This window comes from Mustela lutreola, chromosome 3, assembly GCF_030435805.1.
Source record: "Mustela lutreola isolate mMusLut2 chromosome 3, mMusLut2.pri, whole genome shotgun sequence".
In the NCBI taxonomy this organism is placed as follows: Eukaryota; Metazoa; Chordata; class Mammalia; order Carnivora; family Mustelidae; genus Mustela; species Mustela lutreola.
In genome coordinates, this window is record NC_081292.1 from 172,126,296 (window position 1) to 172,414,653 (window position 288,358).

The window sequence follows — 288,358 nt, forward strand, 5'->3', positions numbered from 1 at the left end:
CTTCAATAAATAGTGTTGGGGAAACCGAATGTTCTCATGCAAAGGAATGAAACTAGACGCTCATCTTACATTGTACCGGAAGTCAACTCAAAATGGATTAAAGACTTGAATGAATTACAACCTGAAACCATAAAGCCTCTAGAAAAAACATAGGGGGTAATTTTCTCAGCATTAGTCTTGATAATTTTTTGGATTTTTTTGAACTTAACATCAAAGGAAAGGCAACAAAAGAAAATTAAACAAAGCTGGACTCTATCACACCAGAAAGCTTCTGCACAGCAAAAGAAACAACCAACACTGAAAAGGCAACCTGTGAAATAGGAGAAAATACTGGCAAATTCTGTATCTGGTAAGAGGTTAATATCCAAAATATATAAAGAACTCCTACAACTCAATAGCAAAAAAATCTGGCTAAAATGGGCAAAGGAACTGAATAGACTTTTCCCCAGTGGGGTCAACTTCACTAATCATCAGGGAAGGGAAAAACAAACTGTAATGAATTATCACCTCCTACCTGTTAGAATGGCTATCATCGAAAGACAAGAGATAACAAGGACTGGTGAGGATTTGGAGAGAAGGGGACCCTCGTGTAGTTGGGTGGGAATGGAAACTGGCTTAGCTACTGTGAAAATACTGTGGGGGACCTGGCTGGTTCAGTAGGTGGAGCACGTGACTTTTGATCTTGGGGTTGTGAGTTTAAGCCTGATGAAGGGCACATGGGGGGTACCTGTGTGGCTCAGTTGGTTAGGCATCTGTTTTTGATTCTGGTCATGACCCCGGGGTTCTGGGTTTGAGCTCCATGTCAGGATCCCTGCTCAGTGGGGAGTCTGCCCCTTTCCCCTACTTGTGTGCTCTCTCTCTCAAATGGATAAGTAAAATCTTTTTAAAAAATTAAAAAGAGGACGCTACCCAGGCATCCAATATGTGGATTCTTAAAAACAAACAAACAAACAAAAACAACCCTCCGAAACAGATAGAAAAGTGGTTGCCAGGGCCTGGGGAGTGGAGGCAATAGGCAGAGGTGGGTAAAGGTGTACAAACTTCCAGCTGTCCGATGAATAAGGTCTGAAGATCTAACGTGGTGATGATAGTGGATAACACTATATTGTGTAATTGACATATGCTAAGACAGTAGAATATAAACGTTCTCACCAAAAAAATAAATACATGAGCTGATGAATGTTGTTAATTCACTAGATGGGGGTAAGCCTTTCCCGAGGTCTATCAATACGAAATCATCATGATATACACTTAATTTCATTTATTTATTTATTAAAAAGATTATATTTATTTATTTATTTGAGAGAGAGAGAGAGAGAGAGAGAGAACACAAGCAGGAGGAGCTTCCGGCAGAGAGAGAAGGAGAAACAGGCTCGATCCCAGGGACCGTGGATCATGACTTGAGGTGAAAGTAGACACTTAACTGACTGAACCCTCCACGTACCCCTATTTTTTATTTAGAGAGAGAGAGAGAGAGAGAGAGAGCTTGCGAGCTGGGTGGGGAGGGAGGAGCAGAGGGAGAGAAAGAATCTTAAGCAGGCTCTTTGTTCAGCGCGGAGCCCAATGTGGGACTGGATCTCCGGACCCTGAGATCATGACCTGAGCTGTAACCAAGATTTGGACCCTTAACCGTTGGACCACCCAGGTGCCCCAGTGATGTATGCTTTAAACATTTTACAATTTTACAATATCAATTATACTTCGATAAAGCTGGGGGAGAAAAGAGAGGAAAGGGGGAAATGCCAGTTTTCACTGAATGGCGGGAGATAGTGACATCTGAGTCCCCAAGTTGCCCACTTCCCTGTTCCAGGTGCCCAACTGTAGCTTCAACCTGGTCCCCCTCGGTTCCTTCTAGAAAATCTCAAGGTACCACCCTCATGTTTTGGTTCTTTTTTTTTTTTTTTTTTTTAAAGATTTTATTTATTTATTTGACAGAGAGAAATCACAAGTAGATAGAGAAGTAGGCAGAGAGAGAGAGGGGGAAGCAGGCTCCCTGCTGAGCAGAGAGCCCGATGCGGGACTCGATCCCAGGACCCTGAGATCATGACCTGAGCCGAAGGCAGCGGCTTAACCCACTGAGCCACCCAGGCGCCCATCATGTTTTGGTTCTTATTCCCAGTGGATCCTTAGCAGCTTCCTGAAGCCATGTTTTCCAGAATCTACTTCTGGGGCCAAAGCTCTTCAGCCTGCTGTCCTCCCCCTCCCTGGCTCTGCTTTTCACAAGCACTGATTGAGCAACGAGGGCATACAGGCTGACTGCCAGGCCCTGGGATGGGAATGAACATTTCTTAACTGCAAGACCAAAAGCAGGATCCATAAAAGGAAAAATCTGATAAGTTGGACTTCAACAAACTTAACTTCCACTCTTTGAAAGACATTTGGAAAAGAATGAACATAAACTAGGAGAAACTCTTTGCAAAGCAGGTTTCTGATAAAGAACTTGCATGTTGAGCACAGAAAGAACCCTCAAATGTGATAATTAGGAAAAAAAGAACTCAAAATTTTTTAAAAATGAGCAAAAGATTAGAATGGATTTCTGACTAGGAGAGGTCTACAGATGGCAAGTGATCACATGAAAGATGTTCACCACCGTCGCTAGGGAGTAGTGAACGGAGATCATGGAGATCTAACAGAATGTCTGAATTACATACAAGACCGGCCTTCTCAAGTGTTGTTGAGGATACAGAGCACCTGAAACTCTCCAACATTGGTGGTGGGAGTGGACATGGGGGCGTCCACTTTAGACAACAGTTGGACATTTTCTTCTCTTCATTTCTTTTTTTTTAAAGCTTTTTTTTTTTTTTTTAAAGATTTTATTTATTTATTTGACAGAGAGAGAGATCACAAGTAGGCAAAGAGGCAGGCAGAGAGAGGGGGGGAGGCAGGCTCCCTGCTAAGCAGAGAGCCCGACGTGGGGTTCGATCCCAGAACCCTGAGATCATGACCTGAGCCCAGATCAGGTGTTGGGTGCTTAACCGACTGAGTCCTCCTGCCAGGTGTCCCCAGTCGGACAGTTTCTCAGTAAGTTAAATATATACCTACCCTGACCCAGCCATTCCACTCCTAAGTATTTCCCAAAGAGAGATGTGTCCATACGAGGATGTAGATGTGAAGGCTCACAACAGCTTTATTTGTAGGAGATAAATATACCCGTGATTGTCTAGACAATGCAGTCATACTCCCGTGATGGTCTAGATAATGCAGTCATACTCAAGAATAAGAAGGGCAAAGTTAGTGATAGATGCCGCAGGGGGATAATCTCAAACTAAGCATGCTCGAAACTAAGCATGATCTCAAACTAAGAAGCTTGAAAAAAAGAAGAAACCCATACTGTGAGATTACATTATATACATAAAATTCTAGAAAATGCAAACAGATCTATAACGACAGAAAAGTAAGTTGCCTATGGATGGGGGAGAGGCGGAAGGGGGAGATTACAGGAGAGGCCACGGAGAGGGTGCCTCGGTGGCTCAGTTGGTTAAGTGTCTACCTTAAGCCCAGGTCACGATCTCATGCTCCTGGGCTCCCTGCTCAGCGGGGAGTCTGCTTCTCCCTCTCCCCTTGCCTGTGCTCACTTGTACACTCCCTCAAATAAATAAAATCTTAAAAAAAAAAAAAAAAAGAGGCCACAGAGATTATTGGGGGTGGTGGGTTGTTCACTCCGTTGCTTGTGATGGTTTCATGGGTGCTTCCATCTACCAAAGTTTATCACGTTGTACCCTTTCGTGATACCACAGGAAAGCTGCTGTGTATTTATGTTTTTTAACTAGGCTCCTTTCCCGACCTGGGCCTTGTATGCACGACCCTGAAATCAAGAGTCATGGGACACCTGGGTGGCTCAGTGGTTTAAGCCTCCGCCTTTGGCTCAGGTCATGATCTCAGGGTCCTGGGATCAAGCCCCGCATCAGGCTCCCTGCTCAGCAGGGAGCCTGCTTCTTCCTCTCTCTCTGCCTGCCTCTCTGCCTACTTATGATATCTCTTTCTCTGTCTCTCTCTCTCTGTCAAATAAATAAATAAAATTTAAAAAAAAAAATCACACACTCTACCAGTGCCTGGAGTGATACCTCCGTAAAGCTGTTAAGGGAACAAGGGATCAGCTATGCACAGGGTCCCTAAGGGAAGCTGTGGTCTAGGGGGAAGGCAGTGGGCTCCCAGCAGCGGCCACAGCTGTAGAGTGTGGGGCGCTCAGGACGGGGGCTGGAATTGAGCTCTGTAGCTCTGGTACCCAGCCCACCCTCCCTAACTGGCCAGACAGGGCCCTGTCCGGAGCAGCCCCGCCCTCCCTACCCTCTGGGAGTTCACAGTGACAGGGACGCTGAAGGATCTGGGGAAGGAAGGACAGAGAGGGACAGGAAAAATCCTCCTGTGGGTTAATGTCCCAGCAGAGGTCCCAGGAGGATAGGGGATGGGGTGGGGAAGGGCAGGCAGAGTTCTGGGCAGAGAAGAGCCACCAGGAAGATGGAGGCAGGAGCTGGAGAAACTTGGCCATGTATCTTCTGGGGGCCAACCTCTCCCCAGCAGCCTGCAGCGCCTTCCTTCCTTGAAGGCATGGGCCTCCCTGATCTCAGCTGGGGGTCGGCTTCGTCCTCACATCCACCCGCACACCATGGTCTTGCTTCCCTCACCCCCCACAGGGCAGGGTCTCAGAAACGGGGACTCTGCCCAGAAAGTAGTAATGCAAAGGGGGACCCACGTTTCAGGAGCTGTGCACCTGCCCCACTGGAGACCTCAAGCTGCTCTGCTCCTTGTGGGAGACCCTTCCTGGGCTGAGGATAAGGAACTGATAAGATGGTGTCTGGGGGCGGAGAGGTGAGATGTACACAAAGTTCAAAGTCACCCAGCGACAGGCAGTGAGGGAAGAGGGGGCGAGATGAACCCTGGGGAGCTGGGATCCACTCCAGCACTCCAAGAGAGCTGGGTGCAGAACCAGGGGTGCCGTGTACCGGAAAGGTGTCTGGGCTGTGGGCTGCTGTCCGCCTGGGGGGGCCTCCTGGCTGTCCTTAGGTGCAAGCTTCGAGTTTTGTAAAGGGTGAGGCCGTGGGAGCAGTTTCTGTGGACCAGGCAAAGCAGGAGTGTGGTGCTGACTGCCCCACCCTCTCTGAGGTAAGCCTGCTTGGGGAGGGGACATCTGCACACCCCAACCTGCCTGACCAAGGAAGCTTTCAGTGGCAGACATCCATTAACAGCCCTGGCTCCCTGTGGAGGCTAAGCCAGTCCACTTCCAGAGGAGTTTCAGGGCCAAGGGAGGCCACATCTCCATTCTCCTACCTTCTCCTGCTCTTCCCACCAACATGGGGAAAGGATCCCCCAATGGGATCATTTTTCCTTTGGGAGCTTCTCTCTGGATTTGCGGCTCACTGCGCTTTTGCCTGATCATGGACTATAGTTCTAAAACCCAGTTTGGTTTCCGTCTGAGGCGGTCCTTAGACATGGGGGAATGTCTCTCTTCCAAGACTTAATGGAGCCAGAAGCACCCAGAAAGGAGGAGGCTAGGAGGCCTCCCCTCCTCTCTACTTAGACCCTCTTGTCTACAGGTGGAGTCCCTGGAGCCCTCCCTTCTAGAACTTTCGATTGGAGACTGGAATTGAGCCCTGGGTAGGTGAGAGGGGAGGGGCTAGAAGGAAGCAGGAAGCTGGAAGGAAGCAGGTCAGTGGATGAGATGAAGGGCAGGAGCAAGAAAGGGCAGAGCCAGGGCACCCATGATTCTGGAGACTGGGACCCAGGATCTTTCCTTAACATGGGATGGTCCCTTCAGGTGTGTGTGTGTGGGAGTCACTGGTTATAGGTGTTAAAGAACCAACAAAGAACAGAAAACCCGGTCCTGGGTTTGAGGCTGCAGCGGCCCACCGACTGGGGCTTGAGTGAGGGCAGGGGGCTGGGGCACCTGCTCTGGGGTACAGAGGGGAGAAGCCAGAGCCATTCCAGGTGGGGCAGATTTCAGTACCTGCCGGTCCCTCCCTTAGTCAGTTGTTGTTTTTAATTAGGCACCTGACTGTGTAGGAAGAAGATGGTGATAGATTTCATGCCTGGGCCAGACGGTTTCTGAGAAGTTGTATTTAACTGTTAACTATAATCATGAACTTTTTGGTCCAGTTTCTTTGGCCTGCAGCTGCTCCTGTCTCGTGGTGACCTCAGAATCCTCAGGAGACCCGACCCCTCATGACAGAGGCTGCAGGGTGAGTCTAGTCTCCCAGCACAGCCCAGGCTGATCTGACCACCAGTGTGGCTCTGCGCAGTCACCGTTTGTCAGGCCTTTGTGGCCATTGCGGATTCCCCGGCCACCTGGTCCCCAGGTCCCCTCCCTTGTCCCTTCTCAGTCTTAGATTTACACGTGTCACAGACCGTTTTGCGGTAACAATGAAGGTGGAAAGTTGTTCTTACAAGCGTGAAGGATGGAATGGTCTGGAACTTCGTGAGATAAGGGTTTGTTGCTAAAGCATCAGAAGGGACCCAGCCACACGGGGTTTCCCCAGGATGGAGGGAAGACAGAGTTGCCAGCGCTGACATACTTCCTACTGGCTGGGGTAAGCAGCACGTGTGTGTGGGGGTGTGTGTGTGGGGATGCCTGCTCCACACACAGGAGTCACACCTGGGCTCTGATGGAAGGTGCCTTTGGAAGGCAGACACCCAACCCAACCTGGGAGCGCCGGCCATGGCTTCATTCGCAGGTGTTTGGGCGACTAGGGACATCCAACATCAAGAATCATTAGAAGGAAAAACAAAAACAAAAACAAAAAACCGGAGTGGGGAGGGATTTATTAGCCCAGATAAGCAGAAAAGGTCCAGGCATGGGTTGGAGACAACTGCCACCAGGGGTCCCACTCAGGCCAGCCAGAGCCACTGCCGCCTCTTCCTGGGGGGCGCCTCCCCCCCGCCCCCCCGCAGAAGGGGAACGGGGCCACAGGCAGGCACATTCCAGCAGCCCCAGGGAGAAGGAAAGGGGCTCCCAGCTCAGTCTGGAGGCTCAAGGGTAACTCCCGCCCTGCAAGCCCCTGGAGACCTGGCGAGGCAGGCGTGGGGAGTGGACCCCGGTTCCTGTTTGCACCCCATGGCGAGATGCTGACCACAGCCTGTCATCGGGCTGCTGCTCAGAGAGGCCCAGCCTGGCTTGGCCTCCTTTGCTGTGATGGGGGAGTTGGTCTCCTTGGGATTCTAGGACAGGCCAATGATAGCCAGGTCCCTGCTTCCCTCACTATTTCCATGTGTTCCCTTTTGGGGGGGCGGTGTCCCACCAGAGCTCAGAAATCGTCTCCTCTTTTGCCTGCTTTTTGTGTTTTCCTCCCTGCTGGCCACTCCACGCCTTCAGCAGAAGGAGGTCTCTGGCCACAGATTCCCTGTCCTGAGTTTGCTCCCCACTGTCTCCTGAACCTGTTGTTGGTACTCTGGGACTCCCCTAGCCTCTGGTCCCTCTGCCCTGGGCCATCTGGCATGCTGTTGGTGATGCTCTGGGCACAGAAATCACCTTCCCCTGAAGTGACCCACCAGGAGACTCCCAATGCTGGCTCCAGCTGGGCTCCCTGTGCCAGACCATTACTGGGTTCTCAAGCCTCAGGGCCCTGGAGCTCCTCTGAGGCTCTGTAAGCTCTAAGATCACGTTGCTCCCCAGGTGGGCCTCTGAATCTAACCAGGGCCAGGGTCGCTCACCTCACACCCCTGCCACTTCTGCCCCCACTCTTCCTGCAGGCACCGCATCCAGGTTCTCTGCCCTGCATTCTGCCCTTAAGCCCGATGTCCCCAGTAAACTCAAGGCCTTGCGTTTCCAGACCTATTAAGACCCTGGGGCCCTCTGCCTGGCTTTTCCCTAGATGCTGCTGCTGCTGGAGTTCAAGGCTGATGGTGGCACTTCCCGGTCACCTGCTAGTGTGAAGAGGGCACCCCCTTATCTCTGCTCTGCCCTGTCGGTGCCGGGCCCTGAGCAGAACACAAAGTCCCAGCAGCCCGGCAGTCTCTCCAGCCCTCCCCCCTCCCCCCTGGGGACAGGCAGGCAGAGCAGCACCGTGTCCTTAAGCAGGTAGAGCCAGCGCATTTCCGGGCAGCACAGGGAGTGGAGGCATGAGTGGCATCAGGACACCAAGTGGCAAGATCCAAGGCACACCCTGGCTACCCAGACGCCATCCTCACTGGTTGCCTGCTCCAGGGACAAAGGCTCTGGGCTGCTTCCGGTGGGGTGAGGGCCTGCAAGGGAAGTGATGCTCGAACTCTGGGCCAACACCGGGATCCAGGGCCATGGGGCAGCAGGTGTGGACGGAAGCTTCTGGAATAGCTGCCACTTTGGGGGCACACACTACCCTGTTGCTTCCGACTCCCTGTACCATCTCTGGTCCAGCCAGCATTCTCTCTTGGGCTGCATGTCTCTGCACACTCCTGTCACTGGTGTGCTGGCCAATGTAACAACCAGCTCTCTGGTGGGGAGAATCCTGGGGGGTAGTATTTCCCAGTTTTGGGGGTGTACGTATGCCCAGCATGGCCGATTCTGAGCTATCAACATGATGTCCCCGAAGACAGAGTTGGGAAGAGACGTACTGTAGCCTTGATTATATCCTATCTCCCGCTTACAGATACGACAGATGCGAATAACCCCCGGGACATAGACAATAATTCGGAAGGGATGAGTTTTGAGTATTTATTACCTTTTAAAAATAGAATTTATTTAATTGTAAGTTTCTATAACTTCAGTTTCGTTGATGGTTATGTTTAATGGCCGCTCACAGAACTCACGAAAATTTAGCGATCAGCTCTTACGAGTGGGTACAAGGTGGCTTGGGGACACCATGGCCTCTGGCCCAGGATCCAGAGGAGGGCCTGGTGGAAGCCTGCTCCTCAGGACCCTTCAAGGTCACTGCCCCGTGGCCTTCGCTCTGTCTCCCCTCTGAGAGCTCATGCTGTCGCCTTGCCCCGCCTTCCCTCTGCAGGACACCCTCCTCCCATAGCCCCTGGTGCCTTCCCAGCCTATCTCAGGGCTGGGCTGACCCTTGGCCCTACAGCTCTCTGGAAGGCGCCTCAGCAGTCAGGCTCTTCTCCATGCCCTCCAGCTCAGACAGTGGTGATCACCCTGCCCCCTCCAGAGTGCATGTCGCCTGTCCCCCTCCCAGGAGGCCTCCTGCACTAGCCCCTATTTTTTCTCTCACCCCTCGTTCTGCCCTCACTTTCTCACTTCCCTAGTGCCCTCCTCTGTGAGCCCATGCACACTCCCACTTCCTCCACCTTCTTCAACAGGGCACTCGGTGTAGGCTGCTGGAGGCCTGACTTTCTCTCAGCACCACCACCTCCTCCAGGAAGTCCACCAAGGCAGAAGCTTATAAGATATGATTCCCCAAGGCCCTGGCATCTCCTGCTTCTCAGCTCCTCAGCTGGTGTGCCCCTTAGATAAGACCCCTGCAGAGCTTACCAAGCCCTCCCCCTCTCCCCTACCCCCGCTCTATCTGGTTTGGATTGACCAGCCTGGCCTTAACCCAGGAACCCTAGGAAACACTCCCCCCCGCTAGCCCTATAGTGCTGAAGCTCCTACTCTGCCTGCACCCAGCCATGACCACCTCCCCAGGGAGGGGGCTGTCGAGGCAAGAGGACCTGTGAGAGACAGCCTCCCCCACTTCACTTGCTCCTGCCGGTGGAAGCCCCACCAAGCAAATGGGATTCCCACAAAATCGCAACACTCCGCGTCCCAGCACACAGTGGTTCCAGAGGCTGTTTGCTGAACTGAATCAAAATGTCACACCATGGGGGCGGAAAACCACCCTGAAAGCCTTGGTTCTGAGCAGCGAGGTAAAATTCTGAATGCTTTTGACGTCGTGCGTTGTCTGGGTCGGGCCCTGGGTTCGCTCAGTGGCCCCGTAGTCTCATCTCGCTGCACGGACTGTGACCAGCTTTGGCCAATGGGAGAAGAGTAAACACGGTGCAGGTAGAAACCCCCGAGCAGCCCTGGGGCTTCATGTCTCTCTCCCTGCAGCCAGAATCCTGAGGCCACCGGGGAAGGCGCCCAGGCCAGCCGGCTGCTGCGGGACGAGAGGCCTCGCGGAGGACAACTCAGAACCCAGCCAACAGCTGGCTGTCAGACGAGCGAGGCCCTCGATGGCCTTCTGAGCACAGACACATCTGGGTCCAGCCAAACACAACAGAAGCGCCCACTGGAGCCCAGCCCCATCGCAGAGCCACATAACCATAAAGCTATTAAGTTGTTTTAAGCCACGTGTTTTGGGTGTAGTTTGTTATGTGCAAAGCAAAGCGAACCACTCCTCAGCCCAATGCACCACAAACGGTATGTGGACAGATGAAGATGGCCCAACGGGCAGGCAGGCCAGCCATCTGGCTGTGAGGCTGGGTCATTGGCACACTGCCAGGGGCCCAGGAGGACCCCACTCGATCCTGGGCCAGGATGCGGGTAAGGCAAGTGGGGCATTCACCTTGCACACAAAATGGAAGGTAGTATCCCGAAACTTAGGAATCAAGACAAGAGATATTTTAACGCAATATTAGAAAAATCAATTCGGTGAACTGGCTGCCCATTTCTGTAAAAAAAAGTTTTATTGGAATTGGGGCCAGGATTAGGATTTGGCAAGCAAGGTAAGATCCTATAAGCACAGGGTCAGCTCTTGTTTTAATTTAAAAAGTTTGTCATGGAATTTATGCATTAATCCTATCTGTGCCTTTGCTTCTGGTTTACTTCTTTTGATTTGGGCTAAATCCTTCCCAACCTACTGAATGATTGACCTCTGGGATCTGACTGGATCTCAAACCTCCACCTGTCTATTATATTCCCACCAAGGGTCATAATTTAAGCTGTTGTCAGGCATTGACACCTTGCTGTAAAGGAAGCAAAATGAGATCGAGTTCTACTCAGGAGAGATTAGGGGGCCAGGAACCTGGAGAGCTGCGGTCAGCTTCCAGGGGAAGAAGGGATCTTCCCGAGGGCCCACCATTCTCAAAATTTCCACAGGCTCTCCACCGTGGCTCCCTGGGTGGGTTTCATGGGCAAATCCTAGGAGCCGGCTGTACGACCAGATGTCCAGATGACCTTTGAAACCATCTGCATTTACTCATGTCCTTGCTTCTCTCCTGTAGGTCATGTTCATGTGTGACCCCAGCCAACTCAGCGAGGCCAGCAGACAGCCGGGATGTTTATGAAGAAGCTGCTGGTGTTTTACCAAGGTTCTTGCTGGCCATCAGCCTGGGGATGTGGACGCGTATGCCGGTGAGAGGAGTCTCCCAGGGCGTGGTGTGGAGACGGGGCGGTATTTACTTAGCCCGGAGAACCACTCGGGCTGTACCTGGTGATTTCAGTGTCGTCTGATACAGAGCTGGCTACTTCCCAAATCTCTAACAGACTTTTTTCTTCTCCCGAAGTGGCCAGACGTTTACAAATCAGGTTTTTAGCCCATCTGTAGGTCTGGGGGAGAAACAACAGTTGCCTTGATACCATGGAGACGAGGGGAACCCATTCCTCTTCTCGTCCTTCCAGAGTTCTGGAGACGGGAAAGGCCGTGCCAGTCAGCGGCATCTGAGGAATCTGAAAGGGAGTGGATTTACTGGGGAGACCAGGAGAGATTTTTCCATCACGTTTCCCTGCTGTTCATCTGCAGCCACTCTTTAAAGTCTCACCACGGAGTGACCCCATCTGCTTTCCCTGTGTGACCTTGTCCACAGGTACTGGAGATAAGCCTTGACATTTTCTCTTAGTCAGGAGGTGGAGAGAGCCTGGAGGTGGACATTCCCAAGAAGAAGGTAGGGCCTTGCTCTCCACAGCTTTCTTCCCCAGGAACACAGAGGGGAGACATTTCTAGAGAATCTGGATGTGGCCTCCGGGCCAGTCTCAGAACCACAGAGTTCTCACGCGCCCCGCCCTTGGTGCTACTGCCAAGAGCTCACAAGATTAACCCAGGGTCCTAGCCTCTGATGGGTTTACAGACATCTTGGGGGTGACCCGGCCACTTGCCTGCTCTAATGTTCTTCGGTCTACCTCCTCTGCTGGCTTTTTTGAGGAGTGAGGAGGCCACTGGAAAATGCAATGCTTATCTTCTATTTTTGTCCTGTTGGACCACAAAGATGTCTTCACTAAGGGCATAGTCAGGGCAGACGGAGTGCCTGGGGGATAATACCCAATTTTATTCACACACACACACAGCCCATACCACACCCAAGTACCATCTAAATATTGATACTTTTATTTCAAATACTCCTATTTCAGGAGAGGTCAGATCCTGCTCCTCGCTTGGGTGACATTGCTGGCTCTGTCCTAGGACACGGGCTCTGATGTCACCCTCCGCAAGGGGCCAGCACAGTCCTCCCCAATGGGGACGAGTCATTTTGCCATCGGAGCTTCTTGTGTTTACAATCTTACTAGAGGAAAGTGGGTTACACGGTCAGCTCTAGGAGGACTTTAAAACACGTGTGCAGAAGATCGAGAGCAGCTGTGGCTTCCAAGCTGTATCTGGGACTAGATCACAGTCTTACCAGATTTCAAAAGAGGACGAGAACAACCGATCTGGTGCTCCGGAATATGGCTTGAGGATGGGTGTCCCTTGTCCTAAGTCCCCACAGTTTTTCTCCCAGCTGACTGGAGAGAGGAGTGCTGGTTTCAACGAGGCCTAGTCTGCCCCTGCCTTCCCTAGCTGGGTTTTCAGGTGCCGCCCCCTCCTCTGCACAGGCTCCTGAGGTGAAGAGCTCACTGGTGGGGTTCATGCTGCCTACCAGCCACGTTCCTCTGTGCGTGAGGGGACAACCTGAGATGGGCAGAGACAGGAGCCCGTGGAGGGGACTGCCGGGACAGCCAGCCTTGCCTCAGGTCCCGAAGCCACCTGGGGGCTTGTGGACCACTGTCTCTCCACATCTGTCACCTGCAGCTGCCCGCTGGGCCAGAGGGGGAAGCTGGCTGGTTCTCAGGCAACGGGATGGTGACACCGGGGAAGGAACTGTCCTCACTTCCTGTAAGATGGGCTCCCTGGAGAAGAAAAGCCAGCGCCAGCTGCCAGCACGGAGGCGGCATCCGCACAGAGTCCCCTCTGTCTCGTATAGGCCCTTCTTTCAGCTGGCTCTGTGCAGACAGAATACAGAGAACCTTCCCTTCCCCCAGGTCACTGGCTCTGTGGCCCGGACACGCCTCACGTGGCCATGCTCTTTCCTCCCAGGAAGCAGGCAGCTTGGCGGGGGGTACTCGCTGAGTTTGCGGGCAATGGTTTTGTTGTTTGTCGAGGCCATGGGACACGGGTCTGCTGCTAGCTGAGCTATCAGGCACGGGCAGGGCCCGGGGGAGCCCGCAGGGTCCCAGCTGTTGCTGCTGCAGTTACTGCCCGCCAGGGCTGGGCCCGGCCACCTCTCTCCGGCCATGAGCTCCTGGCACCTGCGGGGGCTTCCTTCGGCCCGTGTGAAGCAGCAGCAGGAGCTGCACTGCTGCTGGGGACGGCGGGGAGGGTAGCAGGGGCTGGGGCGTGGCTCCGTGTTAACCCCCAGAGAGGCTCCGGAGAAGAGGGAGGGCTGGGCCGGCTTTCCAGGCACGGCCCATTAACCACATGGCTAGCCCAGCAGGTCTCGGGTTGACCAGAATGCCCGGGGCTTTGGCAGGAAATGATGGGGGCAGGGAGAGTGTGGGGCAGTACAGTGGCAGAAATGCATATATCCTGAGTGTGACAGATTTTTTTGTTGCTTGACATCCTCTTTTTCACTTTTGTTTTCCTTTATTTTGATTTCTTTTATTTATTTATTTTAAAAAACATTTTATTTTTAAGTAATCACTACACCCAGCCTGGGGCTCGAACCTACGACCCTGAGATCGAGGGTCGTGTTCTCCTCTGACTACACCAGCCAGGCCTCTCTCCCTTATTTTTAGTTAAGACTCTTTAGAAAGGTCCAGGCTCAGCTGGGGAGTGGAGGAGGTGGCCAACTGGCCCAGGCTAGGAGGAGATAGAGAGAGGAAGTGGTCTCTCCAGTGTCTAAAATGGCAGGAGGGAGGCCCCCAGGGCCCCCCTACCCTCAGTCACTGGGGTGGCCGCCTCCAAGGCACCTGCTCGGGTTTGGTTTCCAGGCTGCCTGAGTAGCTGTTGGCTGCCCCCCACTGGAAGGCAGGTCCAGATTCCAGGGGCAACCACAGAGGTGGGGGAGTCTTTGCTCTGAGTGACACTGCCCAGAGATGGTCCCCATCTGCTGGGCTGTGTGTGAGCCCCCAAGGCTCATGGCAATGGCATACATGGGAAGATGAGTGGAGAACTGGTTTCTAGGGCAGGAGGGCCTGTGGGGCCCAGACAAACACAGCGCCCTGCCCTCTGGTCTGACTTACTCTGTGGGCCCCTCGTGGAGGACAACACGGAGCCAGGGCGGCTGGCCTGCTGGGGGCCGCATGGAGAGAACCGAGGGGCCAGAGTGGATGCCTTGGCCTTGGGTGGGTTCAGGTCCAGGATTGCCGGGGTGCTGGGGGTCCGGGGCTCGCAGGGGAAGGCTGATGTAAATTCCCTGGAAGGAAACACACAACAGTCCACAGTCAGGGCTACTGCATACTTAGGGGAGTTGCAGGAGAAGGAAGGAACTCCCTGTCTGAGCACCAAAAGGCCAGACAGGCACGGCCCTGGGCACAGGGTAGGGGTGGGGTAGGGCAGGGCACCCGGGGGCACACATCCTTGCCCCCAGGGAACACACACTCTACAGGAAGAGGAAGATTAAAAAAAAAAAAGAAAAGGAATTAAAGGCTACGGAGGAGATGAAGGGGGACTGGGAGCCTGGGGGATTCTTGAAGTGTGAGGTAGGATGGCCAGGGAAGGTGTGGCCGGCAGAGTAGCTGTCCCCCATTCTGTCCTACTCCCTGGGACCTTTTATGACAAAGGAGAATGTAACTGCGGTGGAACAGAGGTTGCAAATCTTTTGACTTTGCCACAGGGAGATTATTCTAGACTATCAGGGTGAGCCCACGGAAACCAGGAGGGTCCTTAAAAGTGGGAGAGGGAGGGCCACTTGGGTGGCTCAGTTGGTAAAGCATCTGCCTTTGGCTCAGGTCATGATCCAAGGGTCCTGGGATCGAGTCCCACATCGGGTTCCTTGCTCAGTGGGGAGCCCCTTCCCCCTCTGCCTGCTGCTCCCCCTCCTTGTGCTCTCTCTCCCTCTCTCTCTCTGACAAATAAAATCATAAAAAGGAAAAGTGGGAGAGGGGGCAGAAGAAGAGAGAGAAGGGAGCGTGACTGTGAAGAAGGGCACAGAGATGCCTGCCTGCCTGGCTTTGAAGACGGTGGAAGGGGCCGGGAGTCAAAGAAGGCAGGCGGCCTCCAGAAGCCGGAAAAGGCAGAGAAAAGATTTTCCCATGGAACTCGGGAAGCTGTGTGTCCTGTGCACACTTCTATTCCAGCCCCATGAGAGCGGTGTGGGGCTTCTGACCGACTGGACTGTGAGGCCATACCTTTGTGTGTTCAGGTTTCTACGCTTGAGGTCATTTGTGAGAGCAGCAATAGAAAACTAATTTTAGATGTGGTGGCCAGGGCCACGCAAAGAGGGTGACATTTAGCCCCCAAACACTCCTGTGGGTGGTGGTGGGGGGGCAGGCATTACTTCCCCATTTTTCGGATGGAGAAACTGAGGTCCCACGTTTGTGAACTTTCCCAAGGCCACACGCGTAATGCGCAGGTTGTGAGGCCAAGATCTGAGCCCAGTGGGATCTCCTAGCCAGCTCTTCTCCATATACCACCAGGCTGCCAGCCCCGAAGGGTGGCCTCCCAGAGATGCGGTGGGCTAGTCTTGGAGCTGGCACCCTCAGCTTTGCACCGTTAGACAAGAAGTCCTAGGAGTGGGGGCCTGGCTCTGTGGGATTCCCCCCTGCCCAGCCCTTTGCTGTATGGCTGTCATGGAGCTGTCTACACCTTGCTCCCACCTTGACTTCTGGGGTCCCTGCTATCTACACGCCCATTTTCCTGACTGTAACTCCAAAGACCAGAGTCCCAGGCTGTCACTCGGGGTTGCCATCCCCAGTGAATGAACACATTCACTGGACACATCGGCTCAGCTAGTAGCTGGGCATGCGCTCTGTCTATGGCAGGTCCGTCTCCCCTGCCCTAAGCGGGTCCCTTAGTCCGTGGACTTCATACAGTTGGTGTGCACCAAACAGCTGTAGAGCTAGGAGAGTGAGTCAGGCCCCCTCGGTGAATGGTGTGGGGAGCATGCCTGTGCGTCTGTGTGCACACACAGAGTGGGAAGTGGAGGCAGGTGCGGGGGGCAGGGGTTGTGCTCCCTGGGAGGGTCCAGATCCTCAGTCCTGCTCTGCGACCCTCCAGCTAGTGACTGAACGTACGCAAGTATGCTGACCTTTGGAGAGCCTCAGTTTCCCCACCTGTCTCTCAAATAGCTGTGATGATTTTGCAAGGGAGCCTGTGCTGAGGTCAATCGCAGGCCCCTTAAATGGGGGTTTTGACTCTGGGGAGTGGGACCTGGAAGGAAACGGGAATTTCTTTCTTTCTTTCTTTTTTTAAAAGATTTTATTTATTTATTTGACAGAGATCACAAGTAGGTAGAGAGGCAGGATGGGAGAGGGGGAAGTAGGCTCCCTGCTAAGCAGAGAGCTAGATGTGGGGCTTGATCCCAGGACCCTGGGATCATGACCTGAGCCGAAGGCAGAGGCTTTAACCCACGGAGCCACCCAGGTGCCCTGAAACTGAAATTTCTTATTTGAATCAATTCTATATTTCCATATGCCCCTTCCTTCCCTCCTTCCTACCCTCTTTTCCTCCCTCCCTTCTTTTTTTACAGGGAGAATATTTTAATCATTAGAAAAATAAAACTTAAACATCTGAAAAATTTCCAAATTCAAATTTAGGAGAAAAGTGGCATAAAAAGTGCCCATACTTTAAGTAGGAAATCTCCTTTTTTAAAAATTAGTTGATTATTTATTTATTTTAAAAATATTTCATTTATTTGACAGAGAGAGAGAGAATGAGCATAAGCAGGGGGAGCAGCAGAGAGAGGGAGAAGCAGGCTCCCCGCTGGCCAGGAAGCCCAATGTGGGGCTCAATCCCAGGACCCTGGGATCGTGACCTGAGCTGAGGGCAGACGCTCGGGTCTGCTGAGCTGAGCCACTAGGGTATCTCTTATTTATTTATTTTTTTAAAAGATTTATTTATTTTAAGGGTACCTGAGTGGCTCAGGTGGTTAAGTGTCTGCCTTCAGCTTGGGTCATGATCTCAGGATTGAGTCCTGAGTTGGGCTTTCTGCTCAGTGGGGAGCCTGCTTCTCCCTCTGCCCCTCCACCTACTCATGCTTTTTCTATCTCTCTCTCTCAAATGAATAAATTAAAAAAAAAGATTTATTTATTTTAGAGAGAGAGAGTGAGCAAGCAGGCCGGGGGTGGGGGCAGAAACTGAGGGAGAGGGAGAATCCTGAAGCAGATTCCTGCTGAGCGTGGAGCCCAACGTGGGGCTCGATGCCAGGACCCTGAGATCATGACCTGAGTTGAAATCTGGAGTCAGCCACTTAACTGAGCCACCCAGGCGGCCCTAGGCAGGAAATCTTAGATACCAGATTGAAAAGGATACTCGTCCCCCTGCTAGTTCTCTCTTTCATACTTTAATAAATAAATAAAATCTTTAAAAAACAAAGAAAAGAAAAATGATGTGGGAGATTTAACCCTACAGCATTTTATTAAAGTTTAAAATGATTTTTCTTTATTTAAAACAATGTACATATGTATGTATGTGAGTAAGTAAGCTCTATGCCCAGCCTAGGGCTTGAACTCACTAGCCCAGGATCAAGAGCCTTGTGCTCTACTGACTGAGCCAGCCAGGTGCCCCAAGGTAGTTTTCTTTTAATATTATGTGGTTCAAATGACCTTTCCCCCCTATTTTGCTATTCTAATTTTGATGTTTTGATTTTTGTTATAGCAGTTGATTATTACTCATACATGGCCCTTAAGAAACAAAACAGGGGGAGGGAGGAGGAAAGTAAAATAAGACGAAATCAGAGAGGGACACAAACCATAAGAGACTCTTAATCATAGGAAACAAACAGGGCTGCTGGAGGGGAAGGGGTGGGAGTGTGGCATAACTGGGTGATGGACATTAAGGAGGGCACATGATGGAATGAGCACTGGGTGTTCGATGCCACTGATGAATCACTGAACTCTACCTCTGAAATTAATAATATGCTATATGTTAATTAATTGAATTTAAATTTAAAAAAATTAAAAAATAAAAGTAATTCCAAGAGAAAAAAAGTTACCATCTTGACCATTTTAAAATTAGCCTTATTGGGGTCACCTGGGGGGTTCAGTCAGTTAAAACATAGCCCTCTTACATTTCAAGAAGGAATCACTATGAGAAACTAGCACAGACTACTCAGGGAGCACTGGCAGCTATTCCTGGCCATGGGTGGTAGCCTTGGGTCACCAGTGATGTCCATCACAGAGTCATGGGACAGGGAGGCCAGATTTGAAGGAGCTAGCTGGGAAGGCCTGGGATGGTTGGGCAGCTTCACTGCACGGGGCCTTAGAGCCAAGGGGCAGCAAGGTCAGCTTGTGGGGATGGGGGACGCTGAGGTGAGTGGGTAAGAAGTGAAGGGAGAAAAGGTCTGGGTCGCAGGGCTAGGAATCTATAATCTCCCGACCCCCAGGCAACCAGAAAAGGGCTCCAACCTTTGGGAGAGCGGTTTGGCGATGTGTTATGAAAACTCTTATGTGTGTGCGTTCATTTTATGAATCAACTTTGTTGGGCCATGATGCCTAAATATCTGGTCAAACGTGATTCTGGATACTTATGTGCAGGTGTTTTTTGGATGAGATTAACATTTAAATAGGTGGATCGTGAGCACAGTACATTGTCCTCCGCAGTGTGGGTGGGTCTCATCTAATCAGTTGAGGGCATGAAGAGTCAAAGATCGCTCTCCTCTGAGTAAGAAGGAATGGTGCCAGAAGACTGCCTTTGGACTTCAATTGCAACTCTTCCCTGGGTCTCTAGCTTGTGGGCCTACCCTGTAGAGTTTGGACTGGCCAAGTGTCTACAATCATGTGAGCCAAATCCTTACAACCACCCCCTCCTGCCCACCCCCTCCCTGTTAATTCTCTTTCTCTGGAGAACCCTGACTAGTACACCTTCAAAATCAGCCTCTTCTTGGCCCTGGGCATGACCTTTGTTTGGCCATGTTAGTAACCTTGCTGCTGGGGAGAAGAGCACCCTCAGACAGGGGCTCCTTCTGGCTCCTTCTCTGGGGCTGGAGGGCACCAAAGAGCCCCTCCTTGGCTTGGTGGAGCCCAAACCATGTGGGAGGCTGCTGCAGCAGGTGGTGCTGTTGACTGAAGGTGCTGATCACTGCTCCTGACTCCTGTAGGGATGAGGACCATGTGAGGTGGGGTTGGCGGGGGGCGCTGGCCAGTGTGGCTTCCGGGCCCCCAGGCCCCGTGAGCTCAGCAGTCTGAGCAGCAGGGAGCCAGAGCCAGGAAATGGTGATGGTTTAGGAGGAATGAGGCCGGATTAGGGCAGGGCAGGAAAAGCACGTGGACAGGAGATTCAGGATGGCAATGACCTGTGATAGGGGGAAGTCAATTGCGATGGGAATAATGGTGCTGAATAGTAGGTAAACTTCACGGTATGGGTAAACTGGGAGGTGGCCTGCAAGATAGACGAATTATTTATTAGAGAGGCCGGGCCCACGGAGATGATCTCAGCTCATCAATGGGAGCATTGTGTGGAGGGGAAGAGCAATCAGAGGCTTCTGGAGATATTTAATCTGTACTTGTGTTTGGAATGCTGCTGAGTCATCATCTCCCAGCTGAGTGTTCCCCAGGGCGGGGGACCCTGTGTCCCTTCAGCTCTCTGGGACCATTGTCTGCAGGAAGGTACAGATGGTGTGTGCTCTGGGGTCCCCTCAGAGAACTGCTCGTCGGGGCTCGCCAAGGGGTCTTGGTCACAGCCATGGAGATTTCATCCACGCTACACCACAGCCCAGAAAGCAGCAAGGCGTGGGGTGACACCGGATGAAGGCAAATACACACACCAGCCAACAGTTCACGTGTGTGCGAGCGTACGCACGTGTTTGTGCACGTGAACACGTCGGGCTCCTGTCTTCATTCCCCTGACTTGCTTGTTCTCAGTTTCCAGTTTCTTTTAGTGGGAGGCACTGGAGGGGTCCTCACAGCTGCCGCATGCCCTCTGGGGACAAATGCGGGGAGATAAAGCATACCTAGATATATGTAAAATCTCTCTTCTTCACGTTCTAAAAGCCATAATACTTGCTGAAGAGTCATTTCCTGTTGGTGGCACAACAGAAACTCTGACCCTGTCTGTTTCTGAGCTGGGCCGGGGCCTGGATCTGGGAACCTGCTCCCCCGTGGCTCCCTGGGATAGAGGGAGGCACCAGCCAGGCCAATGCCTGCCAGCCGGTTGGGCGGGCTCCTCTCTGCAGGGCCCTGCTTAACACAATGGTTCTCGAGCTGCTCGATGGTAAGGACTCTGAGAAGCAGACAGGGAACACGGGAACAGGAACACTTGGGTATGTGGAGGGGGATGGAGGCAGTGGGCTCACGGGGCCTGAAGCTTTAACCCTCTGCCTTTTAGGAAGGCAATTTCCCAGCAAGACCAGGGACTGGAAGCCAGTGGAGTGGAGCTGGAGCTTCGGTTGTCTTCAAACCACCTCCTCTCTGGGGTTAAACGAAGAGAGTATCCTTCAACCCACCATTTCCCCACACCCCCAGCTCCAGGGCCTTCCATGGGAAACAGGCAGTCAGTCAAGCAGCGCCCACCCACTGGCGCGTCTCCTGGGGCAAGGGGCTGTCCTCACTCTAAGGACAGAGAGAGAGAGGAGCTGGGGAAAGCGGAGGGACAAACGTCCCCCACTCAAGCCACGCAGAGAGCCATTCTCTCTCCCTTTCTCCTGATTCATCCACCAGAGATTTTGAGAGCCTGCTCAGTGCCAGGTGGGGACAAGGGGACAGACACCCTCCCCATGGCCCTTATCTTTTAGGACAGTGGGATGCACTCAGGGACTGGGGAGGGAAAGGGGCTGTGTGACTGGACTTGGGTCAGGAGGGAGGAAGGGGTGCTTAGCGGAAACCTGGGGCAGCGGCGGTGGGGGGGCTGGGGTGGGGAGAGAATGTGGCAGGTGGTGGTCACATAGCCAGAGGGGAAGCAAGGTGGGGGACCAGCTGTCTCCTTTTTCCCTTTCCATCCTCCTCTTCCTCAAACAGAACCCACCCCACTCCTCCCAGACTTAAAATAAGAGGTGAATTCACATGACAGCCATTAGAGCAAGAGCACCCATGGATCGAACCCCACGGGGGATTTGTGCCAGCAGGACCTTGGAGGGCCAATTGGGTCACTCCACTGGTGTCACCAGGGGGAATGTTTCTCAGGAGGGCCTTTGGGGGTCCCCTGCTCTGAAAACACTTGCTCTGGGGAGAGAGGACTGTCTCTAGTAAGCCTCAGAAATGAATTCTGCCTTTCAGGAAGGCCACAGACCCGGTGCTCGTGGTGGGAGGGCAGGTGTGGCCTGGCTGAGACGGGGGACTGTTTCTGGGTCCCGACCCGGGCGCAGAGGGCAAACGCGGCAGGGGCCCAGCCTCAGCTCTGGCCCAGCCCTCCAAGGTCTCTCCTTTTGAGCCCCCCTACTTCAGGAGGATGCCAAGAGCCAGAGAACCCCTGACCTGTGGGCCAGCCTGAGGGCCTCGGGCACTTCCAATCCCGGGGCACAGCTTTAGCCATTCTGCCAGGTGGGGGGGGGGGTGGCTCCCTGGGTCCCCAGCTGGTCAGGGGACCCCCCTCCCCCACCCCAGTCCAGGTCCCAAAGTCCTCTGGCTCCACCCCACAGAGCTCTGCTGCCCCTGGGAGCTCCGACTGCCTTGGTATGCAGTGCCTCTGCCTAGCCGCATGGGAAAGGCAGGCTAGGGGTTGCTGCCTGCTAGGAGAGGGGGAGAAGCTGCAGCCCCCTCTTGGACTTGCTGCCCTGTGGGAACCCGCTCTGCTAGGCCTTCTGCCTGTCCAGGGGCGGCCTTGGCAGCTAGGGGCTCCTGCGGCTTGTAACTCAGCAGGAACTGCTGTTTCTGTGGCTTCCCTCTGTGGAGCTGGCAAGGAGGGCAGCCAGGCCTGAGTTAGGGGAGGCCCAGTGGGCAGGTTCTGTTGGGCCCTGCACACCATGAGGGGAAAAGAGCTGCAGGTCTCAGGGGTCTGGGAGGCAGTCGTTTTGTTCCACAGCGCTCCGGGTGGGACCAAGGTCAGCCATCACCCCAGCGGCCAGGGTCCTGCTCGCCGCAGACACACTTGTGCCAATACTTCCCAGTTCTACAGGAAGGCGGAGGCACAGGATTAGAGGAGGCAAAACCCCTCTAATTCAGGGACTCTGAGCGTGTCACCATGGGAAACCCGGCTAGGGTCCACGGCTTTCGTGCAGGAGGTTGGCTTTGCCATCTTGGAATGACTCCGGCTGCAGGACACCGCGTGGCCAGAAGGAAGTGGCGGGGGGCAGCCGGGGAGCCTAGCCCTGGACTTGGGTCTGACACCCCGGCTAGGCCCCTCTCCCTGAGCGGTCTGCCTCAGATCTGAAAGGAGACCCAGACTTCCTAGCTCCTAAAGAACCCCCCAAGTGACCTCTCAGAGGCCAGGCCGCATTCATTTGGTGCAGAGGAAGAGAAAATACCTTTTTTTCTGTGTGGGATCCAGTTTCTCGTTTAGGAGGGTGACATCGGAGCCAAACCATTTCACTAATCCTGTTCGCCGTCTTTCCCCTCCATCCCACCTTCTCCAAAAACAAATAGTTGGGATCGGACACTGTTCACAGGTCACTACAAATCACTGGTCCCCATGAATGTGTTCAGCCTGCAGTTCTTAAAACAAGTCCCTTGGGCATGTTTATGAGTTTCTTCTCCTTCCGGTCTGAAAACTGGTAATACCCAGGGGGCAGGTGCCTCCCCTTGGGCTCTGAGGTTAACAGGTGTGGTGACCTCATCCTCCCCACCCCCCTACAGGGCTTCAGGCCCCGGAGAAATACTCCTTTGAGATCAAAGTCAGAGGCTGGACCAGAGAGAGCCCTCCTGGGACAACCCCCATCTTTACCTGGTGGTTGCTCCACCGCCTGGGGCCTGGCTGGGGACTTCTGCGGAGGATAGGCGAACCTCTCCCTGAGGTCCTGCTGGCAACCATTCTCCTGGCCTGATGTGCCTGGTGGCTGGGGAGGAGAGAGAGTTCAGTCAACTCTGCTTCTGGAACCTCCTTAAGGATGTTCCTTATTGGGCTAGACCAAAAAGCCAAGAAAAGCACGTGCGCAGGCTAGCTCCTGATAGCTCCCTGGAGCTGACGGATGAGGACTTGCTTCCTTGCACAGCCTGAGAACTTTCCAGGGGGCCACTTGGTGGACTTACAACCTGGCGGTGCAGCGTGAGTGGTCCAGCTGGAGCACACCAGCACTGGGAAGCAGAGACCTCCAGCCCCGTTACTTCTCCTGGCCCCCCTGGCCTCTCAGATGCACAACTCCAAGATCAACACCTGTGCTGAGATCCAGAGTCAGATGCTTAACCAATGGAGCTACCCAGGTTCCCCTGGGGTGTCCTGTATTTTTATCTACCTAATTCAGCAATCCCGGGGTGGGGCTCTTTTCCCCCTGAGCTGCCCCAGGCCTCTTCAGGCCTGAATCCCTCAGCCCACCCACAGGGGCAGGAATGGCCCTCATTCCCAGCAGGGATCCTACAGACATCAAGGCCAAGGACGGGGTCATCGTGTAGACCTTCACAGGGGAGTGACAGAGAAGTTCCCTATGACTGGTCAGGGAGCTCTGCCTAGAGCCTCTTCTGGATTTCAAATGCCATGACCCCCTTCTCTCTGGCCCCACTTCTCTTCTCTTTCTCCAGCCAAAGGGGTCCACGCCATGCCAGAACCATTCTGTGACTGAAGTCCAGATTTGCTGCTTCCTTAACCCAAGCTCCTTTCAGCTCTTAAAAATCTCTCTGCTTCCTTTGCAATGTGGCCTCTACTTTATCTTAAATATAATCTCCTCTTTGCAGCTTGGACTCCTAGGTAATGGTCTTACTAGAATAGGGAATCTGTTTCCGGGATGGAACCCAATGGGTGGCTTTATTTACAAACCATACCAGACAGTCTCCTCCTTGAGCTGGGACTGGAACTGGAAATGGAGATGTCTCTCACCTGATGTCCAGTGGACACTGGCCTGCTTGTCTGTGCGCTCTGCTCCATGGGCTTCTAATCGGGCCCAGGAGATAGCATTTAGGTGTATGGTTGTGTGCTGGGCAACACACAGAGAAAATCCCATGCCAGGGAATGGAGCCCAGGGACAGACAGTCCCCCAGGATCAGGAGCTTTCCCAGGTGGGTGTGGGCAGAGGGCCAGGTTAGGGGGTGGGCAGGAAAGCCCCCTGGCAGGAGAGAGGAGGAGGAGCTATGCTGAGTTCTCCTGAAACCCTCTGGCGTCTTTTTGGTTCTGTCTCCAAAGAGTAGTCACCCCTATTCCCCTTCCCTCTCTCTCCACTGAATGTCACAGTGCTGGCCTTCAGAGCTCCCACCACTGGAAGCTGGGGACTGGGGGGACCCAGCAGCTGTGTGCACGTCCTGGAGGCTTCCTGGGACGAAGTGTACTGCTTCCTCACCTGTGGATCCATTTCTGACAGGGCTGGGCATTTTCAGTCCAGGCCACTGACAAAGCATAGGACTTTGATATCCAAGATAGCCCCAGTTGATGGGGGAATGAGACTAACTTTCTTGAGGCCAGTGTCTGACAAGATTCGAAGGCACATTCTTGGCTTTTTCCTTTTGGGAGCTATTTCATTTTGGCTCCGTGGGGCTAAAGTCCTCTGCTTAAAAAGAATGTACTTTCTGGCCCCGCAGTCAACTGATCAAGTGGTTGGGGGGCCCCACAGTTTCCTCATCACGAGATTTCACCTTCACACTGACCGAACGCAGAGGTGTGAAGAGCTTCCTGAGCAAACAGGCTGGAGGCCACCGTGGCAGCTTCTCATTGGGTCTGAGGTGGGGCAGGAGTTCCCAGCACGAGCGCAGGCCAGGGGGCTAGACTCAGTTGCAAGTCACATGTGAGGGGCCTCTGAGGAGTAGCTGGGTGAGGCCAGACTGGGATGGGGGGACAGGAGAGCAAGAACACAAAAGTGGGAAAAAAGGCCAGAGAAGCAGGACCATATGGATGGAAGGGTCCACAGGAAGTCAGCTCTAGGCTTTTTTTTTTTTTTTTTTTTTTTTTTAAGATTTTATTTATTTATTTGACAGAGAGAGCACAAGCAGAGGGAGAGGCAGAAGCAGGCTCCCTGCAGAGGAGGGGAAGTCCGACATGGGACTTGATCCCACAGTTCTGGGATCATGACCTGAGCTGAAGGCAATGGCCCAGCCAACTGAGCCACCCAGGCGCCACATAGCTCTAGGCTTTTGACAGGAGGGAATATCACAGAAGACAACAAGGCCACTTGGCCCACCACTGTCCTCTTCCTCTCAGGCCGTCTTATATCTGCTGAGCCCAGAGGCAGCCTCAGAACTAGTCTCAACTCTGGTTATGCGCATTCTAAGCACATAAGCCCAAGCCTACTTGCTTTCCATCCTCATGTAGAGGCTGGATCAGAAGAGGGAGTGATGGCAGCAACAAGACCAGGAGGAGAGTGAGGGCTGTCTTGAGGCTGAGTGCAGGCTGGGCAGGGCTGGGGAGAGAGGTTAATATGGCTGGTTTCTGGCTGGTAGACTGAAGGCAGCTAGTTTGGGGCCCATTGAGGTGGGGCGTGGTGGGGAGTTGATAGACAGAGTTGGGCAGGGGGTCCCAGCCAGGCCTAAGTAGAGAGGAAACATGCAGGAGGAGGGGACATAGGGAATATGGTCTCAGCATTCAGCAACTTGGGCCAAGCGGCTGCCCTGCCTCCAGGTGGCCCATGTAGAGGACTGCTACCTCCCAAGGGAGAGGCACTGGCTGATCACCAAGGCTGCTCACTGTTTTCACGTCAGGAACCAGGATTGGCCAGCACCTTGACTTTGTCAGGGCTACCTGACAAATTACCTCACGAATCATTCTTGAAAATAACAATGACATCACCATCTCCAGGAAAACCAGTTGCCACGCAGCTACTCCATCTGTGGCAACCTCAAATACCTCCCTCCTATAGGTAATCCATGCTAAATCTTTCCAAAACACAAGACCATACTGAGAATTGGTGTCAGATGGAGGATCGTCCTGGTGGTCGCTTTGGTAAAGCAAGGATGTACCTGATAAATAAATTACCCTAAATGCAACTTTTGGGAAGTCCAGGTCTATAGAGCTTGAAATCACCTTTTAACTCAATGGCATTTGGTTAAATCGGCAAAGGTAATTAGACCACCTAAAACCTCCATCCTGGCAGCAGAAATTTCTGGACAGATGGTGGAGCTTAATCACCTTTCAGTGAAGGCGTATTAATGTTTACAGCTCTAATAACACATGAGCCCAGTTGGCGAAACCTCTAAACTGTGCCTAACCAGGAGACCGTCCTCCAGACTCAACAACTGGGCTGTCCTCTGGTCTGTGACCAGCCTTCTGCTTTGAACCAGGCTTGGAAGCGCTGGAATCCAACAGTGAGCAGATTATAGAAGTTTGATGTTTCTCATCCCAGAATCTGACCTGCTCCTCTGTTGTTTTTCCTCTTTCAATGGAGATTAGCCTTATCTGGCCTGCTCATATCCTTTTAATTTCCTCTTGTGAATTGAAAAAAAATACTTTGTACGTTTCTGATTCAAAGCACATCTATTTTTTTTTCTGGCATCTAACAAAATCCTTTTATTCCCCATCAGTCTCCGGGGAATTCAATGAGATGTTTCAAAATGTTTTGGCTCTTGCGGCCGTTTCTCCTGGCTTCTCCTGGCGCTTTTCTGTCTCAGACCAGCCCTTGAACAGGTGGCCGACTGCCTCAACACCCGAGCTGGATGCACCAAAGTCTAGCTCAGGAATGTCCGTTTTTTTGAGATGACTATTTTGAAATTGCACATCGAACGCAGCTTTCCGTGAGCAGAAATCTTGCCCGACTCATCTGTGGACGTGGGCAGCACACATGGTGCTTTGAGACAAGGGGGTTTAGAGGAAAAGCCGGCAGTCATGCGTGGCTGTGTGGTTGTGGGCCTGTGGGCCTGTGGGCCCGTGTGACGCAGCGCAGTGGCGGGAGATCAGGTGCGAGGCTGAGGACTTTCCGGGTCTCTAACTGCAGCTGCTTCCTTTGATTCTGATTCTGGGCATCATCAGCCCCCCTGAGCTGCCTCCCAACCCCCGCGCTGCTTCTTACCTGAAGCAGAGATGCCAGACTCGGAAGCACCGGTCTGGGCACCATTGTAGACAGGACGGTGGGCGCTTGTCAGGGATGGGAGGCGGCCGTTTCGGGAGCGCTGGGTCATCTGGGGAGAAATGGGACAGTCTTCCAGTCTGGAGAAAAAAAAATGAGAAACAGCAAATAAATACAGATAGCCAGGAGGTATTTGCTGACTACTGAGCGGCAACACAGACAGACACAAGGAAGTAGAAGTACCTGAAATTCCTAGCAGACATTAAACATATTTGAGGGCATTGGCAGAAATTAGAAAGTATCCTGTTAGCTCCTATTCATTTACAGGGATGTATGGTTTCATGTCATAACACACAAATGAGATCTGGATTGGGGGGGACATGGGAACATGACATTTCAACCAAACAATTCAAGGCACCAATCTTCTGGTTTTTCCTCGGAGGAGGAGCGAAGGGACGAATGCAGTCAGGAAAGACATGACATGTCATGTCAGCCAGGACAGGAAGAGTTAGGCAGGCCCAGGCCTGGGAGCCTTCTCTCCGCATCACCCGCTGAATGGTGCCCGCACGCCTGCCAGCACCCATTCATGCAGCAGACACAGACTGGGCGCCTCATTGTGCTGGACCCCCAGGCCGGGAGCCAGAGACAGGGGGCCTGGGCCAGTCAGGAGATAGCGGGATGGACAGTAGCTCCTCGTTCAGCCTTGACAGCGGATCCTGAGGAAGGCTCTCCAGGTGGGCCCAGAGTTCACTTCTCTTCATCAAGGAGACACCAGCCACCTGCCCAGCGAGGGCTTGGTGGGAGACAGGGCGGGGTGGGCCTGTGGCCCTCTGCCCAGGGTTGGGCCCTAGGAGATAGCTGTTCTTGAATGTCAGTTCCAGCGGCAAAGACAGACAGATGCTAAGCCACCCTAAAGGGCAGGAAAGGCTGTGTGTGTGTGTGTGTGTGTGTGTGTGTGTGTGTGTGTGTGTGTGGCTTTCAGCCAGGCCTGAACTCTGGGGCTGCCTGGGGCCAAAGGAGGGAAAATTTTCCAACAGAGGTAACATCATGAGGCAGATACAGAGGTGGAAACAAACAAAATGCTGCATTGTTACAGAAAGATTTAAGGCACCACAAAAACTCTGGGCTAGAGGGGAAAGGGTGTCCTGGGGCGCTTTGAGGCCGGAGGTGTTGGGTGTTGGGGAGCAGGGGAGGGGGTCAACTGACAGGGTCAACCGTCAGCCAGGGTTTTGTTAGATTTGATCCCTGAGGGAAACAGGAGTCACCGAAATTCCATTCTGTGGTAATGTGCTAGAAACAGAGAGTGGCAGGGAGCACCATTGTGGGGGAAGACATGGCTCTGGAGGGCAGAGGGGAGGGCAGAGCAGGGAGAGCAGAGGGAGAGGGCTTGGCGGGCCACGGGGTGGGTTTCTGAATCACGGGTTTGGGGGTGTTAATGCCATTCCCTGAAGCAGGGGGCTCAGAAGACAGTGGTGTTCTCCTAGGAAGTGTTGACTTGGGGTGTTGTGGGGACACCCCTCGGGCTTGGGGCAAGTCTAGAGAGTGAAATCTGGGTGTCAGCAGTGTACAAGGAAACCCCGTGGAGAGACGGGATGGGTAGGGACCACAAAAGGGGCATTATAGTTGGCAGAGGGGTAGTGGGTTGGCAGCAGGGTGTGGGGGTAGAAGGGTGACCAGGAGGTGGGTTGGCAGTGACAACCACCACAAGAGAGACGCTGAATATCCTCTAGGGTTGGAAACTGCCACTGATGAGTTACTGAACGCTACAGCTGAGACAAATGATGTTCTAGATGTTGGCTAATTGAATTTTAATTAAAAAAAAAAAAAGGAAGCTGCAAGGTCATGGATAGATGTGGCAGGAGGAACTTGAGGTCACTGCTGGACCACGTGGGCCACAAAGGGAGGGGAGGGGGCAGGGAAGCAGGCAGAGAGGCCCTGGCCAAGGGGGGCCGGGGACCTGGGAGTCTGTCTGAAGGAAGGCCTGGGGAAGGAAAGTAGTAGGAGGGGAGGGTGAAGGTGGAGGAAATGAGGTGTTAAATGATGGCGTCAAGTTTGGGCAGTGGGTGGAGGGGAGGGATCCAGAACCCACAGAGGGGGTGAGGTGAGGGGGTACGGTTTGCAGAGGAAATAGGCTGAGGGAGGGTTGGGGGCACAGATAGGATGCTGGGGTGAGGGAGGGCCCTGAGCTGTGCAGGGTGACCGTCTTTTTATTTTCAATCTTTTTTTTTTTTTAAGGTTTTATTTATTTGACAGACAGACACAGCGAGAGAGGGAACACAAGCAGGGGGAGTGGGAGAGGGAGAAGCAGGCTTCCCGCTGAGCAGGGCCAGATGTGGGGTTTGATCCCAGGATCCTGGGATAATGGTCTGAGCCAAAGGCAGACACCTAATGACTGAGCCACCCAGGCGCCCCTCAATCTTTCTTTTCTTGATTAAAAAAGCAGTAGGGGCGCCTGGGTGGCTCAGTGAGTTAAAGCCTCTGCCTTCAGCTTGGGTCATGATCCCAGGGTCCTGGGATCGAGCCCCACATCAGGCTCTCTGCTCAGCGGGGAGCCTGCTTTCCCCTCTCTCTCTTTCGGTTTGCTTCTCTGCCTACTTGTGATCTGTCTGTCAAATAAATAAAATCTTTTAAAAAAATTTGCCTTTTCACTTAGCAATATACTGTGAGGCTCTCCTCATGTATTAAACATTCTTCAAAAATGTCATTTTCAATGCTGTGTTGTATGAATATATAATTATGTAAATAGCCTCCTACTTTGGGCATTTATTTATTTATTTATTTATTTTTAGCAAGTAAGGTTTTCTTTATTTTTTTTAGAGAGGGGCAGAGGGAGAGAGAGAGAGAGAGAGAATCTTAAGCAGGCTCTATGTGCAGTGTGGAGCCCAATATGGGGCTCAATCTCACGACCCTGAGATTATGACCTCAGTTGTAATCAAGGGCTGGATGCTTCGCCAACTGAGCCACCCAGGTGCCCCCATTTAGATTTCTTAAGAACACTGCAATAAATGCCCATGTATATATATCTGTGAATTTCTGATTGCTTCTCGGCATCAAATCCTAGAAGTAGGATTACTAACTCCAGAAGTACCAGTACCTCGAATGTGTGTTGTGTGTATGGTCAGTGTCTCCAAGATCCCTGAGATTCTCGGTCAACACTCCTGGCAACACCAGATGATCAGAGCTGGCTGGCTGTGCGGAGTCACAGACACTTTTTATAGGATCTTAACAACTAAAGATCCTGAAAGTCCAGGGAGCACCCAGCGTCTGCTACCATCCACTGACCACAGGACATTGATGATGGCTCTCCCCCAGGAGGCGGCTGGCTCTGTGTGCTTCTGGGGACAGAAATCACATCTCATTGATTCTATTTTCCCTAGCAATTAGCACGCCATTTGGCACACAGAAGCGATAGAAATGTTTGCAGAATTGGCCCAACGGAGGGAGCGGCCATGGGCGATTGGGAAGGTCCAGTTCCAGGAAAATGAGGTCCTCTCAGTCCTTGCAGGGACCACTTCCAGGCATGGAAAGACGTCCTCTTCTTCCTCTCCACAAGGCAGAACACCTGACCTCAGAATTGATGGTGCCCACTGGTTAGATCTTATATTTATTAGATTCCCTTTATCCTTATTTCTAATGAAATAGTCTTATGTCATGGTTGTCCCTCTGGGTTTCAAGAACTTTAAAAGATAATCTTGAAATAATTTTTAAAGATGATGATTTGACATCCTCTATTCCATGTTAAGCAAGATGAATTTTATCAGCTCCTGTTACCACTTCCATTTAAAAAGATATAAACTAGATTTACTAGTAGTTGACAGTTGGCTATATTCCAAATCAAACAAGCAAACACAAAACCTGATATAAAGGACATTTTGGGGACAGCTAGGGAATACTGATATACTATATAAAGTTACGTGAATGTTAATTCTCTTAGGTGTGATATTGTTAAGTACAGGATGTCCTGGCCCTTGGGGGACGTGTGCCACAGGTCTGCAACCTTCTTTCAAACGGTTCAGCAAAACAAAGTTTAAGTGTGTAAATTATACATCATGCACATAGAGGGAAACTGAGAGGATACAGAGGTGGCAAAATGTTCACAAACTGGAAGCTAAGTTAAAGCATACTGATAGCAACTTTAAGAGAAAAATGCATATTAGCAATTTAAAATAAGAACCTTGAAATGTGAAGCACGGGATGATTAGTTTGGAAACCAAATCAAACAGACCACCCGTCCATGGTGTGGGCCATGGTCAAGTCCCACGTGGGCGACAGCACTTGGCAGGATCTCTGGGTATGGGGGGCTCGGCCTCCCTAGCAACCGTGCATGGAGCTCCGTGGGGGCAGCCCTTTCCAGGCTCTGTTTGGGGCTGTATCCCAGGCACCTGGCTGTTCCTTACAAATTACTATAGAGTAAAACTGGAAACAACTGCCCAGCTATAGGGGATAACTCCGTAAAATGTGTTCTGTTCATCTGAACTATTCTATGGCCACATCTGTAGGTTTTTCTCCTGCTCTCTATAACCCCCTGGCAGGTACCTATTTCTCTCTGCCATTCTCTCTGGACAGCTGGACTGCCTGGTCTGGGGCTCCCTAAGAGCCCACAGGGATTTGGTCCCTAGGTCCCCAGGTTGATCCAAGGTTCTGGGTAACCCCACTATAATTTTGGTTACATCACTGGGGTAGGAGCAAGGCTATGAAGAAAGCTAGGCCGCTAAACATGCATAGATTTGCTTTAGAAAGTGTGTTTATCTAAAAATTTGGTGTCTTCATCTGTGACACTCCACCCCAGCAGAACAAAAGCAACCCGGGGGGTTGTTGGGTGGATCCACCGCCGCTCCTTCTGGTCCTTTCTTTTGAATTACATTGGCTGACACCTGGCTTCTTCTGGGTTAGGGCTGGAAGTGCCTGGAGATCCTAAAATCCAACCATTTCATTTTTGGAAGAAGCAAGCCAGGGGTGAGGGAGATAAGTCTTTCCCCCTCAAAAATCCCCGAGAGATAAATAATAAAGAGATAAATGCTTTCCAATGTGAACGTTTTATTTTGAGTTTTTCAAGACATACATCTTACACTGCAGTTAAAACAAAGCTTAAGAAAAGAAATCCCGCCTCTGTTAGCCCGGACTTACACTGGGTACCCGGTCCTGTGGCCACCAGGGGTGACAGGCCGGCGCAGGGGCTCGTCGGCACTCTGCTGCACACAGGCCAGGCCCTTCCGCCTCGCCTTCCCCGTGTTCGTCATGATCTGGCGGAAGGAAAGAGGAGATACCACCTACTTGAAAGCTGATCTTGAAGAAGTTCCTACCTGTAATACATTGATCTATAGTAATAAGAGGCTTTGCAAATAAATGAGGAAGGATCATGACACGGATTATTCCAATAAGCAGAAACTGGGGGAAAATTCCTTTAGGTTTGCATTCGGCCACTTAGCAGTATAAATTTAAAAAACAAAAACAAAAACAAAAACAAAAAAACCAGGCCATGGAAAAGAGGAGAAGAAAACAGTTTCAATACAGTAATAATCACATCTCCGGGAAGACTGAGTTTTGAAAGTGAGAAGGGAAAAAAGACAGGCAGATTTGGTTTCATAAAACTTTTCCACTTATATATTAGAGATAAGCCAACTGAACAGGTAAACAACCAACTGGGAAGAAATATTTGCACATATTTAACTGATGAAAGGTTAAGATTGTTATTAGATAAGTAGCTCTTACATATCAAAAAGTAAAACAGGAGACAATTGAGCAAAGAATTCAAATAGCTAAGTTACACAATAGGAAAGATCACTGATAAATAAAAGAAAAAACGATCAATTTCACAAGTAATTAGAAACTACAACTTTCGGGGTGTCTGGGTGGCTCAGTCGTTAAACGTCTGCCTTTGGCTCAGGTCATGATTGCAGGGGCCTAGGATTGAGCCCCACATTGGGCTCCTTCCTCTGCAGAGAGCCTGCTTCTCCCTCTCCCTCTGCTGCTCTCCCTGCCTGTGTGCTCTTTCCCTCTCTCTCTCTCTGTGTCAAATAAATAAATAAAATCTTAAAAAAAAAAAAAAAAAAAGAAGAAGAAACTACAACTAAAAGGTATCATCTTTCAACAATTACAGGATCATTAAAGAAATGATCCTGTGGCTGGCAAGAGTCAGAAATGTTAGTGGCCCAGCATGCTGGGTCATTTCTAATTACTGTAGGAAGTAATCTGGTGTTTTATATCAGGAGGGTCATAAAAATGTTCACATCCTTGGGTTTAAACCCTAGTGAAAGAACCCCAAATATGGAAAACGTTAAATAAAGTTGCTTGTTACAAAATTGTTATAAAGTTAGAATAATCAAGTGTCTGGTAAGAGAGGAATAAATAAGTGAAATATGGCAAATTCATTTGAAATATTAAGTGGCTATTTATAATGCTAAAGACTAGGTTATGAAAAAATGTTTTTTTAAAACATTTAATAAGAGGTTATAATACCGCATATAAATGATGCTTTCCATTAGGCCAAAAGTACACAAGAGACCGGAAGGAAATGAACACTAAAATGCATCCAGGGGGAGGCAGGATATCAGAAGCAGGAGGGACTTTTTCCTCCCCTTTATTTTCCAAGTGTTCTGAAATATGATTAGATTATGTTCACAACTGAGACAAATGGTTTACGAAAGACATGACTGTACGACTGGGGAAATGGGCCCAGAATCTGGATGGTCCCAGCGCGAGCCGCCCATGTGACCTGGTGCTTGGTCATGCAAAGCGGGGCCACCACGGAAACCGAGGGAAGGGCTATGGACCTCTTGACATTATCTTTTCAAATTCCTGTGAATCAAGAATTACTTGAAAATAAAAATAAGAAAGTTGGCTTATACAACAACAAAAACAAACCAGAAAAAAAATTTTTTTAATTGGAATTACATCTTTGATGAGCTGATTTTTGCTGAGAGCTTATTCGGGTTAATCTAGTGTGTGAGGTAGGGAAAAGAAAAAAAGGGGCCTCCCCGTGCTGTGGGGACGGCTGCCAGCTAGGGACAGTGGGCGGAGAGGGCAGAGGGGAGGCCAGGGGAAGGGGAGCAGGGCCGGAGGACAGAGAACGTGTGAGGCCTTCAGCCTCTGGGGAGGAGATGGCACTTGAAGAAAGAAGAACTAAAATGCAGTTCCGCCTCTCTCTGTAGCTCTCGTGTGAACCACCACAGAAGGCTATTTTCACTGAAATCCCTCCACACTGTTGGCTGCTCTTACTCCCCTCTGGTCACACTGCCCCGTCCAGCACCGAGGCTCAAATTTACAGCCTGTGCTGCTCATCAGGCGAGCAGGTCCCTTTCATCCCATCCTCAAACGCACCCCAGGAACACCCCTGCTTCTCTTCCTCCCTCCATTAGGACAGACAGAACGCCCGAGTCTTTCCAAAGACAGCTCAGAAGGTGGGTCCTAAGATACTGGAAAAGGGGAGACGGGGAACATATGCCTTCTAGCGTCCTCGTCCCCTACCCCACACGTGTGCCTCCTGAGCTCACCCCCTTCTCCTTCCTAGAGGACACTTAGGTGTGAGTGTTTCAGCCTTTGGAAAACACAGTTAGCCATACCATTTCCTTTTTTTTTTTTTTTAAAGTAATCTCTGCAACTAATGTGGGGCTTGCACTCACAGCCCGGGATCCAGAGTCGTGTGCTCTACGACGGAGACAGCCAGGCGCCCCTGTCATCCCATCTTCTTAGATCCTCAGAGGCCTAGGAAATAACTTCAGGTGGGTGATATTTGGCCTCTCCAGGGGATGAAGAAACCGAGTCTGGCCTGTGGGCCTGAATGTCTGGTCCGTTACCCAGACACCCTCGGTGCAGAGGGGTAAGTGTGAGGGTCCCAGCACTGTGCTGGGCACACCCAGCGTCTCACAGCAGCCGCCCCCTGCGGGCCTGCCTCCTGCTCATCTTATGACTTGTTGTGCCTGCAGAGTGAGCCATGTAGCCCACGAGGTCTCACGCCCCTCTCTGGCCCCTCAGTTTCAAAGCAGCCTTTTTGGGCTGGAAAGATCTGAAAGGCTATCTCATCCAACAACCCGTGACTCTACCGAGTTCCACAGAAACGCCTCAGGGGCTATCCGGAGTGAGGAGAGAAAGGGTTCCTGGAGGCCACCTTACTGGTGGCTGAAGGCTGACGGACTCAGCCTTCATCTGTGTGACAGATGGGGCTTTTGTTTGAAAGAACGTTCTGCTACTAAAAAAATGCAGCAGATGATTTAGCAGAATGTAATTTATTCAGTAGCAGAAGATGGTCAACACATGTCAATTTAGACAAAAAATGTTATTTCCCATTGACTAGTTTTCAAGGATTGGTGAATCACGTAAGGAAACTGTGATATGTTAATAAAACAGTATAAATTTTTATAAGAAAATATAGGTATTCCATCATCTCTCAGTCCATCCATCCATCCAACCACCCATCCATCACCTACATAGGAATAATACAGGAGCTGAAGCAGACCCTGTTTGCTGCCCACCCAATATTCAGTCTCTCTTGACCAACAGTACTCTGATTTTGTTGGCAAAGAAATGTTTCTACTTAAAAATACTCCCTTACCCAGACTCCCTTGCAGCTAGGGGTCCTGTGACGCAGTTCTGACTGTAAGAATGGAGTGGAGTCACCAGTGGGAGCTTTGGGGACAAGCACTATTGAGGAAGTAGCTGTGGCCCTCTTCCTGCCTTTCTCATGGGTCTGTACCAGGGGCTGCATTGGTCCCCTCATGACTGAGAGGCAACACGTGGGAATGAGGGGCGATGTGCGGAGGCAGGCCTGCTGCAGGGCTCATGAAACTGGAGCTTCAAGGCCCAGAAGGGGCCCTCGCAATGTGTTTGTGTGGTCACATGTTTTTGTAACATTTGCAAAAGTAGGATATTTTCATTGCAAGCACTTACTACTACTGTTTTCTTCTCCTCTGACTTCCCTTCTGCTGTTTCTTCCTACTCTGACTTCCCTTGTCCTACTTCCCGTCATGCTGGAGACATGATGCTAGAATTTAGGACTAAGGTAAGCCTATGCTGAGTCCAAATGACATTTAATGCAGGTTTTCTGATATTCATCTGATTCCCACTCACTTCGGGGCACAGCCAAACGGTCACTAGCCGTCTTGGGGTAGGAAGAGCTTCCAGGAATTCCCTATGTTGTCAGAACATTTATGAATAATGAACATGCAAGAAAAATAGAAATAGCTTCAAATCTTGCAGCTTATTTGTGGAAGAAACTTGAGGATGGTGTTCTCAAATTTAGCGACAATCCTAAAAATGTATACAGCATTATCAAAAACTAAATGTGAGGCCAGATTTTCTAATCTTAATCAAATTTGATTAAATGTGATCAAATACATTATAAGAAGGACTCATTTCTTTTTCTCTCTGTAGAATACGTTACAAACTCATGGTCATCTATGTAGAGGCAATCAAAGGCATAAAACAAAAATTTTAAAAAGCCCCTATGAGGTGTGCAAAGCAGCTAATTAACAAAAATACTACTGTTCTGTTTGTGGTATCTGTCGATTATTAAAATCTGAATTCACTGTGATTTATTTTCTCATTCTAAAGTAGATGTTCACTTTCATAGCTAGCTTTGTAGTCCTTTATTTAAAGAAGACTTCCCGTACTTGGGGCTCCTGGATGGCTCAGTAGGTTAGGCCTCTGCCTTCAGCTCAGGTCATGATCTCAGGGTCCTGGGATCAAGTCCCAGATTGGTCTCCCTGCTTAGTAGGAAGCCTGCTTCTTCCTCTCTTTCTTTCCCTCCCCACTGCTTGTGCTCTCTCTTGCTCTTGAATAAATAAAATCTTAAAAAAAAAAAAAAAAAAGTCCTCCCAAGCCCTGTAAATCAGAGGTCCCACAAAACCTGGGTCTTCCCTTCATGCTGACAGCAGGGTGTAGCAAGACATGGACAGAGCCTGGGGTCTGATGTCCCCCAGTATCATCAGTGGGACTAATAAGGCAGGACTCTGCTGTTTGCAGTTGATAAAGGAAAGACACAACGCAGAGATAAATGGAAGGGAACAGTGCTTATTATGATTGTTTGTGCTGTTTACTTCTGACTTTGAGTAATGAGCATTTCTTTTGTAATGAGAAAGAAGAATACACAGGGCGCCTAACTAGCTTAGGAGGTAGAGTATACAACTCTTAATATCAGGGTTCTGAGCTTGAGCCCCATGTTTGGTGTAGACATTAATTAAAAATAAATAAATGGGGGCACCTGAGTGGCTCTGTCAGTTAAGTGTCTGCCTTCAACTCAGGTCATGGTCCTGGGGTCCGGGGATCACACCCCACACCCGGCTCCCTGCTTTGCAGGAGGCCTGCTTCTCCCTCTCCCACTCCCACTGCTTGTGCTCTTTCTCTCTCTCGCTCTCAAATAAATTAAAAAGATCTAAAATAAATAAATAAATAAATAGATGTAAAAAAGCAACTTAAGAAATAAACGGAAAAAGAAACGCATTTAGTATATTCGGGGGTTGGGGATCTTTTCGCCCTGCTTGTTTGGTTGTGTTTTCACACACAAGAAATATAGACTTTTAGTTCCAACGGCTCTCTGGCTCTGTGGAGGGCACTGAGTCTTCAACCATTTGGCAGAACAGGAAGAACGGATTGGAAAGTGATTGGAAAAAGCTCCAAAGTGGAGACACATTTGAAAGAGAAGATCAAGAAGCAAAAATTGCAAACTGAGGCTCTTCTTTCTCTGGTTGTGGTTTTTGCTGCCAGCGCCTTGTGCTCCCTGAGGACAGTGGGATGACGACACCTGGAGCCCAGCTTCCCCCAAGGGGCCCAGCCTTGCACCCAGCCAGCTGCGCCCACTGCCCCAGTGGCAAAGTCTCCATGGCCCAGACTCCGGCTTTAGGACCCCTGGGGGCAGGAGGGGGGTGAGTTGCAGATTCCCAGGCATATGTGCATATACACATTCTCTGGAGACAAGGCTCCAGGGAAAACTGCACGAATTTGGGCCTTCATTTGACAGGGGGAAGAAAGTGTGGAAAGCGAGTAATTAGCTTTTACAGTCGGTGTTCCCCTCCAAACTGAGTTTATGCATACAACAGACACCACTCAGTGGGACTTCTCTCAGTTTTCAAATACAGAATGCAACTCACTGGAAAATCAACACCTCTTCCAGAAGGTGGCACAGCTTAGTGGGAAAGAGCAAGGGCAAGCAGGCTCAAATCTACTTGAGAATGTTCCGTACCCTTCCTCAGCCTCAGCTATTCTGTCTAGAAAATGCTACACAAACAGAATTTCCCTGTAGTTTGCTGGGAGTCAGATGTGTGAAGTGGTCAGCACAGGGCTTGGCCTGTGACATGGGCTCTGCTAACTTAAGACACGCCTGTTACTATTGTTAAAGGTAACAATAAGTTTAAACTCTGAAATAAAAACAAAAAACTGAGATGCTATGATAAGTATCTATGCCCCTTTAACTAAGGTGACAAAGCTATTTAAATCAGGGCATTCCTTTTAGGAAGAATTAAATGATTATTCAGCACAGTATGGGAGATACAAAAAAAAAACCCTCAGAAATAACCAAGCAAGGAGAAGTTGGCAAATCATCAGTCTTGTCCTGCTGACGGTCACGGCCTCAGGAAGACACAAGGCATGCTGCTTTTCCCCGGAATTACAAGTAAGCAGCACATCTCATGTGATCACTGCCAATCTCGGGCAAGCTTAGGAAAAGGGACCTGTTCTCTTGTTGCCAGCTTTCTGAGCTCTGTGGCCTGCAGCATTTTTCAAGGCCAGGACTCTGTAATGCGCAGGAGCTCCACACTTACACTTGGGACAGTGAGGACCCAGGCGTGGAGGGGGTGGGGGGTGCAGTGGGGTGGCGTGGGTGTGGCCTCTCAAGGAAGGGTGTGCCGATAAATGCCCAGCAGGGGACTTGCATTGCCCCCTGTTACCACTTTCCACCCCCAAGCCAGTTTCCAAATCACTAGTGTGAACAGGAACAGATTCCTGGGATTACTGTAAAGAGGTCTGGGGCGGGTCCTAGGCTCTAGCTTTGAGCCACACTAGGGGGTCTGAGGCTTTGCAAAACCCTGGGCGGGCTCTGTTGCATAGGGGTCTCTGCCGAGCCACTCACCATGCCTCCCTCCTTGGGTCATCTGCATCCCTCGCCAACAGCGTGGTTTCATTGGTTCTGTGTGTTCTTTTGTAAACTTGGAGGCGACAGCTAGGTCTTATATTTTTTGGCATTCTGCTTTGTGTTAGGCAAATGCCATGAATTAAATAAAAACTTTCTGAATGGTCAAATAATACAATGTTTAAAAAAATCTGCATCTTTCAAGTGATCTCGACAAAGCTACCATCTACCTGGTGCATCTGAATAGGAGGCGGCAGTCATGAACTTGGCCCCAGTGAGATGTCTGCTTTCTCAAGCAGGTTCCCCGGCTGGCACAAGGTGACATGATGATGTGAACTCAGAGCTCTGCCTGCCCGAAGCGTACGCGCAGCAAGGGACAACCGTCGCTGAAGTCGGTGGCCCCCGCCCAGAGACTGGCAGGCTGTCCGTTCCACATCGGGGCCAGGTGACCAAGGGTGGCCGGGCGCGACCAACGGACGCAGACGGCGACACTGGGGTGTACACAGCCCCTCAGTGGTGACTGTGCCGCATAGTCTTCTAATGAAACTTTAAAACTGCTTCTACCGTGAGATCCTCTGGTGACCTGGTCCAGAGGGTTGATGGGAGGCCTGAGAGAGATGTCTGTGTTCTAACCCCAAGAACCCGTGAACAGGACGTTCTTTGCAGTCTTTGCAGATGTAATTAAGGATCCTGAGACGAAGAGCGCGTCGTAGATTATCCTAGACCCAACGACAGGTGTCCATTCAAGGGATGAAAGAGAGAAGGCAAGGAGGCCCTGCGGACATGGAGGCAGAGCTCCGGAGGGACACAGCCACAAGCCAAGGGACCTGTGGAACCCCAAGAAGTTGTGGGAGCATGAGAGCTTCTTCCCCAGGGCCTTCGAAGGGGGCCTGGCTGTGGAGACATCTTGGTTCTGGACTCCTGGCCCCCAGAGCTGTGAGAGGATACGTGTCCGGTGTTTTAAGCCATCCAGTTTATGCAAATGCCCTAGGAAGCATTTGTCATGGAGTCCCCAGAGCGCACGGCTGTGTGCCTCATGGCTGTTGCTCCCCCTCTTCCGAAGAAGCTCCCCCGCTAACAGCTTGCCGCCTCTGTTCTCATCTCCAGCCCATGAAGCATGAGAGTCTGCCTTTCATAAATGTGCATCCTATCAAATGGAGCCCAGTCCTTTCCTGACAAAACCAGTGTTCTTCCAAAGGGAAACAAAGCCTTGTCAGGGCTCCAGACTCCCATCAACGGCATGGAACCCGACCGCCTCACTTCTAACCTTCCCTGACCTAATGTAAACAGAGCTTCCACAGTCCATTAGACTCCTTCGATCCTGGAGACATTCTAAGCACTTGACCACAGCCAGAGGCAAGGCAGAGGGTGCGGGTAATGGTGGCACCTCAGCCCAGCCGCCTTCTTCTTCTTTTTTTTTTTAATTAAAAAAAAATTTCTTTATTTGTCAGAGAGAGAGAGAGAGAGAGAGAGAGAGAGTGCATACAGCAGGGGGAGTGGCAGGCAGAGGGAGAAGCAGGCTTCCTGCTGAACAAGGAACCCAATGTGGGACTTGATCCCAAAACCCTGGGATCATGACCTGAGCTGAAGGCAGAAACTTAATGGACTAACTAAGCCACCCAGGTGTCCCTCGGCCCAGCCTTCTTGGGTCATTTCCCTTCTTTCACTCCTACCCGCTATAGTCCATTCTCCACGATGTAGCCAGAGTGAAAACAGAAGATCATATATTAAAACAAATCAAACTGAGTCACTCCCCTGCTCCAGCTCATGCTGGATAAAATCCTAAACCCTTGCCTATAAGGTCCCCAACTGGGCCTCTGGCTGTCCTCTACCATCAAGTTCTACCAGTAGATTATGTACTCCAGCCCAGGTCCCTGGAAATTCCTCAAAAGGTGAGGAAGACCGGGGCAGGTGAGCGCGGAGACCAGTGCCAGGTTTCCCCATCACCAGGAAGCGGAGATGGGGAGGCACTTTCTGCTTCCAGTCACTCCTACAAAGCTCAGGCCACCTGCACCCACATCCTTTCCCTTTGCCAGTCACTGTATTTGCTGGCTGATCATGGAGAGACTGGCTCCAGGCCTCCGCCTCCAACAATAACCTGACTAATTTGAGGAGATGTCAGGGTCCATGTGACAGACCCAGTCAACCACCAGCTTCAAAATTCCAGGAGCTCCTTTTATTGCCAATGGCCTTGGCTCCTGTGTCCTCTGCTGTCCATCACAGGGCTTCAGCCCTGACTGGCCCCCAATCCCTTGCAGTTGCTACTCCCTTCAGAAACCTCACACTCCAACTTTCCACCTGATCACGGGCATGCCTTCTGATCATGGTTTCATGAGACCCCTGGGGGCCCCTCACAACGCATCCTCTCCTGGGCCATCGGCAGCCCCCTCCTGACTCATGCCCTCCCCTGCTTAGCTAACGGGTGGTAACCAATGCTTCTCAGAGCTGCCTGCGCATGAGTCAGTGGGGAGTTCTCAGAGCTCTGATCATGGCCCCATCTGCAATGTGTGACCCCACAGGCCTCCTGGATGCTCGGACTGACCACTCAGTCCATCCCGAATCACTCCTCCCTTCTGTTTTCCAGTGCACTACAATCTCCTGGTTTTCTTCAAGCCTCTCTGACTGTTCACCTTCTGTCATTCTTAGAGGACCCTCTTCTTGCTCCCCCTCCTGACGTCTGGTCCTCCTCTCCATCCCCAGCCGCTCACTCTCTCCCCCTTCACCCTTCGCTTGGTCGGGCAACCTCACATGTGTGCTGACGACTTCCAATACTGTTGCACTCTTCCCCTCTACTAGATGAGGCACATAAAAATTCAGAAGCTGGATAGGCAGATGATTACTACTAAAGATGGGTACACTTCAGATGCTAGGAAGGCTCCTGGCCTGTGCCCTCTAGTTCTATTCTGATCTCTTTCTGTTCCCCAACAGCTCTGGGGCGGGTAGCTAGGACCACAGTGCAGGCAAACTGGCCAACACAAAACCTCCCATAAACACAGGATTATAACAGACCAAACGAAACCATTATGTGTCATTGCAAGGGCTCAACGCATCAATGACCCATCTTTCCTTTCCACTTCTCCCTTGTCCCCTCACTTGGTACTTACTCCCAAGTACTCCGTGGTCAGAAGCTTCTCGCCTGACAGCTCTCCAAGCTGCGGCTGGATCAGCTCGTCTTTGTCCAGATCAGCTTCCATAATGTCATGGTCCTCCTGTTTCAAAGGACACATGGGGTGAGTGCCCTGGATCCCCGGCCATGCATTCCCGGAGAGGTGGCTCCCCTCATGGGCACCTGCCATGGAAAGAGAAGACCTTCGCCCAACCCCGCAACTGATGGGTTTGCATTTCCAAGGGCTTTGGGGGCAGTCTGTCCTTTGTTTATAACCTCTCCGTGAAGATGGAAGGGAAAATGCCAGCCCCCCTCTTTTAGAAGCTGGGCACCTAGGGAGCACTTCCATGACCACAGGTGTGGAAAGGTTCCATAAGACACCCAGCACTCTCTCTTAGTCCCAGTTCTCAGAATTGCCTCTGTGCGGTCCAGGTACCATATGAACAGCCAGGTCAGCCTACCAATAACTACTATGTACCTTCACACGCACAGGCCTTATGGGACACTCAAAACTTGTTCTTCTCTAGTAGTTTACGGTCAACAAGTAAAAAGATTCATCAAAAAGAGAAGAGCTGTTTTGCTCTTGGGAAGATGGAATGGGTAGACTTTTCCCTATTCCTTCTTCTAAACACAACCCAAACACCGGGCATTATGGATACAAATAAACAGAAGGGATCCTGATAGAAGGTGAGAAGGAGGCAGACTGGCTAGGTGGCTGAAGACTCAAGGAATGAAAGGTGCTGAGGTCCCTGGGCTTCCTTTGTTCCTTATAGATTCCACGCTAGCAGCCGAAGAAGCTAGCAACACGGCTCCGTGAATGGTGAAGACAAAAACATCCCCCCTCTCCCCGCCCAAAGCCTACTCTCTCTAGCCAAAGGACCAGGAAAAGGATAGACCAGTATGACAGAAGTTTTAGAAAATAATCCGACTCCACAGATAATATCGTGGTGCTATCCTGATCATACCAGCAAGGGCCTCAGGGAGCCCAAACTTCTCCCCTCACTAGGCTGTCATCAGGCACCCCCACAACCTCAACCTCTGCTGGGATGATATGAGAGAAGAGCAAGTAGAAAGGGGACTTTCATCCCTGCTGGGCAGTAATGAGGTCCCCCATCCCCAGGTGAGAGTGGAGACCATGTGGAGAGCCTAGCCTTCCACTAGGCAGTAACAAGATGTCTTCCTCTCCACGCTCCGGTGGGGTGAGAGGAGTCCAGGTGGAGATTCAAGGCCTTCACCGTTGCCCACCATGTCCCTATGGTGTCAGGCATGGCAATGTGGGCCATACTAATGAGGTGCTCCTACCTGTTCTGGTTAGGGAGATACTAAGGAGGCCTAGAAGGCATCCAGAACTCCCATCCTTGCCCTGTGGTAACAAGGAGTGTACTCCCACCCCCCACCATCAAAGTGTGTGAACGGAGGCTGAGTGGAAATCCTGGACCTCTACTTACACCTGGCAGTAATGAGGAGGCCCTGCTCCCCCTGCCAGAGCTGTGTCAGAAGCAGCCAGCTTAAACAAAATCTTTCAATTAGATCAAAAGTCGTCTTCTTTTTAAAAAGACTTTATTATCTGTTAGAGATAAAGAGAGTGAGAGAGTATGAGTACAAGTAGGGGGAGCAGCAGGGAGAGGGAGAAGCAGAGAGGGAGCAGGGAGCCTGAGCAGGGAGCAGGATCTCAGGTCCCTGAGATCATGACCTGAGCTGAAGGTAGACACTTAACCAAGTGAGCCACCCAGGCGCCCTAGATCAAAAGTCTTAAAATACTCAAAATATCTGGGTTTAAATAAAAAAATCACTCATCACACCAGGAACTAGGGAGCTCTCAAACTGAACAGAAAGAGATAATCAGTAGATGCCAAGATCAAGATAACAGAATTGCTAGAATTATCGGACACAGATTTTAAAGCAGTTTAAAGGGCTTCAGTGAGCAATTACAGACATTCTTGAAACAAATGAAAAAATAGGTCTCCAGAACACAGAAAAAGAACAAAATAAACTCAAAGCAAGCAAAAGGAAGGAAACAATAAAGAGAAGAGCAGATATCAATGAAAAGGAAAGCAGAAAAACCATAGAGAAAATCAGTCAAACAAAAAGCTGATTCTTTGAAAAAATCAATAAAAATGCCAAGTCCCAAACAAGACCAACAAAGAAAAAAGTAGAAGACACAAATTGCCAATGTCAGGAATAAAACAGAAGATATCACTACAGATCCTGTAGATATCAAAAGAGTAAGGGATTACTATGAATAACTATACACACATAGGTTTGACAACTTCGATAAAAACACAAATTATCAGGGTGCCTGGGTGGCTCAGTGGGTCAAAGCCTCTGCCTTTGGCTCAGGTCATGATCCCAGGGTCCTGGGATTGAGCCCCGCAGCATCGGGCTCTCTGCTCAGCAGGGAAGCCTGCTTACCCGCCCCCTCTCTGCCTGCCTCTCTGCCTACTTGTGATCTCTGTCTGTCAAATAAATAAATAAATAAAATCTTTAAAAAAACCCCAAAAAACAAAAAAACACACAAATTATCACAAGCCTCTCAATATGAAATTGTGATATAGGACTATTCAAGTAATCTTAAAAGTATGACTATGAAGGAAATTGCTTCATAATTTAAAAATTCCCTGAAAAGAAATCTCTAGGCCCACATGGTGTCCCTTTGAGACTTCTATTGAGCTTTTAAAAAAGTAACACCAAGTCTGTATGTCTTCAAGAAAGCAAAATAGGAAGGAATACTTCTTAATTCATTTTATAAAACTTTTATGTTACCCAAACCAGACAAAGACAGTACCATAAAAAGAAAAATACAGACAAATGTCCTTCATGAATAAAGATGCAAAAATCCTTAATAATCAAGTTAAAAGAAAAGGGGGAAAAATCTTTAACAAAACCTTAACAAACAGAATAGAGCAACAGATCAATATGTTAAATGAATTATATGCCATTAATAAGTGGGGTTTGCTCCACTGATGCAAGTTTGGTTCAATATCTAAAATTTAAATATTTTAATCCATAAGATTAACATATTTGTGAAGAAGAAAAATCACATGATCATATAAATGGATCATATAAGTGGGTGATCATATAAATGGATTATATAAAAAGTTCAGCAACATTCATGACAAAAATAGGAACAGAGGGGTAGTTGATAAAGAGCATATAGCTAATATAACACTTAATGATGAAAGGCTGGAGGCTTCCCCCCTATGACTGGGAACAAGGCAAAGGATTCCTGCTTTCACCATTCTTTTCAACACAGTGCTAGAAGTTCTAGCTGGAGCAATAAAGCAAGAAAAAGAAAAAAAAAGGGAATAAAAAGCACACAGATCAGAGAGGAAGAAACAGAACTGTCTCTATCTGCAGATGCCATGGTTGTCTATGTAGAAATCATGTAGAAATCCCAAGAAATCAACCCTCAAAAATCCTAGAACTAAGTGAGTTCAGGAGGTCACAGGATACAAGATAAATATACAAAATCAATTTCTATGTACTAGTGATGAACTTAAGACACTGAAATGAAAATACATCATTTATAATTGTTCACAAAAATAAAAATAAAAAAATACTTAGGCATCAATCTGGCAAAACGTGTATAGGACTTGTATGCTGAGAACTATAAAACACTAATGAATTAAGAAATTGAAGATCTAAATAAATGAAAAGACATACCTTGCTCATGAATTGGAAGACTCAACAGAGTTAAGACATCAGTTCTGTTCAAAGTGATATATGAATTTAATGTAATTTCTATCAAAATACCAACAAGATTTTTCTGTAGATAATTACAAGATTATCCTAATATTTATGTGGAAAGGGCAAAGGGACTAGAATAGCTAAGAAAAGTTTGAAAAAGAGTCTGGTGGGAAGAATCAGTATACCAGATTTCAAGACTCACTATATAGCTACAGGTTTAAAGACTAAGTGGGGTTGGCAGAGGAAGAGACATATAGATCAACAGAACAGAATAGAGAACCTCAAAACACACATACATGAATATGTCCAACTGATTAAAATAAAAAGATTTAGGGGCGCCTGGGTGGCTCAGTGGGCTAAAGTCTCTGCCTTCTGCTCAGGTCATGGTCCTGGGGTCCTGGGATGGAGCCCCGCATCAGGCTCTCTACTCAGCAGGGAGCCTGCTTCCCCTCCTCTCTCTCTGTCTGCCTCTCTGCCTACCTGTGATCTCTGTCTGTCAAATAAATAAATAAAATCTTTAAAAAAAATAAAAATAAAAAAATATTTTAGTTTATTTGACAGACAGAGATCACAAGTAGGCAGAGAGGCAGGCAGAGAGAGAGAGAGAGAGAGAGAGAGAGGTGGAAGCAGACTCCCTGCTGAGCAGAGAGCCCAATGTGGGGCTCCATCCCAGGGCCCTGAGATCATGACTCGAGCTGAAGGCAGAGGCTTAAACCACTGAGCCACCCAGGTGCCCCCGTCCAACTGATTTTTGGCAATGGTGCAAAAGCAATTCAGTGAAGGAAGGATTGCCTTTTTGGCAAATGGCACTAGAGCAAGTGGACCTGCACAGGAAAAGAAAAATGGACCTCTCTCTCATTCTCCTGGCTTATCTCAAAACTAATTCAAAATGGATCATGGACTTACATGTAATAGTATCCAACTGTTAGAAAAAACAGGAGAAAATCTTCAGGATCCATGGGGAAGCAAAGAGTTCTTCTACTTGACACCAGAAGCACAATCCATAAAAGGAAAAATTAGATAAATTGGATTTTACTAGAATTTTAAAATCTGCTGAAAGACCCTGTGATGAGGACAAAAGGCTAGAGACTGGGAGAAAATATCTGGAAACCATATTTCTGACAAAGGACTAGTATCTAAATAGATAGGACATACAAAACTGTTCTCAAAACCCAACATTAAAAAGTCCAAATAATCCAATTAGAAAATGGGCAAAAGACCTGAAAGGACTAAAGAGGAGCTACGGGAGGCCAATAAGCACGTACAGATGTTCTACACCATCAGGCATCGGGGAATGTACATTCGGGCCACACCGAGATAACCCCGCATCTGTCAGAAAGGCTAACAGAAGAAATGCTTATGGGGATGCAGAGAAACTGATCACTCCTGTGTCACCGGTGGGCACACAAAACTGTCCAGCCACTCTGGAAAACAGTTGGACAGTTTCTTCAAAAGCTAAGCCTGCATCTACCTACGACCCAGCAGTTACGCTTGGGCATCTAGCCCAGAGAAAGGGAAACTGATCGTCATATAAAAATCTGTATGTGAATGTTGACAGCGGTTTTTCTTGTAATGACTCAAAACAGGGAACAAGAGATGAAACGAACCGTGGTACCTCCATTCCAGGAGCTCCACACACACACAAACCTGGAGGCATCTCCGGTGACTTGTGTCATGGGAAACAAGCCATTCCTCATGGTTATAACCTGTAGGATTCCGTTTATGCAACATTCTCGAAATGACAGAACTGTGGAACTGGAGACCAGATTAGTGGTTGCGGGGGGTTACGGAGGAAATGGGGGTGGGAGGGAAGTGGGTGTGGCCATAAAAGGGATCCTGGTGGCCAGGGAAATCCTCTGGACCCTGAATATCTCAGTGTTCTGCCTGTGATATTATACTATGGCTTTGCAAGATGTTAGCCCTGAATGGAACAGGGTGATAGGGGGACCTGCAGTCCTCTTTCCCACTCTCTGCCACACTACAGAGAGGACGCTGTCCTTTGAGGTTAAATTATAAAGATCGGTACAAAACAGTCCAGCCCTTCCCCTGATAGGTACTAACCAGGTAAAGAGTGTATCTATGCGGGGAGACGGCTGGCTATGGAAGTAAGAAAGAGGGAGAATGGGGCCCTGAGGAAGCAGGGAGTAAAGTGCTGGTCCTGCCCTCAGTGTGTAAGGGTGTCCCCGGCCTGGTGCCAAGGGTCCCTGAGCTCATCTAACCAATCCTTCCCCTGATTTCCTTGCCCACTCGACAACCTGTAATTTGGCTCCTCTAAACTTGCCAACAGGAAGAGAAAGCTCTATTCTGCAAACACGTGTACCCCGTCCCTGTTTTCAAACTAACTTCTCGTCATTCTGGATGCCCCAGTTGTTTGTGAATTTGATTTACCCGAGTCAGTTTCCAAGGGATCTGAAGGCTCACATTCCTGTGGGGCCTGCCTCTGGGCAGGGCTGCTGCAGGAGGACAGGTTGTGTCCCCAAGCTCTCTTTAGCACACAGGTGGATAATGAATGCTGTCTGCCGCAGTACGACCCAGCACGGGCTGTCTCAAGAAAAGGGGGTTGGGGTTATTCTAGGTGGTCCCCGAAGGAGACCGAGAGGCTGGCCCCAGACCAGCACACAGTGCTCTGACCACAGACAGGCCCACCGAGGAACCCCCCTTACACTGATTTCTGTGGTTCTCTGCGTCTTAGCCCTCCCAATGGCTCCGTGGAGATTCCTTTTTCTCCACCTATTCTGTCTCACCCGGAGACTGAGCCTGAGAGAGTGGCCAGTCCACAGTGACAGGCTGGCCTGGAGGCCAGAGTCTAGACTTAAAGCCGAGGGCAGCGCCTTTCTGCCCAGATCTTTCTGACTCAGCCACTTGGGACCCGTGGAGAAGACTGTGTCTGAGGAGGCCGCAGCTGATCGGACTGGGTCTCCTGAGGCCCAAGGGCCCCCACACCAGGCTGAGATGGAGCTCAACAGTGCAGAGAGCAAAGAGCAGAGCCGCAGTGGCATTCTGGAACCCTTGGTCTCATCCCTCTCCTTCCCATCCCGTCGAATCCCAAACAGAATCTGCCCTTGTCCTGCTAGAACACCAGGTTCACAGGCACACAAACCCTCCCATCCTGACTCGGCTGCTGCCGCCTTCTTCCCCTGCTTCCCCGAGCCTGAAGCTCGGCCAAGGGCCTGTGCAGCCGCCATCTTGAAATTTCACTTGGGGCTCCTTCCCGGTAACGCTATCTGAGAGACCCTGACTGGGGTCAGCCCCGGTACAGCTAGGTATGAGCTATGGTGTGGCTGTGGGCTTAGCATTTAGTTTATTAAAATGCCAACATCTCAGTGATCAAATAGTGTGTGTATTATGGGATTATTTTAGGAAAACGACTGCTCTTTGTGAACAAAAGCGGCAGGCTCTGTGGTCAGAGTGAGTGACAGAGAGCTCTGGGTGGCAGGGGTAGAATTTCAACCCCTTTCCAGGGGCCCAGGCCTTGGAGGCACGGGCAGGAAATGGGCATATGAATCACAGTTTCACGGAGGGACTGGGGATACATCACTTCCCTGCCAGGAGCATAAAAAACTAAACAAATGTCCACATTCCATTTCGATGAAAAAATAATCAGTCCGGCTCACCTCAGCCAATGCCCGCTGGAGTTCGTTCCTTACCCTGGACAATAAGCACGTCTGGAAGACACTATGCACCCACTAGCGAGTACTTCTCACCCAAGTTAAAGCCTGATTTATTAACTCACTGCAAAACTAGGAAGAAATTCACTGAAATATTTATTCAATATTCTTTTTTAAGTTAAAACAAGTTAGAGCTTTCTTTCTTTTTTTCTTTTTTAATTACAACTACTTGAGAGTTAAATTTGTTGATAACTGATAGGCCCTCCCTAACGTCTAAAAACACAGGGCGTTTTTTGCATTTGGTCTCCAATATGGACAACTGCTAATGAAAGGAAACTTGGATCGCAAGGGTTCCTGGGAATGTAGGGCCAGAGAAAGCACCAGGGCACCATGGCCTATCTGCTGACCCCCTGGAGAATTAGCTTCCTTTGCCACAGCTGCTTATGGACAGCACGTGAACGATACTCGGTGCTTGCAGGAATACGATGTTAGAGCAGAACGTGTGAAGGCAGGAAGACGGATATGAAAATCATTATTCAATTGTCAGTTCTTGGTTAGGAAAATTTTCTGCTGAGGGTGTCATTCGGAATGACAGGGGTCTTGTCGGCGTGTCTCAGTTTCTCCATCCAGTGGATGAGTTCATCTTGCTGCCGCCTTGAAAATCCTGACTTGTTGCCTGAGGACATTGCTTAAGCTCTCTGATTTTGATAAGCCATATACTGCCTAGACCTAGACAAGTCACAGCCCTGGTTTTCCTAAGAGACACTGGTATCAGTTGAAGGGAAACAGAGGCATGTTAGGACTTCTGAAATGTAAAGAGCTAAAAGTAAAATGAGCTGCACGAGTTGAGTTGGAAAATGCAATGTAACAAAGAGAAGCAAGAGCTTAATTCAATACTATTCAATCTGCTTCCAGCAGCACTTGGGAAACTCTGTGCAGAGGGAGGATTGGGAAGGCAGAGGAAAGCACTAGATGCGGTGGGAAATGTAAGCAGAGAGCCTACCAGAAATGATGCTTGCTGATAGCGGGGCACTCGCTCCCGCTTTGATAGCTGCTGCCAAATGGATTAAAACCACTGAGGATGTAGAAGAACTTTCTGAAATGGACGAACCTAGGAGACATTCCTTGAAAATCAGAGTTTATGCCGTCCACCTGGGAGAGACGCAACTACTTACCAACAGCCTCCCCCAGTTTAGCTGGGAAGAATTTTACTCGCCAGGCTCAAGGGCAAGTGGCTGAGCGCGGTGGCCCCTGGGACCAGAAGGTACTGTGTGAAAATAGCACCAGACACCTTAACTTTCCCCAGCTGCTTATGAATTCCAAACGAAACATATTTTGAAATCTCTGTGAAGCAAGGAGGTGACGGATAAGGAAATGGTTCAAGAAGAAATGCCTCCTAAGGGTGGGTTTTAAATACCATTGTTGGGAGGAATTTTACTAAAATTACTGGTCTTTATGTACTCAAGCAGAGTGTATCAGATTACTAAAGGTACAGCTTGGTGATAAGTGATTACTTCCAGAAATTAAGAATGCCTCGTAAAAAAGGCACTTGAGCTGAGACAAATTTAGTGTTCTAATTCGAAGCTTCCCCGCAGCAGCTTGGTGATCTTATGACACGACAAGATTCTTAACCGGAGACTTTAGATACATAATACTCCAGACAAACCAGATTCTAAGCAGTTGGCCTGAAAACAAAACGAAGGTTGACCACTAAATGCATTTGAAAACTCAGATTCTTCCAGATAAAACGCCGGGAGCAGAATGTATTCAAGTGGTTTTACATACGACAAGTGAAAGTATCGAGTGTTTTCTCCACTTCGAAACAATTACAAGACTTCTACCAGCTATTTAAATTTGAGACACTTTCTCAGAACACTGAATTGTCAATCACTCTTTGTAAAAATAAGGGAAAAACACTCCACATGGGAGAGAAAGGGTGGACCGAGGTGAGCTGGCAGGGAGTATAACCAACAGATTTCCCCATGGCATGGATCCTTCCCACGTCCGCAGCTCTGAGCGTGTGCCCGGGAGCACAGGGGCAGGCGGGTCCTGGACCCTGGAGGACTCATGGTGATGCTGAGAAGCTGTTCTAGACTGCAGCTTCCTCATTCACAGAAGGCATAAGGATAAGGACAGCTGGTCTGACCACCAGCCCAGTTCAAAACTGACCACATGATAGTAACCAGCAAAAACCCCACACCCTTTATTTTCCTGATTCTTTTCATTTTTATTTTTTTAAAAAGATTTTATTTATTTATTTATTTGACACACCATGAGAGAGTGAGCACAAGCAGGCGGGGGAAGCAGCAGAGAGGGAGAAGCAGGCTGAGCAGGGAGCCCGATGTGGGCCTTGGTCCCAGGACCCTGGGATCATGCATGACCTGAGCCAAAGGTAGATGCTTAGCTGACTGAGCCACCCAGGCACCCCTTCCCTGATGCTTGTAATTCATTGCTTTAGCTGCAGTCTGCTTGCTTAAACTTTTTATGAAGTCTAAGTGAAGATGTATGGAGAAGGTGGCACGGTTGTCAAAAGCAAGCGTACTGCAATTTGGAACATGCAGCATTGGAAGAGACTAAAAGGCTTCATGGGACCAGAAGTCAAAGAGAGTAGCCAACAGCAGAGCCGGGTCTAGAGACCACATCTTATGCAGACAAGAGGATTCGTGTAACCTGAACCATAGTTCCTCCTAAACAGGGGTCCTGTGAGTGTGCTCGGGAGATGGGGGCTACGGGGAACACCAGACCCCCGGACCAAGCCTGGGTGTGCCCTTCACGTAGGAGTGAGCAGGGGTAGGGCCAGCTAACGAGAAACCACCACTCGAGAATGCCCTTGACATAATGAGGGTATTTTCTTACGCGCCAGCAAAAACGTCATGAGGGAAAACTCTTATTCTATAAACCACATACGTTTTGGACTTCTACATGAACTTCAAAGACCTCACCAAGGGACGCCTGGGTGGCTCAGTTGGTTAAGCAGCTGCCTTCGGCTCAGGTCATGATCCCAGCGTCCTGGGATCGAGTCCGACATCGGGCTCCTTGCTCAGCAGGGAGCCTGCTTCTCCCTCTGCCTCTGCCTGCCATTCTGTCTGCCTGTGTTCGTTCTCTGCCCACCTCTCTCTCTGATAAATAAATAAAATCTTAAAAAAAAAAAAAAAAAAAAAGACCTCACCGAGTCTAGATGAAGGAGATCTGAAAAGTAAGCCTCTTGTATTTCTCAAGTCCGCAGGATGGGGTGGGAATGGAAGGTGGGAATGTGACTGAATATACTCGGTTTTCCAGGAAAACCATCATGGGCCCGCTGTTACTGAAAGTCTGCACAGCCAACAGCCCCCTTCCCTTCCTTCACCCAATGAGGGAGACCAACTCTCTTCCTCTTGCTTTCTACATGCCCCACCCCCAGCACGACCCTGGCAACCCACTCACTGGCCCTAGTTCCAGCTCCAGCCAGGCAACATGGGAGGAACCTCTACTCTAGAAGACTCTGGATTGCTCCGATCTAGCCTGGCTCTGAATTACGACATTAAAACCAGCTCACAAGCATTGAATCCACACTAGCATTTTACCAGGATTATGTCATTCAATCCTGGCAACCAGGATTGGGTATTTATATTCCTACTTTCTAGATGAGGACACTGAGGCCTAGAGAGGTTAACCCATTTGCCCAAGCCCACACAGCTGGCAAGTGTGGCAGCAGGACCCAAACCCAGGCAGTCTGGTTCCTGAACCACTTTCTTGATAGTTAGATTCAGCCAATCACTGTCCAACAGTCGGCAAAGGGTCTGTCATTTCTCAGAGTCTCTGGGGGAGTACAGAGAGCTTCTGTGCTTGGCCCCACCTGTTCCCTGTCACCTTGGACTTGGAAATGAGGATATGGGCAGCACACCTGACACAAGACAAGAATTGGACATAAGACCCCAGTGAGCTCAACAGTAAACTGACCTGCTAAGGAGACACCTATGGAGGTAAGAGAGCATCCTAGCCTTGGCTTTGCCCCCACACTGCTCCTACCCCCACCTCCCCCTGCTCCTGCCCCCTCTAGCTCTTCTCGATAAGACTTACGCTGCACAGCTCCAGAAGGAGGAGCAAGTGGATACTAACTGGACAGAAAAGAAGAAAAGGAAACTGTAATTTTTGTGTGTGCCCATTAGGCACCACAGATGAACTCCTTAATCTCACAGTGGTTCCGTAATGACTATTTATCCTTCTTTTTAGAGATGGAGAAATAAATCTAGTCATCTGAAAGATAAGATAAAGGTAGGGAGGCTCAGTCAAATGGGCATCTGACCCTTGGTTTCCATTCAGGTCGTCATCTGGCCATTATGAAATCAAGCCCAGAGTCAGGCTCTGCGCTCAGCACGGAGTCCGTTTCAGATTTCTCTCTCCCTCCGCCCCTTCCCCCACTCACGCTCTCTCATAGATAAATAAATAAAATCTTAAAAAAAGAGATAAAGGTGGATTGGTGTCTGAGTGGGGCTTTGAATGCCACCATTAGCCATTTAATTTTTCTAGGTGCTGGGGGGCACAGAAATGTTTTTTTAAAAGGGAAAGTATGAACGGGCTCAGCCACCCAGGAAAGCAGCAGGACAGGAACTCGTAAACCTGCAATGCAACAAGCCCAGGTCCAGGTGTGCACTCAAGAGAAGCATTTACATGTGTGAGGAAATTCCTCTCTGCACCTTGGAAAACACAAGGATGACTTGCTAGCCCTCAGGAGAAAACAGATCCAGGTCGTACGGCAGTCAAACAGATGAGCTCGGGTGGCACATATAGGTCTTAACACATAATGTGAAATGGAGAAAGCAAGTTGGTAAATGATTCATGGAGCACCATGCCATTTAAGTAAAATTAAAAGTTTTAAAACAATAGTGTATTTGCTTTATGGAAACATAACAATATTATAAAAGTATAGAATCTTCCCTGAAATTTTATACACCAGCTTCGGGACAGTGGTTGATGCTAGGGAGGAAGGGAGGGCTGGAGGCTGAAGGGACAGAGCCACAGCTGTCTGTTATATTATTTTCTGTACTTTCTGGAAAGATTAAAACGTTCCCCAATTTGAAATGAAGAGCTCATGTCTCTGCGTGCCCCTAAGCCCTGCTGTGGGAAGGTGGTCTGGTGGCCACATGCTGGAAAGGCTGGAAGGGAAGGGCCTGGGCCGTCAGTAGGGCATGGAGATGAGCCTCAAGTGTGGGTATGCAGCAGAAAAGGAAATGAATGGGAAGATGAAAGTGACTTTCAGAACGATGAGCTCCAGTTTCTGGAAGATGATGACAAAGTATGAGCGTCAAGGAAGGATCGCAGATCACTTAGCAGTTTGAAGAGCGTGTGTGCATTTTGCTGGCCTCAAGGTCAGCTAATGTCCACGTGTGGCTTAGATGCACAACCTGAACGTGTATCACGAGTGAGACATTGGCTTGAGCACTGCTATCGCTAGGGGCAGTTAGCAACTGGCCTGGGTGATTTTTTTAAAGCTTCAATGCCTCCTCAGCCCAGAATTCATGAGGTTCGAGGGCTGCCTGGTTTCGGTGTGTCAGAGCTTAGTTCGAGTACAGGAATGTCAAGCCCCATCAGTGACTGACTGAGTTCACTTGGCTGCTCTAGATCTCACTGGGAAGCAGCGCTTGCATTCAAGGCAAGAGGAGTGAAGATGTCACTTCTCACAAAATCCCTAACAGCTTCCTTTCTCTCTTAGGATAAAAGCTCATGTTTTCTCAAGGCCCCAGGTGATCTGACCATTTCTATCTTCTCTGGTCCCTATCCTCTCCCCTCCACATTTCTCCTTGTTCCTAGAACACCTGAATATGCTTCTATCTCAGGGCCTGGATGTCTGCTGTCTCCAATGTCACGGAGCTCACCCCCTCGTGCCCTTCCCACTTGAGTGTTCTTCAAGGCACTTACTATCATCTGACATATTATAGTTCCAGCTGCTTGTTCTCTTAAGGTCTGATTTCTCCTGACAGAGTATCTATTTTACTTACTGCTCTATCCCAAGGGCCTAGAACAGTGCCTGGTGATGTTTGGTCAGAGGAACATGTGTCACTCAGGCAATTCCCCTCTACCAAAATTGAGTACAAAATGTGACACATTTATTAAGAACAATCATTTCAGAACACTAGAAAATGACTGATGGCAGTCAGCAACTTGAGAAGTGTTTGCTCATCGGGGAAGCGCTCTGGCAGCTGGGCAAGGATGGTGAATTTATGGTCCACTTGCCCGGGGGGAGTTCCCATCTATTTCGAGCAGTGAAAACCCACAGCTTTACCAGCTGAAGGAGTGACCTGGTAGCAAGCAGAGCAGCCAGAATCAAGAGAGCCACAGAAAAAATGAGATAATAAAACCTCCATGCATCCCTGACTGACTGCTAAACCACAGACACAGGCAGAAAACCCCAGGGGGCCCAGAGAAAATGAAAAGCTCTGGGTGGGGTGAACTTGCACATTTTCTACTAGTTTAAATGTATCCCTCAAGCTACACATGGTTCAAGTGGCAGCAGGTGGAAATTCTTCCTGACTTGAGGTATGTAAACGTAATCTTTGCCCATATCGCTGACTGGCTGGTCAATGAAGTTGGGAGACTGGGGTGGGGGGGTACTTTAGGGTGGGGAACAGTGAGCAGGGCCGCCATTGGCTGCGTGGAATGGGGGAGCGAGACTGCCCAGAGACCAGGCCTCTTAGCTGTTTGCTAAAGCCGACAAAACACCACCACTCAGGAGAACAAAACATAAGGAGAGTCACCAGGAGAACAAAACACAAGCCAGAGTCACCACAACATACTATCTACAAGGCCTAGTTTTCAACCAAAGGCATTACTAGACGCTGTGAAGAAAGAGAAAAGCCTGGCCAGTACTCGGGAAAAACAAAGCCGTCAACAGAGCGAACTGTGAGGAGGCTTGGGTGTTGGACTCCGCAGACAAAGACTCCAAAGCAGCTATCAGAAAAATGTTTAAAGAATTAAAGAAAAGCAGGCTCAGGAACTAAAGGCAAATATGCTAAAAATGAGTTAAAAAACCCCAGGAAATCTTGAATGGCAAATGGACACTATAAAAAGGAACCAAATGGAATTCCAGAACTGAAAAGCGTAATAACGGAAATGAAAAATGCAGTGGGTGGGCTCCACATTAGACATAAGAGTCACTTAACTGTAAGATAGGGCAACAGAATAGCTGAACAGCTGGCTCAAAGAAGAGAGAGAAAAAAAGAAAAAAAAAAACTCTGAAGAAAAATGAAGAAAGTCTCAGGGATCTGTCAGATAATATCAAGAATTCCAAAATATGTGTAGTTGGATTTCTTGGAGGAGAGGAGAGAAAGCAGCAGAAAGAATATGTGAATAAATAAATAATGGTTGAAGAATTTGTTAACAGACTTGAACTACCAGAAATGCTAAAAAGACAGAGCTGTAGGTGAAAGGGAACTGACGTCAGATGGTAACTTCACACCAGAAGGAGTGAAGAGCTCTGGAAATGGTAAACATGTGGGTGGAGATACAGATAGATTCTTTCCCCGAATTTCTTTTTTTTTTCTTTTTTTTTTTTTAATTTTATTTATTTATCAGAGAGAGAGAGGGGGAGAGAGCAAGCACAGGCAGACAGAATGGCAGGCAGAGGCAGAGGGAGAAGCAGGCTCCCTGCTGAGCAAGGAGCCCGATGTGGGACTCGATCCCAGGACGCTGGGATCATGACCTGAGCCGAAGGCAGCTGCTTAACCAACTGAGCCACCCAGGCGTCCCTTTCCCCGAATTTCTTTAAAAGACGTGTGACTATTTAAAGCAAAGAGTTACAACACTGGGTTGATAGTAAATATAGACATAGTATATATGGCAACAGAGCACAAAAGAGGAACAGAAATGGAGCCATATTGGTGCAAAGTTCTATTTTACCAGAAACAGACAGTATTGACCAGAAGTAGATTGTGTTAAGTAAAACACGCATATAGTAATCCCTAGAGCCAACTTAAAAGGAAAAAGGCAAATACAGCTAAAAAGCTAAGGGTCATGAAAATGGTATGCCAAAAAATACCTGTTGAGGGGTGCCTGGGTGGCTCAGTGGGTTAAAGCCTCTGCCATCGGCTCAGGTCATGATCTCAGGGTTCTGGGATCGAGCCCTGCATCGGGCTCTCTGCTCAGCAGGGAGCCTGCTTCCTCCTATCTCTCTGCCTGCCTCTCTGCCTACTTGTGATCTCTGTCTGTCAAATAAATAAATAAAATCTTTAAAAAAAATTAAAAAAAAATACCCCTTGAATACCAAAGGCAACCCAAGTGAAGAAGGTGAGATCAGAGGAATAAGAACAAAACATACACAGAAAACAGCAAATAGCAGAATTAAACCCAAGTAGATCCATGATTACATTAAATGCAAATGACTATTAAACAAATTTTAAAATTCTGAAAAAGAATAAAGCTGGAGGAGTCAAATTTCAAAATCTACTGTAGAGCCACAGTGACTAAAACCATATGGCGTCAGGACAAAGACAGACAGACATCAAATGAGAACCCAGAAATAAATGCTACTGTTTATGCCAACTGATTTTTTTTTCATGGAGGGACAATTTGACAAAGTAGTTCAACAGGTCAAAGTGTATCTTTTCAACAAATGGTATGAGGCTAATTGGAGAGTCACATGCAAAACGATAAATTTAGATCTTTACCTCACACCAAACATAAAAATGAACTAAAAATGGTCCTAGATCTAAATGTAAGAGCTAAAAGTTACAATACTCTTAGAGGGCACTCCGGGAGAAAATCTTGGCAATGTTGGTTTAGGCCAATGATTTTCAACTGGGGGTGATTTTGCCCCCTCCCAGGTGACATTTAGCAATGTCTGGAAACATTTCTGATCATCCCTACTCTGGAGTGGGGTAGGAGGAGAAGGGACGGGTGCTGTGATACACGCCAGAACACACAGGACAGCCCCCACAGTGAAGCATTAGCTCTTCCAAAATGTCAACAGTGCCGAAGCTGATAAACTCTGGGTGGGGTCAAGAGTCCTTAGATGTAACAATTAAAAAAAAAAAGTAAATTTGACTTTATTAAGATTAAAAACTGTTGTGCTTCAAAAGATGCCATTAAGAAAAGGGAAAGACAGGACAACTGAAACTAATATGACACTGTATGTTAACAATACTGGAATTAAAAGAAATAATAAAATAAAATGAAAAGACCAGCCACACACTGGGAGAAAATAATTGCAAATCACATATCAGAAAAAGGACTTGTATCCAGAATATATGAAGAATTCTCACAACTCAATAAGAAGACAACCCAGTTTTAAAAATGGGCAAAATATTTGAATCGATATTTCACCGCAGATTCCCTAAGAATAGTTAGTGTCATGGGATGAACTGTGTATCCCCAAAAGATACGTGGCAGTCCTAACCCCCAACACCTCAGTGTGATGAGAACCATGTTTGATTTTCCAGGTTGCAGCCTATGTATCTTATAATATAACAACCCTACTCATACCCAGAGTCTGGACATTTAGATAAGGACTCAAGTTTAAGATTCCTGTGATAAATTCCTGCTTTGCTTTTCCTAGGCATCTTTTAAAATAACCACTTAGAATTAAGTCAGAGAAAAGTTAGTGACCTCTGCTCCAAGCACCTTACAAGTAACAGGTGCTTATAAACCTGCTCTCTATCCCCTGCCCTCTAGTGACCTGGGATGGAGAATTGCCTCACTGTCCAACCCAACCCTGCCCCCAGCTCTCCAGTTTCTAGAGTTTTTAAGCAATAAATCTGGTGATTCTACTTCCTTGGGGTGTGTGTGTATGTATTAAAATGGTGTCTTCAATCAAAACAACCCCATGGGTTTCAACTCCCCTTAGTGGGAGCTCGGATACTGAGGGAGCTGCCTATGTGTGGCTTGTGTCCCCTCGTTCAGTGGACCATAGTCTGTATATTCTTCATTCAACATACCAGTTCCAGCTTCTCAACACACTCAGAGGGTGACCCTAACTTGAAATAGGGTGGTTGTGGATGTCATCAGTGAAGATGAGGTCATACTGGAGTAGGACGGGCCCTGAATCCAATATGGCTGGTGTCCTTTTAAGACGACGACGTGAAGACAGCGGAAGTGTGCGTGCCACAGGACAAGGGAGGTGGAGACTGGAGGCACGCAGCTACAAGCCAAGGACTGCCCAGGACTTCTGGCCACATAAGGAACTAAGAGAAAGGCCTGGGACAGATTCTCTCCAAGAGCCCTGAGGGAGCACAGCCCTGCTGGCACCCTAACTTTGGACTCCTAGTCTCCAGAACTGTGGGACAAGACACTTCTGCTGTTTGAAGTTACTAGTTTATGGTGCTAGTAGTACTAGTAGTACAACCCTGTACATGTATTAAATAACTAGGGCTGTTATGGCAGCCCTAGCAGACTAATACAGTGGGCAAGGACATGAAAAGATGCTCAATGCCATTACTTATTAGGAAAATACACATTAAAAATACATTGTCATATCAGTTCATGCCCACTAGTATAGCTATATCTAAAACAACAGACAACAACAAACATTGGGGAGGATGTGGAGAAACGGGTGGGACTGTAACAACGGGCGTGGCCATTTTGGAAGAACAGTCTGTTCCATTCCATCAACAGGTAAACATAAATGTGTCAAATGACCCAGGAATTCCACCCTTGAGTAACTACCCAAGAGAAGTGAAAACGTAACACTACACAAGGACTTGTACACAAATGTTCACAGCACTTTTATAAGGGTGAAAAAAGTGGAAACAATGCAAATGTCTATCCACCAGCTAACAGATCCATGCATAGGGGTATATCTGTGCAGCGCAATACTAGTTACCCACAGAAAGGAATGAACTACTGCTGCATTCTAAATAGGGCTAAACCTCAAAACCATACTAAATGAAAGCTACCAGATGCAAAAGACCGCATACTATTAGAAATGTCCAGGGGTGCCCAGATGGCTCAGTTGGTTTAGTGTCTAACTCTTGATTTAGGCTCACATCATGGTCTCAGGGTTGTGAAATCGAGCCTTGGCTCTGTGCTGGGTGTGAGCCTCCTTGAGATTCATTCTCCTCTCCTTTTGCTCTGAAACAAAGAGAAAGAAAGAAAGAGGAGAAGGAAAAAAAGAAAGAAGGAAAAAAGAAAGGAAGAAAAAGAAAGAGAGAGAAAGGAAGGAAGGAAGAAACAAAGAAAAAGAAAGCAAAAAGAAAATGAAGAAAGAAAGACAAAGAAAAAGAAAAAGAAAAGGAAGAAAGGAAGGGAGGGGTGGATGGAAAGGGAAAGGGAAGGGAAAGGGAAGGGAAGCAAGGAGGGAAGAAAAGAAAGGTCCAGTAAAGGCAAATCTATACAGACAGGAAGCAGACTGATTAACTGCTTGTGGGGAGGGGACAGGTAGATAAAAATTCCACCTATGGGGATGATGGAAATGTTCTATGGCTGAATTGTGGGACTAGTAGTACAGCCCTGTACATGTATTAAAAATCACCGAGTTGTACACTTGGAAAAGATGAATTTTATGTTATGTAAATTATACCTCAATAAAACTGTTCAGCATTAAATAAATAATCTAGTCAAAAGCAGAGATTGTTAGACTGGATGAAAAAGCAGAGTCAATCTCCTGTCTCAGAGAAGCACTTTTTTTAGTAAGAAAAAATTTTTAAAGTTTATTTAAGTAATCTCTTATACCTAATGTGGGGTTTGAACTCTTGGCCTCGAGATTAAGAGCTGCATGCTCCACTGACTGAGCCAGCCAGGTGCCCCTAAACAAATGTTTTTAAATTGAAGTACAATTCACATAAAATATCAAATTAGTTTCAGGTATGCAACTCAGTGATTCAACAATTATATACATTATAAAGTGCCCACCATGATAACTATATTATAGCATTATTGACTATGTTCCCTATGCTGTACTTTTATCCCCATGACTTATGAGAAAGCAATTTAATTTTTTTTTAAGACTTTATTTGTTTATTTTCCAGAGAGAGCAAGCACAAGCAAGAGGAGCAGCAGGCAGAGGAAAAAGGAGAGACAGGCTTCCCTCTGAGCAAGGAGCCCGATGTGGGACTCGATTCCAGCACCCTGGGATCATGAGCTGAGCTGAAGGCAGATGCTTAACGACTGAGCCACCCAGGCACCCCAAGAAACCACTTTAAATTTAAAGACACAAATAGGTTGCAGGTAGAAGAATGGAAAAAGCAATATACCAGGTCAACAGTGTGTATAAGGGAACTGGCTATATGAATATCAGACAGACAAACAGTGAAGGGACACTAAGACAAAGAGGTTATTTAATAACAAAGGGGTCAACGCTATGGGATGACCTAATAGTTACAAATATAGAGGCTTAAAACAAGAGAACTCTAAATTAGATGACCCCAAACTGACAGAATTAAAAGGAAAAACAGGTAAATCCACTATTAGAATCAGAGACTTCTATATTTCTGGTTTCATAACTGGTAGGAGAAATGGACAGAAAAATCAGTAAGGATGCGGAATAGGCCCAGACATATAGTAGGTGCTCGACCAACATTTGTTAAGTAGATGAATTCCTGCCGAGTCTGCTTCTGGGAAGTTCCCAAAGCTTGATCAACTTGGACGACGCAAGAGAAAACAGAAGAGTTACGCTCACTGACCACAGACGGTGTGGGCCAGGCACTCAGCTCAGGCTACACACAAGATACTCATCTACCCCTTACACCCCTGCTCTCTGATTATTAGAAAAAAAATGAAGTTTCTGAAATTACAACAGAATGTGAACCCCAGGAAAAGTGGAAAAGTGTGAGATTGAGACTGTCATGGGTGGTTGGATTTTCCCATGTTAGTAAGGTTTAGATGGTAATAAAATGTCCATTTAGACAGCTAAAAACTCTTGACTTCACTTGGAAAGAACTTCCTGGTTATTGCCCTTTTTGTTTGTCTGTCTTGTGAAACCACAAAAGGTTATTTTGTTTTAGTGCACAAAGGCTATCTTAAAATGGTTTGTTGGGAGATGAATCTCACTGGGGTGGATTGTTCCAACACAGCAACTCTCCACTCCAGCAAGCACTCCAGTTTGCAGGGTGCTCTGCAAACCCTCCCCCGCGGGGGTGGAACGTTCATCCCTAATCCCTTTAGGTGCGGCTGGCCGGGACTCTGACCAGTAGGTTGTGGCAGAAGTGAGGCCCAATGGTTCCAAGGCCTCATGAGGCCTGGCGGCATCTGCCATCAGCCTCTGGGAGTTCGGTGACACCATGCTGTGAAGAGGCCCAGGGAGCTCACCAGAGGGGTGGCCACACAGAGGAGGAGGAGGAAGGGGTCTTCTGCCAGCACCAACTGCCAGACCGTGAAACCACCCTGGCCCTTGTGCCCAGCTGACCTCCAGCCAGACACAGCCTTGGGAGTGAGGCCGGGTGAAACCAGCTTAGCATCTGGCTAGCCAACACCGGATCATGACTGTGGCTTTTTTAGGCCACTAAGGTTTGGGATGCCTTGTATCAGTTAGCAAAGCCTATCTAGGGTGCCCCCAAATCTAACATTAAGCAAATGAGCCAGACTCAGAGGATATCATACTGGATAATTCCATTTATATATATTTCAACAACAGAGCCGGAAACTGAGTGGGGCAGCTGGAATGGGGGTTCTAAGGAGCTGAAAAGGGGATTCTAATGAGCTGGCGGGTTCAAATAGGCATGTGCACTTTGTGAAAATTCTCCTGGGCCTGGAGCAGGGGCCTCTGTCTGATTACATTCCTCTGGAGGATTCTCTGCAGTGAGACGGTGAGCACCTGCACAACTGTCTGCTGAGAGCACTTACTCCCTCAGTGGGTCCCTGTCCCGCCACCTACATGTGCCACGGGTCATGCTAGGTGGTGGGGGCGCCCTGAGCCAGGCTGACACTGTCCCTGCCTTGGTGGCACTTGTAAGGTCATTACTGGAGAATAAAAGGCAGTATGAATAAACAGCAATGACAAAAGATGAGTTAGGAAAAAAAGGTGAATTAATCATGAAAGATAATATCAAAATAAATTTCCAAAAAGTAGCACACAGGGGTGCCTGGCTGGCTCAGTCAGTGAAGTGGGCGACTCTTGATCTCAGGGTTGTTGAGTTTGAGCCCCATATTGGGTGCAGAGATTACTTAAAAAACAAAATCTTTTAAAAAACACCCAGCAGCATACAGTTGGTCACTAAATGAATTGTGTAACTAATTCTCTGTAGTGTGGCTCCCACAGAGCAACAATGACTTTCACTTTGCTTCTGTTTTTTTCTATTTCAGGTGAGTTTGCTTGGCTTTTCTCTTTAAAGATTTGACTGACAGCCATTCGACTGCTTTCAGCAACAGATCATTAATACACCAGGCCCAGCAACTGCTTACTGTTGGTTCCGTACTCTTGTCATTCTACACAATTGAGCGTGGTGCACAGAAGATTGCCTCTACTTCTATGTTTTACAGAGCAGCTGTATTCAATCTTTCATAGAACATATGTATACAGAGAATTTAGACAGAATCTGGCTCACCTGGAGCCAAACCAACCCTGAGCCCCTGCAACCAAGCCCCAGGAATGCAGGTGCGGGCCTCAGTTACTACCTGGGGCACAGAGGCCTTGAACTGTGAAGCTGGAAGTCATGGAAGGTCAGGCACTATTTTGTCTTCTGGTCACACTCCCAGACCCAACACGCTAAGTGTTTCTTGAATGCCAAGTGATAGTGATTTCATGGGGTAAGTAAAGCAAGCTTATTTCTTGAATAAAAATTATAAAATGAAATAATGAGGAGCGTATTTAGCATAAGGATTTATCCAATAGGTCAAGATTAGAAATCTACATGTCTCATTATAGGTAACATACTATTATTCCAAAACTCTGTGATAATAGCAAAAAGCCATGCACTGTTTCATTATTTGTAAAAAAAAAAAAAAAAAAAAAAAAAAAAAATTAGATAAGAGATAAAAAAAAGACTGTGGTAGAGCCCTGGTTGACCCTCTCTGCATCCGTTTCCATGGCAACAGATGTTAGACAAATAGGGTTTATGAAAGCCCCAGAATCATGAGATGTCTCAAAGCCCTCACCTTGTTTTGGGCCTTCTGGTGTCTATTTCCATAGAAACCAGAGTGGAAATGAGGGCAGGAGCCATGAGTCAGCCTGTCGGGTGGTTCATCCCAGCCAAGGTCTGAGCGCACAGGAGCCGTGTTAGAGAAATGAATGAATTTAGAACCAGAAAAAAGCAAAAGGCTTCATGGGGAAACACTGGTTTCTTTCTTGACTTGGTTCAATAAAGGAAAGGCTCTGCCAGTAACACCCACATAGACAGACACACTTCTCTGCTAATTAGGTAACGGGGAATAGAAAGCATATCTGCACCAGGCCCAGCAAGCTGACCACTGTGGGCAACCCAGCAGAGGTGGTTCATGGAGAGCAGCTTGCTGGAGGCTCTCTGGAAGGGTACAGTTTCTGGTGGGTCTGCCATCTCGCAGGTTGTACAGGAAGGTGACAGAAGAGAAAGGAGGTCATGGCCCAGGCACTCGACAGTATGCCTTTGTCTGTGGAACGCAATGCCACCTGAGGGACACCTGCGTAGAAATGGACTAGTTCTAGACCCCATCACTTTCTGTTGTAGCTAGATCGTGGTATGTACTGCTCCATTTAAAACCAAGTTTCAGGGGTGCCTGGGTGGCTCAGTGGGTTAAAGCCTCTGCCTTTGGCTCAGGTCATGATCCCAGGGTCCTGGGATCAAGCCCCGCATCGGGCTCTTTGCTTGGGGAGGAGCCTGCTTCCCTTCCTCTCTCTCTGCCTGCCTCTCTGCCTACTTGTGATCTGTGTCTGTCAAATAAATAAAATCTTAAAAAAAAAAAAAATAAAACCAAGTTTCACCCTGCACAGGATATGCCCCCTTAAGCCTGTGTGCCTCAATTCTGCTAAAGGCATTACCATCCTCCACAAGTTACCCCAGCCTTCAGCTCCTTGTGACACACCGAGGCAGGGCACACTCAGGTGGGTTTGGCCCACAGGAGCTGCCCGCAGAGCACCTTCCTGCCACTGGCCTGTCCCCACTGAAGTGCACAGCAGAAAGGGGGTCAGGGCCCTGGCTGTCCTACCAGTTTGGGTTCAAGCCTCAGCCCTACCAGTAACTATGCCTGCAACCTTGAGCAAGTTCCTGGGCCTCTCTAAGCTTGGGTTTTCTCATCCAGTACACATAGGGCTGATAACAGAACCTTCCTGATGGCAGAGGTATGATGAATAAATGGAAAAAAGCCTATAAAGCTCTTGGTCCCGGCTGGCACATGATAATTCCTCAAAAGACACTGCCTGCTGAGTAATTTTGAGCCTTCTGGATCTGTAGTTCCCTTGGACACCAAGGCCAGATGAATCTTCTTGGGGGCACAGCACTGTTCGTACCCTTCCCCGGCCTGGGACAATTCAGGGGTTCTCCATTTCCCGCAGCCCGGCTGCCATGTGCCGCTCTCCTGCTTTGCACAGCCAAGGCCAAAGTGAACCATCCTGGGCTGGGTGAGGCCTGGGCTCAGGGCTCACACCACTCCTCCGCCTGATGACCACCACTCTGTAGTGGAGCTCTGGACCCTAACTGATACCTCTCTTATTTGCTAAGTTTCTTCTTCTGGTTTTTAAATAAAAGTTCTTTTTGGAAGACTCTAGCTTTTATCAGTTAGGGTGAATAACAAGGGAATCAGGGTGAATCGTATAATCAGATGCAGTAACTGTACCAGGCCTGGAACCCCGAGTGGCTGCAATGGCGGTGGTGCTGGAAGTGGGAAATCGGGGGGTGGGGAGCTTTGAGACCATGTAATGTCCCCAGAGCTTCTCCGTGCTTGGAGAGTCCATTTCAGGGAGAAGAGGGAGAGGGGACTAGAAGTTCAGCAGACCCAGACTGTGGAAGCCTTGTGCATTAACTACATCTCCTGTTTTCTTTATCTGATGCTCTGACATCTGGGGCCTTGCTGGCCCTCAGAGGACTGCCTCTCCCAGGCCTAGCCAGTTCCTACAGACCGTGAGCAACTCGCTAGCAAACACACCTTTCAAAGGCAAGCCAGCCAATCCACAGCCCATGCCACAGCCCAACCACCTCCTGCCTCGGGCTCTCACACTCAGGACTATTACCCACCTGCCCCCATCACCCTAGGCCCAGGTGCCAGACAACTAGGGATAGCTCCTAGGCCATAGAGCTCAGGGAAACTATTCAAACTGGCGGATCCTAAACCTGCTTACCTACTTCACTCATCCTTCCTGCAGAAACCACAGTAAATGCTCTGGGCCCCACTTCCCTTCCCTCCCTCTGCCTTCCGACTGACCCTGATGCTCCCTGTGTAGTCCCCCAGGATGTAGCTGCCCTTGACTCGTGGGAACTGTGAGTAAAAAGCTATTTTTTTCTCTAAATTTAGATTCAATTAAGTAACATATAGTGTACTATTAGTTTCGGAGGTAGAGTTAGTATTCATCAGTCTTATATAACACCCAGTGCTCACTACATCACATGTCCTCCTTAATGTCCATCACCCAGTTACCCTATCCCTCACCCCCCTCCCCTCCAGCAACCCGCAATTTGTTTCCTATGATTAAGGGTCTCTTTGGTTTGTCTCCCCCTCTGATTTCCTCTTGTTTTATTTTTCCCTCCCTTCTCCTATGCTCCTCTGTTTTGTATTGTAAATTCCACATTTGAGTGAGATCATATGATAACTATCTTTCTCTGACTTATTTCGCTAAGCATAATACCCTCAAGTTCCATCCACATCATTGCAAATAGCAAGATTTCATTTTTTTTGAATGGCTGAGTTATATATATATATATACCACACCTTCTTTAGCCATTTAGCTGTCGATGGGCATCTGGGCTCTTTCCATAGTTTGGCTATTGTGGACACTCCAAGCTATCTTTTCAAAGACACCTGTCTTCTGATCTGTTAGCCTTACTGAATGTTAAATTTTCTATTAATACACTATATTTTAAAACACCTGAGGCTATATCCTTATTAGGGCTCCTCTATGGCATCCACACAGCCACAAGGGCCAGAGATGGGACACTGGGTGCAGAAACAGTATATGTGGTTCTTCACAGCAAGGCCTCGTGGGCCTGGAGCTGATGCTGGAGGAGATATGAATGACGATGACCATAATCATCATGCCAATAATAATGAAAGCTAACATTCACCAAGGGCTTAGAATATTCCAGAAACTGTGAAAAGTGATTTGAATTTAATTATTCCTTAGTGATCATAACATACACGGATGTTATAAAAGCTAGGATCTGTTCTACTGCCTGCCACCTTTCTTTGGATACTAATGTTTCTACCCAGGGCCTTGATTTGGTAAAATGCATCTAAAAAGAGTGTTATATTGAGTTCTATGTTGAAAATTATATGAACTTTTATTTTAAAGGAATAAGACCCAGTTTTCTGCATTAATGTTATAGGAAATATGATTTTGAAAAAAGAAAAAGTCTAGCTAGCCCTCCTGTGTCGCAGTCAGCAACATGAGATGGCCACTGGGTCTGAGTTGACTGCAGCCACCTGGGTTAGGAGGTCAACCACAGACCCGCCCACTAGCCATCTCCTTCCTGCACCTGACCAGCTTCATTTCCTTAGGAAAGAGGGTGCATGTGTCACTGGGCCATAAGGAATGCGTGGGGAAAGAAGAATTGATTTGATAAGACAGAGTAAAACAAAACAAAACAAATTCCAGCCCTTAGCAAGAGATGAAAAATCCTTGTATCCATTTTATAAAGTCAAAAGTAAACTGTAATACTTAAACTCATAAAGATTGTACAAAACTGTAAACCAGTGGTTCTCAGAGTGTGGTCTGGGGAAACTTTGGAGGCCTTAAGACCTCAGAGAGTGTATGAAGTCTAAGCCATGTTCACAACTACAATATACTTATACACTATAATTTATAAGATATAAAAATAATATATAATTATTTCAATAGCAATAATACTTGCCTTTTTAACTCTCATTCTCTTACAATACAGTGAAGTTTTCTAGAGGCTACATGATATGTATCACTCTGATAACTAATGTATGTTTGAGTATTATATTTTCTAGCAACTTCTAAGGTTTAGGATATAAATAAGTGTCTTCTGTTCTTCTCTTGCGCTTCTCTTGTACTAGCTATCTTGGTTACATCTACTATAACTGATATAATTTCATTATCACTCAATATATTATTCTCAATATATTATTATTTTGAAATCAAATCTTTCCTTGCTCCTCTGTGGAAACTGACTATGAGTACACTTATTGTTTTATTTTGGAATACTATTTTTGTAATTTTTCAGGAGCTTTTTTAATTTTTAAGGTTTTCTCTAAAACTGTTATTTTAGGGGCAACTGGGTGGCTCAGTCAGTTGAGCGTCTGCCTTTGGCTCAGGTCATGATCCCAGGGTCTTGGGACTGAGGCCCACACTGGGCTCCCTGCTCAGCAGGAAGTTTGCTTCTTCCTCTCCCTGTGGCCCTCCCCCTTGCTCCCACTTGTGTGCATACATGCATTCACTCTCCCTGTCTTTCAAATAAATGAAATATTTAAAAACAAACAAAAAAACCTCTGTTATTTTAAAATTTAAGAATCATTTATCCTAAGAGAACATTGTTTATGGTATTTTTTCTTGTATTTGTAAGGATAGATCATTGGCTTAAAAAGGAAGATCAGAGGACCCCATTTCTCAAACCAAAGCTGTATCATTTATATGAAAAGATGCTGAGAAAAATGAAGCAGATTTATCAGGAAGTTCTCTGCTCATGGAAGGAAGGGATGTTTTCCAAAGAAGCTGAGCAAATAAATGGAATTATATAGAAGCTATCTTTCCCTCAGTTTTATAGATATCAACAAGTTGCCTTATTGTGTCCTATGGAATAAAATCTTTATGGATAATATTATAATGCCAATTAAGCTGAGGTATAATTTTGAGAACAATCATTGTGAGTTGAAAGAAGCAGGATCTGATAAATTTAAACAGAGATGTGATAAATTCTTTAAAAGTCAAAACCTAAAAACTTGTTTTAACTTTCTTTCAAACTAGAAATTAAAAAGCCACTGAAGCTGTGTGATGAGTATATGGGAACTCTGTATTTTTTTCTGCCAATCTAAAATTATCCCCCCACCCAAATTATTAATAAAAACAGAGCCACTGAAGAATCCTGACAGGCAATTATTGTCTTGGCTGAAGAAACATATACACTAGCCTCATAGAGTTTACACTGCTGAATGCCTGCTGAAAAAGTTAACAAAAGAAATTACAACATGCTACTTTGCAATGAAACAGTAGCTTGTTGAAGCACAGATTAAGCGCAAACCTGAATGCTGAGTTAAATATCTCATCCGCAGAAGTATGCCTGGACTTGCTATTTGGTTTCTTTATCCAGTATCAAGAGCAACTAGTCATCAAAGATTGTTTGCATAAAGTTTTGTTGTTGTTGTTGCTTGGCAACAAGCAACAAGAGTTGCTAGATAAAATATTTAAGGTATTGACTTTTGTGGTTTATCCTGGAACAACTGTGCTGACATTTACACTGATGGTACAGACACAACAGAGGGTAAAACCACTGGGACCTGAGTGTCAATCAGGCAGTGCTACCAAACCCAAGTAGCAGTCACTGTCTTCTCCACTGTGACTATAAGTAGACAGATGGATAGATTGATAGATGGATGGAGAGACAGAAAAGTGGTAGACAGATCAATGACAGAAAGATGGTAGATAGAGTTTCATTTAAGAATGTCTTTGATGGGCGCCTGGGTGGCTCAGTGGGTTAGGCCGCTGCCTTCGGCTCAGGTCATGATCTCAGGGTCCTGGGATCGAGTCCCGCATCAGGCTCTCTGCTCAGCGGGGAGCCTGCTTCCTCCTCTCTCTCTCTGCCTGCCTCTCTGCCTACTTGTGATTTCTCTCTGTCAAATAAATAAATAAAATCTTTAAAAAAAAAAAAAAAAAAAAAAAAAAAAAAAAAAAAAAAAAAAAAAGAATGTCTTTGATGAGGCCTGCCTGGCTCAGGCAGGTTGAGGGTCTGACCCTTGATTCTGGCTTAGGCCATGGTCTCAGGGTTGTGGGATCAAGCACCAAGTTGGGCTCCGTGCTGAGCATGAAGCCTGCTTAAGAGTCTCTCTCTCTCTGTCCCGCCTTCCAGCTGATACATGCATGTGTTCTGTCAGAAAAAAAAAAAAAAAAAAAAAAAAAAACGTCCTTGATGAAGCAGCAGGAATTTGATTAAACTCAACTCTTGTCTCCTTTTAACATCTCTGTAACAAAATGGGATGTACATGATGGTTATCTTGAAAAAGATTTGTAAGATTATCTGAGTTGCAAGCCTATCTAGGCAATTTTTTCAAGGAACAGTATTTTTACTTGAGAGAATGATAGACAAACTATGGGTTTTCAGACTTGGGTGTTTAGCAGACATTTTCTCAAAACTGAATGAGATGAGCTTGTCACTTTAAGGAAAACAACTGATAATATCTGTTACCAATAATAAAATTTAAACTCTCAAGAGTTCAAAAACAAAATTAAAAAAAAAAATTGTTCCTGCCACTGTGAGTTTAATAGCTTTTCAATAACTAAAGACTTTTCTAATGAGATCAGTGGCAATATTAACTAATGAAATACTTGGATGGTTTATAATGAAATATAGCAACATTTGGGAGGAATGCAAAACCAAAAAGCCTTTATTTCTCAAATGATTAATGTATGAAAATATAAAATCATGCCTGGGTAAAAGAGCTATTCAAAGTCAAATAGGATGTCAGCAGGAATTGTGAAGTGAGAACTTTTGAAAATCCATTCCATTAAAAAAGTGAGGAAAACCCTGGCGAAGATTGTCCAAATCAAATTTTTCAGAATTCTGGAAATTAACCAATGGTCTGTGACAATGTGAGGGGTGCTTCTTCAAGAAACAAACAAACAAACAAACAAAAAACCCAACAACTAATTGTCAGGACAAACAGCAAATGCTGTCACATTTAAACTTCCCTTTTACCTCTCTCTCTCCAGCTCCTTGAAAACCACTAGTCTTGCAATCAAAGTGAAAAGCAGCAGCCAAGCAGTTCCTAGAGGGAGCAGATGGGCTTTGAGTTCCCCAGAAGCCCCATTCCAAGAGAACTGTCATTATTTAACCTATCTGGTAAGCTCCTGGAAACCCCTCTCACCGGGCTTGTCTTTATTTGATCTGAGATCTTGTTCAGTTCTCAACAGCCTTGTCCTCAAGGGCTTGTTGAGAACACACTTATATATAGCCAATGGGCCAAAGAAGAAATCACAAGGAAAAGTAGAAAATATTTTGAGATAAATGAAAATGAAAACACAACTTTCCAAAACCTAGGGGATGCAGCAAAATCAGTACTCGGAGGGAAATTTATAGCGCTGGTGGAGATTTATAGCACTGGTGACACATATTCCATGTTAGGTAAGCTGGGCATGCACCTGTCAGGTGTCATTCTCTCTCTCTCCCTTTTTTTCTGTTTTCTTTAAATTCCAGTTAGTTAACATATGGTGTAACTTTAGTTTCAGGTGTACAATATAGTGACTGAACTATTCCATATATAACCCGGTGCTCATCACAACAAGCGTGCTCCTTAATCCCCATCACCTCTGTTCTCTCTAGTTAAGAGTCTGTTTCTTGGTTTGCTTCTCTCTCTTTTTTCCTCTTTGCTCATTTGTTTTGGTTCTTAAATTCCACATATGAGTAAAATCAGAAGGTATTTGTCTTTCTTTGACTGACTTCTTTCACTTAGCATAATACTCTCTATCTCCATCCATGTCTTTGTAAATGGCAAGACTTCATTCTTTTATGTGGCTGGATAATATTTCATTATATGTGTGTGTATATACACATATATGTATATACACACCACATCTTCTGTATCCATTCATCACTTGATGGACATGTGGGCTGCTTCCATACCTTGGCTGTTGTAAATAATGCTGCAGTAAACATAGGAGTACATGTATCCCTTCAAACTAGTGTTTTTGTGTCTTTGGCTAAATACCCAGAAGTGCAATTATTGGATCCTATGGTAATTCTAGTTTTAACTTTCTGAAGACCCTCCGTACTGTTCTCCACAGTGGCTGCACCAGTGTGCATTCCCACCAATGGTGCAAACCTATCACATCCTCCCCGCTAGAGCGGTATATATTTAATGTCTGTATTTAATGCCTACATTAGAAAAAAAAAAAGGCTTTCAAGTCTATAACCTAACTTTACACCTTAAGGAACCAGAAAAAGAAAAGCAGAAGGAAGGAAATAATAAAGATTAGGGCACAGATAAGTACAACAGAGAACAGAAAAACAACAAAGAAAATCAACAAAATAAAAAGTTGGTTCTTGGCCTCCTGTACTGTTGGTGGGAATGCAAGCTGGTGCAACCACTCTGGAAAACAGCATGGAGGTTCCTCAAAATGTTGAAAATAGAACTACCCTATGACCCAGCAATTGCACTATTGGGTATTTACCCTAAAGATATAAACATAGTGATCCAAAGGGGCACGTGCACCCAAATGTTTATAGCAGCAATGTCCACCATAGCCAAACTATGGAAAGAACCTAGATGTCCATCAACAGATGAATGGATAAAGAAGATGTCATATATATATACAATGGAATACTATGCAGCCATCAAAAGAAATGAAATCTTGCCATTTGCAATGACGTGGATGGAACTAGAGCATATCATGCTTAGCAAAATAAGTCAAGCAGAGAAAGACAACTATCATATGATCTCCCTGATATGAAGAAGTGGAGATGCAACATGGGGGGTTAAGGAGGTAGGAGAAGAATAAATGAAACAAGATGGGATTGGGAGGGAGACAAACCATAAGTGACTCTTAATCTCACAAAACAAACTGAGGGTTGCTGGGGAGAGGGGTGTTGGGAGAAGGGGGGTGGGGTTATGGACATTGGGGAGGGTATGTGCTATGGTGAGTGCTGTGAAGTGTGTAAACCTGGTGATTCACATACCTGTACCCTGGGGGTTAAAAATATATGTTTATAAAAAATAAAAAATTAAAAAAAAAAGTTGGTTCTTGGAAAGACCAACAAAATTGACAAAACTTTAGCTAGACTGACAGTCTTAGTCAGCTCGGGCTGCCATAACAAAATACCATAGATTGAATGGCTTAACCAACGGCAGTGTATTTCTGATAGTTTTGGAGCCTGGGAAGTTCAAGATCAGAGTGTGGGCTGTTTTGCTCCCTGGTGAGAGCAGAGCTTTCTTCCTGACTTGTACAGGAAGTGTACAAGTGTCCTGTGTCCTCACACAGTGGTGAAAGTGTTCTATAATGCCTCTTGCCATCCTATCTGATCAGCTATGACTTCCTTAAACCCAAATTACTTCCTTAGAGACCCTGTCTTCAAATACAGCCACACTGGGGGCCAGGGCTTCCGTACGAGAATATGAGAGGACGCTATTCAGTCCACAGTGCTGACCAAGAAAAAGAGAGAAGACTCAAATTACTAAAATCAGGAATGAAAGGTGGGACATTTCTGACCTCACAGAAAGCTAAATGTTCAGAAGGCAATACTATGAACAGCTGTACACAAATCAGATGTCTTGGACAGAGTGAACAAATTCCTAGAAAGACACAAATTATAGAAAGTGATTCAACAAGAAGTAAAAAAAAAAAAAATCTGGATAGACAGACCTATAACAAGTGAAGAGATCAAATCAGTAATAAAAAAAAAAAACTTCCCACAAAGAAAAACCCAGGTCCAGAAGGCTGTACTGGTGAAGCCTAACATTTGTTTAAAGAAGAATTAATACTAGCCGTTCACAAACTCTTCCGAAAATAGAAGGAACATGTTCCAACTCACATTATAAGGCCAATATTATCCTGATATAAAACTAGAGCAAGAGGTGTATATAATTGTTGATCACTATGTTGTATACCTTAAACAAGTATGATATTGTATGTCATCTATATTTCAAGTGAATATTAAAAACTAAAGACATCATAAGAGAAGTCAAACTGTAGCCCAATATTTATTATGAATATACATACAAAAATCCTCAACAAAATACTAGCAAACCAAATACAGCAACATATAAAAGGGATGGATTATCAATCAAGATAAAGCAGGATTTTTCTCAGAAACTCGAGTTGTTTAAAATATGAAAACAATCAATGTCATTCACTGTGTTAACAGAAAGAAAGAAAAAAAACCTCACACGATCATCTTAACGTGGAAAAAGATTTGGCAAAACCCAACATTTGACGAACTCTGAAAAGAAGGGCAGTGTCTCAGCCTGAGAATGAGCCTCTGTGAGGAATTTACAACTAACATCCCACTGGACAGTAAAAGACAGAAATCTTTCCCCCTAAGATCAGGAAAATGACAAAGGTGTCCCCTCTAACCACTTGTATTCAACACTGTACTAGAAGTTGTAGCCTGGGCAATTTAGGCAAAAAAAGAATATAAAAGACATCTAGACTGGAAAGGAAGAAATAAAATCATCTGTATTCACAGATGACATGGTATTGTGTGCAGAAAATCCTAAGGAACCCACCACGAAACAAAAGAAAAGAAAGCTTCTTGGAGGTAATAAAAGAGTTCAGTAAGGTTTTAGGTCACAGATAAAAATCAATTGTATTTCTATACACTAGTAATGAACAATCAGAAAATAAGATTAACAAAATGCAAAAGAGACTAACAGATTTTAAAAAAATAAAAAAGATTTGTTGGTATTGGTGTTTGACTTTATGTTGCAACTAACCTTTAACAAACTATCACCTGTCCAATTTTGAAGTAGTATCAAAGAAAAAAATGTCTATGCAAAAAGGCTACTAAAAATACTCTATCCCTTTCAACTATAACATATTTCAACAGACGGAATCCAGAAGAGGATTTGAGAATCCAACCATTTTCTAATCCAGACATTAAAGAGATTTGCAAAAATAAAATACAATGCTACACTCTTCTTAATACATTTTTTGGGGGAAGTAATATTTTTTTTAAAGATTTTATTTATTTATTTGACAGACAAAGATCACAAGTAGGCAGAGAGGCAGGCAGAGAGAGAGGAAGAAGCAGGTTCCCTGCTGAGCAGAGAGCCCGACATAGGGCTCGATCCCAGGACCCTGAGACCATGACCCTGAGCTGAAAGCAGAGGCTTTAACCCACTGAGCCACCCAGGTGTCCCGGGAAAGTAATATTTTTTATAAAAATATCTGGGGCTCCCGGGTGGCTCAGTCAGTTAAGGGCTGCCTTCAGCTCAGGTGATGGTCCCAGGGTTCTGGGATGGAGCCTGGCATCAGGCTCCCTGTTCAGTGGGGACTCTGCTTCTGCCTCTCCCTCTGCTCCTCCCCTCCATGTTCTCTCTTGCTTGCTCTGCTTGCGTTCTCTCAAATAAAGTAAAATCTAAAAAAAAAAAATCTTATTTGGGGGCACCTGGGTTGCTGAGTTCCTTAAGCATCTGCCTTCAGCTCAGGCTGTGATCCCAGGGTCCTGGGATCAAGTCCCACATTGGGCCCCTTACTCAGCAGGGACCCTGTTTCACCTTCTCCCTCTGCCTGCCACTCCCCTTGCTTGTGCTATTGAGGTGTCCCTTCAGTAATTTTTAACCATGTAAAAATGTTCTGAAACCTAAAATTTCAGAAGTTACTTCAAGCCTCACATAAATATTATATACATTTTTCTATGTAATATTTAAAAATTGGGGTGGCTGGCTGGCTCAGTCAGAGGAGCACGAGACTCTTGATCTCAGTGTTATGAGTTTGATTTCCATATTGGAGATATATTTAGTTTACTTAAGAAACAGTCAGGGCACCTGGGTGGCTTGGGTGGTTAAGCGGCTGACCCTTGAATTTGCCTCAGGTCATGCATGATCTCAGGATTGTGGGACTGAGCTCTGCATTGTCCCACTCCCTTTTCAGTGGGGAGTCTGCTGGAGATTCCTTCTCCCTTTCCCTCTTCCTCTGCCCCTCCCTCCGCTCCTGCGCTCTCTCATTCTCTCTCTCTCTATATCTAAATAACATTTTTTAAAAAACCAAACCAAAATAAAAAAATACATATTTAATAATTAAAATTTAAATGAAAAAATAAAGTCTTAGGAAAAAATCTAGGAGACTACACATAACATTTAAGGTTCAGGGAAACCTTAATCAGGACAGAGACCCAGAAACTGTAAAAGAAGTCAATTTATTTAGCTTTTTAAAAATTCAAAAGAGTTTTAGCAAAAGATATAAATAAAAATACGGCAATGAATAAAAGATGCGTCTTCCAGTTTTGGGCAATGAAGGTGAAAAAGGACCTGTACCTGTAGTAAACAGGGAATTCACAGAAAGTGACATGGAAAGACAAACCCGATTTTAAAAATGGGGAAAGGCCATGAATAGGAAATTACAGCATGGCCAATCCAAATACCCAATAAAATGAACATAAAAGACACTCATACTATGCAGTGGAGATGCAAATTAAGATAACGAAACAGCACTTTTTCACTGAGAGAATAGCAAAAATAGAGTGATTTCACTCACAACTGGTTGGAGATGGAGGGAAAAGTCTCCTCCCCCACTCTTATTGAAATCTGAACTGTTATAGCCTTTTTGAAGAACAATCTGGAAAAATCTATTATGATTGAAAACACAAATACACTGCAACCCAGCAACAAAAGCCCATATAAATAAAAGCACTGGGTACATAAGCACATAAGTACAAAGATACCATCTTTGTATCTTTACAAAGATATTGACGCAGGATTGTCTGACAAAGCAAAAGTCTAGAAAACTGTACATTTATGTATGGCATTTAAAAGAATCAGTTTGTTCTGCTGGCTGACTTAGAGAGGGATTTCCAGAAAATATTAACAGGAAAAAAAGGCAACACTGTGTATGTGTGTGTTTGCATCTGTATCTATGCTATCTCATTTTGTAAAACCAGTATCGATGAAAACATACATGGACATTTGCACCTACATGTATACTGTGTGTGTATATATATATATATATATATATATATATATATATTTTTTTTTTTTTTTTTTAAGATTTTACTTATTTATTTGACAGAGAGAAAGCACAAGCAGGGCGAGCAGACTCCTCTCTGAGCAAGAAGCCCAATGCGGGGCTCGATCCCAGGACCTTGAGGTCATGACCTGAGCCCAAGGCAGACACTTAACCAACTGAGCCACCCAGGTATCCCTATGTGTGTATGTATCTTACAAGGAAAATAAGAAAGCACATACACACACTGTTGTGGGTTATAGGAACAGTAAATGGTAAGCTGATGCTCTCTTCCCTGGAAGATGCCTCTCCTGCTTTCCTGACTGTACCCTCCTCTTCATCCAACCAGTCCTCTCCCCTTTCATCCTAGGCTTGGGAAGGCCTGTTGAGACAGTCATGTTCCAGGACTCTCGCAGTACTCGGAATTTGTACGTACTTCCCGTTTCTATCACATCTGGGAACTGATAATCATATACTAGTTTTCTATCATTTGTTAACTGTTTCTCCGTATTCACATCTGTCTCATGAGAGACAAAACCAGGCAGTGGTTAATGGTGTGGACTGGCGAGTCAGCCCAGCTGGGTTTAATTCCAAGCTCCTTTGCTTACTTATTAGTAGTGCGAACCCCGGGGTGCCCTTGCTAATGGATTTCCTCTGTTTCTCCATCTGTGAAATGGGACCAGGAAGAGTAGCTCTCGCAGGCTTGTTGTGAGCAGACAAGTGAGCACACGTACCACACCAGCGATGGTCTCGCTTAACCAAATTTTAAACTCTTGGAGGTATTATAAGCCACCTATATTCTTTTAGATTTCTTTTGTATCCCCTCCCCATTACTTCCTAGAATAATGTTATTTCAAAGCGCTCAAATATTTGTTGACTAAATAAACGAATGACTCTTATGTTTGAGAAATCTCCAGAGAAGGAAATTGCTGAGTATTTGATTGTCACTTACGTGGCAACCAGCGAGTAAATTTCTCTTTACCAGGTGGCTGATCTCACCTGGCACGTACACCTGTTTTGTTAAGAGGGGAGAATATTTGTCTTAAAATCCGTCTTCTCAAACAGCACAGGAAAGCCTTTCTTTTCCATTTATAAGCTGGACACCTCACCCTAAACTCTTGTAAGGAAACAAGCCGTTTGTGGTAGAAACACAGTTTCTGAGCCCTGTGATTTACTGGCAGCTCTTGGGGGAACACATGACATACACTTAATACTAAAATAAACTATTATTGTCTAATGGTGAGATGTGTTCAAACCCTTACACTGTCATGGTCACCTGCCTATTCTTGTCTGTATCGTCCAAGCTTATCTAAGGATGGTTTTGTTTCTCTGGAGGTTTAAATGGGTCTGGGGGCTTGTGGGCCATGAGAGCACAAGAAGCAATTGTGAAAATAATGAAAACCCCTGTCCTTCTGATGCCACCCTTTGTCTGTCTTCCTGCCTCTCTCCCCTCCCGGCTGGATCCTTCTCAGCAGCATTTCAGCCTGCTTGGGTCTTTCCCAGATTAGAAGAGAGCAGAACAAAACTGCCCTGCTTAGCCGCTACCCCACTCTCTGTCTTGCTTACAACTGGATTTGTGGGAAGAGCTGCACGTACTCACCGGCTCCCTTCTCCCACTTCCCACCTGCTCCCCAACTACTCAGTTTGGCTTTTGCCCCATCCGTCTTCAGAAGGGCTCAGCAGCCGCCCTCTGCTCACTTGTCACTTCACAGGCAGCTCTCTCTGGCTGACCCAGGCCTCGCCGCCACCCCCGCCTCCATTTCCTCTCCTACCCCCCCCCCCCCAAGGTAGTTGCCAGGGTCAACAAAGAGGGCTCGTAACTTTCCATGCCCTTCTGCTACGCGTATACAGAGGCACACACATCATTCATCAGGGTGTGTATTTATGGGTCTTTTTTCTGAAACTGAATTATAGTGCTCACCTCACTTTGTGATTTCCTTTTCCTATGTGACATTATACCCTAGACAATCTTGAAGTTGGAAAAACGTTTCTAACTCTACACTTTTTTATTTTGGCATATAAATGTATGTAGAGCAGACTTCACTGAGCGTCAGCACATCAGGACAAGTCATTATATTTTTAGAAATAAAAGAGAAAAACTGGATTTTGCATATGGGGGTTCTCTTGAGTTTCTAGGGGGGCAGGACCCAGGGCCGCAGTCACAAGTCACAAGTCACAAATGTTAACTCAACAGAAGGCAAAATGAGCATAACTCCATGTGGCTTCTGGCCACACCCCAGTAGAGACATTTTATTTTGAGAAGCATTGAGCAGCTCCCTGAAAACACTGGCTCTTTATCTGTGTTTTGGGTTTAAATAATAAATTAAAAAATATTTTACATGGCTAAGCAAAATGACATATGATCAGAGGCTTTGAAAATAATTTTGTTTGGGAGGTGGTGGTCACACTACAGCGACAGTCTAAGTCTGGGCATCTTTCACTTTCCTTTCTCTTTCCAATTTAAAAAGTCACACTGACCCTTGATGAAGGCTGAGTGAAACACAGACAGCTCAGCTTTCCCCAGGGTGCCCTTGCTAATCTCTGCAGTGGGGCTGTCAGGGTCACAGGGGAGGCAAAGTCCAGCACCTGTGGACCAGAGTTCAGCACAAAGCGTCAAGTTCTGCCCCAAATGCTGGATCCTTTCCTTACAATCTCCTGATTACACTCCTCCTATAATCTTCTGAAAATTCTAGTTATCACAACAAATACTTTCAAACACTAGCCTCTTAAAATAAAAGTCTGCACAGGATAGCCAAAAGTCCAGACAATTAAAAGGAGCACTGGCGGACTTAGTCAGTGGAACATGCAACTCTTGATCTCAGTGTTGTGAGTTCAAGTCCCACGCTGGGTGTAGAGATTACTTAAAAATAAAATATTTAAATAAATACATAAATAAATAAATAAAAGATCTCTATATTCCTTCATTTTTAGTAGACTATAATTGTTTCCACAGGGATATTTCCCAAAGTTGAATTCCCATCATTAACAGAATAGTTGAATCAAATGAATTTTTCTTCACAATACAAAGGGGTTAACAGCAACAAGACAAACAAAAAATCCAAAGCAAACACAAAACCCCAAGGAGGTAACATAAGAGGAGGAAAAGTAGATCTTGAGGGGAACTTTTGGACATAACGACAAAAACTCACTGGAATTAAATAATTAAGACAGTAACTCAAAATATAATTTAAAACAGTACTGAAGGGCCAGATACAAACCAGGGGTCTTATCACAGCCCTGAGAAGACTGAGTTGGGGAGCTGGGCTCCCTCTGGAAGCTGGCAAACAATGGCCCACAGGCCAAGATGCTTTTGGGTTTTTTCGAATTTTATTTTATTTAAATTCTTAATTAACATGCAGTGTAGTATTAGTTTCAGAATAGAGGTCAGTGACTGATTCATCAGTTGCATGACTCCCAGTGCTCATTATATCACGTGCCCTCCTTTATGCCTGCTTTTGAAAGGCCAGCAAACTGAGAGTAATTTTTACGTCTTTAAACATTTGAAAACAAATGTTTAGTGAAGCGTAAGAATCAACTGGAATTCAAATTTTAGTGTCCATAAATAAAATTTTCTGGGAACACAGCTGCATTCGTCCATTTGTGTATTGCTGATGGCTACTCTGTGTTACAACTGCTGAGCTGAGTGGTTGGAACAGAGACCCCAGCAGCCTACAAAGCCTAAAGTATTTACTACTTTTCTCTTTGCAGAAAAAGCCTGCCAATCCCCGTCCTAAACCAAGTTTTACTGCCAACGATTTTGTGTGACCTGAGGCTGGTCCCCTCCCCTCTCTGGGCCTCCCTTCCCAAAGTAAGGAATGGAAAGGGTGTCCAGAGAAGGTGCTGGCCAGGAGCCCCCTGCCAAGGTCCAGAGCTGCACTTGCCGGACAAAGGCGGACTGAGCATGAGCACCAGCTGCTGCCACCTATAGGTCAGGAAGAAAGTGGCAGGCAGGAAGCTGCCTGTGTGAGGGACTGTCCCTGGCGGACCTTCGGGCCACTGTCCACTTTGGTGGAGGGCTCCTAACTGAACTCTCTTCCCCAGCTGGTGCCACCGATGGACAAAGTCTGGCTTTTGTACACCTTTGGGACCGAGGGACCACAGCTCCGAGGAGAAACCTAGCCTCCACACATTCACTTCAGGACTAATTGAAGGACTGTAAGCCAATCATTCCTACAGAGAACTGGAGAGGGCCATGTGCATGTTTTTTCAAGGTCTGAAGGAAAAACAAGGAAAAAGCTTGTCAGCTGGGAAACCCGTCTATAGTGCAGGAGTCCCCATTTTCTACACTACTTCACGAGACTCGCCCACGTTGGTTTTGAAACTTTGCGCTTTAAAACACCAGGCAAGCAGATTTGTCACAGTTGTGGAAACCCATATGAAAACAATGCAATTAAAGGAGTCCAGTGAACCAAACCTTTGACCCTAGAGGTTCTCACAGGGAGCCTCTGCACCCAGTACTCCCAACCACGGGGAAGACCAGTGGAGGCTCACGCCCCTTGGAGGCACAAGATTCACACTGAAGAACTGTTGTCTATGAACTTCCCATGACACCCAAGTGCTGTGGAGCACGGCGTCTGTGTGCTGGCTGCAGCGAGCCCACCCAAGGGGCAGCCACCTGTGAGTGCTCCCACCTCGAACTCTTGCCTTGGTGGGGTCTAACTGCCATTCCCCAGGGATGTGCCCTGAGCAGGACCTGGAAGGAGTGATGCTCTGACACCGCTGAGCCTGGAGAGGATCTGAAGCTTTGCCACCAACCGGGAAGGAAGTGTGGGTGAGACCGCTGAGTGATGACAGGCCACTTGGAGAGGCCATGGAGGACGCGAGGCCAGCTTGGACACAGAAAGCAGCCCCAGGACATCCTATGTGAGACCAGCAGACACCCACCCAGCCGAGTTCTAGCCAACCCCCAGAACTGCGAGAAATGAGGCAGCAGGGATTGAAATCTCCCTTTCTGGACTAACTCTTCAAGGCAAGGAAGAGCTCAGTAGTCTGGGCCAAGTTTTTTATGTGGTGTCAAGAGCCTCCTACTTACTTCATCATCTTCATCTTCATCATCGTCAGACTCAAGAACACCATCCAGTAGCTCTTCTAAATAAAGAAAAAATAAACGAATGAATAACTGCAAACACAGCAGGGAGCCTTGGCCACGAGAACCCTTCCAGCTGCTACAGAGAAGAGAATGAGGAGGTACCAGAACAATCGGGCAGGTTCCTGGTGCCCACACAGCCACAGACTCAGATCATCCCAGGCAACTTAAATCTCTCTCCCCCTTTGTACCAGTATGCATGGCCAGTGGCATGAGAAAGGTTAAAAGCTAGCATACAAATTTGAGAAGAATTTAGAAGAAAGAAAGTCAACGAGTACTGCTAGGCACCATGCTGGATACTGTGCCTTGTGTTGTTTATTTACTCCTTACAAAGATTTTGTTGACTCTAATCCCCATTCTATAGCACACAGCAAAGACAGGCATAGAGGGGATAAGGGATTTGTTTATGGTCACCTTCCCACAAGTGACAGAGTTGGGATTTGACTTGAGTCTATTTCTAAATCCATGATTTGTCCACTGAGGCCGGGAGAGTAGCCATGGCAGGCAGGATTCCCGAAGGCTCCCATGATTCACTATAGGCTGTAGAAGAGTTTATAAAGGGGATAACAGCACACTGGAATCAGAGAAAGAATAAGCCTCTGTTTCTTCATCAGTGAAATAGGTATCAGGCCACCTACTTCCCAGGGTGGGTGGGGGAATTTTATAACTACACGCCACCTGGCCCAGGGACTATACCACCTGGCCCCAGGGCCACGTACACAGCAGGTATTACATAGACATTTGGTTACCTTCTCCTCCATGAAGACTTCTCTGATCCCTCAATGAGCAGTTACTTCTTTCTCTCTGCTGAACACACTCAGCATTTTCTCTAGATAGCACTGTACTAGTGTAGTACTAGACAGTACTGTAGATAGTAGTACTAGACAGAACTGTGGTAGACAGTAGTAGCACACAGCACTGTGGTAGACAGTAGTAGTAGACAGTATTGTGGTAGATGGTAGTACTACTATCTACTGTGGTAGATAGTACTAGATATCACAGTACTGTGGTAGATGGTAGTACTAGATGGTACTATGGTAGATAATACTAGATAGCACTGTGGTAGACAGCAATATTAGATAGTATTATAGTAGACAGTAGTAATAGACAGCACTGTGGTAGACAGTGTAGTAGACAGCATTGTGGTCAACAGTAGTATTAGTACTGTGGTAGACTATAGGACTAGATGGTACTACAGTAGATAGTACTAGACAGCACTGTGGTAGACAGCAGTACTAGATGGCACTGTGGTAGATAGTGTTACCAGACAGCACTATAATAGTAGTACTAGATGGTACTAGACAGTACTGTGGTAGACAGTAGTAGCAGATAGTACTGTGGTAGACAGTACTAAAAGCACTGTGGTAGACAGCAGTACTAGATGGCACTGTGGTAGATAGTGTTACCAGACAGCACTATAATAGTAGTACTAGATGGTACTAGACAGTACTGTGGTAGACAGTAGTAGCAGATAGTACTGTGGTAGACAGTACTAAAAGCACTGTGGTAGACAGCAGTACTAGACAGCACTGTGGTAGACAGTAGTAGTAGACAGTATTGTGGTAGATGGTAGTACTAGATGGTACTATGGTAGATAGTACTAGACAGCACAGTACTGTGGTAGATGAAAGTACTATATGGTACTGTGGCAGACAGTACTCTGATAGTGCTTGCCACTTTGGGGTGATCAGTATTTCCCAATGTATGAATGGCCTATGGACTGTCTGGGAATTGTGAGTCCTTGGGGAACAAAGTGCTGGGCTTACTCCTCCCTTTATTCCTTATGGATCTCCGGATCTCCCTTATGATCACTCACTTACTGAATAGATGATGTGAAAGTAACGAAAGCCTGAGAGAAGAGGCTGGGAAGTCAAATAGGAAGTTGGAGGAAAGAGGAGGTAAAGGCGATTCTTGAAGAGGTCGCTCAGTATACTATGAAGGTGGCATATTCACCCAGGCTGAACCCCCAAACCATTTCACAGGAGAGAATATGTAACACCCTATCGTCCTTGACATGACCCTCATTCTGAAGGGAAGGGCTCCACTGATACGCTGGACCATGGACGGCAGCATGCAGGCTCCTGTTCCTACCTCAGAGAGGCCTGCACACCTCCCTGCCCATCATGGGCCCACCGTGGTCAAGGAAAGCCCTTCGCAGATGGGGTATAGTCACGTCCTCCTGCGACAGAGCCAATGCTGGGTCACTAACTTCCTCTCCCGCCCTGCAAAGAGCATGATTCTGCCCCGCTGCGGTAAACACCTATCAGGCAAGTGCCTTTCAAAATGGGCTTGCGGCTTATTCATCAGTTACAAACCTTTGCAAATACAGAAATGCCCTCTCCCACATTTTTAAAAAAGATTTTTATTTATTTATTTGACAGACAGAGATCACAAGTAGGCAGAGAGGCAGGCAGAGAGAGAGGAGGAGGCAGGCTCCTCACTAAGCAGAGAGCCTGACGTGGGGCTCGATCCCAGGACCCTGGGATCATGACCTGAGCAGAAGGCAGAGGCTTTAAACCACTGAGCCACCCAGGTGCCCCCTCTCCCACATTTTTACAGAGAATCTTTGACATTTTGCGAGGCCACAGGCTGGTTTGGACACACCCGCTCCCCTCAGCCCATTGGATCTGAGGCAACATCTTCCCAGAACAATCCAGTCCCGAGAACTGAAGAACCTTGTAAACCTCAGCTCTTCTCTCGGGCACAACGGGGGCAACAGCCCAGTCTCCCGCATTGCTCACCTCCCGCACGGCTTGCCGGGCTCCGGCACAATTCAGCCGCCCCCACTCTGGGAATGAAGGGGTGTGGCGGGGGAGCTGCTAGTCTCCTCATGGGGCGGGCCCGGTTGGTGAAGCTGACTCTGCCCCAGCCCCTGTCCTCTCTTCAATGACTGGTTTGTCCCTGCCAGACCCCTTGTGGAGGGCTGGTATTCGGGACAAACCTCCCTGCTGTCGCTGCTGGCGGTCATCTCTTCTTGTCAGGTCAGCTTTCCCCTAAGCTTCCCCAGAGCAGTCCTTCCCCACCTGTGGGGTGAGGTTCCTACAATATACTAGAAGTTTTGTATTTGGAAACCTTAAAACTTTATAAGACAATAGTGCTAGAGAACTGAGATGGGCTTGAATGTCTGAAAACCCACTTACATGTTACAAGTGGATACTAAGCTAAGAGAGTCAAAAAATAAAGATTGTGGCAATGCCATTTCACATATCTTAAACTAGTACGCTGTTAATTCATACTTTCCTGCTGCTGTCCACTTTAGGGCGAAGCCTGGACTAGGTGGGAACTCCAGCCCGACCCTCTCCGGCTTTCCTCACCATGCTGGTACATTCGTCCAGTCTGACTCCTCGCTCATGACACATAGCCCAAGGTATGTGAGTGTGTGTCTGCTCCTCCATCTGAATGTTCAGGGACTTTCTAATTTCGTTTCAAAGTAGCAGACTCCCTAGGTAATCGTCTCTGGGGACTGGCCACTGTCCCATGAATACAGAATAACTCAAGTGCTTGAGATCAAAAGATTGGTACTTTTGACACTCTTTATTTAAACTGGAACTTACTGACAGAGCAGATGTATCTCAGGCCTTTCCTGGACACCCAAGTCTATAAAGCTTGAGCTCTCCCCGCGGTAACTTCTTGGCAAAGCACAGCTCTCATGAAAGTGCCAAATGACCCTCCCTCTTCACACTCGTCAGCATGCTGGCTCAAGGGCTGGATTTACGTAAGAGAAAGAGCCGGTTTTGCCAGAGAGCACGGGGGACCTCCCCTGTATCTGGGCTGCCAGGAAGGAGGGAAGACTGACAAAGAAATGGAAGTGGCTGTGTCTTGACATACTGAAACACGGAGTCAGCCCTGAAGAAGATTTGCAGCCCAGATGTGACCCTGAGGCCGCAGAGGAACCCTGGCCTGGGACGGCGGTTTCAGCATGGCTGATGAGCACAGAGCAGAAAGTGACCAATGTTCGCTGCCTTACCCCACTTTCCAAACTGTTGCCTACCCAAAGGAGGTTTGCCTACCCAAACCCCGACTGAGGTTCAGGTTTTCTTTAGTGTTATTTTGTAAATATGCCTGCCTGGCAGAACTGGGGCTCGAAGTCAGAAATGAAGCTACTGCAGGGGCACCTGGGTGGCTCAGACGGTTAAGTTAAGCATCTGACTCTTGACTTCACCTCAGGTCATCATCTCAGGGTCCTGGGATCGAGCCCTGTGCCAGGCTCAGTGCTCAGCAGTGAGTCTGCTGGAAGATTCTCTCTCTCCCACTCCTTCTGCCCCTCCCTCCACTCATGCTCTCTCACAAATAAATAAAACTTAAAAAAAAATCAAAACTTTATTTTCTGTTGCAGAAAATAAAGTTCTATTCCTTGCTCACCTGAATTTGGGATGAATCACATTTGCTCTGTAAGAGCCACAGGAGAGGATGTTCAAATGGAGATGGGCCCTAGCCTGAAGGGAGCCAAGGCTTCACACCTCATTGGCTGCTCTCCCAGCTGCTTCCTGTTGATTGGAAGCCTCTAACGTCCTCTTTCTGCCAGGCTAGGTGTCAGGGGTCCCCAGAAAGAGCTTCCCCTCCATCCTGGTCCCATCCAAGCCTTCCTGCACCTTCCTTTCCTGCTTACTATGGGATGTAGGTTGTCATGGCATTGGAGGAAGCCAGAGAGAAAGAGGATCATATCCTCCCATGGAGCCAGTAGGCAATATACATTTTTCTTCAAAGAATGAATGCATGCGGGAGAATGACCTTTTCTGCAGCGGAGCTAGGGAGACTGATGTTTGTTTTCCTTATCGGACACTGGGACCCCAGGGAAGCCTTATAAGGTGGGGGAAGAATAAAGGAGGACGTGCACATAAAGAGAACATAAGGTTAGAGCAGGGCGTTTGTGATTGCTTTTGAATTCTTTCTGTTGCCTATAAGCCTCAAGTGTGATGAGAGATTGCTGGTCTTGGGACAGACTGGCCTTGACTATCTGGTCGAACTTTCTTTCATGGGTTCGCTTGGGTCTCCCCGGCTCCCTTACAGCTTCATGAATGAATTCCAGGACACAAGCCTTCTAAGAAAGCCCATGCAACTTTTTAGCCCATGTTAAAGTTGCAAAAGATAAATCACAGATTCTTGCATTGAACAGACCTGAATTAAGCTGCTTGATTATGAATTCGATCTGACGGACCATTTCAGCATTGCCTTCCTTGATGAAGCAGCGAAGGATGTCCTCCATTCCCTATGGGCATTGGAGAGAGTAAGAGTTAATATCCCAGGTTTTCTTTTTTTTTTTTTTTAAGTGGGGTGAAAGTAGTTTCCAATGGAATAGTTTCACCTAATCAGAACCAAACCAAACCAAACCAAAAACCTTTATTTGGGGGAGGGGGAAGGAACAGACACAATAAAAATTCCTCTGCTCAGTATTAACATTCTTTTTGTTCTTTTTACAATTCACAGTGGAATTATTTTCCTCTTGGTTGACTATCCAACCTAATTATAAAACATTTGGCCAACAGAAAAGCCTATTGTACAGAGAATTGAGGGTTGTCAGGAGGAGGTGGGTAGAGGGAAGGGTGAAATAGGTGAAGGGGATTAAGAGGTACGGACTTCCAGTTAGAGAATAAGGAAATAGTCATGAAGATTAGGAAAAAAAAAGTACAATATAATCAATAATGCTATAATGACGTTGTATTGTGACAGATGGTGGCTGTCCTTATCTTGATGAGCGCTGGGTAACATATAGATTTGTTGAATCACTATATTGTATACCTGAAACAAATATTACACTGTATGTCAACTACACTCTGATAATAAGTGGAAAAAAAAAAACCACCTGTAAAATTTTACCGTGTAAATAAGTATTCCCTTTAGTTTGGGCACTATGTTGTTTTGGGAGGTGGTTCCTTTCTTATGACTTCTTTATACTCTTCCTTCTGGATTTTAGGGACAAAATCAAAAGTAAAACTATATGTGTAGAGAAGTAGGTGAATAAGCAGAATCTTTTTAAACAGCTATCGTTCTTTTTCTATCAAAATAATTACAAGGTCACCATAATGTACATTATTTACTTTATTATAAAATGCTTAAGTCAGAATTTTCAATGTTGACTAAGAGAATTGCACAGAAGTGTAGAAGTAAGTCACTGACTGGAGCACAGGTGTCTGGCCCCCCTCCTTCCTCTTTCCTTGAGGGATGTGAAGGTGGTTTTGTGGCTGGAGCTGGTGTGGCTTCTTGCCACTACAAGGGGAACGTGTATCTCATAATGACCCCAAAACACAGGAAGCAGAGAGAAATGGGTCTACTAACACGGGAACTCTGATCAAGCTCTGCCTGAAGCTGATGCCTGGACTTCTTGGTGATGAGCACTATTTCCCTCCTTTAATGTAGGCCTGTTTGGAATCAATAGCTCTAACTGAATCAAAGAAGGGCCAAGTGCAGTTTTGAACCCGGAGAATTCCCATTGTCTAGAGCAGAGCATTACCTTCTAGAAAGTTAAGGTTAAGATAGAAGGTATCCGAGCTCCCTCATGAACTAACTGTGTGACCTTGGTCAAATTGCTTAGTTTTGCTCAGTCCTCAACTATAGTTCTCAACTATAAAATAAGGGTGGCAACTCCAGTTAATGTGACATTTTTAAAAGATAAAGAATGTAGGGGCGCCTGGGTGGCTCAGTGGGTTAAGCCTCTGCCTTCAGCTGAGGTCATGATCTCAGGGTCCTGGGATTGAGCCCCACATCAGGCTCTTTGCTCAGCTTTGCTTCTCCCTCTCCCTCTGCCTGCCTCTCTGCCTACTTGTGATCTCTGTCAAATAAATAAATAAAATCTTTTTTTTTAAAAAAAGAATGTATATTGGGCATCAGTTATACAGGTGCATGTTTGTCTAATGCACTGACCTCTGTATAGAAGGCCTGTGCATTTCACTGTTCGTGAGTTATACCTAAAAAAACAGCCTTTAGTCCAGCGGCTGGCACACAATAGATGCTCAATAAATGGTTAAGATTGTGCTTGCTGTGTTTGGAAGGGTTTTGTGGCTCGGAAGAGAGATCTGGTGGCTGAAGCCAAGGGAATAAACAAGGTTGCAAGTGACAAAGAGGGAGAGGCTTAGGACAGCATCATCTTTGAGAACAGTAACACTGAACTGGTGGGCAGAGATAGGTAAGCACACAGAGGAGACCCAAAGGAGTGGTCTGGAAGGGATGAACAACTCTGGATAGACGTTGGATTGAGGAAGAGGGTGCCAAGAGGGCAGCAGTCTGCTCTAGCCCAGGGCAGAATGTTTGGCTGGGGTCTAAACCCCACAGAAGAGCTTCATGGCCGACAACTGCTCCAGCCCTGGATGCCAGAGGCTCTGGGGTAGGCAGGAGGGCAGCCCTACTGATCTAAACTGCTCTCTCACCCCAGATCTTGGCAGTCTCTTCAAGTTCAAATGGGGCTCAGTGCACCCATTTACCGTTTTCTCCACTTTGGGGGGTATTATTTTGAGACCACCATAATAGCATTTGGTACTGATATAATTTTTAGGTATTCTTGGTCACTTTCCACCAGCACACAAATGTCTTACACAGTTGCAAAAACAGAGTTCTTGTAACGTCATATTCTCCTCTTGTCTCCTCTTCTGGGACTCCAGTTACGTAAGTGTGAGACCTCTGGGTATCATCTCCCAGGTCTCTGAGGCACTGTCCCTTTCCTTCACATTTTTTCTCTGTGGTCTGGTCTTTTCTCTGTGGTCTAAGGGTCACACTCTCACATCCTACAACCCTGAGTCTCCCCTCCCCACGCGGTCCCTGTCTGTTTACTGCCATTGCTTCCTGCCTTCTCTGCCTCTCACCCCAGATGTCCTTCCTCCAATGCTGCCTTCCGTGTTGCTTGATCCATATCACCTCTGTTCCTTCTTTTTCTTCAGCCTACATGTCTTCTTCCTTGTTTCTGACTTGGTTGACAATTCCTGTCACTGGAATGACCACAATGCAGAACTTATTCAAGTTTATTTTCCCCATTCTGTATTGAGATAGCAGATTTTATTTATTTTTTTTTTTTAAAGCAATAGGCAATGAAGTTCCATTGTTTACTGTGACCACAAAGAATTGTTCTGATTTAAGTTTTTCTCTCTGGCATAACTGCTGATGTGATTTTAGATGACTAATTAGGAGATTTAGCAATTCTTCTGAGTAAGCGAAATCAAGTGAAGGAACATGTTTCATTGGTATCCAACTGAATTTGGCCTGTGTTTTGACTGTGGAAATACATTTAATCTCTTCATCATAGCATTTAACCTGTTAACCTGGTTTCATATTACCAGGAAAAGGACAAAACTCCAGCGCTTTTGCTGATTGGATCTAGAAACACTTGTCATCACCAAAGATGCTAACCGCCTGAAGCTTGTTTTATGCTTCCAATATAAACACTAATGTAAACACATTAAACACTGAATTCACTATTTGCCAACCAACATAGATGTTCTATCATCTTTAGTAGGGTTTCTGTCCCGTTCAGCAGCTGTCAGAGCGCCTACAGGTTAAGTGTCTGGCCAGCACCGGTTCTCACAGCTGCCCCAGGCCCTCCAGGAATCCCGGGGATGCATTTCAGTGGGGATTTACTCCATTTCACCATTTTCCTGCTAGGCTTCTCCTACTATAAAATCGATAGGCTTTCCCAAAGCCCCAAATTAAAATGAACCATTAAAAATGTCTGTAACTTTCCAAATAAGCCTGTTGGGAACTTTTTAACACTGTAGTTTTTTTGTTGTTGTTGCCAGAGAGAGAGAGCGAGCGAGTGAATGAGCAAGAGCAAGGGCAGGGGCAGAGGGAGAGACAGACTCTTACTCAAGCTCCACACCCAGGGCAGGGAGCCCTACATGGGCTCACGAGCGAGATCATGACTGGAGCTGATCAAAAGTCAGACACGCAACCGACTGAGCCATCCCAGCGCCCTCTAACACTGTAGTTCTTTCTTTTTTTAAGACTTTTTTTTTTTTTTTTTTTTAAATTTGAGAGAGAGTGAGAGAGAGCATGAGAAGGGGGAGAGTCAGGGGAGTAGAGAGACCGATGTAGGGCTCAATCCTGGGACTCTGGGATCATGACCTGAGCAGAAGGCAGACGCTTAACTGACTGAGCCACACAGGTGCCCCTCTAACACCAGAGTTCTTTCGATTTAGGAGTTAGGAATCCTTTAAGAATCTGAAAAAAGCTACAGATTCTCTCCCCTAGAAAACTGCAAATGTGTATCTGGCGTACCGTTTCGAGGAGTTCACAAAGCTGTGCGAGCCACGCAGCCCAAGGGGCCCGGAGCCAGGTCTAGGAGCTCCCTGTTCTAACGGCTTCCGAACAGCACCACTCACTGAAGCTTACAAACTGCTCAAGCCCTTATTCTTACCATTGCTCTTGCTTCCTCACGAATGGATGGAATAGAAAGTATGCTGTACAGAGCTCCATTCACATATGGCTGTATCTTTAAAGGGAGAAAAAACAGTTATTTGCAAGTTCTCAAATTCAGTACAACTCCGTGATCAAACACCCCACTCAAGAATCATTTGGCTAATGAGGAGAGTGAGCCTTCCCATCTTCCTGAGCTCCAGGATGCATGTTTCCAAATGACTGGTATCTCCATTTGCATGTCCCAGTGACAGCTACAATTAAGAGTTCAAAGTCAAGTTCATTACTGGCTCTCAAAGCTCACTCTTGTTATTTCACCACTTAACTAACATCATGCTGATCACTCAGGCTTCTACCACTGCTGGAGTCATTATCGATTGCTCTCGCCTTTGCTTTCCAGGGTTCAGTCGCCAAGCTGCCTCTGATAGGAACCCTTCTTTCCCACACACAGTGCCACTGTCCTTGCTCAGATATCATCCATGACCTAGGTGACACTGAATCTCCAAAAGGGCTTCTTTCTTTGATGTTCACACTGTAGTCCAACAATCATATCATTGCCATAATTCTACAACATGGGCCAAATCATCCCTCTTCCTACACCTCAGAAACCTTCCCTAGAGCCTACCTGGAAAGTCCTAACTTCTTAGTGCAGCACACAGGCCCCTTCAAGGTCTGGCCTCAATATCATGTCCCCCTGCCCTTCCCTTCCTGCCACCATAAGGTTTACACTGTACAGACTGATCTGACCCTACTTACAGGGCTCTCCACCACACCATACACCCTGCTCTGCCTCCTGTATATCCCTCTGCTGTCATACTGGATTCAGTCTATGTTTGCATTTATACTTATGTCTCCCCCATGTTTTCCTCACATAGGTAACCCCGACATCAAGCCGTACAGGACACAGAACATGGCAGGTGCTGGATAAATGAGCGCTCCCCTTTGAGTAGATTTTGTGTGACACTCTCCACATTAATGGAGGAGGGTCCATTCCCATCATTCTTTTCCAGCACTGAACTTTATTATCCCTTAATTTTTGCCAATCTAATGGGTAAAGAGAAAAAAGGCATCTTATGGTTGTTCTTACTTTTATTTTCCTGACTATTAGCAAAATTAAACATCTTGCCTTTGTCTATAGGTCATCAAGATTTACTGTTCTGTGAACAGCCCATGTGTGTACTCTATCCTTTTCTTATGTCTTTTACTTATCAATTTATAGGAGCTCTTCATATATAATGGATATTAAACTTTTATCCTATGTGGAAATATCTCCTCAGGCTATATTATTTGTCCATTGACTCTTACTATGGCCTCTATTTCCATATAAAAATAATTTAATGTTCACTGAGTCAAATATGTGCATCTTTTTCTTTATGGCTCCTGGCTTTCGTCTTTCGTGATCATGACTCCCTCACACAGGACACATGTATGTAGCATTTATTTGTGAAGTGAACAAATTTCTAGGCTCTAACATACATACAGGTAGATTTTCTAACTCATCTTCAAAGCAGATACATTTGTAACAATTATGACAAGATTTAAATCCTCCAGTCTATTCTGTCCTCAGAGGTAACATACTGGTTCCAACACTTAAAACCAACATTACTATTAGAGACTAAATATATTTCCTATGTATAGGCTCCAATTGCTTTAGTTGAATAAAATGGGAAACAGAGTCTAGAAGTAGTTAAGAGTTCTTGATTTAAAAAACATAAAAAGCATGGCACACACCATAACAACCACCAACCCTTCACTTGCTGAAGCCACCCGGGTCACCGAGCTGGTGGGCCTGGGGGATGGAAGATATGAGAGAGATGGACAGAAGGGGAGCTGTCCGCAGCTAAGTGCCTTGCTCTGACCCAGTGGCCCTCAGTCCTGTTCTGCTAAGACATTGCTGCACCTGATCTGGCTAAAGAGGTCAGGCTTCTGTTGAGACTTTGGCTTCACGTGCAAAGTGATGCCACGGTTTCTGTACAGGCATCTGGAGAGAGCTGGTGACAGCATACTCACACCATTTCGAAGATCCTGTTAGTTAGTTTATCAAGACCTCTACTTTATTTTAAAAGGGCTTGTGGCCCACAGGCTAGACCACAGAAAATCCCACCATGCTGGAGAGGATATGGGGGAGAGCAGAAGCCGGTACAGTCATTGTGCGGGACAGAGTGGCAGGACCCTCAACCCAACACTGACACTCGGGGCAAGCCAGCGGTGACGCGCATGTCTGCACCCCAGGGGCCCTTGGGGGTCCAGCATGGTGATGTCACTGAGGACCCCTATGGCAGCTGAGGGAGGGAGGCAGCTGGACAAGCCTAGGGGACTTGAGGGGAGGGCCGTGAACAGGGGCTGTTTCTGCAGCAGCAAGATTAAGGAATGAGATGTATACAAGGCAACACAGGAAATTTCTAAAAACACAGTGAAAAGGTAAGAAAAGAATGAGATCTAGAGCTCAATACTATTGACACAATGACACATGCAACACACAACAGTAACTAAATTTGCAGGCCATGTGCCACCGCAGGGACTGTCAACGTGGGGGAAGAATGAAGCAGGGCAGGCGACAAGAAGGAGAATAAGGCCTGGGAGGGAGCTGGCACAGACCAGTGACAGCAGGGCAATAGGAAATGGGGGTCAGGAATCAACCTCCAGCTTCCCAGTTCCAGAACCTGGAGGAGGGGGTGCACTGACTAGCAGGGCCAGCCTCCCCCAACCCCAGGGCTGGCAGCACTGGCTTAGTACCTCGTGGTTCTCATGGCCAAGCAGATCCGCGAGAACTTTCAGCACCAGGCCCGCCACTTTGGCACACATGTTCTTCCCTTTAGAAGAAACAATGAAACAAAACGTGACAAGTCTAAACGCAGAAGCACAGTTTCAGGTCAGGCAGACTTGAATTCAAACCTTGGCTCCTCTGCTTATGAACTGTGTGACCCTGGCTGAGTCATTTGGTCAATGTGGGCCCCGTTTCTTCCTCCTGGGACTTCTCAGGGAAGGAAGGGACTCAGTGTAGGCCGTGCATTCCCAGCGCTCAGTCAATGGTGGCTCTGAGAGCCCAGAGCTATTCAGGATGGTCAGTGGAAGCCTGGGCTATCACAGAGCAGTGCCCGGCTGCCCAGGTGCACAGACCACCATCTCAAACACCACACAGGTATTCTAGCCAATTCAAACATCATAACAACCACTGCAAATAAATCATAAATTGATGATACTAAGAAAAGCTGGTTAGAACCTGGTAAATGTTAAGATACGTACCTATGCTGTTCTCTAAGAAAACGTTGAAATCACATTTACTCAGTCAACAACACATGAATGGTTTGGATTACAAAGCAGCCAAAGGAAAAGAAGCTTTTCACAAATACTCCTGAGCTATTCAACCACATAAGCTGCTTCTCCCCAAACTGGGGCTGCCCAGACCAAGGTGAGCCACAGGCTGGACTTGGCACCTCTTCTAAAGAAGCTTCCTCCATCTCAGGTAACCAATCATGTACACGGGACAGAACCTCTAGAAAAGCTGCGATCACTCCCTTTATTGAGCAAACGACTAGATGCGCATGGGGGAGTGAAGTGGGAGAGCTGGCTGTGGTGAGAAGCGTGGAGAACGGGCTGACATCCTCGCTCTGCCACCAGCTTAGCCCTGTAGAATCTTGGAAAAATATTTCTCTGTCCTTGGATACAATGGATCGTAATCCTTAACTTCCCACCTTTGAATAAGACAATGAAGATGAAGAAAAATGTAAACTAACTTAATTTCCTCTTCATCCAGGTACTGCATACAGAGAAAATGTTCTTTTCCAAGGCCAGAATGGTATCTGGCTTCAGGGATTCAACAGCTGTATAACTAGTTGGAAATGTTTTACGCTCTACTTCTGCTTCAGTTTTCTGTTAGGGAGACTAAAGACACACCGCATCAGGCTGGGTAGTCCTCCAGGTTCGAGGGGCAGGCTCTCTGGCCTCCCCTTCCCTCCCCCACACCAAAGCCAGAGGGCCCAGGGACAGGGGATTGTGAGACCTGCACTCCTGAGGCAGAGGTTCATGAGCAAGGCCACCGAGTACTCCAGTGTGTAGTCCGAGAGGCAATCGGGGTCCTTCAGAATATCAATCAGCCAGAAGATGAGGCCGTCTCGAATCATCGCTGTCTGCAGTGGGCGCCTAGGATATAAAAGCCTACAGGTCAGCTAAAGCCGACAAGCGGCTTTCCCTGTAAGAGCATACGGGGATGTGCAGGGCGATTGGAAAAGACAAACTGATGGGGCGCCGGGGAGGGGCTCAGTCTGCTGAGCGTCCAACTCTGGGTTTTGGCTCATGTCATGGTCTCAGGGTCCTCGGATCAAGCCCCGGCTAGGCTCTGCACTCAGCAGGGAGTCTGCTTGAGATGCTCTCTCTCTTCCTCCCCCTCCCATAAATAAATATATCTTAAGGGGAAAAAAGAGACAAGACAAACTGTGCGGAAGATACCGACTCTAAAGAATATTTTGTTGTTAGACCCACACAACTGAAACAACAAATTCTTTACCTTCTGCAGGTATTCCTAAGGATTTAGAGAGCAGCTAGGTAGTCTGGAGCTCTTCTACTCTGAAAATTTCTTTTTCAATATTTAAAATTAGCAGAGTAGTATTTCAAATATTTAGTAAATATTTACTGATAGCTTTTGGTCCACTTTACCCAGGAGACAGTCATAGAAAAAGTTCACTGACAAACAGATTTTTGGTAAACTCGAGTCCTGCTTGGCACTTTGAGCTGTGTAAAAACAAAGAAAAGCCCAAACCATCTCAATCCCATCTTGATTCAGGTCTTTGTGAAGTAAGGGTAGTTTAAGGACATGGGCAAAATAATTTATACAGAATTATTTTCTGCCCAAAGTCCGTATGAAATCTAACATCTCATCCAAATGTGTTTGAGGAATGTCTTCCTACCAGCCTTCAGAACTGATGAGATTGGGGCGCCTGGGTGGCTCTGCTGTTTCAGCATCTGACTCTTTATTTCAGTTCAGGTTATGATCACAGGGTAGTGAGATCAAGCTCCGAATCCAGCTGTGCACTGGGCATGGAGCCTGCCTAAGATTCTCTCCCTCTCCTCCTGCCTCTCCCCCCAAAACTGATGAGATGAAGCATGATGGTATCACCATGAGAAGTCATGTGAATTTTCTGACAGTCAAAACACCATGGAAGGGGACACCTGGGTGGCTCAGTGTGTTAAAGCCTCTGCCTTAGGCTCGGGTCATGATCTCAGGGTCCTAGGATCGAGCCCCGCATTGTGCTCTCTGTTCAGCAGTGAGCCTGCTTCCCCCTCTCTCTCTGCCTGCCTCTCTGCCTACTTGTGATCTCTCTCTTTCTGTCAAATAAATAAATAAAATCTTTAAAAAAACAAAACAAAAAAACACCATGGAGGAACCTCCACCAAACATCTTCTAATGAACAGGTTATGGTAAAACTCCCATCCAGGAGTATATCTGTGCTATACTTTTGGGTTTGTTTTTTTCCCCCAAGATTTCATTTATTTATTGGACAGAGAGAGAGAGATCACAAATAGGCAAAGAGGCAGGCAGAGAGAGAGAGGGGGGAAGCAGGCTCCCCGTTGAGCAGAAAGCCCAATGTGGGGCTCAATTCCAAGACGCTGAGATCATGGCCTGAGCTGAAGGCAGAGGCTTAACCCACTGAGCTACCCAGGCACCCCATTCTATTTATTTTTTTTGACATGATTTTTTTTTTTTAAGATTTTTATTTATTTATTTGACAGAGAGACACACAGTGAGAAAGGAAACACAAGCAGAGGGAGTGGGAGAGGGAGAAGCCAGCCTCTTGCAGAGCAGGGAGCCCGATGTGGGGCTTGATCCTGGGACCAAGACCTGAGCTGAAGGCAGATGCTTAACGACTGAGCCACCCAGGTGCCCCTAAGATTTTATTTTTTTAAGTAATCTCCACATCCAATATGGGACCATAACTCACAGCCCGAGATCAGGAGTTCCCATGTCCTACCCACCAAGCCAGCCAGGCTGCCCTTTGTGCTATTCTTAAACATCACACTCACCTCATGAGTGAAATTTGTTGGAATACAAGGAAGGTTACACTCTCTTGGCAATCCTAAATACTTCCTACATTCATTGTACAGACTCTAGAGCATCGCAAAAACATTAAGCATATTTCTAGAACAGAATAGCTTATTACTTTTTGAAGCACAAGAAAAAACTGGCAATAAATATCTATATTACCAGGAGGAAGTATTATATCTTATCTCTGTTACTATAGTTACTAAATTTCAAAAAAATTTTCCAAGCCACGCTCAACATCAAGCTAAATTATCTTTATAAACAAACAAAAACCAAGTGCTCATATGATCTAAAGAAATAAGAACTCCGGAGTTTACTACAGTTCCTTTCAATTCACACATAGTTCGAACAAGAACTTTTCATCAGCAGGGACCTGACAAGTAGTAGGAACTGAATACCTACTGCTTTCTCTCACTAAATGTGCACACTTAGAATAAGTCATTTTGCAGGCTTTAGGTTACTAGCGAGAGTCAATCACATGTCAATCACATTTGACAGGAAGAAAGTATGTACGGAAGAGGACGGTCAGAAAAAAGCTGAGAACTCAAGGTACTAGAATTCTTACTAAGGCAAAGAGAAAGTGAGGTATTCCTGAGGGAAGCCACATGCTGGAAGAATTCCATACAACTCAGCAACTCCACTCCTAGGCACTGACTGACTCGGGAAGGGAAAGGATGCGTCCACACAAAGACTTGTAGGCAAATGTTTGGAACATGATTATGCATGATAGCCAGAGTAGACCCAATCCAGCTGTCCGTCAGCTGATGAACAGATAAACCAAATGTGGTCTCTCCATGTAACGGTGTGTTCTTTAGCGTCACAAAGGAACAAAGTATTGACATAGGCTACCACACAGACAGACCTCAAGGACACCATGCTGAGTGAAAGAAGCCAGCCACAAGGGAACACACATTATATGAGTCCATTTACCTAAAAATGCCCATTATGGGTAACACTACAAAAAGCAAATCAGTGGTTACCTGGGGCTGCGGGGAGGGGACAAGGGCTGGAAATGGGCATGAGGTTTCTTTGTGTGGTGATGCAAATGTTCTAAAATTAGCTTGTGGTGATGGTTGGGCAACTCTGTAAATATACTAAAAATCACTGAACGGTACATTTAAAAGGGGTGAATTATGTGCTTTGAGGGTTCACTTCAGTAAAGCTGTTCATGAAGGAAAAAAACGCTCGAGATGGATAGAGGATCCAAGTCATGACAGGGTCCAGACGGAGACTGCACGGTGGGCTGCTGGGATGTTAGCACAAGGAAGCGGGAGGCTCCCGGCCTGCCTGCCACCAATGACCCAGTGCACCAACGTCACTGCTCCTGTACGTGCACCTCCCACAACACGCTGTGAGCAACGCGCGGTTTAGCCCTGGCAGGTTCTGCGCATGCGCACCTCTCTACACCATGTGCGTGGCCTGAAACACGATCCAGCTCTTGCCAGCACCAACTACCACGCACGAGGACAGGGTTACTGTACTTCCCCCTCCACAGCAGCTTGAGCAGGGTGGTTTTGGGAATTCGAGATAAGCTTTCTAGCTCCATCTTGGAAAGTAACCCACCTTCTCCTAAATGTTAACTGAAAAGTATCGTTTGGAAAATATCATTTGCCTCTTGGGCTGCCACGGGGGCTAAACAGTGGCTCACATGAGCCCTATGTACTTTCACAGGGACCGCTGTGACCTACTGCATGGTCAGCACCTGAGGCTGAATTTCTGCAAGGCCCCGAGAATGTTCTCGCGGGTGACGATGTCCTCCTCCTCCTCCTTCAACCTTTCCTCCAGCATCCGCAGCACCTTCGTGTTCTGGGCCAAGTAGAGGCGACCTAACAATATAACCAGAGATGCACGGGTGAGAGAATTTATCTTGTGTTAAGTTCATGCCACAAAACCATTCTCTCTGAACACTTTGCATGTAATGCATGTAGAGTTTGGGTAATTTTAGGTTCTAAAAAAAACTTAAAACCTATTTCTTCTGCAAAGTTGGTTTTATCCAACCAACTATTTAATGAAGAGAAAACCACTCTTCTTATAATCGAAACATAATTCATCATGGGGCACCTCGGTGGCTCAGTTGGTTAAGCCTCCAACTCTTGATTTCAGCTCAGGTTGTGATCTTGGAGTTGTGATATTGAGCCCCGTGTCGGGCTCCGTGCTCACTGGAGTATCTGCTTCTCTCTCCCCACCCCCAATTATTATATCTCTATATTTATTATTAAATAAATAATCTTTAAACATAATTCATCACTATATTTTTGTGGGGAGCACTGCCAGATCTACAGGGAGAAAGAAGGTGAGGAATCTATATGTTATGGGCTCCTTAGTATTTATAATAGAGGCAGCCAAACAGTAATGCTTTCTGGGCACACTCCTGCCTCCTTCTAGATGTACCTGTGCCTGGAGAAGGAGTTGGGAACCATACCTCTGAGTTATCATTCGCCCCCTGTGGACCTCTGTCTTGACACAGATAATATTAGTGCATGTACCCTTGTTCATAATAAAGGTCTGCTAAATGGTTGGAAGAACAAGCAAATGAGTAAGTGAACCAACTTTTGGAACATCATATAGTCATAATTTGAGAACTCCCTTTAAGAAGCTAAAACAAAGTAGAATTTATGGAAGATAATATTTTGTAAAATCATTTTGAATTCGGCTTTGGTATGTATTATCTTTGGAATTTTCAAATCCTGGTGGTTTAAGATGTTATCCAGTTTGTTTGTTTGTTTTTACAATTTTATTTTTTTTTTTTTTATTTTTTTTTTTTTTTAATTATATGTTTATACAATTTTATTTTTAAGTAATCTCTACACCCAATGTGGGGCCTGAACCCACAAACCCAAGATCAGGAGTCACACGCTCCACCGACTGAACCAGCCAGGTACCCCAAGAGGCTGCAACCTCTTGAAGGAAACGATGTAGTGCTTTTTGGGATCAGTTCTGATTAATTAACTAACCTTGTTTTGCCTTCAGTGGAAAATTATAGAAAATGCATTACCTGTTATATACTTGAAAGCAATCTAAAAGGTAGTGCTACAAAACCAGAAAGCTTGTAAAATAAAACCAGAAGCCTTATAAAGTAAATTCCAAGATCATCAAAATTGACTCTGACATAAACTAAGCCATACAACAATAACCAGTTTGCACAAGACCCCTTCAGTGCACTGAACAGGAATCTACTGAGGAAACTGAGAGCTCCTTTAAGAAACGTTTTGAAGAATGGCCACTTCCAAAGGAACAAAATGCATTGGCTGACTCACCTTCGGCCAGGGATGCGAAAGCATTGATGAGCCGGGCCATATACTGTCGCACCACCTCGCTCCTAGAGTGCAGCAGCTGCAGGACGCTCCTCTGCGGGCAGAACCATCCAGAGAAAGCAAGGATGAGGTTAAAGAAAACAGCTAAACATACGTCTCCTCTATGGGTCTGCTGTTCTCTACCTCTGCATGGATTTATTAGAGGTGAAATAAACAGACCAAAGTCAACACTTCATCTGGAAATCTCAATTTCCAACAGATTTTTTAAACGAGGGTTGACAAAAACAAGTTATTCAGATTTCTGAGCCGAGAGACTGTATTACACAGAGCGCTCTGCTGGTGACTGGAGCAGGGGAGGCCGTGCTGTTTGTGATGCTTCCCACTCCTGTTTTTCCAGGTTAGTGACAGATCCAATACCCAGATCTAATTTTGCTCCCTGCAAACCCCAGAAGAAGTACAGTGTGTAGATTAAAAAATATATATATATATATGTATATATATATATATATATATAAATTCTGAAGGACAGAGAGACAGCACAAGAGCTATTAACAACACAGTTTCAGAATCAGAAAGGCCAGGTGGTGACAGACATAGCAGACCCAAGAATGCCAAGTCCTGAAGGCAGCAACGGGCAATGAGGAATTACCCAATTTACAGCACGCAATCCTCCAAAAGAAAAAAAAATGGAAGAAGAATGAATGAAAGTTGTGAAAGCAGCAGCTGGATCCCACTCTTGCCGCTCCTATACCACTGTCCTCCTGCAGACTCCCCACCATCCATCCGGGGGGCGTTCCCTTGTGAAGGTAACACAAAAGGTCTCTGGAGGTGTGAGGAGTTAGCTGGACAGGTAGGAGTTCAGGGCCAGGGGCCCCAACAAGAAAATATGGAGTCAGGACAGTTAAGATCGAACAGCAGTGACATCCTGTTTTGCAGCTGAGACAGAATCACACCTGCATTCTTTTCTGCAGCCTTTGCAGAAATGACTTCTGCAGAATGTCCTAAAATAAGACAATTAACCACAAAACCTTTGTCAATACCATGGGCAAGGTGCAGTTAAGACCAAAGCCCTCAGATGTCAGAAAAAAAGTCGATCAGTAGACATGTTAATCTAACAGGTAGACAGACATGTGAACAGAGCCCTGACTGGCACGACTCAGCATGACCCTGACTGCTGAAGATAGTTTTGCAGAACTGCTGATAAAACCCCCTAAACTTAGAAACTTTAAAGGCAACACTTTTAGGCCTCCCTCGCTCTCCAGGAGCTTTATACTCTTGCTCAATCAACTTTGCTTTGCTGTCCACCACTCTTATCTGGTCTACCTCTTCATTCTTCGAAGTGTGATCAAGAACCATGGGCACTAAAGGGAACAAAAATCCTGTAGCAGAGGCGGACACCTGGCACAGGTGAGCAGGGCTTCTACACCCAAATGGGATGAAGAGACAGTGCCTAAATGAAGAATGAATGCTAAACAGAGAGCACCCCATCTTCTTCTACCTGGATCCCAGAAGGTTGTACCCAGATCCTCACACTCTAGGTAGGAGATTAGAAGACTCTTCTTGGAGGAAAATGACCAGCCCAAGAGAAAAGAGCCAGAGATCCTAAAATCAGAGGTTTCTACTAGAGAGACCAGTTAGATCACCCTCAGTGGAGCTCTGCGTCCACAAGCCCTACCCTCAGCCTCAGAATTTCCGATTGGCTTTCATTCCCCCTACTCAAAACATTATGAGAAAGCCAAGGTCTACCAGAAACCCACGGCAAGTTTTCAATATGGGAGATAGGGTCAAAACAAATGGCGGGGGCAACTTGAAGAAAATGGGGCTGTGTAGGGAGAAGAAAACCAGAGATATGCAAAAATGTGTTACTCACAGTAGCCTCAGAGCCACAAGAGGCATACCGCATCCGTGAAAAAAGATTGCCATAAAAAGGGGGGTGAAAAACTCAACAGAGGGGTTGGAAAAAAAGGTGAGGCGATCTACTAGAAAGCAGAGCAAGAATATGGAAGATATGAGAGAAAAGAGAGAATCAGTTCAAGAGGTCCAACATTCAGAGAGAGAATTGAGAAAACAGAGAGGAAATCATCAAGAAAATAAAATCAAGAAAAGTTCCCAGGACTGCACTTGTCAGATGAAAGGGCTCACAAAACACTTAAAACAATGAACCAAAATACACCTTAGGAAAGACATCAACAGGATATTTATTAACAATGGTGATAAAGAAAAGACTAAGCCACTCTGAAAAACAGTATGGAGGCTCCTCAAGATGTTAAAAACAGAGCTACTCTATGACCCAGCAACTGCACTAATAGGTCTTTACCTCAAAGATACAAATGTAGTGAAAAGAAGGGGCACATGCACCCTAATGCTCATAGCAGCAATGTCCGCAAGAGCCAAACTGTGGAAGGAGCTGAGATGCCCTTCGACAGAGGAATGGATAAAGAAGATATGGTCCATATACACAATGGAATATTACTCAGCCATCAGAAAGGATGAACACCCACCATTTCCACCAACATGGATGGAACTAGAGGTGATTACGCTGAGTGAAGTAAGTCAAGCAGAGAGAGACAATTATCATGTGGTTTCACTCATATGTGGAACACATGGAATAGCATGGAAGACCACAGGGGAAGGGAGGGAAGTCTGAAGGGGGAGAAATCAGAGAGGGAGACAAACCATGAGAAAACATGGATGTCGGGAAACAAACTGAGGGTTTCCAGGGGAAGGGGTGTGGGGGCATGGGCTAACAGGGTGATGTAAGGAGGACATGGGTTGTGATGAGCACTGGCTATTATACCCGACTAATGAATCACTGAACACTACACCAAAAACTAATGATGTATTATACGGTGCCTAACTGAACATAATAAAAAATTTTTTTTTATTATTTTATTTATTTATTTGACAGAGAGAGAGATCACAAGTAGGCAGAAAGACAGGCAGAGAGAGGAGGGGAGGCAGGCTCCCCGCTGAGCAGAGAGCCTGATGCAGGGCTCGATCCCAGGACCCTGAGATCATGACGGGAGCTGAAGGCAGAGGCCCTAACCCACCAAGCCACCCAGGCACCCCAATAAAAAAAAATTTTAATGTAAAAAAAAAAAAAAGAGAGAGAGAAAGAAAAAAGACTCCACAGGCTGCTAGGGAGGAAAAACCTGGCCACATACAAAGGATCAGGAGTTAGACTAGCTTGGAATTCTCAACAGCAACACTGGAACATAAAGGACAATGGAGCAAGATCTTCCAAATAATGAAGGAAAATTATTTACAACCTAGAGTTCCGTACAAAGAATAAATACATTTTCCAACATATATCATCTCAAAGAATCTACTGCTTACCCACCCTATCTCCAAAAGCTATTAACTATAGGATACGCTCCCCCAACTGACAGAACAAGAAAGAACAATGATTCTTGAAAGTGTGATCCTGGCCCAGAAGCCGGGGCATCTCCTGAAAATTTGTTGGGAATGCAAACTCTAACCCTCATCCTAGACTTACTAAGTAGAGGCCGCAGGGGCCCAGGAATTTGTGTTTTAATGAGCTTCCCAGGTGATAAGACCGCATGCTAAACTTCAAGAATGGCTCAGCTAGAACTCACTAAACAACCAGTCCAATTTCCTGGCTGAAAGGGCCAATCTCTCCAGTGTCATGGTGACACAGCACCCACTATGCTTGAGTTTTCCTGCTCTGCAGATTCTCTGACATCTTACGGTAGCTCCAGCTCATTCCTTGCTTAAAATAAACCGTGACAATTAAAAATAATGAGTAGGGGGAAAAAATGACATGTCTTCGATGGCTATAGAGATCAGAGGATTGTGACAAAAATCACAAAACCTGAGACATCTTTCATTAGAGAACACTTTGCTTTTTATATATACAACCAAGAAAGGCAAGAAGCCAATTAAACTGTAACAGGCCATTGACTACTAGATATGCTTTCATTTCCCAGAATCCTAAAATGGGGGGGGGGAAATGCATCTCAGATTCAATGAAATAAGACAGTTTTAGAAAGGTTTGATATTGAATTTACTCTTTGAATTTGAGGTTGTAAAATCACAGACAATCTATTTATCAGGCGCTTCATGCCTGATAAGTTGGTTTCAGATGCCATTACAAAAATAAGCAGAAATAAAAGTAAAAGGAAATAAGTCAAAAATTTGAGACACTACTTTTCAAACTTAACTCACACAGGAGCAATAAGACTACATTCAGAGAATAAACTAGCAACTCAGAATTCTCGAGTGTTACTGCCCATGCACAGGGGAGCCTAATGTGTGCTTAGCTTCTGTGGGGGCACTGTTTCATCGGTGACCCTAAGGTATGCTGCTCTTCCACCCAGCGCACACCCTGTGAAGCCAAAATAGGGAGGTGAAGTATTTGAGTCATTCTGGATAACACTGATGGAGATAATGAAATGCAGTGTCTTATATATGTCATGTTCTAGATCTCACTCCGCCTCTGTCCAGCGAAGCCTGGAGTTGATAACAGGTAAGGGGGTGAACATTGGGGAGGGAAACCACCACATGATGGCTACTCTGTGCTGGGCACTGGGTTAATTATGTCCCACGGGTGACCAAACACAGTCAACCCCACAACCTCATGAGGCAGGTAATGGCTCCTTCTCCAAGGTGGGATGCGCTCTGAGACTCAGTAACTTACTCAAGGTTGTCTGGCTCATGGGCCATAGGGCAGAGGTTTGAAACCAGTTAACCTCACTCCGAATCCCACACTTTTCCCACTGCATCATCAGACCTATCTGGTCCAAAGCTATATACAAATACAGTGTTAACATATTTTAGGTGAGACCCAGATAAACAACAATTGAATCGGCTTACCCGCCTTGTCTACTGTAAGAAAGGCTGAGCTTGCAGGACTCATGGTTAAGCAGTGAAGTGAGGGAAAGAGTTGGGATTTGGGGAAAAGGAAGAAGGACAGGAAAGAGCTCCAGAGTTGAATCAAGCAGTTCTAATCTGTTTAGGACTCTGTTAGAAGTAAAAAGTGGGCCGATGTCTTAGGTGAGTAGCAGACCTCACCAGCTAGAAGGCTGACATACAGACACTAGGCTGAAAATACCATATAAAGTAAAGCCTCCCCCTACTGCTAAGATCATCCCCTAGAAATGAAGGCCCTGGCTGGGCTCTGGCCCATCTCTCACAGACCTGGCTGTGGCTGTGACAATCCAGGAGGTCGTTGCCAATGTAAGCTTCCAGAATGGTCTCCCTCTGCTCTCCAGGATGGGACGTGGTCAAGCGCTAGAATTAAGAAAAAGAAAAGTAAGAGACCCAAGTTTTAATATGGAGAAATATGTTCATAGAGTAGGAATCTTTTAAATGGCAGTATTAGTAACTACATTTAACCAAAGCAAATAATACCCGGGCGGGGGTAGCGGGGGTGAGTAGCTACCCAGGCAGCCATTCAACTAACAGGGAGTTATGATGTTGTATTTCCTAATGGGTGATGTGCGAGTCAGCTCACCAGAGAAGGGAAGTGATAAAATGCCCAGACTGGGGGTGCCTAGGTGGCTCCGTGGATTAAAGCCTCTGCCTTCAACTCGGGTCATGATCCCAGGATCCTGGGATTGAGCCCCATATCAGGCTCTCTGCTCAGCAGGGAGCCTGCCTCTCCCTCCCTCTGCCTGCCTCTCCACCTACTTGTAATCTCTGTCTGTCAAATAAATAAATAAAATCTTTAAAAAAAAAATGCCCAGACAGTAAGTGTACAGATAAGGGAGAGCCCACCAACACCTAGAGAGTTCTCCTCACAAGAAGGGGCTCTAGAATTGGTCTCTGAAGGACAAGCAGACCATCAGCCAGCACGGGGGAATGTGAATATGGTGGGTAGTGGGGGGAGGGCGGGAGAGGAAGTGTGGTACAGGTTGAGGAGGCGTGAAAATGCAGGGGGCATGTTGGGGGAGCCCAGTGGGAGCTGGGCACAGGGCAGGCTGTGGAGGGCTTGGAGCCAATGCATCACCAACAAGCTAGACTTTATACCATAGGGACTGATGCAGCAATACTGTGTGTGTGCGAGTGTGCGAGTGTGCGTGTGTAAGAGGTAAGTGGTAGAATTTTGTAGATTTTTAAAGTCATAAGTCTCTTGTGTTGTATTAAGGATGAACTCACTGTCCATAGGGGTAGAAAAAAATGTATGGAGAGTATTGAAATGTGTGTGTGTGTGTACGTACGAGTATGTACAGGTATGAATTATATGGGAAAGTCACATATAAAGAGAGATGTCCTTGCTTTCCCAGGAAAATCCCACTGGAGACCCCTGAGACTGTGGGCCCTGCCACTGGCCGAGGAGGAGCCAGATGTGTAAAGAGCCACACTGCGAGACAACGAGAGCAGGAGAACCCCCCACCAGGACTGACAGGCGGAGGCCTCCAGAGGTGGGTGTCACTGGCAGACTGGATCCACTGTGGCCAAATAGGAAGGCCCTGAGGGCAGAGGGCACTTAAAGGAGGGTGTGCCAAGAGTGTCTGAGGTGGGCCTGCCGCCCTTCCACCAAGTTCCCTGAAGCCAGGGCCAGGGTGCTGGGATGGGGTGGAGGGGTGACGAGTTGGAGGGGGACACAGACAAGATCTTAAGACACCTGTTTATTCTTCCCAGTTAATCTGTGACAATGTCATTTACTTGGCAAAGGAATAGACTGCCTCTCTAAGAGGCTCGGTAGCACGGACTGAGAGGAGGAGCTGCTGGGTGGACAAACTCGGAGCCAGAGAATGAGTCTGCTAACTTGAGCAGGCAGAGGCAATAGCCCCTGCGACTCCTCACGGTGGGCACCCGTGCTAGTCAACTGAGGCAGACATTACCCATCGGCCACAGCACTCCGTCTGCTGATCCTGGATGCATTCTCAGAGCACTCCCTGAGATCATGTACCAATCTTCCAAAGTGCAAGTGAGGAGACCTTTGTCTACAGAGATGGGGAAATTACTCAAAGCCACTTTGATGCCAATACCCTGAAATTCAGGGAGCCATGAAAGGGGTCTGACACTATTATAGCCTAAGTTAGAATGGATTATTCAGTTAAAGGGCCAACCAGTGTTGGCCTAGACATGCAGTTCTCAAGTGTACTTTGGGGAATTCTAGGGGTCTCCAAAGACCTTCCAGGGAGTCTACAAGGTCACGATTATTTTCATAATAATACTAAGGTATGATCTCTCTGTTTTTAAGATTTTATTTTATTTCCTTTCAAGATTTTATTTATTTATTTGAGAGAGAGAAAGAGAAGGTGCACAAGCAGGTGGAGGGGAAGAAGGAGAGGGAGAAACAGACCCACTGCTGAGCAGGGAGCCTGAGGCAGGGCTCGATCCCAGGACCCTGGGATCATGACCTAAGCTGAAGGCAGATGCTTAACTGATGGAGCCACCTGGGCACCCCTAAAGATTTTATTTTTTTAAGTAATCTCTACACCTGATGTGGGGCTCAAACTCAAACCTGAGATCAAGAGTTGCCCGCTCTACTGACTGATTCAGCCAGGAGCTTTTATCTTTGTCATGGTCCATCTCTCAGAGGCTATATGAAGTATGACACTGTGATGACTCACTTGGGGAGGCAGATGTGAAAATCCAGCTGTCCTTCCATCAGGCCAGACAGTAAAGAAATTTGCCAAAATGTGTAACAATGCCACTTTCCTGATTTTTTTCTTTTTTGGTTTGGAAAAGAGTTATTTTTTATGTATAAAAAACATATTATTTATGTTATGTTATGGATTCATAATTGTTCATCTTAAATGAATTAATATTTAGAAATGTTCTCGGTTTTTAATTTCTAATACTATAAATAGTGGTAGATAGAATTCACATAAACTAAAGCCTTTAGGGTCCTCGGTAATTTCCGAGAGTGTCAACAGGTCTAAAAAGAGACTAAAAACCTTGAGAACCACTGGCTTACCCTCAAGAGTGGGAGGAAAAGCCACTCTCTGACAAGGCTTGATGTCTCTTAAGACTGGTTCATCAGGGTCCACCCCCACTGTCTGCTCGAGTGGCCCCACATAGCACCCGAACGCAGAAGTCTTTGCGAAGCTGTCATAAGAGAGTGACTCTGGGCGCTCCCGCGCCAACCCCCCTAGCTGGGAGGGTGCCTTACAGCAGGTGATGGGGGCAGGCTTGAAATGGCACATGGCAAATGAGTGAGGGAAGGCAAAGGCAAATGCGAGGTGTACACCCGGGTTTTTACCAAGAGGCCAAGGCTGTCTTCAGAAGCTGTTTTTACCGTTAGCTCTTGGTGTCAGCAGGCAGCACGAGGAAAGATTTGTAGTAGATGGGGTACAAGATACAAGCAAGGTAGCCAGCCAAGAAGACCATGTCTTAACTTCCAGGGAAAGGTACGTACCCAGCGAAGAGCCTGCAACAGGAAGGCTTTCAAGCGGTCACTCCCCAAAATCAAATCCTTCTTCAGTTTCTCATAATCCAAGGAGGGCAGTAACGGGACATCCTTCAGTTTCCTACTCAGCCACACAAATTCAAAGAGAGAAAAAAGGGCAAAGGGCACATTCATTAGACTTCCTGAGTCTCCGGACACCAGCGGTGGCCTGGCTGTCTTCTCCACTCCTGGAATGAAGTCCAGGACCGCCGCCCTCTGCCCCCACCCCGTGTCATCGAGCTCTGCTCTGCCTTTCCCGTTGCGGTACTGGGGCTTTGTTGAATGTCTTTCCCCACACAAGGAGTCCCTGTCTAGCCAGGTTTAGAAACTGCTGTGCTCACACAAGGCCAGAGCTCCATCCGACAGGGATGGAATCACCTTGGAGGCACCAGCCCTCGCGGCACCGCTCCTGTCCTATTTAGCATCTGGAGCAAAGCTGGAGACCAGCAGCAGCAGCAGCAGCACCCGCGAGAGTGCTCCCTGAAATCCTGCAGCTGCTGCCCGCTCAGGCCCGAGGCACCGAACTGGGGGGATGCAAAGGACAGACCAGGGTGAGGAAACAACTGTGAAGAGTGGGAGCACAGTCGACCCCAACGAGGTAAAAGGGCATGTCAGGAAATAGCACGGGTTCTTATCTGGGAGAGAGGAGCAAGTAGGGCCATTTGCAAACCCTCCTCAAGAGGACCCAAGTGGAGCCCTCAGGGGAAAGCAGGTCTCCCCAGCATCTTCAGTTTGTTCTGCTCCACGGTGGGGGTTGGAGCGCACGGGAGAACCAGTGCAAGGGAGCGAGGCCTGCAATCTGGCTAACAGCACTGTACCCATGTTAACGTCCTCCCTTTGATGATGTACTTGGCACAGAAGATGGCACCACGGAGTTGCGGGGGCTGGGGGGGTCAACTTCCTGTGATTCTATTATAATCATTTCAGCATAAAACAAGTCAAAAAACAAAAGTAAAAGAACAGTATGGTCTTCCTGACACTGGGCAGAGAATATTAAGATCAGTACTCTGGGCACAATACTAAATGCGGGCTCCTGAGGACTTGGGTGAAAAGAGGCACACGAAGGCTTCTTGGGCACCTGGCTGGCTCAGTCGGTAGAGTGTGCAACTCTTGGTCTTGGGGTTGTGAGTCTGAGCCTCACGTTGGGGGTAGAGATTACTTAAAAAATAAAATCTTCAAAAAAAAAAACAAAAAAAAGATGAGGGATTCTTCTGCTTCCCATTGACACGTAACCGAGCTACATGATGTTAGCTGCGGGCATCCGGCATCATGATTCGCCATCTGTGTACAGATGGTTAAGTGGTCACTACATTGAGTCTCTTTACCCTCTGTCACCACACAAAGTTCCCACGTTTCCTTTCTTGGGATGAGAATTTTTGAGATTTACTTTCTCAGCAACTTTTAAATTTGCAATACAGTATTACTGATTACAGTTCCCACGCAGTCCACTGCCTCCCAGGAGGCAAACTTCTAAGTGGAAGTCTGCACCTCTTGGTCTCCTTCACCCATTTCACTCGTTTCATTAGTTTTAAAAGTGTGGATCAGAGATAAGGGTGGGTGGAAGGTGGAAAGGAGGTAAGACCCTGGGGGGTACAGCATTTAGGGTACTATAAATTTTCTTCATATGTGCCTGTAGCATTCAACTTTTCTGTAATGAGCATGTATTACATTATATAAAAAAATTACATACTAGTTTTCTTAATGTTAGTTTTTAAAAGACAAAAGGCGATCCTCTCACAGGGCCCGGGAGAAAAAGGCCAGAGAAGAGGGCAACAAATGAGATCTCAGCGAACACTCCTGGGAGGAGGTTCTAGTCTGCACATCACACAGCAGAGCCCTGCGCACATGCACACTGATCATTCTGGCACCTATTTTCCTGAGGCCAATACGGCTGTGTTTAAAAATGAACACAGATATTTTAGAAGTCCCCATTACAAATAACTGGTCAGTATTCTTCGAAAGTGTCAAGGCCATGAATGGGATAGAAGAATGACTTCAAATTAAAGGAAACACAGACACGACAATCATGTCAACATGTGATCCTGGACCAGACAAGGGCAGAATGGAGCAGCTGCTAACATGTGAGGAAGGCCTGAAGATGTGATGATGTGGCATCAGCATTAATTTTCTGACTCTGACAACTGTACTGAGCTTACGCAGAATATCAACATGAGGAATCTGGGTGAAGGGCGTAAGGGAATTATCTGTACAGTATTTGTAGCTCTGAAATTATTTCAACATGAAAAAAATATTTTTTTTAATTTAAAATTTAAACAAGGTGTTCTTCTAGACAAAAAAAGTTCCACGTGTAAAGCCAAGTCCAAAACTGTTCTATAGCTGGGGGCTTTTTCTGGAGGGAAGAGACATTGTCAAATGTGGGCTATAGTTACTTGTCCATAATGGTGATATTGGCCACTAAATATATCACCAACTAAGCTGCTCAGCCGCCCCACATTTCTGTGGTCTAGCCACTCTCCTGCCATCCAAGAACTGTGGCATAACTTCTCCTTTGCCCTCCTTAGCCTCTCCACCAACTACCCCCTTTACTCTCTGCAGGTGACCTTGTCTCTTACACCCCAGGGGACAACATTAGCAAATCGGAGAGTTTATTAAGTCCCAGCATTGTACTAAGTGCTTTATACACAGGAACTCATTTTTATCCTCACAATAATCCTATGAGAAAGTTATTATTATTATTGTCTCTTCTCAAATAAAGAAACTGAGACACAGAGAAGTTACAGAAGAGGTCCAAGGTCACAGAGCCAGCGGTAGAGGTGGGATTTTAACCACGGCTGTCTGTCTCATCAGCACTACGTTATACAGCCGCTGCCGTCTACAGAGAACAAAGTGCAGGATCAGTGTCAGACTCACGCAGGCTTGAGGGAGGAGGCAAGCTGTATCTCTCTCAGGGGTCAGAGTGATCTGACAGCATCCTCTGAACACCCCCAACAAGGTGGGGGCGGTGCTCAGAGGGTCACCAGAACCCATCCTAGTCCTTGAGCCTCTGTCAAAGGTTCTCAACTTGTTACTGCAACATACATGCCAGATGAAATTCCCGAACGCCAGACACCCACACGGGTGACAACCTAATCGATATGGATAGGAAAGCTCAGGCATCCACAAAGCTATCCTGTGGCCCTGGTCACAAGTGAGTCAGCAGAGAACATAAAATTTAGACATTGTAGCCCTCTGATGACTGCCCTACAACAGAAGATTAATCTCTACAGAATATCACAGGAACAATTCAACAATTTTTTCCCATTTGATGCAAGCTCTCCAAAATAAAGAGAATTAATACTAGAAGGTACTTTAAGTTTAACAGTATTATTTATAATTACTGGTATTTCCTTTATATTCACATGGAGCTCTAGCTAATCAAAGGTACTCATCTAGGCTAGACTCTTAAGATGAATGTCCATGAACGTTACTTTGGATTCTAGTTTTACCTAGAGCTGTGATCCATCCTAACAACTCCTAAAAGCAATTACTTACCCAGGTGCCAAGGAAGCTCTCAACATGGTTGAAGCCTGAGGATGGGGGGCGGAAACAGAAGAAGAGAGACCGTGTTAAACAGTGAGAGCAATGCATTAATCCTAAATCATTGTACTCACACAAAATCAACAGATTTGCAGAGGTTTTGATCCATCAGGAAGGATTCTCCTATCATAACTATATATGATTTAAAAATTAGTACAAACAGGCGCGCCTGCATGGCTCAGTTGGCTAAGCATCCGACTCCTGATTTCAGCTCAGGTCATGATCTCTGGGTCATGAGATGAGCTCTGCATCAGGCTCCTCGTGGAGTCTGCTTGTCCCTCCCACTCTGTTCCACCCCCCCCACCCCCATGCTAACACACACACACACACTCAATACTGCACTCTCTCTCTAAAACAAATAAAGAAAATTTAAAATACACAATATAAAATAAAAATAAAAATAGAAATAAATAAGATAAAAATTAGCCCAAACTGAAGTTAAGCAACACACTACTCAAGTAGTTCCCAAGATGCCCACCATCCTTGGTTTGTTGTTACTCTGCTCCAAGGAATGCTCCATAAAAAAACAAGTGGGTCCTCCTCAGCCAAACTCCCAGAGGCACTTAAAGCTGCCTGGTCAGATGTCACAGAAAACAAAAGCAACGGAGATCACCTTATTATGTTGACTTTTTTCTTTATTAAGATTTTCTCTTTTAGTATAACAATAACATATACTTTGTACCAAGTCAAACCCTACTCCATTTTAACCCTATTTATAGGCCAATCCACTGCCCACTTTATGGATATTCAGTGTCTTACTTATTGTTTTGTTTTTGCCACTACAAACAATGCCATATTAAACAGGTACTAAAACAGACTCGAGAAACAAAAAACAAATGCTGTGTGTGGTGCTTGGTTGGACCAACTCAAGCCAGCTATAAAAGATGTTTTGAGGGGCGCCTGGGGGCTCAGTGGGTTAAGCCTCTGCCTTCAGCTCAGGTCATGATCTCAGGGTCCTGGGCTCAAGCCCCACATGGGGCTCTCTGCTCGGTGGGGAGCCTGCTTCCCCCTCCCCCTGCCTGCCTCCCTGCCTACTTGTGATCTCTCTTTCTGTTAAATAAATAAATAAGATCTTTAAAAAAAAAATGTTTTAAGACAATAAGGGAAATCTAAATAGGGACTGCACAGGGCAGTATGATAGGAATACAGTGCTAACTGTATTTGGCATTGCAGTTGTGTTTGCTTTTAGTTTTGTAAAGGCCTTATCTGTTAGATAAATACATTGAATGATTTATAGGTAAAGTGACAGAATGTTTGGGATAGGTTCTAAGGAATTCCAGGGAAAAAAAGTGAGGAGAAGAGAAGAGATCTTGGGTCTCTTTGGAGCCCTTCCAAAAGTGGGGGTAGTGGGTCTCTGTCCACTCTGTGTCACCACAGCTCTGGAAAGGTCATTACCCACGCTTACCACATTGAACCATGATTATTTTCAATGATTTCTGTGCTTTCTCCTTTAGCAGACACTGAGTTCCATAATGAGTAGAGACACATTACTCTCTATATATGTACCTAGCAACTTGTACAGTGCAAGGCATACAGAGGCACATGATCAACAATTGTTGAATGAATGAATGAAGACTGACGTCCCAAGATGGGCCCTCCAGAATCCTTGACCAATTTAATAAACTGGCCCTAGGTGATGACTCCATTCCACTGCTTCTGTCTACAATATTTACAGGCTACACAGATTCCCACCTTGGAGACAGCAAATCTCACTTTTAAATGGCTCATGACCAAGTTATATTTTTTAATCTTTGACTTTTTTAAGAAAAGATTTTATTTATTTATTTGACAGAGAGAGAGAGAGAGCAAGAGAGGGAACACAAGCAGGGGGAGTGGGAGAGGGAGAAGCAGGCTTCTTGCTGAGCAGGGAGCCCAATGCGGGCTCGATCCCAGGACCTTGGGATAATGACCTGAGCTGAAGGCAGAGGTTTAATGATTGTGCTACCCAGGTTCCCCCAGCCCTTGATTTTTTTTTTTTTTAATTAAAGGAAATGCCTGTTCCTATTATTGACTTAAATAGCAAGGAGTTGAGAAAATAAATTTGAACTATACCTAAATTACTCATCTAACACATTCAGAAGACCAAGAAGCCAAGATAATAAGTTAAATGAGTCAAATAAGGGCAGAGGCATATTAAAATATTAGCCAAATAAAAGACAAAATAAAAAACACTCTTAGGGGTACCTGGGTGCCTCAGTTGGTTAAGGGTCTGCATTTGGTTCAGGTCATGACCCCACGGTCCTGGGATTGAGTCCTGCATCAGGCTTCCTGCTCAGTGGGAAGCCTTCTTCTCCCTCTGCCTCTGCCTGCCCCTCTGACTGCTTGTGCTTGCTCTCTCCATCAAATAAATAAATAAAATCTTTAAAAATATATATTTTTATATTTTATATAAAATATTTTATATTTTATAGTGTTATTGGCTAGTTCATAGATCCACAAATAAAATTCATCACATACTTAAGAAAATGTTTCCTATCATTTATTTATTTATAAAAGAGCTTATTTATTTTTTTAATAGTATATCTTTTTAAAAAAAGATCTGGAGGCACCTGGGTGGCTCAGTAGGTTAAGCCTCTGCCTTCGGCTCAAGTCACGATCTCAGGGTCCCGGGATGGAGCCCCGCATCGGGCTCTCTGCTCAGCAGGGAGCCTGCTTTGCTTCTCCCTCTCTCTCTGCCTGCCTCTCTGTCTATTTGTGATTTCTCTCTCTGCCAAATAAAGAAATAAAATCTTTTAAAAAAATAAAATAAAATAAAAATAAAAAATATTTGTTTAGGGGCATCTGGGTGGCTCAATCGGTTAAGCATCTGCCTTTGGCTCGGGTCATGATCCCAGGGTCCTGGGATCAAGTCCCACATCAGGCTCCTTGCTCAGTGAGGAGCCTTCTTCTCCCTCTCATTCTGCTACTCCCCCTGCTTGTGCTCTTGTGTGCTCTCTCTCAAGTAAAATCTTTAAAAAGAAGATTTATTTATTTTAGAGAGAGAGTGTGTGTGTGAGAGAAAGAGCATGGGGGAGGGGGCAGAGTGAGAGAGAGAATCTTAAGCTCCATGCCTAGTGCAGAGCCCCATGAGGGGCTCGATCCCATGATCCTGAGACCATCACCTGAGCCAAAATCAAGAAATCGCAACATGGGGCTCAAACTTCTAACCTGAGACCAAAAGTCCCACATTCCACCAACTGAGCCCGCCAGGTGGCCTGTTCTTTTAAAACACTACCTCTGTTTTGCTAAACTCATTGTCATTCTATTTGTTCTGTGAAGAAATTAATTGAAAAGCACTAACAACTAACACTTTCATGAGAAGAAGCAGTATGTTAGACACTACTGAGCTTTTATTATCCAGTCAAGAAAAACAAAACAAAACAAAACCCCAGAGCTGAGCTGTGGGAGGAATGGGCCGGCATGATCTTCCTGAGAGAGAGGCATGTGCTCCTCCCTTCAGCCTGTATTTCCTGATTGCCTCCCATCTGCCAGGTCTCTGCAGGGCACAGTGGTACCAGAGTGACAGAGCAAAGCCCCCTTCTCAGAGAGCTTACAGGCCAGTGGGGAGAATCAGTGGTCAGAGAACTCTCTGTGCCTCGACGGCAAATGGTGGCAACAACAGTACCAGCAGTGTACCAGGGGTACCAGGGCCCTGCAGGCCAGGGACTGAGCCTGGCCCTCAGCTGTCACTGCTCCCCGAAGCCAGCGGTTGTTGTGGAGGGACAAGGACAGATGGGGGCACAGGAGCAGGCCGACAGCGAGCTGAGGGGCTCTGCCCATGCTCTGTGATGTCAGAAAGTGTTTGCAGAGCTCGGTCTCAGGTGTACCATGACACAGTGTCCCTTGGTCAGAGCATCTGCACGTGTACGGGGCGGGGGGGGATCTCCAGAAGAGACTTCAGCATGTTGTGCATCTTGGAGCATGCCACGTCCCCTACTTCATACGACAGCGGCTGGCTCTGGGGACGGGAGAACCCGCCAGGATCAGGGTCTGTAGGCATGGGCTGCACAGAACAGTCGCAGGTGTGGGCAGCTCTAGAGGGTCAGAGAGAAGAAGCTGTGGCTTGAAGCCAGCAGCAGCATCCGAGCCCCGAGGCTGTGGCAGGCACGGTCTGGGGCCTGAAGCCTAAGCCTAGGCCCACCTGTCACCAGCCTCCCCCCTGGCCTTAGGAAGTAAGCTGGACCACTGTGGCTGCCTGTGCTGTGTAGGAGAGCAGGGGAACAGGGAAGGCAGGCCCCCTGGCGAGCGAGCTCCAGGACAGAGATGACCTAGAAGAGGTTAAATAACCACAGTGGGAGGAAACGGGCCTTGGCCACCCGGCAGAAGAGACCACAAAAGCCAGGGACCGGAAGCGCAGCTCCACACACAGCAAAGGGATGTTGCTACCGCCAACTCTGCAACACAGAGTTGTAAGACATGGATGGCAGGGGTACGTGTGGGGGGTGGAGGAGGGCTGAAATGGGACACTGCTCCCATGGCATTTGGAAATAAGGCTGAGTCGGTGTAGTGCCCGAGTGCCGAGTTCCCAGATGCGATTCCCAGGCAGGCATCTCTCTGGCTTACCAGGTCCCCAAGGGCCCCACTGGCTTACCAGGTCCCCGAGGGCCCCATGCTGGGCCCTGCCTCTGCCCTGTAGCCTGCAGGCATCTGAGAGCCTCGGCCAAGGAAAGGTCGCAGCAACGGGCTTACTTTGGGAAGTGCTAGTGGCCAGGGTACTGAGGCCTCTTCTACTTTCTGTGACCATCGCTGTGTGTGGGGACGGGCATTAGATCACAGAAGGCTATAGACTCCCCACTGAGCACTTCAGACCTAGAGCAAAGACAGGTATTAAACAAGACAGTAACCTGATCCATGCTTGAACGGACTGACATCCCTCCTGAAACTTGAGGGCATGAATAAATAAGACACAACCGGAAAGGTCATCCCTGCTCCCGTGGGCATGAGTAATCAGACAGGTGAGAGCTTTAAGAAAGAGATCGGTTAGGAAATGTTGCTTTAGCCAGGACAGAAAGAGGAAGAGCTTCAATAAAACACAAGGCAACAAAGACATGGGTCAGGAGGGAAGAAGGCCCCCAGATCCCGAGGACGGCCTGAACATAGGGCCCCAAAGAGGGAAGAGGCTTGGATGATTTGCAAGTGTTCTCTGGAGCGTTGTTCCCCAAGACAGGAAGTGCAAGAGGGGAGAACATGTTTGGAGGAAAAGATGAGCCTGTTTTTGGATGCAGAAGTGATATGCTGATCAGGCATTCACAGGGAGAAGGTCTGGAAGTCAGAGGAGAAATCTGAGCTAGTCAGTTATTCTCTGCCAGTCATGGTCCCACCAACTGGCTGAGATCAAAGGTGGTCAATCCTTACAGCACCAGGGTGAGGTCAAGAATGTGACAGGCACTGGGGTAGGAGGCGCAGCAGGGGGAGGTGGGCTAGGTGTGCAACTCCTCCTCAGGAAAAGGATACGAGACCTGGGAAAACTGCCTTCAGACACAGTGGTGAGGCAGACAAGGAGCAGGCATCTCACGAAGACTTAAGAAAGCAACGCAACAGATAACACAAGGTCAGAAGGTGTTGAACTTCAAGCCAGAGCCATTGTCCACACTACAGCAAGCTTTAGGAAGAGTCCTCCTTGGCAGAACAGTGCCAAGCAATGTCTCCTGAGCAATTGCAGTGTCTCCTGAGCAATTGACCACCCTGAGAAAGGGTCCCCACCACCGCCACCAGCCCCAGCCCGAGGCCCCTGCAGGTTTTTATTGCTAAGGATGGTTGGATTTAAAGTAAATGCTCTCTAAGATTCGAAGGTCGTGAGCCTTGAGTATATATAATGCAATCACACCTGGCAGCATTTTAACTTATATTCCCAGTGGGGTCTACCTGGGAGTTGCTGAAAAAGAGTTAATTCCCAAATGGGCCATTTTCCCAAGTAAGGATGCATTTAAGTGGAAACTTCTCCACCAATGAACCAACCCCAAAACCTGCAGGTACCACGAGGTGGGACTTGGGATTCACCCATGGAGCTATGCTTGGATTTCCACCTTTGGAGTCAGCACTGGACTCTGTACCATGGTCAGCCCTCTCCCTCCCCACTTCTGTCCATCCTAGGGCAAGTAAAGATGGTCACTCTCCTCCATCAGACAATCCTTCCCTGGAGTGTCTCTGCATTTGTGTTTGCCCAGCACAAACCAAGGGCTAAGGAGAGAGACAAACCATGGTTCTTTCCCGTGCTATCTGCAGCATACAAGATGTGTGCTACATCATTATCAGATACAGCAAAAAACTGAAAAGCCACCTAAAGGTTTGCTAGAGGAATGGTTAAAGGAACCATACTGCTCTTAAATTAAAACTCTAAAAGATAAGGAAAATATTAATAAATCCAGAAGTACATAAAAAACTCTTTAAAATGTACTAAGTTCAGAGAGATCGTTGCAGAGTGATTCTATATCAATTTTAAAGTCTGGAAGGATGAGTATGTAACAGTCACCAGGGACCCTGGTGGCGGGAGATAGGGTTAGTGTGATGGAAAGAAGGGATTTGTGTTCACTTTACTATTAAATTGTTACATATTTTCCAGTGAGCACATTTGTGTATTACTTGTACAATCCTAGGAAACAAAAAACCCCTTCCTTTTGTGCCCTGAGGGAGAAGCTTCCCTTCTTAACAATGATCAGATTGCTGAAGAGATAAACTCAGATTTCTCTTGTCTCCCAGGAGATACTAACCCATGGTCTGGAGGCTGGGCTGGTAAGGAATGCAGGATGACAAACCAGGGGGTGACGGTGGCGACAGGCAGTCTAACTGGAAGGGGCCACCTGAGAGAGTTCTCTTTTCAAACAATCAATCCCGTCATTATTGGTCCCTCTGCAAACACTGGAATTTGACCACCCGCTCCACTCACATGCGTGGAAATCTGGAAACAGTCATCTGAACGTGAACGAGGCCCCCCTCGTGGGATTTCCTCCACAGGGCCCTACTCCCCCCTACTCCAGGCTTTGTGGGTTTCGGAAAGAACCGGGCACACATCGGCCTGCTCCCTGCTTCCCTGGTGGGAGAAGATGAGTGCTCCTGGGGCAGGAGTCAGTCCTAGAGCCCTTGGGCCCTTGCTGCCAGCGGTGCTGGGGGAGGGGAGGGGCGGGGCTTGGCCAGAGCTGGCTGTGACTGGGACGGGCGTGGGGGGTGGGGTGGGGGGGTGGTGGTATTTCTTGAATGCCAGGATTTAAATGTAGGAAACCTACCTGTCTATAAAGAAAATCCACATTCTACAATAAAAGCTTCATCAGAGTTAATAGCAATATTGTCAGCTCCTTTCTCCTTTATTCGTTTGTCTTATTTTCCAAATGGTTCAGAACTCAGGGGTTAGAAGGGTGTTACTTACTGAATCCTTCTGAACTTTCAACAGTGAGTGAGGTCACAGAAGGCCAGATTCTTAACAGCCAGTTTTAAAAAGCCAGTATCAAACATACTAACTTTATGGATACCAGCACTGTTCTGATGGGCCCTTTATAGGGTACAATGAATTGGTCAAGGTCAACAGCACAGAGGGGAACTGATGCAGGACCACACTAAAGGGCATGCTGGGCCGTGCCCACCTTTTTATCTTGAAACTGATGGCATTGTGTTTGGACCTAGCATTGGACTTAAACCCTTGGCAAGTAAGAAAGCAGCCCTCCTCTCCCAAATCCTCAATCCTACTATTTGACCACCAGACTTCCTATCTAAACTGCACTCTAATTTCCTCTTCACACATTATAAATCCAATATTATACACATATTATACTTTCACAAGGATGTTCTTTTACAATGATTCATATCCACTTTTTATCATCTCAGAGAGAAATCTATGGGACTAATAAAGGATTGTTTGCAGGTTTTATTGCCTGTTCCTTAGTAACTCAGGAGAAAGAAAATGGTTAGGAACTAAGATAAACAGGGCTCATCCTCTCTCCTCTGGCTTTGAAGGCCTAGAATCTGTACCTTAATATCACTGAAACAGGAAGAATGATAGCACTCATCTCTTGACAAAAAACATTCATGTCTAATGGGGTACAATACAAGATATGTTGTGCTCCCCTCCCTTTTAAACTGCTCCTTATTCACATGATATCCATTTTTAAATAACCTGGGAGCATCACTCTGCCAAAGGAAAGTGAAAATATAAGGATGCTTGTATATGCAAGATAGGATGGGATTTTATAGCACAGACCTGAAAAACACTTAAGTATTTGCTGAACTAATAAATAAGTGTAAGGCAGGGAGGAAAGGAGTAGTCCTAATAGACAGATCTCGCTATGCCAATTACTGCTAAAAAGCCATCATTCTTGGTAAAAACACTCCTTAACTGACTTATAGCTAAATGTACAGTGCACACAGAGGGTCAACTCAGCCAGTCCTCGGGGATGTGGTCTGAACCCCCTTATCCTGGAAGGTCCACAAGGAAGTTACTTTTCCGAAACTTGGATGTCTCTGTGTGCTTTCCTGACATTTAAAAGTGGCCGATTCCCTAAGATTTCTACATGCCAAAACTGTTGTGGCCATATCCTAAAGCACAGATCATGCAGCTGCTGCTTCTTTTTTTTTTTAAGATTTTATTTACTTGACAGAGAGAGAGAGTGCAAGCAGGGAAAGCAGCAGAGGGAGAGGGAGAAGCAGATTCCTCACTGAGCAGGAAGCCCAATGCGGTGCTCGACCCCAGGACCCTGAGATCACAACCTGAGTTGAAGGCAGACGCTTAACTAAGCTATTCAGGTGCCCCCCTGTGGTGCAGCCACCACCACCATGGCTCTACAGTGCTCCTGGGAGCAGCCAAGTGATGGGGTCAGGGACATTTGCTCTCCCCCACATTACTGTGTCCTTTCTGTGAAGATCACAAAAGAAACTGGCAGTCTCAAGGGCCCAGAGAGGGTGTCCATGGCCCGGGAATGGTCTGTCTGGAGGAATGTGTGGCGGGTTCGGGGTCATTCAGCTCACTGCCGTGAGCCTGCCAGGCCTGCCTCCACCGGCATCCAGCAGCTCTGACACGCCCTGGCCAGGGCTTACTTGCACCGTCCTACGCTCGTTTTCTTTTAACCACAATTTCTTTTCCCCCCAGCATTACTGAGACATAGTTGACAGAGGACACTGTATAAGTTTAAGGTGTCCGAAGTGCCGCACCGATACATGGATGTATTGTGAAATGATCACTGTGATCAGGTTAGTTAACATGCCCATCACCTTGATGACTTTGGGGGGCGGTGAGGACATTTAAGATCTACTCTCTTAGTAAACTTCAAGTATGTAATATTGTTAACATTAGCCACAACACTATAAAGTCCCAGGACTTATTCATCTTATAACTAGAAGTTACACCCTTTGACCAACATTTGCCACTTCCCCTACTTCCCAGCCCTACGCAACCACCACTCTACTTTGTTTCTGAGGTTTTTTTTAAAGATTTTATTTATTTATTTGACAGGCAGAGATCACAAGTAGGCAGAGAGGCAGGCAGAGTGAGAGGGGGAAGCAGGCTCCCTGCTGAGCAGAGAGCCCAATGTGGTGCTTGATCCCAGGACCCTGAGATTATGACCTGAGCCGAAGGCAGAGGCTTAACCCACTGAGCCACCTAGGTGCCCTGTTTCTGTGAGTTCTAACCACAATTTCGTTCTTTCCATCTTCTATTTTTCATATTTGTGTTTTCTCATAATAAGTTGCTTTAAACCTACTTGAGAATGAGGTAGGATATACATTTTTTAATACTAAAAAAGGCCCCTGTTTATAAAGACCCTAATATTTAATGTGCAAACCCTTCCCCTTAATTAAAAGCCGTGGCTCTGACCCAGGGAGGGTGGCTCAGGACCCCTCGGCATTTCCTTCTGAACTGAATACACCTGGCTCCACTATTTAGCAGGTGGTCCAGGCAGCAGGTAGGGGTGAGCTCCAGGGACATGGCTTCAAGGGCTTTGGAAACATCTGCAGGACACGCAGGTGTCCTTGCTCCCCAAGTTAAGAACCCCAACTCAATACCACAAGCCTCTGGGTGAGCTACCCTAAGAAGGATGCAATATTCCCTAAGTAATATTTCACCCTGGGATGCAAACCCTGAATCTAATCATGAGGAAATATGAAACACAAAAAAGAGAAATGCTCTATTTCGTCAATGAGGGACCAACTATAAAGTACATGGCTCAAGTGACAAATTGGAAAATGCCCAAATTAGATAAGAATATCATAAAGACATTAAATTTACTCAAGTGATCACTGTATGGCTAGATAAGAGGGCACTCCTATTAAGAAAGGAACTCTACACTGCAGCAAAATGCCATAATATATGTGATGGCTCAGAAAACAGACTGTGTGTGCGTGTGTGCATGTGCACACATATGTGTGCAAATTAAACAAATGGGTAAAATGCCAATAGTTGCTGAAACTGGGTAATGGGTATATAAGTGTCCCTTGTGCTATTCTTGCGACTTCTTTGTAAGTATGCAATTACTCCAAGTAAAAAGTTAAGAAAAGAAAAAAAGAGAGCGCCTGTCTTTGACTGTACGGCTTCAAAAAGAGAATGAAGTTTCCTTCCTTTCCTGTTGATTTGCTAATTGTTACCAGGCCTGGGCACCGAACAGCCCCAATGGGAAGAGCAGACTGTGCCTCTCTCCCACCACCCCCGGGACACCAGCTCCCAGCTGCTCACTCTGCAAAAACAGCTTTCTTTCCTTCCGGAACCTTCTAGACCTCCGAGGCCAGCTGAAACGCAGACTCCTGCATGTAATTTGCCCTTGCTCTTTCACTTTTCCAGTTAGGCTATTTTTAATTGGGGGGGGGGCAGCCCCAAGCCTCACCGTCCCAGGCCTTGTGAAGTCCACGCTGTGGGCCAGGCTCTGTCGCATCTGGTCACTGAAGAGGCGGACACACACGCTCTGTAGGTACTCCGGGGTGATCTGCAGAGAGGACATGAGGGTGGCTGGTGAGAGGCCCAAAGCACCCCCAGGGACGTCACAGGTCCTGGTGATGAGCAGGGCTCTCACCGGTCTTTCTGCAAGGTGTGCGGATGGAATTCTGCTTGAACACAGAAGCTCTGGGAGCTAGAGCACTGGGCCTGACAGAAAAAACCGCTAACACCCTGGTGCTGTGATCATGGACTGTCATATTCTAAGTTCTTTAAGTGCATGAGATGTACTCTCATGGACACGTGAAAGAAACTGATTTTAAGCCATTTCTGTGTGTGTGTGTGTGTGGATTCAAGCAAGAAAGTCAATCGAGTGGCCAACGTGTGCCGGAAAGGACGGTGGGCGTGACATCTGAAAATCTGGGCTCCAGTGCTGGATTTGGCAAACCCACAGCTCCGCCCCTTGCCATCTAACCTGTCAAGTGAGATAAACAAGGTCTCCTCTGTTAGTCACAGTGACAGCGGGAATGAGTTCCCGCATATGCCTGATGCAGGCCAGGTCATCCAGGACGTGCTTGCAGAATGAATGATGGAGATATTTGTTGATCCAGTGCCAGCCAGCGTGAGGTGCAGTGCTGTCCCTGTCACTGCACTCTATTCTGGCCTCCCTTTAGCACCTCTCCCGCCCTCTGGCTAGCTATTGTAATTCAGGACTGGCATACTGCATCTCAGGTGATAATCTCTGAATTTTTTTTCATTTTGTATCTTTTCTTTTTATAAAAAGAATGCACATTTAAATTGTGCAAGTGCCCCAACCTCTCCCTGGTCCCATCCTTCCCCATATGCCAATCCCTGGAGGTAACCATTTTGCACCCTTTCAGCCCTTTTTCTATGCCTGATTGCTGGAGGGGAAGCTCCCTTTCCCTGGGCTCATGATTCCCCATGGTGAACCCCCACATGGTTATGTCACAAGCCCCTCTCTGCACCCTCACTTGCTTGTCCCCATGCAAGGACCAAACAACTGATTCATGAGTCAGAAAGAGCTGTACCCTCTTCTCTCCTTGGAGGACTCCACCGACCCACTAGAAACTTCTGGTCTGCTTCAGACACATGAAAGGCTCGGTGTGTCCATGGGAGATGTCTGTGCTCATTGCTTGACACTCAGCTCCTTATGAAGTGACTCAAAGAAGCGTTCCGTCTCAGGCCCGCACTTGCCACTTTATCCTGCATCCATTTCCTCTGAATTTCAATAGAAGCAAAATGTAAACACTTCTTTCTCCTCCTGTGTTTTTAACCTTTCCTTTTATACCTCTTCATTGTCTATAAACTAAATACACATCCAAATACAGTTCATATTTAAAAAGCACCTTCCCCTTCCTCTAAACTAGGTCTTCACCTACTAACCACTGGCTCGGTATTCTTCCGTCACAGCCGAGGTCACAGCCGAGGTCCTCGAGAAACAGCCCTCATTTGCTGTCTCACCCTCCCTGGACCTCCCAACACACTACACGGAGGCTTCCAGTCGCATCACTCCACGGAAACTCACATGGCAAAGGCCACCACCACTGACCTTCTAAATGTCAAAATCACTGGACACTTTTCAGTTCTAGTCTTTTAAAGTTTTCTGTGGCTCCTGAGACTTTGCATTAACCCCTTAATCCTGAAACTGTTTCTTCCTTTAACTTCTGAAACTGCTACCAGAACCATTTCTTTAGCAAGAAAATTCAATTGTGTCACTTTCTTGCTTAAAAGAGGGGAATAAGGGCGCCTGGGTGGCTCAGTGGGTTCAGGTCATGATCTCAGGGTCCTGGGATCGAGTCCCGCATCAGGCTCTCTGCTCAGCAGCAAGCCTGCTTCCCTCTCTCTCTCTGCCTGCCTCTCTGCCTACTTGTGATCTCTGCCTATCAAATAAATAAATAAAATCTTTCTTAAAAAAAATAAATAAATAACCAAAACAAAACAAAACAGGGGAATGAGGAAAGGACACAAATAATCCGTAGACTGAAAAGCAATGTATAAATGGCCAACAAACATGAAAATGTATATTCAGCCCCATACATAATTACAGAAATCTAAACTGAAGCATTCAGAACACCAAGTTCTACTTACCAAACCGGGAATGAGTTCAAAGTATAATCAAAGTATAATAGTGTCTAGTGTTGGCAAGTGTGTGGACAAATAAACACCCTGATACGGATAAACTCCTGGGAAGGTTAAGGAAACATCACAGGAGGAATCTCAGGAGAATTCATTTGGCAACATCTACCAAAATGTTAATGCCCATAACCTTTGACCTAACAATTCCACTCTTAGGATCTTACCTTACCTGTTTTCCAAGGTATACACTACATACAAGAATGTTCAATGCCACATTTTTTTATTCTTATAAACAAAAAAATCTACATGCTTACCATCAGAGATCCAACGAGTTACGGTTCACCCTTACAATGACATAATGTACAAGCCCAGAAAAGAACGAGGTAATGTGGTCATGTGGAAAGATCTCTAAGATATACTGAAAGTAAAGCAGTAAGTTTCAGAAGAATAACGGGTCACAGGATCCCAAGTGTATGTAGGCCGCAAGCACACACACACACACATGCATAGAAATGTTTGGAAAAAATACACAAGAAAATATCATCCTGAATACCAACATAGAAAGGACACTAAGAAACTGTGTATGTCGGGGGGTGGGGGTTGCTCTTTAATACAGCCTACTCAGACGTGTTCCAATCTGTTACCACAAATGTGTATTTTTTTATATTAAAAACAAGCCAGTTAAGAGTCTAGTCCCTGGCCCTACGGGCTTGTCCCCTCTTTCCCTGTGAGGTGGCAGTCAGAGCTCACACACCTGTCCCTGGGCAGCAAGCCACGCCCAAGGCCACGTTGACTCTGGCTCTTCTGGTGACTGTTATTTAACAGGAGAGAAGGCAGAGGAAGGCATATGCTTTTCATTTTATATATTTCTGTATTGTCTGAACCTTCTAACCGTGTGCCCAGGTTTGTTACCAGAGGTTACAGAAGCCATGTTCGGTTTCTTTCTGATACTTTTCTGTTTTAAAGAAAAGGCAACACATGCTATTTTTAAAACTAGAAAAAAGCTCATTAATTTGAAAAGTCCAATTTTTAAGGTATATATTTCAAAAGCTCGTCGCTAACAATAGACATAGCAAAAATTCCTAAGCCTGGTCTCTTGGTGTCCCCAATTCGCCAATCCATCTTTCCTGCCTCCCTTGCCAGCACGTGGCCACGGTTCTAGCCGCACCAGGCCGTGTGGGCTAAGTTTTCACGGGAGCAAAGAGGCTTTCAGTCCAGAATACCAAAACATACTGAAAAGCTACTACGGTTAAAAAAAAAAAAAAAAAAAAAAAAGCTTTACTAGCTTAGGAGTCAGATCAATGGAAAAAAATTAAAATCCCACTACATGATAAAGGTAGCCATTCAAATTAGTCAATTAAGACAGAAGTCAACAATCTGGCTCAAATGGTTTTTGGTGAGGGGGGGTACATTTCTTCCTTATATCATCTATTAAAATAAATTCCATATGGATTAAAGATTTAAAGGTAAAATTAAAACAAAACCAAATAAAACGACCATTAGAAAAAAAATTAAGGTGAACATTTATTTTGGCTCCCTTAAGTGGGAAAAATCTTCTTTTCACTTCAAAGCTTCAAAGCACTTTGAAAAGGCAGAGTGAACGAAGGGAAAACTTGATAAACTGATTTGACTATATAAACACGTAAATTTTATGAAACTAAGAAACACTACTTTAAAAACCAAAAAACAAACTATGGAAAATATTTACAAAAGATGAATTCTGAATGGCCTATGTCTTAACAGTGATGTCCAAAGCTGTATCCTGCTTTTCCCTAAAACCTGTTCCATCCAAGGCCTACCCTCTCAGCTGGTGGCGCTGCCACTGTCCTCCCATAGCCGAGGCCAAAAACCTGGAGTCGTCCGTGCCCCTCCCCCAACCCCTGTCCAGGTCCAAGCCAGCATGAGACGCTGCTGGTTCTTTGTCCTCACATACCCAGAGGGGCATCTCTCCGGCTCTGCCTACTACCTCCTCCACCACCAGGTCTGCCCTGGTGACTGCAAGAGCCTCCTGCTGGTCCCTCTAGTTCCACTAACCTTCCAAGGAGCATTCTAGAGCAACGAGAGGGGATCCTTCCACAGCATGCCAGACCACACCGCCCCACTGCTCTGCTCCCTAGTTTACTCTGAGGAAAGGCCCTATCCTTACTGTGGCCCTGGGACCTCCAACCTGCTTGTGCCACTCCTTCTCCCTTGCTGGGCTCCTCAGACAGGATAGGCACACTTCCACTTTGGGTCCTTTGCATCTTCTTCCTTTGGCCTAGAATTCTGGGGGGCATCCCAGAGGACGGCATACCTAATTCCCTAGCCTCTTCCAGTGAAGCTCAAATCATGCTCACCCTGACTGCCTATTTAAAATTGCCCCCTGCCCGGATACACACACATGCCCACCAACTCTGATCCCCTTCACCCAGGTCCTTTTCTTCCCCATAGCCACTGTCAAGTTCTAATTCCCCACGGCCACTATCAAATTCTAACTCACGATTTCATTTATTATTTGCTTATTTATGTGTACTGTTTATTAGCTCTCGTCCCTACTGGAATGTATGCTCCCTGAGGTCAAAGATCCTTGTGTTGCTGCCCAATAGAGCCCACATGCCTAGAACAGGGAAGGCCTGGTGTGTAGTAAAGATGCAACAAATCTGTGTTCAATGAATGAAAGAAGCATATAAAAAATGTTCTAAGTCATGTGTAAAGAATATAATGTATATTTAAATCCTGACATACTATTTCTCATTGATCAAATCTGCAAACAAGTACAGATGTTAATGCTAATAGCCAGGACTGGCAGGGGTATAAAGATAAGCACTGCCAGGGGACTCAGATGAGAAGAACCTTCCTACCGGACCTGAGTATAGACTTCAATTGAGAAAACCAACTTTTAAAAAATGAAATAGAATAAACAAAATCCTAAAAAAACAATAAATGAAACAGGGGCACCAGGCTGGTTCAGTTGGTGGGGTGTGTGGCTCCTAATCTCGGGGTTGTGGGCTTGAGCCCCAAGTTGGGTGTAGAGATTACTTACATAAATAAAACTTTAAAAATATAAATAAAATTTTAAAATTAAAAATGTCACAGAGGCTCATCCCCTCCCATTACATTTGTAATTTATGACAGTGAAAAGCTGGAAATGACTTAGATGTCCGAACGCAGGAACAGACACTAGGGGAAGTATGACACTGCCTAACGATGGGATTGAAGCCACTAATGGTGAGACTTGTAGAATAATGACGTCAAGAATGCACGATTCAGGGGTGCCTGGGTGGCTCAGTGGGTTAAGCCTCTGCCTTTGGCCCAGGTCATGATCTCAGGGTCCTGGGATCGAGCCCCACGTCGGGTTATCTACTCAGCGGGGAGCCTACTTCATCCTCTCTCTCTGCCTGCCTCTCTGCCTACTTGTGATCTCTCTCTCTCTGTCAAGTAAATAAATAAAATCTTTAAAAAAAAATGAATAAAAAAAAAGAATGCACGATTCAGCAGTAAGGAAAAAAGATTAGAAAACTTTGGGTGAACTAGGGTCCATTTCTATAAAATACATGTATCCAAACACTGAAAAAAAATACAGAATGTTAAGTGTTATTACTAAGTGACACAATAATTACACAAGTAATTCAAATTTCATTTTTACAAAGTTCTCTATTTCTAAAATTTTCATAATACATATTATCTCATAATCATATTTTGAGGTCACTAAAAAAAATTTTTTAAAGTAATCTCTATGCCAAACATGGGGCTCAAACTCATGACAAGATCAAGAGTCACATGCTCTATCAACTGGACCAGCCAGGCACCCCACTAAAAACAATTTTAATGCACAACCTTACATTTGTGACAAAATTATACACAACTCAATACATGTACATGAGTACCAAACTGGGAAAATCAGAATAAGGTCAACAGAACTGGATCAATGTCAGCATTCTGATTGCACTACAGGACGACACTTATGCAAAATGTCACTACTGGGGGACACTGAGCAGCTGTGCCAAGACTCTCTGTGTTATTTCTTAAAATTTCATGTGAACTTACAATTATTCCATTTTTAAAGAAAATGTGTATTTCCACAAAGAAATTTTACTATACTTTCTAATTTTTTAGTAAGGGAAACACTAAAATCATTCCCATTAAAGTCAGAAATAAGACAAGGAGGCTCATGACCACATTATTCCACAATGTTGCAGTCTTAGCCAGTAGGCTAAGAAAAAGGAAAAGTCATTATAAATAAGGAAACAAAACAAAAATATCATTATTTGAAGATGATATGACTGCCAACCTAGAATACAGGAGAATCAATCAAAAGAATCTATCAGATTAAAAGAGTTCAGAAGGGTAGCTGGATATCAAATCAATATGTGAAAATCTTTAACTTTCCTCTACACCAGTAGCGTATTTCCCCCATTTTTATGCCACTCCGTATTATTTTTTTTCTGTTGCCAGACAATTTATGCTTTGTTAATGTAAAGAGTAAGGCAGAGGAATAATGATGTGGTCGACAGCGTGTCACGAAAAATGGATAAAATACTGCGAGCAGCACAATAACTGGTGGGGGATGTCATGTGGTCTCCTTTCTGCACTTGGCTTTGTGAGGCACAGGGGGGCAAGTGTCACTGGCCGGGAGTGGCCAGGAATCCCATTATCAACAGAGTTCATGCTCTTAGCACTTCTTTAGCTCCTAACAGACACACAAGCAACTGGGGATCTTTCTTACCATCTTGCCACTGACTGTGGCCTCCAGAGAATCCACCAGCTCTGCTGTGACCCCGATGAGATTGTGGTAGTCCGCCTGGATCTTATTGTACCGCTTCAGGTACGTCATGGACCTCCGTTCAGCTTCTACCAGCTGCTGGTGGAGCTGCTGGGACACATCTGGGAAGACAATATATATTCAAACAAAACAACAGTACAAAAACCCCACAAAAATACAAAATAGTCATATTCTTCTCAAGGGAGTATCATGTCTACTTTCAGAATATTTTGCTATCACAATGAACTTGACATTATTCATGGTTACTGCTTTGCTGCTATTTCTCCACGTGTTTAATTACCAAGTGCTCTGTAACCACTGATTTTCAATTTCTTATCTCTGGTAGTTCAACTGACCCATCACTGGTTTCCTCACAATCTATTTCCTTGACTGAACTCCATGCAATTTCTTTTAGTTGTTCTATGAACAAGAAACAAACTCAGTGTTTCTTTCCATAATCAGCTCACAAACTGGATGAACCAGACCTGCGTCTTTTCCCTATTTTTGCCCCGTGAGGTTGTCTAGGGGAGAGAAAGTATCTGCAGGACAGTTCTTCATTTTAAATAAAGGTTAGGCTACTTGACTAATGCTGAGAAAGTGAGAATCCAGAATTAGGTAAGGTTCCAGGTGCTCACTTTGTCAGCTTGATAGAGCACAAACCGCCCGACTGGGCCTTAGAGCAGGCAGCTTTGGAAGGTGCTAGGGCTCTCTTCTTGGACTCCCCAGCAGGGGCAGCACTTGATGGCCATACCACCCAGGACACAGCTGGAATAGCAAATCTTCATCAGTGTCAACACTCCTTTGCCCTCTCTTACTTCCCTCTGTCCCAGAAAGCTAAGTTTGCATCAAAGGAAATGACACTGCCCCCAGACCCAAGTTTAACTACCTCCTGTCCCAATCCAGGGACCGTGTAATACTTAAAAGTCATTGTTTTAGAACACATTTCATCCATACAGGGAGAAATTTTAAAATCATAAAGGCCTGGGCTCAAGCCCCTTCTCTACCACTTTCTTGCTGGATATCTTGGGCAAGACACTTAACTTCTGTGATACTCATTTCTTTCTTTTTTTTTTTTTTTTAAGATTTTATTTATTTGATAGACAGCACAAGTAGGCAGAGCAGCAAGCAGAGGGAGAGGGAGAAGCAGGCTCAAGCTGAGCAGGGAGCCCGATGCAGGGCTCGATCCCAGGGCACTGGGATCATGACCTGAACTTGAAGGCAGACATTTAACCAACTGAGCCGCCCAGGTGTCCTTCTATTTTTTTTTTTTTTTTAAAGAGACAAAGAAAGGATACACACACATGTGCACATGCAAGGGGGAAGTGAAGCAGAGGGAGCAAGAGAATCTTAAGCAGCTCCATGCCCAACAAGGGGCTCAATCTCATGACCCTGAGACCATCACCTGAGCTGAAATCAAGATTCGGACACTTAACCAACCCAGCCGCGCAGGCATCCCTCATTTTTATATCTTAACCTATGAAATGGTGATGATAGTAATGACCTTGAAGAGTTATTGTGGGATTGTACAGCACAGGGAATACAGTCAATAATATTGTAATAACACTGTACGGTGACAGATGGGGGCAACACCTATCCAGGTGAACACCGAGTATTGTACACCTGAAACTAATACAACGCAGTATTAATGTAAGAAACAATGTATTCAATTTTTTAAAAAGCACACATACAAAACCAAATCATTGGGAGAATTAAATGGACAGATACATCCAAGTGCCTAGTTCACCAATGGCCCATGGGAGGTAGTCAATAAGTGGTAGCAATTACTATTATTTCCTCTATGCGAAGGGCCCAAGATCTTCTAAATGTATTTCTATGCAAGAAGAGAACTTGAAAAAACCAGAAGTTACACTGGAGAACAGCAGGACACAATGTTTGAAATATGTCAGAATCATCCAAAAATAAAGATGATCAAGCTTCACTTCCAGAGATTCTGATTTTGTGGGTATGGGCTGGGAGCTGAGAAATGACAGTGTCAACAAGTCCCCATGTGGCTCAGACACAAACCACACGTTTGAGAACGGCCATCCTAACTCGTCTATTCCTCTTACTGTTCTAAAGAGCCATCAAGATCGTGCACAAACTATATTTCAAACACTTTATTTCATGATTATGTGTAGAAGTATCTTAACTATTAAAACCCAAAATATCACATAATGAACTAATATTATTATTGTTTAGCATCTTCAAATCTCAGTATTGAAAGATAACTTTAAAAACTCTTCCAGCATGATTTTACATCCAGTATTCAATCTTTGGAGAACATCTCTGGAAATCATTTATCAAGTTTTTACTTAAATATTATTAGAGAGAAGGAGTCACTATCATCTTCCTATGCTAAATATTTTTAAGGATTTTTAAATGTACAAAATTCTCGATTACATAAACTAGAACTTCCGATGATGAAAATTCTACAGGTTGGTTCATAATTCCATTAGTAATGACAATTAGAGAGCATCCATGCAAACTTTCTCAATGCGTACCAAGTGGCAGATGATGAATGAAGTACCAAAACCCATTAACTGGGACAAATGACCTCACAAATCATCAATTTTTATATTGATGATAAATTTTATATTGTCACCAAAGTCGTCCTCTTGAAAGGAGACTGTAGAAAGGAACACTCCTACTTGGAAACTTGGAAACTCAAAAACTCACTGTGCCATTAGCTAAATGGCACTTTTAGTGTGGCACTTTTACTGTGGCACTTCTGCCTTGGCATCCCAGAATTGGAATTTATGATAATTCCAAAGAATGGTACATCCGAGGGTAGAGAGACCTAACTGCCAACAGCCATAGGAAGGAGAGAAGTGGGCAGCTGGGCTGAAATAGTTGTGACCAGTTCAAATACACCAGTCAGCAGAAGAGCCTGCTGACCATGCAGACACCTTAGTCGCCTGCAAACAGGACATGACTGTTAGTGGAAGCTACTGGGGTCACAGCTCTAACTAAGATCTCAACTTTATTTCTGAGCATTAAAAAGAACTTTGACTCTTTTTTCCTTTTCAAAAATTTTATGAGACAAGGACATCTGAGCCAAGATCCCTTGTCACGCAAGAGCTCAAGTTTTAGTGGAGAGGAGTCATTATAAATTCCGTGTTATATTAATGAAACTGTCTTAGTCATGCCAGTGACATTTACTGGGACTCTTCGTATTTCAAAACTGACATAATTTGTACCAAAATCCAAAGAACTACATCTCAAGTTTTAAACAATGAGATGTATATATACAATTAAAAGAATGTGGGTTAAGGTCACAGAAAGGTTCTGGATCATTCCAGCATGCGCTGAAACAGTAACAAAAGTGATAGAGATCTCCCCTGCGGCCAAGCCTCAAGCTTTCTCTTAACATTTCCTTTTAAGTAGATGAGATTTAATTTTAGAGATCCCTTTGTTGCTCAAGACAAAATGATACATTTTAAAATATGGAACTCTTTTTCCAATATCTAAAAATCTATAATCAATCACTTTAACTTTACAATACAATATACTCTCTTCCTAGTATTCAGATATAAATCAGCCCTTTGCTATTCTGCTAATCCATAAGTGCTGGATTAAGAAAGTTATGATGTATAACCATGAATATAAGTCATAATTTTATTTTTTTATTTGTTTTTTAAAGGTTTTATTTATTTATTTGATAGACAGAGATGACAAGTAGGCAGAGAGGCAGGCAGAGAGGCAGGCAGAGAGACAGGCAGAGAGACAGGAGGAAGCAGGCTCTCCACGGAGCAGAGAGCCCGATGCGGGGCTCGATCCCAGGACCCTGGGATCATGACCTGAGCTGAAGGCAGAGGCTTTAACCCACAGAGCCACCCAGGCGCCCCTAAGTCATCATTTTAAAAATACCATTTAGGGCTCTATATTCCAGAAAAATGGTCAGCTGATCATTTTCTGAAGGGATCAAATCAATTAATGGCAAAAATGCTAAAAGATACCATTTCTCTACCTTTTTTTAGATGGCCAGGTAAAATAATAACACAATATGCTGTACTTCCAACCTGAATTTTTCTTCTAACTCCATTTTAAAATATAATTCCTTTTGAGAGAATTTTCCACTCCAAGCACTTTTCTAGCCTCCTTCAACGCTTATGGAAATCAGCTTGTCCATGAACCCTTCCTACACAGAATAATGACTTGCCCAACCATTCAATGTAAAAACAACACCTAAGTCCACAATTAAATTAAACTGGTGGCATGTCTGGGCTTTGTGACCACTGCAGCTATAAGTGTGGGAGGAGGGGACAAAGTGCAGACACAGGCCAACCTGGAGCCCCTGACACCAGTGCCCAAGGGGGCTAACCTTTGGTCTCCATGGCAACACCTCATTCAGCCACCGACACATGCTGTGTCTGCTGGTCTCAATTCCACACACATTCTGCTTGGCTTCCTCAGCAAACTCAATTAAAATCAAACCAAAAGAAAGCTCAAACACCCTGGTCTCCTTGCTGAAATCCAAAGGAAAGATCTATAGAAAAACACAGGCTCATGCCCTCGCAGATTTATTTTATCTATGAAATTGGGCCACTTCTCAGTGGTTCCTATCTGGCTAGCCTCTGAAACCGCAGGGTATGCTGGGGCTCAGGAATCCAGGAGGCTTTCCACCACCTTTCCCTCCACCAGCACCTAGGAGCTCAAAGACAGAATCTGAACATGGACCAAACAGATTCAATCAAGAACTAAGGCAATTTTCTGAAACTCAAAGGATGCAGGTAGGGTAGTGGTTTTCAAATGATTGCCCCGTCTTTGACACTCCTTTCTGTCCAGAGGTGGAAGGCCATTTTCCTTCCCCTGTATGCAGGCTGGCCTTGGGAATTGCTTCTTCTTTTTTTTTTTTTTTAATATTTTATTTTATTTATTTGACAGACAAAGATCACAAGTAGGCAGAGAGGCAGGCAGAGAGAGAGAAGGAAGCAGGCTCCCTGCTGAGCTGAGAGCCGGATGCGGGGCTCGATCCTAGGACCCTGGGATCATGACCTGAGCTGAAGGCAGAGGCTTTAACCCACTGAGCCACTCAGGCACCCCAGGAATTGCTTCTAATGAGAATACAACACAGATGACACTGAGTTCCTTGAAAGGCTGGTTTAGAAAAGATGACATGGCTTCCACTGGCTCTGTCTGGGGACATTCGCCCTTCGAGCTCAGCCACCATGCCACGAGGAAGCCCAGGCCACACAGATGTTCCAGACAAGGGCCTCAGACTTGAGCGCGTGGGTGAGGAAGCCGTGAAGATGGCTCCGCCAGGCTCCGTCTGCATCCACGAGACATGGAGGGAGAAGTGCCTGAGCACACGACTTCCATACCACGCATGATGAAGATGATGATGATATAAATGGACATTGTTGTTTTAAAGCCACGAAGCCTGAGGCGGTGCACTAGCTTGTAACAGAAACAGAAACAGTGGGGCGAAAGCGCATTTCCGGGAGTCACGGGGCAGGACCCAAAGGCCCAGCTCAGTGTATGAATTCCCACCGCTCTGGGGGCACCTGGGTAGCTCCGATGGCTAAGTGATGACTCTTGGTTTTGCCTCAGTTCATGACCTTGGGGTCCTGGGACTGAACCCCGGACTGGGCTCTATGCTCAGCACGGGGTCTGCTTGAAGATGGGAAAGGGAAATTTACACCTTTGGTAAATTCTGGTGGCGTAATCCTCAGTTCCTCTCCCTCTGACCCTGCCCCCACTCACATTCTCTTTCCATCTCTAAAAATGGATAAATAAATTGTTTTAAAAAAAAATTCCCATTGTTGCTAATAAGAGAAAACTGGCAAGGGACCCATGCCAGCCAAGACCCGGGAACTGTACTAACCCCTCAGGGAGCAAGCCTGAGGAGCTGAGGAAATCTGCTGGGACTCATCCTCGGGCACAACTACCCTGGGGGCAGAGCAGCCTCAGTGAGCCCCAAGGCTACGGGACTGCTGACCCCTGAAGCATTCCATGTTGACCCCACAAGGCCACATCTGTGGCCCAGCTCCTCTGTGCTCAGGCACGGACCGATGCTCCCCTGTGAAGGATCAGTGGGTCCGGTCCCTCTGAGCTACGGGGGGCAGGAGGGTGGCAGAACCGCTGGGGACATGCACTGCCACACAAGGCAGAAACAGGCATTCAGACTTCCCGCATCCAAAGCTACTGCCTCCCTCCTTGTGTGTCAAATGTAAAACGTTCCTCTGTCAACTCCCTGGAAAGCAAAGAGCTAAATAATTTACCAATGTTTCTTTTCTTTCTTTTTTTTTTTTTTTTATAAAACTTTAACTCTCTCTAAAAAAAAAAGAAAAACCAAAAAACCACGGAGAAACAATGGCAGAAAGTTTTGCAATCCCCTCTAACATTACCCTGCCTTGGGAAGGGCCAATGTGCTATTTCACGTGGTAAAACTCCACCTGCTGGGCACTGACACCAGAACTTAGACAGGCATGAAACACTTCAAGCACCCTTTCCAACATTTCAGCAGTCTCCTAATGTAGCATCAAAGCCAAAGCTCAGGCAAAGAGCCACAATGTGGTCACTATTTGTTTTGTTGTTGTTGTTGTTGTTGTTTTTACAAACCCTTGTGTCAAGGGCTGACCAGCTACTGACTTCATATTTTTCTCACCTTACTGAAAAATGAACAGTTCTGGTATTTAAAAAAAAAAAAAAAAAAGCTAATAATGGAAAACCATAATTTTATGCTAAAAACTAGTAAGACCCCACATACTAGTTCAAGGTAAGAGTGAAGATACTAAAATGATTCCTTCCTGCCCCCCACCCCGGGCTACACAGTATCTTCTGGCTGTGCTGCTGCAGTTCTGTCCCTTGGGGCAGGGCCTGGATTCCCTTCATCTCTTCGCATCTGGGTTACCTGATCCACCAGTCCTCCTGTAGAGGGGCCTCAAGGAACCTCAGATAAACTTGATTGCAAAGCACTTCATAAATATTTAGACTTTTCATAATTAAAAAAATAATTTAGACTTTTAAAGCCTTTGTTCACCAAGTTCACACATTTTCTCCATCTCTGTTCCTATCTCACTACTCAAAAACGAGTCAAAACTTTTGAGTTGGCAAAACTGTTCTTTAAAAATGTTAATCTAGGGGTGCTTGGGTGGCTCAGTCTAGTAAACGACCGAGTGTTGGTTTTAGCCCAGGTTGTGATCTGTGTCATAAGATGGAGCCCCACACTGGGCTCTGTGCTTAGCTTGGAATTTGCTTGAGGCTCTCTCTTCCTCTCCTTCTGCCCCTTCCCCCTGCTCGCTTGCTTGCGCGTGTGCGCTCGTTCTCTCTTCCCAAAATAAGTAAATAAATAAATCTTTTAAAAAATAAAAATTAAGCAATAAAAAATGTTAATCTAGATGATTTACCTTTGTTACTTTGTCCATTCTCCTTCTGGGATGAGAAAAAGGTTGAGGAAAACAGGCATTGAGGATAAAGTCCTCAGGGTCTCTCACACTGTGTGGCCAGTCTAAGAAAGAGCCTTACCAAAGGTATAAGGGAGAATTCTCATGACAGTGAAGGCCGATTCCTAATGTAGCTGTAAGGAGCTGAGACAGTTACAGACTTCTCAGTACTTGGATCCCTCACTCTCAAGTGACTCCTCTCCTCTCCAGCTCAATTCCTACTGTGTAGTGAAAGTCTTGTGCTGTTTCAACAGCACCCTAAGCAGCCTCCCTGCCCCCTTCCAAAGACCGCCCCACTGCTACCAAACATTCTACTAAAAATGCAAACTGAACTTATACCCTTCAACTCTGTCACTTCCATTTTAGAGCTCTACCCTAAGAAAACTGAGATCGGGATGACAACAGCAAAACACTGTAGCTGAGATCACACTCTGGAGCCAGACTGCCTGAGTTTCAATCTCAGCTCCCACACATTGGGCCACATGACTGAAGGCAAAATACTTAACTTGTTTGGTTTGGGCTTTCTTAATTTTTTTTAGTAACAGCTTTACTCAGATATAATTCACATAGAACTCACTCATTTCAAGTATGTATTTCATTGGTTTTCAGTATATTCACAGAGTGGTGCAACCATCACTACAATCAATTCTAGAACATTCTTATCAACCCCCTCAAAAAAACTCTGTACTCATTAGGAGTCATCCCCATTTCCCCTACCCTCCCTGGCCTTGGGCAATCGCTCTCTACTGTCTCTGGTGATTTGCCTCTTCTAGACATTTCATATACACGGAATCATATAATATGCAGCCTCTCATGCCTGGTTTCCTTCCCTCAGCACGATGTTTTCAAAGTTCATCCGCATTGTAGCATCTGTCTGTCAGGACTTCATTACTTTACACATCTGAGTGATATTCCATTATACGGGTATGCTGCATCTTAGCTATCAATTCACCCCTTGAGAGACATTTGGGTTGTTTTCGCTTTCTGGCTCTTTTGAATAATGCTGCTGTGAACATTCGTGTACATGTTGTCATATGGACATAGGTTTTCAGTTCCCTTGGGTATAAAGCCACGAGAGGAAATGCTGGGTCATATGGTAACTCTATATTTCAACTTTTGAGGAAACAGTCTATCTTTGAAGAGTATTTAATGATATGGAGAAATGTTCTCTTCATTTGATAAAAGTATTTAAAAACACACACATGTACAGATATCTGTTTATGTAAACATTACATATTTTGGGTGTATGTACATATACAAATGCATTTCTGTGCTTTCTAAATTGTCTATGAGGAATATGATCAATTTTATAATCAGGAGTAAAAAGGAGTGATTTTTTTTTCACATGTAAATATGAGCATGATATTCTTCTACTAAAAGGCTTCAAAGGCTTCTCTTGACTTACGAGACCTCACACAAAGCTTTGGGCCTGGGGCCCTCCCTAGTCTCTAATTTTCTATTCTTCAGGTCCAGCAATACTGAATTCCCAAATATACCGTCTCAGTCCTTTCACATGAGCTATTTCCTCTACCTGGAATTCTCTTCATGGGCCTTGACACACTCTCCCATGAGCGCCTCATTCACCTTGAAAATATGAAAGCCAACACTAACAGTTAAATCCCCATCTCAGTGGTGCCTAAGCCAGTGTGCCCCTCCCGCACCACAGGGGGTCTCCATCGGCTTGGAAAGGATACGTATAATGTTAAAAGCTTCGGCGTGTTACTGGCCTTAAAAATTAAAGCCAGAAACTTTTCCAACTTCAACTTTAATTCTGGAGTCCAAGAGTCCTGAAATAAAAAAAGAAAAAATGATAAAAGCCGTAGATCATTAAGTGCCAAGAGCACTGGCAAATTGTGGCCTTTGGTTTAAATAACCCCATCCAACAGTTACTGAAATCAAAAGCTCAATGCCTTGCCGATGGTGCGATGCTGTGAAAACTAGGTTTTTGGACATCTGACCAATTCATTTATAAAAGATTCAAATACCCACAGCAGGAGGAAAGAATGGAGTTCTTTCATAAACAAGGAAAAAAGAGCCCTGTATGTGATTTGAATATTTCATGTGATTTAAGCCCAAGCATGACAAACAAGCTTATTAGGTGGAAGGCCAAACAGAATTCAGAATCGTGGAAGAACACACGGTGCTGGCAGGCACACACAATTATCATTCAGTTCCTGAGAGTTTCCCAAACAGAAAGACTCATTTCCATAAACCACATCTATTTCTTCTTCTTCTTTTTTTTAAGATTTTATTTATTGGACATAGAGAGAGACAGCAAGAGAGGAAACACAAGCAGGGAAGTGGGAGGAGAAGCAGGCTTCCCGCTGAGCAGGGAGCCCAATGTGGGGCTCCTTCCCAGGACCCTGGGATCATGACCTGAGCTGAAGGCAGATGCCTAACGAATGAGCCACCTAGACGCCCCACCATAAACTTCATCTAGGTAAGAAGAAAAAAAAAAGACAGAAGCTGTTATTTGCCTCAAATAACCCATCATGTCAGTATTTATGATATACTTTCAGTTTGATTTGTCTTTTAATAATAAATTACTTATCTCAAATAATGTTCATTGAGAAGGAAAAAATAATGACTTAACTAGTAAAAGAAAAAGTGTTACAAGCAATTATCTTTCTTAGGACAATTTTCTTTACAGTCTTTATATAAAAAATATCTACACCCAAACCAAGAAGTTCCACATAAAAGAAGGAAGATCTCTAAAAATTCCTTGATACTTACCTCTTAGGCCCTGACCCCTGCCCCAGACCCCAGTCCTTCCCCGCTTCCCCTCCCCAGCTCTGTGCCCTTATCCATGCCCTCACATCACCTATTCTACCCAGGGCATCATCTGGCTTTTTGAAAAAATACTCTCATTTTTTTTTTTTTAAGATTTTATTTATTTGACAGACAGAGACCACAAGTAGGCAGAGAGGCAGGCAGATAGAGGGGGAAGCAGTCTCCCTGCTGAGCAGAGAGCCTGATATGGGGCTCAATGCCAGGACCCTGGGATCATGACCTGAGCCGAAGGCAGAGGCTTTAACCCTCTGAACCACCCAGGTGCCCCAATATTCTCATATTTTAAAAAGATTGTGTAATTCCCTGATGTGGCATGATAGCTTTAGTTACAATGTATGTGTGTTATGGGTTGAATTGTGTCCCCTAAAAAGATATGCTGAAGTCCTAGCCCCCTCTGAACATGATGTCATTGGAACAGGGTTGTTGTAGATGTAATTACTTAAAATGAGGTCATGCTGGAATAGGGTGGGCCCTTAGTACAACAAGACTGGTGTCCTTCTGAGAAGGAAAATTTAGACACAGACACAGAGAGAAGGTGGGCCCATAAAGACGGGACTAGAGTTACGCTGCTACAAGCCAAGGGACATTTGAGGCTACCAGAAGCCATGAGAGGCAAGGAAGGATCCTCCCCTAGAGGCTTCACAGGGAGCACGGCTCTGCCAAAACCTTGATTTCAGACCTCCAGCCTCATGAACTGGGAGACAGTAAGATTCTGTTGTTTAAGGCACCTGGTCTGTGGCCTTTGGTTCCAGCAGCTCTGGGAGACTAGTACAGCACGCTACCGCTCAAGGCTTCTGCACTCAACCACGTAAAAGAGAACTGCAGGGAAGAACTACTATGTTGGCTAACAGAAATGAAGATGTCTTAAAAAAAAACAAACAAAACAAAATATTTGGGACATGTAGACTTTCAGTTAAATGGCTCTGTTGCTGATTACTATGTTGTATAACCAACAAGCATATATTTTCAATTTAACTGTTTACCTCATGACGCTCTGCTAATGACAAGGAGAAGACTGGGATAATATCTCTCTGGGCAGTGAATCCCCCCCCCTTTTTTTTTCTTGACTGCTCTTATTTTTCTGTGCTTTCTGCCTTGAGAACAAGAACATTTCCCAAGTCTGGTAGGCACCTGACTGCCCAGCTCCCATGGCGCGGGGGAAGCACTGGGCTGGTTCTCCTGCCTGCACTAAGTCACTCCTGCTCTTCACATCATAGTCTTTCCACTTGTAGAATATAGACTTTACACTAGATGAGTGATTGTCTGACTTGTTTTCCAATAGCAAAATGCTTCTGATCATTCAAAATCTTGCCCAGAACCCTAATATATGAAATAAATAAAAGCATGGTATTCTTGTGGAAAGAAGGCGACAGCTCCATGCTTGCCTCTCTTGGCCTACCCACTGCCCCTCTCTCCCTCACAGAGCCCATTTTCTAATTAAGCTTGACTTGGTTCCTGGCACCTAAGTGCCCAAAAGTTTTTCTGGAAGTGATCAATACCTAAATATGTCTTCAAAGAGATGCTCACTGACAAATAATTTGTTGAAAAGAGCTCATTTCAATCTCTACAAAGGAATTTCCTTTCATGACCTCTCAGCAGAAAAGATAACCTAAAAAAGCAAAGAAAACAACTAAAAAAGCTGGATAAGTTAACCATATTTTAAAATCCATCCTCAAGTGGCAAGAAAGGAAAAGCAGAGGCTAAAAATGACAGTTTTCACTCTAAGGATAACTCAGAGTCTAGAAGACTTTACACCTCAGTTCTAAGAGCTGTCATGGTACAGAAGACAGTAGACACTAGGATCCACTCATAGTAAGCAATCTAATAGGAGACCCTGGCATAAAACTGGGATCCCAGGGCATCTGGTTGGCTTGGTTGGTTAAGTGTCTGCCCTCGGCTAAGGTCATGATCCCAAAGTCCTGGGATCAAGTCTTATATCGCGCTCCCTGATTAGCAGGGAGTCTGCTTCTCCCTCTGCCCTCCCCCATTTCATGCACTCACTCTCTATACCATCAGGAAAAAGTCTATACCATCAGGAAAAAGTCAAGGACAAGCCAATTTACTGCCTAGAAGGCTATAGCAAGGAAATCTACCTGTCTTGACCTCGACATTAGGTAGAAGAGGGGAAAAAAACCTCATTTGAAACTTCATAACCACACACACGCACACACAAAATTGCAGCCTAAACTGAAATTATCTATGTGGTTCCCAAAGCCTTGAGCAAAGAAATTCAATTTAAAATGATCCTGAGTTGGTAATGCCTTAGATGACTGAGAGATGCAAATGCAGATCTTCTCTGAAAGAACCAAACTCCACTCAGGCCTCAAAAAATTCCCACAAGTCCCAAATAAAATAAACTCATTGTCAAAACTCAAAATAACTTTTTTTTCCCTCAAAAAAGAGATATAAGGCACAGTGGATGAGAACCAGCAGATATTAAACTCAGCAGGAACAAATCTACAAAGGCTGCTGATGTATAATATGGTAAAAAAATAAAAAGAAAGGCTTGAAAATATGAGCAAAAAATAAGAGACTATAAAAAATGACCCAGGGGCACCTGGGTGGCTCAGTGGGTTAAAGCCTCTGCCTTCGGCTCGGGTCATGATCCCAGGGTTCTGGGATTGAGCCCCACATCAGGCTCTCTGCTCAAGGGGGAACCTGCTTCCCCCTCTCTGCCTGCCTCTCTATTTGTGATCTCTCCCTCTGTCAAATAAAGAAATAAAATCTTTAAAAAAAAATGACCCAATAAACATGAATTAAAAAACAAAAAGAACTTCCATTAGTAAAAGTTAGTAACCGAAATTACAAATTCAAAGAAGAGATTAAAGAACAAATTAGACTGTCTGAAGACAGGTGTGAATAAATCACCCAGAACACAGTCCACCCAGAACACAGAAATCGCAAGATGGAAAATACAAGATTTTAAAAGACATGGAGGGCACAAACTGGGAACATCCTTGACTCTGCTAACCTGTGCATTTCACAATGGTTGAGATGGTAAATTTTATTTTTGTGTATTTCACCACAAATTTTTTAAATGAAAAAAGAAAAAAGGACAGAAGAAGCAAGTCTAATGCAGATTTAATCAGATATGTAGATTAAATATAGATTTAATCAGACATCCAATAAAAATAATAAAGAGAAGAGACAATATATGAAGAGGAAACAGAATTTTCCAGAGCTGTTGAAAGATACAAAACGTCACATCCAGAAAGCTCAGCAAATCCCAAGTGAAAATAGAAATCTACCCCTAGACATGCCACAGTAAAATTACACAACCTCAAAGGTCAGAGAAACAAGACAGATTACCTACGTGGGAAGAGCAATTGGAATGATGGCCAACCTCCAACAGCAACAACGGAAGCAAGGTGATAACATCACCTTCAACGTCATAAAAGAAAATAGCTGTCTGGGGCGCCTAGGTGGCTCAGTGGGTTGGGCATCCAACTCTTGGTTTCAGCTGAGGTTATGATCTCAGGGTTGTGAGATCCAGCCCACACTGGGCTCTGAGCTCAGCATGGAGTTTGCTTGAGATGCTCTCCCACTCCCTCTTCCCTCTGCCCCTCCCCACCCCATGCATGCTCTCTCGAACTCTCTCTCAAAATCAATAAATAAATCTTTTAAAAGCAGAAAGAAAGGGCGCCTGGGTGGCTCAGTGGGTTAAGCCTCTGCCTTCGGCTCAAGTCATGATTTCAGGGTCCTGGGATCGAGTCCCACATCGGGCTCTCTGCTCAGCAGGGGGCCTGCTTCCCTCTCTCTCTCTCTGCCTGCTTGTGATCTCTGTCAAATAAATAAATAAAATCTTTTTAAAAAAAAATTAAGGAAGAAAGAAAGAAAGAAAATAGCTGTAAACCTACATTCTGGACCCTGTCTGAGAAAACAACAGAGACATTTCAGACAAGCGAGAATGGGAAGAAGGATCTCCAGCTAAAGGAGACTAAAGGGACGTACGTAAGGCAGAGAAGATGATTACACATGGAAGGTCCTTAATGTGAGATGGAACAGCAAGCACAACTATGGATAAATAGAAGGGTAAATCCATACACACTCAGATCGCATAAAGTAGTAAGATTCTGTAGTGTGTGGGGTTAAAGTATGAGTGTTAACACTTGACAATAACAACATGTGAGCTGGGAAGGGGATGAAGGAGGCAAATGCATTCTAAGGTCCTTGTAACGCTCAGGAAGAGGAGGAAGATATGAGCTTTAGATTTTATTATGTTTACATACTCAAGCACCTGTGATGGCTACTGAAAGAACGTATGTAGAGAGTAGCAAAAGGGAAAAAAAAGGGGGATAAAATAACCCCCCATGAGGGTGAACTCTGCAGGCCAGCCCTGTGGCTGTGCCATCATCTTCATAAACAGAAGTCTTCACGGTGAGAAAGCCCAATATTTCTTTTCAAGTTTTACCCCCTTCCTTAAACACTCTATATTTTCAGACTTCTCAGAGAGGAAAGGGGCAAAACTAAATTTGAATGGACAAAGAAAACCAAGCACAGACTTCAACATCGGCTACTCCAAGCCAACCCTGCTTTGATGAAGTCAGTTAGCTCCCTGGCCTTCAGTTTTGGGGCTGCTTTTCAGGAAAGCTGACAGGTGTCTAACTAAAGGATAACAGAACAGGAGACGGAGATATGCCAGGTCTGGAAAGAAAGGAGTTTCATCCATTGTCCCGTGTCCCATGAGCACTCTCCAGAGAGATGCTCAGAGACAGTGTGAGATCTTGCTTTAGAAAAAGCAACTGCGTCAGTCCTTCACGTCAGTCTTCCACGTTCTCATAAGCCTCTCAGGGGACACCTTAATTTTGCTAAGTCAATAAGAATTACTATAGTGGATACACACTGATAATAAATAGTACGCTGAAATGTCAACTGTGCTGAAATAAAACAATGAAAAGAGCTTAGGCAAGTAGTCTGAAGGAAGTAATAGTACACAACCAGGTCCTCAGACATGTGCCAAGTAAGTGAGACTCCTAATACAAATTAAAACATATATAGCCAGCAATTACATAAAATAACCTAGTTCTTTTCAGGCCACCAATTTGCACTGTAATTAAATAAAACTTATCTTTCGATACTGAAAAAGTATGCAAGGAATGCTTTAAGAAGTACACTTAAAGATAGTTCTTTCTGTTAGTCTGGGTTAACAAGTCTTAATCCAACCCCCCCCCCCAAAAAAAATCACATTTTATGGCACAAGAAAAGTTCGCCCAAGAAAATTATCTGAAAACAGAAGCGAATTTTCAGTTTTTTTACAGCATCATTCAGAAACCACAAGCATTGACGAGATGAAACTGCAACGCCACCCCAGATCAGGTTGGTCACTCACCTGGAAGAGCTCTTTAAACGAGGGGTGTACCATGGGGTTAGGAACAAAAGGCAGAGCATAGAATGGGAGAAACTCCGTGGTCTGGCTCAATGCTGCCCCTTTGGTCTCCAGGTAGGTTTTGAAATAAGAAATCCTCTCATCCAGGTCCTCTTTGTCCTGCAAAGAAGGAAAGATGCTCGCTTGGGGTCTTATGCTGGACGCCCAGTCCTCCCGTCCATCCCATCCTCTCTCCGTGGCTCCTCCAGTTCCAGCCACGATGCTGGCTTCCTTCCCACCCGGCCTAGCAAGCACGCTGTCTCTGGTCATTCTAACACCACCCCGAATGTGCCCCTTGACCAAAATTTGTCATGACTCTCAGAGAACTGGATATACAGTTCCACTTGCTGCCCTTTTACTTTGTAATTATCACGTTCTCAGATCTTTAAAATTCTTCATAACCATCATTTCTACCAGCAGGACAACATATCATCTCATGGGTCTATCACAATTTATTTAACCAATTCCCTTATTATTAGACATGGGCATGGTTTCCACTTGTCATAGATCATAAACATGTGGCTGTGTCTCCAGGATTCCCTCAGGAGAGGTGTCTACAGGTGAACAGGTGGACCTTTATGGTTTTTGAAACAGATGCTTCCATGGCATTCTTCCTTTCCTTTACAAAGCAAACTAAGGACTGCTCTTGCGGGCTTCACTGGTTCCATGTGTGATCCAAAACAACTTTGATTTCCTCCAGCGCCTCAGTGAGGTTGGAGGACTTGAGCTACTCAGCCTGGAATCGAGTACTCTCCCTCTCTGACCACCTGGCCACACCAGTTATGTGCACCTTGTGGATGTGTATTCTTCTATTTGACACATCTTACTCCGTCTACACCGGGAAGCCCTCTTCTGGCCACTGGGCTTAAAAAAAATATGATGTTTAATGGATTTTTTTTTAATCTTATGTCAAAATTAAAAAGTTAGAAAACAGAAATAAAGAAAGTGAAAATATCCCATAATGTCACCCCCCATGTGCCTTGTCCTCAGAAACATGAATGGTTACCACAACTTACTGTAAAGCAGTTCCCTCCGCTACTGACCCCTCCTCTGGCCCCCCTGACATTTTAATAAGTGAACACAGGGGCTTGGGGGTGGTAGCTAACGCAAGGAGAAGCCACTAAAGAAAGGCACGTGGTCGGGACATCTGGGTGGCTCAGTGGTTTAAGCCTCTGCCTTTGGCTCAGGTCATGATCTCAGGGTCCTAGGACAGAACCCTGCACCCGCCTCTTTACTCAACAGGGAGCCTGCTCCCCGCCCCCACCTCTGCCTGCCTCTCTGCCTACTTGTGATCTCTGTCTGTCAAATAAATAAATAAAATCTTAAAAAAAAAAAAAGAAAAGAAAAGAAAAAAGAAAGGCATGTGGTCAAATGTCAACATGGCACTGCTCCCTTCTGTCATTTGCTATATGCTGGGAGGCTTGACAGCCACAGTGGCAGCCACTCTCAGCCACGCCCTCTGCACTCCTGCAGAAAGACTGACTACTCACACAGACCTTCACAAACAGGCATCTTTCCAAGACTTAAGCTTAAATTCTTCTGATATACAGTCTAATATGTGGTCTCATTAGGCGTCCTCTTAGACATATGTGTATTTATGTTAAGTTGCCAAATAGGGAAACTTTATTTTGCTAGGTTTTCAAAAAATTTGAGACATTGAGGAAAACCATGTACAGAAATTATTTAATCTCTGTATAAACTACAAAATAAACTGCTGGGAATGAGATAGAAAATTTCCTTGGAAATATATGAGAAAATGGCCGCAAAACTAAATTAATGCTCATTTACAAAACAAACAGCTAATGTTCCCCTTGAACATACCACTCAGACCCACCAAATCACAAAGGGAACCTACAGGTCTCCCTACGGAGTGTTTCAGAAGGTAGATGGCAAAATGGATGTGAAGATAGAATTCCAACTTCTGGGCAAGGGAGTCATGATCTCGAATGGAACTGGGAACGTGCTCCTCCCACAAATCGAAGAACACCTTCTGGTCTCCATTGTCAAATGCAGCAACGAGGTCCTTCTGTTGGAGAAGACATAAGACTGAACCCCAGTCGTAAGGGATGCCCGTTCTTCCAATACCCCAAATTCTCACAAGTTACCTAATACCCTACAGACCACATATGCTCCATGGTTCTAGGGTAATGAAAACTCAGTCTCCTCCCCGAGATAAGGGACAGGAAAAGAGAGAGCTAGAAGGCTTCAAGCATCTTAGGCTGAGATTCACACAAACCGACCCTGGCTGCAGTATCAAGTCTTGGCTTTACAAGGAACAGATGAAACATTTAACTCTCTGAAGTGAAAGGAGCCAGGCACAGGCCCAGGACTTGAGGCCAGAAAACTCACGGGCACATAAATACACGTGGACTTGCTGAACCTCAGCATGTGATCGCTAAAACCAGGCCAGACCCAAAGCCCAGCCAAGCCTCAGCGGAACTCAACCTGCACACGGGAGCTAACTGACAGCCCAGCTGAGTTCTGGAGTGGCTCCTCCCACATACTGCCCCAGTCAACCCCATGCCTGGGCTTGGCGGGGGGCCGGGAGGGGGATGCTGCCATTTGCTCCCTGTTGCTAATGCATATCTCATTAGGATGGTACTTGGGAAGTGACGACAGATCCCAACACACCACAGAGTGACTCTATGACCACCAACTACAGAAACAGGGACACACAGGCTGGAGGTGGAGGAAGGATCACAGGCTTGGTGACCTTCCAGCCTCAGGGCTTGTGAGTCTGACCATGGAGGGCAGACAGTTTCCCAACCTATCATGCAAAAGCTGAAATAGAGAATTCTGAGGAAAGGATGTGACGATTATCATGGAACTGGCCCCACAAGAATGAAGACTGACCCAGTTCAATCACCTGCTGCATAATTTTGCAGATTCAAGAATAAGGCAGAATGGACAGAACTTCCCCAAACCACATGATTCATATTGCTTTCCTTATTATATCAAATGCCCAAGATACTCAGACCTACATTTTGTGCTCATTCGCAAAAGCTTTCCTTGGATTGGATTTTCTGTAGAACCTTCAGTTCCCCCCACCCAACACCATTATTCATCACTGTTAATTGATCATTTTTTTTTATATATTTTTAAAATGGCTTTATGGTTTTCCTCTTTTTTTTAGGTTGTTCAGAAATAAGCTTGTTAATATTATAAAATGGGAATGTACTGCACAGTGTTGAAATGTCCAGTTATACTTAAATACATTCATTAATAAAGAATCTTCGAGGGGCGTCTGGGTGGCTCAGTTGGTTAAGTGTCTGCCTTCAGTTCACATCATGATCTTGGGGACCTGGGATTGAGCCTGGCATCAGATTCCCAGCTCAGTGGGGAGTCTGCTTCTCCTTCTGCCTCTGCCCTGGCTCGTGCTCTCTCTCTCTCTCTCTCTCTCTCTCTCACCCACTTATTCCCTCTCAAATAAATTAAAAAAAAAAAAAAAAAAGGATCTTGCCACCTGGGTGGCAATCAACTCTTGGTTTCAACTGAGGTCGTGATCTTAGAATCTTTAGATGAGCCCCACACCAGGTTCCACGCTCAGTGTGGAGTCTGCTTGGAGTATCTCCCTCTCCCTCTGCACCCCAAGCTGCACTCTCTCTCAAATAAATAAATAAATCTTTAAAAAACAGAATCCTCTACTGTGCTTATCACAGAAATGTTCTCTATGTCGTGTGGTCAAGAACAGCTGACGATCACCTTACTCTGGAAGGTCTTGGCTCCTTGGCCTTGGAAACAGAGAAGGACAGCCCACCAACAACCATGGGAGGGGAGATGCCCAAAGTACAAACAGTCAAGAACTGGGAGTAAGCCCATTACGAACTGGTACAAAGGTGCAGGGGATCTTTCCAAGGGCCAGTGCTGCTGGAGCCTGATCCCACTCCAGGCTCCCCACTGCTGAGCTCTCAGCCAACCCTGTCTCCCTGCAAGCCACTGCAGGGGAGGCGTGTTCCCAGGAGAGGGCTGGTGACCAAGAACTCTTTGTGTGAAAGAGTTGCATACAGACTTGTGAGTATTTTAAGGCTTCGAGTCAAGGTATTTTCTTACGTGGCTTGGCAGAGTCCACATGTTCAAATGGGCCACATACAGTTTATTCTAAATTCTTCCTTTGTAGATCTGGGACCACAAGCCTTTCCTGTATCGTTATAATCACATCTAAAATCCACCCTAACGTATGATTCATATCCTGCACTTGGAAATAGTCCCTAGATTTAATACCAACATACAAAGCAATCCAGTGTTGTAAATATTAATGTCACAAATATTAATATAAAGTCACAATATATATAAATATATACTTTAATATATAAAATAAATATATATTTGTATATAATAATATATAAAATAAATATATAAATATATTATGTTATATAATATATATATATTATATATTAAAATTATAGAAGTGTGCTTCAGGAAATTCTCAGTTTGTTGAGTGCCACTGACACTTAAGATATTTTGCTAAGATGCTGTTCCAGGTATTTTGTTTGAAATTGCTATCACAGTGGGCACAGCTACTTTTTGAATGAGCCAAAAAAATACGCTTGTGGCAATCAGAAAGTTTTGAGGTCTTTCAAGTTATAGAAAAAATGGACTGGGGCACCTGGGTGGCTCAGTGGGTTAAGCTTCTGCCTTCAGCTCAGGTCATGATCTCAGGATCCTGGGATGGAGCCCTGCATCAGGCTCTCTGCTCAGCAGTGAGCCTGTATCCCTTCCTCTCTCTCTGCCTGCCTTTCTGTCTACTTGTGATCTCTGTCTGTCAAATAAATAAATAAAATCTTTAAAGAAAAAAATGGACCTGAATACATCTGAAAAATGTGAACCCAAATCACAAAAAAGTGTGGGCAAGGCTATGGAGAACTTACACCCCTCTGCACACTGTTGATGGGAATATAAAATTCAATAACAACAAAAAAGAATATAAAGGTTCCTAAAAAATTAAAAATAGAACTACCATATGATCCAGTAATCCCCTTCTGGGTATAGATCCAAAATAACTGAAAGCAGCATCTCGGAGATATTTGTACTCCTGTGTTCACAGCAGCACAATATTCACAATAGCCAAGATGTGAGAAAAACTCAAGTGTCCATTGATGGACAAACAGATAAACAAAATGTGGTAGACATATAATGGAATATCCTTCAGCTTTAAAAAAGAAGGAAACTTTGTCACATGCAACAACATGGACAAACCTTGCTCCTTGTCCCCTCCAGCCTCCCTGAATTAGAATGCAAATGCCTGGAGGGGGTGAGCTTTGGTTTGGTTTATTGAGTCCCCAGTGCCTAAAATGCATAACCTAAAACTCCTCAGGACGGGGAACATGTTTGTTTCAGTTCCTAGGCAACTGCACAGCATCCTCTTTTTCCTCTTCCTAAGAAATGTACACTAAGGAGGACACCTGCTGGAATGAGCACTGAGTGTTACATGCAACTGACGAATCACTAAACTATACCTAATAATACATTATGTCAACTAAATTGAATTTAAATTAAAAACTTAAATAAATAAATAAAATGAACAAAAATGTACTTATGTGGAAGATATTACATCACAACCCATTTCCTAGGGAAGGGAGATATTATTACTGGAGTGCCTGGGTAGCTCAGTCAGTTGTGCACTGACTCTTGATTTTGGTTCGGGTCATGGTTTCAGGGTCTTGAGACAGTGCCCCATAGTGGCAGGCTCTGTGGTCAGTGGGGAGTCTGCTTCTCTCCCTCTTCCTCTCCCTCTGCCCCTCCCCTTACTTGCATGCACTCCCTCTTTCTAAAGTAAAGAAAGACATGAACAGACATTTCTCCAAAGAAGACATCCAAATGGCCAACAGACATATGAAAAAGTGCTCAACATCACTTGGCATCAAGAAATACAAATCAAGGGGTGCCTGGCTGGCTCAGTGGGTTAAGCCGCTGCCTTCAGCTCAGGTCATGATCTCAGGGTCCTGGGATCAAGTCCCACATGGGGCTCTCTGCTCAGCAGGGAGCCTGCTTCCCTTCCTCTCTCTCTGCCTGCCTCTCTGCTTACTTGTGATCTCTCTCTGTCAAATAAATAAATAAAATCTTTAAAAAAAAAAAAAAAAAAAAGAAAAGAAAAGAAATACAAATCAAAACCACACTGAGATACCACTTCACACCAGTCAAATTTGCTAAAATTAACCAGTGAGGAAACGAAAGGTGTCAGCAAGGATGCAGAGAAAGGGGAACCCTCCTACACTGTTGGTAGGAATGCAAGCTGGTGCAGTCACTCTGGAAAACAGTATGGAGGTTCCTCAAAAACTTGAAAATAGAGCTACCCTATGACCCAGCAATCGCACTACTGGGTATTTACCCAAAGATACAAATGTACTGACCTGAAGGGGCACGTGCACCCCAATGTTCATAGCAGCAATGTCCACAATAGCCAAACTATGGAAAGAGCCTAGATATCCATGGACAAATGAATGGATAAAGAAGATGTGGTATATTTATACAATGGAATACTACGTAGCCATCAAAAAAACCCCAAAATCTTGCCATTTGCAATGATGTGGATGGAACTAGAGGGTATTCAGCTAAGCGAAAATAAGTCAGTCAGAGAAAAACAATTATCATATGATCTCTCTGATATGAGGAATTTGAGAGGCAGAGTGGGGGGTCATTGGGGGAAGGGAGGGAAAAAGGGATCAGGGAGGGAGATGAACCATAAGAGACTCTTAATCTCAAGAAACAAACTGAGGGTTGCTGGAGTGGATGGGGGTAGGAGGGATGGGGTGGCTGGGTGATGGACACTGGGGAGGATATGTATTATGTCCATAATACATATGTATTATGTCCCTGTAGACTGAAGACTGAAGATTCACAGACCTGTATCCCTGAAACAAATAATACATTATACATTAACTAAAAAAAAAAAGAAAAAAAAAGATATTTCTAATTCATGCAAAAACACCTGAGCATCTACAGGTCACTGTAGGGTGCCTGGGGGCCCTTGGCTGGCTCAGTCACTGGAGTATGTGACTCTTGATCTCAGAGTTGTGAGTTCTAGCCCCACGGTGGGCACAGAGTTTACTTTAAAATATCAATTAAGGGACGCCTGGGTGGCTCAGTTGGTTAAGCAGCTGCCTTCGGCTCAGGTCATGATCCCAGGGTCCTGGGATCGAGTCCCACATCGGGCTCCTTGCTCGGCAGAGAGCCTGCTTCTCCCTCTGCCTCTGCCTGCCTCTCTGTCTGCCTGTGCTCGCTCGCTCTCTCTGTCTCTGACAAATAAATAAAATCTTTAAAAAAAAAAATAAATAAATAAAATAAAATATCAATTAATTAATTAATAAAATAAAAGCCAATCTGACCAGGTTTCCAGAACAATTCCAATATTCTCTAAATAACAGCATTTTTTACAATTTGACAGCATCTTGATTATTGACAGATATCCCCCCTGCCAAAAAAAAGCAAAATATTACCTGGATGATTAGTGATTTGGAGTCCCTTAAAGAGCCACTTGCTGTTTGAGATAATGGCTTTCCTTTCATTTTGCATTCTTTTGAAAATGTTTTCAAGGTGTCCTCAAATTCGGCAAAATCTAAATACTGTAAAAAAGAACATAGATGTATCTTTATTTCTCTATTTTAACATCAACAAAGCAACCGTCTTTGATGTAACTATACCAGCTCAAAGTTGTCACCTATGTATAATGGGGTTAACAAACTGTCATCTTTGGGAGAATTCAGGATCCAGCTTTGAATTTACTTACTTGACACACACCTCCAGAGCCTAGAAAGACAGTATCATAGAAAATGCTTATTTACAGAAAATAAATTTGCTTTCAGAAAGAAAATGTAAGTGTCATGATTTGTGATCATTGTTAATAGAAGCAAAATGATGTGTGCAGCATTCCGAAAAAGGCAAAAGTGATCCTTGGAAGGCCTGACGGCTTTGGGTCTGGTAGGTCTCTGGGAATTTGCCACCTGGAACTGGCACTAGGAAGAGTGGCTGTCCTTCCATAGGAACAGAAGACAAGCCATTAAAGATGGGCAACATCATCGGTGATCCTCGAGCACAGCGCTCCTGCTCCCCATCGCTCCCAGACACCCCTCTCTTGGCTTTCCCTATATGTACTCTACTCCTGTTCTCCCCTCCTTCTCAGTCTGTGGCAGTCACGTCTTGTATTTTACAATGCAGCAAATTTAAAATACACTAAAAGACGTGACTGCCTTGTATTTTACAATGCAGCAAATTTAAAATATTTAATATACAGCAAATTTAAAATACACTAAAAGACGTGACTGCCACAGACTGAGAAGGAGGGGAGAACAGGAGTAGAGAACCTCCTGTGGGTGGGCTCTTTCCCCAGGCCCTGTCCACAACCCTTTGCTGGGCCAGCTTTAAGAACACATTCAGGATCGCACCAACAAATTCCAAAGCTGCATTTCCAGGGCGGATGACTAGCTCCCAGGCTGTGGCTCACAGTGCCTGATGAACCGTTTAATCACAGATTTAAACAGCAGCCACGGTTTCTTGAGCACCAAGAAACTGTGCTTGCCCGATGCTAAAAGCATCAGAGAATATTAAAAAGCCTAGGGTGTGGGTCCTGTCCTTCCAAAGCTTTCAGTGTAGGAAATCTAAATGTCCATTAACAACAAGTTAAGTAGATAGAGCCACTCAGTGAAACAGTCTATAGCCTAAGAAGTATGAGGCAGATCACAGGAAGATATTCATGCCATATTACTGTCAAGGGAGAGAAGCCAAGCTTTAGAACAATGTGTATGCCATCATTCCATTTTGTAAAACAAATTACAGACATGCAAATATATTTTTAATAGTCACAGGAAAAAAGTCTGGAAAACTAGGCTAACCCATTAATAGCGGTTCCTGCAGGAGCGGAACAGGGAAATGAACTTTTCATACTTCCACTTCGTTTGATTCTTTACTGCGAGCATATGTTATTATAATTTTCTTTCTTTTTTTTTTTTTAAAGATTTTATTTATTTGTCAGAGAGAGAGAGCATAAAAAGAGGGAACAGGAGACAGAGGGAGAAGCAGGAGCTGAGCAAGGAGCCCGATGTGGGACTTGATCCCAGGATGCTGGGATCATCGTCCGAGCCGAAGGCAGACACTTTAAGTGACTGAGCCACCCTTGTGTCCCTATTATAATTTTCTTTAAAGAAATTTTTTTCAAATGGCTTTAGGATTTCAATTTAGTTATGAAAACAAAAAATCATATAATGGAAAACAGGTAACTCTAATGTAAGGATGCATTATAAGACACTATAAAATTTGCTGCATTGTAAAATACAAGATCTCTTTCTGCGACCCCTGTGTTGTAAAACATACCTCTTTCACAAGTCCAAGTAATTCTGATTCATGAGCCAGAACATCTCCCATAGTGAACTGTTACTGTTATTTCACACAGCGAAAGTCTCTACAAGACAAAAACAGAAGATAAATGCTTTCATTTCAGCCATCTGTGAAATGGTAACGTAGCTGTGGTGGGCAGAATAAGGCCCCCATCCAAATCCCCAGAACCTGGGAATATTCTAGATTGCATGGTAAGAGGGAATTAAAGTTGCACATGGAATCAAGCCTGCTAATCAGCTGACCTTAAAATAAGGAGAATATATATAATTATCTCGTGGGCCCAGTGTAATCACAGGGGTCCTTACAAGGAGGCAAGAGGGACAATGTCAGAGTGATGCTTCGCTGGCCCTGAAAGTGGAGGAAGGGCCCCAAGCCAAAGAACGAGTGCAGGCAGCCTCTAGATGTTCAAAAAGGCAAGGTACAGATTCTCCTCTGGAGCCTTCAGCAATGAACAAGCCCTGGGAACACGTTGATTTTAACTTAGTGAGACCTATTTCGGACTTCCATGTCGTCTTAGGCCCCCGATTTTTGGTTATTTATCATACAAAAATATGGAGGCTCACGTTTAAAGTAATTCTTTCTTCTATGACAACTACTAAAATGAATACGAACACAGGCTAGAAGGTGGTGTAAATGGGCATCGAAGATTGCTAGAGAGACTGGGGAAGATTAATCTTCTTATTCGGCTTTCTAATGTGCCATAATGTGGTATGTGTAATTCAAACAGTCAAGTCCACAAAGTACATTTTAGAACAAAACAGAATTTGATAGGGTTCATGCATTTACTTTAAAGAAGGATATACATTAATATTAATCTGATATAAATAAACTCACCAATCCTCACTCCGCCTCCAAATAAAAAGTAGTAATCATTCACACAAAGATATGGGATACCATTTGCAAGAAATTTCTTTTAAAGATTTTATTTATTTATTTGAGAGGGAGAGATCACAAGTAGGCAGAGAGAGAGAGGGAAGCAGGCTCCCTGCTTAGCAGAGAGTCAGATGTAGGGCTCAATCCCAGGACCCTGGGATCATGACCTGAGCCGAAAGCAAAGGCTTTAACCCACTGAGCCACCCAGGCGCCCCTGCAAGAAAATTGTTAATGTTTCCTGAAGACCATAATCATTTAGCCTTACAGTCAGTAATGGAGGAGGAAGTGGTGTGCATTTACACAAGTGTTAACACAAACTCATGCACCAGGGAATGTATTAGGTCAGTTTTTGTTTTGTTTAGTTTAGAGAGAGAGCAAGCAGTGTGGTGGGGGGAGGGTGGTGCGGGGTGCACAGAGGGAGAAGGAGAGAATCTTAATCATGTCCAGCATAGAGCCCAGCATGGAGCCCAACACGGGGCTTGATCTCATGACCCTGAGATCATGACTTGAGCTGAAATCAAGAGTCAGAAGCTTAAAAGACTGAGCCACCCAGGTGCCCCATGGTCAGGTTTTTCATTACATTTAGGAATGCACAATATCTATGTACATTTCCAAACATTTAAATAAAATATTGCAAATCTTTTTAAAAAGTATTTTCTACTTTTTCTGTTCTCCAGGTGTGCCCAAAGAAGCCACTCCTTGTGCCCCACTCCCAGGCTCTTAAACCAGATTTGCTGTCCATAACCCCAGGGGAACGACAAAGCCTGGGCACTAATCTTAACTGCCATTCACTGGCACCTGATCCAGGGCAAATCACTGAAGCTCAGGGCCTCTTTTCTCTATAAAAGAAAGTGGAGAATTGACGTCTTCTAGTTCTAGGAACACATGATTCTGTAACATTACATTTTGATCTGCCCATTCCAGTGCATTTGATTTCAGTTATTTGAACACAAGTCAGGAAGATTAAATGTAGTCATTTCCCTCTCTTCGCTGTCTTCTTGGTCTTACCACCGTCTTGTAGCTTCATCTCCCCCGAGGTACAGTGACACAATCTCCCGTTCTCTCTCTCTCTACACTTCCATTTCTATCCTACTAACAAGTGATCTTTGCCTTCCTGCTCACGACCCTCCCGTGGTTCCAGCACCCTCCAGAGGAAGGCTACACTACTTAGGCCCAACTCTCAAAGGCTACACAACATGGCCTCCCACACACTCTCCTTCGTTCTGTTAACTTGAGCCATGATGGCCACTGCGTGGCCACCCCCACCAGACAGCCACATCACATGCCTGCCCTCTCTTGGGGACTTTGCACTTAGTGCAGATACCCTCTGACATCCCCGTCTCCTTCAGTTGCTTAAATGTCACCCCTTCAGAAAGACTTGCCCCAACTACCCTTTGTACAGGGTCAGCCCCATCACTGCTCAGTCTTTCATCCTGTTTTATTTTCTCAACAGCACTAACCACTACCTGACTTGCATGTCCCTACATCTAAGTACTGCTCACTGTGGATTCAGGAGAGCACCTGTTCCCCTGGGGTCCCCAGTGCCTAGGCCAGTGCCTGGCATGCTGCAGTTGCTCAAAAATGAATGGAAGTAATTTCAGGTATGGGGAAAATCAAGCAAGGAAGGGGATAGGGCTTGGGGAAGAGGTATATGGGGCTATTTTAGATAGTGGGGGCAGAGAAGGCCTCCCTGGAAACATGTGGGCAGAGATGAGAGGGGGGACAGGGAGATCACCTCCAGATTTGGAGGACAGGGAGGGCAGGGGCTGCGGAGTGCTGAGGTCCCGTGGGTGAGATGAGAGAAGCAAAGCAGACCCAGGAGGACTTAAGGTGCTGGGCCAGGTAGAACAGGCCTTGCGTAAAGGAGCAGCTTGCATGTACCAGGAAGCCCAGAGAGGGGACCGACAGGGGACTGCCACCACCCTAGTGACAGTTCATAACAGCAGGGTCTGCTCTACGGGAGAGAGACTGAGGGGACAGAGCGGTAAGGACACCATAGCAAAGCCCAAGCTGGTGATAGGGAAGTCTGGATGAGCAAAAGGAATCTTGGGAAGGGCTCGGCTTCCACATGTTAAAGGGAGAGGTGGCAAGACCTGCTGATGTGAAGGGAAAAGGTCAAGGGCGACGCTGGGGCCTAGGCAGATGCCATTTGCTGAGGTGGGGGAAACCGGGGGTGGGGGGGTGTCTGAGAGGCCAGCTTGAGTGCCACCCCAGCCATAAGTGTCACAGGCCCACAAAGCACTGGAGAGGGGTGCTGAGAAGGTTGGTGTGTGTGAGTTCAAAGTAAAGGAAAAAGTGATTTTCTGAGAGGCCAGCTTGAGTGCCCCAGCCATAAGTGTCACAGGCCCACAAAGCACCCGAGAGGGGTGCTGAGAAGGATGGTGTGTGTGAGTTCAAAGTAAAGGAAAAAGTGATTTTCTTTTTCAACATTCCTTTGGCTATTCAGGGTCTTTTCTGGTTCCCATACAAATCTGAGGATTATTTGTTCCAGCTCCATGAAAAAAAGTTGATGGTATTCTGGTGGGGATTGCACTGAATGTATAGATTTCTCTGTGTAGCACAGACATTTTAACAATATTTGTTCTTCCAATCCACGAACGTTTTCCCATTTCTTCCTCAATTTCTTTCATGAGTGTTCTATAGTTTTCCAAGTACAGATCCTTTGTCTCTTTGGTTGGGTTTATTCCTACATATCTTAGGGTTTTTGATCCAATTTTAAATGGGATCGATTCTGTAATTTCTCTTTCTTCGGTCTCAGTGTTAGTGTATAGAAATGCAACTGATTTCTGTGCATTGATTTTATATCCTGCCACTCTGATGAGTTCCTGTATGAGTTCTAGTAATTTTGGTGTGGAGCCTTTTGGGTTTCCCACATAGAGTATTACGTCATCTGCAAAGAGTGAGAGTTTGACTTCTCTGATGATCTGGATGCCTTTAATTTCTTTCTGTTGTCTGACTGCTGAGGCTAGGACTTCTAGTACTATGTTGAACAGTGTTGATAGTAGACATTAGGGGAAAAGCTCAGAGTTTTTCCCCATTAAGAATTTTATTTGTTGGGGCGCCTGGGTGGCTCAGTGGGGTAAAGCCTCTGCCTTCAGCTCAGGTCATGATCCCAAGGTCCTGGGATCGAGCCCCGCATCGGGCTGTCCGCTCCGCGGAGAGCCTGCTTCCTCCTCTCTCTCTTTCTGCCGGCCTCTCTGCCTACTTGTGATCTCTGTCTGTCAAATAAATAAATAAAATCTTAAAAAAAAAAAAAAAAGAATTTTATTTGTTAATATTGAAAAAGAAAACCAAAGCTGGTGGCATCATAATTCCCAAACTTGAAGTTCTATTACAAAGCTGTAATCATCAAGACAGTATGATACTGACACAAAAACCGACATACACATAAATGAACAGAATAGAGTCCAGAAATGGATCCTCAACTCTATGGTCATCTAATCTTTGACAAAGCAAAAAAGAATATCCAATGGAAAAAAAGACAGTCTCTTCAACAAACAGTGTTGGGAAAATTGGACAGCAACATGCAGAAGAATGAAACTGGACCATTTCCTTACACCATACACACACACAAAAGACTCAAAATGGATGAAAGACCTAAATGTGAAACAGGAATCCATCAAAATCCTTGAGGAGAACAGAGGCAGCAACCTCTGTGACCTCAGCCTCAGCAGCTCCTTTCTAGACACATCTCCAAAGGCAAGGGAAACAAAGGCAAAAATGAACTATTGGGATTTTATCAGGATAAAAAGTTTTTGCACGGCAAAGCAAACAGTTATAAAACCAAAGACAACCAACAGAATGGAAGAAGATATTTGCAAATATCTTATCAGATAAAGAGCTAGTATCCAAAATCTGTAAAGACCTTATCAAATTCAACACTCAAAGAATGAATAATCCAGTGAAGAAATAGGCAGAAAACATGAACAGACATTTCTCCAAAGACATCCAAATGGCCAACAGACAAATGAAAAAATGCTCAACTTCACTCGGCATCAGGGAAATCCAAATGAAAACTGCAATGGGAATGGGATACCACCTCACACCGGACAGATGGCTAAAATTAACAAGTCAGTAAACGACAGGTGTCAGCCTGGATCTGGAAAAAGGGGCACCCTCCTAAACTATTAGTGGGAATGCAAGCTGGTGCAGCCACTCTAGAAAACAGTATGGAGGTTCCTCAAAAAGTTGAAAACAGAGCTACCCTATGACTCAGCAATCACACTACTGGGTATTTACCTTAAGATATAAATGTAGTGATCCGAAGGGGCATGTGCACCCAAATGTTTATAGCAGCAATGTCCACAGTAGCCAAACTATGGAAAGAGCCCAGATGTCCATCAACAGATGAATGGATAAAGAAGATATGGTATATATACAAAATGGAATATTATGCAGCCATCAAAAATGAAATCTTGCCATTTTCAATGACATGGCTGGAACTAGAGGGTATTAGGCTAAGCGAAATACGTCAATCAGATAAAGCAATTTTCATATGACCTTACTCATATGTGGAATTTAAGAGACAAAACAGAGTGGCATAGAGGAAGGGAGGGAAAAATAAAACAAGATAAGACAATACCAGAGTGGGAGACAAACCATAAGAGACTTCTAATCTTAGGAAACAAACTGAGGGTTACTAGAGGGGAGGAAGGTGGTGGGGGGAGGTAACTGGGTGACAGACACTAACGAAGAAGTTACGTGATGTAATGAGCACTGGGTATTATACAAGACTGATGAACTCTACCTCTGGAACTAATAATACATTACATGTTAATTAAGTGAATTTAAATTAAGAACAAAAAAAGGGGGCGCCTGGGTGGCTCAGTGGTTAAGCCGCTGCCTTCAGCTCAGGTCATGATCTCAGGGTCCTGGGATCGAGTCCTGCATCGGGCTCTCTGCTCAGCAGGGAGACTGCTTCCTCCTCTCTCTCTCTCTGCCTGCCTCTCTGCCTACTTGTGATTTCTCTCTGTCAAATAAATAAATAAAATCTTTAAAAAAAAAAAAAAAAGAACAAAAAAAGGAAAGGCGGGAGCTGGTGGTAAGCATTTCGGAATTGGCAGCATAAAGATGGCATTTCAGAAGACCAGGATCCCAAACAGACAGGACTCCTAAGAAGAAGGCCTAGCAGAACAGAGCTCAGGCCTATACCTGAACCCTGGAGCACTCGGGGACCAAGAACTCAGGGAGAGAAAAAGCATCCAGCAAGAGACAAAGCAAGAGCAGGGACTTGTCAGTGGGACACAAGCAGGGGACTGCGGCACCTGGAAGCCCACATCAACTGCGACTACACATGGTCAAGTAACATGGGGCAGAAGACTTGAGCCCTGGATTTGGCAACATGGAGTCTGACAGTGACTTGGATAAGGGAAGTGATGAAGGGTGCCTGACTGGAAAGCATCAGGAAGAGAAGTAACAAAGGAGGGACAGGGAGATCTGTCACAAAATGGAGAGGAAAGAACCTGTGGTGGCTAGAAAGATATGGGAGGTTTAAGGAGGAAGACATTATAAACAGCAGGTCTGTAGGTTGGTGGGAAGAACCTAGTTAGAGAAGGACAAATTGAGGTAGAAGAGAGAGAAGGTTAAGGAAACAAGGTTCCTGCCACACCCAGTATCCCACTGAAGGGCTGGGACCTAGACAGAGTGAGGACAGTCCATCCCCTGACACGGAGGGAGGGCAGAGGAGATGGGTACTGACCAAAAAAATAGACAGATTCAGCAATGAGTAAAACAAGAAACAAGGTCATCAGCTGGCAGTAAGAGGCGTGTTGATAGCTGGAAGAGAAGAGCAGGTGGGAACCAAGCTGACTACCGACCTGTGGCACGATTTCCAATATTGAGAGTCTGCTTAAGACAACATGGACTCGAATCCAAAATGGAACCAGTCTGCACAATTCTGCAGTTTCCCCAGCCCCAGCTGTTGGAGTTAGATTAGCCCAGGTGAGGTTTTTCCAGAAGACAGGGAAAAGAGAAAACAAGTGTAATAGTGATGGAGCAGTAGGGCTGGAGGAAGGGGGTGCCGGTGCAGGGGGCAGCGAATGAGCAACAGGGTCCAACATGTGCTGAAGGCGGCATGGCGCCTAAGATCCACTTCCGAGGTACATTCCCGGGAGCTTGAAAGATAAAAAGTGTGATCAGAGCAGAACAGGCGCTTGACTTTGGAAGTGATGCAGTATAAAACGTACATGACAATGGGAGTGGTGAATAAAGAGAATGGACAAAAGACACATCTAAAAATGAAGAAACTGGAGTGAGCAGCCAGGAGGGTGAAATCTCCAATAGAGGAGGCAGAGGGGTAGACAGTGAGCCGGGCGCTACAGCCTTCCTGGGGTTACACCTGTGCCCCTCTAGGCGACAGCCTCAAAGAAGGGCAACGAGGGGTAAAGGCCCGGATGTGCACATCAAAGGAGCTGGGGGTTCTGAAGCAGGAAAGCAGTGGTCTGGAAGTAGCGGGGAGGACAGGACACCTACCCTTCCTGGCACGTACAGACATGCCAGACTCATAAGGAGGAGAAAGACCACCTCCTGTTAGGGACCAGCATCTCTGCAGCTCTTCCCTGGACACACCACCCATGCCCCTTCTCCCCCTTCCCCATATCAGGCCCATCAGTAGTAAATCCCAAGCATTCCCCAGTACCAGTACCACATACTCTTTCACAACCCCAAACCTTCTGTTTGATGTTCTCGCCCCACCACAAACTTGACTCATTGTGCTAACTGAATGAGGAACTGACCTCCTTCAGGAGGTCTCCTATGACCCCCTCCCCTTTCTTCTCCAACAAGGCATTCTCTCTCCTCTGGGGTACCTCTGAACTCTACCTTTACTTCCATTGCTACACTTATTACCCTGTTTACGAAGGCAGTGAGGTGGATTTATCCCTCCAGGGGTACCTGGATGGCTCATCTGGTTAAGCATCCAATGCTTGATTTTGGCTCAGGTTATGATCTCAGGGTCATAAAACAGAGCCCTGTGCCAGCTCCACACTGGGTGTGGAACCTGCTTAAGAGTCTGTCTCTCCCTCTCCCTCTGCTCCTCCCCAAGCCCCGCCATCTACCACCCATGCACTCTCTCTTTCAAATAAATAAAATTAATTAATTAATTTGATCCCTCCAGAACCTAACAGAGCCTGGTGGACACCCAAGATATTTACAAATAAATGAAGTCCAAGCAAAGAGAACAGGATTTTTTTGAAGGCCCTGTAACAAGAGAATTTTGTTGTTTTTGAGAATTCCAGCTACTCTTCTCTCTGCTTGCAACATTTTCCTCCTTTTCTTCACCTGGCTAACCCCTGTCCTTAATAAACATCACTTCCTCAGAGAAGTTCTTCAAGGCTGTCATTTTTTTTTAAAGACTTTTTTTTTAAAGATTGTATTTATTTATTTATTTGACAGACAGAGATCACAAGTAGGCAGAGAGGCAGGCAGAGAGAGAGGGGGAAGCAGGCTCCCCGCTGAGCAGAAAGCCCGAAGTGGGACTGGATCCCAGGACCCTGAGATCATAACCGGAGCCAAAGGCAGAGGCTTAACCCACTGAGTCACCCAGGCGCCCAAGACTGTCATTTGAATAAGAGTCTACTGTGATGGTCTCTCAGTGAATGTGAGCCACTGTTGGGCAGTCTATTACTCTGACATTCTCAAAAATTAGAATTTTCTCTAAACATTTATACCATAAAAGTTCATTTATTTATTAAGAATTTATTGTATGGGGGCGCCTGGGTGGCTCAGTGGGTTAAGCCGCTGCCTTTGGCTCGGGTCATGATCTCAGGGTCCTGGGATCGAGTCCCACGTCGGGCTCTCTGTTCGGCGGGGAGCCTGCTTCCTCCTCTCTCTCTGCCTGCCTCTCTGCCTACTTGTGATCTCTGTCAAATAAATAAATAAAATCTTAAAAAAAAAAAAAGAATTTATTGTATGCCAGGCAGCGTGCAAAATGCTGCACATTTAGTCTTCACAATACACCTGAGAGATGAATGTGACTTAAATTCTTTTACAGATGAGGCAACTGAGGCTCCAGAAGCCTGAGATGCTCCCCAAAATCCAGGTAGTAAGTGACGAAGGTCAAAATTTAAATCCAGACCAACTCTAAAAAATACATAGCATTATGCCAAATGCTAGGACCACCTCAATCAGAATCAGCCGGGGTGCCTGTGCAAATGAAATTCCTAGAACCACCCTGATCTTCCTGAACACCATAGCAGACACGATGTCCAGCGACTGCTTTAAACAAGCTCTCTGCATGACTTTTACACACACTCAAGTTTGAGAAGCACTGCTCTACTTTATGCAAAAACTAGAGAAAACTTCTTCAGCCACTCCTGGGGGTTGCAGTGTGGCAGCTTATTTTCTGTATAAAGGGCTCTCGGACCTACAAGCTGGCTGAGTAACGGGAAGGCTATGGGATTTGTCTGCAAGACAAATGGCTAGCATCCTAGTTCTGCTTGGATCGGATGAAGTCTGGGGAGGAGGTTAGCTGATGCAGATAATGACGGGGCTCCATCTAAAAGCCCCAGGGTACCCGCTCAGCCGTCATTACCCAGCGGGACGGCTTGCGCCCCCTTCCAAGTGTGGCTCACCGAGGCACAGATCAGGGACTACTTGCGGGAAGCAGTCGGGCCTGTCCTCGGTTTATCCAGGAGGCCTCCTCGGGCCCACGCCAGAATAAGCGCCCAGGGCGGCTGACCAAAAGTGGGGCGTTCTGCAGGGGCTGCCAAGCTGGCTCTCCTCCGGGGCGAGCGCCCCGCAGATCCTCGGCCCTCGGGGCCCACTACAGCTCCTTCTGCGCGGGGGCTGCGGGTGCCGGGCAGCCGGACCGCGTCGGGGGACACGCTTACCTGCTGCACCGCCGCGGGAACCCTCCACAAATCCACTCGGCCGCCACTTCTCCAGCTGTCGCCCCGGCAACCGCCGCCGCCAGCCTAGCATCACGTGGGGGAGACGCAGCCAATCATGGGACGCGCCGGCGCGGAGCATCCTGGGAGGAAAGGCGGGCCCTTTCGGAGACCCGGCTGTGAGGGTTCCGGGCGTCGGAAATGAAGCGGGTGTTTGCTGGTGGGTGGGTTCTGCGGGTCACCTCCTGCGGGGAGGCTTCCCGGTCTTCCTCTCCACGACTTCCCCATTCGTTCATTCCACAGACATTATGCCCAGCTCTGGGGATGAGCCGACGGAGCTCAACACCTAACCTCAAGGAGCTCGTTCTATCCCAGGGAGAACAAGCGGCGAGAGATCGCAGTACGAGGTGGTGATCGTGGGAAAATAACCCAGGCGTTGTTATTCCCAGTTTACAAGAGCGACCTTAGAACCAAAAATGTCGCCCAGAATCTGCCTAAAAGCTTCACACTTACACCCTACTGCAGCAGTTTCCTGGAATTTTAGAGAAACTTTTATTTTTTCCCAACACGTGAAGTTTTGGTTTTCAAATAACACAGGAGCACAGATCCTTCCTCTCCTTGTACATGGTGCTTTGGAGCTCAAATTAAACAGCATTGAAAGAGCACCTGCCAGTCCCCAGCTCAGCTGGAGGTGGGGGAGCTAGCTAGGGGCAATACCTTCCTTCCAGGCACTGAGGCTATGTAATGAGAGTCTCTGTTTCCACTTTATGCTTCCAAAAGGTGACCAAGGCCAGGGTCAGGGAAGAGGGCACGGAGAAAGTAGGTGAGCTTTACTTTGAAGAAGCCCTATGATGTTCTGTGGCCACCATCTTCCTGGCCCCCAGCCCTGCCTTTTCTCTTCTGGGACTTGAGATTATCTTCAAAGAAAAGCTGTATTTATCAGGAAGAGAAATCCTGTCTTTGGGATATGTATTGAAAATAAATCTAGGGCAGCTTTGTAATCATGTCTTTTATCACATAAAAACGCCTGAGAAAATAAAGCGGTCACCCACAGAGATGCAAAGAAAGCAAAGTTGGGAGCTTCAAATCCGAGGGCCCAAGCTCTGAGTTCCATGAGGGTGCTCTCATTCCTGCCTCTGCTCTGTCCTCTGTGTAAGCCACACCCCCCTCCCCATCATCCCTCTAATTAACCACCTTTTTTTTTTAATTGATTTAAGTCGGGTTTCTGTCACTTGCAACCCAAGGAATCCTATTGCAGACATAATTTCTATGTATGTCATACCAACTAAAAGTGGCTTAACAACGGGGTTTATTATTAATTAAAAATGTTACGTTAATTTTTCTTATAATAAATCCAGAGGTAACTTCTTACCAGTACCTCAAGTTGTCAAAGACCTAGGTTGGCTTCGGACTTGTAACACCTTTGTGATTGTGGACGATACTGGAACAAGTAGCTATAACTTGATAAAGTTAATAAATAAATTATCTTTTAGTTATAGTTTAAGAATTCCTCCAAGTCCTTGAACATGTGGGTGATACAAGCATTAAACTGGAAAACTCTAAATCAAACTCAGTATATTTAACCCGTTTGTTATGTCCTGGTATAGGTACAAAGAATATTTTTGTCACCAAGGCAAACTGCTTCTGTCCGAAGCTTCATCTGGGCTGTGCTTTGTACACCCATAAGCTCCCAGCAGTTCACTGAACCAACTGCCTCGCCCTCCCAGATCCTGGGATGACCAAAGCACCCCATTGGTTTTTGCATGACAACTCTAGTTTTCCCAAAGGGCTGATGGACCCAAATGACTTTCTAAAATGTTTAAGTATGAAATTTTCAAACATTTGAAAAAGTAACTCATTTAATAAATCCCTGTAAACCCATCACTCAGATTCTAGGATTTTCAGAATCTTGCTGATGGGCAAAACTCAACCCCACTTCAATACTTGGACTATGCACAATACTTTCGGAGATCTACCCAGGCTTTCCCTGGAAATAAAAGGGACGGGCTGAGTTCTGCATGGAAGGCACAAAACTGAATCTTAGGCAGTCAACAGCCCTCTATGTGCCTCAGCCTTTGAGTACCTTGGGGGTGGGTACCTAGAGTACCATGCATCTCTGTGGCATGCTTTATAGTGGGTTTGGGTTTTTTTTTTTTTTCAGTTTTAAACATTTTAATTTTTTATTGATTTATAATCGACATACAAGATAGTGATTTTTTATTTTTTATTTATTTTTTTTTAAGATTTTATTTATTTATTTGACACAGATCACAAGTAGGCAGAGAGGCAGGCAGAGAGAGAGAGGGGAGAAAGCAGGCTCCCTGCTGAGCAGAGAGCCCGATGCGGGACTCGATCCCAGGACCCTGAGATCATGACCTGAGCCAAATGCAGCGGCTTAACCCACTGAGCCACCCAGGCGCCCAAGATAGTGATTTTTTAAACATTAGAAAATGCTCACCACAATAGGTCTAGTTACCATCCGTCCTCATACAAAATTACTACAATATATATTTTTTTAATTTTTAAAGTAATCTCTACACCCAACGTGAGGCTTAAACTCATGAGATCAAGGGTTGCATGCTCTACTGACTGTGAGCCAGGCAGGCACTCCAAAGTTACCACAATAGTACTGACTATATTCTCTATGCTGTACATGACATCTCTCTTACTTATTTTGTAACCGGAAGTTCGTACTTCTTAATACCTTTCACCTGTTTGGCCCATCCCCCCCACTTTACTCCTCCCCATGCAGATCCCAATGCAGGCTGGATCTTACACCTTGAGATCATGACCTGAGCCAAAATCAAGCGTTGGATACCTAACCAACTGAGCCACCCCTGCACCCCTCTGCCCCCCCTTTTTTTTTTAAATTTTTATTTATTTATTTGACCGACAGAGATCACAAGTAGGCAGAGAGGCAGGCAGAGAGAGAGAAGGGGAAGCAGGCTCCCTGCTGAGCAGAGAGCCTATGTGAGGCTCAGTCCCAAGACCCTGGGATCATGACCTGAGCCAAAGGCATAGGCTTTAACTCACTGAGCCACCCAGGCCCCCCATTTGCCCATTTTTAAATAGGGTTGTTAGCCTTCTTATTATTGAGTTGCAGAAGTTCTTTATATTTTTTGAATATCCCCACCTTGTCAAGCTTGTAAGTATCTTCTCCCATTCCGATACCCTTTTTGTTTTGTTAATGGTTTCCCTTGCGGTGCAGAAGCTTTTTAGTTTGAAGTAGTTCCGTCTGTTTATTTTTGCTTTTGTTGCCCTGGCCTGGGGAAGCTGATCCAAAAGTGACACAGCTCTCAAATGAAGTCATCCTTGCAGCTGTGGCAGGCAACCACCTGGTCACTGTTTCTACTGAGGGGCAAAGAGCCGAGACCACACACAAAGAATAGTGTGAAAACCCAGCCCAAAATGGGTTGGACGCGAGGGTGCAGCCCTTTAGGCTGGGACACACTCAGACAAAGTTGGCGGCCAGCTGCACTGAGCTGACCTCGAAGCTCCTACGGGGGAATTCAGAGCAAGAGCTTTTATCTGAGCAAGCACAGGGCCTGGCTGTAATCAGCAGGTCAGAAGAGAAACACACTGAAGTGCCAGGCACAAATCAGAAGAGGAACTGCTGCAAGATGCTGCCTAGACACATACACATACACACACTAAGTCCTTCTAGGAAAGCTGGGTTTTGCTCACTGTCCAAATCTCATGATGTGTGGGGGATTCAGATCCATCTGACTTCCTAACTCAGAGTCCATGCAGAGGTGGAAGGACTGGATTTTGGTCTGATTTTGGTCGATTTTGTTGAAAGAGAGAATTCCCCGGGTGGGAATACCCATCCCCCAAGGGAGCTGTCACTGAGCAGAAAAGCAGGGGAGGCCTGAAAGTGCTGGAGGCCAGGGTCTTGGAGCCCATCTTGGCTGCCAGTGCCATCCTTCCTTGCCCTATCCCGAGATGGGAGTCACATCACAGCCCACAGTTGTTCTGTGGCCTCGATGAAGTTGTCAAAAAAGACCCAGGCCTTAAAATGGACTTCCAGAAGAACAACTCTGGAACCAAAACATTTATTTTTTTAAAATTTTTTAAATTTTTTATTTTGAGTAGGTTCTGTACCCAACATGGGCTTGAACTCATAATCCCAAGATCAAAAGTCAGGTGCTCTACCAGCTGAGCCAGCCAAGTGCCCTATGGAACCAAGATCTTTCCAAAGCAAATATACCACTACAAAAGACTGGTGGGACTCTAGGGTTTTTAGTGAGGAATATTGCTAGCTTCTAAGATGGCTTAAAAATATCTGTAGTATGGCATATGCTGTGAGCCCAGAAGAGCCAATTTTAAAGTGGCCACATTTGAGTGGCTTCATCGCGGTGGACACATTTTGAGGACCAGGCACACAAAGAATGTCTTTAGGGATGTGGCTATCCCTGGCTTGTGGACAGGATGCTGCAGAAGGAATTCCTGTGAGCCTGTAAGCAGGTCCTGGCCTCACGTTGTCTTAGCCTAAGCACTAGGGGTCCCCTGTATCCAGCTTTACCCAGTGATTGTTGCCCTCCTGGTGAGACCTCTGGCAGACAGAAAGGAGAATGAGACTGCTGTAACTGGGTTAGTAAATACAGAGTTGATTAATCTTAATAAAAATAATATTAATCTTAATAAAAATAATTCCCAATGATGGAAAGTGCACGTAGTAACATTAGATCTCCCCCCTTTTCCTTCTCATCATTAGTGAGTGTTCATGAGGTTAGGGGCAGGATGTAGAACTTCTTTCTGGCCCAGGGATGAAGCCTGTTTCACTGTTAACAGACCCATGAAGCCAAATGTGAAGCTAAGTGGGGCAAAGAGAGACTCTGGAAGGCCTGGCCACTGGCTTTCCAAGTGTGGTCTCCAGGGTGGCCTCAGCAGCTTTCCCCTGGAAACTTGTAAGAAATGCACATTCTAGGGCCCCACCCAGACCTGCTGAATCAGCTGCGTTGGGCCAGCGTAGGGCTCTGCCATGCTGAGGACTAGGGTGGGCGTCCCCCCCCCCCCCCACAGGGCGCCAGCGGGGAGCGCAGGGGGTGGGAAGAGCGCGCAACCCCCTCCCTTCCGCCCACCGCAGGCTCGGGGAAGGATGGGGTCAGCTAGAGCTCAGCTGGGCGGAGCAGTGAGGGAGTAACCAACCCACCCAGACCGGAAAGCTGCCAGGCTCCCGGCGGACCCCGCCCCGCCGCCCCACCTTGGGCGGTCACTTCCAGGAACCCGGACTCGGGCTGTGCCAGCGCAGCGGCGGTCAGAGAGCACAGATGTTCCCAGAAATCATACCAATGGGGCATCGCTCCCTTCCCCCCATCAGCAGCCCGGGCCACCTTCCCAACACCACCCCCGGTCCCCGCTCCTGGCCAAGCCTGGAACTGTCCCTGCGCAGAGCCAGGCTGGCCTCCGTGGCAGCTCCCCGGTCACTGCCAGCTCTCTCCCTCCCCCTTCTACCTCCACTCCCTATAGAGTCAGACCAAGACTCCTTTAAGTCCAGTGACAGGAACGCCTCCCAAAACAGCTTAGGGAAGGGGCACCTGGCTGGCTCAGTGGGTAGAGCCTGGGACTCTTGGGGTCCTGAGTTTGAGCCCTAGGTTGGGTGTTGAGCTAACTTAAAAAAAAAAAAAAAAAGGTAAAATACTAGAACCAACAGCTTAAGCCAAAAGGCCTTTGTTGGCTCCCATCACAGGTAAGTCAGGGGAGGAGCTGGCCTGGCTGGAAGCTGGAAGGAGGATTCCAGCAAAGAATACCTTGAGCGCTGCCCATGTCCCCCTTCTCCGGCCTCTTGCCTTTGGCTCTGTGTGGGAGAGACTGGAAGTCAGTTCTTTCTGCCGCCAGGCCTGAAATGGGTGGTCTGTGTAGAACGAAGGGCTCTCCAGGGCTCTCCCTTGAGTCTGGGGACCCTGAGTGTCTGCTTCCAGTCCTCCCAGGGTGGCTCACTCTGCCTTTGGTTTTCTAAAATACCCCTGTGTGTATAGGGTCAAGGCTCCTTGTTTGCTGAGCATGTTCACGCTGATCACTTTACTTGCAAGGAAAATCTGGGCTCACACAGTCTCCCTGGGAGGTGGTGGCTTAATCCCAAGCCTCCCTGCCTGCCCTTGAGGGGGAACTCTCCAGGAAGGAGAGAGGTGAGGGGCACAGACACATGCCCCAGGTTCCAGCTCTGTGACCCCCTGGGGAGTGGCCTGGTTCTCTGACTCCAGGCCTGGACCAGATCCCAGGAGTGACTGCCAAGAGCCTGGGATGGAGTGTGTGGGGGAGTGTCAGAGTAGGCAGAGAATTGGAGTATTGTGCAGCAAAGCAGCATCTGGTTTGGGCTCAGAAGTTTCTGGCAAATAGAGTTAAGTCACCCCTTCCCCCTGAGTATTTGCAGCCCCTTGGGGCTGAAAAGCTGCCCAGGAAAAGTGATATGAACCTAGTCCATCCCTTGGGCTCAGGCAACTATGGCCCACCCGAGTGCCCAGGGCAGAGCCGACAGAGGTAGCTCCAGGAGCCTGACTCCAGAGCGCTGGGTGCACCACTGCGGTACTTGACAGTGCCTGAGGACTGGACAGCCGCCCTCTGGGCCCCCAGCATCCCAGCCATTGAGACTAAACACATCAAGACTGTGCTGTCCACTTCACAGGTGACACTCGGCAGCCGCCTTCCCGTTCCGCCAGCTGTAGGGTACAGCACATCCCAGCTCTGAGAGGCTTCCGACACCAGAGTCCCAGAGTCTTGGAGCCAGAGCTTCCTGGGACTGCCGAGTGGGGGCTCTGGAGTCAACGGGACCACGTGAAAAACACAGAGAGTGAAGGAAGTCCTTGGGAGGGGGACTTCCTGCTGTCAAGGGACACTTTGGTCTACCCACTCTGAAGCCTCCAGTGGGCTGAGGAAGCAGAGCTTCCATACCCTGGGCCTACTGGCTGGTGACAAGGAGGGGGAGATACTCTGAATTTGGAGGTTTCACGGCCAGGTTTCGTGAGCAGTGACCTCCACCCGACCACAGCCAGGCTGGAAAGATGACGCGATCCCATTTGTACGGATTTGAAGGAAATTTCTTTCTCCAGGTTTTCTGGTAGGCTGAGCACTGGACTCGTTTGGAAGAAATGCTTGGATAAGTCCTTCAGGGTGCCCATTGGGTGAGGAGCAGACAGGAGCCCTGGGTCTCAGTAGTCTGCCTTCCCAGGAATCTGGGTGCTGGCCCCAGGACCTTTGTCTCTGAGCATCGAGATGGGTGTGAGCTGGTCTGTTCAAGGGATGGCTGAGCTCAGGTACCCTGGCAGAGAAGGGGATTTGGAGCCAGGCAGGGAGGGAGCCCGCAGGGTGGGGGTGCCACTCTTGGAAAGGACGGTGACGCTGGCCCTATCAGCAGGGCATCTGGGGGCCAAAACATCTAATGGAGGCAAATGGAGGCAGGTTGTTTATGGTGGAATAAGCGATGACCCTTCTCCCCTTTTCCCACTGTGATAAAAGCAAGCATTTTGAGTTGACCACGTGCTGCTACGGGTTTCAACTACCGCTGACGGGAGAGCAGAAACTGTGCGACCAAAAAAAAGAAAATAAAATAAAGAAACCGTGCGACCAGCATCTGGGATGCATCAGTCAGCAGAAAGTTGTATCTTCTTTGTTTCCTCCTTCCTTTCTCCTTCCTGATGGCGGGAATGCAGAGGGATTGTTTGAGGCTCAGGATAACCATGTGGGACCTTAATGTGAACCTGGCAAGGACTCTACATTGGAGCCATGTTAGTCTGGTGGGGCCAGCATGACAAATGAGCACAGACTGGGCAGCTGAAAACAGTAGTGTATTTTCTCACGGTCCAGGAAGCCAGTGGTCTGAAATCAAGGGGTCAGCAGGGTTGGTTCCTTCTGGAAACTGTTTCCTAGCTTCGGGTGGCTGTGGGCCACCCTTGGCTGGCGTGGCTCATAGGGACACCCTTGGGTCGAAGGCCTCCCCCTGCTACAGTTTGACCTCGTCTTGGTTACCTCCGCAAGGATCCTATTTCCAGAGAAGGTTACATTCTGAGCTCCTGGGGGGACATGAATTTTGTGGGGGACATGATTCAGTCCAGTACACAGCACAATAAGAGAGAAGGAAGATGGGGGCCCTGTGTGTGTGCCCCAGGCCAGCCCTGTGCGGCCCAGCCACAGACCTGAGCAGCAGCAGGAAATGAGTCTCTCCTGTTAGAGCTGCTGTGGCCTCAAGTGCTGGGAGATCTGAGGTCACATCTAATCTAGCCCCTGGGGACCCTTGTGCCACTCGCACACTTCTCTGTGGGGGTGTTTGCAGGTGGGGCACTTAAAGGGAAGCTGAGCTCTCTTTAGGGTTGGGCACAGAGTTGGAGGGCAGGGACCAGAGGGCCTGGTTGCTGGAGCCCAAGGAGAAGGATCCACTGATGTCCCTGGGCCGGCCTGTTTGCCCGGCAGCACTTCTGGCACTGAGCACTCTGGTGGAGGTCCGAGGAGCAGCCAGGGCATGGACCCATGCGGTGGTGTCCAGGGAAGGCTTGGCGTGGTGGTGGGCTTGGTGGTGTCCTGGCAGTAGGGAGCATCAGGAGGCAGGTGCCGCTCAAGGACCTGGCTGCCCTGGAGGTGGGGGAGCTCTGTGGTCCCTTAGCTGTCTCTGTTGTGCCCTCCCCCACCCCAGTCCATATGGTCCCACACTGTTCTTTGACCTCCTCCATGCCTGGCACTGAGGGAGACAGAGGTTCCAGGACCCTGTCCTCAGCCCAGGCTCTCAGGGGCCCAGCAGGCCACAGTGTGTGCTCTGCCCATCCAGTCACACTGACCAGCTTACCTCGAGGTCAGCGGGCCTGCACAGCCTGTCCTCAGCACTCGGCCTAGAGCAGGTCCCAGTCGGACCTAGCAGTCGGACCCTGCCTGTCATGTCTGTCCTGTCTTGACCCAAGGTCAAGGCGTACCTAGAGGGGGTCCAGCAAAGAGCCACAGATCCTCATTTCTCTGGTGGCTGCAGGGCTAGGCTCAGGACAATCCGTTTTGGGGGAGCGTAACAGGGAGCGGAGGGGGAGGGTAGCCCAGCTGACTGCTGGAACCCCAGCTTACTTCGATGTGATCTGGACCTGGGCTTCCACGCACAGTGGGATTGGGCAATCACCACCCTGTCCAGTGCCTCGGTTTTCCCCTTCAGCCTGCCTGTGAGGATCCCTCCGTGGAAGAACAACCACAAGGCTGGGCAGTAGTCATTTTTGCTTCCAAGAACAGCTGGAGAAGGAGGTACAGAGGCAGGTCCTCCTCAGCCTTCTTCCTGGAGCTGGCCCAGAAGTGCCAATGGAGTGCCAGGGCCTGGGGGGGTGGCCGTCCCTCTGGGAAGGTGGGGGTCTGGCTGGCCCACCACTGAATCCAGGGGTGGAGGAGCACTATGGCAGTGTGTCCCTGAAGCGTACCTTGTGCTGGATCCCAAAGCTCCTCGAGTCTAAGCTGTACAGGTCTTTAGAAGGCCAGCTCTCAGCCCAGGCCAGCTGTGGCTACACAGCTTCCTAAGCAGACCTCTTGGCATGTCCACTCATAGCCCCAAACCCAGGACACAGGTCTGGGGAAGGAGCCAAGACAGGGACAGACTTCCCTCCCTGACTCAACCCTCCACCCCACCATCTTGGCCTCAAGAACCCTCAGGACTCTAGTCTGTCGTCACATTTTCTGGAACCATCTGTGTCATGGAAATGTGTGTGTACCTGTCTGGAGGAAAGTAACAGGGGTTGTAGACAGCCAATGTTCTTTACTTGCACTTGGAAGGCTGACTGGTTCTGGATCCTCTCATCAGGGGCTCCAAGGACCAGGGGCGGAGTGGAGGCCAAGCTCTGGGAGGGGCTCTCTCCTGGGGGACTGCTTGGCTCCCAGGCCTCCACAGCTCCCACTCACTCACTCCGGGAATCTGGGAGAGCAGCAGGCGCCAGCCGGAAGAGCCCATTCATTTTCTCTGCTTACTCAGGCCTCACATGTCCTTATAGGGTAGAGGCTGCCGATAATGCAGGCCGCAGAGGCTAGGCTGCTGGGAGGAATGGACTGGTGAAGAACTGCCCCCCCTTAGGGGGGCTCCCCGTTGAGGCGGCCCCACTGCCCTGAGTGGCGAGTATCCATATTTCCAGACACCCCCTCGACTCACATATTTTGTAATATCCTCCTTCGTGTCCTAAAATGAAATTTCCAGATAATATAACCTACTTACCCCCATGATTTTAAAATAATCATTATAATGCCCTAATTGTAATAAAAGGAAAAATCAAAGGAAAGCCACTTATTTAAAAAAAATAATCTGTTTCCATATGTAAGGACTTGGGGGAGGCTACACAAGGAGACATTGAAAGAAATCCAAAGCTCGTGGCCTGAAGGCGGCCACTGCCACACGACCGGCCCATGTGTGCAACTTGATTTCACTGCTGGGGTGGCCATCTTTGATGTGGATTTGCAAAATGAAGAGCAGTTCTTCACCAAGAACAGGAACAGCTCTTGGTAAAAGTTCTGCACTGGATCAAGGCCTTATCCCTGCCACACACTGCAGGATGTCTGGTGTGGCAGGCTCCCACCAGGAATGCCTCTTGGGTTCCCTAATCATTGTAAACCAAAAATGCCCCCCACCCCACACACACAATGTGTGACAGGCCTCCCTCCCTTGGTGCAGTTAGGCCCCTGCTCTGAAACCCCCTGCTCTAGGCCATGGGAGTGGACAGCATAGGAATATGAATCGACCAAGTCCAGCCCCAGGAACTAGGATCTAGTGTGGCAAGAACATAGCTCCTCTTGAAGTGCTCTTTTGGTATCAGATGGCCCAAATTTAAGCCTAAGTGACTTGCTTTTTGCTTACACACAAGACGAGAACTTGTTGCTTGTGGAATTTCAAAGTCTGGAAGGAGAGGCACAGCTGGATTCAGGGATCACCCAATGTCCCTTGGAGCCGCCTCTCTGCTTGGCGCCTCTCTGGGTGGGCGCCATATTCAGGCCACATCAGAAGTGGAAGAGAGAGTGGTTCCCAAGTCTGGAACAGAACTGGCTGGGGTTGCTTGGGATTGGCCTGACGTGAGTCATGGCTTCTTCTCTGACCCAGTCACCGTGGCTTGTGGACGGAGGGTGCTGACTCAGCATCTGGGCTGAGCCCTAACCTCAAGGAGAAATGAAGATACAGGCATCCGTTACCAGAAAGAATGCAAAGCGTGGTTGGGCTGCGCAGCTTCTGGAAGTTCTCTAGAGGATGGGCAGTAAATGAGGGAAAGGTCTTCTCTGCTCTTCTCTAATGTGGTATCAAAGTAGGAGCTAAATCTGGTCATTGACAGATGGGATTTCCACAGTTTGGTTTGGGCCCCCTGGCTTCCTTTCCAGTGTAGGGATTTTCCATATTCCTCATTAGTATCAGCTCGACCACCTAGAGCAGGACTCTTTTGAAGCAGAGGCTTGAGACTGTGAAGGGACCAAGCACAGATGACATGTCCCCCATTGGGCCTGGTGATTAGACCTTTACAGACTCTAAGCACTAAAAAGATTACGGTGCTTCCACTTACCCCCTTCCTTGCCCTCATTAGAAATAAAAACATCTCTAAGCCACAAAATAAATGGAAGGAAGCCTAACAATTTATTAATTTTTTCCGTAGAGACTATTTCATCTACATGTTGATCAAATTACTTTAAGACAAATGGAATGATTTTGTCCAGGACCTCTGCTATGTTGGCTCGCATGTGGTGGGAAATCTGGTGCTGCTGTCCCTCCCTGACCTGAGAGTCCCCTTGCTGTCCCCTGGCTGCTGGCTGAGGTGTTAGAGCCTGACCGCGGTTCCCGAGAACCCTTGAGAGAGACGAGGCTGGGGTACCCATGTTCAGGCCGCTGCGGGGTCGATCTGAGCCCGGGAAAAGCCAAGGCTGGGACCGCCCCAAATGGCAGCTACTCACAGGCTCTGTAAAGAGAGACCCAAAGGGATCCTGGGGACCACTGCAGGACAGCACTCCTACTTTCTGCCACTTGGTCCATTGGTTTGGTTTCTAAGGACCTTTCTGTTGGGGAGTACATTCTGTCTCTAGGTATGTTCACACTCTCCCACTAACGAGGTCCTACATTACCCCTGGAGACATCCATTGCCTCGTGGCGGGGTGGGGGTGGAGGCGGGGTTTTGCTGATGGCTGGGCTGTTGGGAGGGGTCCTCACTATCCTGGTATCCACACCACATTGAAGTGGCAAGGGGACACCGGCCTTTCGGAGGCAGCTTGGTATAGACCAGTGTTTCTCAGTGTGGTCCCAGGTCTGTCGGTGTCACAGTCATCTGAGTCTGAGCCAAACTTGCTGGATTGTGAGTTGGAGTCCAGAGCTGCTGAGTCACTGCCATAATAACTAAAATATAAGCGGAAGCCAAAGCAACAAAAAAAAGAGACAGAATTTGTAGTCACGTGTATCTGTGTTTGAGTTCTAGTCTCTTAACTTACGAGGTACCCCGATCCCCTCTAAGCCCCATTTCCTGTGGATAGTAATGTATTTACCTCACAGTAGAATTGTGAGGTAACAAATGGCGATGTGAATGAAGTGAGTACTAAGTTTAGCCCCTGGCACACAGGAGCAAAACACAGGTTTGCCGCGATCGGTCCATCTGCCTGTCCACCCATCCATCTAATACTTACGGAGTGCCTGCAGCGAACCAGGAACAGCTCTAGGCACCAAGCATACATCAATCATCAAAAACTAGCCCCTTGCCCTCATGAAGCTTACATGCTAATCATGTGTAAGGGCCACGGAGAAAAATTAGAATCACCAGACTCCCCAAGCTAAAGCAATTATAATTAAAGAAGTATTCAATCGGAAACCAGTGGGCATTATTTATCAAACACGGTGACAGGGACTTTGAGAGATATTTGGATGTTTGCCATTAAGGAGCTTATTTATAGACTGGCTGGGAAACAAGCATCCTACAAACACAGGAAACCACCAGTGAACAGCAAATGTTGTTCTCGCTAACCTTGTGGTGGGCATGCCTGAGAACTGCTTGGAGGAGAGACTGATTAGTGAGGCTGGCAGTGAGTGTAAAGGAATAACCCCTCCCCCCTCTCCCCCAGGGTTCTAATCCAAGAACGGAGGAAGGAATTTGTTTAGGGACCCATCACCAATCCTTATTTTGGACAGGCTAATTTATACCCACCATAAGCCGATAGCCTTTGATGCTTGTAAACCTCTCAAATCTTTAGAACATGAATCAGGGCTTCTGAGAGATCATGGCACAAGAGTCAGAGGCTGCTCATACCAGGTCATGGGAATATGACTTGATGGGAAACTCTCTATCTCTGTCCCCACTCTATGTAATGCCCAAGATCTTTGAAGGTAATTATCTCCTGGATGCAATTTTATTATCAACAAATAACCCACTGATTTGGAAAACATTGAGAGCATGCACCAAAGGAGCTGCCCAGAAGCCAGCAAGCAGATGGGAAGTGTCTATCAACAGGGGGCTGTGTGGTAGAGCCTCTTGGCATTAGACACTACTACTTTTGGAAGACCTCCAGATAGCCAACAGACACATGAAAAGATGCTCAACATCACTCATCATCAGGGAAATACAAATCAAAACTACAATGAGATGTCACCTCCCACTTACTGGAATGGCTAAAATGAACAACACAGGAACCAACAGATGTTGGTGAGGATGCAATGAAGGGGGAACCAACCCTCTTGCACAGTTGGTGGGAAAGAAAACTGGGCAGCCACTGTGGAAAACAGTATGGAAGGTCCTCAAAATGTTAAAAGTAGAACTTCTCTAGGACCTAGCAATTGCACTACTAGGTATTTGACCAAAAAAATAAAAATATTAATTCAAAGGGATATACGCACCCTGATGTTTACAGTGCATTATCTATAATAGCCACATAATGGAAATAGCTCAAGTGTCCATCAGTTGATGAATGAACAAAGAAGATGTGGTATATATGTACAATGGACTATCACTCAGCCATAAAATGAATGAAATCTTGCCATTTGCAATGACTCGGATGGAACTGGAGGGTATTATGCTAAATGAAGTCAGAGAAAGACAATTATCATATGATCTCATTCATATGTGGAATTTAAGAAACAAAACAAATGAACAAAGGGAGAAAAAAGATAGAGAGAAGCAAATCGAGAAACAGACTCTTAATTATAGGGAACAATCTGATGGTTACCAGAAGGGAGTTGGGTGGGGAAAAGGGGGGAAATAGGTAATGGGGATTAAGGATGATCTTGTGATGATCACCAGGTGTTATATGCAAACGTTGAATCACTATATTGTACCCCTAAAACTAATATTACACTGTATGTTAACTGGCATTTAAATAAAAACTTAAAAAAGAAAAAAAGGAAAATACTGCTTTTGCTGACAATCCTTTTCTGAAAAGGTACAGTGGCTTGAGTATGGAGGAGGGCACAAACCAGGACCAGACTCTGGATATAGGATAGGCAAAGAAATGGCTGTTTGCCATTTGTCTGTTGCCCCTTTGGATCAAATAAGGCCAGAAAATTAATAGGCCAGACCAACTTCACGGAAGAAGTGAACTGGAGACGTGGCGGTACAGATGGCTCCTGATGTTGAACAGGTCACGTCACTGTTATGAGTGTCCTTGTGTGTAAAATGAAGGGTTATGCCATACTGTTCTGATTCAACCAAATTTAGTTAAGGCCTCCTTAAGTGCAAAGCTCTTTAATACAGAAGATCTCAAGATAACAGCATCTTCCCCTAGGGTGGTTGGGAGGAATGAGTCCGTCAATACTTGCGGTTCTCAGCAGTGTCTGGTGCGTAGTAAGGATGCCCTAATTAGCCATTATCATTTAATGCCTGTAACAACCTTGAGGTGAATTTCATTTTTTCTGTACAAATAAGAAACCACTAAGGGACAAGATCAGGATATGAACCAGCCTGAGGCCCAAGTCCACATTCTTCCCATTAATGCAGTTTGGCTTGGAAGGGCCCTTATGTCTTTTAATTTTAACAAAGCAGAGGGTAGAAAACAAGTTTGAACTTTAGAAATAATCACGCTCAGCACCTTCTAAGAGATTTTCTGTGGAAAGTAGAAGTGTTGACTCATTTATGATGAGAATAAGGCGGTTGGGGAATGGTTTGGGACAAACACAAAAGCTGCTTTGCCCAGGCTCATTTCTCCTCATCTCCTCACAGTGATAGATTCGGAGACAAATCTTCCCTACACACACAAAGAAAAGCCCGGGTTTTCCAAGAATAAAACAATTGAAAAAACAGTCCCTAGCAGGAACGTTTAATCATTGCAGGAGAGGAATGGGAAGAGACATTTATAGAGGCCTAGAGAAGGCAGCTCCAAGACAGATGAATTAATCACCAATCACTCCAGTGAATTAATCCCCTCTTATATACTCACGGATTCTGTCCCAATTGTTCTGCTAGTGCTCAGTTGTGGCTCTTAACCATTCTCAATACAGGCAGTTGATGAATATATGATCACGCACTGTGTGCTAAGGTGTATTATGAAGGTAAGCAAGACAAATGAGGGGGAAAACAAGTCAACAGGCAATAAATGATGGTGTGGTAAGGACAACAGAGGGCAACACTGGAAACTGGGGAAGCAGAAGGAAGAAACTAGTCCTGCTCTGGCGAGGGAAATTGGGGTGGATTTCTTGAGGCAAGTCTCTATAAATCAAGACCTAAAGAACTAGTTAGTAGATTCACCGGACCTAGAGGGAGAGGTGGGAGTGAAGAGAGAAGGGTATTTCAGGAAGAGGGACTGATATGTGCAAAAGCGAGGAGGTGACAAAAAGCCTGGATCGCGGGAGAAATTGGACATGGTTCTGAGCATGAGGTGGGAGGAGTCAGGAGAGGAGAGGCTGGAGAGGTGGGTCGCAACTAAAGCCTCGCACAGTTTTGTACACCAACTAAAGAATTTGGGCATTATGCAACAAAACTACTGAGAAATTTTAAGCAGGAGATGAGTATGACTTGCACTGTAGAAAGATCAATTTGGAGAATGGATTAGAGTGAACTAGGTCTAGAGGCTGATGGAGTTAAGGGCTTGAACCAGGGGTAGTGACCAGTGGGAAGGAGGGTAAATGAACAGGAGAGATACTTGATACTTAAACATTTGAGTCAAGGGTGAAGCATGAGTTTTTAGTGTGAACTACCAGATGGAGGGGTTGTCATTAGCTCCAAGCAGAGAAGGCTGGATGTGCTCTGGATATTCCGTTTCTAGTGCCCGTGAGGCTCCTGAATGGGGACGCCCAGTGAGTGGCTGGATGTGCATGCCTGGAGCTCAGGTGAAAGGGAAGGGAGGAATGTGGACGGGGGAGCCATCTGCACAAAGACAGTGGATGAAGGTGTGTGATAGATGGGGTTGCTTAGAGAGTGGACCACCTGAGAAGACCAAGGACCCAATTCTGAGAGGGCTGGAAGCTCAAAAGCAATCAGAGGGAGTGGGACCTGCCAAAGAGCCCAAGAATCCCTGCACAAAGAAATGTTTAAATTAATTTTTTTTTCAATTTATATTAAACGAAGAGACCAGTCAGAGACAGAAGGAAAAGACTGGCTATTGATGCCAGAGAGAGGATGCCAGCCTCAGTGGTCATTTAACTGCAGAGGGGTAGGAGAAAGACTGGATTCTAGTATTAAGCCCAGTCCCAGAAATCGATTTCCTTTCATTTGATTTCCTCGCTGTGCATCCCACCTGCCTTCAAGTCCCAACATCACCTGGGAGTAACTGCTGCCACATTCCCTTCTGTTCTTCTGGCAAATGTGCCAATCCTCGCTCCTACCTGGTCTTCACATGGGACTTTATTTCACCCTGCTCCTTTCCACCTTAGAATGCTTTGCTCCTTGGTTATCTCTCAGTGCTACGCTTATCTAGGAAATCTTCCAGAGTAACTAAAGTCATCAGGAAAACAGTCTCATCATAGCCTGATCCAAGTGGCCATTTTACTTTATAGCTTACATTTTTTTTTGGAGTTATAACTTCAATATTTAAGACCAAGTTACAAAGTTACTAAGACCAGTATAAACAAATTGTACTGTTTACCAGTAACCAGTGCTGACTTCTCCCTGAAGTTCAGTCTATTAGTATGGAAGGAATTTAATGACTTTGGCCAGAGGCCAGTGAATGTACCACCTCTCCCAGACTACTAAATTTTGGACAGTGACATCATTGAGAGACTTCTGTTTTATAAACATTTCATATATTAAGGGAAATGTTAAGAGATAACTCTGAAATGCAAGCAATGTTAAGAGCTTGAACAGGAAGGACATAGCTAATGACAGGCTAGGAAATGAGATAATCTCTTTTATATAATCATTTGATATTGAGGAAACAGGAATTTACAAAGGAGGGGATACAATGAAATTAACCAATGAACGGTGCCATCCTTTGGGATTAGTAACCTTTAGACCTGGACCAAGCAACAAAGCTGTGGTGGATGTTGTAGTAGGGTGGATCTATCTGGGCACTGGTTTCCTCTAACGAGCTTTCCCCCCACAGACTCAGAAGGCTATATCCTAAATTAAAAAGTAGAAGGATCAAGGTCGGAATAAAGAACCATTCATGTATAAATGCTGGAAATAACCTACTTTTATTTTACATGATTTAAGTCCAAAACAAAAAACCCCACCAAAGCCCCCAAATCTAGCTCTTATTGCTATGTCCTAGGGTACCAGAGGTCCCCTTTCATATGCCAAGAACATGGGAAGGGGTAGTTGTCAGAATAATGACCTTGTCTGCTTATTTCAAGAGCCCAACATCTAAGGCCTGATAATATAGAAATCAAAATTGTACTTGTCAAAACTCATCAAATTGTATAGACTTCAAATTTTTGCATTATTGTATTTAAATTATACCTTAAATTAAATAGCACATGGCAAAAGAGGGTAGGAAAAGAGAGGATAAAAAGAACACATTATTAAATCCTGTGGCTAAATGATTTTGTGTCTGTTGTCGTCCTCAACAGGGTCAAAGGCAGGAAACAACAGGCAAAGCCTATTCTTAAATAATGCTTCTGAGCTGCCTAAACAGACATTTCTCTTGGACCACTAAAGGGACTTCTTCAGTAAATGACAGTACCCTATGCCCTCAATCTGATTTTAAAAAACTGGAGAGAATTCTTGGGAGTGAAGAATAAGGGTTGATTTTTTTCTTATTTTTTTCCATTATTTTTCAAATAATCTATGAACTAGTTTAACTTTTTCATCAATATGAAAATCATGCATACTCATCCCAGCAATTAAGGATTTAGCTCTCCGGGTTTAGGCATTTCATGGTGGTGGGGGGGGGAGGGTATTAGGTCCATTTATTTAAAACTGAGGCTGAAAAACAAATTAAAAAGTCCTTGTCCATCTGGAGATTTTAATATATTTATTTGAAAACCAAGTTCTGTGAAAGAGCACACTAAACAGTCATATATCTTCTCTTCACCAAAGACTTGGAGACAAGGTTCTTCGGGTCAGCGCAAAGGCAATGGTACATGCAGTGAGTAGCAGGTCTCAGCATGGATTTCTTCACAAGCATCTCCAATACAGGCCTGGACAATCATCTTCAGATGAGCAATGAGATCCTAAGGAAGTGGGAAGGGGGAAAAACTAGGGTTATCCTTTGTTTAAAAGAAAATTTTTTACCATGAGCTGTCGATGACTAAAACTAGCCCCTAACCCTGCCTACGTAGTCCTAACACACCAGTGTTTGGTAAGATGGACTATGGTTTTTACACTCCTACTAGACTGAATATTTTATCCTTTTGAAAATAGTAGGAATCTAATTTCTGGGACGCCTGGTTGGCTCAGTTGGTAGAGCATGTGACTCAATCTCAGGGTTGTGAGTTGGAGTCCCCATTGGGTTTAGAGTTTACTTAAAAAAAATCTAATTTCTAATTAAAAACTTCTAAGCCATCTTGAGGTTAACTGCCTTGAAAGACTTAATCAGGGGGTTTTCAGTAATGTATGGTCAAAGGCTTGAGGGGGTTAATGTGAGTCTGTTCAGTTCCACACAGAGACTGAGTGCTTATGGTATCAATACCACCATGCACTGCTTGGGTAAAGCTTAGGAAACCATCAAAGGCCCAAAGATAATTTTCAAAGCAATTTTACATAGACAGGAAGTTAGTATAAATCTCCCCCTCTCAATCAAAGGTCCAAACACTTTTGGGGGCTTGAATATATTTTCCTACTAATGGCAGGGTTTCTGCCTTAATATTTATCTGAGATTTCTGTAAAAGCTTTCATTAATTGCTAAGTCAGTGTGTAACGCTCATGGTCTCATGGTGCTAGATTTACAGCCTGGCATTTAAGTAGAAGAAAAGGATAAATTCTTATTGTCTGACAATAAATATGTACTAGAGTGAGAAAACATTAATAGTTTATATGCATCTTCAAATATGTGATGACAATTTCATAACATTATTCTAATTTTTTGCATCTAAAGACCTACTTCAACACTGTTAGAACATTGGCATAATTTTTTTCAACTGGGTGAAGCTCTGTTATATGTTCTAAACTGACTCCGAAGTACTTTTAAGCACCATGTCTTACCACATTAGATGTGTGATATAGCTTCAATGAGTAAATGAATATTAAGGCTTTTAGTACCAAAAGTATCACCAAAGGAAAGGGAGAGAGAGAGATGGATCAGTGATCCATGGACCAGTGCTGGCCATGAACTCTAACTGATCTATAACAAGGGGCTCACATCAAAGTGTAAATCAACTCTATCATGAGCAAACTGTCATTCAGTTGACTTTCTTGGGAGTAAGGGGTAAGCAAGGATTTTTCAATGAAAGAAGTATCGAGCAGATTGACATTTTAGAGCAAGCTCCCTACTCTCTCACGGACCTATGAGAACAGTTTTTAACTGCTCTGAATAGTACTGGTCAAACACTAGAGGGTAGAGAGTCAAAGGAGAAAGAAAAAGGAACTGGAGGTTATGTATGCTGAAGAAGTCAAAAAGAGGGGAAATTCTAACACCATTTAGGTAAATAGAGATTAAGCACAAAAGGAATGGAAAAAGTGACACGATGTCTCTGCCAAAAACATTTAAGATGTACTGACCAACAGAATTCCTTTGATAAACAATTTTATTTCGCACATACCTCTGGTCCTTAATCATCGATATACTCAAATGGTTCTGGAGGTTCTGGCTCTTGTTCTTCTTCCTCGATTTTTGGGCCATGGGCTGCCACTGGTTCAACCAGTTCCTCTGTGTCTTCACTGGTGTCCTTCAGGATGATGATGCCACCAATGGAAAGCTGTACACACAGAGCAAAGGGTGAAGCAGCACAAACCCCATTCATATTCTCAGACGGCTCCAGAGTGTAGCATGCATATTTGTTAAATAGTACCTTAAGACTACTCAGATGATTTGGGAGTAAAGACCTGGCATAGAACTACATTTCCCCAGGCAGCAGCCAGGAAATGCGGGTGTGTGCGCCTGTGTGAAGCTACACCCATGACAAACTGTTGGGCTGCAAGAAGCGGCTACTAAGACCTTCCTCTTCCATTCCTCCAGTTAGTCTGAGGACTAAATGAGGAAGGAAACAATCGATGTCCACGACAAAGGACAGAGAAACTTGTCATCTATAGGGAATAGTTATAAACTTAACCCAGTGGCAGAACATCACTGTTCCTAACTAAAGACTGGTATTTCCTGCACTGCCTTGACCTGATTAGAGAGAGAAAGTTTACTTATTTACTTTTATCAATACAGCATTCTAATGTCTTGCTTGCTGTTCGACACATGGTCCTGGACCAGCATCATCACTATCACCTGGGAGTTTGTCAGAAACACAGAAAACATAGCCCGACCTAAATCTAAGAACTGCACTTAAGAGCCACGGGTGTATGTATGCATACTAAAGTTTGAGAAGCACACTACTCTAACAGATACTTTATTACTCGTGAGAAAACGATCATTTTGGACAAAAAGACAATCTACAAGTGAAAAGCCAATTTCTCTCCAGTGAGTTCAGAATGACAGAGTGAACAACATAAATATTACAGATATTTCACTTGAACCTACAAATCCTTTATGATACCAAGATGTAGTAGATGGGAAACAAAAAAGAATTCAGTGTAGAATCAATTTTATTAGCCCTCTCCCAAATGTAGCAGAAGTAAATTCACACACCAAACTATTCACCCACCTCTGTGTATTAATCTTATTCTATTTGCTTGGCTGTGTCAAAGGAAATGGGAAGCTGCTGTCTGTAATTAGATCAGTCAACAGTGGCAGGGCCCATTGGGAAAAACATTATTTCTACCAAAGCAAATTACTGGAAAGGAAAAGAAGCCCAAGCTCATCAGTCAGATGATTCACATATATACAAATAGCTCTGCAGTTCAACTTAATCTGATTTTTACTCACTGGAGCTCTGCCCTGTTCTGCTATAAAACTGGTGTCTTCGTGAGTGTCTGTACTATCTCCCTTGTCTTGACACGCATATTCATACACTTTATTTTCTAACTCCTTCCCCTAAAAAGTCTGCTTTCCTTGAAGAGAGCCTTCTAAAGGACCAAATAAAGATGAATCATCTTTATTCAAGAAAATAACTATGTTCACAAAAAGGATTTCCTGTATTTGGGAAACAGACAGCTCCAGGTTATAACTGTACTATTTCATGCTCAACTAGAATGAAATAATCCAACTCAAATCCTGCAGTATAAACAACATAAGGAAAAAGCCTTATAGCAACGTGGTTTAGTTTACTTTATTTTTAAAAAAGTAATCTCTACAACCAATGTGGGGCTTGAAACTACAACCCCAAGATCAAGAGTTACATGATCTGTCCAAGTCAGCCAGGTGCTCGTGACCTTTTTACCACTGTAAAACCACTGTTGTCTCCAGCAACAATTTTTTTCTTATCGTTTTTTTTTAAAGATTTTATTTATTTATTTGACGCAGAGAGAGCGTGCACGCACAAGCAGGGGGAGCTGCAGGCAGAGGGGAAGCCCAATGTGGGGCTCGATCCTAGGACCCCGGGATCATGACCTGAGCCGAGGGCAGACACTTAAATGACGAGCCATCCAGGTGCCCCAACCATTTTTCTTTTAAAGCATATTTTGTCTGATGTTAGTACAGCTGCTCCAGCTCTCTTTTTGTTACTTGTCGGCATGGGATATCTCCCTATCCTTTTGCTTTTAATCTACTTCAATCTTTGAATCTAAAGTATGTGTATGTTTTAAGATCTTATTTTTTTTTTTTAAGATTTTATTTTTATTTATTTGACAGAGAGAGATCACAAGTAGGCAGAGAGGCAGGCAGAGAGAGAGAGAGGAGGAAGCAGGCTCCCTGCTGAGCAGAGAGCCCGATGCGGGACTCGATCCCAGGACCCTGAGATCATGACCTGAGCCGAAGGCAGCGGCTTAACCCACTGAGCCACCCAGGCGCCCCAAGATCTTATTTTTTTAAGCAATCTCTACACCCAAGGGTCGGGTTCCAACATATAACCCTGAGATCAGGAGTTGCATGCTCTGCTGACTGAGCCAGCTAGGTATTCCATAAAGCATGTCTTTAGTAGAGAGCACATAGTCAGATCATTTCTTTTTTATCTGTTTGGCTTATCTCAGCCTTTTAATAGGTGTGATTAGTCCACTTACATCTCCTGTGATCAGGGCCCCTGGCTGGCTCAGTTTATTGATACAGCATGAGACTCTTGATCTTGGGGTCATGAGTTCCAGGCCCAAGTTGGGCCTAGAGCTTACTTAAAAAAAAAAAAAAAAAAGACATCTCATGTGATTACTAAAATTTGCTCCTGCCATTAAAAAAAAAAAAAAAAAAAAAAAAAATTATTTATTCATTTGACAAAGAGAGAGATCACAAGTAGGCAGAGAGGCTGGCGATGCAGGCTCCCCGCTCAGCAGAGAGCCTGATGCAGGGCTCTATCCCAGGACCCTGAGATCACGACCTGAGCCGAAGGCAGAAGTTCAACCCACTGAGCCATCCAGGCGCCCCTGCTCCTGCCATTTTGATGTTTTTTGTATGTATTATATATTTTTGTTTCTCAATTCTTCCACTGCTGGCTTCTTTGGTATTAAATAGATATTTTCTAGTGTACTAAGTTTAATTTTGTTTCTTTTAGTCCACTTTTAGAATTATTTTGTCAAGTGGTTGCCTTTGCAATTAACATCTTGATCTCACTGGAAAACTGTAACTTAATTTCACTAGTATACAAAAACTACACTTCAATATACCGGTATTTCCCTATTCCTTTGTGTTATGGACTGAATGTTTGTGTCTTTCCACCCTGCCATTCATATGTTGAAATCCTAACCCCCAAAGTGATAGTATTAGGATGTAGACCTTTAGGAAGTAATTAGGTCACCAAGGTGAAGACCTCATTAATAATGATATCAGTGCTCTTATAAGGAGAGACATGAAAAGAGCTAGTTTCCCTTTTTCTCTGTCTTATGAAGATACAATGAAAAGAGGGCCTTTACTAAGTAGGATGAGGGCCTTTACTAAGAACCCAATCATGCTGGCACCCTAATCTTGGACTTCTAGCTGCTAGAACTGTGAGAAATGTTTGTTGTTTAAGCCATTCAGTTTTAAATACTAGGTGGCAATCTGCTATAGTGCCAGAGCCTTGACATATTTCATGCATATTTCAACTTTACACTTTTATACAGTGTGTGCACAACTTATGATTACTTTATACACTTGTCTTTTAAACCAGATAGGAATGTTGGACAGTACAATATTCCTTATTTAACAGATGAGTAAACTGAAACATGAAACATTAAATGACTTGTCTTAGTTAAACAGCTAAGAAATGGCAGAGCTGGAATATAAACTTAGTTCCACCCAATTCTAGCTCTTCACCACTAAATATAGCCATCTTCCATCCCTGTCTGTCTCCTTTAGATGATAATCTAGTCAGGTAAGACCCTGGCTCACAAGTGTAGGTAAGAGATGCCTTCTACTCACCACCATCACGGACCACTTTCAAGTAGATGAGAATGGGTTTATTTTTTTTTAGAAATCTCATCTATAACATTTTAGGCAGGTCCAAGATCTGGATGTATTAAATGTATCTACTACTGGCTTTCTAGTTTTTCCAGTTTCAAGAACAGAGAAAAAAGACATTATCATGCTCAAATTACTGATTTGCATTTGTTTCTAACCTGATACATTCTTCCTAAGAAAAATTAAATGGCAGGAAGATCCTTTTCAAATTGTAAAATTCAGTGCTCTAATGCCTGTGTATTAACTTACATTTTCACTCTTTGTCACATTCTTGAGTTAGGTATAATTCTTATTTTCAGTAGAGGAAACTGAGGCAGAGAAAGGTTTAGTACTAGACTCAAGGTTACAAAGGCTGTAAATGGTAGAATCAGGAGTCAAACTCAGGATGTCTGATCCCAGAGTCTATGCTCCTAATAACGATGCTGTGTTAGAAAGGTCTATAGTGTACCCTTCTGGTAGAGGAAGGATGTTTGTAGGGTTACCCAAAGGAAAAAGAAAATCTGTCCCCAAATCTACATGAAATGGGAGGGAATGTTCTCTCTTTTGCTAAGAGATTTGTATTGAGAGCTTTCTCCAATGCTTTGGAGATGTATCCTTCTCTGTCAATATACCACTGTCCCATGAATTACTATCCCACTGGTATATATAGCTTAGGGCCATCAATAACTTACTGGTTTGAAAGGCTGGTATCTACAAGTCTCTGGCATGGTCAGGACCTTAAGCTGGGCAGGCATAACTCGGGCAGGGTTATCCAATAACTGGAAGTTTGGCTCAGGTTCTTTTTTCTTCTCTTTTTCTTCCTTTTTTTCTGCTTCATCCTGGAAAATATTAAAAAATAGCCCAACAAAGGTTCACTTCTCTTCCACATCACTGAATAATGTTTGATAAAGTTTACTGAGCAACTCGTAGGCACAAGGGGTAGCTAGGATTAGATATAATGAAAGTACAACCAAAGTCATACTAGACTCAGAGGATGGAGAGGGTAACTGTGAAGGGTGAGAATCTGTGTAACTTGGTTTTAGAGGATGAGGTTTTTCTACCAGGGTAGACCAGAAAAAGAAGGTCCATTTAAACAAATGATATTCTCCTTGCTTAAAGGGCCTTTATTTCTCCCACTATCATCTCATTGTCTGAAAATTCTACACTGCCCTTCAAAACACACTTTAGTAATAGTTTTCTCCAAGAACTCAAGTATCTTCCAATTAAAACTACTGGAGTCTCTGCTTGGAACAGGATACTTATTTAAGGGAAGCCAAAAACAAGGTATGGTAACGTTCACTTAAGGAAGAGTCTGGACCATGACAGAGATAGATATATTAACCCACATGACCACCAAATTATACCTACCACTTCCATTTTCTCCTCTTCTTTTTTCTCCTTCTCTTTTTCCTTCTTTTTAGCCTTGGCAGTAATAGATAACACAGCAGTGGAAACCTGGAGGAAGCAAACAGGGTAAATCATAATCCCTTACCTACACACAAACATACAAGCCCAAAGAGAACTCGATTTGACAATACTACTTGGTTTCCTGGCAGCATCATAAAAAATCAAATCATTAGGGAATACATGGGAAAAGCAAGCAGCACATTTATTCACATTTACTATTATGGTCCTCAGGTGACTCTTCTAATTTCTGGAGGCTTGTGTCCTATATAACTTACTATTTTTTTTTTAAAATCTGTAGCCTACCTTAGATGTGGATTTGCTATCATGCAATTCTGAGATATCTGGGTGCTGCACCTTTTTTTTACTTTATAGGGAAAGCACTAAAAAACAAAAAAAATTCCTCCAAACGTGGTCATAAAGATATTCTTACCATATCAGATGTCCTACAACTGTAATACACAGTGGGTAAGTGGTTAGCCTAGAATTACCCTTCCTGATGGGTGTCCCTGAAATCAGGGTGAAAAAGACTTTGAAAGGCTGGTACTACTGGTATAAAGCTGATTTTGTTTCTGATCCAAAAGCTGGGCATTTGAAACAGAGCTGATGAAATGAGACGAGATGTTGTTGTCAGAGGACAATCATCACCCACCATCCTCAAATTTGGTCAATTATATAAATATCCCCATTTACACACAATGTTTATAGCAAATAATCAACAACTGGCTAATATGGAACACTACCTTGAGAGGAAAAAAAGCATTTTCTTAAATGTAAGGTATCAGAAAGGATAATTTTACTGAGAAAAAGTCAGGGGCAAGTACAGCTCTCGAATGCACTATAGTTCGATTTAACACACATCAGTGAGTGTTCTCAGATACCGCTGACAGAGGAATATAAGTTGGTTATATTCCTTTCACTTTGAAAGGAAATTTAGTTAATACCTATGAAAATAAATAATGTACATTACTTTTCATCAATCACATCTCATACCCTAACCTACAGATACACTTGTACAAGTTCACAAATATATGTGTATAAAGACTCTTAATCTCATTTGTAATAGTGATTAATTAGAAATCACCTGAAAATGTGCATCAAATGAAGAACCGAGAAGACAAGTAATGATATGTATACCTAAAGGGATTGTCCGTAGCAAACAATGAGATCCATATATATTGAAATTTCTAAAGGTTATTATTGTTTTTTGTTTTATTTTAAGTAGACTACACGCCCAATGTGGGGCTTGCACTCATTGTCCTGAGATCAAGAGTTGTACATTCTATCGACTGAATCAGCCGGATGCCCCTTAAAAATTGTTAAAGTAAAAACTATAAGCTGCAGAACAGTATGTCAAAAATAATTCTATCTGTGGTGTAAAAAGTATTGAAATGTGTGGAGAAAACATTTAGAGGGATTCAAATTATGATTCCTGCAACATGGGACCTGGATGACTGGGAGAGAAAAAGAGCTTTTACTTTACATTCTTGTGTAATGTTAGATTTTACCATAAGAAGTATTATTTTGAAAATATCTAATTTAAAACGTAAAAATATTTAAAACAAGCCCAAAGAAAATACTAAGTAGCTTCTATATATAAGTATAAATGCTCCCCAAGGGAACAAAGAACTTACCTTTTCCTTTTCTTTTTCTTTTGGTACTTCCAAAGGGGCAGGATATGCAAATGTGGATGGTTTACAGTTTGATTTATACTGAACTTTCGGCATCTGAAGAAATAAAAGAATTTTCTCCCTTACGTTAAAATAACCCAAATCAGGGGCGCCTGGGTGGCTCAGTGAGTTAAGCCGCTGCCTTCGGCTCAGGTCATGATCCCAGGGTCCTGGGACCGAGCCCTGCATCGGGCTCTCTGCTCAGCAGGGAGCCTGCTTCCTCCCCTCTCTCTGCCTGCCTCTCTGCCTGCTTGTCATCTCTCTCTGTCAAATAAATAAATAAAAAATCTTAAAAAAAAAAAAAAAAAAGAAAAGAAAAGAAAAGAAAAGAAAATAACCCAAATCAATATTTAAGAATTCTACGCTTTTAGTCAGACGTTTCAATCCAGGCTAAATGTTCTCTTATAGTACCTAAAATGAATCTGTTTTCTCACAATGAATTTGTTCTAAAGTGCTTTATGGAACTGCCTGTAGTTCCCTATACTTTCCTGAAGCTCTGTGCCTGTTCAGAGGCACCTCTTCATCTCATCTTTACTGGCCGTACCCCCTGATTTAGTGGGTTAAGTCCCACTCATGGTGTGAGCATCAGATCAACTGTTACCTCCTTTGTAAAGTGTTATTTGATTACCTAACCTGCATACCTAACTTCCATGTACCTTCCTTACACCACTCCAACAACCTATACAAGTCTGTACGTTTCTGTATCACATAATCCCTCCTAATAAGAGTCTAACATGAGCCTAATGAAAAAGTTAGCTTCACATTACTTATTGAGTAGGTGTTACATTCACTAGTCTGAATTTTTCTCTATTTCCCCAATTTACACCGATAGAGAATGGTAATTGGCATCACATTCACTAGGATAAGGAATCTTATCTTTTTCATCCCACTTTCCTTGTAGAGAATGGAAACAGAGAACAGGAAATTGTGTGTTAGAGGAAAAAGTCCCTATAGATCATGTAAGAGGTTTAACCATAGTGTTAAAGGTTAGGGATTGCGAAACCTAAAGAGTCTTCTTCTTCTTTTTTGATTTTATTTATTTATTTGATAGAGACAGAGAGAACACAAGTAGACAGAATAGCATGCAGAGGGAGAGGGAGAAGCAGGCTCTCTGCTGAGCAGGGAGCCTGACGTAGGGCTTGATCCCAGGACTTTGGAATCACGACCTGAGCCAAAGGCAGACGTTTAACAGACTGAGCCACACAGGTGCCCCTAAAGATTCTTATCTTGAAAGATAAATCTGCTCAATATTTATAAATGTGAGTAATTTTATGCTCAAACACGTAAGGGATAAATGGCTGTATAGTTATACTGGAAAAAAAAAAAGGCAACTGGATGAAATAATCTTTATCAGCCATTTTCTGGCCTCCAATTTTTCCACTCTGAAATTTAACAGACCATTTTAACACAAGTGATGCCCAGATTTAAGAGTATTTGAAGGCGGGGTGCCTGGGCGGCTCAGTGGTTTAAAGCCTCTGCCTTCGGCTCAGGTCATGATCCCAGGGTCCTGGGATCAAGCCCCGTGTCCGGCTCTCTGCTCCGCAGGAAGCCTGCTTCCTCCCCCCTCTCTCTCTGCGTGCCTCTCTGCCTACTTGTGATTTCTCTCTCTCTGTCAAATAAATAAAATCTTAAAAAAAAAAAAAAAAAAAAAGGATGGTGTGATGACAGGAGATGGGTCGCCTTTAGTCCTTGAGTCATGTGACCAGTTTCTGTCAGATTCCTCAGATCCTCAACGATGGCCTTGTTTTCTGCCACTACCAGAGAGACATCCTCCCATTTTGCTCTTCCTTTTAGCTGTAATCCTTTCGTCCATCAAATATTCCAGCATCACACAACTCTGAAACATGGCCCTGTCTCAAAACTTCACTCCTTACTAAGATTTAGTTCAGGTCACCTTTCTTTCCTGCTGAAATTACTGCAATAGCATTCATTGTAATGGACTTCCACTGATACCAGAATGTTGTTTCTAGAATGCAAATCTCATCATGTCATTCTGCAAGAAATCCTTCAATAGCTCCCAAAGAACTTCAGTAATAAAACTGAATAAAACTGAAGAGTGATCTATAAAGCTTTCTCATATTTTTATATTTTCCCCTCTCTTACCATTCCCTCTCAACTGATTCATCCAAGGTTAATGCTAGTAGGGAGATTTGATTTTCAAAACTTCCACTGACACACTCCACTCAACAAGGTGATGACTCAATTTAAAGGGGAAATACAATACTGGTGAGATGCCAAATCAACTTTAAAATTTCATGAAAATTCTTATGAGTGGGTGGTTAGGATACAGTGAAGATGATACATTATAAAACCGAGGTGTTACAAACATACCTTTAAGTCCTTGTTAAGGCCAATGACACAGGTAGGGGTATAAGCCAATGACAGGAAGTGTGAAAGAGGAAACCAGAACCAGAACTGGGTAAAGACAAGGACACCAACTACAGAAGGCATATGGGTGTGCCCAGTCCTGGACTGCAAGGAGATTGTGACATTATGACCACCTGTAGAAAAAGAGAGAAACAATGAACAAAAATCTAGTAGGGTAATAAAGATATCTAAGTATTGCACTAGGGAAGCATTTGGTGATTATTTTAGGAATACAGTTCATAAAAGCTGATACAGAGTAGCTGGAATTTGTTAATGTTATATTGTAATCGGGGTAATCTAGACCTTTTTTCTATATAAGTAGGAATTTTCCAAAAACAAAGCCTGAAGGATATCAAAACTGAATATTAAATTAAATATTAATCTTTATTATACATTAAGGTTTTTAATGTCCTAAGAAGAAGTAAAACTTTAGCATACATCATATTTACAAATGACAGCAAAGAGGCCAGAGGCAGATATTGTTTGCTTAGTTTTACTCTTTCTTTCTTAGTTATGTCTGAATGTAGTCAGCTCCACCATTAACTAGCCTTGTGACCTTGGATAAATCATTCTCCCTCTAAAGTCTCTTTTCCCATTGGCAAAATGAGGGTTTGGACTAGAGCACTGGAACTAGAGCTCTACCACCAACAAAAGAAAACCTTTAATCTCCATCCAACCTTTGAGTCAACTGAAAATTATTTTGCGGAAGCACAATATATGAAACAATGAAATCAAACCTAATTCTATTTAATCAGAAGTTTGGGCTGTTGAGAGGTTGAATGGCTCAGCCTGTCCTGTTTACGAACTTCATGCCACATCCCCTAGACCATCCCTTGACGGAGTGCAGAGAAACACAGTCTGAACACCAGTGAATAAGAACTAAGATCCGGGCACCTGGGTGGCTCAGTGGGTTAAGCCACTGCCTTCGGCTCAGGTCATGATCTCAGAGTCCTGGGATCGAGTCCCACATCGGGCTCTCTGCTCAGCAGGGAGCCTGCTTCCTTCTCTCTCTCTGCCTGCCTCTCTGCCTACTTGTGATCTCTCTCTCTGTCAAATAAATAAATAAATAAAATCTTTAAAAAAAAAAAAAAAAAAAAAAGAACTAAGATCCAAGCATCAGTTCGCTGGATCTTTACTGGGCCACTTTAGAAAGTCTGAGATTCTAGGAGGCTATTAGGGGTTACAAACTTGAATGCCTTCAGGAATCGGTCAGGCAAACAAATGAGAAACCTGGCCTGGAAGCAGTGGGGAACTGAAGCAACTAGAAAGTTCATGTCGTAATTAAATAGGATGTGTTACTAAAGGTATACGTCCAGAGTTGCTAGGTAATTCTACTTTTAAAAGTAGACTCTAATCTGGATTTTGTCCAAAATTTTGCACCTTGGTTAGGCAGGCAGACATGTTTAAATCCGATTTGGCCCACAGGCTACTGTATTGCAGCCTCTGGTCTATATAACAGTATTAGTGTTGGACCCCAGAACTCTGAGACACCAATCTTTTAGTTTATATAAGATACCTGATAAAGGGTATCTCAGTGGTTCAGTCCGTTAAGCATCTGCCTTTGGCTCAGGTCATGATCCCAGGGTCCTGGGATCGAGTTCTGTACCGGATTCCCTGTTCAGCGGGAAGTCTGCTTCTTCCTCTGCTCTTCTCCACACTTGTGATCTCTCTCCCTCTCAAATACATAAAATCTTAAAAAAAAACCCCAACCCTATAAGAATGGAGCCTATTTGTGCCTAGTCACCATCCTAATTTGAATTCCAATTCTGGATCTCTATTGGTCACATTTCACTTCTTTAAACCTCAGTCTCTCTCAGATGCTGTGCATTAGAGTCAGGAAGTGAGAACTAATTTTACTAAGCTAGAAAAGCAGTTCAGTTTTTTATAATAATCAAATAATCTAGATTTTATTTGGAGAAAAATCAGGTACCCTTTAATTCTGTTTTTCCAACAGGGATGAGTTATATGCATTTATTGTCTGCTTGTGCTCTTCCCTATGCTAACCATCACATTCACCAAATGCTTATTATATATTGAGAATTTTGAACAAAATACTGAAAAGAGATCCCAAGGAGCCTCTACTCTAGTGGAGAAGACAAATAACTAGATAATTAAACTAGGGCATACAAGCATTATGAGACTGAAACCTGGACACCAGGGAGGACATATAGCTAAGCATGGCATCTAACCCAGGGTGAAGGCTGGGTAGGGCAAAGGAGAGGGGAAGGCTGCTCAGAATACATGATAATATTTTTAGTTCTGAAGCTGAATTCCCTTTATTTCAGTGAAACCCATTTTCTTCAGACTTAGAAACTAAACTAGTCTTTTGTCCCACGAGTCTGAGATTTAATACAAAACAAGAAAGAGTTTATCCCATTGGTAGTGTTTACACAGTTTTACAAACTTTGGTCATAAACCTTAATTTTTGGCTCTTCTCCCTGAAGAGACCAAATCATTGAGTGAATTCCCATAAACTTCAACTTCACTCATTCCTTTGAAGCTGCCCTAGAGATCCTCCATTAACACTAACTTCTGAGAGCCAGACTGCAGGACTACATGTTTTTTGTTTTATTTTTTATTTTTTTGCAGCTGCAGCAGTTTGTAGGACAGGATACTGATAAAGTGAAAAGGGTGAGAGAAAAATTCGGCTTGTAATAGTGAACACAGCAATACAAAACTTTTAAGTACTGAATAACACTAAAATAAGTAAGGCGAAAAACATAGTAAATAAAAAGATAAACGGAAAGAAGCATCAAAACTTGATTGGTCCACTGACAATTCAAAGAGATACTCATAAAAGGCAGTGAAGGGAGAGGGGCTGACAGGGGAAGGAAGGGAGGGAGAGAGAGGACTTCTAGTAAAGATTAAAATAAGGCCGAAACAGAGAAGTATCCTCCCCTAATTCTTTTTTTCTTTTTCTTTTTTAAATTTTTTCTTCTCTTGGTGTTTTTTTTTTTTAATTTTTTAATTTTTTATAAACATATATTTTTATCCCCAGGGGTACAGGTCTGTGAATCACCAGGTTTACACACTTCACAGCACTCACCAAAGCACATACCCTCCCCAATGTCCATAATCCCACCCCCTTCTCCCAACCCTCCGCCCCCCAGCAACCCTCAGTTTGTTTTGTGAGATTAGGAGTCACTTATGGTTTGTCTCCCTCCCAATTCCATCTTATTTCATTGATTCTTCTTCTACCCACTTAAGCCCCCATGTTGCATCACCACTTCCTCATATCAGGGAGATCATATGATAGTTGTCTTTCTCTGCTTGACTTATTTCGCTAAGCATGATACGCTCTAGTTCCATCCATGTTGTCGCAAATGGCAAGATTTCATTTCTTTTGATGGCTGCATAGTATTCCGTTGTGTATATATACCACATCTTCTTGATCCATTCATCTGTTGATGGACATCTAGGTTCTTTCCATAGTTTGGCTATTGTGGACATTGCTGCTATAAACATTCGGGTGCACATGCCCCTTTGGATCACTATGTTTGTATCTTTAGGGTAAATACCCAATAGTGCAATTGCTGGGTCATAGGGCAGTTCTATTTTCAGCATTTTGAGGAACCTCCATGCTGTTTTCCAGAGTGGCTGCACCAGCTTGCATTCCCATCAACAGTGGAGGAGGGTTCCCCTTTCTCCACATCCTCGCCAGCATCTGTCATTTCCTGACTTGTTGATTTTAGCCATTCTGACTGGTGTGAGGTGATATCTCATTGTGGTTTTGATTTGTATTTCCCTGATGCCGAGTGATATGGAGCACTTTTTCATGTGTCTGTTGGCCATCTGGATGTCTTCTTTGCAGAAATGTCTGTTCATGTCCTCTGCCCATTTCTTGATTGGATTATTTGTTCTTTGGGTGTTGAGTTTGCTAAGTTCTTTATAGATTTTGGACACTAATCCTTTATCTGATATGTCATTTGCAAATATCTTCTCCCATTCTGTCAGTTGTCTTTTGATTTTGTTAACTGTTTCCTTTGCTGTGCAAAAGCTTTTGATCTTGATGAAATCCCAATCGTTCATTTTTGCCCTTGCTTCCCTTGCCTTTGGCGATGTTCTAGGAAGATGTTGCTGCGGTCCTCCCCTAATTCTTAACAGATAATATAGCAGAAACCAGCAAAAAACTGTAGTAGTACTGAATGAACAAGAATGAACAACTAAAGCGTTGTATGTAAAAGTACAAAGCTCAAAAACTGGCAGCTAAAAGAAATAAATGGATTATGGAATAGTAAAATGTTACTCCTAAATCCTATTTAAAAACCAATTACCCAAAGTAGCCAACCTCAAATGGCTACATCCTGTATGATTCCAGCTGTATAATACTCTGGAAATGGAAAAACTAAAGTTACAGAGACAATAAAAAGATCAGCGGTTGCCAGGGGATTGTATGGAAGGAGAGAGAGGAAAAAAGGTGGCACACAGAGGATTTTTAGGGCACTGAAACTATTGCCTATGATGTAATGGTGGATATATAATTATGCATTTGTCGAAACCCATAGAAAATGAACTTGAATGTAAACTAGGGACTGATAAAACCCAGCCAATTCAGTGTCAATTTCTATGAACTATAGGTTCTATGTTTTCTCTAGGAATAATTTTCCCACAGAAAACTTCCCAAACAATTCCCCAAATAACTTTCCCAATTTCTACTATGTCATATAGTTAGAGCAGATAGGTACTTCATCAGATTTAGTTTAAATAGATAAATACATCTGGAAGATTTAAAATTTACCTGCATCCAGTATGCCTTGTGCCAAAATAGCGCCAAACTTGGCCATGACATCATCATGTTTATCATTGATAACTTTGGAATACAGCTGTCTGAACTGATTCACCTGAAGGAACATGCAAAAGAATTGTAGTCATATCATATTCATTTGTGGAGCCATTTCAGACCAGGGAATAGACTGTTCAAATTATAATGAAAATTGAGCTCTGAAATTCACAACATTCAAAAAGAGAGAGATACAAACCAGGTATCAAGGCAGAAAAGTTCCATAGTTGAAATCATGGGTGTTATGACTTGTCATAAGAACTGGAACACCAGTTCTGTTTTCAATCCTCATTCCCCAGTGGGTGATTCAGACTCATGGAAATGCTGAATGTGACTTTGAATCGCACCACTGTTAGCAGGCTTAAACAGTTCAAGCGAACACTGAGGCTTTAATTGTACTGTGAATAACAGCTACTTTGCTTACCATCACCCTTATAGATTTCCTAGCAGGCATAATCCTTCAATTCTGTCTTCAAGTAAACTACCCTTTAGTGAAGATGTGTGAGGCATATTTTGGATTTAGTGTATATTCACATCAAGATTTTCATTACATACACATATTAATTTTTTGAGAACACGTGCTAACTCAGGGTGGAATTACTGGAATTTTTGTTTCTTTATTTTTTTCTGTATTCTTAAAACTAATATATATTACTTTACAATTAGAAAATAAATTTATAAAATACATGTTATCAATATATTTGTGATTGCTTTAAAACTGTGTGAGTGACAATAAGGGAACTATTTTATGCTTCCTCCTTGTCTTACACTTCTGTTTTCCCACCAGTGCCTTTCAAGGGGTAGGCACCCAGGAAGAAGTCTGCCTATTCAAGAAGCACGTGATCATGGAGGTCCCCAAATTTGCCCAAAGCAGAAAATAATGACTTTGAGTTTCCTAATATAATGACCTTACTTGCATGACATATTCTTTCAGAATCTCTTCCCCTCTTCACCTGTCTTGGTCTTGGAAGCCATGCTGTGCAATGCAGGGTAAGAGAGAATCAGACAGCCTTGGCTTATAAAGATCTCTCCTTCAGTAAGTCATTTAGAAAAGTTACTTAGCTTTTCATCATTTCAGACTCTTCATCCCTATAGGGATTATAGGATCTATCTTACACAGCTGCTGTTAAGGATTATATGATGCAGTCTATATGTAATGTAATGTGTAAACAGTGTTTTATAATTCAGTAAGCAGGATTATCCTACCATACTGTGGAAGAACCCTACCAGTCATCCTTGACTATTATCTCTGCAGCCTAATACTGCTAACAAAATGTGATGAGAAAAACAATGAACTCTCTCTGCCACTACCTAGCATATAACTATTAGTGAGCCATTTTCTTCTATAGGTCTTACTTTATCTAACTATAAAACCAGCATGACTAGATTATCATAAAATTCCCTTCTAGTTTTAAAAATCCCAAGGTTTGATGCTTTTATTCTGGTTCAAAAGGTCAAATTCCTTTGATTCTGAACTTATTTTAGATGAACACTTGTATTTCCTTATACAGAATGGAAATTTTATGTGCTTAAAGGTTTATGAAATAATGTCATGAACTTATAAAAAGTAACACTGGACAAAGCACTGTATGTACATCATGAGGAAGAATTTAAATATAAAACTGTACTTAAAACAATAGGAAATCACACGTTCAGTGAAACTGAAAGACAGATTAAAAATATCAATACAAATATGTCATAGGACTCTCCAATTAAGTAGACTACTTCAAAGAGCTATTTCTTACTTATCATTTAAAAATTGTTTTCCTCACATTTTATTACTTATGGAGTAGTAATTCTCATGTTATGATTCTTCATAAAGAATTATTTTAGTAGGTTAGGATAGTATCTTAAATTTGAAGGCAAGTTTGAGATCATATACTCCCTGTACATACGGATGGGAAACTGAAGCAAGATAGGTGACGTGACTGGCCTGTTTGCGATCAAATAACTAACTGCAATCATGATGAGGATTATGATTTCTGGTTCAATTTCACTGTTATGAACAGTATGGTGCCTCCAGAGAAAGTATAATTTGTGGGAGAAAAATGTTTATTTCCCATTTTATATTACGAGCGTCTCACAGAAAAGACAAATTCTAGGCAATCCTGTGATCCATGCAGTCATTCTGCTGCACATGATTATCTAAAAATCCACCTTCTCCAAATTCATGCATTTTTAACATTCATCATATTTTTAAACTCTATACCTTATACTGCTGGGGGGAAAAACACTTTCAGGGAAAAAAAAAAGGGGAGAAGGAAATAAAGTTCTTTGGGGTCATTTCTGTTGGTACTTATCAGCTGGGTATGTTTCAATTTTCATCTATTTTCCTACATAGAGAAATAAAGCAGCACATCAAGGATGAGTTTTGAAGTTGTCTTCCTTTTCTCTTTTTCTGTCATTACATCTGCTCTTATGACTTCAACTATAGGTATATAACTTCTTCCATGAAATCCCTGAGGTTAGATGAATTTTGGAATTCAGAATTTGTAAAGATAACATGGTCTATATACCATACATATGTAATACTCAAGGGAGCATGGGAGCAATACCCTATAATCAAATAAATTAGTATTTCAGAAGGAGCTAAATGACTGAACATTAACACTAACTGGGATAAAGTCTACAAATGAGTTCATAATAATTCAAGTTTTACAGCCAAATGAGTCCTGAAAAATAAACAATCCTCTTTTCAGTTTTCAGAGCTTTTTGGATTTTAGAACTGCAGATATAGGGCTATGGACTTGTGTAGTTTCTTTGTAGTTAGTTCCCAAATCTCTATCTTCAATTCTGATTTTTTCCTTTACTATCATCTTATTTCCAGCTGACTTGCTATCATCTCAAACTCAACATGCCTAAAACAAAAATTATCTTTATCCTTTTAAGATATTGTCAATATTATCATGATTTCCCCATGATCAATATAAAAAATGATGTTTTTAGCTCCTTTCTCAGTTTTATGAGTATCATTTTGTTTACGGTAGTTGCTTGTAGCTCTTTCTATTATCATTGACACTGTTAGAGTCCAAGTTCCTACCTTAAGGTAGGAACGGTAATATAGATTACCATTTATAAAATTTTATTCTTATAATTTCATCTTATAAAAGTTCAAAGATTTCTCCACAGAAATATTATAGGTGTTTATGATGGCTCACAAAAGCCTAATCGACTCAAATTGTGATTTTAGAACTGCAAAAGCTTATCAAGCTTGGCCAAACTTGGATCCTACTGCCAAAAGAGCACCTGCCAGTTGTGGTTACTTACCTACAGCAGGTAACCCTAGGCCAGATGATATTACGCAAGGAGGAGCATCAGAGTTTTTATTTTTACACTGCAATATTTTATCTGATACTATAAATGATAATTACGTATATGTTCAAAAATGCTAAAGGTGGATTTCACTTAACAAGGAAAACAAAAGACAGATCCTTCATAAAGAGTAGAGTTGGGTTCTTGAGTAGAAACAGTTCAAAGGACCTATAAAAAGTACATTACTCTAGTTAAAATGTTTTGAATCTCTGGTCTAAGGGCTTTCTAAATTGGGTTTGTAATCACCCAGGGGTGTATACAATGTTCCTGGGTCTATTTTGTTGAGAGTGAATGATCAAAAAAACTGGCAGAAGATGAAAGAAAAGATGCACTGGAATTAACTTAAACCGAGATCACAGTGTATATAGAACTAAGCATTAAGACAGCATTCTGCAAAAGGATGTGATGTATATGATGCTTACATAAATACTTCCTTTGGAACTTTCCACTGTGAATTTCACAAACTATCAGAGAATGCCCCTTATGGATTTCTCTGAGGGGTGGTTATAGCCTTGATGAAATTAGTACTTCATCTCCATTTTACTTCCACTTGATCTTGAGCAGTTTGCAACAACCATACAGTAGGACTCTCTAGTCTTGAGAACTTACTTCTCTTTAAGCTTTTTTTTTTTTTTTTTTTTAAAGATTTTACTTATGTATTTTTTTGAGAGAGAGAGAGCGCACATGTATATGGAGGGACAGAGGGGGAGGGAGAGGGAGAGAGAATTTGAAGCCAACACTGTACTGAGCACAGAGCCCAATGTGGGGGGCTCAATCCCATGACTGTGAGGTCAGGACCTGAGCCAAAACCAGGAGTCAGATGCTTAATGGGCTGAGCCACTCAGGCACCCTTCTTCCAGTTTGTTAACAGCTTTTTCTTTTGAGCAAAAGTCACATATCATTCCAAAATAATATCAAGTTGTCTTGTTAGCAATAATCAGATAAAAGGGAGATGATATAAATGAGAGCCCACAGAAGTCTTTATAGCATGCCTGATAGCAGAAAAAAATGAAACAGAACTCAAACTTTAAGAATTCATGAGCTGAGTAAACAATTTCCCGCTAAGGAACAGTGTTTCCTGAAAAAATACTGGAGTTCTACACTGGCATATGTAGCTTTGCTTTCATAGTCAGTAGCATACACATTTAACTTTTTTCCCAGAGTTTACATTAATGGCAACAGCTAGAGCAGCTATAACTGCATGTCAGCATTCGTAATTAATACTCAAGATTCTGATAAAGCCTGAAGATGGAAGTGCTCCCCACGTATTCACATCAACGAAGACAGTTCAAAGGCATTTTATGGAATGATTAAAAAATAATAATTATTTAAATTCTGTATTTTTTCCACTTTTCTAAATGTGAAAAAGTTTTATTTATTAGAGTAAATAGTTGAATGCTTTTTCAAACTACATAGTCTACCCGACACCACCCCCATTCCAAAGGACCCTGCCAGAGTTGGGGCGGAGTTTATGGTTGAAAAATCAACAAAATCCTACAGCAAAAGATGAAAAGACAGTAAAACATTTGTCTTGTTTACAGTAAAATAACATGAAAGCAACATGAGAGGTCAAAGTGAGTAAATACTATATATTACTGATGGGGAGGTGCACTCTATGGCCTAAACTTCCTTCTTTAACAACATTACTCAATTGGGTAACTGCCAGCAGATAAAGCTCAGATCAAAAGCAGAAATAAAAGATGCAAAAGCTATTCATATTATAACTGATATATTTCAAAACAAAAGCTAAAAAGAAATGTGGACTCTCTGAAAAGATGTTTTCTCTAGAACATACAATATATGAAGTAATATTAAAACAAAATGAGAAGGTGGGATTCTATTTTTGCAATAACCCAGTTTTTAGAAGTCTTAACAAATGATTTTGACAGAGAGAGAGAGAGAGAGAGCAGCACTCGGAAAATGAAATAAAAATGATAGCAACTGCTTAGAAATGGGAATCTAGGGCATCTGGATGGCTCAGTCGGTTAAGCGACTGCCTTCGGCTTAGGTCATGATCCTGGAGTTCCACGATCGAGTCCCATATCAGGCTCCCTGCTCAGTGGGGAGTCTGCTTCTCCCTCTAACTTTCCCCTCTCTCATGCTCTCTCTCTTAAATAAATAAATAAAATCCTTAAAAAAAAACGGGAATTTATTAAACAAAGTTCTATAAAATGAGAATGAATGATCAATGAGTTCTGGAAGTTTTGCTCTTCTCCATCCTCCCTCCCCCATCAATCTACTTTGCTGAAAATAAGGATGTTCTACATGTGCTTGATGAGGCAGAAGACAGTATGCCAATGGTTTTTCCAGTTGTCAATTTCTTGACTATTTTTCAAATGGAAGCAAAATTAATAAAAAACTATTAAATGCTCTAATTTCAAATTATGAATAAAAAGTTCTGAACCTATTATATAAGGTATACACACCTATTTCATATATGAAAAGTGATCATTTTTAGTACATGTGAATAAGATCAGTGCATTTTCTCAACAAAATGAGAAGTTTTGGCTGAGGTGCTAAGATACATTAGATATCATGTTCTAACATGATGTCTGCGAGAGTGTCATGAGGATATTTTAAAACAGGTATCTCAAAATCTGTGCTGGGAGCCATCCACAAGGTACCTATGAGAAGTGGACTACAGAATGTGTGAGGGGGATTTCTGTGGGGAAAGCTGAGCTGTGGGTCTTTGTGCCTCACTCCAAACCTAAAGATGGGCTTCAGAGGGACCATGTGGAGAGCTTAATAAGATCAGTGGTCACTGTGCATGGACATATGACATGAAAAGTTAAGAGAAATTAGCTATCCACTGAGGTACTAGCAGAGAGTGTGAGGGAGATGGAGAAGAGGAGGGAGAAGATGACAGAGAGGAGGAGAGAGGGACAGGGCAAGCAAAGTTACACTGAGAACCATATACTCCTAATTACAAGGGCAAAATATGCAGGACTGGTTCTGTGAGCAGATATGGGTCAGAAAGGAGAGAGCCGTCTTGGAGCCATGTGAATGTCTCCCAGGGGGGCAGTGACATTCTAACAGAGAATCTGGATATACTCATTTCTAAACTGAGATTGTATATACCATATAAAATGAATGCAGGACTTTTTTTACCTCAAAAAGATGAATCAAAAAGTCATGGACTACCTAAATTTGCATCCTCTATCAGAGGAACAAGTTATCCTACTAAACGCATTTTAAGAGGACAGTAGGAAGTAAAAATTAAAGTTCATTTTTATGATTTCATCAACCTGTAAGTTCTAATTTTTCAAGTATGGCTAAATAGTTAAATTAACAAAGTGACTATAAATCCGTAAAAAAATGCATTTAAAGAGTGTTATATAGTTAAAGTTGTCTCTTTTACCCACCTTTTTTTACTTCTTTTATGTTTGGTGTCCATTACATTTGACGTAAAATTGTCCTTAAACGAGGATAAGTTACTAAAGAAAAGCCTGAACCAGCTCTCTTCTGGAGAATTTGTTTGCTCACCTTTGGACAAGTGATTTCAGTCTGCTGGATCATGATGAGAGCCGAAGCTATCAGAGCTCCTTGCCTCACATAGTTCACAGGGTCATTTGTCATTGGCTCTAACAAATTAATTGCTTCCTGAAAACATTAAAAAAAACTTTAAATTAAGCTGGTGTAGCTGGATTTTCAAATTAGTTACTATTATTCTAAATCGGTACTTTCATCTAACATTGTAGTGAGTTCACTAAAGACTACTTGCAACTGAGTATACTTTAAGTTTCAATACAGTTGACCATAAGTGAGAAGGAAGCTTGTAGAACTGGTGCTCCTGTCTTGAGGTAAAAGAAGTCAAAAAGAAGGTAACAGAAAATGAGATTAATGTTTGATAAACACCTACTATTTTCCAGGTACAACAGCATTATATATGTTATCCCATATAATTCCATTAATCATAAAACAAAAACAAATAAACAACAACATAATACAATCTTTATAAACAAAGGAAACCGAGGTTAAGAAATTTGCCCAAAGTCATGTAAGTAGAGCACTCAGGCCTGTCTGACCCCAAAATCTGAATTAAGTATCCAACTTCCATCAAATATTAGGTTAAGGTAATGTCTTTGATGATTTTGTAAGACCTAACTTAAAAAATTAAATCGATGTTTAAAAGGATTCCCCAATATTATATTCTTCAGAATAATTGGTTCTATGAAAAAGGGATTCCTTGGTGAAATTTAAGTTTGGTAGTTCTGGAGTACTATATATCACTGTCCCTTGCAGGTTCAAAATATATACAGCTTATCAAATACTCTCTGAATGCATACCATACCAAAAGATCCAGAGCCTCATTAAAGAAATTACTCAAACTTTGTTTATCCTAGCATTTGTTCACTATATTTGACCAAGAACTCTTTTACCCTATGTAAGTTCTGTTAACAACGTGCAGAAATTTTGTTAAGTGCCACTTTATAGGATTCCTTATAAGGTCTTTGGTAGATATAAATCCAGAGGAAAAAAGCAATGGGTTAACAAAATTATCAAATTTATTTCTTAATACAGTATGCCATTTCTTAAATATCCTTTGTTTCAAGGCCAAGGAAGGAAAGAACAAGTTGAATTCTTTTTTTTTTAGGCAAACAACTTCAGATTTCTTTACATGTGGATTCATTTATTTTAAAAATCAGAGCTGATAACAGATAATACATGTAACAGATAAGAGTATTCTTTCTCCCCATTTCAGTGAAAGATGTCATGACATTGTGCAGAGTTTTTTAAACACACTCATAGTACTGTCAATACTTTTTATGAGGTAGTCATGATAAAAATATAAGCAAATTTCCAACTTATAAGTTAAAAGACACTAACTTGGTCTTTGAGGTATGTGATACAACCTCAAAGATACATTTTAGAACATAAAAAAACTTTTGAGTTTTTAATAAATAAAAATAAGACACCAAACCTTGGTCAAATAGGTATTGTTAGATAGGTCAGATAGGTCAGGTATTGTTAGATAGGTTATATAGGTCAGATAGGTAATTGTTATATAGATCACACAAACTATCTAGAAATAAAGCAGACCTGTTTAATATGAGTAATAAAAATTTTTCATTGAATTAACATGTCAGGTTCTGTGTCTCAAAGAACATTTGCTCCTAGACATCATATTAAGTTCACAATAATCTGGAAAGAAAAAAAAAATCTAATATACATTTAACTTCAGAGGCTTAACATAAATGTCTACTGAAGATCTGAATGGGAAATACTTTATAAAACATCCAACATAATTTTCATTTGTTTACAGAGCAGATGTGTTCCAGAAAAAAATGAAGGCCAATTTCTATAAACTGTATTTTATAAACCCAATGATATTTCTAATAAAACTGAAGATACATTCTCAGGTAAGAAATCCCGCCTCAAAAAAACACTTTAAAAACAAATCTCTGTGAGGACAGAAACTATGTTCAACTCATTCACCATCATATCCTTAAAGGATCTTCCCTCCCAACACTGATTTGAAAAATATTTACTGAATGCCTACTATGTGTCAGGTCTGACTTTAGGTTGTAGCAGTGAATATTCTGTTCTTAGGGACCTCACATTTCAGGGCAGAGACAGACAATAAATAGATACGTGTAATAAAAATATCAGGTGGTGATAAGTCCTATGAAGAAAAAACAAAGCAGGGTAAGGAGATGAATGAGAATACCAGAAGGGGATGTTTCTCTACAAATTTTATGCAATTTTTATCACATATAGTGAAAATGCCATTTTAATTCCTAGCTTTAGTAAGGTTTTATGTGACTAGAAAAAGTTATTTGTATCCAATACTAATACTCTTTATTAGAGAAAAAGTTGAGCAAATTAAAATTTAATTCCTGGACCCAATCAGTAAGTAACTATGTTTTATTTTATTTTATTTTATTGTGGACAAGAGAGAATTAAAAACAATGACTCCTCTGATGTAAAGACACTGGGAGCATAATCTAGCTATACTTGTGTTCTTTATGTTCTCGTTCTCATTATGCTTGTATTCTCTCTCTCTCTCTCTTTCACACACACACACACACACACACACCCATGCATGCACATACTCCATTAAAAGAAAAGATCATGTTCTGGGGAGTGGTTAAGGTATATGGGTTTGTGCTATGAAAGGCAAAAATGAGATGATTACGTCATTGCTGTGAATGAAACATACTTGTTTAAGCAAGAATGCATTTCTTTATCAATCCCATGATGAATTGTATTTCCCAGTCATTTGCTTGCCTAACCCGCTCTTGATTCTGTCACTTTTAAGGATTTAACAAGTATCAGGTTAGCTATTACGTTTGCGAGAATAATCAGGCAAATAGCAGTTAAATGACTTTCTTAAAACAAAAACAAAAAAGGAAGGTTAGCTGATTTGGATGGTCTCATTCAAGAAGGGTGATTTCCACAATATTAATCATGCCAATTAAACATGTAAATTACCATGTAAAGTGACCAGAGTAATTCTTCAAAGAAAAAAAGTATTCTATCTTCTTTTTTTAAAGGAAATCAATGGTTTCAAGAAGAAATTCAACAGCATTGTTTCCATTACAGTCACCCACGCAATGTGGTGGTTTATTCTTAACCAGCTTAGAGGAACCCAGCATGTGAGGAAGGTAGTTCTGGGAAGCTTAGTGAGACAAGTTAACTCTTATAGATCACACCACACTTGCATTTTTATGGTGGCTATACAAACTTTTCTGCAAGGGAAAACAGTCTGGTGCAAGGAAAGAACTGACCCAACTGGCTTTGGGCTTTACCTTGTTTCCTGTGCCAGCACAGCAGATGCCCAGGGCCATAGCAGCTCCATAACGCACGTGAGGATTGTAACTCTCTGACAACAATGAAACAACACTGGGGCACTGTTCAGGGGTCCTGATAAGAAACAGAGGAAATGAAGACAGTGTTAGAGGTAAAATATTTTAAATAAAGATGGAAGAATTTAAACCGTTTTTTTTTTTAATTTTTTTTTTTAACTGTATGGGGAACAACAGTTATATTTCACATAGAAGTTGGGAGAATAAAAAACCACCCATGGAATTCTAATTATTGATATTAAAAATCTATTTTCTGTATCCTGAGAATACAGAGAAAGAAAGCAGAATATAGCAGTGATTCCTCAACCATAACTCTGCATTAGACCAAGCATTACAGTCATTCCTTTGTGCCTCCTCCATAATGGGTAATAACCATGAGGGTGTGGAGGGCACATAATGCTCTACATGGATCTTACTTTGTGTTTTGTATCAGAAGACAAAAGCTGTTATACAGACTCAGGGATGTTTCCAAAGCTGCACAAAAGATCTGAATCACCCAGTATAACTCTGATTGAATATCAAATTGGTAAATATGCCTTGATAATGAAAAAATTCTGCTTTTTTTCTTTAGCAACTATTGTTGTGTTGATAAGGACAGAATTTTTTTTTTAAAGTTTTATTTATTTATTTATTTGAGAGAGAGCAACAGAGCGTGTGTTGAGTGTGGGAAGAAGCAGAGGGAGTGGGACAAGTAGACTCCATGCTGAGCGCAGAGCCTGACATGGAGCTTGATGCCATGACCCTGAAACCATTACCCAAGCCGAAATCAAGAGTCAGACACTCAAACAACTGAGCCACCCAGGTGCCCCAGAAATTGTTCTTTTCTCAACCTCTTCATAGCTCAGCAAAGACAAAAAAACCCAGGAAAACCCTAACTAATGAAATACCTGACCTCAACTTTATAGTGGTTACTCTTCAGGGGCAGCAGGATGAGGGTAGTAACTAGAAGAGAAGTAAGGGGCACCTGGGTGGCTCAGTTGTTAAGCACCTGCCTTCAGCTCAGGTCATGATCCCAGGGTCCTGGGATCGAGGCCCACATCGGGCTCCCTGCTTGATGGGAAGCCTGCTTCTCCCTCTCCTGTTCCCCTCTGCTTGTGTTCCTCCTTCTCTGTCAAATAAATAAGTAAAACCTTAGGGGAAAAAAAAAAAGAGAGAGAATGTAAGGGGAGTATCTGGGTAGCTGATAATGATCTCAACCTGGGTGCTGGTTACAGTGTGTGTTAGATTGTGAAAATTCACCAAACTGTAGGTTAATTACGTGCATGTTTTTGGATATATAGTATACTTCAGTAAAAACTGAAAGAAAAAGGCTACCCATATAACTACATTTAATAAAGTTTTTTTTTTTAAAAACACTATTTTCTTGTGAATGAAAGCAGTTACTACCTACAGACCAATTCAAATCCATAACTCTGCTGGAACTGTCCTCCAGACTGAAACTCTAGTTAAGTGATAAATTCAAATTTCAAATGGAGTAGAGCCAAATTTATGGAAACATGAAATTTTGCTATAAGGCTGGATTTCCTCCTTATAACAAGGTGCATCATTCTTTCTTGAAAATTTTCTCAGTTTGACTAAGCTTCCTAGTAGGAATAATTTGTAATTTGTAATACTAACAGCAACAATATGGGAAAAAAAGCTTGGTATTATAAAAGATGCAAAGTATTAAGAAACAGAGGATTTGGGTTCTAGTTCTAGTTTTGTTAATTTCTTAGTATGTCATGACATTAGGTAAGTCACTTTTTTTTGTAATTAGAGATAACTTTTCTTGTGCTGGAATACACAGAAAACAAAATGAGTAAATAACTGAAAATATGGTAATTATATATATATATACACCTTCAGTTAATGCACACTGACATAAATAACATTATATAAGAGGGGAGTAAAAAACCCATGTTCCAGTTCCTGTTTTGTCTCTAAATAGCTGGGATAATTCAGATAAAGTTTAATAAACCATATACTCTGGGATCCCTTTCTATGTACAAAAAAAGGAATGGGACTAGAAGTTCCATAATGTCTTTCCTAGTTTATAATTCAATGGCTTTTTTTAAAAAAAGATTTTATTTATTTATTTGTTAGAGGGAAAGAGAGACAGAGAACACAAGCAGGGGAAGTAGCAGGTGGAGGGAGAAGCAGACTCCCCACCAAGTGAGGAGCCCAATGCTGGGATCATGACCTGAGCCGAAGGCAGATGCTTAATCAACTGAGCCACCTAGAACTCCCCAATTCTATGATTTTTAAAATCACAGTGACTCCTTAAATAATCTCTTATAAAATATATAAACTCTTATAAAATAAACCTCTTATATCTCTTATAAAATAAACTCCTTAAATAATCTCTGCCTTCTTTTCCTTTTGCCCTTCTTTTGCTATGGTAGTGAGAATAACATGGGCTTGGAATCAGAAAGACTTGAATTCCAATTCCAGTGCCATTTAATACTAGAGTGGCAATCACTAAATCTCTCTAAGCCTTAACTGCATCACCCATGAAATGGTGTCTGTCCCACCTTACTCATGCTAGGAAAGGTGGTGGTATGGTAGAGTAGAATACTATACCACAATCATTGAACCCTAAATGCATTATCAGAAACTGTCTCTGGATCAGAACCAGGAATGTGGCTATCCAAGTTGTAGTTTGGGTTCTTATTTGTAAAAAAGGGAAGGTAACTCAAGCCCAAACATTCATGGAAAATAATATAAAGTGAATTGGATATTAAACCTAGAAAGCTGGTTGTATTCAGAGTCCTGACCTCTAGATCTCCTCACCAACTTTTTAAGGAGCTAATGGCAGACAGAACACTTACCTACTGGTCCCACAGCTACAGCAAGGGCAGGAAATTCCAGGGAAAACTGACTCACACTGAAGAGCTTATTTTAAATGTATCTTAAAACTTCATTTATTTTATGATGCTCACTTGTTTAAAAAAGTATTATACTTAGAACAGGATATTAACAGTTTCATGAGGGTCAGAGAAAATTATGCCAGTGAACATAAATACTGGGAGCTTAATGTAGAGCTTTACCTAGTTGATTACCACAAAGACTAAAATAGGTTTTAAGGGCTATAAACTCAAAGAACATAGAAAAAAATTCTTGTTAAGTTTCTCAGTCAATAACAGTTCCAATGCTGACACATTCTTCAATAAAGTGTTAAGATAAGAAACGATACATTTTTTAATTAGCTTAGACATTCAGAGGGGGAAACAGGCTCCCCGCTGCGCAGAGCCTGATTCGATGCAGGGCTCAATTTCAGGACCCTGAGATCATGACCTGAGCCGAAGGCAGACACTCAACCGACTGAGCCACCCAGGTGCCCCAAATCTTAGCTTTTCTACACAAGCATTTATCTCTTAGATAACATCACAAAATAATTCCAATCATTTGATATAATTTCTTCAGATTAGCATTTATAACAAAGTATTTAAATGACTAATCCCTGACCAGCAATAAAAACTTATCTCTTGGGGTGCCTGGGTGGCTCAGTGGGTTAAGCCTCTGCCTTCAGCTCAGGTCATGATCCCAGGGTCCTGGGATCCAGCCCCACATCGGGCTCTCTGCTCAGCAGGGAGCCTGCTTCCTCCTCTCTCTCTGCCTGCCTCTCTGTCTACTTGTGATCTCTGCCTGTCAAATAAATAAATAAATAAAATCTTAAAACAAAAACAAAAACAACTTATCTCTTTGTCTCCATGAACATATTTATTTATTTTAAAAACAGATTTGATTGACTGGGAGGGGCCAGGGTGAGCAAGGGAAGGTCAGGGAGAAGGAAAAGCAGGCTCCCCACTGTGCAGGGAAATAATATGGAGCTCAACCCCCTACCACCCAGAGCATAAGTGGAGCCAAAACCAAGACTTCAACACTCAACCTACTGAGTCACCCAGGTGCCTCTCCATGAACATATTTAGAAAAACAAATGTCTAGAAATAATCAAGTCACAGGAAAATAATGGGTTTTGTTTTACTAAGTAGGGGGATTCAGAGAACAAGGAATTCAATAGTTTGGAAACCACTTTATTAGCATAAAATGTGTTATGTCTGACAGCTTTTTCACATATTTATGTTTTGCTATGCTAAATTTAAAAGTATATTTACTCAGACAATTATAAATGTGCTAGCTGCATTTCTTTTTAACATTGGAGCTACACGTGGTGGGAACTCTAACAACTTTTTTTGTTCCTTATATTTTGGCTAGTTTATAAAAATAAAAAGGTGAGTATCATTAGGTTAAAAAAAATGGGGAGAGGGTGCCTGGGTGGCTCGTTGGTAAAGCATCTGTCTTTGGTTCAGGTCATGTTCCCAGGGTCCTAGTAGAATGGAGCCTACACCTGCCCCAATCAGGCTGCTTCTCCCTCTCTCTCTGCAGCTCCCTCCTGCTTGTGTGTTCTCTCTCTGTCAAATTGATAAATAAAATCTTAAAAAAAACCACCACCAACAACAAAAAAAAACGGGCAGAGATTTATTTTTTGAGTTTTATTTTCATTACAATATAAAAGAAATGCATCAAATATTTATTATCAGGAAAATAACTGAGAAAGAAGAAAGCAGTTTTGTTTACCCAGCACACTTTTATCCCACGAACTTCTATTTTAAGCTACTGCTATTTGTGGATTTTCATTTTATCAGTTTAGATATATCTACTACATGTGAAGTATCATAAAGAAAACAAAACGAAATTTCATAGATCCTGCCCTAAATCATACAAATTTAGTCCTACCTTTAATATATATATTTTTAAACCATTTTACTAGACTTCAGATAATTAAAAATAGCTATAGTTCTAGATAAGCTTTTGCTTTATTTCCAAACAGACTGTTTCTTTCAGGTGCTACCAAAATAGGGCAAAAATACCTCAAAAAATGAGAAGAAAATAAATTTGTAAGATTTATACAAAGAATTCTACTTCACCATAATAAGAAACATGGTCCTTAAAAATATCAAATTGCATTCCTGGACCTACAGAAATCTCTAATATTCAAAAAGTTATAATATTATTAGCACATTCCCACTACACCTTAAAATGAGCAAACCAGGGAAAGTCTTACAGTGTGAGTGAGAGATTATACAATTGTAGATTATTAAAATATTAATATTTCCTTGATTTTATAAAAATAACATAAATATACTTCAATTCTCAGAAAGTTTAATTCATTTCTGGTATTTAAATAACTGTCCTAATAATAAAGGTCTACTTCTAATAGCTGATTACAGTGATTACTGAAGACTTCCAGAGCTGAGCAAATATAAATCAAATATTTGGGTCTTTTATGATCAACTGTAATTCTAGATATAAGAATTCTTTTGATTAAAGACATTTCATGATATCAAGTTGTACTATAGAATTTCACTGATATTTAAAAAAAATATCTTATTCTTTGGTCCTTGACAAAAGTGGATACAGTCATGAGCAGCTCTCTTTGGCAATATCAACCTGGCAAAAACCGTCAGAATGAACTCTGAAAAAAATCTAATGAAAAACTTACAACAACCATGGGTCAGCTTAATGAAGCACTGTTGTCAGAGAGTGCTGTGATATTGGGAACTGCTCATCTACCACCCTACTCTGAGACTGGTGGTGTCAGTGGAGAGGGCGGCCTGTGTCCTAGCACAGCTGTTAATGAGAGCGAGCAAGACAGACTTTATTCTCACAGAACTGAGAACAAATTGTGTTCCAACCTGCCTGGTGCCTCCTTGAAGCACCAGTGCAATAGTCTGCCTTTATTTCACCAAACTTAAGAGAACTCGCAGGCCTGGAGCAGCTTGCCAGGTGACATTTGTTGAAAACATGTAAAGGCAAAAGTACTGGCCATGGGAGCCTGGGGCAAGGATTAACGGTTAACTTAGGCAATAAACGGACAGAGAAGCTTGGGAAGAAAGAGGCTGGGAGAGGAGATACGTGGGGTTAATAAGGGCTTTAGAAGCTGCCACATACACCGAGGGAATGGTGAATACCACATGCGTACTCAGGGTTAGACACATGCTCAGGAAAGGCCTGAGAAGACTCGAAACTTTCACTCCCAGACCTGCACAAGCAGGAAGCAAAGGCTAAGGCATAGTAATTAGGCTAAATTAAAGGAGTGTCCCTACACAGCCAATATGCAAGGACTGGGAGAATCTTTTTCCTTTTCCCTTTCTTTTTTTTCCTTTTCTTGGCTCCAGGTATTTAAGGAAACTGTCAAAAAAACCCCACTAGCTGACCGCCAGACTAAAGTAACACAGAGCTGGAGGCAGAGGCTTAACCCCCTGAGCCACCCAGGTGCTCGTATAAAACTACTTTTAAAAAAGTCACCAAACAATCCACAAGAAGCAGCAATAATAAACCCCTGGAAGGGGCGGGGGGTCGGAATCTGATTTCCTTTGTTGCCACACTGTAATATTCAAAACATCCAGTTTTCAACAAAAAATTAAGAGTCATGAAAAAAAATAAGGAAATACATAAAGCCTACTCACAAGAAAAAAAAGAAATTAATAGAATGAGTCCCCGAGTAAGCCTAAGTATTGGACTTAAGCCATCTTAAATACATTCAAAGAGGAAAAAAAAAAGAAAGGCAAATAACTAAATAAAAGAGGAGAACAATTCCTCATCAATTCAAGAAAAATAAAAAAATAGAAATTATTTTTAGATACACAAAATAAAATTCTGGAACTAAAAAGTAAAAGTGAAATGAAAAATTCACTAGAGAGGGTTCAACAACAGAACTGGGCAGGCAGAAGAATCAAGTTAGGTAAAGTGACAATATTAAATTAAATTGAGAATTATGTTAGGTGAATTGAGATTATCTAACCTGAGGAGCAGAAAGAGAAAAGAATTTTATAAAATGAACAGAGGCTTAAAAACCAGTGGGACACCATCAAGCATACTAACGTTGCATAGATGGGAGTCCTAGAGGGAATGAGAGGGAGAGAGCGGTAGAAAGAACACTGAAGAAATAATGGCCAAAACCTCCCAAATTTTGATAAAAGACTAGAAACTCAACAAACTCTAAGCAGGATAAACTCAGAAATAAGTGATCAAAGAAGATAAAACCTACATTCTAGTAGGAGACATATAATCAAAAATAAATGATAAACTAAGTAAAAAATGTTAAGTAATAAAGAGAACAAAAAAAGGAAATCAAGGTAAGGGGTATTGGAAGAGACAGGAGAGGAAGGTTTAACAGTACCAATTAGGGTAGTCAGCGTAGGCTTCAATGATAATGTGGTATTTAAAAAAAAAAAAGATTTTATTTATTTATTTGACAGAGATCACAAATAGGCAGAGAGGCAGGCAGAGAGAGAGGGAGAAGCAGGCTCCCTGCTGAGCAGAGAGCCTGATGTGGGGCTCAATCCCAGGACCCTGGGATCACGACCTGAGCTAAAGGCAGAGGCTTAACACACTGAGCCACCCAGGTGCCCCGATAATGTGGTATTTTAAGCAAAGACAGGAAGGCAGTAAGGAAGCAAGTCAAGTGGCTAGGTGAGGGAAGAGTATATTACATATTAGGTAGAGAAAGTACCTCATGCAAAAGCCCAATGATAAAACAATGCCAGGCAAGTTTGTGGAACAGCAGAGGCCAGTGGTTTGAGTGTGGTGAAGAAGGGGAAGAATAATTGAAACTATGGCCAGATCATAAAAGCTTTATAGGAACTTTACAGGCCAGGGGTTACTAGAACTTTGCCTTTTATTATGAGTGAAATAAAGGGCCACTGGAGGATTCTGAGCAAAGGAATATGATCTGCCTTGTTTAAAAAGGATCATTTTGGCTGCTTTATTGAGAACAGAGGGCAAAGGCAGAATAAAGAAGACTGGTTAGGAGGCTTCCTAGAAATGCAGTCAAGATATGATGGTGACTTAGGGGAAATTTTGGTATATATGGGTTTGGGGAATGCGTGTGCGTGTGTGCGCGTGTGTATATATATGTATTTATATATACTGATATATATATGGCATAGAACCAACAAGATTTCCTGAAGGAAAAAAACGTAGAATTTGAGATAAAGAGACTGGGAAGATGCAACTGCCTTTATCTGAGATAAATAGACCAATATATAAAGCAGATCTGGAGACAGAGAACATAAGTTCAGTTTTAGACAATCTGAGTTTGAGATGTTTTTTTAGACATCTAAGGAAAAATTGAGTAGGCGATCAAACATGAGTCTGGAGTCTAGGCTAGAGATTGAAGTTTGGGAGTTTCAGTATATAGATGGTATTTTTTGGGCTGGCGGTTCCGGGAATGCAGGAGAACAACAGAAACGACCGCTGGGGTCGCCATCTTCCAGTCCCCTCCCCCCCTTCCTTAACCTAGACTGTCCCGCCAAAAGGGTGTACGCCCAGGTCACGTTTACGCCCAGGTCACGTTTACGCCCAGGTCACGTCTCCATAGGTAACCCGATACCTATGCAGGAAGCAGGACTATCAGGAGCCCTCGACCCCATACCTTCCAATCACCAAATATGGATGTGAGCCCATGCCCTACCTTGGCCAGATAAAAGACTCCTGCCAACTCCCTCCCAGTGCGACATCCCCCACTCCCCTTTCTGGAGTTGAGGAACCTCGCCTGAGGGTGCCCACCTCCTCCCAGGGCAACTTTCCTGACTCCCCTTCTCCTGAGCCCTGAAACTTCACTAGAGAGTGCCTTTAATAAATCTTGCCCTGTGCCTACCTTGCCTGGTGTTGTGTTTACCTCGCCTGCAAAACCTTACAGTATTTAAAGCCATAAATGTATATAAGACACCAAGTACAGTCAGGGGAGAGAAGAGATCCAGAAATGAACCCCCAAGAAGGTTGAAGATTAAGAGGCTGAGAAGATGGAACAGAACAAGGAGACTAAAAAGGAACAGTCAGTGAGGCAGGAGAACATCCATAAGAGTGTGATCTACTGGGAGCCAAGCGAAGCTATTCTACGGAAGGGGAAAAGATCAACTGGGTCAGTCGCTGCTATGAAACAGGCAGAGCAGGTTACGTCACCTAATTAAAATGCAGAAATCAAAGCTCAGAGAAAGGTCTCCTAACCCTTAAGGATTCTGCCGGTCTACTTTCATGACCACGAATCATAGCCATTAGGCTGGAAATAGAGTTTTAGTTTTAGGAGCTTTCTTCAACAAGTTAATGGAAACTACGGGTGAATGGAGGAAGACAATAACGAGGGACATGAAGTCAATAGGGGAGAGGAACCTGGGAGGTATCTGTATATTAAAAGGGGAGAAGAAGAGTTAGAAAAGATTCTTTAAGAAACACAAAGAACCAGGATGGAATGTCTCTGAAGGCAGGAAAAGATAAAAGCTTTAAGAAGAAATGCTTAGCCAACAGAGCTGAATATTGCACGCAATCTATAACTGGTGTTAAAAATGGAATTTTTAAGAGTTGTTTTAGTAGAACGTTGGAGATAAAAATCTGATTATAAGGATTATAGACTGGGTGGGTGATGAGAAGAGAAAAAGATAGGCAATTTTTTAAAGAAGTTTGATGATGAAGGAAAGAGACTCAAGGGATAGCAAAATGTTTAGTTTTCATTAACTAGAAACCTGAGCATGTCTGCAAGAAAGATATTAGAACTGAGGAACTGAATATTCAAGGCATGAATTCTATGTGTGAAAAAGATACTATATTCAGCAAAATTGCAAAGAATATAATAAAGAGTTGGGATCAATAACTTAAATGAAAGTTGTGGAAAAGAGTAATGTCAACATAATCCCAAAAGAGAGGATGGATTGAAAAAAAAAGACACTTCAGAAAGATTAAAAAGTAATAGCACTTTCAGACTGGTCTAAATCTTTCATTAAAACATAGGTAAAATCAGTTGTTGGGGGAGAATGAGCAGAGTCTAAGAAGAACAGATTAAATTTGGAAGAACTATTTTTAGAATTTTAGCTCTTTTGCTGATATGAGTAAGAAAGGAATGGAAAAAAAAAAAAAGCCAAAAAAACTTTTTGAGTTGCTCTGTAGGACCTGTTAAAATGAGCTAGTTTTAGCTACCATGTCTGCATTATAATGATCAATATACTTGCTTGTATCCACCTGTAAGGACCTACTTAGTCAGAGGGAGCCATTCTGTTGTTTATGCAGTAAACTTAGATTGACCCTGCCCCTCACAGAGGAACTTACTTAAAAGCAAGTCCAGAAACTAGTCCAAGGTAACAAAGCCCAAATACAAGGGCGGGTCAGGCCAGGTGGAGACATCCAATCAGTGGGGCGCACATACTGTCTCCCAAGTTACCAAGGAGAGTAGGCCCCGCCTTTTGGGCGCCAATTCTGATCAAGTTGATAGGCTAGTTCAAATATCTACTAGGGTAAATTGAAATTCAATTGGCCACCTGTTTGTGACCTAGCATGACTGTGCAGTTTTCTCTGTGTGTTGCAATCTCATTGGCCACCTGTGTGTGGCCAGGCTCAACCACATGGCCTTTGCTCTATAAAAGTTAGTCTGTGAGGCTGGGAGGGGTCGCCCTCTCTGTAAAGAGGTGGCCCCGACCATTCGGTTTGATTCTCGATGCTTGGCACGAAATAAAGCTTTGCTTGACCTTTGCTTTGTATCAGTATCGCTCCTTTGATCACGGACCCATTAATGGGGGACCTAACAAATCCATGAGATAAATTTACACAAGGGAAGAAAATGTTTATCCTGTTCATCGCCACGAGCAAATGAACTCAATGAATAGTTCACAAATAAATGAATACGTACTGGACACAACCCTATATTGCCAAAAATTCCTTAATGGCTAGTGTTTGAGAATTATGACTGAGAGGTAAAAAAATGTTCTTGGCTGGTATTTGTCTTAGACCTATAAATTAGACTGCCCTTTTAAGTCAAAGACAGACTATGTTCAATAAAAGGCATCAGGACAAAAGTCATCATTTTGGATAAAATGTAGGAATTAAGTTTTCTAGTTATGGTCAGATTAGAGCCTGAGTCTGAACTTTAAGGAATTTTAGTAAGAATTTATCTGGAGTTCTTGGTAAATGAGATATTTTACACAAATAAAGTTTCCAGACACTTGAAATTCAATTCAACTATTAAGAATCATACTTTTATATATTTATCATTTTGGATGGTAATCTTTTAAAAAATGCATTTCTTGTATTCCCACCATCCAAAACAGAACCGAATAAAAATTATTTAATCTTTTCTTTAATATGTGGAAGTCATCCCTCTGGTATCAATTATTATACCACATAAAGTTGTGACAGCCTGGGTTGCAGGAGAGCTACAAGCCTCTACACGGAGTCGACCTACATGCCTATACTTCTTACTTCCTGTTTCTTCTGTGGACTCTATTTGCTTTTACCAAAGTGCTTGTCAGTCTACTCTGGAGTAAACAGGGAAACGTGTTTGTTAAAACCATCTCAAAGTGGACTTATCACAAACATTCTTTTGTACTATTTAGATTTACCACCATGTGCAAATGGTACTTTTATTAAAGAGGGGAGAGAGATATGTTTCTGTGAATGAGTGTGAAGAGATTTTGAGTGGGGACTTATAGGCTGCCTTCCATCTAATGTACATGAGCTTTTAGAGCACAGTTCAGTTATTTGCCAACTGAAAGATTGGTCTACTCTTTCATCTATTTCTTTATTATTATTTTGCTTCCTGATTCTCAGCTATGCTTCTAAATTTTTTTAAATTATTAACATATAATAAATTATTTGTTTCAGGGGTACAGTTCTGTGATTCATCAGTCGTACACAATACATAGTGCTCACCAAAATGCATTCCCACCCCAATGTCCATATCCCAGCCAGAGTGAAAAGTTGCCAAATAAGTAGTTTTAACTAGCTGTGTTCCTTAGCCATTAAACTAATTAAAAACAAAAAACAAAAAACAAAAGAAAACAAACAAAAAAAAACCCCAATAATAACCCAACCACCAATTTTAACTACTTAGAATTAAGATTCTTAAAAAAATAAGTGAGGAGACCTGAGTGGCTCCGTTGGTTAAGCATCTGCCTTTGGCCCAGGTCATGATCTTGGGGTCCTGGAACTGAGCCCCACATTGGGCTCCTTGTTCAGCAGGGAGCCTGCTTCTCCCTCTCCCTTTGCCCTTTCCCCTTCTCGTGCTCACTTGCTCGCTCTCTCAAATAAATAAATAAAATCTTAAAAAAAAAAAAAAAAAGTGAATGTGGGTAAGAGGGTTAGTACTGGCAAAGTTTATAATAGTAATAATGCTCAGCATTTTTTATAAAATAGTCGATGAATATTTTAAAAAATTTTATCTATAAAAACAAATCATATATTCATTGAATATACTGGTACAACTTTAAATCTGGCATTATTTGTTTTACAGACTCTTATCTGCCTGCATAAGTACAGCTGCTAAATTGTGATTCACAACAAAGCAATATTTCAGCATATTTCAATATTCCTGAATAGAAGCCTGGCACATTAAAATCCATTTGATTGCTCTTGAGTATTGTTTTCATTCAAAATTTACAGCAAATTATTTTTTCTAAAATACTGAAAAAATACCTGAATTTTGAGTTAAAAAAAGCAGCAAATACTGAATACAATCTGAAGTGCTCAACAGAACTGAAATGAACCAAATATTTTGCAATAACTTTCACACAAGAATAAAAATCTGAAACAGAAAAAGGGCACAACTGTTATTGCTGACCTAGAATTAAGTACTTTAAAAATGAGTGATCTATGATGATCTTTTAAAAAGGAAACTTAGAATGCTCAAGTTCTAATGCTAAGCTACTCTTACCGTCTAGAAAAAACTTAAGCATAGCTGTTAAAGTTTTTATATCAATTTTCTGAAATAAGGCAGAAATATATTTTTATTATATACTGTATACTTTCCCCAAAATACCTGAGAAAAAATACAAAAACCTGCCAATGAACCAACCCCCCAATCCAGAGGCCATCTGTTTAAAAACGAGCAATCAAAGTTCCTACTAAAACCTACGCATACATGTTGAATTCAGATCTTTCTGTGTTCTTCTATATAAGGCTGCAACCAGAGAGAATTAACTGTGTTCCACAGCCAACACATAAAAGCTGAATAGAATCTTGTTCAAAAATTAGAACTCCGGAAATCCCTACAAGGTTCACAGGGCACACTCTTTACAGAATGAAAGCCCTAGAATCTCTAGACTATATCTTAATTTTTCTCAAAAAAGAAAAACAGCTCAGTGTTAATCCAAAACAAAACTATGTTAAGCAAAAATGACAGAGTTTATTTCAGTCACTCAAATACCAAAGAGAGCTCTTAAGAATACAATATGAATAGGGTCATGAACTGGTTCAACATACTTAACTGGTAGTTTTATGAATTACAATGAATGCTGCTGCTTTCTAAAAATGAATGTATCAAAGAGGAAATAACTTCCTTGGCATGCCTGTAGCTCTACAACACATTTGTTTCATTGCTTTTAAGCGTCTGTGTGGGAGGCTCTGAATAAGTCAATGAGAGGACTTCAGTCAGAGAAGCACTGCAGATCTACTGAGCAGATCAGATGACATGCTCAGGAAATTAACAAGAAGAGGTAAGTATTTTACAAATAAATAGATAAATAAATAAATACGTATTTTACAAATAATTATAATTAATCTAAAGATTTTTTTCCCTTTCTTCAGAAAAACTGCTACTGTATCTTTCATTTCTATTCAGTGGCTTAAAAACCAAAATGAAAATTTTACCAATGTTACAGGAGAGATATTTTATATAGGATTTACAGATTTTATTTACTTGAGAGGGAAAGAGACAGAGAGTACAAGTGGAGAAGCGTGCTGCATGCTGAGCAGGAGACCCTGACGTAGGGCTCAATCCCGGGACCCTGGGATCATGACCTAAACCAAAGGCAGCCACTTAACTGGCTGGCCCATGCAGGCACCCCTGGATTTACAGATTTTATGAATTAATGGTTTAACCTTCCTCTTAGCTTATCCTCCTTCCCAAGGAAACTGGGGAGGTTATAGAAAAAAATGACTACTTAAAACAAAAAAAGAGCTGTTTCAAATTTGGCATAAAGTGATAAATTTGGAAAATACTTGTGGCAGCAATAGGCTTTCTCTGAAAGATGATTTTATTAAAAACAATTATTTGGATCCTATTAATACCTATTTTTTTTCCTTCTCTCAAACTAAAGTTTTAAAATGTTGCATAAAAATGGCTATTTCATCAGTATTAAGATAAACCTGACCAGATAAAACCCAATTACAAATAAGGATTCCTAGCTGGTAAATCATTCATATGGACTTAGGTGGGCTTGAAGAATTTCTAGGTGGGTAACCATTGTGTACCAAAAAGTTCTATTCAGAACTACGTAGTGCTTTAATGTTTCTTTCTTCTGTACATATTCTAAGGTAAAGGTAAAAAGACATTCAAGGGTCAGGAAACATCTAGCCTTTTTTTTTTTTTTAATATCCACTGAAAAAATTAATGCATCTCCTGTTTCGTGACCTGAGGCATATCAGGAACACGACTGTGGAAATAAGTTGCACTGTCACAAATGCACAAGGGACCTATTGAGATGGGAAGGGCTACTAAGTTCAAGAATTATTTCTGTTTTTTTGAAAATAACAAACTAATGCAATCTACATATTTTAAATCTAGAGGGAACTCTTTGAACTCATTGGCATTCAAATTCAAACATGAGTCTAGTTCTACAGCAGAGAGAGAGAGAGAGAGAGAGAGGAGAGAGAAGACAGAGAAAGTAATAAACAGTCTTTCTTTCACAGCTATCAGATTCTTTCACTAAGCCTTCTGAAATCTGAGCCTCTGCAGAAGACTAAACCCTGGGGCCTTACCTACAGAAACGGACAGAAGCTTGTATGCTCTCATTTTCAAGAACCCAAAAATTTTTTTAAAGGAAGAAGTCAACTTTGGCTTTGAGTGTTTGGCCTGGGTACAATGCCTTTAAAAAGCAGATGACCAGCTTAGCTACCGACCATGCAGACCATTGTCCGGAATTGGATCACATCACACGAAAACATCACATCACACGAAAACAGCGAATGGGCTTCTCTTACAGAATATCAGAACAGAGCAGAATTCCTGAGCACATTTTGCAGAGCTCCTTTCATCACTTAATCTTTGCTAACTGGTCTGAATTACAGACAGAATCGATACCAGAGGAAATGAAACAGACTGGTGAGCAACAGGGAAATAAACCACGCTGGGCAGCTCTTCTGATACTCCTTGTGATAATACCCACCATTGGTGGGAACATCCTTGTTATTCTGGCTGTTTCACTGGAGAAAAAGCTGCAGTATGCTACTAATTATTTTCTAATGTCCCTGGCAGTGGCTGATTTGCTGGTTGGATTGTTTGTGATGCCGATTGCCCTCTTGACAATAATGTTTGGTAAGTATTTCACTTTGCTCCTGGCATCAAACCACAGAACTATGATATACTATCAGAGAAATGGATACTCCAATCTTTAAAGATGGACTTGGACCATTTAACGATAACAGTAGGTAAACAGTCCCTCATTTCCATCATCTTCTACTGTTGATAATGAGTTTTAAAGAGCAAAAAATAATTTCTTAGAAACTATTCTACTCTTTCCCCAGCCATCTAATAAAAGTCCAATAACCATTTAATCATTTAAAAAATCATCTAAGTTTAGCAAGATTCACAGATTCTGCATTCATCGACTAAAAATTACAGTGAAGAACAGACCTAAACTTTAACTTTCCCATTATCAATACCTTTTTTCCCTTGACCAAGCAACCGCAAGGACACTTGTGACAGCTGGTTATGTGCTGGGTTATTGAGTAATAATAAAATCTTCCAATCACTTAATTCCAATTTGAATCACTAAACACCAATTTAAAGTTGGAATTGTTCTAAAAGTTCTTGTTTTTTTTTTTTTTTTTTTTTTATCATTTGTGTATTTTAGCCTTAAACATAATTCTTTAACACATGTGTCATGTTAAGAAAATATTATGTTTAATTGCTAAAGGAAATGGTCTGGCTCACAGTGTCCTAAGAAATGATTCATCTGTTTAACTTTTATGATTTCTAATGATCCATGTCCTTGATACACATAAGAAAAATCTGATTCAAAATAAAATTAAATATTAAAAATTTATTAAAAATGAACTATTAAAACAAGTGACCAAAACCTGAGTTATTACAATAATAACTTGATATTAAAATATTAGTTTGTTATAAGAAAAGAGATAATATTAAAATGAAAGTTTTTACTTACGTGTATCATCTCTAGTTACAGAATTTGGGTAAATAATTCTGCTGACAAATTATTAGGGCTTCTGAGAATCAGTATAAAGAAAATACTTAACTTATTCAGTGTTTTGCATAAATTGATATTAGACTCATTGACTGCTTAAAAAAATGATTATTTGTAGCAGATAGGGCTTCTGGAAATTATGTTTATATGGTGAGGATAAAAATATTTCAGGTTATAGAAGTAAAGTTTATTTAACTAGAATATGTGTTAGAAAGAGACTAAAAACTCCAATTTAAAAAATCCTCCAATTTAAACTATTGTATTTAGGTTTAAATGCTACATTTTTAAGTAATTATAGAAAGATACCTAAATTAAGTGTTTGATCCCCCAAATGAGATGGTAACAGGCTAAACTTTCCATTCTAAATTAACATCTAACCGAGGCTTTAAATTCAATAGCAGGGCAAGCAGTAATAACTAAGGTTCTACAGCTTTAATGAACTCTCTAATCATTAATAATATTCAACTATCCCTTCTTTTATACATTTGTAATTTTTTGAATATTTTAGTACAACATGTAACCATGGGAAGTAATTAAGAAATTTTACTCTAAAGGAGAACCTAAAGGATCTTGATTCTGAAAAAAGTTTGAAAGAAATAAATGAGGATAATGTAGAAACATTTATGTATATTTGCTAAATACTGTTGATGCCTGATTCAAGGCTCTTATCTCCAAACACAAATACTAATTAATCTGTAAAATCACACTCTTTATGTTTTTGCTAGTCATACAGAAAATGTTACAATGCTCATCTTATACTATCATAATATTTAATTGATATATTATTTTGATTAAATGAGACTGAATGAGTTACAGAGAGCTGAATTTTAACTCTAAAGTCCATATCACACATCCACTATTTGCAAATTACTGTGGTAGATACTCAAATTATCAGCTAAATAGTTAAAGAATCTTAAAAAGCTAAGTTTCATAGTATTAAAGTGATTAGATAAAAGAGAAAAACAGATAAAAGAGATAATTCCGTGTAGTCCACAGAAAAATTCCTACAGTCCACAGCTGTAGGTATCTGCAGCTGACGACTGAGCTTATTTTTAAATTTTGGGGGCCCAAGATATTCTTGGCAATAAATGGTAGCAGAAAACCCAACATATTTTAACATAAAATATATGTAATGTCTTCCTATTTATGTCCTAAATAACTATGATATGTTTTAACTACATTTCATTCTTTCCAAAAGAATGTTAATTTTTAAAAAATAAAATAAAATCTTCTGTGGTCCAAACACTTCGACTATCAGTAATGAAGCAACACTGGGGGATTAGATTTTTAAAAACTAACCTGGGAACTTAAACACTACTTAAAAATTATTGCTTTAAATTCATTATTAAAAACATTATTCCATTTCTAAGAGAAAGTATATGAGAAAATGCATGCTCTGCACTCCAAAAAACTTCAAAAGGATGCATTCATAAACTGGAAACTGCACATTCTATAAATTGGAACTTGACTTCAAACACTAAGATTTTTATAACCCTTCACATGTTAACAAATACAAAGACTTCCTAAATTAATGCAGTTATAAGAATTTTTGATAACATTAAAGGGGGGAATATATTTTGTGTATTTTTCTCTCATTGTAGGAATCATCTTCTGAACTTCAGAAGTCTGTACAAACAAAAGTGTCCCTGATTCTGTAAACATAAAACATTAACTACCACTGAGTAGTATGAGTGCTTTTAATTATCTCAGGGAAATTAAATGAAGTAACAAAAGAAACTTTACATTAGTTAATGTTCTAATAAAATTAAGTTTTGAAGAAAGGAGAGCAGTGAAACTTTAAAAACTGACTCTTATGCTGAGGAGTATGTTATTCAACCAATGATTTACATAATATTTGATTATATAATATTGTTTGCTTTTTTTTTTTTAACAGAATTTCTATTTTAGCAAGATTGTGATGACTGGCCTAACATGGTCTCTCAAATGAACTGTGATACCTATCTCAATCTTTCTGCCACTTCTTCCACTCTGGAAGCACTAGACTTAACCTTTGCTTTGTAGGTCTAGTTTTGACTGTCTTGTGTATAATTCCCAAAATCCATGATCATAAGTCTTAAAAATGCCTACTTAGAAGGCATTTAGAAATACCTCAATAGGATGTAAAGGAAAATAGAACATCATATGCCAATATAAAAAAGATAGGATGCTCACACTTTATGAACTTCTCTGAACTTTCTCTCATTAAATAAATGATTAAAAATGTAAAGGAGAAAATACAGTGTTTGGTCATTCATTGGTCATTACTGGTTTATTTATAACTTAAGTTTTAATCCATGTCTCACAATTAAAGTTGAAACAGTATATATGCTATAATTGCAAGAGGCTGTAGAAAATAAAATGGTTGCAAGATAGGGATCTGAAGCAAGAGATCCCAGGCACTGAATCCTGAAATAGTCAACTAAGGCCCAGCACATTATAGGCACCAGTAACTGGCAAGTATCAGCAGAATATGAGAAGAGTTTATATACCTTAAATACGTGATTTAGTTTAGATGTGAATCTGACCAGAGAGGTGAAACAGATATACAGCAGTAAAAGAAAAAGAAAATCAGATATTTATGTGGTGAAATGCTGCTCTACCCAATCTTAAATGAGGAACCAAAGCAATTAAAGGCACTTCTTTTTGGAAAGTGGAAATTTAGGGTGCCTGGGTAGCTCAGTCATTCAGAGTCTGCCTTTAGCTCAGGTTCCCCGTGTTGGGCTTGGGCTCCCTGCTTGGCGGGAAGACTGCTTCTCCCACTCCCACTCCCCCTGCTTGTATTCCCTCTCACACGGTCTCTCTGTTAAATAAAGAAATAAAATCTTAAAAAACAAAAACAAACAAAAAAGGAAAGTGGAAATATAAAAAACCAAGAAAAGAAATTTTTTTTTTTTAAAGATTTTTTATTTGTTTATTTGACAGACAGAGATCACAAGCAGACAGAGAGGCAGGCAGAGAGAGAGAGAGAGAAGCAGGCTCCCTGCTGAGCAGAGAGCCCGATGCGGGACTCGATCCCGGGACCCTGAGATCATGACCTGAGCCGAAGGCAGTGGCTCAACCCACTGAGCCACCCAGGCACCCCCAAGAAAAGAAATTTTTTAAGTATTAAATCACTTGAAATGCTAAAAACACTATCATATTAGACATCTAATCCCAGAGTTATTTTATATATTCATATGTAGTGGGAAAATGACAACAGAAGCTTCATAATAAAAACTGAAGCACTGATCTATGTCCTTCTTTCCTGAAAGATAATAGAAACGTAAGCATTTCTGAGAATAAAAAAATGGGTACTTTGAAAACCCCATGTCCTTTCTGGCTATGAGGCTATTTAGGGTCTGTCCTACTCCAATAAACTCATGAACTATTTACCTTGGTAAACTCTATAGGCACAGTCCCCTTGGGACAGCTTCAAAAATACAGTCATTTAAAATTCTCAGAAGGCAAATATCTTATGTCTCAGATTTATAGGTTAATTTTAATTATTTTTCTGAATTAATCATATAACTCAGCTTTCCAAACTAAAAGCCTGCCGAAAGAGTAAGCGGGTTTCAGATCAAATGAGTGCATCTCACCAAGAAATGTGGAGTTTCTGGTTAAAAACACTCAGGTTTCTACAGCCATTAAAAAGAAAGCTAAATAAATAAATAAATAGCCAAGCATTCAATGTATATAGGTTATTTATGTTTGCTATTTATATATATATACACACACACATATAAATATAGAGAATAAAAGGCATACTTTCATGAAAATTTAAAGTTAAACACATTCTCATACCTTTAAAAAAATAAAAGCTTTAAGTTCAGTTGGCTACATGCACTCTTGCTACAGCAGACAGGAGGACAAACATATTGGTTTTACGGTGATGATATGACTTAACATTTACTTCTTAGTAGGAGTGTTTTAATGGGTAGGCTAGTTTCTGTCAAACAGTAATAGTAATAGGAACTAACATTTATAGAGTGCTTTCTTATGCCAGACATTGTTCTAAACACTTTACATGTATTACTGCATTTAATCTTCAAAGCAATCCTATAAAATTAGTATCATCATCATTATCACCATTTTCCAAGAGCGGACAGAATAATAATAAATAAATGGCAGAGATATGATTTGAACCCCAGAGAATGGACTCCAGAATTCACAGTCTTAACTCATTCTTTTACACTGCTTTCTCAAATGAAATGAGAAATTATGCAACCGTAATGGTCATATTTGACAAACAGCCAACATTAACATCTGAAATAACTTTACCTAACAAGTCAGACATAGAGTTTTCTCTGGGGACAAAGCAGACAATATATTTTTTTTCAGACAATTTTTTTAAAAGTTATATTTCATATTAAATGATACAGAATACTTGGGTCTTAAATAATACTTGTACGAATCTTTGAGATGATCACCAGATCTCTTTTCTGAGGAAGATATGAGACCTGGGCCCATGTCTATGAAGTTGTTGCCCCTTGTATGGAGACAAACAGAAACTGATGTAATTGAACGGCAATTCTACCACCCCTTATGTATGGTGGTATTTGAAGCATGCAAGTCTTCATTTTAAGCAACAAACTTTGTGCTATTAATATTTTTAGATAAATAATGAACTACATATAATCCACAACTCAGCAAGATTGTTATGCTCCTATAATTACTGACCTGTAATTATTTCAGGCATCCACAGAAGTGCCATTATTCAAACTTTACTGAAATTAAATTCCTCTTTAAGACTAATTTGGGAGCAGGTGAGGGAAGAGGTAGGTTTTTTAAAGAAAGTTTGTGCACATATTGTGAAACAACAAATACTATACAATTTAAAAGTTTTCCTTCTTCTGCCTTAGCTTTTATGAAAAAGACAAGTTCAGAGCCCCAGAATAGCAGTAATTAATTTAGTTCAAGTACCTGATAACTTATTTCCCTTATATTAACTCTTATATATGTTTTTCTTTCTGTATAAATCTATAACTGGCCCATTTGAAATAGTATAGTAAGTTCTTATGGAAGTAAGCTGGACATAATACATTATAACAAATAAATGAAATTATAAGTCCTTAAAACAAATTAAAACCCTAGTAAAAATAACAAAGTTTTGGAGTAGTTAATCTACCCCACACCAAAGTAAGAAACTTTTCTGACCCTGAGCCTATCAAATTAATACTAAATGAAAAGATAATTTTAGAAATTAAAGTATCTGGACTAGGGAAAATCCCTTTATAACCCAAGAATGTCTAGAACTGTTTTTAATTTGTATAAATTCTTAGATTACCCAAATCTGTTTTAGGCAGACAAGATTTTTTCTTTATATAAAAGATTTTTCTTTATATAAAAGATTTCTACTAATTTAATGCTGTCATATTACTTTTATGTTCATTTCATAAAAAGCCTATTGACTAGTACCTTCATGAAACTTTCAATTATAAAGATTAATAATAAAGATCCATCTCTCTTAATCCTAAACCTGTATCACAGTCTCCCTAAAGAAAATTCCCTATCATGCTTCAGTATTTCTACTATTAGTAATCAGTACTGACTAAAATAATAAAATTCTAGCAAACTGCATTAAATATCTGCTTCATGCACCAAAATTATAGTTTATTTTATTTTTTTAAGATTTTATTTATTTATTTGACAGACAGAGATCACAAGTAGGCAGAGAGGCAGACAGGGAGAGAGGAGGAATCAGGCTCCCTGCCGAGCAGAGTCCAATGTGGGGCTTGATCCCAGGACCCTGAGCCGAAGACAGAGGCTTTAACCCACTGAGCCACCCAGGCGCCCCAAGATTTTATTTATTTGAGAGAGAGGAAATAGCGAGATAGAGCATGAATTGGGGTGTGTGTGTGAAGGGGTGGGGAGAGGGAGAAGCAGGCTCCCTGCTGAGCAGGGAGCCCAAAAGAGGCTTCAAGCTCATGACCTGAGAAGAAGCAGTCCCTTAACCGACTGAGCCACCCAGACACCCCTGAAAATTTGGAGTTTATAAAATAACTTCATTCTGTTGGAAACTGAGCCCAACAAGGCTTCATTGGAGCACTAAAGAGCTTTCTCTTTTAGTCCACAATTAGAGTCAAATTGTCTATTTTCCAAAGACTTGTACTTTTTACATGGCTTCCTGCTCATGGCTACTAGGTTTATGACTAGAATTTCCCAGATCTTAATTTAAAAACATAACCCATAATTAGAAAAGCTAAATAGGCAAGTTTAAAACTATGATCAGTATCTCTTGTTATAGTTCTATATTTGAGTATTTTTCTATTTTCTACTCAGTTCTAAATGTAGAACGTCAGGACAGTTTAGAATGTAACATCATTTCAAGTAGTTTCCACTGCACAACTCTTTCAATCATAGATTATTTTCACTCTACCTGAACTGCTAGTTTAGTTAAACTGAGGTCCGTTGCAGCCTTTCAGTGTCCAAAGTCCTCTTCTACTTATTAACAGAAAATCTGAATACTACGACTAAGAGGGAGAAAAATCTAACTGATTAAGTTTCTCTCTAAAGACAGATTTCTCTGCCACACTTGATTTATTTTGAGAGGTCTCCTATAAATTTCTTCCTATGATGCATTCTGAGCACCTATCCTACAACAGTGAATAAATGTTGGTGCATCTTTTAAGACCCAAGATAATATAATGTTCCCCAGAGTCTTCTAAAACACTGCTTTTAAAACATTAATTTGTACGCTTTTGAAAAAAAATACTCCAATCTATCTCAAAACTCTTTCCCTAAATGATAGTCTTTCACTTATTTATTTATTTTTGGTGTGGGATGTTAACATCTCTCTACCCCCAAGGTTCTTAAATTTAAACAGTTTACAACTGAAGAGTTTCTTGGTGCTCTGAAATCCTAAAATGGTATCTCGGTCTTCCTTCAATTATCCCAATTATCTGTCAAGGTCAGATAATCATGCAAAAACTAGGAAAAGTAGTTTATATTTTTTAGTGGACATACAACAATTAAACTATAAAAAGGATTTAGATACTCTCATATATATATGACATTTGTTCTGCACAGAAGTAATTTGCTTTTATTGCAAGGTCTAAAATGTGTGTGTGTGTGTGTGTGTTAGAAATGTGGTTCTAAATGAAATATTCTAGGGGAAACCCTAAAGTAAATTCTAGGTGTTTTGGAATCGCAAATATATATATACTAGGTGTATGTACAAAATATAACATATCAACCCATATGTGTTATAGATACTTGCCTAAGTAAATTTATTGGAAAAGTACATAGGATATTCAGTACCATATCCAAAACTGAATTTTTTCCAAGTTATTATTTCTCAAATGCTTAAGACTGTATGAGGCATAGAATAAATTTTTTTAATAAGACTTTGTTACATAAATTAAGTACTATGTTTATCCTGACACTTTCTTTTTAAACCATAACTCCCCAGTGCCTGTAGTGAATGATGAAATATGGAAGGATAACAATCCATTTTTCTTCAGAATAATCTGAAGTCATTCCTTTTGCAAACTTTATTTAAGAACTACTTCTGTCAAAAAGAAAACTCCTATCATTTCACCAAATGAGAATTTGCTATAAACAAAGATCACGCTGCTAGTTATTACTAGAAACGAGTCAAATACTAGGCTTTACTGAGATTCCCATTCTAATACTCTTTTTTGCCACATTGTATTGCTTCCTCTATATGGTAAAATATTCTTTTTATACAAAAGCAGCTTAAAAATTAATTTTATTTGACTAGCAAGGTTAAGTTGCAGTTGAAACACTGGAAATTTTTAAAAGATCACAAAAAGAACAGACAAAAGAGCAACTACGGTCAAATGAATGCTAAAAATGCTAAACTGCTGATTTTGAAAAAGGGTGTTGTGATTACTATACAAAACAGAAACTGTATTTAAAAGGGACCATTTACAGAAATGTATTTATTATTACTGAATCCATTATCTAAAGTTATACATCTTGTGGAGGTTAACTCATAAAATTTCAAATAAGTAACAAAAAGTTTAAAAATATATATCACTTTAAAAAGAAACTGTAAATTGAAGATTGCCATTCAAGAGAATATGCTTTTGTTTTTTTTTTTTTTTCAGAGGCTATGTGGCCCCTCCCACTTGTTCTATGCCCTGCCTGGTTATTTCTTGATGTTCTTTTTTCTACTGCATCCATCATGCATCTCTGTGCCATTTCCGTGGATCGTTATATAGCCATCAAAAAGCCAATCCAGGCCAATCAATATAACTCACGAGCCACAGCACTCATCAAGATTACAGTGGTATGGCTAATTTCAATAGGTATGTGGGGAATGTCAGGGTGTGGGGTGGTATAAATAAACAGCCTTTGGTTTCTTTTGGGTTAGAAATATACCAGGCCAGGTAGGCTGTGAAACTTAGCATAAGAGGTCAAGGCAGACTACTGATATACTGATACACCAACACAAGCTCTTTATGCCATGTCATCATATAAAATCACACTATTAACAACATGTGTGAAAAAGCAAAAAGTTCACGTCCTCAGAAAGAATCATCTTTACAAAGGTTACTGAGATATCTTCCTGCTTTGATTTTGACATGCAGGAAGACTAAGTCTGAAAACAGGTTTTGTTTTTGTCAATAGATCATTAAGGTCTAGGGAGCATGCAGAATCTCGAAATTAGTATTAAAGTAACAAAAAAAATAAAATGCATCTTCAGTCACACTTAAGAAGATAAACAGGAAAAGAAAAACAAGAAAAAAAAACCAAACACTTTGTATGCACATACTAAAGACCATAAATTCATCTTGGAAGCCAGTATGTATGTGTATAGAATAAAGGTAGTAAGTATCTACATCAGTGTTCTGGATATATGATTAATTGGAGGTTTTAAGAGAGATGCTAGCGATATTCAGAAATGATTTACATAAGAAAATAGTATTTCTTCTAAACTGCCTTATGCCCTTGTGCCCATCTTTAATGCTCAAAGATAGCTTCTATGATAGAGTATCCTAGCATGAAGTACAGCAGAAATAATTCAGACCTCTTATAAGTTAGTATCAGAAAAGATTCACAACAATTACTATGATGATCATCAATAGTCTGACTAGCAGATTCACTTCTTCCTAGAAAAAAAAAAATCAAAGAGCAAAAAAATCAAGAGAGATCTGGAATGCTAAAGGAAAACCATAAAAAAGACATGGTCTTTCTCTAATCAAAGTAAGAACACTGGGCAAAAAAACCAAGATAATGAAAGTGACCTTTATGTTCCTGAAACAATAGCAGGGCCAAACCTCTTTTGAAAAGTTTGGAGGTAAAAGTCCAGAAGAAAGCGAGAGTGTTATTACTCTGGCTTGTGAAGATATCAGGGCCAAGGAAAAGTCTATTCAGAACGACAGGTTTGTAAGCAGAGAGATAGGCTAGTTTTGGGGACAGATGCTGATTGACAGAGCAGAAAAGGCCCCCAAAAGAAGCCAGAGAAAGGGCATGGGAGATAATGGGTAACAGTCACCAAAATTTAAAGTGGAAAGGAGGGAAACAGTAGCTCATGCCAGAAGTCCCAATCTTTTTGGTAAACTCACTGCAGTAAGGGAGAGATGGGGGAGACAGTGTGAGGTATGTGTGTGTTGGGTTAAGGTGGAAGAAACAGGGCAAAGGCAGGGAGAAAACAAGAGAAATGATCCTTAAGAAGAATTAAAACATTTGAAACCATGAAATATGACCAAGCCAATAAATAGCCTACTGTTAGAAGTGATACCCAATTAAAGCTGGTTCGCATGAATCCATAAGCAGATCAAATCTCTGTTGCATACCTGTGACATACTAGATATCAAGAATACAAAGATAAATTAAAAAGAGCCTCTATATTCAAGGAAGGCAGATAATAAACAAATTAGACTAAACAAATTAGACTAATACAAAGTATTAAGTAGGCAGGTAGAAAAGAATAAAAAGAAGACTCCAGATTTACAGTTTTGGAAGGGATCTTATAAATTCACTTTTTCCTTTTATAGATGAGAAAAGAAACCTAGAGGTTTTATTTTTTAAAAAGATTTTATTTATTTATTTGAGAGAGAGAGAGAGCGTTAACAAGCAGGAGTGGAGGAGCAGAGGGAAAGGGAGAAAGAGGCTCCCTGCCCTGATATGGGCCTCAACCCTAGCACCTAGGATCATGACCTGGGCTGAAAGGCAGATGCTTACCGATTTGAGCCACCTAGGTGCCCCAAAATGTAGAGGCTTTAGATAGTTGGCTTAAAGACTGTTAACAGCTTTTCAGCACCAATGCCACAATCAATGCTGTGTTCATTTCATCACCCTTTGTTTGTAGGATCAATGACAATTTAGTAACTTTGTAGAAGAAAAAGCAGATGATTGGGTTAGTTCGGTTTTTAAATTCTGAAAAATGCTGAAAAGAGCTCGCTTTCTTCTGGACTTAGTTATCCTCAGTAAGACCTGGCAAAAAGTAAGGTATGAAAGAGTAAGGGGATAAGGGTATAAAAAGTACCAGCGAAAACTTATGTTATTGGCCACCGATCTGGTTGAAAAGGTAATGTGAACCTTGAAGGAGGTTAACAGAATGTGAAAATAGAGAAGGATGAATGGACTAGAGGTCAACATAACTATAAAACGAAGTCCCACAGTAGCACGGCAAGAAAGGGAAACTTCACACAAAGTTCTTGGTTTTAGATATAAGACTGCTTTAAGAGGGTTTGTGGATGCCTTCAGGAGTGCAAATAATAATAATGAGGGTTGATACACCAGAAACTAATATAATACTGTATGTTAACCACACTGGAAATAAAATTTTTAAAATAGTAAAAGATATCAGAATGGAGTTCAACAGACACAAAATGAAGATGTCAGAAGGGTCATCAATAAGGTCAAGTCATGGAAGGTAACAGCAATGGAGTGGTGGAGAGGAAGGCTTTAGCAAGGTGCTGAATCTACTGAGGAAGATGGGCAGAGGTCCTGGAGGTTGGTAGATGACCTGCATGGAGAACAGAGTATTGTAAGCAGATTATCAATAGACTTCAAAAGGGAACGGTTTTGGGGAGAAAAGTGGAAAAATCACTTAGAATTACCAGGGTACAGCAGGGGTCAGCCAACTTTTCCTGTAAACGGCAAGAAAGTAAATATTTTGGGCTTGCGGGCTCTAACAGTTTCTGTCACAACTACTCAACTCCGCAGCAGGAGAGTAAAAGCTATCACAGGCGATTTGTTAACAAATAGGGATGACGGTGTTCCAATAAAATTTTATTTACAAAAACAGGATGCAGGCCAGATTCAGTCCTCAAGCTGTAATGTGCTGACTTCTAGTGTAGAAAAGTAAGTATAAAGAATCCACTTTCTGGTGGGAGAGTTGAGGAAAAGTAGAAAAAGCAGTAGTCTCCCTGTTAGAAAGTATTTGAGGAAAATATTTTCATCAATGGCTCTTCAGTTACCATAAAAAGGCTGTGTACATGATGAAGTACTTTCAAATTCATAAAAAAAAAAAACAAAACACAAGGATTCTAGAGATTTCTAAAGATACAGTTAATTCAAACTTCTTTTTAAGAATCTGCTGTTTCAAAGGGAAAGGATTCAGGATAACACTTGTGTACTTGTCTAATAAGCTACTTCATGTGGCAATATCATATTTAAATACCCACTCCATGGTATTTAAAACATTAGAAAATTAGCACGAGATATATTTCTTTCATATCTGTTAGAGGAACTCTCAACCTGAAAATAAATTTCATTTGGAATGTCTTCTTTGCAGAAATGTCTGTTCATGTCTTCTGTCCATTTCTTGATTGGCTTATTTGTTCTGTGGGTGTTGAATTTGATAAGTTCTATCTATGAATTTGATAAGCTGAATTTGATAAGGCTTTTGAATACTACACCTTTATCTGATATGTCATTTGCAAATATCTTCTCCCTTTCTGTTGGACATCCAAGTGGCCAACGGACACACGAAAATGTGCCCAACATCATTCAGCATCAGGGAAATACAAATCAAAAACACAGTGAGATACCCCCTTACAGCAGTCAGAATGGCTAAAATTTACAATTCAGGAAATGACAGATGTTGACAAGGATGTGGAAAAACACCTATGCTGTTGGGAATGCAAGCTGGTGCAGCCACTCTGGAAAACAGTGTGGAGGTTCCTGAAAAAGTTGAAAATCGAGCTACCCTATGACCCAGCAACTGCACTACTGGGTATTTATCCTAAAGATACAAATGTATTGATCGGAAGGGGTACATGCCCCCCAATGTTTACAGCAACAATGTCCACAATAGCCAAACTATGGAAAGAGTCTAGATGTCCATCAACAGATGAATGGATAAAGAAGATGTGGTATATATATACAATGGAATACTATGTAGCCATCAAAAAACCAAAAATCTTGCCATTTGCAATGACGTAGATGGAACTAGAGGCTATGATGTTAAGCAAAATAAGTCAATCAGTGAAAGACAATTACCATATGATCTCTTTGATATGAGGAAATTGAGAGGCAGGGTGAGGGGTCATGGGGGGAAGGGAGGGAAAAAAATGAAACAAGATGGGACTGGGGAGGAGACAAACCATATGAGACTTCTTTCTCCCCCCATATGAGACTCAATCTCAGGAAACAAACTGAGGGTTGCTAGGCGGTACGGGGGAGATAGGATGGCTGGGTTACGGACACTGGGGAGGGTATGTGCTTTGGTGAGTGTTGTGAATTGTGTAAGACTGATGATTTACGGACTTGTACCCCTGAAGCAAATAACACTTTATAAGTAATTAAAAATAAAAAAAAAAGGAGAAAGTAAATTTCATGATTCATATGATCTCAAATATTTAAGTAGCATTAAAAAAACAAAAACAAAAACAATGAACTCCACTTAGTTTTCCCTAAGTCGTCAGAGGAAAAGATTAAGACATTCATAAATTACAAATAATGAAAATGTCTATTAAATCAAACTGTGTAGCCTCAAAGACAATAGTCATCTATCTAGAATTAAGATACTGCATGAATATATTGTGGTCTCTTTAAATCAACTACATTGGATATAAAGATAAAGCAAATTCTCTTCTGCACTACGTTTTCTTAACCTGGGGATAGATCAATAAACACAAAGAGATTATGAGAAATGGAGAATAAATGACATTCTCTTCTATTTTGTAGATATACTACAGCTTTAGGGAAGCTTAAATTATAAACTTGAAATCACTAATCAATCTCTGTTTAAAAACACCGGGTTTGCTTACTTGGGTCTATTTGTTAAATCTTCCTTTAATTAAATGCTTTGACAGATTCTGCACTGTGTGTACTAGGAATGAAAATTGACTAACCATTAACCATATAAAGTCACTAAGATAAACTCTAAAAGGACCTAATCTAAGAGTCAAAGGTCATAAAATTAACTCAATTTATCTTGTTCCCTCTTCCTTAGGCATTGCCATTCCAGTACCCATCAGAGGGATAGAAATTGATGCAGGTAACCCAAGCAACATCACCTGTGTGCTGACAAAGGATCGTTTTGGCAACTTCATGCTCTTTGGCTCACTGGCTGCCTTCTTCACACCTCTGGCAATCATGATTGTCACCTACTTTCTCACTATCCAAGCTTTACAGAAGAAAGCTTATTTGGTCAAAAACAAGCAACCTCAACGCCTAACATGGTTGGCTGTGTCTACAGTCTTCCAAAGTTCCAAAGAAACACCTTGCTCATCACCTGAAAAGGTGGCAATGCTGGACAGTTCCCACAAAGGCAAAACTCTGCCCAATTCAAGTGGTAAGATACAAAGGCGAAGAATGTCCACAGTTGGAAAAAAGTCTGTGCAGAACATTTCCAATGAACAGAGAGCCTCTAAGGTTCTAGGGATTGTTTTTTTTCTCTTTTTGCTTATGTGGTGCCCCTTTTTTATTACAAATATAACTTTAGTTTTATGTGATTCCTGCAACCAGACTACTCTCAAAATGCTCCTAGAGGTATTTGTGTGGATAGGCTATGTTTCTTCAGGGGTGAATCCTTTGGTCTACACCCTCTTCAATAAGACATTTCGGAACGCGTTTGGCCGATACATCAGCTGCAATTACCGGGCCATGAAATCAGTAAAAACTGTCAGAAAATGTTCCAGCAATACCTACTTCCGAAATCCAAGGGCAGAGAACTCCAAGTTTTTCATGAAACATGGAATGAGAAATGGGATTAATCCTGCCATGTTCCAGAGCCCAATGAGGCTCCGCAGTTCAAACACTCAGGTTTCCTCAATCATTCTATTAGATACACTTCTCCTCACAGAACATGAGGGTGACAAAACTGAAGAGCAAGTCAGTTATGTATAGAAGGAATGTCAGTTTTCATCTAATTAATATAACAATGAATTAGGTGATGAAGATGATATAAATGTACCAAGAATTATAAAAGAAGAACTTTATGTCATGTATAAAATCACCTCTTTAAAACAAGAGGTATCTATAAAGATGTACAATTTTCTTTATTTGGACAAAACTACTCCATGAAAAAAATTATTCTGTATAGCTGAAAGCAAAAACAATCCAGAAGTCTGGCTAAATGTTAAGGTATTCAAATGAAATAAAATTAAGTAAATCAGTAAGTTTCAGTCTTAAAAATAAACAATGTCATTGTAAGAATTTGTTTAGTTCCTAACTGTATGAAAGCTGTGCTAAGAATGAAATAAGACAAAAAAGCATTACCCTCTTCAAAGCCTTAAAAACACAAGGCGTAACACAGAACAACAATGAGAGGAACAGAAGACTAAAAATAAGTGCACAGAATGATCGCATCTGGAGGTAAGCTAAGATTGTCACTGCAGTCTGGCTCAGTTAAAGGCAGTCACGATATTGCTTTGATCTAGAAACTTGTGACGGAAGGGGTAGGGAAGGGCGGTTGTTGGGTATCACACAAAGTAATAGGATCTCGGAACTAGAGCTGTTTGTTAAATGTCTGATACCAGGTACATCTACTCACCAGAAGTGGGTCTAACTTAGAGAACGAGAGGATGCAAATGAAATCACTCCAGCATACCTAAAATTCATTTTGTTCCTTGGAGAACAAGTACAAACTGGAAACACAGGATCTTGATCCAGGAACCTAAACTTTAATGACCCCATAATGACCCCAACACTTGGCTAAACTGGCACATTTTTTATTCACCCTTTCCTAATTTCACTGTGCACTGCTAGATCTGGGAATAAATCCAAACTGTGTCACCAGCTAACTGACTAAATTTATGGAAGATTCTTAATTTCTCTGGGCCTCAGTTTTCTCAGCTACACGGGGTTCTTATGAAATGAGTACAGGCGGGCAGTCTGTATTGGTAGCCAATTCTAGTTACATCTGATATTTTATTGTCACGCTATTGCCATAAATGGTGAACAAAATTAGTCTGAAGGGTTCTGCAGTGAAGACAACCCACATCTTAGCTTTTCCTTTTCAGGCTGACCCATTCTTAACCCATTCTTATGTCTCAGCCTATTGCTCTAGGGCTGTCCCTCTCCAGGTTAAGTTTAAGAAAATTACTTCAAGAAATGTGTTGGCTATGGAGAAACTCAGCATAAGTGAACCAGGTATATAGTCTCCAAACGGCAGAATCCTTTCCTAGAACATAGTTAGAACATAGACCTTATGGGCTCTGTATCATCTGCCAGAAAGAGTATACCTTACAAATTTAATCCCGAAATCTCAAAGCTTTAGGCACAGAATTCCCCCCAGCAGTCTAAGATTTTTCAGCAGCATGTTCTAGATTCATTTCACCGTGGCAAAAATGTTTTTTTTTTAACTTAATTCTCAATATTTCTCTTATATATTATTAACAAATGACACAAAATTTTCAGTAGAAAGAAACACTGAAAATACTGTACTCCCTGGACTACCTGAGAGTAAAGAAGATAACAGACATGAGAACTGTTAGTTTCCCACAAGACAATTTCATCTAAGTTGAAGTACAAATACATGTTTACCCACATGTTTTCAGTATTCACGTCCAATAAGTAGACTTAAAAAGAAGATTTAAAAAGTCATGGTTCAACATACATTTCTGCAAAGAAGACATCCAAGTGGCCAACAGACACATGAAAAAGTGCTCAACATCACTTAGCATCACGGAAATACAAATCAAAATCATAGTGAGATATCCGCTTCACACCAGTCAGAATGGCTAAAATTTGCAAGTCAGGAAATGACAGATGTTGACAAGGATTCAGAGAAAAGGGAACCCTCCTACACTATTGGTGGGAATGCAAGCTGGTGCAGCCACTCTAGAAAACAGTATGGAGGTTCCTCAAAGTTGAAAATAGAGCTACCCTATGACCAGCAATCACACTACTGAGTATTTACCCTAAAGATACAAATGTAGTGATCTGAAGGGGCACATGCACCCCAATGTTTATAGCAGCAATGCCCACAATAGCCAAACTGTGCAAAGAGCCTAGATGTCCATCAACAGATGAATGGATAAAGAAGATGTGGTACACATATACCACGGAATACTATGCAGCCATCCAAAAACCCGAAATCTTGTCATTTACAACGACATAAATGGAACTGGAGGGTATGATGCTGAGCGAAATAAGTCAATCAGAGAAAGACAATTATCATATGATCTCTCTGATATGAGGAATTTGAAAAGCAGGCCAGGGGGGTTCGGCAGGGGAGGGAAAAAAAATGAAACGAGATGGGACTGGGGAGGGAGACAAACCGTAAGAGACTCTTAATCTCAAGAAACAAAATGAAGATTGCTGGGGGGTAGGGAGGGAGAGAGAGGGTGGCTGCATTACGGACACTGGGGAGGGTATGTGATTTGGTGAGTGCTGTAAATTGTGTAAGGCTGATGATTCACAGACCTATACCCCTGAAGCAAATAATATATGTTAATAAAAATATATTATGGTTCAAGAAGGTCAAATGTCTGCAGTTATTTTAAAAGTAATATGTATGGGGCACCTGGGTGGCTCAGTTGGTTAAAGCCTCTGCCTTCGGCTCAGGTCATGATCCCAGGGTCCTGGGATCGAGCCCGAGCAGAGAGCCCGCTCCTCCTCTCTCTGTGCCTGGCTCTCTGCCTACTTGTGAGCTCTGTCTGTCAACTAAATAAATAAAATCTTAAAAAAAAAAAAAAGTAATATGTAACATCTAAAAGGGAAGAAATGGTAAAATGGAGCACATTCTAAAAAAGTAAATGACAGTGCATCAGAGAACATTTACTGTTCTTAAGAGATAGGACAGAAACTTTACAAATATTAAAGGTAATGAGAAAATTTGAGAATAAAAATGTTCTATGAGAGTTGCTTAGGAAAACAGTATTCTGATGGAAAGGCATGTTGTAGAAAGCATTGGTCTATAATGACATCTGTTTTGAATTTCAGTTGTACCATTTAGTCCTATGACAATGAGAAATTTTATTAACTATTTTGGAATTCAATTTCCTTCTTCTTCTTCTTTTTTTTTTTTTTTCAATTTCCTTCTTTTTTTTTTTTAAAATTTCCTTCTTTTTTAAAAAAAATATTTCTAAGCGTCTTCCACCTTTAAAAATTCTCAGTCGCAGGAAACAGCACTAATCTAAAATTTTGAGAATTTGGTTTCAATTGCAATTCCTAAGTTGATTACATTTAATTTTTTTCATCTAGAAATCTATAACTTTCAGACAAAATCATCCCTAAAGTCCAGTTTCTTCTACTTATAAAGAGTCATATTATGAAAAACAGAACTCAGAATGGTCCCTTAGAAATAGCAAGCATATAAACCACTCATTAGCTGGATCTCACTAGTCTAGGTAGTAAAAAAAAAAAAAATCTAAACAAAGCCTTTAGATTTTTAAGCAGCTCATGGGAGACATCTGCTGCCAAAACTGGGAATTCAGCATGAGTGTGAGCTACAGGAAACGCAAAGGCAGAATTGAATGTTAATTGCAGAACAAAGCGCTGTCAGGTTAAAAAGGGAAGAAAAAGTTTTAAAAAAACTCAGCTTCCTCTGTAGCAGAATATATATATCATGCCACTGATATATAGGATATGAAATATAAAATCACCAAGAGGAATTAGTAACTGGCAATATAGAAGCAAAACAAAGGAAGAGACCATCATGAGTAGGACTGTTTACACAAACCAACAGTTACTAAAGGTACCCCTAGAGAAATATACTTTCCAGATCAAGATTATCTAGTTCTCTGGTAAGAATTAAAACAAAAAACCCCTCTCTGGATAGCGATAAAACTCCACACCCCTGCCAACAGCACTCCTATCCTTGGATCTAAACTCCAGAGCAAAATCAGTGAAAGACTAGGGTCACAGTTTGGCTAAAATAATACACCAAAAAATGGACAGGGAGAAAACAGAACTATCCAACTTCTACTTTTACTTACTCCCCCGCCCCTTAGGAGAATGATATTTGGACCAGAAAGGTAAAAAGTAATGTTGTAAAGCTTGATCAAAATGAAAAACAGGGGGCGCCTGGGTGGCTCAGTGGGTTAAGCCGCTGCCTTCAGCTCAGGTCATGATCTCAGGGTCCTGGGATCGAGTCCCGCATCGGGCTCTCTAATCAGCAGGGAGCCTGCTTCCTCCTCTCTCTCTCTCTGCCTGCTTCTCTGCCTACTTGTGATCTCTCTCTGTCAAATATATAAATAAAATCTTTAAAAAAAAAAAAAAAGAAAATAAAAGAAAAACAGGTTGGAGCACCCAGGTGGCAGTTGGTTAAGCTGCCGACTCTTAGTTTTGGCTCAGGCTGTGATCTCAGGGTCATGAGATCAAGCCCTGCATCAGGCTCTCCCCACCCCACCACAGGCTCTGCTTCAGATTCTCTGTCTTTGCCCCTCCTGCTTGTGCTTTCTCTCTCTCTCAAATAAAGAAATACAATTTAAAAAAAAAATGTATAACAGGTACAAAGACTGGCTGGCTTAAATGAGTTCAGCTCTGTAAACTAAATGAATCACCTCCCTGAAAGAGAACTTGTGGTTGTCGTTATGGAACTACTGCTGACAAATCTGAGAAAAAAGAGAGAATGGCAAAGGTACAAAAAGACTACAAGTGGCTAAATAGTCTATGTTCAAAAACAGTAAGAGGGGGGTACCTGGGTGGCTCAGTGGGTCAAGCCACTGCCTTTAGCTTGGGTCATGATCTCAGGGTCCTGGGATCGAGCCCCACGTCGGGCTCTCTGCCCAGCGGGGAGTTCGCGTCCCCCCTCTCTCTCTGCCTGCCTCTCTGCCTGCTTGTGATCTCTATCTCTCTGTGTCAAATAAATAAATAAAATCTTAAAAACAAACAAACAAACAAACAAAACAAAACAGTAAGAGGACTCAAGAAACTAAGTATGGAGTCTATTGCAGATCTTTTAAAAAAATGTGCAACAGCTTAAGGAACATAGGTTTTGTCATACCTTAGAAAAAGAATCAATGATATGATACTTCTATGGATTACAAAAACAATAATAACCAACTAATCACTTATCTTATTTTAGAGGTATCAGACTAGTAGATCTGTGTAAATACTGTCTTTAGAATTAGTGAAGGCTCTTTAGTGTCTTTGTGAACAAGATGAACTAATGAGGTTTAGAGAACAACACAATGAAGGAGCCAATTGGCATGTGGCTGAACAGCCTTATTCAACAAAACCGGTGTAAGGAGAAACCTGATTACCATATCATATAGGTCTGTACTTCACTGTTTTATTCAAAATTTTTATCCACAGAAGAATAAAATATCTTACAGCCTATCTGGTAACTTCTTGATAAATGGAGTAACTTCCTATCTAAGATGTTACGAAGAAGTTCCTGTAGCCAGTTCACAATGGATGTTCAATCTTTGTTGGACTGTATTATGACCTTTAAACAAAGTCCACTCCCAGGAATGTGGGAGACAATCTACCCCAGAGATTAAAAGGACATGAGTGAGACTCATCTAACATGTACTTTGGGAACTTATTTTTTTGTAGAATTCCATCACAAATGAGCTACAATAAGCAGTGTCCAAATAGAGCTAAAAGAAGTACTTTTAATTTGCCTTTGCTAGATTTTAATATAAAGTATCTTAACCAGAAGAAACAATGGTACTTAAGATTGGAGATAAGCAGACAGTAAGAGCTGCAAGAAGTACTACTGCATCTGCCACCACTATTAGAGTTACCACTACTGTCATACGCTTAAATAACACTTAGTGCCAGAGGCTGTTCTAAGGGCTTTAGGTATTAATTCAGTTACTCATTCAAAAACACACTTCTTTTTTTTTCCCCCAAGATTTATTTACTTGAGAGAGAGAGAAGAGAAAGAGCACAAGCAGGGGGAAGGGTAGTAGAAGAGGGAAAAGAGGGAGAAGCAGACGCCCTGCTAAGCAGGGAGCCCTACTCAATCCCAGGCACCCCCCAAACATACTTCTTAAATAGGTACTATTATTACACCCATTTTACAGATGAGAAATTGGAGGCTCAAAAAGGCTAACAAGCCCAAAGTCACTCAGCTTGAAGTGGCAGAGCCAGGATTCAATCAGAGCAAACTGGTTTCAGAGTACGTCCTCTTAATCACAACTATCCTGGGCCAAGGGGATCTCCAAATCGCAAGTCCAAAATTGTTTTCTTAAATCTGCAAAACTTTCACCCTTCTGCATTGAAACAAAGCTTATTACCTCTTATTCTCATTAAAGAGCTTCAAGAACTCTACAACCCTATGTTAGATACAAGATCCATTTGAATTACCAATGTGTATGGAAAGAGGAGTACTAAACATGCTATTTGGATTTAAAAATTTAAGCAAACACAGGGAATGTTATGAAACAGACAAACAAAAAAACCCAACCCAGAAATAACAGTTATTTCACTACTTTTCAAATAGGTTCTTGGACTCTCAAGACACACTTGCTTCTTTTTCAGATCAACAATACTAATCTTATTGTTAAATGGTCTTCACTCTAAACCTAGATATATCCCTCAGATATTTAGTTTCTGTTTAGTTACTATTAAAAAAAAAAAAAAAAAAAAGGACTATAAAGAGAACCAGAAGTTAGAAATTATTACCTGAACAGAATGAACCCAAGTGATTCTACCGCTGCCCTCCGGACATCATCATTGACATCACTTACCTAGGAAAAATTTTAAAGGATGATTACATTATACCGTGCATTCCATTACTAGAATTAACTTATATGAGAGGCTCATATCATTCAAATGTAAATCAGACCTCATTAATATTAGAATGTCTTCCCTCAACTTGGGAAAAACTCATCTGAAATACCCTATTTCAGGACGTGGAAGCCCTTTAAGCTTGGTGAAGTTTAAGAACCAGGGCTACTTCTAAAGATTATTTCAGCTGCACTCTGCCTTTTGCAGGCTACACTGAAAATCTAACCATTCCTTCAGTGTTGTTTTAAAAAAAAAAGTATGTTCTAAATTCAAGCAAAACACAAACATCCACCATTTACAACATACCACATGCTGTACTGATAAAAAACTAAATTAATAATAAATACTATGAGAGGTGTGTATCTCTGGGAAGAAGATAGTAATAGTTCTAAACCTTTTCTGCATGGGAAGATGACCTGAGATTTACCTTCTCCTGGAACCCAGATGGTAGAAACCTACTAAGTTAAGACATATGTACAGTGTCCGTTTCATTACCAGGCAATACTATTGTTCATAAACTCTACCTGGGTTGGGAGGACTAGGAATGGGAAAAGCCTGTTGGAAAACATGGGCATTGGCTTTCCTGTGCAAGGTAGCTCTTGTAATAGGGTATGTTCCATAGAGATACCTGGAAGCTAAATTCATAGGCTATAAAAAGAAGTGGTTTTTATTGTTCATTAGGTTTCCCTCTCCTAGGGTAGCTGCACATACTCATGTGGTCATGTCCCTTAGAAATGAGGATGCCCTTTGGAGCTGGTTTTCAGAAGTTGCCCCTGAATGATATCAAGGACTTCTATTTGTACTGACATACTGTTTTTCTGTTCTATACTTGGCGCTTAGGTTATAGCTGATTTTGTGCAGTGAGTGAGAATCTGAACCTGACATCACTCATGCTAGTCATGCAGTGTGGGTGCTGCAGAAGCCCAGACATTTACTGTCCATCTGCAAACTGTCCTTTCTACCTCTACTCGAGGAAGAGTACTTACAGCAACGTGGAGCAGGCGTCGAATAGCTTTGTTGTTACCCGAGCCACAGTAAGCCATGGCTACAGTGTACATTCCAGATCGTCGAAGAATTGGGTCCTAAGAAGAATAATCTATATCAATCAACAAATTGTCATTTCAAACAGTGACTTCTACAGTCTAACTGGCACAGCTACATCCACCAGGAGAGTTGGTTTTAGGCAAGAAATGAGAAGAATGATTTTGGGGTTGGTAATTTTCTAAATGAATGTGGAAATACAAACTCTTAAATACAGGAGGAATTAACTCCTTTTAATTCCCAACTCTATGCAATGTGCCTGTACTGCCTTACACTGACTAGAAGTATCAACTCAAGTCCAATACCAACACTAACTACCTTCTCATACTCAGCTTCCATTTATTAAACAAGTAACAAAGAAGCTTGCTTCTAATTCTACATTGTAACTTGCTTACTTCATTCTTGAGGGCTGAGGGGAGCAGATATGGCATCTGAGAGCTGAGCAAAATAATGAGCAGTTTTGTCACTTAACTTTTAACAGCGACTCTTTTCACCAGACTATAGCGGATAGCATTAGCTACCACTGACTACCCACCACACACAATACCACTATCCAAATAAAATAAAACAAAAGGCAATGAAAAAACTCACCCAGATAAATAAGTATCGAGACTGGCACTGGTTTTTGATGAAAAAACGAGGTAAACTTTATATCTTATTAAACGGTTATTAAGTAATTCCAAAAATATTATTTCTAAAAGCAATCAACTTGTAAATTTCTAAAGAACTTCTTTGGATCTGCTTATCTGAAAATTACTGATCTGAAGTCTTAATTTAAAATTCTCAAATTAGTCCTATTAACTTGTTCTAATCAGTGCTCTCCTTTCCTACGTTCCATTAGACTTTATATATATTACATGGAGTATTATCAACATGTATAGCTAGGTGTTCTGATGGGAACAGACATAATTTCTAATGAGAGTGCTTCTTTATTTTTTTTTTTTTTTTTTTTTTATATAAATCTTTTTTTTTTTTTTTTTTTTTTTTTTTTTTTTTTTTAAGATTTTATTTATTTGACAGACAGAGATCACAAGTAGGCAGAGAGGAGGAAGCAGGCCCCCTGCCGAGCAGAGAGCCCGATGTGGGGCTCGATCCCAGGACCCTGGGATCATGACCCGAGCCGAAGGCAGAGGCTTTAACCCACTGAGCCACCCAGGCGCCCCGAGAGTGCTTCTTTAAATGCTGGTGATAAACAGGGTGTGATGAACTATGTGATAAACAATGTATCATCTCACCTTATCCCGGCACAGAGATTCAATGAGAGCATCAGCTTCCTCCATCCTCCCATACATTACTAATGCTATGCCAACTGCAAGACCACGCAGAATCTTCTCATGTTGAGTTTCCTGTGCATAACCGACCATGTCCTCAATAGCCTGGGCATTTTTAGAGCCCAACATAACCAAACCTAGGGCCAGGCCAGCTGCTTCACCTAGTGAGTAAAAAGTAAACATTAAAAAATAAAAATTATGTATCTAAAATCAATGAAAGATAGTTTACTGGAAGCGGCACTTATTATCATCACATATCAAAACAGCCATTAATTCTGGTAGCATTTTTTTCAAACCATTTGATAAAAAGCACATCCACATATTTATAGCTATGTTCCTTTTAAATCTTGATAGATTACCTCATCGAATCCTACAACGATTTCAAAGGAAACATAATGACATTATTCTACATTACCACCATGCAGTATAGATAGCTCTGAGACTCAAGTATCAAATAGGTCACTCTAATAAATTTCTATTTGCAAAAGTCAGTTATATAGACAGATACACAGGATATGTCATTTAAAAAAATCTATGTATCACAAAGCCTATTTTTATGAATTTGACAAACAGGGCAAAATCCACTCCCTTCTACAAGTAATCTATTAGATTTTTAAGAGGCTACAAAATATAAATAGAAAATAAATAAAGTTATATTAGTTAATCCTAGTTTCTTGCTCTGGAAAGAATCACTTACCTGTCACGGCATCATCTTGATAAAGGTTTGTTTTTAGCAAATCATACACATCCTGGCGCGCAGTCCCCATGGCAGCCAAACCAAGGCCCAGACTGCCACCATGTCGAACAATCTAGGGAAAAAGCATGGGCTCTGTTGATTCAGAACACTGTACTTAAAAGTCCAAGCTTTTATTCTGATTTAAAAATATATTGATATTAAACACGCAGAGCAGCTGACCTAGTAAGAATGAGCAAAGTATTTGTGAACCAGCTAGCCAGTGGTAACCTCGGCAATTTCAGTTTCAAAAGAATGATGCTTGCTGATACAAAATAATAATAAGTTGAGAAATGAATGAAAGTACGAAAGTGGAGGGAGAAGGTACAGCTCTCTTTCAGTAAGTTTACATGAGAAGGGGAGAAATATGATAACTAAGAGGGAGAAGCAAGGGTCAAAGAAAGATATTTTTTAGGACAGGTGAGACCTGAATATACTTACGGGCTGAGGAGAAGGAGCCTGAAGAGAGGAGAAAAGGTTATCTAACAGACCATCATTGTAAGGAAGTGGGAAAAAATGGGGTCAAGGGCAAAAGTAGGTCTTTATTTCAAGAGGGACACTTTAGCAGTCATGTGTCATTTTTGAGTGCACAGTCTCCATTTATAGGTAACAGTACCCCAATCTTGCTCGGAAAATACTCCTCTCCCATTGGTTAGTCTTGGTGGGATTGCCATTTAATAAGCACCCACCTTCCCCTACCCAAACTGTGGGATTGTGATCCAAAACAGACTACTCAGATGCTCTTTCACTAAAATTTTAATCTTTCCTTAGTGAAGTGACCCAAAACCATTTCAAGTTCATTCATCCTGACAGTAGGGCCCTAGAGAGATGATTCATTAGTTCCTGTTATCTAGATCCCTAAAACTGTCCTGGCTCTTAACTTTTGCAAGAATTGGTTTATCTGCTCTTCCTTTAATTATATAAGCTACTTTTGATAAACTCCTTGTTTGAAGTTAATCAGTGGAAGTTTCTATTGCTGGCAACCACAGGAGCTTTGTCTGATAAGAACAGCTGTACCTGAGACCAGAGGAAATGAGGCAAGATATAAATAAATGTACATAGTATTTGTGGATGAGGAGCTTATTAGGTAAGACAGATGATCCTACTGGCCTCAATCTTTTCACTGAAATCAAAGGGCGAAGTTGTCTGGCTTACTTACCTACTCTCCTAATAGCCTTCTAAAGAAGAGTCTACTCTAACATAAAAGCTAAAGTCTAAAATCAGAATTCTATTTCAAGGTTCTGTAAAGTAAGAACAAGTTGCTTAGTAAGTTTTTTTCCAAAGAATTACATTTAAAAAATATAAAATAGCAAATAATAAAGAATTCTGGTTCCTGAGAGAGTTATGCACTTCACTGGGACTTAGTTTCCTATAAAATAACAAAATTAGACTAAATGATTACTATGGTCACTTACAGTTATAATATTCCAAGACTCTTAAATGTGGAAATACAATACCTATTTTACAAATATATGGTACTTTATTCTGTTTGTCACATACAAGGTTTAAAGGACTGAGAAGCACAATTTTAGTTTAGAGAGAAAGAAAGATAATAACCTTAAAAAAAACAATTCCTTAAGAATAGTTCTATTTTTGGAATTTCAAAATCCTACAAAATTTCTATTCACTAAAATATTTTGGCAAGTATGTTTTCCTGGACTCTTAAGTAACAGAAATTAGTTTTTCAATCAAATACTTACATCATTGCTGGCATTCTTAAGCTGGTTAAGCAGATAGTCAATTATATCACCACCATGATTGGCATGAATGAGACCTAATGCATAGAGACCTCCACCTTCCTGATAGGCTGATCCTGGAGAGGTGTCCTTCGGAAGATAGGTTGCCATTAACTGTAATGCTTCTTTCTCATGACCCTGTAAATTTGAACCAAAACAAAAGTGTAAGAGAAAGTGAGAGTAAAAAATATGTATTTTCTATGACTATTGTCTTCTTTCTAGAAAATTCACTTTCTAAAAGAGGAGGAAATGGGTGTCTCCTCTAGATAACTTTGTAACTCAAATAAGAGGAGAGTTTTAAAAGACCCAATCACATCTTTGTTAGAAACAAGTGCTTTAATTTTTCCCTTTCTTTTATAACATTTCTCCAAATTAACCTTAGACTATACAAATAACTTATTTCAATTCATATTTTGAGAAATGTCATCTTCATAGGAAAAGGATTTCCACCTTCTACTAAAAACAAACACATAGGGGGATGCCTGGGTGGCTCAGTCCGTTAAGCATCTGCCTTCAGCTCAGATCATGATCCAGGGACCTGGGATCAAGTTCTACATCAGGCTCTCCGCTCAGCAGGGAGCCTGCTACTCCCTCTGTCTGCTATTTCCCCTGCTTCTGTGTGCTCTCTCTCTGATAAATAAATAAACAAAATATTTTTAAAAACTAAAAACTAAAAACAAAACATAGGTATTTTAATTTATTTACTTTATTCTTTCCTATAAGAGGACTAATCCGATTTAACAAAATGTACTTATGAATGATTTACAGTAAACTTTTATTTTTTTGACTCCAGAAATACTGCTTCTGTTATACTGATCAGTATATATTACCTTATGAATTACACCCAGACTGGCTGTCGCTGTAAATTTTGCCCAGTTAGTGGCCCTGGCCAACCATTCCAAGTTATCTCTGTAAGAAAAGAAAATTCAGCAATACTATTGAAATGAATTCCATAAAGCTTTTTTTATAACACTAAAGTCAAAGCATTAAAATTTTACCTTGAACTATTATAAATCATTTTACTTCATGGAGCTCAAGTTACTGCGGATTCTATTTTACCTTCTAAGTTCTTAGTATTCTGGACTTTAAAAAAATGCATATGTAATTTCATTATGAACAAAAGCAGAATTATATTAATATATCTCATGCAAAAGCCTATAACTTAAGCTCACTAATAAAGGTAACTGATTTTAACTTAAAACAAGCAGACATACACAATAAAAAATGTATAGGGGAGCCTGGATGGCTCAGTCAGTTGAGTGTCCGACTCCTGATTTTGTCCCAGGTCATGATCTCAGGGTTGTGGGACTGAGCCCTGCACTGGGCTCTGTGTTCAACAGGGAGTCTGTTAGGTATTCCCTTTCTCTCCCCATCTCCTCTTGCCCCACTTGTGCACATGGCACACGTACTCTCTCTCTTTAAAATAGTAAGTAAATACATCTCTGGAAAAAAAAATGTATAAAATAACAAAAATAGAATTTAAAATTCAGGACAGGGGTGCCTGGGTGGCTCAGTGGGTTAAAGCCTCTGTCTTCAGCTCCCAGTCATGATCCCAGGGTTCTGGGATCGAGCCCCACATCGGCCTCTCTGATCAGTGGGAAGCCTGCTTCCCCCTCTCTTTTTCTGCCTGCCTCTCTGCCTACTTGTGATCTCTGTCAGTCAAATAAATAAATAAAATCTTAAAATAAATAAATAAATAAATAAAATAAAATTCAGGACAAGTAGGCAAGGGAAGCTCTGCACATCCATGTAACAATGTCAACAGAGTCTCTATTAAAGATGAGTGTAAACCAAAGTGGAAACCTTCCAGTATATTTACCTAAGAAACTGGTCACTGGTAGTCCCACAGTGCATAAAAGAGTTTGCTATAACGGTTGCTGTATGACACACAGAATTCCGTACTGCATCCTACAAAAACAAATAGGTTTTTATCATGAAAAGTATTTATATATATGCAAAGTTGCATGGAGACATATAACCAGAGACCCTGTTTTGTGAAGAAAATATTAATAAACTGAACTGATATTTAAACCATGAATCTTGGATGTTTCTAAATAAAGATTAAATAGGTAGTTTATAAAAACAATCAAGTCAGAGTCTTATCTGTGGTCTTAACTTAAGATCAGTATATTTTAGGCAGAAATTTAGGTAGTAGTAGATTTTCTGTTTTTGAATAGTTTAATTTGCCATTTCTCTTCAGCATCTTTTCTATAGGTCTCCAAGGTATTAGGGTAACCTGAAGAGCAGTGCCCCACCTCTCCTCGCTCTGCACTTCTGGCAGTCACCAAAATGATTTTATTTTTAATAAAACTATATTATAAAACTATAACAAATAATTGTTGAAAAACACATTGTGCAATTCTGTGTCCATTTGCCATTTATAATTATTAGAAGTTTGAGAAGTATGATTTCATGTTTTATGCAAACACCGACGTAATGAAATAATATACAGCTACAAATAATACACAGCTACAAAAGAAAAGGGTACTGGGTAGTTAAGGTAGAAGGCAGGAAAATGAAGATTTTTCATACTATAAATCTTTTCATATTAAAACATTTTTTGAACCAGATAAACATATTACTTGGTCAAAGATTAAAATTAATATTAGTAATTGTTAGGATCAATATCTCAACAAAGGTTATAAAAATATCAAGATAAGAACCTCTGCACTCAAGGCATTTGCAGTTCAATGGGAAAAAAGACACATAAACAAACTATATTAATGTTCTGACCGTGCCATCTGTCCAAGTGCTACATATATGTATTTAAATAAAAAGGCAGCTAAAAATATGAAAATAAAACAAACACCACTAAACTTCCCAAGGAAGGTGAACACAAAAACAGGAGCTCAATAGATACTAATTCCCTCTCTTCTCAACAAATTCAAGGGTTTCTCCCTTCGTTGTATTTTTTAAAAGTTATTTTCTTGATCAAAATAAAATGCAACAAAGTATTCAATAAGAAATAAGTAATTAGGGGGCGCCTGGGTGGCTCAGCGGGTTAGAGCCTCTGCCTTCGGCTCAGGTCATGATCCCAGGGTCCTGGGATGGAGCCCCGCATCGGGCTCTCTGCTCGGCAGGGAGCTTGCTTCCCTTCCTCTCTCTCTGCGTGTGCCCCTCTTGCCTACTTGTGATCTCTATCAAATAAATAAATAAAATCTTAACTTAAAAAAAGGAAAGAAGTAATTAGGGGTGCCTGGGGTGGCTCAATGGGTTAAGCCTCTGCCTTTGACTCAGGTCATGATCCCAGGGTCCTGGGATCGAGCCCCAAATTGAGCTCTCTGCTCAGCAGGGAGCTTGCTTCCCTTCCTCTCTCTCTGTGTGTGCCTCTCTGCCTACTTGTGATCTCTGTCTATCAAATAAATAAATAAAATTGAAAAAAAAAAAAAAAAAGAAAGAAGTAATTAGGGGCACCTGGGTGGCTCAATGGGTTAAGCCTCTGCCTTTGGCTCACGTCATGATCTCAGGGTCATGGGACTGAGCCCCACCCGTCAGGCTCTCTGCTCAGTACCCTCTCTCTTTGCTGCCTCTCTGTCTACTTGTGATCCCTCTATCTCTGTGTCAAATAAAAAACTAAAATATAAAACAAAAAAAGAAAACTTAAAAAAACTGATCACATTTAAAAAAAAATAAGTAATTTAAAAAATTGTATTAATATTCAACAAAGAAATAAATACAAGAAGAAAGCTTCTATTATAGATGAATTTCCTACCTTTGTGTTTTTTAGAATCATGAGATCTGTGTTATTATTTCGTATTAAGAACTGTAGATGTAACTCAATAGCCATTTCACCACTTAAAATTTTAATCATTTTCAAAGTTTGGTCCTTGGGCTCTGGACTCTGCCAAAATAAATAAACAAACAAGAACGAAAATTCATATATTACTAAAATCCACTAAGCCAACTGTATTTTAACAGCCCTAGACTAGTGAAATTCACAGTCCATACACACACCAAAACTTATATTTTAATAGTAGGATCTAGAAAACTCATATATCATTTATTTGAGAGAAAGAATGATTTATTTCTTTAATAGCTATCACTGAGATATGATACCAGTTTGACGGAAGAATGCAATTCATTCTGAACAAGTTTCCAATATAAAACATTTTAATATTAAAAAAAATCAAAATATAAAGTAACTGATTACTGATGATACACAAGAAAAACAAACTCATAGTTATACAGAACAAACTCATAGTTAAGACAAGAAACTCCCTACTACAAACTAGAAAATCAAAAGCATTTTTAATCAACACATATATATGATCTCATGAAATAACAAGCCATCCAAGTAAAGAATAGTTTACATACCTGATAATCAAAAATCAAAAGTCTTGTTAGAGGAACATTTATATCCACACCCCCTTCTTCCATTCACTATGAATATTAAAAACAACAAAGGCAACTAAAGTGCTTCCCCTACAGTAAGTTGACATTTATTTGTTAGAGGCCATACTTTTGTCTCACCCTGTGACAAGTAATTCAGTTATTCTAGACAGAGTTCAACCTTTTGTAAGCATCCAAGGATTTGATTTCTTCTAAGTTAAATGCTTTCCAGAGTCAGTCCAAAATTTTAGCTTTTTACAGAAGATCTCTTTTTATTAAATGACTATAGTATTAAACTTAATATTAAATCCCTTTAAAGGCAAATATATAACACTTTAAAATAAAATATACTGTGGGAATATACATTAATGATAAACTCAACTTAAAAAAACATACTTACCACTTCTGGCGTCTTTCCTACAAGCACACTACCTGTCTTTTCTTCTGTTTCCATTGACTCACTGAAATAAAGAGAACCAAGAGCTACTAATCTGAAAAATTTTTTCTGAATAGTATGTATGGGTGACTTATTATCAAAATGAAGGTCTGACTCATGTTCAGATTAAATATTTTGCAAGGAAAAAATATTTAAGTATTTCCCTTAAGAAACACCCAAGATTCTATTAAGATGGAGGCAGCCTATAATTTAATTTCTTCCAAATAAATTCATAAAAATACACAAAGCAACTAACCAGGTTAGCATGGACAACAAATACAACAAAACTAGGTGAGAAAGCATCCCCCGCACTCCCAAAACACAGTCAGGTAGAGATACACTGTCACCAGCTACACCAGTTTGAAGTAAAGCAGGTGGGGCCTGAATAGCTCTTAAAACCAACACACCTTCTAAGTCAAAGCATGAAAATGCTGGGCACAGAATCCAAATTAATATGGCAGAAACAAAGGAAAAAGAAAGCCCAAATAAAAGGGAGAAAGTAAACAGACTTAAGAGATCTCAGATCATAAGTGACCATTTTGTTTAAAACTCTGTAACACAACAGAAGAGGAAGTTCTAGAGAGCAGTGAAATTAGAAAAACTATCCTAAATAAGCTTCTTTGCAAAAATTCAGGAAAACTAATTTCAGTAAACATAAGCTACACACAAGGATCAAAGCAAAATTCTATATGACATTAGAAAAGAAAAATTAGCCACCTGAGTGGCTTAGTTAAGTGTCTGACTTGATTTTTGGCTCAGGTCATGATCTCAGGGCTGTGAGATCAAGCCCCACATTGGGCTCTGTGCTGAGTGTGGAGCCTGTTTAGGATTTTCTCTTTCCCTCTTCCTCTGCCCCTCCCTGCCCTCACAACCTTGCTCTTAGAAAAAAAAAAAAAGAGAGAGAGAGAGAGAGAGAGAGAAAGATCATTTCAAAAGAGGTAAAAAACATTAAGAAAATTACGTAAGATATAAAAGAATAAAACATGTCAGAATTAGGAAACTCAGAAATGAAATAAACTAGGGAAAAATTAGAAATGAAGAAAAAAATAATTTTAGAAGATTAATTCAGAGGGGCAAATAAATACAACATGAATAAAGGACAAGGCAAGAAAGAAAAATTTTAATTAACAAGGAATAAACCAAATGCTACTTCCCTAAGATCAGGAATAAAGGATGTTCACTCTAAGGTCTACCCAATTGGAAATCATAGCCAATGCAGAAAAACAAAGCAGGGGGAAAAAAACATGAAAGTTACAAAGGAAAAAGTAAAATTGTTTCTATTCAGATGATGTGATTCCTATGCAGAAAATTCTATAGGACGATCTATATTACTAGACCTAATTGATTTAAACAAGGTTACGGGACTCAACATTAATATAAAAAATCAATTGTATTTCTATATATTGGCCACAATTAGAAATTGAAATTTAACATACCACTTACAATACATCAAAAAATATACATAGGAATGAATTTAAGAAAAAAATGTACAAAATTTCTGAACTAAAATCTATAAAACGCTGCTGAAAAAAATTAAAAGAAAATCTAAATAAATGAAGAATACTATGCTTATAGATTATAAGACTTGTATTGTTAAGGATTTCAAATTGTTCCAAATTGAAAAGATTCAACACAATCCCAATTAGAATCCTCCCAGTCTTAAAGAAATGCATGAGATCCAAAACAATCTTGGTGGTGAGGGGGAGAGAAGAGAGGTCAAAACTTTAGGTCTTCATTAACGTAATTTTAAGACTATAAACTTTAGTAATAAAAATATCATGGTACAGCTATAAGGAAAGATGAATAGGTAAATAGAAAAGAACAGAGCAATCTATCAACATATCACATGTCAAAGGCTCAAAGGCAATTCAGTAGGGAAAGGATAGTCTTTTAAACAAATGGTAATGGAACTACTGGATATCTGCATATTTAAACAAACTCTACTACTTCACACCACATACAAAGGGTTAAGCTGAGTTCTACCACACACCTAAACATAAAACCTAGAACCATATAGCTTCTGGAAAAAAGTGTAGTAGAGTATCTTTATAACCATTAAGTTTGCAAAGAATTTCTTAGATTGGGATGCATAAAGGAAAATTAGATTATCAAAAAAAAAAGCTTCCATTCATCAAAAAATACCACCAAGAAAAAGAAAAGATAAGCCAAAGACTGGGAGAAAATATTAACAATATAACAAACACAGGCGCCTGGGTGGCTCCATCGGTTAAGCATCTGCCTTCAGCTCAGGTCATGAGCTCAGGGTCCTGATCCAGCTTCACATCAGGGTCCCTGCTTCTTCCTCTGCTTCTTCCCCTGGTTTGTGCTCTCTCTCTCTCACTCAATCTCTCTCTCTCAAATAAATAAAAACTTTAAAAAATAATTTTATAGCAAAACATCACTTTTGTCACTGGAATGAATATTAAAGAAACTGGTAACACCTAATGTTGGCAAACAAATGCTAATATACTGCTGCTGGGAGGGTAAAATGGGCAACCACGTTGGAAAATAGTCTGGCAGATTCCTACCAAGTTAAACATATACCGTTTGACCCAGCTATTCTAATCCTATATATTTATCTAAGAAAAATGAAAACATCTGTCCACAAAAAGACTTGTACAGGAATGTTCCTAAGAGTCCTGTTCTGAAACAACCCAAATGTACATTAATATAATAATGAATAAACAAACTGTGGTATATTCATACAACAAAATGCTGCTCAATAATGAAACGGAATCAGTTATTGATTCACCCAAAAAACACAGATATTCATCATAAATGTGCTGAGCGAAAGAAGCAGAAACAAAAGAATACACACTATATGATTCATTTTTATAAAGTTCAAGAACTGGCAAAACTAATACATGTTGACAGAAATCAAACCAGTGGTTGCCTCAGGGGCACGGGTTGAACTCAAAGGCCAGAAAGGCAGTTTCTGGGACAATAATACAGGTAATGGTTATATGGGTGTTTAGACTGTCAGAACTCATTGAACTGTATTATGAGGATATGTGTATTCTTTAGTATTTAAAAGTATTTTTCCATTAAAAGAAAGAACTGAAGAGCTAAAAAGGATTAAAATAAAGTGAGAAATAAAGAGGAGCAGAAGATGAGAAAAGAAAATCTAACTTACATATAATAATAGGGCCCCAAAAAGAAAATTAGAGGGAAGAAAACAAATACTAAAAACTAAAATTCAAGAAAACCTTACCGAGGGCAGGACTATTTCTGGTGTTTTTGAGGACAAGTTAGAAGGCCAGTGAAATCTGAAAGCAATAAGTAAGGAAGAAAGCAGCAAGAGATGAGTTGAGGGCTTTAGAGAGGACAGATCATGTATAACCTCGCAGGCCATGTTCAAGACTTAGAATTTTATATGAAATGTGTTTTGTAAAGTATTGCAGGTTGAGACAGTGATGACATTTAAGGTTCAGAAAAATAACTCTTCCCTGCTGTGTAAACAACTTTAAAAGGAAAAATGTGGCATAAAAGACACTTTTTTTTTTTTTTTTGAGGGAGAGAGAAAGGGAGAGAATCTTAAGCAGACTCCACACCCAGCATGGAACCCAATATGGGGCTCAACCTCAAGATTCTGAGATCATGACCTGAGCTGAAGTGAAGAGTCGGACACTTAACTGACTGAGCCACCCAGGAGTCCCATAACAAAGACACATTTAAATATTTTTAATAAGTAGCCTAAATATGTAAGGAAAAAAACCAGGAAAATAAAATCTAGTACTGTATTAGCTTAAGATAAATGTATATTTAGTTTTAAAAGAAGCAGAAAAAGCTGGAAATGTTTCTTACTTTCCAAGTATCTAAAATCTAGCCCACCTAACCCATGAGTTGTTTTTTTTTTTTTTAAGTAGGCTCCATACCTAGTGTGGGGCTTGAACCCATGACCCTGAGAGCAAGACCTGAGCATCTGATTAATATACTAAGTCACCCAAGTGACCCACACGTCTGAAATTTTTAATTTACGTGGTTAGGTAGCACATATGCAATTGGCCCTCCCTGTCAATCACTTCTATTTCTTTCTAGAAAGGTCCCTTTCTTTGGTATTCTTTAAGGTGCCCAGCAGAGTGCAAAACAGAGCAATAGCCTTATTAAGACTTTACAACCTAAGAAAACTAATTCTGAAATTAATTCTTAGACTATGTGGTCAATGAATATTCCACCTATTTGCAAAATGAGATAAAGATTGTTCAATTAATTCTGGTGCAGAAAAAGATACTTATACCTGTCTTTCTCTGATCCTGGAACAGTACCCGTATTGGTGGATCCAGGCACAGAAGCAATAGGGGTACCAACAGTTCGAAGATTCTGGATTACAGATGACAAAAACTGCTGGCTAGCACTTTCATACAAATCAAAACAAATCTGATAAGCCATCAGGAGGTTGTCTTCCTTTACCAGTTTTTCTAAGATATCACTCACAGCCTGAGGATCATCTAAGAAAATTAAGCACTGAAATGCAGATAAAGAACAATTACATAATAATTGAAAACTCTGTCTACAAAATACTTAACACACTGACAAACAGTTAATAATACAGGAAACTTTAAAATATAACCACAGGCAAACTGGGGAAGATGAACTGTTCTAGCACTCCATTTCTTTAAAAAAAATTAATTTAAAATTTTAATTCTAGTTCTAGCACTCTATTTCTGATCCTGGCACTAGACAGAGTTTTCCTGAAAATGGCATCTGATTGTACCTGGCAATTAGCAGTACTCAGTAACTGGTAGGTGAATGACTCTCAGCTTTTTCAAATCTTACCTGTATTTTATTATCAAGTGCTCCTTAATTTGAATTTTCTGCTTAACCATAAATTACAGGGGTCATTCATTTATTTAACGGACATTGTATCATGCTGGGCCAGAATAAAAGGCACTAAAATGACCATTTGGACATATCTCTCTTCTTACTCTTATGATCTGTCACATGTTTTAATCAAACTATCCAATAAATTTAGGACTTTATTTTTTAAGAATTCAATTTAAATTTTGTTTCCTTAAAGTAGCAAATAGCTAATTTCAAAATGAACACATTAATTAAAGTGTTAATCAAATTAAGAATAGGAAATAATGGAAACAAAATAAATGACCAGTAATAGAGAATGGTTAAGTAAGGCAAAGTACATCCACTAAATGACTACTGTAGAGTCAACAAAAAGTTGGAGCAACAGTTTGTGAAGACTCAGAACATGGAAAAATACTAAAATTGGAAGGATGTATATAATCGATACTATTTGCCTCCAAAGAAAGGAACTTAGGAGTTAAAGTAAAAAAGTGGAAAGACTTTTCACTGTATACCCATTGGTTCTTTTCAAATTTTGAATCACAAGAATGTTCAAAAAAATGTATTTTAAAATGTGAAAGTTTTATAAAGCTTTAAAAGGACAATAAATAAAACAGCTAAAAAGAAATAAAATTGCCTCTGAGAAATAAAACTGATATACATAGGTAAGCAGAGGACTATGATTTTTCATGTGTTTTAAAATACAACAACAAAAAAAAAGATTAAAAACTATTTAGAATATTTAGAAGCAAACAAAACTCCAAAGACTATAGAGATTAAAGTGAAAAGAAATACACTAAAATATTAACTTTGGGTGAAATAAATGATTTTTCTTCCAGTCTTTCCTGTTTCAAACTTGCTTCAAAAAGCATTTAAAAAAGGATGTGTTACTCTAAATTTTAAAAATGTATAGAGAATGACTATAAAATAGCATGAGACTATATTACAGTGAAAAAGTAACAAAACCTGTGATACAATACTATGCTCTAAGCAGAATATAAAAATTTATACAGTATGGTAATTGTTAAAAAGCAAACTTCACTTCCAGTCAAAAAAATCCAATGTAGCCATTAAAATGTGCTAATAAATGAAAGAAAAAAACCTATGCATATCTTTGAGAAAAGGCCTGGGGAAAGGGAAAGATACACTTGGCATTTTCTGGACCATCTTAATTTTTAAAAATGTGCAAGCAAATTCATACATGAAAAGAGATAAAATATACCTAAATGTTTTGGTTCTGTTTGGGTAATAAAACCAAAGATCATTTTTACACCTGAAATTCACTTTAGAATGACACAACATACATACTGTTTTTACCTCTTCTACCTTTTATTTTTTCTTTTAACCTAGTTTCCAAAATTTCTTTAAATGGCTGCAATACTTTCAAATATAAAAAGAATACACAGAATGCATGAAAACATAGCAGTTTTTTAGTTTTGTAAGATTGCTTCTTACCAGTAAAAAAGAGTATAAGTGTACACCTTAATTGTCACAAGCTGTTGTGAAGATCAACTGAGATACATGCATGATACCATTAGAGGTACACAATGTAACGTAATGCAATGTAATGCAAATATCACAGCCCAGCACTGCGGCATAAAATAGTGTGATAGGAAGTAAGATAACATCATGTAATATAAGTACCTGACAAACATTGATGAAATCGGGTTTTTCCAGGTTCATGTAGATTTTAACTAGAACCCTTAGTACCTTATTCCGAAATTGTTTATTCTGCATTAAAGACATGCAGAGCTTGAGGCTATAAGCTAGCATTCCTGGGACATCATTCTGAAAGATAGAATTTCAAGATACATCATTATCTGGTTACTGATGCATTGTGTTTATTTGGTAATCAAATTATTTTCATCTACATTCTTTAGTTATTTTAAGCAGTCAAACATTTATCTGCAATTTAAAAAAACAGAACTTAAAATTCAACATTTTAGATTAAAATCTTGAAGAAAATTACTTATTTTCCTGTTTTCATGAAAAAATGGGTTGAAAACAATATTTAATGATCATCCTGAATCCTTACTATGTCAAGACAGAACACTATAAAAGAGTGGTGCTGTTAATTATTAAAAAAAGATATATACAACTGTCTATATACCAAGTGGTTACATTTTTCATAAAACTGAAAACTGACTACTGAAGTCCTTCATTCTTCTGTCTCCAATCTTGCTAGTCCTCACGTCTTGCTGCCTTGCCTATACTTGAGAGCCAGGAACACCGCAGGATAGAACTATTCTCCAGCTCTGAGTGACTCAGGCTTCAGGTGCTGTCACATCTAGCGGGTGCTCTTCCTAAGGAGATTCTGACTCCAGACTATGTATATCTTGCAGTTCTCTGAAGCATCTTTAGTATCTGAGATACCGACCTATAAAAGTCCCTTCAACATAAACAAGCATATTGAAGAGCTATGGGAGTATTTCTCAAAAAGCAAGTTGTGACCCATTAATGAAATAAACTTTATGGGACCAGTATTTTTGATGAAATACAATTTTAAAATATCAGTTATATCAGAAGTAGTGAAAGTAGGTACTGTTTCATAAAACTTAAGTCATATCCACATGCTCTGGGATGCAAACTAAGATGGATTTCTTACTCTGCTTTGTTCTTTTTTTTGAACACTGCGTATCTTTACTTTATATTTTTATTTGCTCATCTGCCTATTCCTCCAGTGGATTGTTCCATCTCAGAAGAAACTTTGTTGGTGTCATTTGCCACAACATCTCCAATACCTAGAACAATGTCTGACTGAGTAGACACCCAAAAGTATTTGTTAGTGAATGAAAACAAGTATTTTAATTCTATTCACTGGAACAAAGGGAGAGGCTACAATTGCCCAAAAAATGAAACCAAGTAAAACAAGGTTCAATTCTATCACATTAGGTCATTTACTCATTTAAATCTTGTCACTGCTGCTGAACACAGATATTAACTAACAAGTAACACAATTAATTAATCACCATACTGTTAAACCCTATGAAAAAACATAAGGCTCCAAGAGATTAACAGAAGATTTGGATCTAGTCTTTGTAGTAGGGGTAAAGAAGGATATCGGGCTGGGAATCAATGGATCTGTAAACCAGTGACTGTTAAGCTGAACTCTCAATCTTGAACAGGAATAAAGCAGATAAAGAAAAGAAAGGGTATTTCTGGCAGAGGCAATACTTCTGGTAAGGGGAATGGAGCAGGGTACATCTAGGAACCGAGGCAAGGCTGCAGTGCAGAGAGCCAGCTCATGGAGACAGACAGGCGGCGAGGCAGACCAAGTGGGTGTGAAGCTCAAATGTCCATTTAACTCAGTCTTGCACCTTACTGACCATCTCCTTACACTGATTTACTACAACTATCATAATTATTAGAAAACACCCCAAATCAAGAATCTAGTCTGTAATTTTAGCCATAAAACTAAACTAAAACTAAACTAAAACTATAAAATAGCATTCTAACAGTTTATCAGTATAGGCTTCTTAAAAAGGGCAGGATAATTAAAACAACTTCCCCATGTACGACTACAAAGTAATGAATGTGGTAAGATAAAAGCAGGTACTTGATGACCACAAAAGACAGCCAAGGTTCATACATAAACATGAAAAGAAAATATCTGGCAAAAGAGCACTTTATTATTCCTAAGATTTTCTCTTCACTACCCATGGTTTTTAGTTTTAATGACTTGCCTTGCCAATTCCCCATCAATAACAATCTCTAAAATCACATCATCTACCTACCGACTCCAATATAGTCTTCTCAAAGACATCCAGTCTTCGTGTCTCCAGAGCAATACCAATAGCCTGTTTATACTTGTGATCGTCTAGACATCGCTGGAACATTTTATTTACAATGCCTTCCAATCTCTGGTCAATTGGCTTTTTTTCACCTTCAGGCAAATCTGCATTTTCCACACACTGCTTGGTGTAGTGATCAATGCATTTTGCTATGAGGAAAACAAAATAACGAATCATCTTATTAACAGGGCTAAACTACTAGAAAAGACAAATGCCTACATTTTTTAATCATAAAAATTTATGGGATAACTACAGAGTAATAAGCAAATTAAAAAAATTTTTTAACTCTAGATGTTATACATTCAAATTAGTACTATTCCCTTCATAACAATTATACTGGAGGGTTTACAAACTAATCCCAACAAGGCTGACAGTATTCAAAACATTTCTTTGTATTATATTTTGACCATTATATTACTCAACTGTACTGCTTATTAGACAGCGTTGGCTACAAACAGCTACTGTTTTCACTTTCAAAAACAAATACTTGCTATTACTGAGGATATTTAAAAAGACCTATTGTAAAAATTATCACAGAGCAATAAATTATTAGACTTCCTCAAATTAGTGAAACTAACTAATAGCTTAAGACAGTAGAGGCCCTGTCTAAATCATCTTCCTAAAATACTGGTGAATGTCCTGAAATGTATCACAGATTCCAAAGGCAATTCCAAAGATTTCCAAAAACCTTTCCAGCAACTATAGCAAATCTGTTGAAATACTGTTGCAAAGTAAGGTAGGTGAAATCTATGCAATCCCCACTCGCAGCCCCCCACCCCCACTGACACTGCCAGTCTTAAAATTCACGCAGCGATATTATCTACATGCAGGCTTTGGCTTTCATATTACACAATGATTTGACTGAATACAGCAGACAGGGCAACATACTGAAGGGGGCCAATAGGATAGTTGTTGAGAAATATTTAAGTTTGTTTACAATTCACACTACTTTACAATCACACTTTAAACTTATTAGGAATAACCAATAAAGGGAATTTCCCTAAGCCTTCTTCCACCCTCATAAGGAAGACAGTTACCCAAGTGAATGACCTAAAATAGTTATACTCCCTATAACTCATTGACTTGTTACTGTCCCTTTCAAAAAGAAAGGGTACATGGACAAAATTAATTAGTCAAAACTACAGCCCTGGGAAACAAATGATTTGAATTAGCATAAAGAATTACTGGTCCACTAGATGGCCCAAATTAAATGGATCTGTATTTTGGGAAAAACAGAATCCTTTTACAAAGTGGAATTTATCACATTCAGAGGCCATCCAGACAGAACTATGAAGGTTTACATACAGTTAATAAGGACAAGGTGGCAGTCACAAGGCAGATCTTAAACAATCCAGGTTGCAGAAAATCTTTAGCAGGCCCTAATAGAACGTTTTAAACCAAACGTAATTAAGTGAGAAAACATTACACCTACTCTACCAGAAAAGAACCTCAGAATTACAACAGTTGGAGAATTTTCCTTAAATTGTAACTGAAGGGGAAAAAAAATACCTCCTAGGTTTCAAATGAGATTCATGCTTTCACTTACCAAGTTTATATCATAACTATATCCCAGAATCTAGTCTCATTCCCAGCTGAACTCTTTTTAGAACAGAAAGAAAATTTACTAGCCTTGAATTTTCTGGATATATAATATTCATTAAGATTCTAGGAAGTCTTTCTCAAATTCTATTTTGTGGATCTCCTCACAAATTTCACTGATGGTCAAAACAATCCATTCCTTATTAAAGATTTTATTTATTTATTTGAGAGTGCGCAAGAAAGCACGAGTGCATGCACAGGTGAAGGGGAAGAGGGGGAGAGGGAGAAAGATTCTCAAGCAGGCTCTGCACCTAGGTTTGATCCCTCAACCCTGAGATCAAGACCTGAGCCAAAACCAAGAGTTGGGACACTCAACCGACTGGACCACCTAGGTGCCCCCAAAATAATCCATTCTAAAAGTCCCTACAAAACTAGAAGGGTGAACCCCACTGCCACACAAAGAAAAGCAAACAGAACTGGTCTATTTATCAACAATTGCCTTCTACAAGCTAACATGATACATAGCATTTAGAGAGCGGGAAGGCATCTACCACATTATAGTACCTTATAGACCAACAGCCCTGTTTAAAACGTGATCTGGAAAAGAGTAGCAATGCACATTATTGTAGAAAAAATTATCAGTACTCAGCAAAAAAACCCTTGAAATAAGAGAAGAGAGGTTAAGTGTATTTAACTCCCCATTTCTAACTCGATATAGAGAAAGTGTTCCATGTTTCAAATGTTATGGTCTATTCTTTAAAACCACTCGTTCTTTCCATAAGATTTATAGATGAAAACTCCAATTCAATGAGCCCCCAACAGCAGTAAGTTACATGCAACATTTTCACACCACCATGGCAAAAACTTTAAAATCATAAATGCAGAATTCTAGTTAGAACATCAGAAACATCTCAAAGTATCCCTTCGGACCAGTTTGTGCAGCACTTTCCAATTTCTGAAAGAGGATATCAAAGTTTTCTTTCTAAGGGTTCAGGTGAATAATGCAGACCTCTTCTAAATCAGCAATTAAAAAAAGATCTCCATTGCACACCACTGAGAGACATACCCTTGGGCTCTCCATAACTATGACCAAAAGCCTGAAACTCCTACAGACTTGTCTGATGGGTATATAGTCTGTTCTTTCACCTACTAGATCAGGAGTTTTCAAACATTTTTTAAAGCTACAAATCTTTGAATAAAACATTACTTAGTTATAGTTTAATTTACAAGATAGAGAGCCCAAAGTCTTGCCAGTATGCTATTCTCCACTTCAAAAATGAAGAAACAAAGGAAAAAATGATGGTTGCTAGTAGAAACAATATGGATTTTGAAATAAGCCGGAGTTTTAAATTCTGACTCTCCTATTTAATGGTCACGTGTCTCTATCATCTCGAAACCCGAGTTTTTTAATTTGTAAAACAGGGAAAGCACCTTCCTTATGGGACAGCTGTAAAATAAACCATGCCATGAAGAATGAGTGGCACAGTGCCTGGCAAATGGAGGTAGTCAATAATGATTTCCAGTATTAGAAACAGCTCTACAAATTGCTGCCCTTTAGTTTGTTACTCATAATAATCTAATTTTTTTATAGAAAAGAATGCTCATTGGAGTAATAATAACTACCTTTATGCTGATTAGGCTAAGATAACTACCTTTATGTGATTAGGCTACTTCTGATTAATTTCTTAGATTCATTCTTAAAATGTTTTTTGAGGTGTCTTGACTATAACTTACTAATGTCACTGTTCATTATGCCAAAAAAAAAAAATCACAAAATTGGAAGGCAGATCTAAAAACTCAGCTTGCATAAGATTATAGGTCTGTGAACTTCCAATTAAAATTAAATTTGGCAACAGCAAGAAGTAATTCAGGAAAAAAATGTTATATGCACTACAGCAAGAAAAAAGCCAAAATAAAGCTTTACCAGATAGAAAATAATTACCTATAATAGTTTCCACGTATTCAGAGTTGTCATTGACATTGAAGAGGTCACCAGCTCCAAGTGCATAATTCAGAGATTCCTCAAAAGCCCCAAGGTGATAAAATACTTTAGATGCCACTAAGGCCGCAAACTGCCGACTCCGGAAACCTTCATCTTCATACAAAACTTCTCTGAAAGAAATTAGGAAGTATAAGCCTAGCTCAAATTGGTTTTCCTTTAAAAATCCTAAATTTAAATATATTTAGTAGCAGCACATTTCTAAGTGAATTAATAAGCCACATGACCCACATCCACAGATAATTAGTTGATCTACTTTAATCCAATTTACAGAAATAAAATAATTTCTTACATTTTATCTACAGACTCAGAAATTTCTGCCCAGAAGTCATTGACTACTGCATTCAACTTGTGTAGTGCAAATTCCTGTAGAAGATAAAAATAAAATACAATTTTTTACAAAAAAAAAAAAGGTTCTGACAAATCAATGGCCAAATTCTCAATCATATTTACTAAAATTTTTAATCTATGACAAATACAAAAATGTACTGACTTGTGTTTTCTCTTGGGTTTAAAGATTTCCTTTCTGTTTTGTTTGTTTGTTTTTAAAGATTTTATTTATTTATCAGAGAGAGAGGGAGAGAGAGCGAGCACAGGCAGACAGAATGGCAGGCAGAGGCAGAGGGAGAAGCAGGCTCCCTGCTGAGCAAGGAACCCGATATGGGACTTGATCCCAGGACGCTAGGATCATGACCTGAGCCGAAGGCAACTGCTTAACCAACTGAGCCACCCAGGCTCCCTTCCTTTCTGTTTTTAATCATAAAACATTAGACTAGCCATAGTTCATTCCTTACCATAATAAGCATCTTTCTTCTCTGTATATATAAAATTAATTACTGGATATAAGTAAATTCAGGTGTGTAGAGCCACTTTAAATATGTGCCATTTTAGTCAAATACAAATAATTTAAAAATATGTGACACAGAATAAACAATTTTTTTGTGCTTTCCTTTGATAAAGAAACAAGGGTGGGTGGGGAGTGTACTGGTGCCATAATGAGAATTATTTACCTTAGCTTTGTTAAACTCTAGGGAAAACCAATATGCTATTTTGGCAATATGCTATTGCCAAAATACTGTTCTGGGGTGGGGGACTAAATTTGAATGGCTACAGACTGGGTAAGACGGCTATATGGAAAATACACAAATATGGCTCAATTCAAAGTTTCACAGCACTCAAATTAACCCCAGTTAATTTTTCTTCAACTCATACCTTAAGCTGTGGTTCTTCCTCATCCAGAAGAGAAATAATTCCAGCTGTAAGATAAAAGATATATCATAATTATAAAACTTACGCTAAGATAAAAGATACTGCTTAGTCAAAAATATACCATAATTGGAAAAAGTATTTTTTGAGAAGTGACTTCACTAGAAGAATGATTATTCTTTAAAATTGTAAATGTTTATGGGGTGCCTGGGCAGCTGAGTCACTAAGCATCTGCCTTCGGCTCAGGTCATGATCCCATGAATTGAGCCCCACATCGGGCTCCCTGCTTCATGAGAAGCCTGCTTCTCCCTTTCTCACTCCTCCTGCTTATATTTTCTCTCTCACTGTGTCTCTCTCTGTAAAATAAAAAAAAATCTTAAATAAATAAATAAAATTGTAAATGTTCCTATTTCAAAGTTTAAGAACTGTGTTATCAAACCCTCATGACACCACCAAAATCACATTTACCAAATTCAGTGGTTTTCAAAGTGCAGTCCTGCAACCCACAGAATTAGCATTTCCTGGGAACTTGTTAAAAATGCAAATTCTTGGTCCCATCCTAGATCTACTGAATTATAAATTGTGGGGATGGGCCACAAATTTTCCTTGTGATACTGATATTACAGTTGGAGAATCTTTGGCTTAGCGTACTAATCAAAACTTTCCTAGACAGTTTTAGAAAAAACTTATTCACACAAAATGAATCAAGAGTTATAAAATTATTTACAAAAAAAGGTATAGTCATCAACTCCACAGAGTAAAATATATCAATTATTTCAATATGCCTATATTAAGGCACCACTTTTATATCACAAGTAATCTAGAAGGTATGTTAAATGATGAGCTATCTTGTTCTGACTTCCAATTATCCAAGCACAGTGTTCCCCACATGACCTTGAGGTGTTAGCAGATGTTGGAAAGTGAAGGATACTGAAAAGAATACACCTGGTCATATACCGAAGGGATTTTTGGGAAAAATATAAGGGAAATTACGTCCTTAAACCACAAAGAAACAAACACCACAAAAAACCAAAGAAAACTAAACTGTAGCTCTGAGATACATGTTTTCCATATAGATCTTAAAGTCATTCTGCAACACTGAATTCAAACTGTGAGTTGAGGGGCACCTGAGTGGCTCAGTTGGTTAAGCATCTGCCTTTAGCTCGGGTCCTGGGATCAAGTCCCACTCTAGGCTCCTTGCTTGGTGGGAGCCTGCTTCTCCCTCTCCCTCTGCCCTCCACTCCCGCTTCTTAAGCTTGCTCTCTCTCTCTCTCTCTGCGTCAAATAACTAAATAAAATCTTTTCGAAAAAAAGATAAAAGAAACTGTGAGTTGATTAAAAAGCATCACGACAAATTTACTTAGGAGATGTAACCATTTTTTAAAAAGATCTTATTTATTTGACAGAGAGAGACAAAGTGAGAGAGGGAACATAAGCCGGGAGAATGGAAGAGGGAGAAGCAGGCTTTCAGGTGAGCAGAGAGCCCCATATGGGGCTTGATCTCAGGACCCTGGGACCATGACCTGAGCCAAAGGCAGACACTATGGTTCTTTTGCTGAGCCACCCAGGTGCCCCAAGATGTAGCCATTTTTAAATGGTAAGTGTAGGTTTGCCAAGTAGCTCCAGCAGTCTTCAGAGAGCCATACAGCAAAGGATACAACATTTAGCCAACAAAAGTACACCATGGTGTTAGCTAGGGCATACTACTATTCTAAAAGTATAAGAGTAGACAGAAAGAACTTCTTGGTACTCTAGTCTGGTACTCTAGTCCAGAAAAGAGAGGCTAAACTGACAGAATGCAGAGAAGACAGATTAAAAAATGTAACAGGGGGCGGGTGTGTGTGTGTGTGTGTGTGTGTGTGTGCCTGGGTGGCTCAGTGGGTTGGGCTGCTGCCTTCAGCTCAGGTCATGACCTCAAGGTCCTGGGATGGAGCCCAGCATCAGGCTCTCTGCTCAGCGGAGAGCCTGCTTCCTCCTCTCTCTCTGCCTGCCTCTCTACCTGCTTGTGATCTCTCTCTGTCAAATAAATAAATAAAATCTTAAAAAAAAAAATGTAATGGGGGGTTGAGCGTTTGGTGAACTAGTAAAATGGAACAGATGACAGAGAATAATGCTTTAAATGTGGAACAGATTATAAACAGCAGAACACTTCATCAACATACTAAAAATGCTACCCACTGCCTATCATCAATCAATCATGTATCTGAATTGCTTTTACCAAAAGAGGTGATGAATTTCTTATACTCTCCTGTTTGGTATCACTTATGGCTAATTTGTTACATGGTTGTCCTGGCTTAGAAATACTGTCTTTGTTCATGGAACACAACTAAATCAAATAAATACTCTACACTCCATATTATTTCCCATCTTAAAAACAAAACAGAACTTTCCTTTGGATGGCGGGAGAGGAAGGTATACAAGGAATGTGAAAAGTCTGGGATGCTATAAAAATCTCTTCTGCCATAATAAAAAGAAAGCAGACATTATGTAAACTTGTTCAATCATTTATAGTAACATTTGGATGTTATTCATAAATACAGAGGTACGTTCCAGTTATAAGTTGAAAATCGCTGTCTCCAAGGATAAGGAAGAGGAAATGAGTGGGGGATTACTATCTTAAAGCTTTTTAGCATAATTTCCCTTTATGTGCCTATATTATGTTACAAACCCACAAAACACCACTCATCTCACATCTCTCTCCTGCAACCACCGATCTCTCTCTCTCCACTCCCTTCTGCTGACAAATCTTTTGAAAACCAGTATGTGTTCACCTCTTATTCACCACTATATTCTTAGTACCTAGCAAATGACTAGAGAATAAACGAAAGAATTAGCTGATGAATCCATACCAAAACTGTGAGGCTAGCTTGTTTAGCACCTGGGACAGATCCTAAGCCACTGTGAGCCACAGAACAGGAAACAAGGTGACAAAATGTTTTGGGCAAAGGCTGGTAAGTAATCCAGTAAATGTAAAAAATACACACTCACCACAAATATACTATATCACCACAGCATCTCAGAATAGTATCTTAAAGATCATTATTCTTGCCACTCCCAACAGGTTTAAATTCTATCATATTCCCACTAAGTATTTTTTCAGGCTCTCCTTAAAATACTCTAGGGACTAATTTATTGATTTCATTAGTTGATTCCTTCGTTCTAAATATACTTCTGAACTTCTATCTGCTTGACAGTGCTCTAAGAATCATGAAAACAAGTCTGCTGCCCAAACTTGTGTCTACAAAGAGACAGTAATCAGGAAAGTAAACAAAGTAATCGCAGGGCTGTGGTGAAGGAAGGGGACAGCTAAGGGGAAGAGAGGCAGGCAGCATATTTTAAAAGAATGACCAGGAAAAACTAATATTGGAATTGGGACTAAAGATTGAGAAGCTAAGGGAAAACTTGAGGAAAAAGAGTCTAGAAAGAGGAAACAGAATGTGCAATGGTCCTGAGGTTGGGAGAGAAACTGACATATTCAAGGAACAGAAAGAAGGCCAGTATGAATAGGTTATAGTGAGTGAGGAAGACAGTAGTATAAGACAAAGGGGGAATCCAATGATATAAGTCTTTGGTTAAAAGTCTGGATTTTATTCTAAACACAATGGACATTCCTAAAAATGTTAAGCAAAAAAAAATGACATGTGATTAAAGTTTGAAAAAAATTACTCTGACTACAACAATTAGAATGGACTGTATGAAGATAACAGTGGAAAAAACAAAATCTTGAGGCCGTTACAGAAACCCAGGCAAAAGATAAAGGTGGTTTGGGCTAATACAGATCTGTGGCAATGGACAGATGTTAAACAGAAGGAGCTCTACATTTACAAATGGTAAGAAATTTCACCCTCATTTTACCTTTAGAGAGCTGTGACTGGAAAAACTCTTTTCTATTTGAACTAAAATTCATCTCATTTGTACCCCCCGGGGGACAAAAGTCTAATTCCAGGAAGAGGTGACACCTCTTGAAATCTTTGAAAATAGCTTTATATCTCTAGGGTCTAATTCCTTTCAGCAACCCTCACAAATACATGGGTTTGAGCGCTGTACAAGTACAAGTTAGTCCAAGCAAGTCTGTTTACAACAAAATACTTGTGGGACAAGCGTAGATAAACAGGACGAGAAAAGGGTGTGTGAGAAGGCAAGCAAAACAAAAAACAAAAAACAAAAAACAAAACAAAACACCAAGGCTGTGGACACCTATATGCAAATCAATCTTTGGGGGAGATGGGGGCTTAACAATTCTCCACTGGATCCTTGAAGCTTATCTCATCTCCAATGTCATCGTCCAGATCTACATATGCAATGATTAAATGTAAGAAAACCGCTCCGCACATCCATGAATTCATTCTTCAATGCAGAACACGTACTGAGCCCCTAGCCTCCAAACTACAGACACATGATCATTATAATGCAGCCTTCAAGTGCTGTCTTCACCGGACACAAAAGTTTTCTGGGCGCCTGAACTGAATACTCGTGGAACAGCCCCACAAACAACCCGCCTCAAATGTAATTTCCGATTTGACTCCAAGGAGAATGGAGCCGGGGCCGGGGCTGGAGCCCTTCTGTAGTAGTTAGGCTGCCCTACCCGCCGACCGCACCGGGGGTCAGCCCATCCTAACCAGATGCGAGGGAAGAGCTGGAATCCGACGGCCCCAGGGCCACCTTCGGGAGGGACAGAAGTGAGGACGCCCCCCTGCCCGGCGGTGGGAATCGGAAAGGGCCCAAGAAGCCCCTCGGGTCCGGGCACGGGGGTGTGACTGGGGAGGGATGCCCAGGCGCTCCAGCCCGCGCGATCCCCCCGAGCCGGAGGTCATCGCCGGGCCCTGAGAGGCCGGGCCCAGACCTCCAGCCCCCAGAACGGGGGGTGGGCCGTGGGCAGCGAGGGGCCGCGCAGGCCGGCGCTCTGCCGGGAGGTGCCCAGTCACCGGCCCTGACTCAGCTAAAAGCCGGCGTGGCGGCTCCTCCCTTTCGGCGCCGGGAGCGGTCGCACTCACCAGCTGAAGTGATCATGGCTGCGTCCCGCACGCGCCTGCCCGCTCGCTCGCCGTCCCGGCCGCGCTGTCTATCTGTCAGCTCCGGGCCCGTCCGCTCCGCCGCGCCTCCTGGCTCCCCCGGTGCGGTGCTCAGTCAGTAGCCTCCTCAGGCCGCCGGCTCGCTCCTCTTCCAGGACCCCGCCCGCCCCGGGGCTGCCCGCCGCCCCGCCTGTCGCTCGGTGCAAATTCTCCGGCCCCGGCCTGCGGTTTTCTGCGCCGTCACTGTTACCCCGGCCCTCGCGAAAGGGTGCACGGAGAGCTCCATGTTTTCTCTGACTTTCCTCGAGGTCCAACATTCCCGCCGGGGCGCGGACCCTCTTGGGCACCTGCGATCAGGCTTGAGGATAGCCACCCCCAGAAAGAGGACCCCCATTATCACCCGCCATTGCTCAGAGAAAGGGTTCTGCGGGCAGGAGCTCATGGTGCTCGCAGCACCACCTGCTGCTTCGGCGGTCTCTCTGCATCGTTCCCCGCCCGTCCGCCCGCCAAAGCTGCGGGGATAGGAGAAAGGCAAAAGAGGATGTCTTAAGAAAATGAGTTTCAGCGTTTTTTAAAAAGCAGAATCCGTCTTCAAAAGAAATCCTCACAGAAATGCTTTATTATCATAATGAATCCCTAAGTAATCACTCGTTCATAATAAAATTGAACAATGATGATTTTCTGGAATAGTTAATACTGTAGGTTGTTTAAAAGAAGCGCAAGGGGCGCCTGGGTGGCTCAGTGGGTTAAGGCCTCTGCCTTTGGCTCAGGTCATGATCCCAGTGTCCTGGGATCGAGCCCCGCGTTGGGCTTTGTGCTCTGCAGGTAGCCTGCTTCCGCCTCTCTGCCTACTTGTGATCTCTGTCTGTCGAATAAATAAAATCTTTAAAAATAAATAAATAAAAGAAGCGCGAAAAGATTTATAATGAAGGACGCCTGGGTAGCTCAGTGCGTTAAGCGCTGCGGCTCAGGTCAGGATCCCAGGGTCCTGAGATCCCTGTGGCGAGTCCCCTCCCCTTTTCCCTCTCTTGGGGATGTGCCCTCTCTTTCTTTCTCTCTCTCTTTTTCTCTCTCAAATAAATAAATAAATAAATACTTAAAAAAAATGATATATAGTGAAAGTGTTCCATAGAAAAAAGAGCTTCCCATTCTTGCCTTCTAGGCGTCTAGTTCTTCTTCGCCCCCATAGCAACAGGTTCTTGGTTTTTCTTTATCTTTTTTAAATAAAGATTTTATTTACTCATTTGAGAGAGAGAGAGACAGCACTAGCAAGAGTGAGCACAAGTGGGAGGGAAGGGCAGAGGGAGAGGGAGAGGGAGAAGACGGCACCCCATTGAGCAGGGACGCCTAGGTAGGGCTCCATCCCAGGACCCCAGGATTGTGACCTGAGCCTAAGGCAGATGCAGAACCAACTGAGTCACCCAGGCGCCCCTCCTGGATTTTGATACGTCTGATTTGAAATGGTAATTGTGATGGCTACCAGCTTCAAGAGCCAATCTACTTCAATAGTCAGTACTGAGAAAGGCTTGACAAAGATTAGAGACAGATGGTGGTGATTTTTTTAAATTAATTAATTTATTTGACAGAGATCACAAGTAGGCAGAGAGGCAGGCAGAGAGTGAAGAAGGGAAGCAGGCTTCCTGCTGAACAGAGACCTTGATGCGGGGCTCGATCCCCGCACCCTGGGATCATGACGGGAGCCAAAGGCAGAGGCTTTAACCCACTGAGCCACCCAGGCGCCCTGATGGTGGCATTTTTAAGCCACTAGTCTTGCACCATCAAGCTACTCATCGGTTAGATAGCAATTACTAAAGATTATTTCTGAAAAAATAAATAAAGATTATTTCCGCAGCCTTGTCAAAACAATGCAATCTACTGGCACAAGCAATATTTTGTGCTTGACTTAAAATTTGGTTGATAACACATTGGAGTGAATGTGTGAATTTTTAAAAAATTAGTATTCTAGAGCTAAGGTGGTTAAAATACATCAAATATAATTATTAAACACTTCTGAAGAACCTGTAGATCAGATTAGAAGGCACTACTCTGAGAGGTGTGCACCAGAAAATAAACAGTTATCTGGGAGTATGGTTTCACAAAGGCACTTTGGCCCATCCCTCACATGAAGACACCTGCATGCCCGAAAATTCTAGAGAAATCACACGTAACAGGCGATGGAAATGAGTGGAGCAGGCAGAGTGTAAGGAAATGGTAGCTCAGCAGGAGGGGGTGTGGCAACTAAGAAGCAACAAAAGAAGAATGTGTGGTCCACTAAAAGAGAGTAGTGGCTACTTCTTCTGCTGTTGCTGTGCGGAACTACTGGGGCACCTGGGTGGCTCAGACAGATAAGCATCTGACTCTTGATTTCCACTCAGGACATGATCTCAGGGTCATGGGATGGAGCCCCACAGTCAGGCTGCACTGGGCATGGAGCCTGCTTAAGATTCTCTCTCTTCTTAAAAAAAAAAAAAAAAAAAAAAAAATTCTCTTCTTGCCCTCCCCTGCTTCATGTACTCTCAATCTCTCTCTTTAAAAAATAAATAAATAATTTAAGCAAGTAAGTGTTGGCAATTAATTAAAATAGTTTTAAAACAAGAGAAGACCAGGTGCCACGTCTGCTCTTCAAAGAGAGGATATTATGAGACGATCCTCATGTGTCTGGCTTGGATACTTGGCTTTTAACTTCCCCGAAGCCCCAGGGGAACCCGGTGAGGGGCCTCTCTCTTCCTGTGGATTCTGTTCTTCCACCTGGACAGCTGTTCCAAGCCTGAGGTTTCTTCATCTCCATTTAATTGTATACTCTTTAGCCACAGCGATCTTTTCAAAACTCAACTCTGACCACTGCCTCTGCTCCTTGAAACCTTCAGCCCTCATCCTGGGCTCTATTCTTATGCTTCTTCTTTCTGAGTTTCTGTCCAAAGCCTTTGTCTCACTCCCCACTCTCTCTGTGAGAGATCCATGCCCCCATTGCTGTGGACAGAATGGTGGCCTCCTCAAATGTATCCCATAGCCCCATCCTTTCTCTGGAGCCCCAGACTCACACATTTACCATACATCTCTGCTTGATACTCCTTAACTCAATAACCTCAAAGCTCCATGCACATCTCCTGCCTTGATCTGGGGGTGGAGAAGGGCACTAATAGCAACTGAAGCTGGGCCATGACTGTTCCCTCCCGCTCACTGGGTCGGTACCAGCTCTGGTCTACTTAACCTCTCCCACAGCAGCCCAGCTCCCATTTCCTGGCAGTCTTGGCTCCCCCTCTTCTTTCCTGGCTGCAACCACTTCCACCAGCTTTGCCTTCCTGCTCACCATCTCAGGATGCTCCTGTCTGTCCTCCCCAGCCAGCCAAAAGCACGATCAAAAACAAGGAAGACAAGGACTCTCTCCTCCAAGATTTTCACCCAACCCTGCTTACCTTCAGTCTTTATGTCCCAGCCCTCCACCTTGGCATGCCACGGTCCAGCGATCCGGAACTGCTGGGGCTCCCAGAGTCTGACCTTGTCTCTGACCCTGGTATTGGCTCTTCCCTCTGACTTCCTTTCCTCTTCCCCCACTTACCAAGCAGCTCCTCCTCCAGGTGCGCCTTTCTTGATTACCCAACTATGTGTTCCCTTGCATCCTTTACCCCACACAGCTATCGTCCTGTCTCCTTGCCCAGGTCTCAGCTGGACTAGGAACTTCTCAAGGGGACGAGCCACATCTTATTCATCTCAGTATCGCCTATAGTAACTAGCACAGTGTTAGGCAAACAGTAGGTACTCAGTAAGAGTTGGATGAATGAATGAAGGCAGAGTCAGTTAGTTATTGGCACAATGCTGGAACTCACACCTGTGTCTCTGAAACCCTCGCCCTCTCCAAATTTTATAATGAGATATATTTATCTTCAGAGAAGTTTGAGGACAGATCAAAATCACCGAAGGAATTCCTCCCCAGTGCTCTGTTCATAAACAATATCTGCCTCCAAATTTAGGACTGAAGCAAAAATTCGCAAAGACCAAACAAGGTCCTCTGTAGGCTCACACAGACCGGGACAGACTGGGGCAACTGACAGGGTGAAAGGAAGAAACCAGAGCCAGCACTTATTTTGCTGGAGCGCCCACCTTAAACAGGGCTCAGGAGCTGCCGGGAGCACCTCCCTGGCCCCCGCGACGCCCTCTAGTGGCCACGGTGCTTCCCAGAAGGCGAAGAACTCCGCGCGGGGCGAGCGCCCTGGGACCACCCACATCCTGCCCTCCACGGCTCGCCTACCCCCATGCCCAGCCTTGGGGGTATTAGGAGGGCTCGCTCCTTCCAAGAATCGGGCTTGACTGCTTTTTGAGCTGCAGCGTTATGAGTTGATAAGGGCAGGCGTCGTCGGAGCCGGGAAACAAATCCCTGCTTTGCCACTTAGCGGCGCTGTGGCCACGTGGTCACCCAACCCCCCAGGCGCGGAGGGGACAGGCCCACCTACCTGGCAGGGCCCTAAGTGAGGGAAGGGGTTTGGTGTAGAGAGCGCTGAATAAACCTCAGATCTTAGGTCACAGGGCCAGGCGCCGAGTCTGGTGGATGCTTTAGGTACACCACGCATGCCACATGCTAGTAGAGTGAAATCATTTGTTCATGGAGCAGAAATGCAAACGCAGCAGTGTGAGACGGGCTTCCGGTGCGGGGGCGGTGCTTGATGGGAAGGAAACACCTGGATGGGGCCCTGGGTGGACTGAGGCACAAAAAGACCCGCAAAGCCATCTGAGACACTGAACTCTCTTCCCTGGGGGGCGGACTGCGGGAGGACAGCTCCTATCCTGGGCGACAGGAAAACTGACAAGCTGATGCAGGAAGCCACTGCTCTTCCCTTCCTGGGGGTCTGGGGGTGAGGCGGGAAGAGCCACACCGAACCCCCAAGGCCAGTATCCTGCACGTTTCCATTGTTCTAGACTCTTGCTTTCACACTGGCTAGACCCTAGCAACAGGTGCAACCAAGAACTGGAAACGCAACTATTGCAAATCCTGGAACTGATTTTTAGATTCCATTTTATTTAATTTCATTAAAATTTAAAGACTGATGCCCAATTTAGTTATTGGTGAACTTTTAAGTATATCTGGAGCAATTTGAGAGTGAATCTCTTTTTTTCAACTACGAATTTCATGAAATCTAAATACAGATCAAGTTATTTTGGTTTAAAAATTTAGTGTTTAAATCAAGCTGTTGTGTAATAGCCTCACAGGATTTAGAAGATGCAAACTGTGTCAGTACAAATGTTTATATTTAAGTGGAAATAATGCTATTTTGGACATTCTGGACTAAATAAAATATATTATTAAATAAAATATATTATTAAAATTAGTTCCATCTGTTTTATTTTTTTCCTCATGTGGCTACTAGAAAAATCTAAACCTACATATGGTCCTGGTGTTAGATTTCTCTTAGGCAGGGCTGGTCTAGACCTACCCAGAGGTCTTGTGCCCTCTAACCTCCCTCTTAGGCCTGGCCCTGCTCCTTGGTGCCGGCACAGGCTGGACCAAACCAGATTGAGGGAGAGAGGTTAAAGGTGAGACGCCCTCCTGCCAGAGAGCAAGGGGCTTAAAGTGGCTGCCCTGGCAGCCAGGGGTTCTGGAGTGGGCAAGATCCCTGGGATGGCAGGTGGTTGGTTAGGGTAGCCCAGAGTTGGGGTAACAATCTGAGAAACCCTCATTAACCAGTGAGGGAGAGAAGAAACGAAGGGCAGCAAGACCCAGTGTGTGTAATCAGGACTCAGAATGAGGGCTTGGGCACAAGGACTTAGAGCCTAACGACTCCACAAGTGCAGAACAGGACAAAACCCAGCCTGACTTAAGACTTACCATGTGAACTCCTACCTAAGGGTCTCTGAATTTCACCAGTCAGGTGTGGGTCTGCCCTTGCAGCAGGGGCCCTGGCTGGGGAGGTCAGGGAGCTCAGGGAGGAAGCCAGACAGGGTTTTGCCAAAGCCCTGGACCCGCAGAGGCCCCAGGGCCCGGGCCAACTCTGGACTTGAGCCATTACACACCTTGCTCACTTTGGGATCTCTGTGAACCAGGGCATATCCCCGTAGGTAGCCTCTGTTTCTGCTCCCAGTTCAGCAGCCCCAAATATAACATAACCCAAGGGCTCTGGCTCAGGGGGGCAAAGGCATCTGAAGAATTCGTGTACAATGCTGGTCAGCCACCCTGCCTTGTACCTCACTTCCTTTGAACTCAAAGATTACACAAGCAACAGTCTGTCTCAATCCTTGATACACTAACACACAAGACTGGGCCAGAAGGGGGTTGTGCAGCCCTCGGGTATCAAACAAAAGACTCTCTCCCCACTGTGCTGTTTATGTTTGCCAGTCCAAACAGGGCAAAGTGCAGGCCTCACGAGCTCAGGGAGTCAGCCCCACAGAGGAGCTGTTACACTTTGAAGCGCATAGACTATCAGGTTAACATGGCTGTCGTCGCCTTTTCCCATGAGCTTGGGTCCTGGGTTCTCTGGCTGGTATAAGAGGGGGGCTTGTTGAGAACACACTGGTGTTTGGGGGCCTTAAACCCCGGCCCCTTTGCAGGTTTGCCCTGTTCTTTGACTCCTCTTGCATGGTAAGTCTTGGGAGACAAATACTTCGAGAGGAGAGAAACCATGACACAAATATTATACAGGGCTCTCTGGGGCTGAGGCAAGGCCATCTTGCCTCGTTAAACATGCTCATAGGTGCAAACGAACACACACATTTGGGTGAGCCCCAAGCAAAATGCTATCTTTGAAAACCATCTCTTTTCAAACATTTACTTTCTGGCTACATGTTTTTCCAATTCCAGCCGACAGGGTTGTAGAGATGTTTCCCCAGGGCAGGACTGGAAGTCTTTCAGGCCAAACTATTCCAGAGGTTCCCACCTTTTGCCCAGGCTCCCTGCTCCCACGGGCCCCTGTGAGCAATGCTTTAAGAACAAATGCGAAGATCCATTCTGATTTTGATTAGATAGCCGTGAGCTACTGTTCGGTTTTATTAGGTAGAAAGAATTAATAATTGATTCAAGTCAGAAGCAGCACAACTACTTCCATATTAGAAGGATTAATACCCACCAGCCCAAAGTGTGACTTGGCTGGAGATCCCCACTAATGGCTCTCAGTACCACTGACCCCATTTGGGGCCTCTATTCCCAGACAGGCCCACCGCAATCTTCAGGCCTTGTAAAAGTCCTCAGGGAAGAGACCTACCACCAAGGTCATCCCTTCCAGCACCTAACTCTTGTGTCTGCTAGAAAAATACCAACTAGATTATTCCTAAAAAGATCATGTGTAGCCACATGTTGAGAAACCCAACATAGGCCCTGAAGACTCTCAGTCCAGTCGCGTGTTTCCCGGTTGGGAAGCAGAACACGAACCTCAGGAAAGATCTTCTGTCTTTAGCTAGTCACCAGAGATACTGAAAGTAATGAAAAAGTTATACGTAGACCACTCTACCCCACAGGTATGCGAACTTGAATGTTCATCAGGACCAGGCAGGTGGCACGTAGGAGTGAAGTAGAGAGGCAGATTAGATGGGAGGGAGGGGGCTCTACCCAGGGGAGGGGGGTTGCAGCGAACTGGATGTGATGGCATGCCCTGTCCTCTATCCAGCAAGCTACATTTTTTATGTGCAATTTCTCAAGTTTCCAATATTGGCAACAAATACAAAAGGTTTTTAAACAGCAGAGGCTGTGCCTTGTAACTTCTGCCTTAGGTAATTTCCCACCTTAATAAAGGCCCCCCCCAACCAAATAAAAAACTCGATCCCATATAGAAAAATAGAGCAGCTTTGGAAATACCAGTCTCCCCATTTCAAAACAAAATCTACAGTAATCCATTGAGTTCATTCTTGTGTAGAAGGTCAGCTGGGTCTACGTATTGGTAAGACAGCTTTGCATTATTAAAATGACACCTGCTGCTAACCAACCCCAAATAAAAGGTCACCCTGCCTGCCCTCACGCTATCCCCATGAGGCAAAGCAGGGATAGAATTGGGCTGCTTAATATGAAGAATAAATTGAGGCCTAGAGCCAGGAGGGACCCCACCTTGATATCACACAGCCCCTCAGCCACAGGTTTCCAATTCCACATTTTGGTACCAGACATGAAAGCCAAAGTAACTACTGGAAGGTATGCAGTAGAATCCTGGGCAGATAGGCCCGCTGCATGTCTGCAGAGCAAATCATGCACAAATGAATGAATTTAGCTGCTCCCCTTAGACGTGCTTCCTACCAAGGCAAACCAGGAGCTGCTCTTTCTCATTCCAAAGACTGCATTTCTCCAGGGGCAGGCGAGGAAGGCAAGGGAGGTAATGCAGAGTTCCTTCTACGAGTGAACAGATGGCTTTCCTGGCTTTGAAAGGAACATCATCATCAACCCTGTCTGACTCTTAAACAGAGAAAAAAGGATTCAGGAACTTGGTACCTCTGGGCTGGGTCTGCTTTGACCTTGGACAAGGGCCTGAAATGGAGAGAAAGTCCCATGTCCTTGTAATGCACATTCCTATCTTTCTTGTTTGGTGTCATGGGCAGTTCCCAGCATCCTTATTCTCAAAGGATTTGGCATAGAAAGTCAACATCAAGAGGAGGAAGAAAGAGGGCATGCAAAGCAGGTGGCTGTCTTTGCTCTGACCCAACAGGCCCCCAGGGCAGCAGTGCAATCTTTATGTTGGCTTTGCTCTGGGAGCCAAGGTCTCAGGAAGCCCAACCCTCTCTTCTGGGGGTGGGGTACTCTTAGAATTTCCCAGGGAGAAGGGATTGGCTCACTCAGTTTCTCAAAGGAGCCATGATGGGCAATTTTGGTGGAACAAATCTTTACTGTTAGAGATTGTACCGTAGGTTGTGAGAAACCCACTAAGTGCCAGGGGTACCGCATAGTCACAGTAACCCCTGCACAACACACACTCACACTCAAACACACACCTTTCCAGTGCTGCCTGGAATGGCAGCCTGGTTCTTGGTTGAGAGCCCCTGGGCTCAGAGCCTCGTCATGTGTTTGAGAAACAGAAGCTCCAAAGGTTCAGTGACTTGTCCAAGGCCACCCCCGTTCCTGATCTGATGACTTCCGTTCCAGAGTTCTTTCCAGTTGCACGTGAAATGATGGATTTTCATGCAAACACACCATGGGCTGCCACAGCACCACAGAGCCTAAAGGTAGACAGCCACCTGTCCTAGTGGCATAGAAAAACTGAGGTACGGAAAGGCCAGATAACCTTACTGTGATCGGGGAGTGAGCAAATGTGAGGTGGGGGTGGGCAGGTTCCAGGAAACTAAGTTTTCCTAGCTGGTTCAATGCAGCAGCCCCCCACCGACAGGTGGGGCCTTTGTAGTTACCACCATTCCAAGGTCAACATGGAAGCAAGGGGGCTCAGTGAGAAGGAGCCAGTCCCCAGTGTGTAGGTTAAGAGCACGGGTAGCCCGCTGGTCCAGCCCTCATCTTGAGTCTACAGCGGGGTCAGCAGGAGCAGGGACAAGTCCATCACAGGCTCTCGACCCCTTCCTGTGGTCCTCACAGTCTCCGTTGGGACATATGGTTGTCAGGGCCAGCTCCTCCTCAGTGTCCTGGAGGTGATCTAGAACAGAAGAGAAGGAATCACCCAATCAGAAGGTCAAGTTTAGGAGTGAGTAAGCTAGGAGCAAAAGGGAGGAAGTTGGCCCCAGTAATATCTACTTAAAAACCACAGTAAAATATGCATCGAGACCCTTAAAAATGTATATACCCTTTGACCCAGCAATTCCACTTCTAGGATTTTATCCTAAGGAAATAATTAGGAATAATTAGTGGAACTGCCATCTTGGGATGAAATGACACGGATGGTGATTCAGCAGAGAGAAGGAAAGGACCTAGGTCCTCAGTGGGGTCACTGGGCCCCGGAATTGACCAGCCCTGAAGATGACTCTACCTCTAGACTATCTTTTAGGCGAGATACTGAATGCCCTTGCTATGCCAGCTTGAGCCATGGTTTCTCTCCCTGTAGCCAAAAGCATCCTAACCTAATGTAATGTCCAAAGAAGGGACTGGTTGAGTTCACCATGGCTCACCCATATGATGAGATTCTGGCATTAAAAATGATGCATCATCCCCATTGAGCACAGAGTCTGCTTCTCCCTCTCCCTCTGCCCCTAGCTCCTGCTCATGCAGTCTCTTGCTCAAAAAAAAATAAAGTCTTTAAAAAAAGATGCATAAGGGCGCCTGGGTGGCTCAGTGGGTTAAGCCGCTGCCTTCGGCTCAGGTCATGATCTCAGGGTCCTGGGATCGAGTCCCGCATCAGGCCTTCTGCTCAGTGGGGAGCCTGCTTCCTCCTCTCTCTCTCTCTCTGCCTGCCTCTCTGCCTACTTGTGATCTCTCTCTGTCAAATAAATAAATAAAATCTTTAAAAAAAAAAAAAAAGATGCATAAAATTCCATAGAACTACACACACACACACACACACACACACACACAGTAATACTGAGGGACTCTTAATAAGATCTGTGGATTGTTTCAATGTCAATATCCCAGTTGTGATATCATCCTATAGTTTTGCAAGATGCTACCAGTGCGGGAAAGTGGGCCAAGTGTATACAGATCTCTTTGTATGATTTCTTACAGCCGCATGTGAATCTACAATTACACACCATTCCCCTGAAAGAGACAATATGTTACTGATAGGTAATTACTGCTGTGGAATATTGCACACTGACAATATGTTGCTGTGAAGGAAGCAGATTCCAGAACGGTATGTATGAATGTCTGTCTAATTCCATATTTATTGTGTAAGTTATAAATGCATACACATAGTCCATGAATGCAATTTTCATTTTAAAACATTCACTTCTACTTGAGATTAATTTGTTATATGCTATAGAGATGCTGGTTGGCTCAGTTCTAAGAGCATGTAACTTCATTTTTTTTTTTTTAAGATCTTATTTATTTCTTTGTTGATGGGGGGTGGCAGAAGCAAGAGGTGCAGGAGGCAGAGGGAGAGGCAGGCTCCCTGGTAAACAAGGAGCTTGATACTGAACTTGATCGTGGGACCTGAGCCCCGGAAGGCAGACACTTAACTTACTGAGTCACCCAGGCATCCCGCGCACACAACTGCTCATCTTAGGGTCATGGGTTTGAGCCCCATGGGGGTGGGTGTAGAGATTATTTAAATAAATAAAATTTTAAAGAAAATTGTTACATCCTACAGAGAGGGGAGTTATCCAAGATTTATGTAAAATTGTTTCTGATTCCTTTGGTTTATTATTTTTTCCCTTTGGTTTCCAGAAATATCCACACTGACGATGGAGAGACTGAAGTTAACATTTTTGCAATGGAATGCTTTGAATACCTGATACATTTGGCTGATAATTCATGTATTATATAGAAGCGTATTTATTACAATGTAAACGGCACAAGGAGGTACACAGATAGGTAGACAGACAGATGAACAGAATGGTCTATGTCCAAATACAGCTGATATTTACTTTTGAGTGACGGGATTCAGCAAATGATTTTCATACTTGTTTTCCTTTCTCAAATTTTTTGAGCTTTCCCCCGTGATAGGCTGAATTCTAAGATGACCCTTAAGATTTCCACCACTCGGTGCACCCCTCCTGCGTAACTGCCTCCTTCTAGTGCCAGTGGCATCTGTCACTAGGATGGGATCGTCACTCCCTTGATTAGGGTCCCATATAGGACAACAGAACAATTCCTCCTGGGATTGAATGACATTATCGGAGACCAGAAATTCTCCTGCTTCTTGAAGGAGCAGCTGCTGTGTTGAGAGACGTGTGGCGAGATGGCTGTCCGCGGAGAGGAGCCCCAGCTGATAGCCACTAAGAAGGCAGCGGAGAAGGAAATTCTGCCCACACCCATGGCAGCATGAAGGCCTTGGGCTCCGGAAAGGAATGCAGCCCGGGCGACACTCTGATCGGCTTTGTGAGACTCCTGACCCATGGAAATTGTGAGGAATTAACGGGTGTTGGTGTAAGCTGCTGAGTCTGTGCTCACTTCTTACGTGCCAAGGGAAGGCTGACACCTCGCCTGGTGATTTTTTTAAACATAAGGGACACAAGAAAAGTTTGTTTTAAACCACTGCCCGTTGCTTCTGTAACAGAGCTGTGCTGTTCAGTACATGCAGGGGCCGTGGGTCACGTACATTTAGGTGGTTACAACGCACTCCCCCAATACTTTATAGCTCTCACAACAGCCTCAATGCCCACTGGGTGCTCCTAGGGACCCCGAAGAACTGTCTTTTCCCCCTTCTCTCTTTAGCGGCTTGAGAAGCCTACACTAGAAAAGGCTTCCAGCCGAGTTCCTTCCTCTCCCTTCCCAAACTGCCAGTGTTGGGTCCAGGCTGCTTCTTGTCCCTCCTGGGACTAAACAGTCCCCTCCTAATTGGCTCTGCCTCTAGTCTTGCCCTACCTCACAGTCTTGTCACCTCTCCAAAACGCCCCTAATCTGGACAGCCCTGCTCAGAAATGGCCAGCAGCTCACTATTCGTGCGACACTTGGGTCCAGAGTCCCGATTTGGTCCCAGCTCTCCTCCTCAGCTTCAGCCCTCCCAGTCTCTTGGTCCTCACCCTCTGGCACTCCCAATGGGGGCCCCTTTTCTGAGCATGACATCATGCCCGCAGGCCTTCATTCACACTGCTTCCTCTCCCAGGTTTTCCCCTTGCTGCCTAGGACAATCTCCAATCCCTGGCTCCAAGGTCGTGTGTTCTGGAGCCTCAGGGGAAGGTTAAATGCATTGTCTCCAAGCACCTGACCATGCACGGGGTGGACACCTGCCCTGACCACACCGATGCATTCATTAGTGGGAGACCCATGGGGCTAGAGCCCTACTGGGGGGTCACTGTGCCTTTGGCCCTCGGCAGGAACACCTCACATCCTCACATCACTCACCTCCACGCCCTGCACATGGCAACTGCTCCGTGGATTTCGGTCAACCCTATCCCTTAGGTCCCTGTGTGCACAGGACCCACCCCATAATCCCAAGCACCTGGCCTGCAGGGTCCAGAAGGCCAGGAAGGCAGCACACTCACCCTGAGCTGGGTCACTGGGGGAGGTGGCATCTGGATCCTTCCCCCGGCTCCAGGGACCCCAGGAAAAGCATGCCAGCAGTGCTGGGAGGCCCGGTCTCTCCCAGGGTCCTGCTGCCAGAAAGAACACAAGGTCCCAGACACATCAGGTGAGCACGTTTGAGAGATTTTTCTGTTCAGCAAACCAAGTGCTTCAATTATCAACTGCCCTAGTTTCAACTGTTTGATTAAAAAAACAAAGATTCTGGGGGACTCCTGGGCAGCTCAGCAGGTTAAGCATCTGCTTTGGCTCAGGTCATGGTCTCAGGGTCCTGGAATTGAGCCCCATGTCAGGCTCCCTGCTCGGCAGGGAGTCTGCTTCTCCCTCTGCTCCTCCCCTCGCTTGTGCTCTCTCTTTTTCTCTCTCAAATAAATAAATAAAATCTTTAAAAAAATTTTTAAAAAGATTCTGCTTTGCTAAGTGGGGTGGAGTTTTTGTATTTGCAAAATTGACCCCCCAAAAAAGTGACATGAAACTAATAACAATGACACAGCACCAAAGAAAATACTCAAAGAGCAGAAATTTCCCCTTGAGTTTTGGTTCAAACTATCTCTTAATGGGAATAGACTTAATCATTTTTATAACTACTGTAAATCAATTACATTTTTAAAAAAAGATTTTATTTATTTATTTGAGAGAGAGAGAGAGAGAACACGAGAGGGGGAAGGGTCAG

At 43.3% G+C, this 288,358-nt stretch overlaps 4 protein-coding genes across 15 annotated transcripts in view; 1 reads left to right on the forward strand and 3 right to left on the reverse strand.

Annotated features, from left to right (window-relative positions):
- Positions 1-8,609: 8,609 nt before the first annotated feature.
- Positions 8,610-165,464, reverse strand: ARMC9 (armadillo repeat containing 9). 8 transcript variants are annotated; one of them, XM_059167728.1, is made up of 25 exons: positions 165,366-165,464; positions 155,641-155,728; positions 153,771-153,896; positions 148,169-148,360; positions 146,299-146,454; positions 139,874-139,966; positions 138,144-138,168; positions 130,759-130,916; positions 123,910-124,008; positions 113,084-113,118; positions 109,562-109,673; positions 106,390-106,482; positions 101,236-101,326; positions 99,681-99,804; positions 95,942-96,081; positions 94,675-94,751; positions 91,940-92,014; positions 87,718-87,808; positions 82,546-82,601; positions 42,358-42,462; positions 32,320-32,435; positions 27,196-27,332; positions 22,998-23,109; positions 14,267-14,439; positions 8,610-11,383 (listed from the first exon to the last, which is right to left on the reverse strand). In XM_059167728.1, the coding sequence occupies exons 2-25, from the start codon at positions 155,689-155,691 to the stop codon at positions 11,367-11,369; spliced, it is 2,454 nt and encodes an 817-aa protein (XP_059023711.1). In that variant the 5' UTR covers positions 155,692-155,728; positions 165,366-165,464; the 3' UTR covers positions 8,610-11,366. The 8 variants fall into 8 exon arrangements, with proteins under 8 accessions (XP_059023711.1, XP_059023708.1, XP_059023707.1 ...); XM_059167725.1 differs by having other exon boundaries at positions 8,610-11,503; XM_059167724.1 differs by having other exon boundaries at positions 11,372-12,078.
- An 18,184-nt stretch (positions 165,465-183,648) lies between these two features.
- Positions 183,649-274,796, reverse strand: PSMD1 (proteasome 26S subunit, non-ATPase 1). The gene is made up of 25 exons (XM_059167731.1): positions 274,641-274,796; positions 269,653-269,696; positions 268,733-268,806; positions 268,384-268,553; positions 264,846-265,051; positions 262,756-262,899; positions 260,552-260,778; positions 256,279-256,339; positions 255,262-255,390; positions 253,369-253,457; positions 252,380-252,458; positions 251,514-251,687; positions 249,778-249,889; positions 249,045-249,241; positions 247,755-247,850; positions 246,664-246,728; positions 209,522-209,636; positions 206,256-206,372; positions 199,419-199,521; positions 194,645-194,814; positions 192,278-192,370; positions 190,608-190,694; positions 189,932-190,078; positions 185,392-185,547; positions 183,649-183,864 (listed from the first exon to the last, which is right to left on the reverse strand). Exons 1-24 carry the CDS (start codon positions 274,654-274,656, stop codon positions 185,401-185,403), a joined length of 2,862 nt encoding a protein of 953 aa, XP_059023714.1. The 5' UTR covers positions 274,657-274,796; the 3' UTR covers positions 183,649-183,864; positions 185,392-185,400.
- HTR2B (5-hydroxytryptamine receptor 2B) lies at positions 222,879-240,882 on the forward strand. Of its 4 annotated transcripts, XM_059167733.1 has the most exons (5): positions 222,909-223,038; positions 224,234-224,645; positions 224,799-224,858; positions 233,796-233,996; positions 239,096-240,882. In XM_059167733.1, exons 2-5 carry the CDS (start codon positions 224,423-224,425, stop codon positions 239,989-239,991), a joined length of 1,380 nt encoding a protein of 459 aa, XP_059023716.1. In that variant the 5' UTR covers positions 222,909-223,038; positions 224,234-224,422; the 3' UTR covers positions 239,992-240,882. The 4 variants fall into 4 exon arrangements, with proteins under 4 accessions (XP_059023718.1, XP_059023716.1, XP_059023715.1 ...); XM_059167735.1 differs by lacking the exon at positions 224,234-224,645 and having other exon boundaries at positions 222,879-223,038; XM_059167732.1 differs by having other exon boundaries at positions 224,234-224,858.
- A 6,803-nt stretch (positions 274,797-281,599) lies between the features above and the next one.
- Positions 281,600-288,358, reverse strand: part of C3H2orf72 (chromosome 3 C2orf72 homolog) — a 9,855-nt gene continuing 3,096 nt past the window's right edge. Inside the window, exons 2-3 of one of the 2 annotated variants that reach the window (XM_059167738.1) lie at positions 287,649-287,756; positions 281,600-284,209 (exon numbers count right to left, since the gene is read on the reverse strand). In XM_059167738.1, the coding sequence (XP_059023721.1) occupies positions 284,070-284,209; positions 287,649-287,756 (248 nt within the window). In that variant the 3' untranslated portion in view covers positions 281,600-284,069. Of the gene's footprint in view, positions 284,210-287,648; positions 287,760-288,358 lie in introns of both variants that reach the window. The other variant, XM_059167736.1, reaches the window with a different exon arrangement.

What these genes read in the sequence shown, in the direction of transcription:
- ARMC9 (XM_059167722.1), bottom strand. Translation starts at nt 155,691, where the DNA reads ATGGGAGATGTTCTGGCTCATGAATCAGAATTACTTGGACTTGTGAAA. An exon ending in ACTTCACAAGGCCTGGGACG is followed by an intron (nt 113,119 to 123,909) that starts GTGAGGCTTGGG and finishes CCCCATCCTCAG; the next exon opens with GCTTCAACCATGTTGAGAGC. An exon ending in AATCAAGCAGCTTAATTCAG is followed by an intron (nt 82,602 to 87,717) that starts GTCTGTTCAATG and finishes TTCTTTATTTAG; the next exon opens with AAGAGCTACTGGATGGTGTT.
- HTR2B (XM_059167732.1), top strand. Translation starts at nt 224,423, where the DNA reads ATGACCAGCTTAGCTACCGACCATGCAGACCATTGTCCGGAATTGGAT. An exon ending in CCTCTTGACAATAATGTTTG is followed by an intron (nt 224,859 to 233,795) that starts GTAAGTATTTCA and finishes TTTTTTTTTCAG; the next exon opens with AGGCTATGTGGCCCCTCCCA. An exon ending in GGTATGGCTAATTTCAATAG is followed by an intron (nt 233,997 to 239,095) that starts GTATGTGGGGAA and finishes CCTCTTCCTTAG; the next exon opens with GCATTGCCATTCCAGTACCC.
- PSMD1 (XM_059167731.1), bottom strand. An exon ending in TAGGAAAGACGCCAGAAGTG is followed by an intron (nt 255,391 to 256,278) that starts GTAAGTATGTTT and finishes TTATTTTGGCAG; the next exon opens with AGTCCAGAGCCCAAGGACCA. An exon ending in TTAAGAATGCCAGCAATGAT is followed by an intron (nt 249,890 to 251,513) that starts GTAAGTATTTGA and finishes CTTTTTCCCTAG; the next exon opens with ATTGTTCGACATGGTGGCAG.